Source organism: Ovis canadensis, chromosome 1 (genome assembly GCF_042477335.2).
Source record: "Ovis canadensis isolate MfBH-ARS-UI-01 breed Bighorn chromosome 1, ARS-UI_OviCan_v2, whole genome shotgun sequence".
Taxonomy (NCBI): Eukaryota; Metazoa; Chordata; class Mammalia; order Artiodactyla; family Bovidae; genus Ovis; species Ovis canadensis.
The window spans coordinates 59,345,617-59,633,974 of NC_091245.1; the positions used below are offsets into that span (position 1 = coordinate 59,345,617).

A 288,358-nucleotide genomic window follows, 5' to 3' on the forward strand; every position below is an offset into this window, starting at 1 on the left:
AAAGACACTATTCTTAAAAAATCAAGAGTTGGAGAAATGATTTAAAAAAAAAAAAAAAAAAATTGCTTCGACTGGTACATACACTTCTAAGCAGTGTGATATTACTTACTGAATCCTACTACTTGGAGGTATTTGGGGGAAAATTTACATTTTCTAGATACAAGAACATGGGTAGGGAAGAAGGTGCTTCCAGAGAAGTTCAGTTTCACACATCTAATGAACATTTAAAAGACTACTGTCTCCCCCAGAGTTCATGGTGCTACTTTGGTATATCAGGGACTTTAAAAGTTGTATGAGGGTGCTGAGGGATTCTTTCCTCCTTACTAAGGTTTGAGTATTGTGAGTAATGCTTATACAATGGGTTTCCCTGATTGCTCAGTTGGTAAAGAATTCACCTGCAAGGCAGGAGACACTGGTTCAGTTCCTGGCCTAGAGAATTCCATGGGTACACGATGGTATGGTGATATATATGGATGGTTGGACAAGTGGGAGAATCCAGAGAAGACCAAGGCTTTAAATTTTACTACATGTCACGAGCACAGATTGAGATTTTCATTTGTGTAAAGTTAGTACTGTCCTGGTAAATTAAAGTTATATGAAATTTGTTGAAAAGATGGGTCACAAAATTAAAATAAAACCCAAATGAACCCACCAAAACCTAACAGAGAGAACAGTGCTGCAAAGAATAAACTGGATGAAATTTCCAATAAAAAGTTGACTTAGATAAAAACAACATATATATATGATAGAAAACTTGTTCTGTTGTGTGCAGGAGATAAGCAACTGAAACTTATTTTCTGGCATGTTTAAAAATAAAATTGAAGATAACTTGTGGTAAATTTATTCCATAACTTACCTAAAGTTGGGGGGAAATCCAATGGTTTCATTATTTTTTATAAGTAAAAATGCATATTCAAAGGAAGAAAAAAGAATAATAAGATCTATTTGAGAGAAAATGTTGTGAAGTACCAGTCTGAAGAAACAGTATATAGTTAAAGTTCCTGAATGCCATGCATATTAAACATATCATTTAAATCTTTATGTCCTAATTAGTTTTGTGTATTTGCTTATAAATTTTTATGTATATTCTTATTTATTTTCCATGTGTATTTGCCCTTTGTTTCCACAAATGATATATTTCTCTGGGGAGGGAGTATAGTAGCACCTAGAGCACCGAACGGAGGAAAGCAGATTTTCTTAGTATTGAATAATTGCTTTTATTATCCTTACAGTTTGAAAAATATGTCAGCCTAATATCTCAGTAAAAATGCAAAATTGAAAATGAATATAGAAAATAACATGCATGTTTCTCTGACATTAAATCACCCTTTTGTACCAAATGTAGCACAAATGGCCTTTAAGGGCGGGGCACGGGGGATGTCCTGTGCAAATAGTGGGTGATCAAAGGACACATGGGCAGCTACACTAAGTGACACTGGTGGTGTCAAGGACAATGTATTCTGAATTCTATTTTGTATTTCTTCTGTGATGTTGTGGCAGAACACAAATATATAGACACAGATATATACATATATGCGCTCATATATATATATATATATTTTACAGAATTTAAATAATTCACTCAAATAAATTATTTAAATGATTTAAAAATTCTTTTGTCAAACAGATTAATGGAACCTTCTTATTCAAAAGATAAATCATTTTATATGAAGTGGCAAAGACTTCGAGGGCTAATAAAGGTTTTATGAGAGATAAACTTTTAATGAATTAATATTCTTGCACATAGTTATTTTCTATAAACATAAATATACACACAAATGCTTACAATGATATATCAACCTTTTTGACTGATTTTTAAGGAACCAATATCCACAGTGTTAAAAATAATGTATTTTTATAGATTTGATTTTTAGAAGCTGCTGGATTATAATTCACAAAACAAAGTAGAAGGAGATTTAAATAACAGTGCTATACATGTTATTATTTGTGTAATGAGATAAAATAAACCTCTTTCTATTTGTAACCAAATGAATCCAGTAATCATCTGTCTTGAGCAATTTTATATATGCCATTTTCTAGGGCTTGAAATGTGTTTGGCACTCAAGTCATTTTGCTGTGTGGGTCTTAATCAGAAATATATTTTGCTCTAGAAAATTATGGTGAACTAGTATTTGTATAACAAGACCTTAAGACCCTGGGAAAATTTTTAAGGATTTTTATGAATCTCAGTACACATTCTTCAGCTAAATTTTGGCATAGTTTCAATTGAGCCTCCAATGAACTTCAATTGGTTTATTTTATAATTAAAAACAAGGAAATCATAGTAACAAAAATATATAATGTATAGCACTCGTGTTTATAATAGAAACATCCATAAAGAAAGAAACATGTTCTAAGTTTTCTCATTATTCCAAAGGGAATTGCATCTTTAATCACACAAAGCACAACTGCTTTCTAATTTTGTTTAAAGTGTTTCAGTACTTACAAAAACCAGATCAGGTTATTGTAAATCTAGAGCAAATTAGAATCACTGGCCTCTGCTCAGCTCTATGTAAGGGTTCTATGTAAATCATAAATTTAATGGCATACTAAGACACACATCTGTTTCAGTTTTGTAGAAGTTAATAATCTAACTAGAGAGTATTTAAACACTTCTTTCATTAACTGGAAAATTGAGTCAAAGATAGATTTCCCTCAGTGATAAGGTGTAACAAGTTACCGCCAAATTTTGATAAGCTATAAATTTACCTAAATAGTTAAAGAGTTCTCTAAAGATTGAATTTAGTATCTATTTTGACATCACATGATTTCCTCCTGTATAGAAATATTCAACATAAACAAATTGGTCAGCATTATCATCTCAAATCTACATCTGCATAAATTGTTTTGATTTATATAAATCATATTTAAAATCATTTTATAATAGGGCACTGGAGAGAAAGCAAATATTGAGCAATTATATGAAATGTCAAAATTCATTTTAAAAAATATTTTTCAGATTCCTTATTTGATTATCCATAAGTTTATTTTAACATGATAAATGACAGTCTTCTGGGGATCCATATTATTTAAAAATAGTTTACATTCTTTGATTTCTGGCATATTTACATTTTATAGCTGGAAGTCTTTTCTCTGATTTTATTTTAACAAATTCAATTATTTTCTCTGATTTTAACAAACTGTAAATATTTTTCATGTCATTTCCATGACATCTTCCTTGAGATATGTCACTTCATATACAGCAGTAACAGCATATTTGCATGAATTATTGCATTTCAATTATCATTATATAATAAACAGGAAATTAACTTTTCTTGCAGTGTATTCCACATTGTCTGAACAAGAAATATATGTGGTTTGAATTTGGGTCATTAAATTCAGGTAGTAAAGGCATAGTACTAATTAAATTGGTGTCATAAATTACATTCCCATAATAAGGGGGAACACTTTTAATGCAATAATACTCCTCTTAAGTTATATTGTAGATATGTGATTTTTGGTAATCAGTACATTTGGATAAGAGATGTGTTCAGTACAGCACATCCCTATCACTGAATCAAAATCATTCAGAGAATATATTATCCACGTGATGGTTTGACAACTTTTTAATGTAGAACAGCTGCAGAGATTATTTATTAGTTTTTATTGTTTCACCTAAACCAAAATTTCTTCATTAAATATCACGCAACAAAACCTTATCATTACCAAATCATTTCAGTCCTTCTTTGAAACGCAGACTACATTTTAATGTGATTCTAAATTTGGATACTGATTTAAAAAAAGATTCTTTTCTAATGCACTTTACTTATCACAAAAACATATGCCTATTACATCATTGTTTGGTCTAGGACCTAAGTGATGGATTTCATAGTGACTTTAAGAATGCATTGTAAAGAGTTACAATAAGTTGAAAACCTAATTATAAAGATTTAAATTATTCTTGAAAATAGAGATGGCAACATTGTATTATCTTATCAAGAAACTATGATGAGAACTAGGTTGAGAAGAAAAACCTTTGCAAATTGCTGTTCTAGTATCCATATGCTGAAACAAACTTATTTTCATTAAAATATATACAACAAATAAAGTTCTTTTTAAAATAAAAAGATGAGTTCAAAAAATAACCACCATATTAATTAGAGAACAAAATAATGAACAATGTTAGTAACAGCTAATATATATGATCAGAAAAATCAGAAAGTCCAGGTCAAACATTTCCTGTTACATAATTGTAGATGATCAAATATTTTCAAAACTGAAATAATTTTGTGTTTAAAAAATACCAAAATGACATATTTCAATTATTTTATGCTGTATCATTAAGATAAATTTAATGTGTTCTAATATGAAATATTATGTTTTATATAATTATACTTTTGACTCACTCTCTGAAATGCAAAGAGGGCATTCGTGAGTTTGTTTCCTGACTCTTAAAAGCATTTTGCAAGTTTTGCCATACTACAATACAATGAACTATGACATGAATAATCAAAGTCATATTCTCAGAGGCACTAAAAATTCAATTTAGACTTCTGTGAATTGCTATTTGGTTATCTTTGAGGGTTTAGATTCAATCAAGCTGGAGTTGCCTCTACTATTAACCACCGCCTTGCTATTGTTCTCATCTGATGCATACTGCTTTACTAAGAACTGCCCACTTTATATAGGCTTTATATTTAAAACAAAGAGTTGTGATTTTAGGTTACTTTTAGTTTTAGAATTTTTTCAAAAAATTTAAAGAAGTTTCATCTGTATTGTTGACAGAGGTTTGCATATATAGAAAAGGGATGAGAATTTATGATAAAAAATATTATAAAAAATTATTATAAGCTTTCTATAAAGGGAGTGTTCTTATACTTACACTTTCTCGTTCGATAGACACATTTATAGATCTATAGGATGATTATAAAAAATCCTCAAGGTGTGGAGATTACCCAATAGTTATGAGAATAAATCTATGGAAAGAAAGATTAACTTTGAGTTTTGTAAGACTCAGTGGAGCAATGATTATGAGGGGTATCTTTTTTAACTTGCTTACTTTTGAGTATCATAATGGTAAAAAAAAAGGTATAATCTTTTATACACAGTTAGACATACATAAATACTTTAGGCACACAGAAAGAGTCAAGCTACCAGTTATTTTGGTAGATATTTAAAGATGGGGTTTCCCTGGTGGCTCAGTGGTAAAGACTCTACCTGCCAATGCAGGAGACATGGGTTCGATACTTGGGTCAGGAAGATCCCCTGGAAAAGGAAATGGTAACCCACTCCAGGATTCTTGCCTGGGAAATCTCATGAACAGAACTTGGAGGGCTACAGTTCAGGGGGTAGCAGAGTCAGACACCACTCAGCAACTAAGCAACAACAACTACAAAATGATATGTATTTAATACTGGGTGTGATTATATACTTCTAAATAATATCATTAAACACAGACACCAGAATCACATTTATAATACAGTTGAAACTATCATTAGTTTTGGATACTGCATCTCTACATTTTAGATAGGGTTTGTCCTTCTTGGACCAAGATTCACTCAGCCTGGAGAGAACTGGGAGAAGAGTTAAAAGCCCACTGGCTTTGGCAAGTGCTTTCATATGTTTCTGCTTTCATGGAAAATGAGTTTTGATTTCTTTTCAGCCTACATGCATGGCAAAGTTAAGATGAAAAACAAAGCTAGGAACTTTCAACCAGCTCTAATTTAGTTTGGGTATTTATATATTGCTTTGATTTGCTCTAGAGCTTTAAAAGATTTATTTTCTAGAGTAGGGAAAACTAGTTTCAGCACTAAGCATCATTGAGCAGGGACAATGAAGAAAAGGGAACACAGAGTTTAGGATGAAATCTAGCTAATTTTATTTCTATTTCTGTGTTAGAAACTAGACCAGTTTCACCTGTTTTTTGCTTAATTTTAGAACTCTCACAGAGCTCTCTCATCACAGGCAAAAATAATGAATACAATCTAGTCTCATTGGTCTCTACAGAGTGTAGCTCAAACTTCATATAATTTTTGGCCCACTATCAAGATCTGGATCTTCTCCCTGTACCACCCTAGTCTTCCTCTGTGTCCCCTTTTAGAATTGGCTTACCTATTTCCAATTTTGCTGGAGTTGGGCATTGAACAGGTTACTCCCAGTGTTCTGCTGGCTTAGACTAACCACAATATATTGCAACCCTGCCCATTTTCATACTTTTTCAGTCTTTAAATTGGTACCTATACTATTGGTATTCACACTTGTATTTTGACATGTACCTCACCGCTTTGCTCTAAAGAAAGATGCCTGGATGGTAAATAGCTTTAAAAGTTAGCGTAATTTCTGTATCAGAAATATGTGAACCCATTGAATAAAATAATCTTTAGTTTCCAAAAGATGTTTAAATTAAAAACACGAGTTTCTACAGTTGGAAAAAACATGTATGGTTAAAATGTTTGAAGCCCATCAATCTCTCAAACCACATAAACTAATGAGTTCCTTCTGTTTTCTTTGAATGAAATCACCATGAGTGGTTAGATGTTGATTTAACATAAAACAAATGGAAATGGGTGTTTCCTTTGTCCTTTGTAGGATTTATTTTTAAAAACAATTAGCAAGTATTATGAATAAGGCAATGATTTTGCCATTACTTAAAGAATAATATAGATTGAGTAGTTAAATTGATTGGATTGCAGAGAATGCATAACATACTCCAACTCTCCTTAGCTTGCTAACATCTGCAGACATTATTAGGCTTCTCATTTCATTTTTTTTTCCTACCATAACACCTGTATTGTTATAAATTATGTTTTGAATTGTCATGAAGTGTCAGGCAAATTATGTTGTCTGGATATGTGTGTGTGTTATTTAAGTTTTCCTTTGTAATGCAGGTTTGTGGCTAACAGCTTAATCTTGAATATATCAATGCAATTAAAAAGCTCTGGTTCAGTCCTTTGTGAATACAGAGAAGGATGAAGCATTATCATGTGTAAAATGCAAGGAAAGAATTAAAAATTCCTTAATATTTAAAACATTACCTCCTAGAGAATGAATACATTTAGATATAATTTTTAAAACATCAAGCTTATTATATTCTTAGAAAAAAACGCACTGAACCCTTTGAACTCTATAAAATACATATCCTATTGCATTAAAATTAAAAATCTGTATGAGGCATTTCCCACTCCCTATAGTTTTAACCCACTTCTTGACAATGTCTTCCCCCTCCCATGCATCCTCCTTTTCTTATAGTCTTTTCAGGAACATAGTGGAGAGTGACTCACTTACGTCCTGAACATCAAAGTACCTCAGACCTAAGAAATGTAGACAGTGAGTTCTTCCTGAGATTCTTTCTGAGAGAGTTAAATAAATAAGTAAATGGGCAAACATATGGGCAGCTTAAATCAGGCAACATTTTCTACTGATTACTAACTAAATTTACTAAATAAAAACTTCAGCCCAAGTTTTGCCTCCCCAGAGAAAATAGGATTAGACTGATCTATGCATTCACTGGGAATCATGCCTGGATAAATGAAAAATCTTCAAAGATGAACAAAAGAAAGGGCTACAATTTTTCAGTAAATGCAAATTTTTATCTGTTTAAAATATTTTGGTTTATAATCATGAATAAAATAATTTTAAAAGGAGACCATGATATAAATGACCTCTGAGGTCTGAGAGTTCTGTAAGTTTACCTTCTTTTTGATTAAATTCTGACAGATGTAAAAATGAAATAAGGTTTCACACTAGTTCTGCATAACTGTGTTTTGTTCCTAGCCTTAGTTTATATCCTGCATCAATAATATTTGAATTATGTTATGCAAATAGAAGTGTTTATGTAGTTTAAAGCACCAATGCTCTAAGTGGCTCCTCTTATCTTTAATATTGGTGAGAATATTAAAACATGAGTAGAAAAAAAATTGATCATCAAGGATTCTTGTTTGAATCTGAGAAAATGAAAATGAATCAACCAAAAGAGCATGTTTCAGCTATTTACACATATGTACTTTTAACTTGATTTTTTACAAGTTGAGAGAAAACTTGACCAATAGTTGTATTTACTTTAGTACTACAAATATCTGGCTTTGTGACAAAATATAGGTATTTAGCCTTCATGTCTTTTGAAAAATCTGCTGTTGACATTTTAATAACACTGTTATTTGAAATGATTTCTGAAGTATGACTGCAGCATACCCACAGCAACACACAGTATATATTGTTTCTGAAAGCAAAGAATCTCAAGTTTCATTCTATTCTAGAGGTTTTAAATCTTGGAATATCAGTTTTTCCTGAAAACCAATGAAAACATGCTTCTTTAATTGATGTCTGCATTCATTAGCATAAACAGTGATTTCGAAATACATCAGAAAATGTAGTCACTTTCAGTTCAGAAATTTCGTAATTAAAAAAAAAATCCAGGTTTGTTTTTATTCGTATGCAAAGGACACAAGTGGGTTTCAAATATTTTTCAAGCACAATTTTCTCCGTCGTGGTCTGTTCTCTTCAGTTTGGGTCCATCGTAGGCGCTGCCTGGCTGTTTGCTGACACTACCAGCAGAGAGGTGCAAGGAAGTGTGGTCAGAGGACAAGAGCAAACGCAGTTTCAATGTAAGGAAATGAGGGAAACAGACCTAAATAGCGCGATGAATGCACTTGCGAGAAAAGAGCCTTGTAGTCTCCTTTGCTTCCTTTGCTTATCCTGGTGGGTTTAATCAAAAACAAACAAAACGCTCTTGTGAAATACAGTCAATAAAGTCAAAGTTTGGCTAGCTCTCTGTAACTACAAAGAAAAAGTCATCGCAATTAAAAAAAAATGTAACTTTCATTAACAAGCCAGCCGGAAATCTCAGGTATCAAAGACGCATTAACCCTGGAGCGTCCCCCGCGCGCCGCAGCCGGACGGAGGCAGCCGATGAGAACAGACGTTCTTTCTCCTCCGAACAGTCACACAAAAGGAGGGCCGCGGAAACTAAAAGTTTCGGGGCCTCCGGCTCGCTGCGCGGAGAAAAGAGAAAACCTGGAGACGGGGTGGGTAAAAGACGCATCCTGGGCGCCTCTCAGAAGTGCAGGCAAGGAGAGAGCTCCCAAGCCTGGAGGGAAGAGGGGAGGGGACCACCCCCCCGAGCTGCAGGCCAGCCCCCAGCGCCCCGCCTCGGAGGCCGGAGTTTCGCGGTCTCCCGAATACCTTTCACCCCGTTCCAGAAATAAAATAAATGTTTTTAAAGTGCGTGTGTGTAGACAGGATGGACAGCGCGCGCTGCAGGAGCGCGCGGAGGATCGAGCGCGCAGTGAGTGGAGTTTGGGTAGGTGGGGGATCGGCCTGGAATGGGTGTGTTGATGCGGAGGGGCGGTGGGGGGTGGACTGAATGCGGAGCCCGGGGACCGAGGGGAGGGCGAGTCGACGGGGAGGGGAAAGGAGGGGCGCTAGCCACCACTGGCCGCCTCCGGGGCGCGTTCCGCGTCCGTGCGCGCGCGTCCCTCGCCGCCGCCGCCGCCGCCGCCGCCGCCGCCGCCGCCCGGACAGCCCTGCGGCCGCCGGGCCGGCGGAGCAGGGGCCGGGCAGTTCTCGGGCGGCTGCTGGGCCACCGCCGCCGCCACCCGAACCTCTCGAGCCCGTAAGTGTCCCCTTTCGCTCCCCTCCCCCTTGCTCGGGTGCACCACCGCCGCAGCTGCTCAAATGGAGTGGAAAATGGCTATTGGGCGGCAATGAGTTATAGATTATCTGCTCCACGTTTTGTACTTAGCAGCCTGTAATCTTTTGAGTTTGCCTGAGCCCTTTGCTTGAAAAATCAGGAGGGAGAGATTTATCCTTTGTCGCTGTACACGCTAATATGTTTATATGATTAGCCGAACTCGCGGGGCTGAGGAGGTGGGGATTTGGGGTGAAGGAGGAGGAGGCCGAGGAGGAGGAGGAGGAGGAGGCTGGAGGTGACTCCAGTTCAGACCTCGCGGAGAGTCTGTGTCAGGACTTCGCGCTCCCCCGTCTCGCTCCCTCTCTCTCCCTCTCTCTCTTCTCTCACACACACACGCAGAGGTACCGGAGCGAAATCGGGAGCTTACCGGAGAATTCCTCGGGATCGTCGGAATCGGGAGGCGGGGGGGGGGAACCTCCCCTCCGTTGCTGGCGTGACTCGTCCCTACACCTCCCCGCTTCCCCAAGCCCCAGTCCTCGCCTTCAGCCAGTCTTGGCGGGGGGTGCAGCGGTCACCGTTCCACCTCGGCCCAGGGACCCGAAATGTGAGGAGGGGCCGCTGCCGTCTCCCTCCCCAGGCCGCAGGGTCGGCTCGAGGATGCCGGCTCGGCCGGCGCGGACGGCGGGCTGAGTGGTTTCGCCTGACGAACTGAGTTGGCCTCGCGCCGCCGGCGTCTGCTCGCCCCTCCCGCGTCTGCCGCTCGGAGGGGGACACTCAAGTCTGCGCACCTCTGTCGTGTTCTTTCCTCCGTCACCCCTTTCGCTCCGCTTCCCGAATTTCTGATCTTTCTAAAGGAGCGTGCGGTCTGGGGGCGCGCGCGCGCGTGTGCCAAATACCCCTCTCGCGGAGCGGTGTGTGGGAAACTGCAGGAAAATGTTGACCTAACCCCAGGAGCCGCCCGGCGCTGGCTGCTTGGCTGGAGGAGGAGGAGGCGGCGGCGGCGGCGGCGGCGGCGGCCAAGCAGGAGGACGAGCCGAGCCGCGGCGCTGCGTCCGGCCGGCGAGTCGCGGCGCTGCCTCCCGCGCGGACTCGGCGGCCGGCCTCGGCCCTCGCCGGCCCGGGGGCCGCAGCCCTCTGCGCCTCTCCCCGTGCGGCCCCTGCGCCAGACGGCCCGCCCCCGGGGCGCGCTCGCAGACCGAGGTAAGAGCCGCGGGAGCGAACAATGTGCCTCTGTGCTTCGGAGACCTGTTTGCTTTGCGCCTCCCGCACAGGGGTGGATGCTGGAGGTGTAGGGAGTCGAGGGTGAGTTGGGGCTCCGCTATTAAAGTTCGGCGGGGCCAAGAGGGAGAACAGCGCGGGCTCGGGCCACTCGCCCCCACCTCCACCTCCCCCTCCTCGGAAATCGATCCGCAGAACTCCCCTTCCTGTCCAGCCTGCTGCTGCTTCGCCCTGCCAGTGTCGTGAAGTCCTCTTGGTTACAGCCTAGTTGCAGGGGACTCGGGGGGGATAGTGGAGTGTTTTTTGATTTACTGAGAGCCTTGGTGAGAAGGTGCCGTTCGCTCTTTCACAGCCTGTTTGGGGAGGCAGAAAGTGGGGCGCGCCCCCGCCGGAGGCCCGGCGGGGAGCTCGTCCCTGTCCCCCCTCCCCCGCCCCTCCTACTTGCAGATCCGTCCGGGGCTGTGAGTGGACCCGGGAGGCCCCGGCGGGGAGCTCGCCCCTGTGCCCCCCGCCCCTCCTACTTGCAGATCCGTCCGGGGCTGTGAGTGAAGCCGGGAGGCCGAACGCTGGGAGCGAGTTCGGGGCAAGTGGGCGGGGGGTGAGGGGCCGATGGGATGAGTTGTTGTGGGTGGTTGTTTCTTTTTGTCGGTGGTTAGGTGGTGTGGAGAGGCGAGGATGACAGCAAAGCGCAGCCAGATGTGGCCAGGCCGGCACGGGGGCTGGCAACGATTAAGGGCGGCGGGGCCGGGCGGGCGGCGGGGCCGAGAACCCAACGGGCCCCAGGAAGGCCAAGTGCCTCCCGCACCCGCAGTGAGAGGGCAGCAGCGGGCTGCGCTGGGCCTGAGGGCGAAGTTACGGGGTGTGGGCTTCTGGGCTTTACGCTGGGGCTGTGAACTTCTGGAAGCCTGGCTTGTGGGACCAGGGTGCCGGGTGGGGAGCTGAGGGGGGAAAGGCGTGGGAGGGGCGCGAGGCAAGGGAGACCCCCCCCCCACGTCCCCCACTCCCCGCTCCCTTAAACGAGCGTGGGCTCCTTGCTTGGCTGGGGCCACCCGGCTCTCCTGTGGAGAGGCGAGGGAGAGGGGAGCGACAGAAGTGCCTCAGCAGTGGGGAGGCACTCCTGCAAGACTCCTTCGCTAGGAATCTAGAAAGTTTGTTCCTTTCGCCAAACTACGGGGCTTGGGTTAGGAGAAATCGTTGGAAGCTTTATTCTGTGCCAAAGCGGCAATGAGCGGCTGCTAAGGCACGGTTTTCTTTATCCCTAAATATATTTTTTTAATCCCCTACTCAATCTATCCTCTGAAAGCATAGTTGGAGGGACAAGTCCTGCGGTGTCCATCTCCTTTCCCCACCTTCTATGGACTCCTCCCCCGCCTCCCCCCCCCCCATCCTTTCCCCCTTCGCTGGCCCCCTCATTCCGTTCTTCCCGATGCAAACTGTTTTGTCTCAGATTCAGACCGAGGAAATGTTTTCCTCCTGTTTCTTGAAAGGTGTCAGGCTGCTTAGCAGCTTCTCCGAGCAGCCTGGGAGCGTCTGAGCCGCAGCCACCAACCATATGGTTCCCGTTACAAAGGCCAGGTTCTTAGGCACTCTCCTCCGCGCCCCGCCCCCAATTCTTAAATTTTCTTCTGCATTCTTTACACGTTGTGTACTTCTCTCTTTCAGAGGCGTACATTTAACGGACATGGTTGGTCCATTCATTTTCCTGTCAATGTTTGTGTCTGGAACGGGCCCCACCGAGTTTGGTCTTTGCTCAACTCAAGAGTTACACAATGAGGAAAAGTCACATCCGTTTGGTAAATAATTGCCTGTTGGGATGTCGTTTATTAAATCAAGTTTGATCTTGGGCAGACCTTAAAAGATGGGCACCAAGGAGGCAATCTGCCTCCATAGCAGAAAAATCGAATGGTTTGGGTTGGTGTCTTTGGCAACATCCCCAGTTGTGATGGGACTCTTGACCTAGGTAAAGGGTAACTTTGTAACTTAAATTTAGTATCTTTGTAATACTTGAGAAACCCTTTATAAGAAAATATACTTCTGTTCAGGTGTGTTGTGGAACTTTTTGTGGTCCCTCGGCTCCGTCCTCCAGCACGTTTATGCATGATAGAATGCTGCAGAACAAATGTTCTGTTGTTCAGTTTCTTCAGACATTCCGATTCTCTCCTTTTGTTGCTTGCTTCTAAAAGAGGTGCCATTTCACATCATTCTGCACAAATTGTTTGAATTAATGCAAGTGTGAATTCTTACCGTTTGAAGGGGACTATTAGCATATCAAAGGTTTCTTAGCTTCAGCTCAATTGAGAAAACTTCAGCCTGTCTTCCATTTGCTTCCAAGTGGAGGCCCAAAGGGCAATGAGAATTGTAAAGGGTAAAAATAGGGAGGTGGATTCAGGCTGTGTTTCTGAACTTTTACTGTTTTGTAATTATGTGAGCTAAAAACATTGTCTGTTGCTGTGGAGCCCTTGCAAATGGAAAGACAATTATTTTCTATTGATAAATGGTTTGTTCCTAGAAAAAGAGTGACCTTTTATTTTATGAGAGTCACTGTTGCCTGTCTTTTGGGGTCCCTTCAGTGGAAGAGAGAGTGAGAAAGCTTTTCCTGTTAACTTAATACTTTTCTAAGGTCTGCACTTTGTTATATTAGCAAAATGGCTGAGAAAGTCTTTTAATTAATGTATATAGCAATAGAACCTTGTGATGAAAGGACACTCATTTGTATACTCAGGAAACTTTAATACACTTGCTAAATTTATAGGTTAAAAAAGTCCGTAGAGAGTTTTGAGTATTAAAAGCAACATAAACTTGGTTAGTGCAACTTCTGTTCCAAGTATAAGTTTGAAAAAGATTTTGAAGTGATACTCAGATTTTTCATGAATTGTATATGGAGATAATTGCTTAAATATTGATTTGTTTCAATTTTTTGTATTTTATTGAATAGTAAACTCTGGAAGTCAGCTTAGAGATTTTCCTTCATATGTATATAGCATATACTAATGGCTTTTTTTGCACTTACAGAGAAATATGTTCTCTGAATTTTTGAAACAACTCAATATCCGTGAATAAAGAAATAAATAACAGGTACTTAGGTCATTTGGGTTATTTTATGGCAAGCAGATGGGCCAAGGGAGAACTATTATCTTCAACTTCTGGGGAAATATTGGTTTTATTTATTTAGCTTTAGATTTTCTAAAACCTAGTTTTAAGATGAAAATAAATCTCAGGGATGGTTTGGAGGTTTGTAAGCACATATCTGTTATAGTTCTACCTTTGATGGTTGGTTGATTTTGAACATGAACTGATACCCCTTCATCAGATGGGGCTTTTTTTTTTTTTTTTTTCAAAAAGGACACATTCAGAAGTCCTTATTTTCCTTTTAAAAGTGAAAATTAATAAAAAGTTTTGGAGAGAAAAATAACTATTAATCACCTAATAATACTGTAAGTCTTCAGTGAAATAGGATTTTTTTTCAGATTACGATGAAATTTTTTTTAGTGGCATTCAAATTGTATATTATTAACCTGAAATCATTTTATGATAGTTTATTTATCTGATCTCTTCAATTGTCTGCGAAGTACTTTTGAGGTAAAAAAGCCCACATTGATGTAATTGCTATTATTGCACTTAAGTTGCTGTTAACTAGTCTGCTTTGAATGCAGAGTGCTATAAAGAAAACACATTATCCTTTAAAGCTATTAGTGATAATCTAAAAATTGTCTTGAAAACATTGCTCTTCATTTTATATGATGGTGAGCCTGAATTCAACAAATCTCTAAAGGTGTAAAATGCAGTGAAAAGAGTTTTCAACATTTAGATGACAAAATTGGACTACTTAGAGAAAAATTAATGTGTTGTAGAAGCACTTCAGCTGCCATTTTCAATCACTGAGTTCCTATGTGTTGGCAACAGAAAACAAATTTAGAAATGCAGATAGCTCTGGGAGCAGGTAGTTGGGGAAATCAGAATATTGACTCATGTGGGGTAGAACAAACCAATTACTTGAGGTTTGGACTTGAAGATTTCCAATAAATATAATTTTTCCAGGCTTTTGATTCTATGCTTTATTAGTGGACTAATATCAAAAACAGACAACAAAACTTACAGATGTTGTAAAAACTAGTATAAATATACAGATCTCACATGGAGTACTTTTAAGTCTTAATTTAAGAAAAACAGTTGGGGTTTTTATTGCTACACTTTTCACAATGAGCAGAAATGTTAACACCAAGCTTCTGGGCGTTTCCTTTCTTAAAATTAGCAAGAGGATCACTTTAAAAGCCAGGTTTACTTAGGGTTAGAACTTTGATCATTATTTGAGCTTTGTGATCATTATTAAAGCTTTATTTGAGCTTTAATAATTTTTAAAATATTTTAATGTCTTAAGTAATATAGGAATATGTGAGTTAAGACAAATGTTGGAAAGGTCAGAAGATCACTAGAAGCACACCATAGTGATAAAATGTTATTGCTCTATTTTCTATCAAAATATTTACTTGACCTAACTTTTGTGAATAAATACTCAATAACGCTAAATTTACTGACAAGTGTAGTATGAAATGAAGAGAGTTTTACAGTCTATTTTTTAAGGAATGAACCGAACCCTACCTGGTAGAAATCTGTTCTCATGTTAATAGAATCCATACCACTTGTACAGATTAACTGCATATAGATTTAGTTTTGGAAATTTGAAGAATTTAGTGTCCTATAGGATTGCTATTTAAAAACAATAACTTTAGCTACTAGACCTGGAAAGGACTTAAAATCCTGTTTTGGTCATATCAATTACTAAGATAATTTGTTTAAGTATTAGTTCACATTACCTTAACAGATACAGATTTTGTTTACAAGAAAGACGAAAGCATTTCTATTTTGAAGATAGACTAAAATCGTAGCTTCATTAAATTCTTATATAACACTAGTCTATAGACCCACACAAATATTCATCTCTTCAAATACTTATTGATTGAATTATTTGAATCAAGAAAGGTTGAAAGGTTGAAAAGTATTTAATCATCTGGATTACTATAATTAGACTTAATGTTATCAGAAAGATTGAAACTTATTAAAATCTTTTTGCTACCTAAGATGGGTGAAGTAGTGGTTATTATTATTTTTTAATGCTTTCGGAAAAAAGATAAGGACATTTATTAATTTAGAGATAGTTACTCTTATTAGAATTATGGAATTAAATATTAAAATAATATCATTTTTCTTGACCTGATGTGATAACTTTTAAAGGAGTAACTACAACTAGGATCTGATTCCTAAATTTTATTCAAGACTTCAATGTGGTATTAAGTTTAATATGTAGGTTTTGCTAATTATATGTTATGAATTTTGAGGGCTTCCCTGATGGTTCAGATGGTAAAGAATCCACCTGCAGTGCAGGAAACCTGAGTTCCATCCCTGGGTTGGGAAGATCCCCTGGAGAAGGGCATAGTTTACCCACTCCAGTATTCTTGGCTGGAGAATTCCGCGGACAGAGAAGCCTGCTGAGTTACAGTTGATGGGGCGCCCATGGGGTCACAGGGTCAGACACAAAAGAGCAACTGAGTAGGCACGCACGCATAAATTATGAAAATCCCTTAAATGCTGTTTTGATGTAAGTAGGTATTTTTTAAGTGGATCCTGGTGTAATGTAAGAAAAAGTCCTAAATGATAAAAATTATTAAAAAGACAATTTTAGGTCATTTATCTGATGTACTAAATGTAGGCAGTAATTGACATTTTCCAATAGATTCTTACCCACAGTTTTTTAAAAGCTATTTTTACCAGAAAAATTCTTGGGTTTTGTAAATAAAAATTATCTTTCAAAAAAGGTAGAGCAAATGAAGAAACCTCTTAACACCTGCAAGTAAAGTGTAGCTTCTAGCAAAATGCTATTGCTTGCTTTGGAAACACAGAGCAAGTTTAAATACAATTTGTTTAATTACAACAAAAATGCAGTTTTATAAAGTAATATAGTTTGTCTTTGTAAAGGATTTTATGCATTGTGTGGTGGTAAGTAAAATCCCATCACAGTTGTATAAATTTGTTCAATTACCAGACGGCTAAAAGAAAAAAAAATCAATTTACTTTGAAAAGCAATAGAAATTAGATTACCTTGGTTAGTAGGAACTTACTAGCAGTGTCTAAATTGCTTAATAATATCAAAAGTTACCATGTTTCACAGTGTAAGAATATTGGCGCCTGTTTGTATACACATACATCTTGTTTACTTGGGGACTTTCGTTATGGGAACATTTTTTCTGTTTGCTTTCCCTTTTTTTTTTTAATGGAAGCTATTCCATGACATTGTTGCTTTTCTGGATTTCTAGAATTTGTAATCCGTTGATATTTCAAATCATTGTAGTGGACAATCAGATGTAATTTTATGAATCAAAAGACACTAGTCCATCAGTAGTAATAGCTAGGTTGTTATCAGCCAAAGAAACACATATTCAAAATATTTAGTGGCTCCAGAATTCCACTGAACTCTAAGTCTTAAATTCTTGTAGCAGTAAAGTGGCATGGGATTCATCTGAGCAGTAGCTGGGCACCTGTTTTATTACCACCTGGATTCATTCTGGCACCCAGATTTACTGAAGTGCAAGGACAGGCACAACTGCTCTTCACAGCCACCTGGTGGTTTTAGGTCATGAAGTCAACTTCCTGGAATTTCTGGGGAAATCAGTTGAAAAGGGAGGACAAATGTCACTTTAAATAGAGATGTTTAAATCAGATTTCTGCCTGAGGGTAAAATTTAGGACTGTTTCAGCCCGGATGTAATGTCTCCCTCTACAGAGCACAGCATTAATCACGACCTGACAAGAAAACGTATGCTGAGCAAAACGGGCCCCTTGTTGGTCTTGCCATTGATTTTTTCCAATCTGTGAGGAGTCCATTATAAACATTAAAATTCACACCCAGGGATTACACCTTAATCTTTGAATTTCAATATTTCAAAATGAGTTCCTTAAAGGAAGCCTACTTAAAGCTGAAAATTCTTTGGGAGACTTTTTAAAGGATAGATTCAGTACTTTATAAACATAGAAATGCCAGATTAAAAAGAGGCAGGTTGAACAGAAGCTAACTTCCTGAAATAATCAGATCTTAATTCTGTTTTAAGATGCATAAAGTAACTTTGAAATTTTTTTCATCAGGTAGCTGTGGAAAGAACACAGATAAAAACAGTTTTGAATGTGAGGGAGAGAAGTTGTTGAAAAAATGGTTGACTTTAGACTCAGATCAACTCAGTCACATATTACTTTGTTAGAACAAAACCAGATACAACCCTGTATCTTTTTCTGGATGAAAAACAAAAACTTTAGTCATTGTAGTAGCAAAGAAGAGTGCATTGTGAGATATATAATAAAAGAGGAAGGATTTAATTTTGTTCTTTCAGTTACTAGATAATACTCTAAATCCTTTCTTGGTCAAATATATACCAACATGCAGGTACATAAGCATACATTTTCCCTTGTGTTTCTTTGTATACATCAGTGTTGATCGATGGTTATTGGCTAAAAATCAGCACAGAGGCAAGTTTAAAATGTAAAATGATTGAGATATCTGTTTTTAAACTGACTTTGAAAATGATATGACTTACTTGATCTATGTTTTGTTCTCAAAGGTATTTCCTGCCTTTGGACCATTAAATTCTTGTGCTATGCACACTTTGCCTCATTTTGCAGGTGTTTTTACGTCAGTCCACACCCCAAACAGATTATTGCACTGGATTTAGGTGAGGGAATAATCTAACCCCAGTTACTGTCAAAGATGGTTCTTGGCTGTTGGGGGGGGGAGGCGTCTACGTGACCTTGACTCATGCTTTCCCTAGTAGAGGATAGTAAGTAGGGTCTATCTGTAGAGAGAGGAAAAAGAGAATTCTTTCTGGTTTGTTTATAAAATAAGCTTTAATTTTAATCATTTATTCTTAAAATTAAATACTGTGACATCATTTCTTCACGTAATGGGTAAGTTTATAAGATTTTCGATAAGGTCTTTAGTTGATATATTATTTCTGTTTTATGTAGATCTATATTTACTTAACTGTCAACTACAAGTTACTACATAAAAAAAATCATGTTGAAAACTATTTTCCCTGTCTTTACTTAGTAGCAAGGATTTCTTCTTGGAATTTTTATTTTTTTATTCTACTGGTACCTTCCTTGCAGAAATTTTATTCCTGTGCTTTAAAACCTACCATTTTTTATTGTTTACTATTGTTGTTATTGATTAGGTTTTACAGAACGCCTTTTTTATATAGCATTTTCTTCACTCATTTTTTTAATCTCAGGATGCTTATGGTGTATTTTAAACCTTAAAATTCTTGACTTTTATATGGTTTAAAATGTTCAAGACAGCTTGAGAATCATTAATTTTGATGAGGTAAGCTTATGTACCTATATCCCAATGATTGCACATATTTTCATAGAATTTGATAAAGGTGTAATGTATTGAATGAAGAATTGATCCATTTTACATATCTTGTTGTTCCATCTTGAAAAAAATGGGCGTAATCCTAAAACACTTGATTTTTGCTTCATATGCATCAGCAAATAAAAATTATACTAAAATTATAATATCCTTGATATTTTCACCTTTACTAAGGACACAGTTGTGTTGTCCTTCTCCAAGTTCTGCCTGCTGTATGAAAGATTTTTACTATTTAGGTACTTTCTCTTGATAGTGCTCTCGATGAGGTATAATATGGGGAAGGCCCCTCCCTTTGTTTTTTTCTGCTGCAAATGCTTTGTCACCCATAGCCTTTGGAACCCACTTTTTATATTGCCTTTGATTTTAAACTAGGTCTGCAGTCTGAATATTTAAAAATATAAGTGAAGCAAAATTTTATTTCTTTCTGTTAAGCAAAAATCTCACTAAAAACTCTGCTTATTATAAGTTGCTCTTCCTATTATCCTTATTTTCTTTTTTAATTGGAAAAAAGAAATGTAATTGATATCTGTATATATCTGTATGTTTTAGCATGAAAGCTAGCATATCTTTCATAATATTTTGTTTAATAATCTTAGTTTTAAAAAAATCACTTTTGATAAGCTTGTCAGTTCATTTATAGGTAAGTCAAACAATTTGCATCAAATTTACAATAACTGCTTATACCTTATAAAGGTGGGATATGCCAAAAACCTTAAAGGAGAGAGGAATCAAAATGAAACGTTTTTTTGGCAACACCTTGCCCCATGAATTTGAAATGGTTTTTAACCTGGCTTTTTTTTTCTTCATTGACAAGGATCCATCTTATCTCCGTATACCTGGGCAAAGGAACATGGCAAAAAAGGAGAATGTGTAAACAGAAATCTAAAACAGATTCTAAAAAAGATATTATGGAGAGATAAAAACATTTTGGAAAGCAATTTCTTTTTCTTTATTTGTATTGAATTAATGAAAATACATTTAGTTTCCAAAAGAAGATATTCTCTGGGTTAAATTTATGAGTTATTCTAAGTAAAAAGAAAATGTGGTTGTTACTGTAGTCGTTTAAATATGATTTTTTGTCTGTGATTGTGAATCAGTCCTAAGAAGCCACTTTTGATTGCTTTCTTTGCGTTCAGTAGATGCACCAGGTAAACGTCTTGGGCAGCTTTGGTTTGGGTGAATTACTAGTTTCACACTGGTGCTGTGTAAGCAAGGTAATGCTTTCTTTTCCTTGAAATATACTGTGAGAGTAACTCTGGGTGAAATATGAAAAGTTTGTGTATCCTGACTGCTCTAGCTGTGTTCTTAAACAAGATGATGGGCAAGAGTAATCATACTGAATCACAGATTTTCAGGAGCAGTTATTTATCAAGTAATTGGTAAGGAGGAGGAACAATGCTAAATAATAGTATTCTTATACAATTATGTTCTGCATCTTTACCACACAATTGCCTACATGTTTCAAATATTTTTGCCAACCTTTGTTATTACCTGTAGAGGGAGCTTGCATATGAGATAAAATAATCAAGGCAGTATAAATTGATCATTTCCCTTTTGAAAATGATATTAACATTATTTTTGTTTGAGAAAAATTATTCTAAGGAAAATAAAGCATTTTGAGATTAGGCAAATTCTAGTGAAATTTACAGTAATAAATGCCAGGTTTTTATAATTTTCTGTATTTACAGATTACAGATATACTTTTTACTTTTTCTTAATTAGTAAAATTTCCTAGAAAGACAATGAAGATAGTGAATCAGGTTCATCTTGAGATTCTGCTTTTTTTAAATGATTGGCCAAAGCTCTGGGAGGATGGCTGCAGACATCTTCTGCTTTAATACCTAATTGTTAAAAGAGAGAAAAATTTTATATAATTTTCCAGATTATGCAAAATATAAAACAATCAGTTAATGATAAGGAGTAAATTGCATTCCTCTACATTTAATTAGTAGATTAGATTAGATTTGTTGCCTGTGTTCTTTTCTAAAAACAAAAACGATCACGTGGATTAGTGATTTTTACTTGTAAAGATGGATTGATTTGTGCAGTGACACTTAAAGCTACTAATAAGGATCTTTTATTAAGTAGGTTAGAAAACTGCTCTCTAGTTTGGTAAAAAATGAATGTAGATATGAAAGACTGCTTGATTAGAAACAGAATTTTGTTTGTGAACTCCGAGTCAACTAAATTTCTAAAAAATTATTAACCAGATACTCGGAAATAATAGAATTTTGCAAGTAGGTGTTTTGATAATCTAAATGTAAAGCCTGTAGGAGCATTTGGATCATATTTTTAGTGAGCAGATTTTTCAAATTACCTGCGTATATTTAATTGTGCCAGGAAATTTAATTTTTTTTTTTTTTTACTAAAAATGAATCATTTTAACTTTACATTTTGGTATGGTAGCATTATAAGAATTTGCTTGTTAGAAGGAAGAAAGGTTATCTACTTAAGAATACTTGAAAAGAGATATAATATTTCATTTTTTCCTTAGGTTACCAAGGGATGAGATGACAAAAATATTTATTTATTTTGTATTTTAAAAGACTACTTCTTGATGAAATTTACTGTTGTGGGTTTATTATATTATTAGCTGATATTTGCTAATGGGAAAAGTTGAGTTATTCACTATTGTACTGAATGAGTCTCTAAGTATGAAAACTGTTGCCTAATAAGGAGATTTATGGTAGTGGCATGGATTTTTGTATAAGTATTACCTTCTCAGCATGGTCATGTTTTATCTTAACAAGTCTGTGCTACATTGATGCAGAACATATTCATATCAGGGTAAGAATATTAGCAACAGCAATTACGTTTCAATAGGATTACATGCTATGTTTTACAAAAATATCCACATGCTCCTTTCCATAAAATCATGGATAGATATCCTGCACTGCCAGCTTTGCTTCATTGCCTTAAATAATATGCAAAGAGATTTCTTATCATACCATGTCATAGTTGGTGCTAAATATGATAGGCATTGGAATATGGAATCTGATATTATAGCTCATTACTCTTTTCCCTTAAATGCCACACCTCTCTTCACAGTGAGCTAAGAATTACTAGAGAGAATTCATTCCAGGAAAATTATTACGTGAGGAGCAGTAACTGTCACAGAGTACATAACTTCTGTGAGGTTATGGAAAGGCACAGCTAGGGTAAGTTCTACCTGTTTTGTCTTTAATCTAAAGGTAGACTACTGAGTCACTTTTAAAATAATGAAATTTGAATTAATTGTGAAGAAACTGTGCTAGTGAAAAGTTAAATTATTGCTATAGAAAGATTATTGTTATTTTATTATATTGAGGATGTTTATGATGAGAAAGTTAATTGGCATCTGCTTTTCCATTTAAAATAACCCTGGCATTCTTGGTAAATAACCAAAAAAATTTATATTAAACATTCAGGAATGAACAATAAAAAAGAATATGAATTATGATAAGATATCATTCATTTGTATTAATGTTGAGTATATATTAATTGTTTCTGCATCTATATGAGCAGATTGCTTTTTTAAATAAGATATTATGAGTAGACTACATATGAAGAAAAATTCTCCAGATAAGGGTAATAGTATTTCAAATATATATTTGAAATAATAAAAATATAAATTCTTACTGTTGAACTCAAAAGAGCTAAATATTTTAACGTTTAACATCTTAAACATGTTAACAAAGCTTATCAAATAATAAAACTCAAAGTAAACTCTAAATAATATTTATTCAGAATTTTATATATACCTATTTGAAGAGTCTGGAAATGCAAAACTGTGAACTGCATGTTTTAATAACTATATCAGAAAATAATTTAAAAATATATTTTAAATTGCCTTATTACCAGAATTTAAAAACTATACCTTTCATTTTAGTTGTAAAAATGAACAGTGTCTTTTTGCCTTCACGTTTCAAAGGCATTCAAATTGAAATCTAACAGAAGTTTAAAAAGATTACATTTTATTATGTACACTCTTTATGGTATGATTTTGTGACATTCTAATATTGCTGATTCAAAGCTGTATTAAATGTTTAAGACCTTAGAATATCAAATTTCTATTCATTTTGAAAAACAATAAATTATAAGATATTAGGTATTTTTAATAAAAGTATGCTATTTTTATCAACGAAGATATTACAGATTACCAATAATTTAGACATAATTTTATTACCATATAAACATCCAACACCTAAGCAAATACCTGAAATTTAAAAATACTGATGATTTTTACTTAGGGACAATTTGTCTCTTAAATTTGGTTTTCATATTTCAATGTAAATGTGATCATTAATCATGAATGATTTATATTTTGAGATTTATATTTGTTTAATAGATTATTTTTTTTTAAAAGATATCGTGTCTTAAAAGGTATCTATTGTCATTTAATGAAAAAATTATAAGAAGGAAAAGAAAACCCATTGAATCATTGAATTTTTGTGTAGTTAAAAACTTTTTTATTTAATGCTCTTTTAACCAGTTTATGGATTCAAAAGGCATTTTTGTTTTGACCAAATATAAGTCAAATCAGAAAAGTAGTTATTATTACTCATTTGAGAGGCCCTAAGTAAAAAGTTGATTTAGCTGAAGGGAAAAGGTTTAGCCATGCATTTTACTACTTGTTAGAGCATCATAACAAATGCTTTGTTATCTTTTAGAGTAATTAATTAATCAGGTCCACAATACCAGATATAAAAATAAATACTGGATCTTTGAAATTAAATTACACTTCAAAAAACGTCTTTTTTTTTAACTCTTTGCTATGTGGGATTCGCTTAACAGCTGCAACACACTAATGTATTTAAGAACACAGTTCTCAAAACACTTTTCTATCTTTATAATCTGTATAGGAATTTATGGTTGAATAGTGCTTATAAAATATTTTGTAGAATTGTGGTGATGTAGAATTATAATAAACTTGATGGTCAATCATAACTTTTATACTTGGCTGTTTTAATAATGTAGTTGCTCTCCCTCTGCCGCATCTCCAAATTTTTTTTTCTTTTTTTTTGAGTTGTGTTACTAATATATTAAGTACTTAAGTTCTTTAGACATTTTAGCCTGGAAACCTATAATTGATGTCATTAAATTAGAATAGATATCTTTTAAGATAGTTATTATTCAGTTAATAATATATGATTAAAAAACATAAGAACAAATCTTTAGTATCTTCAAATTCACATTTTCTAGAGTTGAATTTTTCAAAAACATTTCGAATTGTTTTTTAATAGTGTGAAGAATATCCTATAAAGAAATTAGAGAATAAGAATTAGAGCTCTATAGAACAGTACTAAATTGAAAACGCTATACTACAACTATTGCTTAAGTATTTTAAGAATATTGAGAATCATACACTAATAGCTTCATTCTCTGTATTGCCTGTTAATTCTGTGAAAACCAAGAAGAGCCTATCAAGAGGGTTGCAGTTAGCTCACCAAGACGTTAAGTTTTAATTGGAAATAAGCTAAAATATAGTTTTAATTTGTTAGCTTACTTTATTAAAGCCTATTTTGCCTGCTTTTTAAAAAGTAAGTTATCACAGATCTTATTTATATTTATAAAATTGATGATAATGTCAGGTATTTCTTGCATTCTCCTTAAGAATGTCATTTTGGTATTTTGTGTATTGCTTTTGTATTTTTGGCATTCCCTCTGATAGAGTGTTTTCTTCAGGCATTTTTAAAATAATTCGAAGTCATTCATTTCTGAATTTATGGCTGACGGGGACTTATTTCTCCTTAAAAAAATTAAATCATGTTTTTCATTTGACTTCCCAAGGAAGCTGCAGTTTGACCTCCTAAAGAGAGATAAGATAAAAATTGAGTGATTAGTAATCAATGTTTTTTGTTTTATTTACTGTGAAATAGTTTTTGTTTTATTTCATATGAAATCTCATTATTTGTTGGTGGCCTTCGAAGTTTTTCCATATGACTTAATATATATTGAGTCCCCATAATTTGTTATACTTTCATACTTGTCATTCAACTCTTGTAAAACATTCTTTTAATGTTAGTTCTGACAATTCATTGTAAGATAAGAGATTTCTTTTTATACTTTGCATATTTTTATTCAACCTACAAAATAAAAGCTGTTTCATATATTTTTTTCTCACAGAAAATAAGTTTTTCATTGAAGCATCGTAAATGACTGTTTGAGGAGTGCATATGTACTGCCATCCTATAATTAAATTTGTGTTATGAATAAAATTATTTAAAAGAGAAAAAAAGTAGTTTGGGTATAAAAAGGATTGATATGGGCAGCTACATGGCACAGTTGGTGCCTTTGATTGGCCTGCCATTCTACTTTATTTAGATTTGTTTCAGCCAAAATATGGTAAGGAAAGGGCATGTATTATATAATATCATATCTTTGCCAGGATTTAACATTGTCTTAATCTTATTTTTTGGCTGAAAATTAGGCTCTATTATATAAACATAAATTATTGCATTATGCATAAGACAAGTTTCTGCTGATTTTCTCTTTTCCCTTAGAATTTATGACTTTGCTAAACTTTGTGGCTCTTTTATTGTTTTAACTTGTTGACATTAATTTGTATTTATTGGGTTAAAGAGATCTAAAAAGAGTAGAAAGTTTATGCAGCCCTGTATAAGGATAGGCTTTTAGATAGGGAGCTATAACAGGATCAATAATTAAAAAATCAAACTGAAACTATTAGAATTCCAGGAAACAGTATGTAGTTTTAACTACGTAGTTAAATTTTTCATTAACACTTCTAATGAAGATTAACTTTTGGACAGTATCACAACTAGACCATTCAGAATTTTTCAAGCTCCAATTATCTGTTTGAACATTCATTCCTTACTTACCAAATTGACTTTTTAATGCTGAACTCTTATTAAAGCTTTAATATTTTACATCATTTTAACATACAATAAAAAGTTGATGAAATTTAAGTGTTTGACATCTAGGTTAAAATCACCTATTATGATGGTATAGAAATCGTTGACTTTTTGCCTCCATTGCAACAATTATGAATAGATTGAAGATTATTTTTACAAACAATTCAGTGGAAATTAGAAGCTCCCTATCTTCAGTAGTGATCCTTTATATGTACTTTGAGTTTTATTGATTCTATGCAAGCACAACGGGTAAAGAAGCTGAATGATAATAAATCTAGAACAGCAGAGCTTTTGGTTTAATGTGTATGTAATATATTAGAAATTGTAAAAAAATTGACAATTGTTTTATTGTGTATACCTGTTTGCAACATAATAATCATAAACTTATCTTTGTCTTTCACCGTATGATACAAATACCTAATGATGTATTTGGTTGTTTAGCTGAAAGGCTGATGTTTCCATTTTTGGAATTAGCTTATATTCTGGACTGTTAATCTAATTAAAACTCCTTACACGAACTTTCAATGTAAAGGGACTTTTATAGGGTACAAATAAGATCATAAAGGTAAATTTGAAAGAAGTAAATCTTAATTTTTAGGTCAACCTTGTCACCATTCTGTGTTGTGCAATTTATAGGTTTCTCAAAGTCAGAAGTTGTCACTAATCCAGTGTGATCCATCTTTGGCCATTATCCTACAGCTGACTCCCGATTTTGATAAGTTAAATTGTATTACGATACACAGTAGTGGCCAGTTTTTACTATAATAAATAATTTTTGAGAGTGTAATTAAATAAAAGTCATACCTAAATTGTCTTTTGAAAAATAGGGTATTTCATATGCAGGTATGTTCTCAAAGTACAATTACTCTTCTGTAGTTCACAGTAACGTTTCCTGGCAATGTTGTATATGTATAAATGACAGTTAAGGACTTGGATTTATTTTAATAATTCGCAGTATTTATAATGCTTTGGATTTTACTTTCAGGGTGTTATTTTTGGTTTCCTACAATTGCCACAGAGGTTATTATGGCAGCACATGTGGTTTTAAAAATGTGACTGTACTTACAGTATCGAATTTGTCAAGATTTCCAGACCAAAAGTATACACTTACTTTCATTGGTCTTAAAGTCTATATTTTAAGATATTGTGTTTTACTATTTACAAGTGCAGTTTTATCAATTAGCACATTTCTTCTAGTTATCCATTAACTTCAGAGCTTTAATTCTTTTCATATTAAACCAATAGCCATTTATTGAGGCCCTGCCTGAAGAAATGTACTGTATAAGGACTGTGCTCTCTAGGTGTTTAAAATTTCACCAGAGAAACAGATATTTCCAAGAATAATTATAATATAATTATACTGTAATATTACAACGTGAAGTATAGAGGAAGGGCTGTGGAAATACGGGGTAGCAGGGGTGAATTTAAAATGAAAAACACAGAAAAAAGAGAATCCATTTAAACAGATCTGAAGACAGAGGAGGGTTTTAGCAGATGAAGGCTTTTTGAGGAGGAAAAGTCAGAGACAAAGATCAGGGGGAAAAAAAAGGCAGATGGTACCTTAAGGTTCCTTGAGGAGATATGGAAGATATGGATTGCCCCGGAAGTAGAGGGCGATGACACTGGGATCTTAGGGGCATGTTTAAAAAGAGTCTTATATGCTAAGGTTAGACATTATCATGAAGACCATAAAAAGCTGCTAATATTTTCAGTTAAGCAAGTGTTATATTTAATTGCTGTCATCGTGGTGTGCTAATGAACTAGAGTACAGAAATACTGGAGTAAACAGAAACCTAGTTAGAAGGTGTAGATGACAGTCCAGATGAGAGGCAATGGCGATAAACAAACTGGAAGAGATTTGTAAATGATGGGATAGAATTTGGCCACTGGTTGAATTCGGGGTAGAGGTAGAGCTAGGAATCAAAACCTGGGTTCTATATGAGTCACTCATTCCTGCCATTAGCGTATTGAGGGTAAGGGAGGAGGAACGAACCTGTTTTTCTGACACTATTTTGAGGTGTGTGTATTATGCCTAAAGAATATCAGCTGTGCAAAAATTGCTTCAAGTTGATATGCATATTTTTAATGTGACGTGAAATATTATTATTTTGCTTCCTTTAGATGTCTCTAAAAATATTCTTAAGTATATACCTGCATATCTTTAAGAGATATTCATGTTTTTTCAAGTGCTGATTAAAGTGAGAACTTGTGGATTTGAAACTGTTGGTTTAGGTTTTCGGTTAATTTGTGTTTTATTTAGTTTTGTAGTTTCCTTCAGATTTTTTAAAAATTATTTTTTGTTTTATATTGCAGTATAGTTGATTAACAATGTCATATTAGTTTAGGTGTATAAATGTGTTTTTATGAGGTGCCTTCAAGATAGTTAAGATTATAAACTTCAGCAATTATAATTTGGTTAGGGAGAAATCTTTATTTAATAGTGAAAGAGCTCTTTTGTCATGATTAGACTTGTTGAGATACTCTTGTTTCATTGCATTTTAGTAACATTCTTAGAAGCTTCTTAACCAACTAATTTGATACTCTTAAGTTTCCTTAGCTATCAGCCTGCCCCCCCCCCCCGCCTTTTTAATTCATTGCAATTTATCTTTATTTTAGCTTTCTCTTTTTCGAAATCATGAACTTAGATATTTATTCTGTTGGTACATAGGAAATTTCCCAGCCACGTCTTGTTCATTATAAGAAGAATGAAATCATTTCCTCAGTAGCTTTTCTGTTATTTAGACCCACAGTAATATTCAGGTTTTATAGCTGATCTTTTGTATCTTGTTAATTATGGGTGACAAGGCTGAACAACAACCAGAAGCACCTATCAGCCCCAATTATTAGCAATTAACTTGGAGTAGCCTTCAGTATATTTTTGAGTGAACATTTATCATGGATGATAATGAAGATCACAATAAATTGCACTAGAACTTAACCAGTTTGATTCCTTTTAAATATAGGAATTATAAGGATAGTAATAAGTGTAATAAGTATAGGCTTGGTCTTTTGACATCTATTTTCATTCTTTAAATTTTATTTTTTCTCTCACTTTTCTTTGGTATGTTCTCTCTCACTCTTTTCCTTAAATCTGCCCAGAGGTTTTGAATATTTTTTATGATTGGTATTCTATTATTCTTGCTGTCTTCCTGAATCTGGTATATCACTAACTGACCTGACTTTTATCAAAATTGATGTTCTCATACTGAAAACAGGAAGTATTGATGTATACCCATCCGTCCACCTGTGAATATAAATTGTCTTTCTCATTTTACTCTTACAGTAAAGATGCCTGATTGAGTTACCATATGAAAACCATCCCAAGTAAGGTTTTTTTTGGGTAGTTCTTCCTGACCTGTAATCATAGCTTCAAAATCCCTGCCCCCAAATCATCCTAAAGATTAGGTTCCTCCCATGTATTCACAGTTTTAAAAGGAAGTCAGTGGAGGGTATTTGTCAGAATTGTATCCTGGTATGAAGGCTGGCTTCTCACCCTTTTTCTACTGCTGGATCAGTTATGCCGCAAACAGATTCACATTAAGGTAATCAACCTGGAATAAAGGGAGGTTAACTAAATGTGGTTATTGATACTGTCTTGTGAATTTTAAGATAAAATAGAAATGTTTAAAAAGACATCTTTTAAAAATTTTTTTAAAAGACATTTTTAGTGGTCATAAGATATGTAAGAAATTTTAACAAAATATTCTAACAAATCCATGGTGTAGCCATCTACTCACTTAGCAACCTGTGAACAATAGCATTTAATATTTTATATAATCTTTTAGCAGAGGTGGCCCAAATTTTGGCATCAGATATTTTATAGTATTCAAAGAGTCATTCTTCCACAGTTTCTTTCTTCAATGGGTAATTAGATATCAGGTGGATTATCTTTACCTTTAATTTGGAGGTTTTTAGGGGGCGGTGGTGGTTGTCTGCTTTTCAAAATGTTTCCTAGTAACTAATACTAAAATCTGATTAAAATCTCATTGTATTCTGGTATTCACAGCAGAAAACTACTCTAAATTGCATTATATGAAACTAAATAATAACTATGGTTTGATTAAAAATATTAATAAGATTAAACTTGTAAATTGTAGCTGTAGGGTTTCAAGATTTTAAGTTCGTGAAATGCCAGAATGTGTTTTTATATTTAGTGTGATTAGTATTATGTGAGAAGCTCATCTTCCCAAATTAGGACAGGCATATATATTGTACCATTTACAGTCTAATTATTAAAACTTGTTAAATTTCATATTTGACATTCAGACATCTTTCTGCAAACGAGCTGTTTAGATTTATTGTCGATGTTGTTTGACTTGTATATTAGTCAATTTAATTGCAAATGCTGGTCTGAGGAAGGGTGGAAAGTTAGGATTTAGAAGTAGCCATGGTTTTTCAACAGCTGCAGTAAATCAAAAATACTAAAAAGAAAGATATCTGCAGTGCCGACCTGTGTGCATTATAGGCAATGTCAGATACCTTAATTGCAAACTAAGGCTGAAGTTTAATTCCCAGTGTGAAATTTACGGTTTTTTTCATATAGAGGTGAGATATAAGCCCAAGATTGGTGTTAAATTAGAATGCTAATATCAATCCAGTAATTTTGGAGCAGAAAAGAGGTGTGGGTTTTAATTTTTTCATTCTTTGTTCTGAATGGTGATTAAGTAAGTATATTATTGTACCTTTATATTGATTTTTATTTTAAAAAATGGACTTGTAAGAGTATTTCACTTTGGAAACGGTGTTTTCTCAAATTCAAAACATTGCTGGGAGAATATGTAGATGTGTAAGCCCATTTTGTCAAAAAATTTTTGCAAGAGAAAATTATCTTCCCTGTTTTCAGCGTACTTTGACAATAAATGTCAGATTTGTTTATTTACCCTGTACTGTTTTATTTAAAAGCAGATTTTTCAGATATACTTAATATAGTTTTATGTAATTGCATATTTTATAGAACTTTTTAAAGTTTTAAGTTATTTTCAGTATTTTAATTACTGAATTTTCAAATACAGATGGTCCTTGATTTACAGTGGTTTAACTTAAGATTTTTTGACTTTACCTTTATGATGGTTTGACTTAAGATTTTTCAACTTACCATGGTGTGAAAGTGGTATGTGTTCACCAGAAGCCCTACTTCAGATTTTTGAATTGTGACTCTTTTCTGGCTAGCGAGTCGGGCACGACTTGAGCGACTTCACTTTCACTTTTCGCTTTCCTGCATTGGAGAGGGAAATGGCACCCCACTCCGGTATTCTTGCCTGGAGAATCCTGGGGACAGGGGAGCCTGGTGGGCTGCCATCTATGGGGTCGCACAGAGTTGGCCACGACTGAAGCGACTTAGCAGCAGCAGCAGCAGCAGCAGCAGCATACTCCCTACAATATTCTCTTGATGCTGGGCCATGGCAGCGATTTGCAGCTCTTAACCACAATGACAAATATCTGTTCCTATGCAATCATTCTGTTTTTCACCTTCAGTACAGTATTTAATAAATTATATGAGATATTCGACATTTTATTATGAAATAGAATTTGTGTTACATGATTTTGCCCAACTGTGGGCTACTGTGAGTGTTCTGAGCACATTTTAGAAAAGCTAGGTTTTTGTGTGTTAGTCGCTCAGTCGTGTAGCCTGCCAGGCACCTCTGTCCATGGGATTTCCCAGGCAAGACTACTGGACTCTGTCCATAGTAGTTTGAATTCTTCAAACAAGAATATTCGAGTGGGTAGCCTTTCCCTTCTCCAGAGGATCTTCCTGATCTAAGTACTGAACCCCAGGTCTTCTGTGGTGCAGACCTTGCGAGCTACCAAGGAAGCTCTTTATCATGCGAGACTAGGCTAATATATGATGCTTGGTAGGTTAGATGCATTAAACGTATTTTTGACTTAGATATTTTCAACTCATATGTGTTTATAGAGATTTAATTAACCCCATCATAAGTTGAAGCAAATCTGAAGTTTTAAAGAAAAATTTCATCAGGGGATTATTCTACTTGAGTTTGGTTGGGCCTAAGTTGTAAGTTTAGTTTCCCAACTAATAGTGGACCGTTTCGTTTTCCCACTCTTACAGTGAGGAGGCTTGGTGGTTTTTAAAACTTCCTTGAGGGAGTTTATTTGATTTCTATAAATGATAACATAAACTTATTTTATGCCAAACAGTGATAAATTCAACTTCTGAAAAAAAGCTATTTTTATTTTTTTGTGTCTTAAATTGGCAGTTCTTCAATATTTAATTAAAGTATTTCAAAAAATGCTTAAAATTCCCAATTTTAGGAGATCTCTAAATTTGTTTCTCATTTAAAAATGTTGTTTCAATTTTATACTTCAGTTTCTGAGTTCATTTACTTTTCTTTATCTTTCTCAAATTGATTGCTGAACGTTCAGTTTATTCATTCCCCCCTTCCTTCCTCTCTCCTTTCTATTTACCTAATTTCTTCCCTTCTTTTTTGTTGAAAATATTTATTATATGCTATTTGCCAGGCGTTACTCAAGGGTACCCGAACTGAGGTTGTAGATGTGAAAGCCATGTGTTCTGTTTTCATTTAACGCACGATTTTGAAAATGCTTCAGAATCTTGTGATAGTGGTAGGCATATTGTATTTTGTACACAAATGGCCATATTCCTCTGGTGTGTGACATGGAGGCTGAGGAAAGGACAGAGTAAGATAGTTAAGTGATCGGCCTAAAATGAGTCTTGGAAGATGAAGAGCAGTTAGCAGAAGGGATTCTAGGCAGAGGGAATAGCAGAAATATGCTAAGAAAAGTTCAGAGGAGAGGATAAGCCTCCCATGCTCCAAAAATTGAATTACTTTAATTGTTAAAGAGGAAGAGTAGGAAATAAAGGGTGTTCATTCTTAGGTCTAGTTGTTAGCCTAAAAGAATCCATTAAAAATTATATTAATTAACATCCATTAAAAGTTATAATAATCTTCCACATCATTGTATTGTACAGTAACCAGATTCAGTGCCTTGAACAGAGTATGTATCCTGGACATTTTTCTTTCTTTTGGGTTTGGTTTGAAGAGACTTACATTGAAGAAAAATAAATATTGAAAATGTTTACAAAAGAGGTTTTTATGATAGTTTAAAAGTTTAATTGAAGAGAAGTTATAAGCTAACCAACCCAATCACTATTATACAAATGGTACACTATTTGACTATTATACAAATAGTCATTGAAGGAATTTTAGGAAAGAGGGTTTTTTTTTTTCAGTTGGAGAGGATCTTGTTGGCTTTATGGCATAGGTGGAAGTCTTTAAAGATTTCCTTAGGTGGAAAGGAGGGGAATGTTTTCTATATGGGTGAAAATAAATCTTGAATTTAAAGGGCATATTCAAAATCAAGTAAGTTCGACAGAAATAGAGGGTTGAATTATTTTTGAAGTTAGATCACTTTGGGCTCTATTCCTGTTTTTTTACATTTTGCCAATTTTTTAAAAAACATTTTCCTTTTACCACTGCCCCTCCAGTCCCTCTATTGTTAAAACTGAGATACTAGGTTTGTTGTGATAATTAAATTACAGTGAGATAATAATATATGTACTTAAGAGAAAATTTGCAAGTCACCACTTCTGAGATCTGCCATTGTTAAGTCACAACCCCAAGCGTTTTTGTCTTATATATGAAGTGATTTCTAGGATTAGTTCCAGTTTTACACATTTTTATGGTTTAGGGTGAAATTAGGAAGATTAATCTAATGAAAGTAGGCAAGTTGGTTGGAGGGCCAGAAATTAGCCAAGAAATTTTTATAAACAAGTTGAGAAAGAAATAAGGGCAGAGGTCATGAAAGAAATGAAAGGGGATTAAGACATCTCAGGGAAAGAATCAATAAAACTGTGAGTGAATGAGTACTACCTGAAAATGAAGTAACTTTCATCTTCACAGCACTGTATTTTATCCTAACTTACAATGAATTCTTCAGAGGATGTTTTTGGTTTTAAAAACTTTTAGAGACTGCTAATTTTGTGTGTGTATGTATCTGTGCATGTACTGGTATACTTAATAAGCTTAGGTCAAAGGAAATCTGTTACTCCATAGTGGGTATGATTTTTTTTTTTAATTTTACCATTTCACATTAATGTGTTTCTTTGTTACTGTGAAGCATAAATGCATAATTCATGCTAAATCAGTATATTGGTCTAGAAGGATTTTTAGGAGACTAATAATGGTGTAGATTCTTCTTTAATACATGTGACTATACAAAACATTATTAATGTTAACAGATGTTGCACTTTAATCCCCTAGAATGATTGTTTGGTACCAGCAGGAGATTTATTAAGCTTGAATTGTGTGAAATTGTGTGTGCATAAGCTGCTACTTAGATTGTAAAAATGCTATTGAAAACTGTTAAAAAGTTTTAGCTATAATTGGCAGAGAAGTATTAGCTGTGCTAAAAGAAGTATGATATATAGTTGACCCATGAGCCTTAACCTTTTTATCATTTATCTTCTTGTATTAATGTCACTAAATTATTAATTCATGAGTCAGGGTGGGAAGTGTGAAGGCACCATTTAAATGTGTGGCAAATTTATCCTTATCGCTAGAGACATGAAAAAAAGTCATTTTGTGTTATCTGTAAAACTGAAAAGACATTTTGAAATTTCATTTACAGTAATCCACTTCGCTTCCAGTAAAACACCTAGATTATTACTACCATAATATAATGCTCTTATTAAAAATTTGTAACCTTCTCTGCTCTTTTGTCTTATATATAATATTGATAGAAAAGTTTAGCCTTCGTGTATTTTAAATGTGATACCTATTAATTGTAGCTTAGAAATATTATTCTTGTGGTATGTTACAGTGTGACTGTTCAATTTCAAGAAATATTAGATTGCAGAAAATAAAAGTATTTACTATAATAGTAGCAGTCAAATATTGACTGGGAAGAGACTAGATATAGAGAATTGGAAAATTCTAAAAATACTTTTGTTCTAAAAGAAATGTATGTATTTATTGTGACATCATAATTTTTTGGAGTAAGATTGGTGATATTGGTTTTGTAGAATTTTTAGCTTTATAGCAGAAATTGAAGAAACTAGAATTTAGTAGTTTCCTTTTGAATACAGTAGGGGACTGAGATATATCCAGTATTTTATATGAGTGAATAACAGTGTTGACAGAAATTTCACAAGTTTGAAGCCACTTTTACTGACAGCTATTTGAAACCATCGTACTGGTGGTAGAATACCTCAAGGGTCCTTGTCTAAACCTCATTATTTTTCAGCCTCCCATTACTTACTGTTTTGATTGGTTTTACCTTCTACCCTGCCAAAGTAGTAAGATATAGGTTGCTGTGGTAATGCCTTTTATTTTCTTTTCTGGAGTTTCTCCCCAATCACTGTATGCTGTCCATCTGGCTCTGTTACACACACACTGAAACACTAATTTGTTATGGTCAGTATAATGCTGCTTTATTTTTTTTCTTGTTCCAACATGGTTAATTTATCTTTACATTAACATTTAAATATTTCTTAAAATAATAGACTGAAATCGGTTTGAATATTTTGGTAGACATTGATATTGAACAGTTCATTATTTGACTGATCTGCATTCAGTTATCCCCATCTTGTATGGGAGCAAGAGTTGGTAAACTGGCTGGCAATTTTTATAGTGAAGTTTATTGGCACTCAGCCATGCCCATTCATTACACATTGTCTATGGCAGGCTTTGTGCTATAGAGGCAGAATTGTGTAGTTGTGATGGAGATGCTGTGGTCCTTAAAGCCTAAAATATTTACTTATCTATTCCTCTACAGGAAAACTTTTCCTGATCTCTACTTTATAATATCAGTCTATATAATTTCTTGCTTCTAATCTTTCTAAACATAATGGGATATTATTGATAATTTTTAGATTAAGAGATTTGAAAAATTACTGGTTATCTTTGGTAATTATTAAGCACAGTGTTTGCTTTTTATGTGAAGGAGCGACAGGGGGTATATTTTTCACAAATAGCAGTTTCTGGTTAGGAAGATTTATTTAAAAATTGCTGAAATGCTGCAGAAATACATGTTTTACAAGATAAGAGTCTTGACAGGTAATTCAAGCTTCTAGTCAGTTTTTCTCAGCCTTTTATAAGCAATATTTCTTTTTATTAAACAGATTTATTTCCACTTTAATGTTACCTGAAATTTTAGAGATATAATAGAGATTATAAAATTATATTTTAAAGTTGAAAATCCCTCTTCTAGAAACCACATACCTCCCTCACTCCATGAGGTTAGTAATTAAGCATTGAAACATAAAGTTGTATTTTAATTTTATAATGAACTACAGTTTTTGTTTTAATTTTTAAAAATACTTAATCATTCAAAATAATTTAGTCCATGCTGTTTCTTAATCGTGTCTATAAATATTTTTCTTGCCTTCCCCTACAAGTCTTTGAATGGTCTTTAGAGAATCAGACCTGTAGATCACATAGAATCTCAGTCTAACACTGGAAGTAAGAGTCTGTTCTGTTCATTCTCTTAAGCTACAGCTTTATTTTTAATGTTGTTAATAAAGTTAGTTTTCAAAAGTAGTGATGGATTCTTTTTTCTACCGCTCAATAAAATATTGTTATTTTGAGTTTTGCTTGTAGACACAGAACATAGAGTATGGAATGCAAGGTTTCATGAAGAATGACCTTGGTTAAGGCATAGGAACTTGACTCTTTTGAAAGAAGTCCCTTATGTCATCTTGATGTTTGAGCGTGTGTAGTTTTCCCGCAAAGGCGATGATATTGGTTGACCCAAGTATGCAAAGTACACAAGGTTTTCAAGGGAAACACAGGTTCATAAATTTTATTTCTCTTCTCTTTCATAATTTTAGTATAAAGTATCTTTATTACCATTAATTTTGGGGGAGTTTAGCAGTTATTAATGTTTATTGAGGTCTTAATCATTTTCTAATGTATCTAATTATCCTTAGAAGACTATTAATTCTTTGAAAGTGGCAATCATATCTTCATCTGTTTCATAATCCTTTTAGAACCTAACACAGGACCATACATAAATATAATAATGAATAGGTAACACTCATTTCAGTATCAAAAATATCTAGAATGTAATCACTAGATAATCATTGGCTTAAACTGACATACATGCAATTTTATTGTTAACATTATTTTATTTTAGAATTGCAAGTTGAGATGACACTATATATACTGACATAGCTTGCAGCTGAGTTTTATCGTTTATTGACTACAAAAGGCAATGTGCTATATACTTCACAAAATTTTCTTCAGCTTCTCATCATGTATTCTCTATAGTTAATTTTTCATTTTTAAGTTCATTTGACATACTTTACTCAGATTACCTCATTACATTTAAGAAACCCCTGATGGTGATATTGATGATCTAATATATGGTAGATCCTGGGTCATTATTATTTCATTTAGTGGTTATATATATAGACCAAGAGGGAATCTGAATATTGATTCAGAGAATGGCTAGTAACAATGATTTATGAACAAAGGATCCAGTGTAGTTAGCTGAGTATAAGATTGCATCTCATGAGCAACATTGAATTTTTTATTTTCTGTTTACATGAACAGTGATGAGACCATAATATCATAGATGTTAACATTAAACCATTCTTCCCGTGACTATTATGATTCATTGTTAATTCTATTTGATGAAATACTTAGGTTTGTAATTTGACTCGTAACCAACTTCTCAGGTATTTTGGTTCATTAGATTCATCTGTCCAGAATAATTTGTTAATTTATAACATATATTGTGAGTACTTTAATTAGCACTTAAAATGAATAAAATTACGATGGCTCACTGGAAATACTAAAAATTAACATTTAGCTATCATTACCTGAGGGATGTTAGTTTTACTTGTGTAAACATTTTGAAAATCAACTCATTATTCTTTTGGTATTTCTTCACTTTCATAATCCCAAAATGACTTCGTTCTGTTTCTATTTTTGATTCCAAAGGGAAAGATAATGAAACACACAAAGTGAGTAGGTTTATCTGAACTGCTTAATTAGTGACAATAGTGGTTGTAGACCATGGTCTTATATCCTGGTCCCGTTACTGTTTACTGTCCTTGAACAGGTTAAGTATTCTCATTTTAAGGGAAATTGGGGATGATACTTTGTATTTCCTCAGGATGTTGTGAAGATTTCATGAAATACTATAAGTAAACTATTTAGTTTATCTGTGTAGTCTAACTGTCATTTTGGAGGAACCTAGCTATGTGCCAGGCAATTGTAGCATTTCATTTAGAAAAGGTTATTTTTGAGCTAAAATATAATTGCCCTTAGGGTTAGGAATTTTTTCTCTTTTATTTCTTAGCACTTATCATGTGGTATATCCTGTTAATGTTTGCTGAATGAATAGTTTAGCACCTAAGGAAAAATGTCTTGTAATTAGCCTTTATTCAAATTCAGGCACTGCTCCCTGCTAGCTGAGTGACTTGCAGTAATGGAGTTTCTTTTCTGAGCCTCAGACTTCTGACTCTGACCTTTAAATATTGACCTTTATATAAGGGTTAATGATATGTGTCTGATACAGTATTTCTTTTGCATATGAGCATAGTAGGTGCACACAGAATATTTCTGTCCATAGTACCTGTAATTTATATTCAATTCAAAAAAGTTGCATGAAATTTCTAGATAATTAGAAAGTTAAGAAATAAAATATCAATTTTGGAGAGCACTGCTGTTTAAAAATAGGTTTCCCATTTCCCCAAATTGGGGAAAACACTAAATTCTGCATTGTAGGTATACTATAATTTAACAATAAATACAAAATATTTTAAACAAATGGATTTATGTTTTTTTTCTTTGGTGGGGGAAGCCATCAACTTTCATGTTATATAAGGTAATATTTTGAACTGGGTTTGTAGCTTCATTTTTTTCCCTCTTCTTTTGAAACTTCATTTGCAACTTTATGTTCAGTCATAAAATGTCCCCTGCATTGGTTTGAAAATGACAGCCATTTGTTTTTATTATTTCAACTGGAAGCATTTTAATGAGAATGGCAGACTGCCCTGGTCCATGCCTCCCAGGTTTCCTCAGGTACAAGCCTCTTTTGCCTGCTCAGCATGACTCCTAGATATTATAGCAGATAACAGGTGTAATGTACTGGAGCATTCCTGAACTCTTTTGTGCTGCTCCTCTGAGTCCTCTCATAGGAAACTCTGTGTCTTCACAATGTAGAAGACTCAATAAAGACCAAAAATGAATGTTAAGGGGACTTTAAATAGTTAACGCAAGTACTGTATATTTGATACTAATATGTGCAGAAATGAATCAGAGAAAGATAGTGGCAACTAGTGGTCGGCCACATGGTTTTAAAATTCCTGTTAGCATTTCCAGCCCAGCCCTATCCTTGTGAAGGGAAAGAAAATAAACTCAAATGGAAAAGAACGTCAAAGGTCTGGAGTTAAAAAAAGGCTTTCTGATTAGTGATAACGGGTTTACTTAGATAGCTTACCGAAAGAAGGCTCCCAAGGGTGTCCATGTTTTCTCCTTTATTCAAAAGAAGGGGAGTTTCTATAATTTATTTTTAATTTTCTAAATCTTTTCAGTGGGGGCAGAGTGGCGTTGGTATCATCCTGTTGTTTTGGTAACTATGGTTTTTAGAAGAGCAGCTTTTATTTGCTAGTAAATTCTGTCCCATAATGATTATAATTTTATAGCACAAATTAGATCAGAAAGACTGATTTTGTGCAGAAATCTTTAGCTCTCATTTAGAGTTGACATACATTTAGTGCTTAGAATTTTATGCTTACTCAAAGCATTAATGTTTCATTTTACACAGCATTAGTACATGGTATCAAGGATGGGTAACTTTGTTAGGTCTCCCACTTAGATGGCTCTTTCCTGTTATCATGCTTTTGGTTGTTTGGGCTTAATATCCAGTGTTCACAGTAGTTCAGTGTCCATGAGAAGAAATCAAAGATAAAGCTTTAAATATGAATCTTTATAGTGGCTGTGCACTTAATAGGATATCAACCTCAGTTAACCATTTTTAGAAAAATTTAAATTATCTTTTTTTTTTCCTATTGATTTGAAGCGTGCTATATCCTGCTTCTGTCATTGAGCTTTTCAACAAATGGGTTTTATTTGTTCTATTTTTGCTAAATAGATGTCACCATATATAAAATTAAGTATGATTTTTTTAGTAATGTAACATAAATACAGAGATACTAAAACTGATTAGTAGTATTTCTTAAATTTGCTGACAGTTTAAGGCATGAGATTTTTAATGCAGCTAATAAATATAAGCAGGTTACTGTCTGAATGGCTATGGCTAACTATACATTGTAAGTAGTGTATAAAACATTGAGGACTGTTGGGATATAAACAGTACTGAGGCATGCTCCTGGAAGTTGTTGTTGAGCTTTGGAAGGTTTAGTAGTAATGATGTATTAATTGACTGTTTACATGACAGAGTAATAGGGTACTTACTTATAAAAAAAATCTTGACAGAGGTTTGGTCGACAGTGTCATGTAGTTACAGAAACAGGGTTAGGATGAAATTGTTTGAATTTGAAAGGATAAGGATAAGAAAAGAGTCATTCGTAATTTAAGTAGAAATGTTCTGTTTCAGTTTTTATTAAGAAATGTACTGCTGCTTAGTATTATGAGGGGTTTCATCTGTGCGCTATGCCTTCATGCTCCCATTTTTTCCCTGAAGTTCTTGAGAAGGGTAAGAAAAAATTGTTTGTTTTTTTTTTAATATGAAGAATCCCTTAATCTTTTCTGTTTGTTCAAAGAAAGTGTAATAGCCTTTTCCTGGTTTTGTTCCTTGTTTTTGTTTTGTGTTGTGAGACACTTACTGAGCTGCCTTTTGCAGGTAATTATAGAGTTTGAAGGACAAGTCTGTTGGCTCCATCTATGCCAGTGAGAATCTTGTGGCTCCAGTTTGATTTAGGAGCAGTGTTTTCTTGGGACTAATTTCACTATGTTTGATTATTTGACAAACATTGTATGACTAATGTTTGATTATTTATTCATTCTGTCCTTAGCCAATTATGGTCTGTTAAGTATTTCAATTTTCATTAACATTTTAAAATGGAAGGTTGTTTTTCATTTGAATCACAGCAGTAAAATCTTTTGATTGTTTTCAAAATTGCATTTAAAGCTTGAACTTTTGAAAATAATTTTATTTGATGTGAAAGTGATTGGCTGTACGTAATAGAATGAGAATAATCAATTTGATATTCTTTTACTCATTGAACAGACAGATGGATGGACTTAAGCTTTATTTGTGTGGAAAAAAAAAGCCATGAATTTGTTACATTTTGGAATCTCTTTCTGTTAGAAACAGTCATTTGTACTAAGTCTTATAATTGACTGGAGTGTATTTTTAAAATTGTGTTTCACATTTAAACCTCAAGAATACGCTGAAATTTTAGTATAGTTAAATCAGTTCATAAAATGTTCTATCCTGGCCAGAGACCACAAAAGAGGTCTGGCTTGTGTGGTTTCCTCCTCCTTTTCCCTTAACTAACAGAGGTTTTCCTATCTTGGCAGCTGTTTCCTACAAGGCAGTCATCAGTCCCTGATTTCTTCCTTCTATTTCTTCCCACAAACAAGGACTCTTTCAAATAGCCAGTGACCAAAGACAGACTGATCTTGAGTTGCTTGAAGAAAGTGGAAATGTGTTCAAGAGTTGTGCATGTAGGCAAGCAGCCCATATGCATTAGTTCATTGAGATAAAAGTACCTATTATAACCAAAATCTGGATAGTCAGGATTCTTTGCTTGAACTGGGAGCATTCCAAAGGCTGACTTAATTATTGCAAGTAACATTAATGCGCCTCTTCCACATATTAAAATTATTCTAATTGCTTGATATAATCATTGACCATTCTGTGGGATTTAAGAAACTATTTATGATTGGCCTTTTAAATGTGACAGGCCATGAAATTATCTAACGACTTCTGTTTGTGCTTTATATAAAATAGCTTGCAGTTTTAAGGCAGGTACTTTGTACAGCAGTTGTAAACGAAACAAACATTTACTTTCGGTTTTGTCTTTTGAATATTCTTTGGGAGCTCACGGTGAAAAATGAATAGAGAGCCAGCCAGTTTTGCGGGGTTGTATGCCATGTGTTCTCTATCAGATTAATTTTTGATATATCTTTTTTCTTTGTGTATTTTTGGCATATTGAGGAGGAAGCTTGCTTTTCCTTTTGTTATTGTTTTATTTCTAAGAACATCTGAGGTGTTCTTAGAACTAGGTAAGCCAGTTCTGATTCCTCTTATTATGATGCCTAATTTTGTCTTCACTGGTTTTAGAGAGAGCTGAAGAAACTAGGTTGGTTATGGATCATGGAGTGTATATAGGGAAACAGCTTTATCTCAAACTATAGGCATGATAAAATAAACTCATTATAGACTGTCTTGCTAATTCCTTTTGTAGGTCTATGAATCTTCATATATAAACACTAAACACTAGATAATAGCTTCAGATTAATTTTTTATGTTCTTTCTGGTATGTTTGTTGGCAAAGCAAGATAGTGACTTTATAGCTTGATCAGTGTTCCAAACCATTTAGAATCTGACTCTTTCCATTGAAGTTACATTGTAGGAAACTGATAATATAGTGACCTGCTATAATAGAATCACATATGGTGCATTAGAGGGTTTCCCAGGTAGCTCTGCTGGTAAAGAATCTCCCTGCAATTCAGGAGACGCTGGTTTGATTCCTGGGTGGGGAAGTTCCTTTGGAGAAGGGATAGGCAACCCACTCCAGTATTCTTGGGCTTCCCTGGTGGCTCAGATGGTAAAGAATCCACCTGTAATGCGGGAGAACTGGGTTAGATCCCTGGGTTGGAAAGATACCCTGGAGGAGGACATGGCAACCCACTGAGTATTCTCACCTGGAGAATCCCCATGGCCAGAGGAGCCTGGAGGACTGCAGTCCTTGGGGTTGCAAAGAGTCGGACACAACTGAGCGACTAAGCACAGCAGCATGATGCATTAAGCATGTAGCAAATTCAGAATACCTTAACTACTGTGAAATAAAAAGTTCAACATCATCTAGGGGAAATTTGATATTTTAAATTTTCTTTATGCTTTAGAGATAGCATCTAAATTATGTAAGAGTTCATTTTGAGTTATGGACACAACCTCATAATGTGGGTAGGTATACCCATCACTGCTTCAGTTTAGAAAACTATTTGCAAAAGGTTAAGGAGAGCTTGGGAAAACTTTATAGGAAGAATTTGTAATTTCTTTCCACTTAGACTCTAGATGAGGAGGCTGGCTGTGTTTGGGAACTGCCTTCATAGTGTGTATATTGTAAGGCTGGTATTTATGGTATTTACTCTGACTCGTCATGCTATGCTAGAAAGGAGTAAAACACTGCAATAGAACCTAGCAAATAGTCTGGTTTCCTGTGACCCTGGGAACGTAGACATGCTGATTAAATCACACCTGAGTTGTTTTTTTCCTCTTCAGTTGAAGAACTGGGCACTTAAAGGCTAGTCAGAATTAGACTTGGCTCTTCATTTTAGTGATGGTGATGCAAATTTGGAGATATATAACCATTATGGTCTAGGTTTTTATTTGGGTCCAATGGATGGGTTAAACTACTCAAGGACATGGGTTTGACCTTACTATGTTTTGCTGTAAGAAAAACTGATATATGGAAATCTAAACTTTAAATATTTAAGAGACAATCACATTATTAAATGATTTCTATGAATAACTAGCAGTCAGATAAATAACAGTTTGCAGTGTAGTGTTTGGAATGCCATAATTATACAAGCTACAACCATATATTAAAAATTGTACACCCTTGAGTAGGAAAATAAACTTTCATTATATCTGTAATCTACTTTACTAGATAATAGGGTAAAATAGTAGATAATACTACTGTTACCATCACTTGAAGCAAGGTATATGTATTTATGAAATTTTGTTGTAGGTATTGTATTAATATATTAAAACTGGTAAAATGACTACTATGTGTCATTGAAAGACAGTTATTTATTCTGGAATAACTTTAATCTTTACAAGAAAAGTTCATCTTTGGGAAATTATATAACTACTATATGCATTCATATGTTCTGATTACCTTTAATTTGGGGGGCTTTGTTTTCAGAATGCAAGCCTCAGATATCTAGTGTATAGGAGCAGTTTCCTGTTGAATATAGAAACAAAATATATGCCTTTTTTTATGCTTCGGAGAAGGAGGGGAAGAAAGGTTGGAAAGAGGGGAGTTGTTGCTATTGTTTTTTCATTTTTTGTGACATTGCAGGAGCATAGAGTGAATGATGGATTTGTTTGTTTTTCAGATATGAGGATCAATGATGCAGACTGCTGGGTTCGATGAAGCTGGGCATTTATAACTAGATTCATTAAGGAATACAAAGAAAATATTTAAAGGGATCAATAATGGTGTCTTCTGGTTGCAGAATGCGAAGTCTGTGGTTTATCATTATAATCAGCTTCTTACCGAATACAGAAGGTAAGATACAGTTTAAATTTTTACTTTTTAAGTTCAGGAGAACTTAAAATATTCAGTCTTTTTTTAATATATTATAGGAGTGACTAGAATGAATATTTTTTGTTATTTAGAATTAAGCATTAAATAGATTTCCCGAATATCATAATTCTTTTTCTGATGATTGAATTATTTTTTTTACATAGTTGTGTATTATAGAAAGTGCTAGAAGTCTAAATTTATATTTTATATATGTTTATAAATATAATCATTATAAATAACCTGAGAGAACTAACCAAAAGCTTTGCTTTGGTATATATTTTATATTTATTGACTAATTTTTTCCAGTAAAATTGAAAATATTTCATGATAACTCTTTCATTTTGTCTTTAGTTTTGTCTGCTTCTTAAGTGTGTGGTCATTGTTCTAAAACTTATAATTTTTTTTTTAAATTTTCTGGAAAAAGTTGTTTTTCATTAGTGCTTCCTTTCTCATATTATCTTTTTGAAGACAGACCTGATTTTTGAAGAAAAGAATGCACTTAGATGGTTAATGAACTAATTGAACCCATAATTACTATATGGATTTTCTGGTATCCATTATTTTTTTAATCTCACATATTATTTCCATGTGAAAATGACATTCTTTCAGGCGCTTTTTTACAGAGTAGGTCAGAAGTTAATGTAGCGCTAAAATATGTTAATTTTATGGCTAGTTGGTAGTGGTAGTCATTGTATTCAATATGTAAAATCTGTGAAAGAAATGTACAATCTCTGAGAAATGCATGTAAAATGTAATGGATTTTTTGTCACAATTAAGTATTCTTGAAGAAAATGTCTTAGAATTTTAAAATTGGCTTTTTATGTACTTTTAAATGGTCCTATCCCATTTATACCTATTAACAAAATAGTAGGTGGGGAAAAAAGAGGCATACTATCAACTAATAGATAGTAGATTATTATTCCAGTGTCTTTGTTATAAGCTTCAAAATGTTACCATTTTTCTGTTCTAGCCCCTACTTTCAGTATATTGATATAACTTAATAATATAATTTAGGTAAGTAACAAGTTGAGAAAAATTTTGAAATAAGAACTTTTGTGTTCAGGAAGTAAATAATGCTCTCCTGGGTTTATGTCACACATGAAAGTTGCAAATGGGTTAGTATTTTATTTTCAGAAGATATTGCTCTTTACATCAGAATTGAAAGATACATCAAATCTAACATTAAAATGTAGTGTCTGAATGAATAGTACTGTAATTATAAACAATGAGCAGAAACTGAGTTAATAATATCAATTTCTGCCTTGAAATTATGCAAATCTTGTGTTTCGTGGATAGTTTTGCATCTGTTTTTTTGGGTGGGGAGGAAACTAACTGAATTCTTGCTGTTATGTTTGAATGTTTTTATACATTTAAAAAGATTCTAGGTGTGGATCAATGGCTCATTAGTCCACATAATAAAAAAATTTCCAATCAAGATAGAGACCACTTTACTGACACAGTTGCTTAACTTAGCAGGGGGCTAGCAAACTAGCGACTTTTTCATGAGATACTTCGGTTTTATTTCTAGTGTCACCTATTAGGTCAGGATTCATATCTGCTGTTAAGAGAATTTCATTTTTTGGTACATGAGGCCAGGGGGTGTTACTTTTGAAGCAGTTCCCTCCTGCAGGTAAAAAGAACCTGGGAGGAACCCACTGCTAGCTGTGAGAGTACACACAGTTACTGCACACCGCACTGTTAACAACATTGTTCAGGTGTCACATGGTTTTGTCTTAGAAAAAGTTTTATGTGACATGATAGACCTTTATTGCCAGCCAGCAGATAATGCTCTATGAACACCTATAGAGAAAACCTATCAAAGTTAGGTATGAGAGCACAGGAAAGAAGATATAAAATTAACCTTTTAGCCATTGAGTTTCTTTGGGTCCCTTACGTGATTGTTACCTTTTTAGATCTTACAGAAATGAGCACTTTTTTGTGTCAGCTCCTGAATCTTTGCTGATAAACTCAGATAAAGCTTTTAGGTGGTTTCTTTACTTTTTCCTCATGTGTGACTAAATTGAGCCAGTTGTTTAGGCTTCAGACATGTGCAAGGCACGGTCCCTTCTCTTGAGGAGTTCATGGTCTTGTGCGGAGGTCTAAACCTGAAATAACTACTGGAGGTCTACATCAGGCAGGAAAGTGCTTGCCGGGGGACCCATGATTGCCTTTCCAGTATTTAGCCTGCTTTTGCCAATTTTTGGATTTTTCAGTAGAAACCAGACATTAGATTTTTAAGTAGTAGCAACTAATTTAGACTAAAAAAACAAACAAAAATGCCTGTGTATTGTGTTCAGCCAGGGACCATGCCTTCCTTTTCAAGGCTTTCTTTTCTTCTGTTTACAGAAGTGTTTTACCTTAGTATTTGATTTTAAAGACTTAACATACTTTTAGATTTGTTTTCATGTCTGTATATGAAAGGTTAATTCATATAATATCTGTATATGAAATATGCAAGGAGGAATTACATATTTGTTCTCAGTGAGGCATATATTATAGTTATGTCATGTTAAAGAGCAAATCACTAAGTTTATTTTTGTGTGTTTTACCATGGTAAAAGCTAATTGTATAAAGGTTTAATTGTTAGAATTAGCTTATCTTATATTGCTGTCTCCATTTTTTTTATCAGCTACTGTTTAATAAAGTTTCATCCATTAAAATTTACTGATTTTTGCAAAGTAGGAACAATATTTTATTGTTTATCCTTGCAAGTCTTTCCTGTGTATTTTTGAAAGTTATGTTTAAAATTTTCAAGAAAAATGATTATAAAAAACCAGAAAATACTCTTAAGTTTTTTTAAGAATTTATTTTACTCCCAGAGAACTAACCTCAAACCTTTCAAAAATACGTTTTGTTGTGCTTTGGTTCTTTTGCCAGTTTTTATAAGACTAGTAACCCACTGTGGAATCATGTATCAGAAAGTAGGAAAGTAAATTGAATTTTTGTGTCCCAGAGAATTAAATTATGCTATATAATGGAGCCCTAGCAAGTATAAGTCAAGATATATGAAGGCTTGCCAGAGTGACAAGTTACAAATAATAGCAGTTCTTCAGCAAAGGAGGCAATATGGATATCAGGTTGAATTCTTTATGCAGTGAGTATGTAATTAGATTTTATTAGTTGAAATTTTAGTTAATTAACTCAGATTATATTGTTGCTTATCCTTATTTCAAAGAAACTATTATGCCAGGTATAAATGCCAGATATGCCAGATAGAGCTTCAAATATTTATATACATACATACATATATACACACACACATTAAGAAAATTTAAGAACATAGCTGTAGAAATAGTACCTTAGCAGCTTTTATATTTTAATTTTTCTAATAACATTTTACAGTGACTTTTGTGTTAATGATCTCTCAGTAAAAAACGTTTGGCTGTAGGATCTAGTTAGGTGGCAGGAAAAAAGTTGATCTAGGGGTCACATACGAATTTTAAAAACCTGTTTTGGCCCATAAATATTTTTTCAGACCTCTATTTATTTATTCCTTTTAATCTTTCGTTCTTTTATTGGTACATACATATAATGTGCTGTTCAGAATTTATATTTACACACACACAGAAAGTCACCTTCACAAGGGCAAGGATCTTTTTTGTTATTCATCAACATGCAAGTGACTAGAACAATGCCTGACTTATGGAAAGCGCTCTATATCCATCACACGAATAGCATAAATCTTTAAAGAGGTTCATAGTCTCATTAGTTGAAAGCTTTGAACACTTGTAATAATAGAGTGATAAGTGCCATGATGGTGATATTTCAGAAGCATTGGGATAAAGGGTAGTTGAGTGGGTATGTATGTGTCTGGAAATGCTTCTAGCCTGAGCTGATGTTGATTCACTCAATATGAACTGAACCTCAATATGGGCTGAACAAGCTTGGTAAAGACAATCATGAGCATGGTAGTAGAGAAAAAAACATCACAGAAAATAGCATGGATGTGGAATAAAGTACTGCAGTGGTTCTTAAACTTGAGGAGCAGATGAATCACCTAGAAGTTCTTGGGGGGAGGGCCCACATATTTGCATTTCTGACAAATTTCTGGGATGAGGCTGATGTAGCTCAGCATCACAATTAAAAACCACGGTGATAGTATATGTGTATGGGTGGTTGAGGTAAGGTATATGGCAACATGGGTGTGGATATAAACTAACTTTAAAAGGTTTTTTTCAGAAAGAGTTATGATTTAATTCACTGTGATTCAGAAGTGGTAACCAGTTATCTGTACATTTTCATATGATTCTTTATCCCTCTGATCAGGCTCCTTGGGCATAATTTTAGGCTTCAAAAGGGGATTCTTTTTTTTTTCCTCTTTTTAAACTTTGTACTGAGAAAGAAAACAAGTGGAAAATTGACTTGAGATTGAAAAAAATAGAACATATTTTCTGTTGAGGGTCAATGTTATATTTTCAACACTTCTAACACCTTGCTTCGGTTTGTCTCTTCTCATTGTTATAACTTTTTTCTTTTTTGTTGTTGTTGGGATTCACTACATAGCCATTGCCATGATAATACTAAATTGACTTACTGTAGGGACTTGAGATTCCCAGTCTAGCAAAATTGACTACTTTTGTTCATTTCAGAATATGTGATTAGTTTAAAGCTAGGAGATAAATTTTCAACAAGGTACATGGGGATTTGGCTGTATCACTCCTATTAAACTAACTCCCATTAAATTAATAGGAATTGTACAGCATATCTGTGTTCACAGCACGGCGAATATCATCTTATTTTTTAAATTTGCAAATTATGTAAATTAACACTGATTTGAAACAAAGCATTTTTTAAAGATTTGATTTATATTTTTAGTGCAGATGAGTGTGACTTTATTCCTTAAGAAAGTATCTAGCTATATTGCTCTTCAGTTCAGTTCAGTTCAGTCAGTCGTGTCTGACTCTTTAGAACACTTTAAATATTCTTTATTGTGTTATATGTGTGCAGGGTTAATTTATTTGCAGCAGATTTCTTCTACATAAGTAGTGATATAATTCTGTATCAAAAATATAAATATTAATGCCACTCACACATTATATTAAATTGCTTCTGATCTTTTAAAAACCAAATGCTGCAGAGTACTCCTACTAGGATTTTACCAATTCTGATTATGACTCAAAAATTAAAAAAAAAAAAGATTACTATTTGTTGGAAACATTAGCATCTTTAAGAAAGTTAATTTGCAATATACTTTGGTGACTTTTAGATACCAATATTCAGTGTCCAAATATGCATATTTAATATACATGGAGATTAAGTTCTAGTGCTTGGTTGTTGATATTTTTTCTTCTTACTTTTTCTTTTCTTTTTCCACTCTAAAATTAATCCTCTCTTGCTTCTTTTTCCACTATTTGGAAAAGGTTAATTTGTCCATGATCTCTGTTGATTCACTAATAAGTCTATTGCTGGTGGAAACGTGTTATAAATCAGTGTGTTACACACAACAGCCACGCAACATACCTCTATAACACTTTATTACTTGGCTGTTTAATTTTTGCAAACTTTTGTGTTCTGACTGGAAAGACTGCATCAAAGATTTGTTTAATTTATTTAATCTTTAAATTTACTTAATAAATCTTTAATTAATTTATTTAATAAATGTATTATGAAGTAATTTGCTAAAGTAAAGTGGTCATAAATTTGTCCATACAAAAGTGAATTTTTGAAATATTGATTTTATATTCACATTAGACATTTATCACAGTTATTGTTATAGTTTGAAATAATCAATAGTATATTAAAGGTGGCTTAATTAAAAGCATAGGAGGCATATAGAGCACCTTAATTTTGCTGAATGGTAATTGTGTTCATTACTCTGAAGTAATTTCAGTTTTGATGAATCTCTTGCCTCATTTTTGGAATTAATATACCTTTTCACTTTTTTATGTACTGTGGTATTAGAGAATAAGATACTATAAATGATTGAGCACATATGAGTATTAATGTAGAGCTGCTGTTTCTCTAAGAACTATTTATCTGACACGTTACTAAGGGAGTGTCTTACTGAAACATATGCTTGGTACCCTATGGTACTCTTTATTTTCTTTTCCCCTCCTACAATGACAGAGAATGACATATGACAGCCGTGCAGCCTACGTTTATTAGACATCAATGTGGATTAGTGAATATCTCATGACATCTTTCAACCCTTTTCTTGAACTCCTTTGTCAACTTGAGAGGAGTGATTCCAGGAGAATACCTAGCCTTGGCCCTGGGATCTTTTGGCTAAAATGTAAGGCTGAGAAGGGAATTCCATATCAGAGCTTTAGAGCTTTAGGAACCCAAACAACATTTACAGTCCTTCCTTAGCAGCATGGGACTCTATGAATTTGACTTTTATGTTCACCATTGTTCTTGCTTTGAAGGTTTATTTTTCTTAAAAGTTTTCCCTTTCACCTGAATACATTCTCATTGAGAAAGGATAGAAAATTAAGAAAGTTAAGAATTTAAAACTGTTCATAATTCTAGGACCTAAATATAACTAACCACCATACAGTTCCCTTTGTTTCCCCCAAAACACATGATAAAACAAAATTGCAATATTTAAAACAAAATGAGGTTCTTCCTTTCCATATACTGATTTTCTACTTTATTGTCATAATTTGTATTACCTTGTCATTATATATATATAGATAAAAGATTTTAACAGCTGTGTTGTAATTTATCATGTATATGTCAAAACTGATTTAATAGTCCCTCTCTATCTGTTGGCCATTTGAATGAAATTTCTTTTAAGTAAATTAAATATCTATATAAATTTTTTCATCATATTTGCTCATTTTCTGGGAGTGAATTTCTAGAACTCTGATTATTATATCAGGCATGTGTATATATTCCAAACTAGTTTTTGGAAAGGTTATACCCATGTTCACTTTGATTACTAATCTGTGAAATATCAGTTTATGTGCTTTACTGGCATTGATTTCACATTTTTAAAAGAATTAATAGTCATGTAAAAAAAAAGAAATATCTTATTGTAAATTAAATTTGCAATTTGAGAGATAATTGTGAGGACAAAAACATTTTATATTTTTTTTCCGTTTTATTTGGACTTACTTATTGACCGATTGTAATTTTGATGTGAATTTTTTGTTCATTACCTTTCCCAATTTTTCTGTTGTTATAGCTATTATTTTTAAAATTCTTTGATGATATCATTTTGTCATTTTTATTATAAAAATTGTATTTGCCTTTTAATTCATATTGCTTAATTTTAAAAGAAAATTTCAAATAGAAGAATTTTATAAAATAACACTAGCCACAGATGTAACAGTTATCAATATTTTACTTGATTTGCTTCATTTATTCCCTTTTCCCCTTTTCTAACTTTTTGATATTTTGCTCTTTTCTTCTCTGAAGTCTTCCATTATTTTTCCACTTAAAAATCTTGAGATTAAATGTTTATTCACTTGCATTTCCCTGTGTTTCTTAAATGCTTTTATTTAAAATTTTAATCATTAGGAAATAACTTTGTTATAAGGTGAGAGCTAAGGTTTCAGTTAATTTTAAAGGGGATAGACTAATATTAAATCATTTGAAATGAATCAGATTTTAACTAAGAAAGTAGATGAATTTGGGACATACCCAAATTAAAAAATGGTAATGGAAAATAGTTTTTTAAAAAAGGAGGGGAAAACATAATTTATTTTACACAAATTGAACTATGGATGAAAATGTTACTGTTCTGATTCCAATTATAATGCTACTGAAATGATTTGTTTTTGCATAGTCTGTTTAATAAAGTTTGTTTTTAAGGAATTTTTGCTGTGAAAGAGAGAGAGAGAGACTGGCAAGCAAAAAATAGGACTTTAGTGATTAAAATACTTTTTGAAATATCCTGTAGTGGTAATCTTTATTTTGAGAATTTTAGAATATCAAGAAACACAACAATTTTGTGGAAACAATAGAGGGATTCAGATAAAGTAGAGTTTTGTTTTGCATATAAGGATTTAATCAAAAATGATTAAGTAAAATTCTCTTTTATTTTGCTGGCTATTTATAGAGTATTTCTTATATTGCTTTATACCTATCTAATGTGTATGTGTGTCTGTTTGTATTAATCATTAGTCATCTCTCCACTTGCTGATTTTTCTTTTTCTCTTTGTAGTACTAAAACCTAAACCAGGCAGTACATATGCCTGATACTAAATTTAGGTTTTGATTAGAATCAATATAATATGTTAGTAAGAGTGTCTGGGACTTAATAACTTAGTCAAATACAGTAAAAAGGGTTGATGGGGCGTTGCTGTTGGTAGTGGGAGAGAGCTCTTTGTTGGATTTTAAGCGACCCACTTTTATATGTCAGAATGCTGTGAAGTGGTTGATGGTGGCAGATTGATTCAAAAGTTGTAAGTAAAGTGAAAGAGAAGTGGTACAGGTTAAGTGCATTCTATTGTTTAAAGAAAGTACTTTTTATAGTTTTCTTTTTTGATTCTTTGTAGTGAAAGTGAAATTCACTCAATTGTGTCTGACTCTTTGCAACCCGGAGGACTATACAGTCCATGGAATTCTCTAGGCTAGAATCCTGGAGTGGGTAGCCTTTCTCTTCTTAAGGGGATCTTCAACCCAGGGATCGAACCCAGGTCTCCCTAGCAGAAAGAAGGGAAATGGGATCCAGTGCTAGGACAGGAAGACTCATCTAGGAAAGCAGAATGTGTATTTTGATACAGGGAGAGGAAGGTTCAGGAAGGGATGTGTACAAGAGAAGAAATGTCAGGGAGGTCTTGCCGGATGTTTTTAATCTTCTTTATCTATACCAGTGCTCCTCAAAATTTAAATCTACATACAAATTCACTTTGTTGTTTAGTTGATCAGTTGCGTCTGATTCTTTATGTGTGATGTCTTAGTTGCTCAGTTGTGTCCAACTCTTTACCACCCCATGAACCATAGCCTGCTAGGCTCCTCTGTCCCTGGGGATTCTCCAGGCAAGAGTAATAGAGTGGGTTGCCATGCCCTCCTCTAGGGGATCTTCCCAACCCAGGGGTTTAACCCAAGTCCTCCCACATTGCAGGCTGATTCTTTACCATTGAGCCAGCAGGAAATTCCTTAATTTACTTGGAGAAGCTGTTAATATGTAGATTCTGATTCTGGAATCTGAAATGGTCCTTGAGAATCTGCATTTCTAATAACCTCCGAGGTGATCCTGAGGCTGCTGATCTGTGAGAGGACATCTGGATCAAGGAGTTTTAGGTATTAAAATATTTAGTCTAAAGAATCAGGTTATGCATGACAGTGATTTCTACTTTTGCAAATTGAAGTTTGTGTCTTACACCTTACTTAACAGCACAATTGAAATATAAAAATATTATCACTTTCAATTTTATAATTCCTTTTATTTAAAAAAGGAGCTAAGCTACCTTGGAACTTTCTACTGAACTTTTCTGCGTTTTGTTACACTTTTAGACCTATTTTGTATGCTTTCTACTGACCTTCTATCTGATGATTGGTATTGAAAAATCCCTGAGTAACAATGCAGTTTGACCCTTTGTCCCTCATATTTTCCTCTACTCCCCATTGATCTGGCCTACTTTCATTCTGTTACTTGGAAACATCATTTAAATAGCATTTTACTATAACTGTTATTACTTAAAGTACCATTATAAAGTCATGTATTACAAAGTGTATATTATTAATTAATTTAGGAAAAGTTTATACTTTACTAACTTTTCAAAGTCAATGTGTTTCAAAAACTAAGAACTGTCATTTTCACTTCAGTATTACCTTGACATATCATAAAAGTAAGGATGTAAACCTGTTGGAAAGAGTATTGAATGTAAACCTGTTATCAAAAACAGCTCTACTTAAGATCATCTAATGATTTTCTTCTTTTCCTGTCAGAGATAAAGTTACTCATCTAATTTATTTTGGCTTTATGATAATACAGATTACAAATTACATTTATTTATTCATGAAGTTCATTAGGTTCATTAGCTTTCTAAAGCCAGATAAAAGGTAAGTGCACAGCAAATTTTAAACAGAGAGAATTCTATATAGGATTTTAGAGATCAAAATAGTTTTACAAAAGATTTTTGGTGGAATTGAGGAATTTTAGACTTAAAATCACAACTTGGAGATTAGTTAGTAGTGTAAAAGTTTTCATTTTGCTAATGAAGAAACAGTCCTGCCAAGATTATTCTTTTGCCAAACTCTAGTTATTGCCAATCCATTTTTCTTTTTGTGGAACTTAATATTTAGCCTCAGATCATTGATGTATGTTTTTAACTCATGAGGTTGTCATTTAGAATATTTCAGAAATACTTGAAAGTACCTTGCCTAACATTGTTTTACTTGATGAAGATTAAAAAAAATCGCTTATTTCAGAGCTCTTCAAATTGATACTATTGAACATTAAAAACTGTACTGATTGACTTTAGTTTGAAGTATAAATAATGTCTTACAGAAGGACCAATCTTGCTAACTCTCTGCAACTTTCAGATAATCTTCAGAAGTTATACAGCCACGGGCATACCTATCTTATAAAAATGTCATTATTTCTCTTTAAAAGTACAAATGATTTTGAGAATGATTAACTACCCAGAACTCTGAAAGACTGAAAAAGCACGGTAATAATTTAAACTTTCACTGTATTTATCACTTGACACTGATTAGCAAGTCATTAGGAAAGCTGAGGCGTGCCTTTGCAGCCCCTTCTTCAGGTATGGGTTTTAGACCTTATCTTTTCCCTTTTGTTTCCTTAGGACAGGAAGCTCATTTAATCCTTAGCTTTGTTTTAGAGTTTAGGCAAATAGAGACTACCCCGTTAGCTTTCAAAAGCTCTTACTTTTGTTGCAATAATGGCACTCAGTGTAGATTCTGTGATCCTGCTTTATTTACCAGAAAGCTTACCTTTGAGAGCTGCCACATCATTCTTTCAATTGTGTTGTTAATTGACTGATAGCAAAGATTGAGTGGAAAACCTTTAGTGACAAAAGATTGGATATAGGTGTGACTCTAGTCTAACGGCTGGTGAATCTTTGCTTCTTGATGCCATTTCTATTTGTACTAAAATACTAAATACAGACTAAAAGAACAAAGTACATTTAAAAGCAGTCAGAAATGTTAAGCAACAATAAAACTCCATAAGCATTTAAATGGCAGCAGCTGACTATTTGAATTAACTTTGTGTTTTTCTTAATTTGGGGCCATAATTATTCCTAACTTACACGTGAGTAGATTTCAATTATAATATCCTATAGGGATTTGTAGCTAAGGCAACTAAAAGAATCATTTTACATAAAGTACTTTTGTTCGACTGATTAGGCAAGTTAAAATGTAATGATGTAAAAGTGAAACCCTTCTGACAAGGTCCAAACAAATGTTTCTGGAAATTTTGTTTAAAAAAAATAACTAATTTTAATTTTAAATAATATTTTGGTCTTTTGGGAAGATAGACTTCATTGTAAAACATATAGATAGACACTGATGTGTCTTAAGATTACGTGTTTTATGAAGTAGTGAAGAATTGAACACATGGACAGATATGTCAATGGAAATATTCCTAAGTAATGTTTATTTGCTTTATAATTCTTGACATGTAGTTCAACAGCTTGAAATAAATAGATTTGGAAGAAAAATACAAATAAATAACTTAAATGACCAGTACCTCTTCTGTATCTTGGAATGCATTTCAAGATGCATTTCAGATCAGAGATTCATTTATAAATTAGAAATGCTATATACAAGAAGTGCAAGGATTCGGTGATAGTTGACATTGTGCTGCAGTCACAGATACAACCCATATTTAACTTTTCTTTTTAAATACATTCCCTACTGCAGAGCTCACAGTAATTTTGAACACTTTTTCCAGACTGAAACCACTTTATGACTGTTAATGCTAGATGCTACTTTGGATCCTTACTAATCTGTGTTATAGAGCAAAGTATTAAGAAAGTGTTTGTTGGCATCAATAAGATAATTTTGAAGCTTAACAATTAACACTGTTTAATGTTAGTCCAGCATACTGAAGAGAGTTTAGAACCAGCAACTCTGTTCTCATTCTATCTTCTCAGTTTCTCTATGTCATCTATCCTCCAAGCCCTCAACTCCTCTTTATCCTGTCTCTCCTCCTCTTCTTTACCCTTTCTTTCAATTTATGGCACCCGCTGCCGTAAAAAAAAAAAAAAAAAAAAAAATCATTGTCAGTGTGTCTTAATGTATATAGTGTGATACTTTTCAGCTGCCAAAACTGTAAAAGCACACATTTCTACTATATAGAGAGTTTACTCACATGTTTTTCTAAATTGACAAGAGAAAGCAAAGGAAAGAGAGGGAGGGAGACACACAGAGACAGCAGAGTAAACTGGCAAATGCTAAATAAAAAAGAAAGAAATTTACCTTGAATCTAGGCAGGTTTATTTTCCATATACTTTTATATGACCATATTTTGAAGAACTATTGATACTATATATAGGCAGTTAAGTTAAATGGTATATTCTTATTACCTTCATATTTACATAAGAAATCTATGAACTGTGCTTATGAAGTACTATTGTCCTGAAGAATTCCATGGACAGAGCAGCCTGGCCTGCTACAGTTCATAGGGTTGCAGATTTGGACACAACTGAGCAATTAACACTTTCAGTTTTTGAACATCTATGTTAGTCATTGTCTTTACATGCTATATGTGTATTATTCAGTTGTCAATTCTATGACCAGTTTTTCACGGAGTTAAGATCTAAAAAGTGTAGCATATAATTTAGACTTTTACTTCAGAGTGCAGTTTTTCCTCCTGTAGCTTCAGCCAATCTATATTACTAATAATTCCTTAAAAACAATGTCAAGATATTCCAGCCTCCTGCCTATTCATTTTCATTTGTTCTTTAGGGAACTTTTGGAAGCTAGTACGTTTAAAAGGAGACTTCTTCTAATTTAAACAGGAATTCTCTAAACTTATGTAGCAGCACAGTTCAGTAGACTAAGTCACTAGTTAACAAGTCGTTATTGAGCCTCTGAATGATTAATATGAATAATGTGTCTGGAAAAATACATTTTTATTTTATTTAAATGTTTGTTAATTTAAAATAGCCCCAAGTGGCTAGTGGCTACTATACTGCACATAACAGTTTATAATTCTTTTCTTTGTTCACATATGGGTTTTTTTTTGGTGGGGGGAAGGGTCATTTCTTACATCTTTTTATGTTTTGGAGAATTCCTTGAAGTTAGGGACAATGTTTTACCTATATATTATTTATTTTCTATAGTGGAAAAATATTTCAACTAGTTTGGAAGTAGTCAGGGAGTGTTAGTACCAAAGCAGTATTTAAAAAACATACTTCATGCATGGTATAGCAGTTTTACTATTTATCACTGAAACCAATGTGGTAAGTTTGTGAATATGGGAAAGAATTATGTAGCTGTACCCATAGTATGTGGCTTGTAGGAATGGAGTTTTTGGGATTAACAGCTGACTATAAACCCTAGTTGCTGACAGAACCCTCAGTTCTTAGATGATTTTGATACTTATTAAATTATCTGGATAGTAATAACTTTCATCTAAGTCAGCTCATGGTGGCCTCTCTTCTCTAAATGGAGCATCCCTCTCAAAATCCAGGGGTTCCTTGATAGCTCAGTTGGTGAAGAGTTTGCCTGCAATGTTGGAGACCCAGGTTTGATCCCTGGGTCAGGAAGATCCCCTGGAGAAGGAAGTGGCAACCCACTCCAGTATTCTTGCCTAGAAGATCCTGTGGATGGTAGAGCCTGGTAGGCTACATACCATGGGGTCACAGAGTTGGGCATTACTGAGCGACTTCACCTTGACTTTTCACTTTCACTTCTCAAAATCCAGTGATGAACCCAGCTAATATTGCCATTTGCTTTCTATGGTTTGAGAGCTTTCAGTTCAGTTCAGTTGCTCAGTCATGTACAACTCTTTGCGACCCGATGGACTGTAGCACACCAGCCTCTGTGTGCGTCACCAACTCCTAGAGTTTACTCTACTCATGTACGTTGAGTCAGAGATGCAATCCAACCATCTCATCCTCTGCCGTCCCCTTATCTTCCCATCTTCAGTCTTTCCCAGAATCAGGGTCTTTTGCAGTGAGTCAGTTCTTTGCATCAGGTGGCCAAAGTATTGGAGTTTCATCTTCAACATCAGTCCTTCCAATGAACACCCAGGACTGATCTCCTTTAGTATGGACTGGTTGGATCTCTTTGCAGTCCAAGGGACTGTCAAGAGTCTTCTCCAACATCACAGTTCAAAAACCTCAATTCTTCAGCACTCAGCTTTTCTTATAGTCCCAGCTCTCACATCCATACATGACTATTGGAAAAACCACAGCCTTGACTAGACAGACCTTTGTTGGCGAAATAATGTCTCTGCTTCCTAATATGCTGTCTAGGTTGGTCATAACTTTCCTTCCAAGGAGTAAGCGTCTTTTAATTTCATTGCTGCAATCACCATCTGCAGTGATTTTTGGAGCCCCCCAAAATAAAGTCTGACACTGTTTCCCTATTTGCCATAAAGTGATGGAACCAGATGCCAGCTTTTCACTCTCCTCGTTCACGTTCATCGAGAGGCTCTTTAGTTCTTCTTTGCTTTGTGCCATAAGGGTGGTGTCATCTGCACATCTGAGGTTATTATTATTTCTTCCAGCAATCTTGATTCCAGCTTGTGTTTCATCCAGCACAGCATTTCTCATGATCTACTCTGCATATAAGTTAAATAAGCAGGGTGAAAATTTAGAGCCTTGACGTACTTCTTTTTCTGTTTGGATCCAGTCGGTTTTCACGTCCAGTTCTAACCGTTGCTTCCTGACCTGCATACAGATTTCTCAAGAGGCAGGTCAGGTGGTTTGGTATTCCCATCTCTTAAGAATTTTCCACAGTTTATTGTGATACACACAGTCAAAGGCTTTGGCATAGTTAATAAAGCAGAAGTAGATGTCTTTCTGGAACTCTCTTGCTTTTTCGATGATCCAGCGGATGTTGGCAATTTGATCCTCTGCCTTTTCTAAAAACCAGCTTGAACATCTGGAAGTTCACAGTTCATGTATTGCTGAAGCCTGGCTTGGAGAATTTTGAGTATTACGTTACTAGTGTGTTAGATGAGTGCAGCCGTGTGGTAGTTTGAGCATTCTTTGGCATTGCCTTTCTTTGGGATTGGAATGAAAACTGACCTTTTCCAGTCCTGTGGCCACTGCTGAGTTTACCAAATTTACTGGCATATTGAGTGCAGCACTTTGTCACTGCATCATCTTTTAGGAAGTTCCCAAGGCTTGGGAACTTCCATGGACAGAGGAGCCTTGGCGTACTGCAGTCCATAGGGTGACAAAAGAGTTGGGCATGACTTAGCAGCTCAACAACAACAACAATTGTGAAGGCATCAGTTAAAAAGTGATGAGTAATGAATATCTCTCATCATTTAGAACATTCTGGTGAGTTTGGCTTGTGCATTTCTTCTTCTAGTAACCAAATAGATATCTGTTTTAACCTGGTGTCTATGTCTGTCTCTAACATAGGGGGAAAATAAAAGACAAAATCTTTGTTTAGTAGAAGTTGCGGTAAACAGAGTACTGAAAGTGTTTTCTGTACTCATTAATTTTGGAAAAGAAACCATTTGGCTTAGACTTGGGAGTTATAAAACACTGAAGTTATGCTAAATGGTGTAGCTGTAAATACTTTGTAATTAAAAGATTTGCTCAGAAAATTAGGGAATTTTCATTGATATTTTCAGCATTCATTTCTGGTTTCAGAAATGTTAGTTTCTGAGGCTTACATCTAGTAGTTGATTATCACCTCTTGTTTTATAATGATAAAGATGTCTCTTGAATTGAAACATTATTTTATCAACTTTATTCCTGATTGATTTATATTTGTATTAGTAAGTCACTCCATTCTTAAGATGTAACTTCAGAATTAAAAAAAAAAAAAACAAAAAGAATTTTGTTGCTATTTCAATGGTAGATGTAATAGGAGAGTTCCAGAAATGGTTGAGTTGTACCATGGCTTCATTACTGGGACAGGTGGTTAATCATCCTAGTGATGACCTGGAAGGAAAAAGGTATAGATTGTTAAGGGGAGAGATACTTATGTATATAACCTAGTATATATGTAGGAGGAAAAAAAACACCACAAAACAATAGTACTTCATAAGCACAGTTCATATATTTCTTATTTAAATATGAAGGTAATTAAAATATAACATAATTGCCTATGTATATTATCAATAGTTCGTCAAAATATGGTCGTATGAAAGCATCTGGAAAATAAACCTGCCTAGATTTAAGTTAAATTTCTCTTTCTTTTTCATTTAGCATTTGCAGGCTTACTCTGCTGTCTCTGTGTCTCTCTCCCTGTCTTTTGGTTTCTCTCTGTCAATTTAGAGAAAAAGTTAGTAAATTCTATATATTGTAGAAAGGTATACTTTTATGATTTTCCAGCTGAAAAATATCATACTATATACATTAGTATACACTGACACAGTGTATTTTTGTTTCTTTTAACCACTTCATTAAATTACTTTTCTTAGTGGTACATAAGAAAACTTTATTGGTGTTTGTTCTGCAGGAAGATCTACTACTTACTTCAGTTTTTCTGTTGGTGGAGTTTAAAAAAGTGCCCAACTGTCAGTCCATTGCAAATCTGAGGAAATCAGATGTAGCTGGTCCAGAGGAAAGAGGGTCTAGTTGGTGCATAAAAAATTCATGTCAGCATTTCGACACTGCATTCTTTTGGGGTATCTGTTATCACTGAATAGGAAACTGTTTCAAACTGACAGGCAGACAGAATGTTGTGCTGAATGTGTAAATTGGAATTATCACATATAGCAGTTCCCTTCACCAGGTGCCGACTTGGAGCTCAGTTCTACACTCATGTCGAGGGAGTGCCAGGAATAGTTTTATTTGCTAATTATTCCTCATCTCTTCCAATGTCTCATGTTTTTGGTAAACAGCTTGCCCAGGTGTTTTAGGAATGCCTAGCAGGACAGTGCAAGGCTGCAGGTGCTTATGTGGCAAGGAGATGCCTTACAGAACACTGAAAACATCTATATCCACGTCTGTGAAGAAGATTATTGCTGTCCAGGGTTTTAGTCCCTAAAGCAATGAAAACAATAGTTGTCAGTATTTTGTTGGCCCGGAGATACTGGTGAGGGCAAAAAACTGGGAGTGGTTTTAGGTTAGAACATTTAATGAGACTTTGTGTTTAACTAAACAGTGAAGTTTTCCAGGATTGTAAAAAAATGAAATAAAATCAAGTGTTAAAGAAATATTAAAAATATTTTTGTTTATTCAGATGCTTTGATCTTACTGGAAGATTTACTATTACATGATATAATACTTGTTTTATTTTATTTAGAAAAAGTCTTGTATAGTACTCTAATGTTGAAAGCAAAATAGAGAATTTTTCATGTTTTATAAATTTATATCACAAGCTATTGCTAAGTACTGCTCAAATTAATTTGTGCTTGAAGCATTTACAATAGTGTTACCTTTCCTGAAATTTAATAACGGATCACAAAATTATTCTTAAATTAGTTCTGTTAATTGTGTTTTTGATTGTCATAAATAACTTTCTAAAAAGAGTTTATGATCTATCTGTCCTTTGGGCATTGAATTTTCTTAATACATTTTCCATTGTAGATTGCTTTTTCATTTTCTTTTTTCTAATTATTTTCCCATTATGGTAAGATAATGAAGTACTAAGTACTCAAAATGTGAAGATTTTTATGAAATTTCTTCTAGTTTGCCTAGAACTGTGAAAGTTATCATGGCTTTTTGACAGCCAGTCACATTTCAGTGATACTGCTGAACAGTTCACAGGATTTATCCTGTCAGCTTTGATTTAGGGTTAGATATTATTGTCTTTTGTATTGATTTGGTCTCTGTTTTTTCTTTCACTAACATATCCCATAGTGAAATTACATTTATACCAGAGTTTCCCATAGAAGTGGAAAAGGGTGTATATTCAAAGGCAGAAAATTGGTCATTTGTTCAAATTCTGACTTTTATTAGCGATGTGAATTTGTGTGAATTATTTCACTTGAGTTTACATTTTCATTAATTACAAAATTAGAGAAATACGTGCTTTTTATAACTGTTGACACTTACAAAAGCGATGTTTAAAAATCATGTATTCATTAGTGACTATTGAACACCTGCCACATGCCAGGACTGTGCTATGTGAGGCATGGCTCTTGCCTTTAATAAACCTTACAAAAAACTGTGGTACTTTATGATACCTACAAGGGAATGAGAGAGAACTAAAGGTTTTCTGGCAGAGACACTTGAACACAGAAGAACTGACCTGCTGAAGAATGAAGCATTCTGGGAGAGGGACTAGCATATGTAAAAACATTGCCACTGAAAAATGTAAATTGCAGGTGGTTCAATGTGTTTCCAAGGTGAGAGGTGACAGGAGACAGCATTGGATGAAGAATATGGGATATGGGTCAGATCATGTGAAAAAGTTAGGATTTTATCAGATAGGTAACAGATAACTTCAAAGGTGATTTTGTCATATAGCTAAGAGACAATTTGAAAGGTAATAGATTTTTGTTTTAGAGGTATTTAAGTTGAATGGGTTGACTGCTGAAAAGCAGAGGGATCTTTGAGTAAGTTCCTGTAAAGTCATGCAATTAACTTGAAAAATGAAGTAGGTAGAGTATAAACAAATGAAATAAAACTGGAAAATGCATATTTGTCTAAAGTAGACAGAGGCTACTCAGCTTCAGGTGATAATTTTGTTATTTTTTGGTATTTTGTCAAAGTGAATATGTCAGTTGATCTTTTTTTTCCCTGAAGAAAACTCAGGTTGGTTTTAAATGTTACATCTATGTATTGATGTATTATTGGCAATACAACTTTGAATTGTTGACAATTAATTCAAACACTGAGGGGGTAAATGAAATGTACCTGTGAACTAGATTCATCCTATGGTCTGCCCATTTGTATGCTTTTTCTTATGATCATTTAGATGACTGTGATCCAGGTGAGAACTGGATGAGACAGTGGCAGAATTTCCAGTGGAATTAGATAAAAAGGAATGAATTGATGAGATTTCAGAAGGGGAATTGATGAGACTTGGTAAATAACTGATGAGGAAAAGAGTTATCTCTTCAAGTTTGCTGGTAGTAAAGAGTGGACAATAATGGGTGTGTGGGAATAAAATAAACTGGACTGAATTCAGGGAGACTGCCTGGCTGGCTTGCCCTGTGGGATTTAGAAGATGGAAGAAAACTGGTCATCATGTCCAGCACAGATCCAAGATGTGGTGTAGTAGGAGTCTGTGGGACTCTGCTCATTTGCAATAGGTTTCCTTTGTATCTGCCTGCTCCTCTCATAACTACCACAGGATTTCTTTCCCTCTGCTCTTTCTTTTCCTTATCTTTTTTTCTCTTTGCCTTACACATAGTTTCTGTTCCCTCACATTTTTTCTGAGGATGGTATCTTGTGTAATCCATTCAGCCTTGATCCATCATGCATCTTCAGCTTTTTCATTAATCCTGAAATTGCCTGTTATTTCCCAATTCGAAATTGGGAAATTCTTGAAAAAGAGGGAAACTCATTGGCCTCACTCCTATCTATTCATGGAGCCATATCATACACTGTTCTTGGGATCATGTCTGGCTGCCCTTGAATTGAAGACCCATATCTTGATCAGTTGTGTCAGGTTGTTGATAAGATCTCATGGTTGGGTTGGTTTGCCTTCTCACCAGTGCCTGTGCACCAGACTATTTTCAGTTAGAGCAAACTCAGTGCTCATAGAAATAGCTGTTTATATTAAGTAATGATGAGATAAATGTGGGGAGTCTAGTTGCATCCAGAATTCATCAAGATAGGACATATATAAAGAGAAATAGATTTGATGGACAATTTGTATAGTCAGTTTAATGACGTTACCACCATTAAAAATGTAAGCAATAATAGTGGGCTCAGACCTTGACAAACATATCAGTGGGGCATAAATACAGAATTTAAAAAATATTAGAAAAGAATTAGAAATTTACAATTAACCTTTCATATGGTCTTATGAGTCAGCTCTTCACATCAATATTTTGGCCACCTGATGCAAAGAGCTGACTCATTAGAAAAGAACTTGATGCTGGGAAAGATTGGAGGCAGGAAGAGAAGGGGATGACAGAGGATGAGATGTTTAGATGGCATCATGGACTCAATGGACATAAATTTGAGCAAGCTCCGGGAGATGGTGACGGAGAGGGAAGCCTGGCCTGCTACAGTCTATGGGGTCACAAAGAGTTGGACATAACTGAGCGACTGATCAACAGTGGTCTTGATAATGGGCTTCCCTGGTAGCCCAGTGGTAAAGAATCCACCTACAATGCAGGAAAGGTAGGTTTGGTTTCTGGATTGGGAAGATCCCCTAGAGAAGGAAATAGCAGCCCACTCCAGTATTCTTGCCTTGGAAATCTCATGCGCTGAGGGTCCTGGTGGGCTAAGGTCCATGGGGTCACAAAGAATTGGACACAACTTAGCTACTAAACACACATGTGGTCTTAATATTCCATAAGCCTACTATATGAAGCTTGCTTTAATTATAAAATAATAAACATGGATAATCTAAGCCCTGACCAGTAATGCTGAAGAAGCTGAAGTTAATGGTTCTATGAAAACCTACAAGACCTTCTAGAACTAACACCCAAATAAGATGTCCTCTTCATTATAGGGGACTGGAATGCAAAAGTAGGAAGTCAGGAAACACCTGGATAACAGGCAGATTTGGCCTTGGGCAAAGGCTAATAGAGTTCTGCCAAGAGAACACACTGGTCATAGCAAACACCCTCTTCCAACAACACTAGAGAAGACTCTACTCATGGACATCCCCAGATGGTCAACACTGAACTCTGATTATATTCTTTGCAGCCAAAGATGGAGAAGCTCTATACAGTCAGTAAAAACAAGACCAGGAGCTGACTGTGGCTCAGATCATGAACTCTTTATTGCCAAATTCAGACTGAAATTGAAGAAAGTAGGGAAAACCACTAGACCATTCAGGTATGACCTAACTCAACTCCCTTATGACTATACAGTGGAAGTGAGAAATCGATTTAAGGAGCTAGATCTGATAGACAGAGTGCCTGGTGAACTATGGACAGAGGTCATGACACTGTACAGGAGACAGGAATCAAGACTGTCCCCAAGAAAAAGAAATGCAAAAAAGCAACATGGCTGTCTGAGGAGGCCTTAAATAGCTGTGAAAAGAAGAGAAGCGAAAAGCAAAGGACAAAAGGAAAGATACACCCATATGAATGCAGAGTTACAAAGAATAGCAAGGAGAGATAAGAAAGCCCACCTTAGCAATCAGTGCAATGAAATAGAGGAAAACGAATGGGAATGACTAGAGATCTCTTCAAGAAACTTAGAGATACCAAGGGAACATTTCATGCAAAGATGAGCTTAATAAAGGACAGAAATGATATGAAACTAACAGAAGCAGAAGGTATTAAGAAGAGGTGGCAAGAATACACAGAAGAACTATACAAAAAAGATCTTCACGACCCAGATAATCATGATCACTGGGTGATCGCTCACCTAGAGCCAGACATCCTGGAATGTGAAGTCAAGTGGGCCTTACGAAGCATCACTACGAACAAGGCTAATGGAGGTGATGGGATTCCAGTTGAACTATTTCAAATCCTGAAAGAGGATGGTGTGAAAGTGCAGCACTCAATATTTCAGCAAATTTGGAAAACCCAGCAGTGGCCACAGGACTGGTAAAGGTCAGTTTTCATTCCAATCCCAAAGAAAGGCAATGCCAAAGAATGCTCAGACTACCACACAGTTGCACTCATCTCACATGCTAGTAAAGTAATGCTCAAAATTCTCCAAGCCAGGCTTCAGCAATACATAAACCATGAACTTCCAGATGTTCAAGCTGGTTTTAGGAAAGGCAGAGGAACCAGACCTCAGATTGCCAACATCCTTGGATCATCGAAAAAGCAAGAGAGTTCCAGCAACACATCTATTTCTGCTTTATTTACTGTGCCAAAGCCTTTGACTGTGCGGATCACAATAAACTGTGGAAAATTCTGAAAGAGATGGTAATACCAGACCACCTGACCTGCCTCTTGAGAAACCTGTATGCAGGTCAGGAAGGAATAGTTAGAACTGGACATGGAACAACAGACTGGTTCCAAATAGGAAAAGGAGTACGTCAAGGATGTATATTGTCACCCTGCTTATTTAACTTATATGGAGAATATATCATGAGAAACGCTGGGCTGGAGGAAGCACAAGCTGGAATCAAGATTGCCAGGAGAAATATCAATCACCTCAGATATGTAGATGACACCATCCTTATGGCAGAAAGTGAAGACTAACTAAAGAGCCTCTTGATGAAAATGAAAGAGAAGAGTGAAGAAGTTGGCTTAAAGCTCAACATTCAGAAAATGAAGATCATGGCATCTGGTCCCATCACTTCATGGCAAATAGATGGGGAAACAGTGGAAACAGTGGGTGACTTTACTTTTTTGGGCTCCAAAATTTACTGCAGATGGTGATTGCAGCCATGAAATTAAAAGACGCTTATTCCTTGGAAGAAAAGTTATGACCAACGTAGACACCATATTAAAAAGCAGAGACATTACTTTGTCAACAAAGGTCTGTCTAGTCAAGGCTATGGTTTTTCCAGTGGTCATGTATGGATGTGAGAGTTGAACTATAAAGAAAGCTGAGCACCGAAGAATTGATGCTTTTGAACTGTGGTGTTAGAGAAGACTGTTGAGAGTCCCTTGGACTACAAGGATATTCACCCAGTCCATCCTAAAGGAGATTAAGCCTGGGTGTTCATTTGGCAGGACTGATGCTGAAGCTGAAACTCCAATACTTTGGCCACCTGATGCGAAGAGCTGCACTCATTTGAAAAGACCCTGATGCTGAGAAAGATTGATGGCAGGAGGAGAAGAGGACGACAGAGGATGAGATGGTTGGATGGCATCACCGACACAATGGACATGGGTTTGGGTGGACTCTGGGAGTTGGTGATGGATAGGGAGGCCTGGCATGCTGCAGTTCATGGGGTCGCAAAAAGTTGGACGTGACTGAGTGACTGAACTGAACTGAAGACATGGATAAAGTTTGGAAAGCTATTGTTATATATATACACAGACAAATAGTATTGAATTTCTCTCCTTAACTTGTAACTTAAAACTCAAAGAAATGGCTGCCCTTTGTTGGACCTGTACTAGATATGAAAGACTATGCTAGGTATTTTCTCATCATTGTCCTGGGTAATACTTCCAGCAGCTGTGTGGAGTTAGTATTATTTTCTCAATTTTGTACCTGAGGAAACTTACGTGTATTAAGTCAATAGCATTAAATCAGTGATAAAGGTAGAGATGAGATTCATTCATCCCAATGACTGATAGAACATTCTTGATGCTCTTTAATTTGTGTAATAATGAAAATTCACTTCTTGTTAAGTCGCAGTGTCATGTCTGACTCTTGCAACCCCATGGACTTTAGTTATGGAATTTCCCAGGCAAGAATACTGGAGTGGGTTGCCATTTTCTCCTCCAGAGGATAAAGTACAGTTTTGGAATATTTCTAGATGTATGTAGCATGGTGCCCACAATTTAGCCATCCATAATTTAAGCAGTGCAATATGTATAAAAAGGAAATGGCTTTTAAAAAGGTTTATAAATGAACACGCACTGTTCACACTCAGGCTGTGTGTGTTTTGATGCCTGACAGTCTATTGAGAATGTGGATGATGTTGGCATTCACCATATGCTTTTTGTCTCTTGTGCCAGACATATTTTGAGCTCTATTTTTTCACTGCGTTGACTGCATGTTTAGGCATTATGTCAATATAAAAGCCTCTATCAGCCCACAGATGGTTCCTTCTGGTGGCAACTTTCTTAACTCAAATTCACTATCCATTGATAGCTTCTGCACTATGCTTTTGTTCCTAATCAATAAATGGAAACTGAAAGGTTATATTTGAGTGGAATATACTGCCATTTTTAAATTTTAATATTTGCCCTTTGGATATATGAGCATATTTAAATAGTTATTGAATAAAGAGATAAAAATTGAAAAACCCATTTTGTGACATATTTAGAGAGAATATCAGTGGCCAAATATGCCATTGGTATAACCATCTGTGGACCCCTTAGGAGGACTTTTCTTATGTTTATACAGCAATCAATCTTTTCCCGTCTCACTGATGTTTTCTAAATCTTTACTGTTGCATTTGCATTTTGAGACTGATCATTGATAATGCATTGGAATGGTAAAATTAACGGTTAGTTTGGAAGAGGGAAATAAGGAAATGTGATGATCAAGATGACTATGTTTAGACTTAAGGAGATGAAACTGGAAATCAGGAAGGATGGAAGTTGAATATTCTAATACTCTAACTCTCTGAGGTATAAGCAGTTATTCTAGCCGCTGAAACTTACTACTATTCTACTCAGATAATAGCAATGTTGGTTTAAATGAGGCTGCATATAAGAATTTTTAAATTCTATATATGACATGTCAGAATGGAGAAAACCAAACCGGATTATACTTCAGTTCAGTTCAGCTCACTCACTCAATTGTGTCTGATTCTTTGCAACCCCATGTACTACAGCATGCCAGGTCTCCCTGTCCATCACCAGCTCCTGGAGTTTCCTCAAACTCATGGCCATTGAGTCAGTGATGCCATCCAACCATCTCATCCTTTGTCGTCCCCTTCTCTTCCCACCTTCAATCTTTCTCAGCATCAGGACCTTTTCCAATGAGTCAGTTCTTTGCATCAGGTGGCCAAAGTATTGGAGTTTCAGCTTCAGCATCAGTCCTTCCAATGAATATTCAGGACTGATTTCCTTTAGGATGGACTGATTGGATCTCCTTGCAGTCCATAGGAACTCTCAAGAGTCTTCTCCAATGCCACAGTTCGGAAGTATCAGTTCTTCAGCGCTGTTTTCCGTATAGTCCAATTCTCACATCCATATGTGACTACTGTAAAAACCATAGCTTTGACTAGACTGACCTTTCTTAGAACATATAACAAATACCATTGAGCTAATAATAGTACTACTACTCCTTGACTTGATTTATTCATAAAATCATTTGTTATTTCAGCAAATTCTATATTTATTAAGTTCTTACTATGTGCAACGTACTTTTTTAGTTGATGTGAGGAACTGAAGCTAAGAATAAACATCATTTTTCCTGTTTTTATAAATGTCCTCTTAGGGCAAGAACAAATATATTATAAAAATACTTAGAGATAAGACTTAAGGCTATATAGTCCTTAATCTTATCTTTGCTGCCTTTCAAAGCATGGTGCATCCTCATGCCTTTTGAGATTCAGCTTCGATAGATTGATTCAAGGCCAATATTTGACTTAGTGTTCTATTTCTGAAAATTGTCAGAATTGGGGATGATTACTTACATCAGGGCCAGTGAGATTTTAGTACCTTTAAAAATGATAGCAAGTGTACAAAGATCTGAAAAAAAAAATCATTTACAAAATTTAATAACAAAAAGAAGAAATAAACTGTAGACATATTTAACATTTTTCCCTGAATAAGAGTGCTTTCTCTTTAATTGGATATGACTTATTTTCAGTCTGCTATGAAGCTTTTATTTTAATATGACATGCAGTTTATAGTCACATGTTCATGCCATTATTTATTTTCTACATGTTGGAATATAGTTTTGATACACACCTCTATGAAATTAATTGTCTAGGGTTTATTAATTATGTTTGAACATTCACATTTTGGAAGTTAGTAAGAACAGAGATGAGGTTACCAATAGAACTGTAAATAATGGACACAGTTTAAGAAAATAAAGTAAAATATAATGACTTGGTTTTAGGATATTTTAGTAATTCAAGCATCAAATTATTAACATTTGCCACTTCAATTCTGGCAATATTGTATATAACAGTTCTTTTATTTTTATGAAAAGATACTGTGTTTTAATCATTTGTGTCCATTGAACAGTATTTTTTTTTGTTTCTGTTGTACAGAATTTTTGAAGTATTTCATCTTTCTACTCTTATGTGATTAGAAATTCTCTTATTAGTAAAAGTGATAGCATAAACAACACTTAATAGTATTTAATTAATGCTAATTTTTTTGGTAGTTGATTTTTGGTCTGTAATACTGTGAGAAGCTTTTAAAAATATAAAAGTAGTTTAATGGCTTTATTGGATTCTAAGAAATTCAAACATAGAATACAATAAAGAAAAAATAAAAAGGATTTGAAATCTTGACACCCATAAGCTAACATTTTCTTGGAATATCTCTTACTTTTCTTTTTTTTATAAAATAAAAAAAATACTTGGTTTTCTGTATTTTAAAGAGCAAATGATATGCCATTACTCTGAATTCCTTCTCTAAATATAAAGTGTTAAATGTGCAATATATCTGGCACGTTTTACAATCATATATTGTATGGCTTTAATCACTAGGATCTTTATATGAAAAAATGTTCTATGGTAACATGACAGAAGAGGTACTTTGTGTCTATCATCAACAATGATTTCTAGGAATCCAAGATTTTTGATCTTGAATCAGTGTCTATTAATTTCCCTGGTTCAATTTCCTTATCTTAATAAATTAGGAAATTGTTAGATGAAAGGAGCTGAATATCCATGTTGAATCTAAACTATAAAATAAAGGTGCTGCTTGGAACAAAGTATATGTTTGTAACTTAAAAAGTCTGCTTGCCTTTAGTGTACTTCTTATTCTTTTTTTAAATTTTGTCTTAACAGTACTGCTTTCAACATGTGATTGTTAAATGCATGATTGCTTTCCAGTTGAAAGCAACTTCCAGTTGCCTTCATTAATTTTAGAACATATGCACATTTCACTGACATTTTAATCGAATGATAAAGTATCAAAGTATTTTACCGTAGCTAGTTTTGCATAGAATTTAATGTTTTTAGTAATATTCAATCAGTTAAAAAACTCATCTGCTACTTGATAAGAGATGTCAGAATGTCATGACACGTTCCACATGTTTGACTAAAGGTGTTGCTGTGCAGTGTTATACCCAGAAAAATTTGCATTTTATTCTGTAAATATTTTAAACTGTGTTTTAGCATTTTATATTTTTTAATCAAATAAATGAATATTTTGTTTACATCTTAAGGATTTTCTATCATGAGTTATTTTGTTATAAAAGAATTTGGACTTAGTGTTTTTGCCCTACATCAGTCTTATGTCATAGAATATAGCAGAAAGTAATTTATAGAAGAAATTTTATATTTAAGCTGTACTTTTATTTCACATGGCTAAAGTTAAAACCTTTGTCATAGAGTATCAGAGGAAGTAATTTATAGAAAAATTTATTTTTAAGCTGGAATTTTATTTCACATGCTAAAGTTAAAAACTAGCGAAGTTTGTACATTAAGAGAAAAGAAAATTAATTATGTGTATTGATCATATTATTTAAATACCAAGAAATTTAAATTTAATAAGGAAACAGAAATGGATGAGAGAAAAAGCTTTTTAAAGTTTGGAAAGTAAGTATTTAAAAAAGAAATAGATTAGTCATGATATTTTCACATTATCCCTATTGGTAAATTTGCCAAAAAAAAATCAACTGACTAATAATGAGCTAATTAATACTCCTTTTAGTAACTTTTGTTTCCTTTTTAGTCTGCTGTCATTAAGTTTTGAGCTATCTTTTAGACTCTTTGTCTTCCTGTAGACTTCACTGTTCTCATCTGACAGTTACTAGATAACTACTCTTTTCATGTACAAAATAGATCTTGATTCAATGCTAGTTTTTTGAGTGTTTATTGTAGCTTCCCAAGGGGAGGGACCATACCTTCTGGTAGTTCGTATTCCTAGAATTAAGTAAAACGCAAGACACAGGACATATTTTTAAATGAATAAATATTTGATGAATTGATAGATTAATTAATAAATGAATTTTCTATATTAATAGAACATGAGTAAGCCGTTTATGCAGAGCTGGATTTGTTTTTTATAAATCTGTAGAAAGTAGAGAAATATTAAATTTGTCATAGCAGTTTTTATTTTTGACCAACCAGGTTCACCTGTTTCTTCTTCCTACTATTGATGTCTTCAATGCAAGCAGAACTATGTATACATAGTTGTTGTTCAGTTGCTGAGTTGTGTCTCTTTGCGACCCCATGGACTGCAGCACACCAGGCTTCCCTGTCCATCACCAACCCCCAGAGCCTACACAAACTCATGTCCATCGTGTCGGTGATGCCATCCAACCATCTCATCCTCTGTCGTCCCCTTCTCCTCCTGCCTTCAATCTTTCCCAACATCAGGTCTTTTCTAATGAGTCAGGTCTTTACATCAGATGGCCCAAGTATTAGAGCCATGAGTCTTTTCAATGAATATTCAGGGTTGATTTCCTTTAGGATTAGCTGTTTTGATCTCCTTGCAGTCCAAGGGACTCTCAAGAGTCTTCTCCAACACCGCAGTTCAAAAGCATCAATTCTTTGGTGCTCAGCTTTCTTTATGGTCTAACTCTCACATCCATACATGACTACTGGAAAAACCAAAGCTCTGACTAGATGGACCTTTGTAGACAAAGTAATGTCTCTGCTTTTTAATACACTGTTTAGCTTTGTCATAGCTTTTCTTCCAAGGAGTAAAGAAAGAAAGAAATGAAGAAACTGAAGTTGCTTGGTCATGTCTTAACTCTTTGCCAAACCATGGACTGTAGCCCAACCAAGCTCCTCTGTCCATGGGGATATTCCAGGCAAGAATACTGGAGGGGGTTGCCATTTCCTCCTCCAGGGGAATCTTCCCGACCCAGAGATTGAACCCAGGCCTCTCTCTCTGCAGGCAGACGCTTTACCATTTGAGCCACCAGGGAAGTTTCCAAGGAGCAAGTGTCTTTTAATTTCATGGCTGCAGTCACTGTCCCTGTGATTTTGGAGCTCAAGAAAATGAAGTCTGCCACTGTTTCCATTGTTTCCCCATCTATTTGCCATGAAGTGTTGGGACCAGATGCCATGATCTTAGTTTTCTAAATACTGGGTTTTAGGCAAGCTTTTCCACTCCCCTCTTTCACCTTCATCAAGAGGCTCTTTAGTTCTTCTTCACTTTCTGCCGTAAGTGTGCTCTCATGTGCGTATCTGAGATTATTGATATTTCCCTGGGCAGTCTTGATTCCAGTTTCTGATTCATCTAGCCCGGCATTTTGCATGATTTTGCTGCCTGGCATTTTACATGATTCATCCAGCCCAGCACCCTGCTTAAGTTAAATAAGCAGGGTGACAGTATACAGCCTTGACATACTCCTTTCCCAATATTGAACCAATCAGTTGTTTCATGTTTGGTTCTACTTGTTGTTGATCTGCATACAGGTTTCTCTGGAGGCACGTAAGGTGTTCTGTTATTCCCATCTCTTTAAGAACTTTCCACAGTTTGTTGTGATCCACACAGTCAAAGGCTTTAGCATAGTCAGTGAAGCAGAAGTAGATATTTTTCTGGAATTCTCTTGCTTTTCCTATGATCCAGTGGATGTTGGCCAGAGGAAATGCTAAATAGATATTTGTTGGAGAAGTGAATATACAAATGATCCTTTTTATATTGATAATTATTGAAAAGAAATTACTAGACCTTGATTAGAAAACAAAACAAAAGTTCCCATGAAACCAAATAGTATAAAAACCATGCTTGTTTCTAAATACTTAAATCCCAAAGTAAAATGTGCAAACACTAGAAGGATGGCTATATGATTTTTAATGTCATGTACTTTCTCATATAGAGAATAGGTTTTAGAGAGTCTGGGCTTTCTTCATTTTATGGAGGGTCTAGCAGTGAATTTAGATGATTTATTTATGATCCACAGGTAGGGTTAGCTCTGTCAGAATATGAATTTGGGATTAACATACACACACTACTACATATAAAATAGATAATCAACAACTCCCTACTGTATAACACCCGGAAGTATACCTAGTATTTTGCAATAACCTGTGCAACTAAGCTCGCATTCATAAGGATAAAGAATCTGACAGTATGTGTGCCCTCCCTTCCCGAATCCTACAATGTGAGGACTGTGACGTTTTGCTGTAAACACCAGTGACTCTCTCCTGTGATGATTTTCAGGTTGCTGTGAATGGGTTGTAAGTGAGTAGATGAAGAGATGGCAAGATGAGAAGGAATGCCTCAGTCCTTTGCTGTTATTTAAGTTTGATTTAGTGAAAAGTGAGAGTTAATTGTTTATATTAGGACTAATTAATGGGGGAAACCCCAGGAAACTAGATATAATATGTGGAGAGCCTATAAGAGGATAAAGGAGCATGTTTTCCCATACCAAAAGATTGGTAGTTGAGTTATATACATTAGTTGCAAAAAAAAAGAATAATGAAGTTGTCTGAAAAGATTAGAAGTCAATACATATAACCCAAACTTATTGAATTACATGTCACAAGTGTTAAATCACTTCTAGACTCTTGTAGTTCCTTAGTACAGGGAATTAAATTTATCTGAATAGCAGCAGATACTTTGTTTTTCAATGATTTTAAGTATTTATAAGAACAACCTAAAAATAATTACAATTTTCTGATAGAAGTAGCAGTCTGTTGTGGAGGAAGAGCTAAGAATGCTAGAATTCAATTTTTCTGTATCATGTTACTAAAACTATGAAAACAGTGTTACATTTTCAGCATTTCAGATCTTTTAATATTATATTTTACTATGCACTTATTTATCATACATAGGTGTCAGTGGTAATTTGACAACAATCATAAGCTTCCTAAATAGTAAGTTATTGAATATATTTCATGGTTTAATTTCATATATCCTTCTAACAACAAGGTGTGAGCCCAAGAACTGTCAAGCCTGAAGGCTTTGTTGTATGCAGAATTAATTGCTGAGTAATGTGTTTGAAGGCAGCATATCATTTGGCAAATGTGTACGTATTTAGTGAGGACCTGATTCAGAGGAAATTGGATATGATTCCTATTATACTGATAAAGGGCATAAAATAATTCTTTTTCTTTTTTCTCCAAATAGTGGTCATTGACATATGTAGGATATTGCACCAGAGAATGCATAGACAAATGAATTGACCTGTAGCTTCTCTATTAAGGGTAAACTTTAAAAAAATAAAGTTGTATGATTATTACACTGTTCCTGTTTAATTTTACATTTAGCTTTATTTACGTCTTTGTTTAAATGAAATTTTAAAATACTATAAATGTATAGAGAAGTAGAAAAATGAGAATTTTGCATCTCCTTGGATTTGATTGTCTATTTTACTTTATTTCTAAAACATGTGAGAGCTCCCACATTCTTGTTTACAGGTGGCTGATTCTCCGTATGTTAGCATCTCTGCCACCTTTCTCTGTTCACTATTCATTCTAAACAAATGTATTTATGAGAGACATTACATTCACTTATGTGCTCTTTCAATTTCCTATCTATATTTCTGAAACTATAACCTCGAATTAATGGTTTTCTAAAATTTACTGTAATTTTAAATAAAAAAAACAGTTGTGACACTTGCCAAAATTTTTTCCTTCCGTGCCATCATTCAGTTCTGATGCTTTGCTAGCTAAAATATGTTGAAATATTGAGAATTGATGAGAGTCGTGTATGATTCATTGTTGTTACAGTCGCTAAGTTGTGCTCACCTCTTTGTGACCTCATGGAATGTAGCTCTCCAGCCTTCTCTGTCCTCCACTGTCTCCCAGAGTTTGCTCAGATTCATGTCCATTGAGTCTGTGATGCTATCTAACCATTTCAACCTCTGCCACCCCTTCTCCTTGTGCCTTCAATCTTTCCCAGCATCAGAGTCTTTTCCAATAAATCAGCTCTCTGTATCAGATAAAGTATTGGAGATTCAGGTTCAACATCAGTCCTTCCAATGAATATTCACAATTGATTTCCTTTAGGATTGACTGGTTTGATCTCCTTGCAGTTGAGGGAACTCTCAAGAGTCTTTCCTTCATACTTTTCCTTCCTATATGAAGAGATCACTTTCCTCTGAGCACGATTATTTAGAAGCTACTTGTTCTAGGAATTAATCTCTGATTCTTCCTAATTTCTTACATTTTTTTCAAATGTGAGATTAGTAGTTTTTGCTACTAATCTTGAGCTAATGATTTATTTCTCCTGCAAGATACCCACAAATGTGAGGAAGCCTTTGTATTATTTAAGTAACCTTTGTTATATGCCCCACAGACAGTACTGAGGAAAGAATTCCCAGAGTGACAATTCATCACCCTAAGGGAAGGGGAGAGAGGGCTTACATCATCACTAACCATGAAATCTTGATTATGTTAAGGAACAGTGAAAATTCTGTTTTAAGGGACATTTGAAATAATTTTATTTAAAATGTTCTACATAGATTGTAGAATTTCACGTGAAAATGGTATTTATTTAAAGTTCAAAAAAGATGAAAGGGACATCAATTTTGGAAGAAACAAGGAAAATTTATTGAGTGTTATTTGTTTATTGAAGATACTTTTGTCAAGAGTCAAAGTATGGATCTTATTTTCTACAACATGTGGATTAGGGAAAAGGGGATTAAAAATGATTCAGTAACTTACTGTCCAAGAGCATACAGTTATTAAATTAGTACAGCCATGATTCAGATCTAAACATTTTTTTGCAGAATCCATGTTCTTACTAAGTCATGCTAATCTTAGAGGAATAGGAAATAAATGTTAACATTGCATGTATTTGCCTTCTTTCTAGAGAACATGGAACATACTCAACTTTCTCTTTTAAAAGTCATTCCTCAGCTTGTCACATTATTGAGTATTTTCTCATTCTTCAGGCCTTGGCTCTAATTAATGTCAACCCTGGGAGAGGCTTTTCATAGTCATTTTATAGGAAGCAACTTCCAAGTTACATCATCCTATTTATTTTCTTTCCTAATAGTTCTAGTATCTGTAAATACTTTATTTGTGTGTTTTGTTTCCCCAAATTCTGTTTTACAGATTAGTACTGGACACACGTTGGCATAATTAATAGCTATTTGTTTAGTGAATAAATACAACTCTTTATGTATTTGGCTTCCTTGTAAATATCTAGACATAAAACTTAACAAGTACTATTTCCTCAAAAATTTTCGTAAAGAAATAATTAAAACTGCACTTAGGTTTTAATTTCCAGTTGTTACAGTGGCAGTCAAAAGTTATTTTAAAGAAATAATAAGTTATATATAAATTTCCATGAAAATCATTGGGAATTCTTAATTGAAACTGGTTTACTGATACTAGTCATTTCTGTAATTCTTACATTCATTTCCCACACAAGAACCACTTTTGCAAGCATATCTTAATAATTGAATTATTAAGTAGATTGTACCTTACGCAAAAACATGGTAATCTCACACTAATTTGGAGGATTTATATGATTTTAGTTTTTGCATGAACTATGTTCTGAGGACTGTGTATAGAATGCATTGGAATAGTACATGTCTTAGCATTAACCAAGGGTGAAGTTAAAGTACGGAATTGTTTGTGGCAACAAAATGCTTTCATTGCTAGAATTCAAAATGCTATCTGTGGCTATAAATAAATTATACAAAGTTATTTAAGAACTGAATTATGCTTCCAGATAGAAGAATTTGAGATCTATTTTATATAAAATAGTGATTACATTTTAAACTTTGACAAGCAGGAAAATATTCCACTAATTTAAGTAGTTTTTCTTAAGTAAGTTTAAGTGGGAACTTTCTCCCTTTTAGACTCCCTATCTATTGTTAGAAAGGATAGATGAGATAAAATAAACCTAGTAAAATATTTCTAGTGATCTAATAGTAGCCAATTGATTCTGCTTTTTGGCAATAAATATTATTATTAGTGTTTGATGATTACTAAAAGCACAGTGTTTTAAAATGTCTACTTTCTAAAAATAACAAAAAATAGCCTGGTTGTAATAGTGTTTTGTTTTAATAGTGGACAGGGTAGCATTGTTCCTGAGCCCTTGGGAAGAGGGGAACTCTGTTTTGGGTGTCTCTAAATACAAACCAAACTTCTTGCCTGGGGGTTCTGACTTCCCTTTCTCTGTGTATGTGGGCCAGTGCCATGTATCCCTTTTTAGATCTGTATTAAAAAAGTCAGAGGCAGAGGCAGTTCTATTCACGTATAAGAGAGAAAAAAAATCTACATTCATTTGAAAGTAACTAGTTTGTAAAAACTTTCTGACAGATAAATTTTTATCCACAGACACTTTTTGAAAGGTATGATTGTACTCTGCTTTTCCTTATTTGGAATTGCTAATATCCAACAAAGGTCCATCTAGTCAAGGCTTTGGTTTTTTCCAGTGGTCATGCATGGATGTGAGAGTTGTACTATAAAGAAAGCTGAGCACCAAAGAATTGATGCTTTTGAACTGTGGTGTTGGAGAAGACTCTTGAGAGTCCCTTGGACTGCAAGGAGATCCAACCAGTCCATTCTAAAGGAGATCAGTCCTGGGTGTTCATTGGAGGGACTGATGCTGAAGCTGAAACTCCAGGACTTTGGCCACCTGATGTGGAGAGCTGACTCATTTGAAAAGACCCTGATGCTGGGAAAGATTGAGGGCAGGAGGAGAAGGGGACGACAGAGGATGAGATGGCTGGATGGCATCACAGACACAATGGACATAGGTTTGGATGGACTCCAGGAGTTGGTGGTGGACAGGGAGGCCTGTAGTGCTGCAGTTCTTGGGGTTGCAAAGAGTCAGGCACGACTGAGCGACTGAACTGAAACTGGAACTAGAATACTAAGTATTCAAATGAAATACAGTTATAAAGTTCAAATATTTAATTGAAAAGTAAAGAATAAGCAATGTTTTTTTAAATTTTTAATCCATATGAGATTTGCACTTCATTTGAGTGAATGTCAGGGATTAATTTGTTATCTATAAAGAACCAAAATTCTATTTCATTTACTGTTTATTTTAGATTGTTATCTCTCTATGTTTTGTGACATCCTACTTTCTAGATTTATTGTGAGATGGAGGCTTTAGTGGTTCTTAAAATTTTGGAGCTTGGAGACTTCGTAGAGAACCTGGTAAAAGCTGGGCAACAAGTCCCAGATAAATGTGAACGTTTACATAGACACAAAGTGTACTTGTGAAATCTACTTAATAAAGTTTGGCTTTGGATAGGAGTGTGAGTATGTGTGTGTTATAAAAATTGCCGACTTTTTTGTTTTACTGTTTCAGGGTTTCCTTGGTAATATTCATCTCTTCCACTGCTATATCTGAGAAACTGGTGATTTTCTTTTTCATAATTTAATTTTTTTATTTTAGTAAACTTTTATGTGGAAATAATTTCAGGTGTACAGAAAAGTTGCAGAATAGTACAAATATTTCCCTTATAGCCTTAACCAAGACTTACCAATTGTCAGCATTTTACCACATTTGTTTTTCTCATTCTGTTAGAATTGTACTGTTCTTATGTTGGAGAACATCCTTGTTTTTAGAAAATGCGCAAAATTATTTATTCACGTCTGCAACTTACTCTCAACTGTTGCATAAAAAAATAAGAATAGCACAATTAAGTTTTTGATAAAGAGTCAGAAATCAGAAAATGCTAAAATGAAATCCCAGATCTCAGTATTTATAGTATTATAACCTAGGACAAGTCACTCTCACTGAGGTTCAATTTCTGCATCTGCAAAATCAGAGTAATAGTATCTACCATGGGGGGTTAATGAAACATTAAATAAATATAAGCTATTCTTAAAGCACCTACCCTAGCATAAAGAAATTGTTTAGTGTGAACTCCCTTTATTACCCTAGAAACCATAAGCAAAATATGAACTTATTCTTAAAAAAATATTTTAAACTGGTGACATTGTTGAAGAAAAACCAGATAAGTTTTAATTTGCACTTAGTTAAAATGTAGGGGAGACCTGCATTAACTAAAAAAATGATAAATGGGGTTAGTTTTACAGTTATGGTTCTTGGTGCTGTGATCACGCACTTTTATCCTTGTCCCCCACTTTCTTCATTTATTCTCCACAGTTTGGCAAAAGTGAACTCAGTAAAAAGTAAATTGGGTCTTTTTCTTTCTCTATTAAGAAAGCTTTGGTGGCCTCAATTAGTATAAACCCCTAAGTGATCTAACTTAGGAGTCTGTCTCCAATTGGCATGGAGCCAGTATTCAGTATGCTTCCTGACTTCAGGCATGCTAGACTTCATGTAGTTTCTGTGAACACCTGAGAACTTTTACACTGTAGTTTATTTACTCTGAATCATTTGCCTCTTCCTTGCTCACATCCTTTTTATCTTTCCTTCTATTTTAAAATTAAAATGTTCTTATTTCAGAGAAATTACCTGTCCAATTAAAACCCTTGATATCTTTGAGTTATATTACTTTAAAATACAATGTAAAGATACACAGATCAGTTTTTTTTTAAAAATGGAGACTAATCTCGCTAATTCTTTCTTAACAAAATCCAATTATGGTTGGCTACCCCTACTATTAATATTAGATATCTGTATATAATGACTCTACCATGTCCAAACTGGACAAGTAGGAAATGTATATTTTTCTTTATGAAATGATAGCAAAAAAATTTGTGGCATTCATTATGAGATTTGTAAGAAATTAATGACTTGGCTGTGCCAGACAATTATTCAGAGTTAATTTCATACATATTGGTGTGTGTATCTCCACATAAAATTTTTTATTCACATTCATGAGAGTTTTTATAAGAGGAGAATAAAATGAGGTTAATTTATTAAAAATACATTTTGGTAACCTAACAGTTGTTCAAACTGAAGGCTGTACAAAAACTTATATTTACTCCTAAATATCTAAATTTGGAGTACTTGGATTCCTTAGATCTTTTTTAGCATACCTACTTAATCCTAAAACAAGGAATAACTAGTGTTCCTTTTCCATTTGTACTTGAAATGTTCTAAGAGAGAAACTGAACACTCCTATTTATCCTTTCTTGAAACATTTTGATATATGAACAAATGACTTTATAAAATAATATTTCTAATTGTAAGAATCAGTTTTCAAGTAATAGAAAGGTGCAAATGGGTTTTTCTTAGTCATTTCAAATAATAGTTGTGTATTTTAGAAAGTACCGTAATGATCTAATTTTAGCATATTTGAAAATTATGGACTATGAGGTTATTTTCAAGATACAAGAATATAAACTGCATTTTAAGTTGCCAGACCTAGTTCCAATGAAGACATTTTTGCTTGTATATGCAGACAAAGAATGTTATTTAATGATCAAGGTTTGGGTTTTTACTGCTTTTTTTTTGTGGTGGTGGTGGTGGTGGTGGTGGTTTAGTTGCTAAATCATGTTGGACTCTTTTGAGACCCATGGATTGTAGCCCACCAGATTCCTCTGTCCATGGAATTTCTCAAGCAAAAATACTGGAGTGGGTTGCCCTTTCCTTGTTAGCAGAGGTAAAACAACCAAAAACATACTTAAATTGGGGGGGGCGGGTGTTGTTTTTCCTTTTTCTACTCATGAAAATTTTTATGTTTATATTGGTTGGCATTTATGTAAAACTACCTTTCAAAAAACTTTAACTCCTTAACTAGTTAGAGCATTAGTAAATGATAATCTTCGTAACCTTTTTAGAAGGCATTATTTTTATTGTCTGATCAGATGAATGATAAATAACAAATGAGTATGTTGTTGATAGAGATTGAAAAATAAATAAAACTGTACTTTTCAAGTTACATTTCAATAGACCTTACTTTATTTCCCCTTAACTTTAAATATTTATTTGTCCCTGGACATTGATACCCAGAGAAGTTAGAATTGTTTAGATATGTAACATCTAATTTTAAGATTAGAATGTAGATTGGTTTGTTTCCTTCCTGTCTGTTTTGTAACTTCAGAGGAAATGCAGGTGGCCACAGTGGTAATGAAAAACTTAATTAGATCACACCCTTCTGAATTTTAGGTTTTCATGGATATGGAGACAGTGTTTATTAAAAGGCTGATTTAGTCTGAAAATAAGTGGTAGAATCACCGCCTCTCCCTGAAAAGATTTTTATCAAGTTATAAAACATATTAGTTTAGTGTTTAGTATTTTTATTTTGAAAATGCTTGTGATGCTGATGATTTGAATATTTTCTATAATCTTTTCTCTTGACAAAGACTCTCACAAAAACTTAATTTATTCACATTGTATTAAGTATTCGTTCTGACTGAGTTTTGTGTTTCAGTCTGGTTCTTGCAAAACTCATGTCAGGTTAGGTTGAAGGAGGTATATATCTCTGGAAATTATATTAAATATTAAGTATTTTTATTTCTGGAAAATTGCCAACAGAAGATGCGAAGATATTTTTATATGTATATCTACATAGATATATTTTGTACAATGTAGGGCTAGTATACAGCTAATATAATAATGACTTTCCCATTGTGATGGTTTAAAAAATATTTTAGCATTAGTGTAAAGCAATGCTGACAAGTCTATGGTGTGCAAAAATAAATAAAATAAGACTATAAGGAACATTTATAGTTTCTTGCTAGATCATTTGTCAGCTTTATTAGCTTGAATGCTCAAGTTTTCAGAGAACATGCAGGTTTAAAATAAGCAAATTTGTAGTGTTAAAACAGTATGTGGAGTATGGATTAAAATAAGAACAAACTAAGTACTATATTTATTCTGTATTACTGCATCTTGTAGAGAAAATGATGAAGTTAGAGCTCAAGTTTATTTTTAATTCAGGGTCTTGACTGAAAAGTAGAGGCATTTTCAGCCACCTACCTATTTCAAAGGTGGGATGGATAGACACCTGCTGTTAACATGCTTTAAGGAAAATGAAGGGATATAAATGAGTTTTGGTGATTTGCCTGCCTCTGAATATAAATGAAGCTGAAAAATCTGTCCTGTGCTCTTAATAGTGAACTACTAGAGTGTTCAACCCTTTGTGCAAAAAGTAAGGGCTGTTTTAAGGGATTACTATTAGTGTATTTTAATTATTTATTATGTGAATACTTCTTAATACTACATGATTAAATATAATTCCATTAAAATAAATGCTTATATAATCATTAATATTTCTCTATAATTAATAGTGGTGAAAATGCTTTGACACATACTGATTGAAATGGAGAAAAACCTATTTTATTTGAAAATTATAAATAATAGATCAAGGTTATGACTAAATATTAGAAAGAAAATGGAGTAGCCTTTAAGTAGAAAGTCAACTTAGTTAAAGTAGTAAAAGCGTTTTTAGAATTCAGATGCCTTCCACATGACTTAATACTGGTAAAACTTGCCAAGTGTAATTAGATAGCAGGAAGCTGGAAATGTTTAAAAACATGGATTATATATTCTGTGGATGGTGTTGTAATCTCTGAGTAGAGAATGAGGGAACTAGAGATAGTCACATGATTCTTAGTGCCCCCCTCAAAATGGCAATATCTAATTCTCAACAGTGTTCACATCCAAAGTGCTGGTGTTGCTAAAAAGAACTTCAGTTTTGTTTTAGTTATCCTTTAATAAAGTTTACTATGGATTCACCTTCCTTGTAATGGTTGTATGTCAAGATAAGACTAACATTAAAACTCTAATTTTAAATATGACTAGAAAGATAGGATAGTGAGAATTATATTTGAATACTTATTTAATTCCAAAGTACTGTTATTAGATGTTTGAGTTGTTTAGTCTTAAGAATGTATAAAGAGTTTCCTAGATCTTTTCCTACTCATAAACTTTCAAAACCACAAAGTCATGATTCATCTTGTATGAGGACTGTTGCAACATGACTTCTTTGTTTTCATCTGTGGCATTGAAAACTGGCCATTCCACCCTTTCTGCATGCCTCTGTTTGGAAACAACTTAATTGTATGATATTGTCATAATGTGGGCTAAGCCCTTCTGAAGATCATAGGTCAAGCTGAAAATTAAAGGTGCGCCTTGCTTTACAGTGTCAATTAGATCTGAAGTTTCTCACTGTGAAACAACAGAGAAGCAACATCTTAGAATTAATTAATGTGCTTAGTCGCTCAGTCATGTTCTACTCTTTGAGACTCCATGGACTGTAGCCCTCCAGGTTCCTCTGTCCATGGTGATTCTCCAGCCAGGAATACTGGAGTGGGTTGCCATGCCCTCCTCCAGGGGATCTCCCCAACCCAGGGATTGAACTCAGGTCTCCCATATTGCAGAAGGATTCTTTGTCATCTGAGCCACCTGGGAAGCCCTAGTATTTATTAATGTGTCCTTGTAAATACCATTTTGTGATTAAATCTATATTTTATACTATGTCATGTAGATGTAAAGGAAAGAAGATTCAATGGAAAAGTCAGTTGCAGTTAGTTTTAAAGGAAAAATGTTTAAAGTACTGAGAGAAAACTTTCAGTCTTGATTTGCTCAAGCTACCAAAAGAAAAATACTTGCTTGCCTGTGTTCTAAAGTCTGAATTCTATGGGCTCCACACACTTTCTTCTACAAATCTCTGCAGCAAGTGACCTTGTCAGATAAGAAGTAGGAACTAATGGGAGGCAGTGTAGGAAAGGTGGCTTATTTACAAGCAGCTGTTTGGTACGGTCAGAACAAAAGCAAATCAGAGGTAATGGAATATGGTGGGCAGAGTGAACAACTGTCCAGCTGCCAGCCGACTTCCCTTAATAATACTTCTCTTCTGCTGTTGAAAAATGGCCTGACTAGAGTAGGTATTTCTCAGGATATGGGCAAAATTGTATAAAAAATAAAGATACATTTTTATCATTAAAATTACAGAATTATTAAGTAAAATTAAGTGAAAATGAAAGTCACTCAGTCATGTCTGACTTTTGACCCCATGGACGATACAGTCCATGGAATTCCCCAGGCCAGAATGTCCCTTCTCCAGGGCATCTTCCCAACCCAGGGATTGAACCCAGGTTTCCCCTATTGCAGGCGGTTTCTTTACCCACTGAGCCACAGGGGATGCCCAAGTAAAATGAAAGCTTCTAGCTTTTGAGTAACCAAAACATTGTGAATAACATTACTTTCTGTAGACTTTTAATTATACTATTCGCTCTTAGGTAGTATTTGTACTACATTTTGATTAGATTATTGATGTACTTTGGGAAATTTGGAATAACTGTTAAATCTTCTTTAAAATAGTAATTGAGTGCAATACTCTCTTTACGTGTTCACATGGAAAAAGATTTGCATTTTATTTTTAGCTTGATATGTAATCTGCCCTTTAGTTATTGTTTTTGGAGGGGGACTTAGGGTTTACTGTGTGACTTATGTGCTGATGTGAAATGAAGAACATTGCCCTTATCTGGCATCTGCATATTTTAAATATTTCTTTTAAAATGTTCGAGAGGTACATTTTCTCCCAACCAGCCTCTTTATTGCACAGTTAATAATATGTCCTTCACTTGAACTTTTTCCCCCATAAATCAATTATTCATTTGCTGTAGTAGTTCAACTTTTTAAAGTGCATAAAGGAGAAAATTATATATCAAGTGCTTGTGGAATAGACCCTTATTCATTTGAGTAAGAATCTAGACCTTGAGAATTTTCACATTTTTATATCTTCGAGGAATGGTTAAGGTACTTCACAAAATGGACATTTCTAAAAATATTAGTATATTTGAGCTAATTTTTAGAATATTGAGAAAAGCCTAACTATCAAAATGCTTTCCACATGTGACTTTATATAACTGCATTCACAAATGTGAAAAGGTTTTAGTGCTTGCTTAAAGTGGACTTCAAGTTGATTTTATCATATGCTTTGAATATATTCCTGAAATATTTTTTGATGCAGATACTTGTATATTGGTCTCTTATCTCAATTTACTTCTATCAGAACATTGTATGTAGTCTACTGTGAAATATTTAAAAATCTCAACCTATTTTTAAGGCTGTACTTATTTTCTTATAAAGCTCTTAATAATACTAAAGTGGGCAATATGTGATCTTTTACACTCATTCAAAGTGCTATAAAATTACTTTTTCCATTGCTTAGGCCATTTTACATCATGAGAGAAATCCCTGATTTATTCTTAACAGAGCTTTTTATGTAATAATAACAAGTAGTGTTACTTGACTGTCAATAAATTCTTGTTTACCTTGAGTGACTAAGTTAAAGTCTATAGAAGTTTAAAAGGGACTTTGGAGATAATTTAATCCAGCCCCTTCATTTTTGATTTGAAGAATGGTTCATTACTTGATGTTTATTCAGGTTAACATAGTAAGTTAGTGGCAGAATCAAGATAAGTCAAACAGAGAAAAGTTGTTAAAAATTCTGGACTTTCAGTGTTACTTCCTGCCCTTGGTTTATATAGCTAATCTACTTTTCACTGATTGATAAATTCTCAGCTATAGTTTCCAAGCTATGGACAAGTGGGATATGTATTACCACAATCAGTCTCTTATGTAGCAGAGTCAAAAGTGGAATTGATTTTTTTCCTGAGACAGCATTTTCTGGGTCCTCATCTTAGCCACTCCTGTTCGACACCTCATCCTAAATGTTGAGTCTTAATTTCTATTTCTGTCTCCCTAGTCATCACCCTTTATAATAATTTTTTGAGTGCCAGTGAAGTAACAATGTTTTGTTAAGATAGGTATTCTCATGTTAAAATGACATAAAATGGGATGGTTCTCAGCATTCACTTACAAACTAAAAATTTTTTGCTTTTATCTCTGCATCAAAATGGCTTGCTGCAGTTGGCATGACTAAGATGACATGCCATAGTGCTTGAGAGCATAGGGGCCAGAGTGGTTGAGTATGAATTCTCAACCTGTTCAGCCTTTAATAGGAGTGCTCAACTGTTGGTGACTTTGGCCAGTTAACCTCTTTTGCATTGTTTTACTTATCTTTAAAATGAGGATATAATAGTATTTCTAGGAGGATCCCAAACCAGCGACCTTGCCCTTAAAGATTGTTGTGTATGGCTGGCTTATCTGCATAGTATTAATCAAAACTCTTTAAATTTTTTGCCAGGTATTAGTCATGAGTCAGGCTTGACAAAGGTAGTTTAACTGTGTTTGAAAGAAAAAAAAAAATCCTGGAAATCATGTTTACAGATTTAAAAACAGACTAGAGTCAGACACGACTGAGCTACTTCACTTTCACTTTTCACTTTCATGCATTGGAGAAGGAAATGGCAACCCACTCCAGTGTTCTTGCCTGGAGAATCCCAAGGACGGGGGACCCTGGTGGGCTGTCGTCTATGAGGTCACACAGAGTCAGACATGACTGAAGTGACTTAATAGCAGCAACAGCAGGAATATTTATAAGAAATATAGTTTTCCATTTGTTTATTGTATTAAAATACTGTGTAATTTCAATGAATAGGCATTTGTAGTTCCTCGTTCTAAAATTGTACTATAATTTGGAGGGGAGTTTTATTCTCCTTTGGTAAGCGTCAAGGGATTCAGGGAAGCCATAGTTTTCCATGTGAGTAAATCTCGTCTGTTCAGAGCCCATCCTTTACTTGCAGGAAGACTAGAAGACTAACATAGTGGCCTTCTTTACATTCTTCCGTAACATAACCTAGGATGATGGTTTCTCACTAGGTGTACACAGTTTAAGCACTTGCTGTAGGTTCCATATTACACATACATAGAAATTACTTTAATAATTACTAATAGTATAGTTTAGAAATCTATTATTTGATTTGACATTCTTATAATAATTTTTTAAAAATAAACATTTATCTCTTTTCCCAACTCAGTGAATACTGACAACTTATATTTTTGGAAAATGTTTCAAAATAGATGAAAATTTAACAATCTATGAAATTTAAGTTACTGTGTATATGTTTTTTAAATTATACATTTATAAGATTAATGTTTGGGACATAGCCTATCTATATGTATGAATAAATTTGAAGACATCACGAGAAGAATTGATAGGAAGTTTGAATTCTAGTTGTTTGCTTTGTTTGCTAACATAGTTCTTGACTTAGTGTAAAAGCTAGATTTTAGAAAATTTATTTATACTTTAAAAAAAGCATGTGTTTAAAGATTATTCTTTTGTTTGAAAGTTGTAAATAATAAATGAAGAATGCTTTTTTCGTGGCGCTGAATCAATCTGATTCATTTTTCTTTTTCTGAATTTCTGTCATTTAATGGTCTCCTTCTTGGAGTGAAGGAGGACATTTATTCATTACTTTGTCCAAATAATGCAACCGCATTACAGATGGTTATTTTCCAACTTGAATGTTTTCACAAAGGGAATTAAAATAGCATCATACCAGAGAGAAATGTTATAATGTGTCCCTTTTAAATTGAGGGTCATTCTTTTCAACTTGTCTTATTGTCTTATTCTTGAACACACTAGAAATTATGATTTTCTTAAAAGGATACACATCATATACTCTGTGTATTTTGGTTCTACTGGATTCTAGTACAATTAGTTCGTATCAAAAGTTTGCAGTTTTAAAGCTTAATGCATTCTGAAAGAAGGAACCTCTCCCTAAAACCATTTAATTAAATCAAATCAATCAAATCCCATATAATAAATAACTTACCTGCCTCTTCCTGTTACACATACCTCAACCTACTCAAGATGTGATCTATACCTCTGATTGGCTTTGAGACTTGAATTATCCCCAGTGTAGTACCAGACAGAAGATAGCATTGTAGGGTTAGAAATTCAACATATAGATGAATAGATTTGGAGTCAGTATGATTAGGAAATGCCTGGAGAAAATGAACTATTCTTAAAACACAGAGTCATTATTGAAAAAACTTGGGAGAATTAAGGATACTTAGGAGTAAATGTTTGAACAACTAGAATCATTACAGTTGCAGGTAAATCTTTTGCTTTGACTTTTCTCTGCCACTAAATGGCCACTAAATGTGTATCTGAGGGCAAGAGACTTAGAACTGGCCTATCATTTCTTCATCTGGAACATTAGCCAATTGGATTAGACAAATCTTAAGGCCATTTTTTAAGCTTTGTAACTAATTGATGGGAGATGAATTGCTCAATTAAGAATGAAATTTTTGAAATGCATTTGACAAGTGAGCCAGGTATATCTGTAATGAAATGTAAATTTCTTACAATGACTGTTCTTCATACCTCTAGTAAAAGAAAATCAACTATTACAGAAAGTAAAACATCGAACAAATAAATTTGATTGGGGCTCTAATTACTAACACAGATCAAAACAAGTCCTTTAAATATGTTTAGATTTGGTCTCTCATATGAACAGTGGTAATTATAATACTTTGAGTTCTTCACTGTGTCTGAAGAGATATCCTGATGTTTTGCCCTTTTCCAAAAGGCAAAGACTATATGTATATCCTTATAAGTGCCCTTGTTGGAATGCTTTCTAGCATTTTACTTGAGCCTTAGATAATGTAGGAGGATTTATTTCTCAAGTAGTTGGATGTTCTTTGTCTCCTGAAAAGTAAAAGAGATGAAACAACCTAATCTGATTTTTACAGAGATGCACGATTAAGTCAGCATAAGTTCTTAATAGTGGTTTCTCTGGAAAGTTTAAAATCTCTTAGCCCTGCCTCTTCAATTTCTGCCTTTAATTACAAGAGCATCTCTCAGTCTTTAACCTTGTGGTGGTGTTACTTACCCCTGGGAACCAACTTCATTTCTTTCTATATTTGTGTGAAATATACTCAAACTGCATATTATGGATATATAGGTTTATATGCTACTGTGAAACTATATATCATTATGAAATGGTTTGGAGATTAATGGGTCCAGGCCACAACATGATGTGGTACAACTTTGGGTGGGGGATGTAAGGCCTTAATTCCTGTGTGCTTTGCTGAAATAATAACCCCATGTTAACGTTTATAGTTCTTTCTCAAATTACTTCTGTTATTTCGAAGTGTTACAAATAGCACTTAGTAATAAGCAAGCGAGCCAGCCATCTTTGCAATTTTTTTTCCTCCTAGTTGTCCATCTTCCTTTGTTAACTATCTTGTTAATCCTTCAGGGTTAAGCTGACATCTCCTACATAACATCATCTTTCCTAGTTCCAGTTCTTATGAATCTGCCTTTATCCTAGTTTTTACACCACACAGTTTGTGCCCCCTAATTATTTACTTATATATATTTCCTTGGATGGAGTTGTTTATGCAGACACAGGAGATTGTTTTCATCTTGCCCTAAAGCTGCCTTGTGAAGTGAGTGAAGTCGCTCAGTCGTGTCCAACTCTTTGCAACGCCATGGACTGTAGCCTACCAGGCTCTTCTGTCCATGGGATTTTCCCGGCAATAGTACTGGAGTGGATTGCCATTTCCTTCTCCAGCAGATCTTCCCGACCCAGGTGTCGAACCCAGGTCTCCTGCATTGTAGACAGACGCTTTACCGTCTGAGCCAAAGCTGCATTGGACTATGCTAAAGCACCAAGTGGTGGTTGGTGAATATTGATTGATTCATCAGTTTGTTCTTTCTTCTCTCTATCCATTTTCTTTCATTGAGGGTGAAAATTTCCTGGTGATCTACACTACCATTTTGCTGGGTCCACCATTTCATCTGATCTCCCTGATTTTCTGCTATGCCAACATAGATGTACTTTGGAAACCTTTAGATTTATATACAATTTGCACAATTTATTTTCTGATTTTAGGTATCTAGGGAGAATTGGGAAGATAAGAGAAATGATGATTCATGACATTTGATCTAGACATTTGAGGTAGACATGGGAAAGTTGGTTAAACATCCAAACATCAGGTTGGTGCTCAATAGTCAGAGATGGTTTTTTCACATAATCCTTGTGGCTTGCAAGGTTTACTGATTTCTGTTGTCAGACATTGCTTTCTAGCAAACTTATTCAAGGACTTTATCATCCAAATGTACTGCTCATAATTACTCATAGATTCTGAGCTCTTTTGGTATTCATCAGGATAAAAGTCATTTTTATCTCAAAAATTACAGTTAAAAAAAAAACAAAAACCCTTTTTTATTTTGCAGTTAAAAAAAAAAAAAGTCATGCTTTCTACAAAGTATGTCCAAACAACCAGAGCTGTTTATGTGTATAATGACATAGCAAATGTGAAAGCACTTTGAAAACTTAGAAACATTGTAAATATACAAGTTAACTTTCTGGTTAGAAGATAACCCTGAGGGAGACATTAAATGCCATTTGTGTTCATGACATCTTTTAAACTGAAGCCAGTTCTCATAAGATGCTTTACTTTCAGCTAGTTCCAAGGGATAATTTAGACCTTACATATCCATGGAACATAATGAATCAGTTTCTCTCCAATGTAGCTAGAAGAGCAGAGTTAGAAAAATAGACCCTGGATCATTTTATGAGCTTTATTCTTTTGTGGAATTCTTGAGAAAAGCTAAAATAAATAAACAAACAAATAAATAACCATCTGATTTAACTTTCATTTATATAAAACTTTATTTCCCCACAAATATATTTTTGTGAGCTTTCTCCCCTTCTACATTATTATTTGACCCAAATGGTTAGTGGTTAAGATGTATTGACTATACAATATAGTGCAAATCTGGTTGGCCCTAGTTGTTTTCAAAGTTTAGAATGTTGTAGCCATGTTTTATTGACAGCATTTTTTCTACTTAATTATGTCTTTTGTTGGCAGCTCAAACTGTCTCTATTTACTTTTATTTAGAATGCAGCTGGCAACAGCAGTTGGTTTGTGAAACCAAAGCACATAATTAACTTCCCCAGTTAAGGTATGGTGTGTTTCATTGGAGAGTAAGGCTTTTATGGGACATGCTGCTTTAGTCTGAGAAGTTATGCAGTTTATTTTCAGCATAATGAATTTTACTAGAAGAGAACTTAAGCAGAGAATTTTAAAAAATGTATAACATTCTAGTATAACCTGAGTACTAAAGTATACTACAAAAGTACTTTAATTTTGTTTTTAAGTTAACAGCTCAATCAAGAAAATCAGATACCAGTATTCAAATATCAGATTAACTGTAGTTGAGCCAGTAGGAACATTTGGGGACATGTTCTTTTCACGTCTATTTGCATTAATAATTAAGGTTTGACTATATGGCTTTGATGGAAGTTTTCAAAGAAACAAATACCCCCCCCCCCCTCTATTTTCAAGGATAGTTTGTAGTAACTAATTGTAAAAGAAAATAAATAAACCCCTTTAATTGAAACAAGATAAGAAATGGAGAGAAAATATTTAACTAATAAATTTCATAGTATAAGATTAATATGTCCTGGCAACTTACTGGTTTTCTACTAATATTTGTACAAAACTTCTAATAAATTTCCTAGTATAAGATTAATATGTCCTGACAATTTACTGGTTTTCTACTGATATTTGTACCAAACTTTGATCCTAGATCTTTCTTTTCCAGGTGTCAGACAGTTTAGTTTCATTATTTTTCCATTTCTAATACTTTACTATAATTTCCATAATTATTACACTTTTTTTCATTAATTTAAACTAGTTACTTTCTTTGCTTAGCTGCTTATTCAAGACGGTTTTCTTTGTTTTTTAAAAACTTAGGTACATGGTATTTTTGAGATAAAATATCACCACAGTAGTAGTGACACAGTACAAAGATTAAAAGAGAAAGTCTTTAGTTGCTCTATTTTTGTACTCATTAGTGTTTTGATTGTTACACTTTTTGTCTGGTTTCAAATGAAAACGATTTTCTCCATCGCTTATCCGAATTAAGCAACCCTGTATTTGTGAATGATTTGTTAAAGAATCCTGACACCTTTTTCTTTCTGGCACTATATGTTGAGAAAATATAGTTTCGTAAAGGCTACTACAGAATTTTCTTTAATGTTTTAGCAAACATTCTGACCTGTTCTTCCAAATTGTACAATTTACCTGCCTGGTATTTTAATTTTAAATGGAAAATGGAAAAATTGTTAATATTGTTGAAAGCTAAAATTTAGCTAAATGCTTTCTGAGTAAACGGTTATTGACCAGAGCTAAACATTATGTATGCATTCTTTCATATAATACTGTATAGTCAGTGTTATTATCTTTATTGCTAGTTAAGTGTGCCAAGCTCTAGAGAAACATGGTTTGTGTGTGAGCCAAAATTGAGTTTAAATAAATAAAAGAGAAAAGAATGAATGTGTACATTGAATTTTGGAGGTTTTCCTGCTGATAAGGAAGATAATTTTCATTTCAGTGTAGACTGATAGCATTAAAAAGTACACAGGTAATCTTACTTTTATACCATTTAATGGTTGAAATGAGTAGAGAAAGCTTCAAAATTGAATGATCTAATTGAGCGTTCATAGCAATTTGAATTCAAGAAATACATTTGAAAGCACATGAGAATTATATTAGAAAACAAATGGTTTTAATAAAATACAGTTAAGGAAATAAAAATAATTAATAGAAAGCAATAGAAGCAGCATATAGAATTAGAGACATAAAACTGCCCATTTACTTCAGGATTTTATTTTATAATGGTTACTAAAAAGGACCGATATATGAAAATAGACGTAAGGAGGAGAAAGTTAAGTAACCCATTTGAGCTGATAATACATATTTGGTACTGCTTTTACTGTTTTGTTTATAGTATTTGGTTTATAAATATTAATGTTTAGATGTAAATATTTGTGTTATTAAATGTAATATTCGATCTTTATTTTCAATTGTTTACCTCTAAGACATTAATGATTGCTGGTTCACAAACAGATCTTGTGACAATAAGTCAGTTAGTACTAACTTTCTACACACATAGCTACTAAAACATGCCATGGAGACATGTTATTGTTATCTGTAGCTTGATAGAAATATACTGCTGCTTACTAGATAATTACTGTCTCTATATAGAAAAAGAAAGGCCTTGAATTCAGCGTTTGTATGGTCGCATGGCCCTGTTCAGTCAAGCTCAATGCATGTTACATGATTGCCTGAGAGGAATAGAAAAGCTACTTTCTCAGTCTCTGACCAGAATGTATGATAAGGATTGGTGTCAAAGGGGGCAAGATGGGGATCGCAGCAATTATGGCAAAGGCAAAGTAGTTTCCTTGACAACCAGATTGAGGATTCATTGTGATTTATTATTTACTATTTCAAAACCTCATTCTGTGATTTAGTTAAGCATTGGAATTTCCATAAATTCTGCCCCCTGCCCCTCTAATTTGAATACCCTATTACTATTGTAAAAGTGTACACTGAAACAGTCCGGAACTGATGTTACTTGAAGACAGGGCAAATTAAGCATGCCCTGTTACTTTGTGAATTTCTAGGCAGGTCACTTAGATAGCAGTTACCTAAAACTAAAAGGATCTTATGTTGCAATGTTTGTTAATCAATACTAATTAAAAACTTAATATTTAACAATGCCTCTGGGATCTTCAAAGAAGCATGTTTGCAACAAGTAAATTTACCTTTTTTTTTGTTGAAAGCAGTCAGTTTAAAATAGTTTATACATGATTTGTATTTCGTGTATCATTTTAAGATGTAAAATATGCATGTTATTTCTTTGCAGTTACTTGCATAATTGCATACCTTTCATATTGCCCAAACTATAGACTTTTAAATCTGGTAGTAATCAGATAATTCTTTGCTAGAAAGTGAAGGTTCAGATTCTTAGAGCAAGTTAAACATCAGCTTTTGTGTTTCCTCTGTCTTCTCTTCCTATGTATTCCTCAGATATTCACTGCCTTTGCCAACGAAGCTCTAAGTTGACTAGTTATTCTGCATTATTAATAATCAATGTGATAAGCTTTTAAATGTGTTCTTATTTAAACAACAAAACCTGCCAAATAAGGATTGTTTTAAACCTTTATTGAATTCCTATTCAAAATGAATTATTTGTATGTATTCTTTTTAATTAAAATGGCATCTGCTTAGCTCGTTTACATTCTTTCTGTCAGAATTTCTGCCTGAGGAGTCTATATATAATTAATGTAAGAAAAACAAGACAGTAATCCCTTGATAGAAAACTGGTAATGGATTAAAAGACCATAGCTCTGAAATTCCAGGAATGTGACATACTTTCTCAGAAAGATGCACTTAGTCCTGAAGTCTAGAGATGTTGAAAAGTGCCCCCTAGTGTAATTAACCAAAGATAGACATTCAGATCATATGTTTTGTATGTTTAATAGGGATTATTAAGTGTATATTCAAATAGATACTAAATGTGATGTGAAGAGGATCATTACTTTATCTAGAATAAAACTTTGAATGTCCACTGGAAGCTTTAGGTTTCTTACCGAACCAATTGATAGAACACAAAGTACATATTGAAAATGTGCAGAACAGTTGCCTAGGCAGTGTAACCAGTGTCTTAGAGTATTGTGTCTAACATTAGTTCAGGAGTTTCTGTAAATTCACATAATGATCCTGGGATCTTATTTCTTTATTTAAGGATTTGGACTAGATAGGTGCTTTTTGAATTGTAAAATACCATTGCCACCCATTAACAGTTGTGAAGATAGTATTTAGAGGGTTATGATTAGCACTTAAAATACCAAATGGACGACATTATAATGAGTCCATTTTTGAAATTTGTATTAATTATATGTGAACCCAATAAGAATACTGTTTTGTTATATAGTATCATACGTGTAGGTATAGTTTATGTGTGAGTGTGTGTAAAGAAATAACTGGATGGATAATGCTAAAAGGCCCTCCCAGTTCCAACATCCCCAAATGAAATTTTAGATGTTTAAATTTTTCTTAGATTGAAATTTTTTAAAAAATGGAACTTATCACTTGCAGATACTTTTAGGAGTAAAAAGACAAATAAGGAAGATGCAACAATTGATATTCTAAGATAGTACCTATAAGAAATTATTCCTAATTACTAAATGTGATAATTTAGGTCTTTCTAAAGTCTCTGACAGCATACAGAGCAAGTGATTATTTCAAATAGTCAAGTTCAGAAAATACCCTGTGATGTTAGAGTATGTCATTGAAAGGTGAATGCCATCTTTCTTACTTGGGGTAAAGAATTGAAAGGGATCTAGATACTTTGAATGTGACTAGAAAAGTCAAGAGGTCTTGCATGCCATACTTGGGTTTTTGGAGTTTATCAGGAAGACCCAGGAGCCCTGTCAAATCTATTAAACCTGCTGGAATTAGATTGGCTTTTAGAAGGATAAAGGAGTGATTGTTGAACTGAAGTAGAGAATGACTCAAAGCACAGAGATGATGCGTTATGAGAGAATTTCAGAAGAGCCATTTGTGAAAGGATGGGCTGTAAACATTGAGTCAGAAAGACCTCTTGATAAATAGTGAAATAAAAATCAGTTTTACAGTCTTTATACACACACACTAATTGAATTTCATTGAGTTTCTTAGTACACTGAGTTTTATTTTAATATTTTAGAAATACCAAGAAGTATTTGCTAACTTTTCAAAATAACCAAGCAAACATATATGAAATGTTGAATCACTGAAATGAGGCTATCTTTCTTGATTAAAGAAAATCTATAGTGAGAAGAAATGTTTTGATGGGACACTTTCAACTATGCATTCCATATATTGTAGTGTTTTTTTTTTTTAATGAATGTTCTTACAATTAAAAATAGTAATAGGTTAATAAGCGACCTTGATGTGGTCTTTATGTCATTTCACTTATGAGCAGAGCCTCACCTGTTTCTTGATACTGGCAATTTTAAAACATTACCTTTCCTAAGGAACCTTCCTGGACACTCTCCTGTTGACATAGTTTTTTATCATCCACCTTTCTCTCACTGTATGAGGTGCTCTGTGTCATACTTTTAAGATTGAACTGCTTAAAGGTAGAAACTGAAAAATTTATTTTTAGTATATTCCCTCTTGCTTATTTAACACATGGTGTTCACTCATAAATGTTTCAATGATGCCCAAATGACCAAAAAACCAAAATATACAGTAAGAACAGGGCTATTCATAGAAAGTGGAATTTAAAAGGTTAAAAATGAAATTATCACAAGAAATTAAAATTTGATCTAATAGCATTTAGACATATGATAGGTTATATTGGCATGTTAATATATATTTATTAAGTACTCACCTTGTTGGGTGCTGTCATTATGTTGTGAACAGAATAGAATCTATACCATCATTTCCATCTTTAGTCTTGAAAGTATATGAATTCAAATTATAGTATGATGGATGCTGGAAAGATATCATGAAGAAATTCCTAATTATACCTGAAAAGGTAGTGATTGTTGTTCAGTCGCTCAGTCGTTATCTGCCTCTTTGCGACCCCCATGAACTGCAGCATGCCAGGCTTCCCTGTCCTTCACCATCTCCAGGCATTTGCTCAAACTCATGTCCATTGAGTCAGTGATGCTATCCAACCATCTCATCCTCTGTTGTCCCCTCCTCCTGTCTTCAATCTTTCCCAGCATTAGAGTCTTTTCTGGTGAGTCCGCTCTTTGCATCAGGTAGCCAAAACACTGGAGCTGCAGCTTTGGCATCAGTCTTTCCAATGAATATTCAGGGTTGACTTGCTTTAGTATTGACAGGTTTGATCTCCTTGCTGTCTACGTGACTCTCAAGAGCCTTCTCCAGCAACACAGTTCAAACCCATCAGTTCTTTGGTGCTCAGCACTTTTTATTGTCCTGCACTCACATCCATACACGACTACAGGAAAAGCCATGGCTTTGACTAGAGGGACCTTTGTTGGCAAAGTAATGTCTCTGTTTTTTAATATGCTGTCTAGGTTTGTCATCGTTTTTCTTCCAAGGAGCCAGCGTCTTTTTATTTCATGGTTGCAGTCACCATCCACAGTGATTCTGGAGCCCAACAAAATAAAATCTGTCACTGTTGCTATTGTTTCCCCATCTATTTGGCAGGTAGTGATGGGACTGGATGCCATGATCTTTGTTTTTTGAATGTTGAGTTTTAAGCCAATGTTTTCACTCTCCTCTTTGACGTTCAAGAGCCTCTTTAATTCCTCTTTGCTTTCTGCCATAAGGGTGGTGTCATCTGCATATCTGGGGTTATTGATGTTTCTCCCTGCAGTCTTGATTCTAGCTTTTGATTCATCCAACCTGGCATTTTGCATGATGTACTTTGCATATAAGTTAAATAAACAGGATGACAATATAAAGCCTTGATGTACTCCTTTCCCAATTGTGAACCAGTCTGTTTTGTGTCTGGTTCTAACTGTTGCTTGTTGATCCGCATACAGGTTTCACAGTAGGCTGGTAAGTTGGTCTGGTATTCCCATCTCTTTAAGAAATTTCCACAGTTCGTTGTGATCTATACAGTCAAAGGCTTTAGCATAGTTAATGAAGCTAAAGTGGATGTTTTTCTGGAGTTCTCTTGCTTTTTGTATGATCCAGCAGATGTTGGCAGTTTGATCTCTAGTTCTTCTGCCTTTTCTTAATCCAGCTTCAACATTGGTTCTTGGTTCGCATACTGGTGAAGCCTGTGTTGAAGGATTTTTAGCATTACTTTGCTAGCATATGAAAATAAGTACAATTGTGTGGTAGTTTGAACATTCTTTGGCATTTCCCTTCTTTGGAGGGTTGGAATGAAAACTGACCCTTTCCAGGTCTGTGGCCACTGCTGAGTTTTCCAGATTTGCTCGCATATTGAGTGTAGCACTTTCACAGCATCATCTTTTAGGATTTAAAATAGCTCAGCTGGAGTTCCATCACCTCCACTAGCGATGCTTCCTAAGGCCCACTTAACTTCACACTCCAGGATGTCTGGCTCTAGGTAAAAAGGTAGTGGAGTTGCTGTTAGTTATGCAATTTCTGTTACTGAAGTTACTAGCATTAGATTTTTGACATCATGGTATCTCGCATTCTTGCAGATCATATAACGTTTAACACATATCAAATGAGAAAAAGTGAATGATAAGAATATTTGGCCACAGTGGGTAATATGTGATTATTTTGGTTTTGATGAAATTGTTAGTGAAATATAGGAGTTTAAGATATAGGGGTCTAGGAAAGATGACAACCCTACCTAAAAATATAAGCAATAGTTTTCCAGCTCCAGGAATCACAGTCTGTGTGAGCTGTATCACATAGGGAAACAATCTTTAGTTCCCCATGTAGAATGATCTCTTAACAGTTTCCTGAGGGCATATCCATACAAATTTCCAATAGACGTTTAACAAAAGGATGTGTGGGCCAGTGTGTTTCTCAGACATAATGAAATTAAATTTTATTAAGAGGTTAATTTATTCAACAAGCTGACTTTGCGCTGGACACGGAAAACAAAGGTGAACAAGGCAATAGAGCAGAATATAGAACCTTTTTAGTCTATTTCTTTTGAATCCTGCAGAGGTTTTTTTTTTTTTTTTTTTAAATAGTGTTTGATCATTTAGTTTGGATAATAAAAGATGTTGGCTTCTGAATGCGCAGAAAAAAATTATAATAATGTTACATGTAATGAAGTTTTCATCATTAAAATCTTTGTTGCTAACCTTTGAATGACTTTGAAATTTTGCTTATCAGATTTCCAAATAAAATTTTGGCTTGTGTTATCACACAAAAATGTTACTAGGTAAGAAAATTATATACTCAAACATATAGTTTACAAAACAAGCTTAATGTAACCTCTGGAAAGTCTATGAAAAATTTATTATGTTTCATTTTAATGTGCATCTGATGGGTATATTTTAAATGCCTAGGAAAAGTTTTGAGGGACTTCTTAGAATTGCAATGATGTCCATGGTAAAATTGGCTGTCCAGGTGCTGATGTGAAGTGGCCTCAAAGCTCAAAAATAACCGCTACTTTACAATGTACCATGGTCTAATTAGAGGAGCAATACAGCCAGTCTTCACATTGCTTCTGTAGTAAATTGACTTTGAATGAATAGCCCAAAACCTCCATTTTCTGAGCTGTATTAAATTAATGTGACGTGTAAGTAAGTAAGTAAAGTCGCTCAGTCGTGTCTGACTCTTTGTAACCCCGTGGACTGCAGCCCACCAGGCTCCTCAGTCTGTGGGATTCTCCAGGCAAGAATACTGGAGTGGGTTGCCATTTCCTTCTCTAGGGGATCTTCCTGACCCAGGGATCGAACCTGGGTCTCCCACATTGGAGGCAGACGCTTTAACTTCTGAGCCACCAGGGAAGGTCACATGTGTACTAAGTGCTTACTATTATTAATAATATAACCAGATACTCTGATAGATGCTTGGGATAAAAACAGGAATAAGTATACATTTCTGTCTTCAAGGAATTTTTAGTTTTAAAAGGAGAGGCATAAATAGAAAAGTGTAAAGTCTTGTGATAGTGCAGAGAGTGTCCATTGATGTATTGTCAACATTATGACATAGTTTAGGGAGTGAGGTGGGATAGCTTAGGTCTATGGTTAGAGAAAACTCATCCTGTTTCTATTCTTAAAAAAGGATGAGTAAGAATTCGCTAAAAGCCAGAATTCTGTGGATTCAGCCAAGTCATACTGATAATTCGGTGAGATAATGTGCATTGTCTAGAATATTGTAGATCTTTGTGTCTCATAACCCCTTTTCCTTACGTATCTGCTAGTGTACTGTGCTTGCATATGCACGTGCACACACACACACACACACACACACACAGTTGGCAAATGAACTTTCTGCCGTTAAAGAAAGTATATGAGAGACAGATGGAAACAACAGGGACTACCTTATTTCTCATTACCTGTAATTATGATTTCATAATCTGCAAATTATCTACATATAATGAGTTATTCAGTTTTATCTGGTGTATAATTTAACCAATTAGGCTGTTTCCTTAGTTTACTGGAGATGAAACTGAGAGCTTATACCAGGTATCAAGTGCACCACTTTTTAAGGAAAGTATGTTGACTGAATTGAGTACTTTATATTTGTCATACACTCTTTTGAATACTTTACATATAGTTACTTATTTAATCCTCACAAAACCCTATGAGATGTAGAACTGTTTCTTGTTATTCAGTCACTCAGTCATGTCCGGCTCTTGGTGACCCCCATGGACTGCAGCACGCCAGGCTTCCCTGTACTTCACTGTCTCATGGAATTTGCTCAAACTCATGTCCATTGAGTCAGTGATGTCATCCAATCATCTCATCCTCTCTCGCCCGCTTCTTCTCCTTCTCTCCGTTTTTCCTAGAATCGGGGTCTTTTCTAGTAAGTTGGCTCTTCGCATTAGGTGGCCAAAGTATTAGAGCTTCAGCTTCAGCATCAGTCCTTCCAGTGAATAATCAGTTTGATTTCCTTTAGGAATTATTATCCCAATTTTATAGAGAAGGAAATCTGAAGTACAGATTTTTACTTCTGAGCAATATCACACATCTAGTAAACAGGAGCTAGGTTCAAATCTAGATGTTCTGTGCTAAACTGTGTACATACACATAATCGAATATAGTTAAAAAGTTCCTAGAAATAAATCTCTTTCTGGAATATTAAGACAAGATATACGTGGAGCCAAAAACTAGGCTTTAAAGCGTACAGGAAGGAAGCAATTAGTCAGCTTATGCGATGTAAGTGGATCCTTTTCTACAAGTGATTGTGATTGACAAGCTTATAGAATACTGTTGCAGAGCAGAGCAGACACTGGATGTCAGAAGTCCACATCACCAGGGAGATGGAAAGAGCCTCTCACTAAAGGGCAGGAGTGGTTCTTTGTCTCTGCATTCTTGCAGCATCCTGAGGAATCTGGATGTGCTGGCTCTTACTGTTTGTCTTTTCAGGAGTACTCAGAGTAGAAGAATGGTACATGCAGGGCACTACGATAGCCAGGGAACCTTCCTTTACTGCTCTCTTTTCCTTTGTGAATACCTTACCTCTCTTTGAAAAACCGATAAACATTTGTTAAGATGACTTGGAGAGTCTTGTGCACATAATTTTTGTAAGTTCAAAACTATCATTCTGTCCCTGATTTTTTGTTAGTTTCATGATAATTGTATGCTGTGTCTTCTTCTGAGGAGAGCTTTAAGCGAAGGGAGATTTTGAGCCCTTAAATAAGAGAGAAGCCTGGAAGATTAACATACATGCAGTAGAAAATTCTGTATGCAGAAACTTACAAAAGCAGTCATACACAAACTGTGTTTTTAGATTATGAATAAATTATTGAGTCAGTTCTATATGCAAGTAGGTTAACTGTACATTTTAATAAATTGTATGAAAAAATAAATTACTGGACTTTTATGTCTTGGTGCCACAGGTATCATTTTCTTCTTTCTTTTATACACATAAATTACATTAAAAATTATATACATTAATTACATAAAAATAGATCACTCACTCACCTTTCCGCATGTAAGGGTTAACATGAACAATAACAAAGTGGCATCCAGGGTATGTACTGGGAAGAAGCCTAGATTGGGTTGGGGAAATTTGAAATAAACAAGAGGGTCATTATGAATTGGAAGGGGTGGGGAGTAGGAAAAACTCATGTAATCTATAGGAGGCGGGCCTTGCTTTAGCAAATTACTTCTTTCCTTATTGAATCAATATGTTTGGGCACAGACCACTGAAGAAAAATGTATATCTGGTGCAGTGAGGTAATTATGATGTAAGGAGCAGGGACATATCCAGTCTTTGGAAAAAACCGCCTTGTCTGTATAGGGATCTGGTGTACAAAGTCTGGTAGCTAAGAACAAGAAAGGTCTTGGAAACACTTTAATTCTCAGGGTGAGAGATGGTATATTTTCAGAAGGGGACCAGGATTTTCATTATCCTACTTGGCACAGTGCCATTTTGTTCACCCATTCACTTTAACCCAAGTTCTGCTTCTTGGCACTTCTGGTTTGTTGCTCAGTTTTCATCACCTCCTTGACAGCTGAGCCCAGTTGGTCTTGAATAGTTGGTCATCCTTATCCCAAAAAAGGATGTCTGCTTCCTAGGTTTCTTTTTGTTCCTAAATATTTATGTGTATATTATTTTGCATAATTCTCTGAGAACACATTCCCAAATCAGTAAATATTGTTTATTAAATTATTATTTGTAGTATTTATTATCACTTGTTAATTATAAAATTGTTTATTAGGATTGCATCATTCTATTTTATCAATGTACTTTTGAGCCATTTTACTATTTTGATTCCTTAGTTTGCCTAACTTTTCATTGTTATGAGCATCATTTTATCCAAATCAGTGTCAAATTTTGCGTTCCTTTCAGAATGTATTTTTCGCAAAAGAAATTCCATGAGACTGTTTTCGGAAAGATTGTATCAGTTTGTAATCTCAGAAATACATGAGGCTATGTGTTTTACAATACTCAAACAAATAGATCTTTGGTAATTTGATAGAAGATTTCATCAGATTTTAATTTTTTGCCTCCTTGTTCTTACCAATTAAATTGAGCATTGTATATGTTTATTTGTTACTTATGTTTATTTCATTTTCCTTTGTTTTCTTTCACCTGCTTTTAAATTGATTCTCATGATTTGTAAGCACTTCTTATATAAAGTATTTAAACCTTGTGTTATTTGTTTAGACAGTTTATCTTGGGAGTTGTAATTTTCTAAAGCATGCCTATTGTCATTATAAATCAGATTCACCCAAACTTGCTCTCATTTTCTGATAAGAAGTGCTTGTTTCTAGGACCTTTATCAAGCCTTTCTTCTTTTTATTTTTTTTAATAGTAAGGGAGCTTTTTTTTATCTGGTAATATTCAGCTTCATAAGGGTGAAATTTAAAAGTATTTGAAGTTTTGAAGGTAACATTTAAACTACCAGAGAAAGGACATTAGAATAATATACTGTGTCACAGCAATATGGACTGAAACAGGATTCCTAAGAGCCTTTTCCACCTACAATTCCTTTTAATTCATTAAAATGTCTGAATACAGAAGTTGGAACTGCTGTATTGCCTCTGTGCAATTGGTTCATACAGGTCACAAGTGAGAAAGATTACACCAGGCTGTGTATGTATGGGCAGGGTCTATACGCAGTTGGATCTGCTACCGTGCTTTTTCTTGTTCTCTTTATGTTCAGCTTGGCAGTTAAATACAAGAAAAGATACAATTTTAACTGCAGAAAAGTAGTAGTATTTGTTTTTTAAGGCAGCATTTTCACTGTACGATGTCAGTTTAAATTTATTCTTCCCATCCCCTCCTCCCTCCCTGACTGCTCTGGTGACACAGATTTGAGAATAGTTTGAGTGTGTTCGTTAAAACCTCATCTTTCCGTTAAAAATTGAACAGACCTTAACATCACAGTGTAAATAGTAACACCGAAACCAACATGAAATCAAAGTCATTATATTGTCAATTAAGGAATTATATGATAAGCTTCATACCTTCATTTTGGGAAGTGGTTTCTGTTTTCACTAAGAGTAGCAGAGTAGAATACTTGTGGAAGTTGTCTCTTTGTCAGAGATAAATTGTATCGCTGCGTGGGCTTTGTGTGGTTTGTGGAAGTGGTGGAGTTGACTCCAACTTGAGAATTTCATTTCTTCTTTGCTTTTTTTTTTTTTTTTGCTTTGAGAATTGTTAGTTTCTGTGGCTCGTATCAGAAGAATAGTCTGGTGGAGAAATTAGACCATGCTGACAACACAAATACACGTGAATGAATGACTGAGCAATAAATGTGTTTAGGTGGAGGTGCCAAAGATGTTAGTAAACGATAACTTCAGAAATGCTGATTCCCATTTGGAAGTGGTTTTGGTTATTTGAGTTTGCATTTTCAGATGAAGTTCACAAAATGGGCTGAGGACTAGATTTGGTTTCAGCTTTTAACTGGTCCAGGAGTACTGAAAAATAAAATGGCACACTACTACAATGTTCACTGGATTAACGTTTTAAAAAATTTTTGTTCTATATATCTTCTGTAAACTTGGTTAGTTATTCCAGTTGCTCTGTATATGTTTTATAAATTTAACTTTACAACTTGTTCATGAGATAAAATATAGCTTTTGTTTATAACTGTTAGTAGTAACTGTCTAGTTTGGGGTTTAAGAAGTTCCATATATGTACTGTAACTTATTTATGTATTTATTTTTAAAGACATGGAAGATTTTTTTTTTTTTTTTTTTTGTCTGCCCTGGGTCTTCATTGCTGTGTGCAGGCTTTCTCTAATTGCAGCGAGCAAGGGCTACTCTTCATTGTGTTTCAAGGGCTTCTCATTGTGGTTGCTTCCCTGGAGCATGGGCTTCATTGCCTCTTGGCATTTTGTCATTTGAGATATTTTCAGGCTCACTCAGCAGTAGAGACTACCTGCAGTGCAGGAGATGAAGGCAACATGAGTTCGATCCTGGGTCAAGAAGATCCCCTGCAGGAAGACATGGCAACCCACTCCAATATTCTTGTTTGGAGAATTCCATGGACAGAGAAGCCTGGCAGGCTACAGTCCATAGAGTCATAAAGTGAGCTGGACATGGCTGAAGTGACTTTATTTTTTTGGGCTCTAAAATCACTGCAGATAGTGACTGCAGCCATGAAATTAAAAGACGCTTACTCCTGGGAAGAAAAGTTATGACCAACCTAGATAGCATATTCAAAAGCAGAGACATTACTTTGCTGAGAAAGGTCCGTCTAGTCAAGGCTATGGTTTTTCCTGTGGTCATGTATGGATGTGAGAGTTGGACTGTGAAGAAAGCTGAACGCCAAAGAATTGATGTTTTTGAACTGTGGTGTTGGAGAAGACTCTTGAGAGTCCCTTGGACTGCAAGGAGATCCAACCAATCCATTCTGAAGGAGATCAGCCCTGGGATTTCTTTGGAAGGAATGATGCTAAAGCTGAAGCTCCAGTACTTCGGCCACCGCATGGGAAGAGTTGACTCACTGGAAAAGACTCTGATGCTGGGAGGGATTGGGGGCAGGAGGGGAAGGGAACGACAGGGGATGAGATGGCTGGATGGCATCGCTGACTCCATGGACGTGAGTCTGAGTGAACTCCAGGAGTTGGTGATGGACAGGGAGGCCTGGCGTGCTGTGATTCATGGGGTTGCAAAGAGTCGGACACGACTGAGGACTGGACTGAACTGAACGGAAGTGACTGAGCACACATCTCAGGCAGACCTGAGATGCAACCTGGGTCCCCTGCGTTGGCAGGTGGATTCTGTACCAACCAGGGAAGCCCTGCAATATAATTCATAATAAAATTTTAAGCATTGTTTTGGGGAAAGGGGAGGAAATTAAATAACTCAACTTTGATCTCATGAGGTTTCTTTTTATTAAATAAATTAGGTTTTAGGGAAAGAGTTTTATGGCATGTTAGAAGAAAGACACAAAATTTCTCCCTTCTTCAGTGAGGAAAAGGTTGAATGCTTGACACTTTTTTTTTGTAGTGATCAAAGTGTTAGTGTGGCTAACAATTTGTGAAAAAGTCAAGATAAGAGTTCAGACTAGTTTCAGGCTGTGTTATCTTTCCTACATGAAGTGAGAAATAAATACCTCATAGGAATGTTTGTAGAGATACAATGCTTTTCCCTTCTAGAATACGTTTGAGTCAGCAGTAGTGAATGTGATTACCTTTGAATCCCTGAGAGAGATGAGTGGGTGGTTTCAGTACAGTTTCAGTGTAGTTAACTCAGAATTGGTATTAATTGCCCCCGTTATAGATGCCTTTAGTGAGGAAGCCAGTTGTAACACTGGGAACTTCTTCATAGCTTTAGAGTTTATTGTTACCAAATAAAAGTTGGTTGACAAGAAAGTCTTATACACATTGTTGTCCTTCTTGTGATTCAACTAAAGTGTACCTTTTCAAAAATGAAATTACGGTTAATAGTTTTTTGTTGGAGGGAGCTTTTAAGTATTGTTTATGTTTAAATAGAAGATATTAACAAAAAGATTTAAAATCTGATTTTTGATTCTCTGATATGGGAGAACTTCCTGGGGAATACTTTAAATAAGGTCTTCACCCCTTGGTAGTTATATTCATCAGACTAATACAGTGACAGGAAAGGAATAGAGTCCTTTAGCTGGTTGGCTTGGGGTGAGTCACTGGAAGAAGGAACAAGACTCATATGTTTGCTTTGTTTAAGTGCTTTTAAGAATGTATATTCTGAAGTTGGCTGGGGTGAGGCAAGCTAAAGGAATTTCTGATAATAGGAAGGGTAACAAAAAATAATAGAACTGTTAGAAAACTTTTAGTAAATAATCAATGTGAAAGTAGAAATAAGTTAGATCAAAAGAGATGATAAAAATTGTTATTTTCTTACTTTCTGTGATTATTCTCTAGTTTTTTTGCTGTTGTCAGTGAATAATTTATACAGAATTACTTACGAATTTTGATTTGATAGTTCTAGTCATTCTATTTGAGAAATTGCATTTCTTATAGTAACTTTTTAATGTTAAACTGAATTTAACTAGTAGTTATAAAGATAATAAATGTGAACATTGTTTACTAAGGGAAGAAAAGGGGGAGTAGTAAAGTTGTTCTTCTGGTTTCTTTGATGATTTTACATGACTAGTGACCACAACTCTTGGGTGATTTTGAACTCTAGCAGGTGGTCAGTCATGTAAGGGTGCATTTCATAGTTGAGTCCCATAATTTGGAGACTCTGGTGAGGATGTCATCTTAGTTACATGTATATATATATATTTATTTCTTGACATCTGGATTTTTAAATAAAACATTTTCTGATAATGTACTTAGCTTAAACTTCCAAACTAGGAACTTAAACATATATAAAAAGACACAATTGTGGTTTTTGTGTTTTCTCCCCCTCTGTAAAAACATCTTCATTTTATATTCTTTGGTACACTTGACATATTAAACTGTACAAGAAATTAAAGTATGTTTAATTTTTTTAAAATTATGAATAAAATAATGCATAAAATAAAATTAAGCAAAAGTTGAGTATTATGTGCCATGCACTGTTTTGGAAACTAAGGATACAAAAATAAATAGGCTTCACTTTTTTCTATTCATCAGCTCAGAGTTTAATAGGAGAGGAATGAAAGTAAAGAACATGTTGACTGCTCTGACAGCGGAGCTCATAATTTTTCACTCCCTCATTTCATTCCTACACCTATTTAATTGTTTAACATGTCTTTATTTTATATCCACTATAAAGAGACCACTGTAAGCTGACTCTTTTAGGCTTGGCATTGTAATGGCGAACCAAATATATAACTCCTAAAGGAGAACTCACTCTGTATGGAAGCTGCCCAGACACAGGGATCATTGTCATTTTCTTTACTTTTGTATCCCAAGTGTTTGTAAGAGTGCTTAGGCACAGACTAGGTGTTCATAAATATTTATTGGAAGAAAGAAAACAGATGACCTAAACCTGAGCTCAGGTTCCCTATTGTTTAGGAATCCTTGAACTGGATTTTGGAGAATAATTGTTTCCTAAGAGAAAAATGACTAGAACATCCTGTGCAGAGTGCTTAGGCCCTAGGTGGTAAAGATAATATTGAGGCTTAATACATATTTACTAGTATTTCAAAGTAGATCAGAATGAAAGTATTGTATGTTTATGAACTTTCCAGAAGTTGTAGCTATCAATGTATGCTGAGACTATTAAAAGCATCTATCTATAGCATATATTATTCTTATTAGACCTACTTATAAGGGATTTTTCTTTTAAAGTTCAGTATTAAACTGATAGTATTTTATAACTTTTAAATTGCTATGTATTAATAGCACTTGTGAATTATTAATCAGTGCTGGATAATTTACAAGTTTTTAAGTGGGAGAGATCGATTTCTTTCTAATAAGGAATTTAATGTTCAAATGTTTTGAAAGACTTATAATGCATACTTTCTCCTTAAAATATTGGAAGCCTTTTCTGGAGTAGTCATATTTGAACCTAGAAACTGATAGCATCTGACAGTATATTTTTTCCTTTTGAGTATCCACAGTGTCCAGAATATTGTTATTTTAGCAAATCACACAAAGTTTTTTTCTTGCTACTTATGTAATTGGAGTTAATTGTACGTTACTTTTTATCATATATTTATTAGGAATGTTTGTGTATTCCTATGTAAATCTTACTATTTTGTGTATAAATTCGTCTTACTTGAAACTGTAAACATTCATCTTAAAAAATCCTTGTTCAAAGTACCTCATAATTTAAAATATATCCAAAACAATTGGAAGCCAGAACAACACAAGAAGTCATATCGCTTATATATAGTGAGTTGACTATTTTGTGGTTGAATGAGTGAAAGTTGCTCAGTCATGTCTGACTCTGCGACCTGTTGAACTGTAGCTCACCAGGCTCATCTACCCATGGGATTTCCCATCAAAGAATACTGGAGTGGAGGGAATCTTCCCCACCCAGGAATTGAACCCAGGTCTCCTGAATTGCAGGGAGATTCTTTACTGTCTCAGCCACCCGGGAAGCCCAGTTTTGTGGTTTCATGATCTTAAATATTATGAACACTTTGTTTTATAAGAAATTTAAATATTTATAAGGGTTAGTGTTTCATGCTAAGTTTATTAACACACAAACTGCAACATTTACAAGGCCAGGATGCCGAAAAAGACATTGCATTACTTTATCTTCTCTATTCTTGGCATGAAGACAAGTTCAGAGGTGAAAGTAGTTTTTGTTATTGTTTTAAATTCTACAAAAATTATGGTTTAGACTCTTCACATAATAGTAACAGGTTAAAGAACTATATCTTAATGAACACAGTTCAGTTCAGTTCAGTCACCCAGTCGTGTCCGACTCTTTGCGACCCCATGAATTGCAGCACATCAGGCCTCCCTGTCCATCACCATCTCCCAGAGTTCACTCAGACTCACGTCCATCAAGTCAGTGATGCCATCCAGCCATCTCATCCTCGGTCGTCCCCTTCTCCTCCTGTCCCCAATCCCTCCCAGCATCAGAGTCTTTTCCAATGAGTCAACTCTTCATATGAGGTGGCCAAAGTACTGGAGTTTCAGCTTTAGCATCATTCCTTCCAAAGAAATCCCAGGGCTGATCTCCTTCAGAATGGACTGGTTGGATCTCCTTGCAGTCCAAGGGACTCTCAAGAGTCTTCTCCAACACCACAGTTCAAAAGCATCAATTCTTCGGCACTCAGCTCTTCACAATTCGGCACTCAATTCTTCACAGTCCAACTCTCACATCCATACATGACCACGGGAAAAACGATAGGAGCCCCTAAAAATAAAGTCTGAAACTGTTTCCACTGTTTCCCCATCTATTTCCTATGAAGTGATGGGACCGGATGCCATGATTTTTTCTGAATGTTGAGCTTTAAGCCAACTTTTTCAGTCTGCTCTTTCACTTTCATCAAGAGGCTTTTTAGCTGCTCTTCACTTTCTGCCATAAGGGTGGTGTCATCTGCATATCTGAGGTTATTGATATTTCTCCCGGCAATCTTGATTCCAGCTTGGGCTTCTTCCAGTCCAGCATTTCTCATGATGTACTCTGCATATAAGTTAAATAGGCAGGGTGACAATATACAGCCTTGATGTACTCCTTTTCCTATTTGGAACCAGTCTGTTGTTCCATGTCCAGTTCTATCTGTTGCTTCCTGACCTGCATACAGATTTCTCAAGAGGCAGGTTAGGTGGTCTGGTATGCCCATCTCTTTCAGAATTTTCCACAGTTTATTGTGATCCACAGAGTCAAAGGCTTTGGCATAGTCAACAAAGCAGAAATAGATGTTTTTCTGGAACTCTCTTGCTTTTTCCATGATCCAGCAGATGCTGGCAATTTGATCTCTCATTCCTCTGCCTTTTCTAAAACCAGCTTGAACATCAGGGAGCTCACGGTTCATGTACTGCCGAAGCCTGGCTTGGAGAATTTTGAGCATTACTTTACTAGCATGTGAGATGAGTGCAATTGTGTGGTAGTTAGAGCATTCTTTTGCATTTCCTTTCTTTGGGATTGGAATGAAAACTGACCTTTTCCAGTCCTGTGGCCACTGCTGAGTTTTCCAAATTTGCTGGCATATTGAGTGCAGCACTTTCACAGCATCAGTTATTTTAGGGTTTGATTGATAAAAGTGATTTGTTAAATTGAACTAACAGAGTAAAACAATAGAGTGACATTATGCGAACTTACATGGAATGAGTTTTTAACATACTGCCTTTAGTATACAAAGATTCAGTTCAGTTCAGTTTAGTCACTTAGTCGTGTCCGACTCTTTGTGACCCCTAGGACTGCAGCATGCCAGACTTCCCTGTCCATCACCAACTCCCGAAGCCTGCTCAAACTCATGGCCATTGAGTCGGTGATGCCATCCAACCGTCTCATTCTCTGTCATTCCATTGTCCTCCTGCCTTCAACTTTCCCAGCATCAGGGTCTTTTCTAGTGAGTCAGTACTCCACATCAGGGGGCCAAATTATTGCAGCTTCAGCTTCAGCATCAGTCCTTCCAGGGAATATCCAGGACTGATTCCTTTAAGCTTGACTGATTGGATCTCCTTGCTATCCAAGGGAATCTCGAGAGTCTTCTCCAGCACCACAGTTCAAAAGCATCAATTCTTCGGTGCTCAGCTTTCTTTATAGTCCAGATCTCAGATGCATACATGACTACTGGAAAAACCATAGCTTTGACTAGACTGACCTTTGTCGGTAAAGGAATGTCTCTGCTTTTTAATAAGCTGTCTAGATTGGTCAAAGCTTTTTTTCCCAAGAGCAAGTGTCTTTTAATTTCATGGCTGCTGTCACCCTCTGCAGTGATTTTGGAGCCCAAAAAGATAGTCTGTCACTCTTTCCACTGTTTCCCCATCTATTTGCCATGAAGTGATGGAACCGGATGCCATGATCTTAGTTTTCTGAATGTAGAGCTTTAAGCCAACTTTTTCAGTCTCCTCTTTCACTTTCATCAAAAGGCTCTTTAGTTCTTCTTTGATTCCTGCCTTAAGTGTGGTGTCACCTGCATATCTGAAGTTATTGATATTTTTCCCGGCAATCGTGATTCCAGCTTGTGCTTCATCCAGCCTGGCATTTGGCATGATGTACTCTGCATGTAAGTAAATACACAGGGTGACAATATACCACCTTGACATACTCCTTTCCCGATTGGGAACAAGTCTGTTGTTCCATGCCCAGTTCTAACTGTTGCTTCTGACCTGCACACAGATTTCTCAAGAAGCAGGTCAGGTGGTCTGGTATTCCCATGTCTTTAAGAATTTTCTGCAGTTTTTTGTGATCCACACAAAGGCTCTGGCATCGTCAATAAAGCAGAAGTAGATTTTTTTTTCCAGAACTATCTTGCTTTCTCGATGATCTAGCGGATGTTGGCAATTTGAAAGATTTTCATATAAAGGCAGGTTTTATTACAAATCCTTTATTTTTAAAGTATACTTATAATAATCTCATTAATATGCAGTGATAAATGAAAAAGTTGAGCAAAGTGAAATAATTTACCTTGTAGGTTTACGTTCAACATTCTCTTTTCACCAAATTAAAGTGAAATGGAAATAAGTTTTCTGGAAGCTTCTAAACTAGAGTTTGGCCTGGTAGAAATCATTTACCCTCTTCATCAAGTATGTTTCTTATTTCTGTTTTAGGAATGAAACTCATTAACATATGTAAACAGAATAATCAAGGATTTCGTATGGCAATACTGGTAATAGACTGTGGTCCACGTTAATTTCTGTAGGGCTTGAAGTCATAGCCTCAGTCCCATAGAGGACCCTGATAATCAAATAAGTGGTGCTTACAGGGAATGATTGAAGGTGGGTGGAGAAGGGGACAACAGAGAATAAGATAGTTGGATGGCATCACCTACTCAATGGACATGAGTTTGGGTAAACTCTGGGAGTTGGTGGTGGACAGGGAGTCCTGGCGTGCTACAGTCCATGGGATCACAAAGTCGGAACTGAACGAGGGACCCTAGCTGCCATGGGAAGGAGCATCCATGACAGGGTTTAGTTCAAAGTAAAACCAGCAAAGTTGAAGTTTCGGTTTTATAGCTTAATAAGAAATCTTTTGACGAAATGTATGATTTTACAGAAATGTCCAAAGACCAGACTGATGGAGACAATGTTAGAAAAGCAAAATGTTCCTAATCAAGAGCTTGAAGTCCAAGCTTATCACAACATACTATTTATTGCCAGAGTAACATTTTTCGTATAAAAATGCTCATAAATGATGTGAAATCCAGTGTTAGAATTCCAATTCTGGTCTTACAAATTCCCATCTCATAGCAGTACATCTGTTTATTAGGAGTTACCCCGGAATGTAACTCCTAAGTCACTGCACCTGTTGCTAGGAGGTATTTATTCCAATCACTGGCCTAAAGCGCAGAGAGTTATTGCTTGACATTTTATAGCTTGGGGGAGGGGAAACTGTCTTTTCAAAATCATTTGTTTATAGTAGAGAAAATAGAGCAAAACAGTTTATTTTACTCCAAGTACAACTACTTGCCATTGTTCACATTTGCACAGCACAGAGCAGCAATATTGATTTTTTGTTCACAGGGCCTCCCATAAGTTTTTTCTTCAATTGTCAGAATTGTAAGATGGATTGGATTGTATTTTGTTTGCTGGGATGCTTACTTTTTTCTTTGTTGAAATAGAAATAGATTGAGATACAGCTTAGAATAAATGTCATAGTGTGATTAAAGAGCTTTAATTTGGACGTTTCTTTATGCTGTTGATGTTGATTAAGCAAATTTGCTGACTACTTGACCATCAGAGAACTGTTTCCTTTGTTGCCCTTCTTGCGCTAGGACTAGAGGCACACAGCACATCCTAACTATGTTCTTTCCAATGGTGGGCCCCAGGCTTGCTGCTGATTGCCATTATCATTTGGACGCTCATTAAAATTACATTGAAGAACATAAATTTTGGGAGCTGAAGTACTGGGGTTTCAAACCTTGATTTCATTGAAGTATGATTTTGGAAAACATGATTTTTCGGTGCCACAATTTGCTCCTTTGTAAAATAGTAATAATAATACCTATCTCGTTTGGTTGTTTTGAGGATTTGTAGTCAGTAAATATTTGTAAAGTCCTTAAAGGGACTTCTAGTGATGATGGGATGAAGAGAGTAGCAGTTCCTCTTCCTGCAGACAAGTATAAAACTGAACAAAATTGTCAACAACTGCATTTTAGGGCTTTAGAAATTAACCAGAGCCAAATAAGAAATCAGGAAGGACTTCTTTATGAAAAGCTGATGGAACTTGCAGTACCCACAGTTGAAGTTTAAAGCCTTCTAGCCTTGGGCTGTCCTTACACCCCTTCCCCCTCCCACCCCCTGCCATGTTCTTTGGCTACCTCATTGTGATTAGTTTCATCGGAGCAAGGTGGGTCTTGAAAATCTATGACCGAACTGCCTGGAAGAGTTGGCTAGATTAGAGTAGAGGGTGGAAACCCATGCCTAGGAGTAAAAGTAGTAAACACTGTGGAAAACAGGGAAACCCCCTAGCTCTGCTAACCTGAGGTTGGGGTCCCCATTGGGGAAACAGAGGGTCAGTCTGAAGCATAACCAGGAAACCATGGAAATGAAAGAGCCAAACATTTTCTGTGCATTCTTGACTGACTGGAAAGCTATACACATAGCAGAGGAGATGTGAGGGGATGTTGCAGAAAGGAAAGAACCAAGGCTGACTTGAAAACCGCTTGAACTTTGAACACTCTCCCTAACACACAGAACAATCATCAGAGGGTGGCGACCTTATTATGGGTTCATCGATTATGTGTGGAAGTCTTTGCTCAATCATTGTCTGATCACTAAGCTATGCAGGGATAGGTGTAATCCATAGGAACTCAGGCTAGAAAATAAGAATAAGTTAAAATAACAATGATAACAATAACAACAATGAGCATAGACATAGCACGTTCTAGCTACAGGAGAAGTGTGTATGCGTGTGTGCTCAGTCACTTCAGTCATGTCCAACTCTTTGCTACTTTATGGACTATAGCCCACCATGGGATTCTCCAGGCAAGAAAACTGTAGTGGGTTGCCATGCCCTCCTCCAGAATATCTTCCAACTTGGAGATTGAAGGGGATCAAATCCCTGTTTCCTGCATTGGCAGGTGGGTCTTTACTGCTGAGTCACTGGGAAGACAGGAGAAGACAGCAGATTAAATTCAATCAGAACGCTAAAAGAAAAATAGCATTAACAACATCAGTTCTCAGGGGAAAGAAATTTAGAATTGCTAACAGAAGCAGAAGATATTAAGAAGAGGTGGCAAGAATACACAGAAGAACTGTACAAAAAAGATCTTCACGACCTAGATAATCACGACGGTATGATCACTTATCTAGAGCCAGACATCCTGGGATGTGAAGTCAAGTGGGCCTTAGAAAGCATCACTACGAACAAAGCTAGTGGAGGTGATGGAATTCCACTTGAGGTATTTCAAATCCCGAAAGATGATGCTGTGAAAGTGCTGCACTCAGTATGCCAGCAAATTCAGAAGACTCAGCAGTGGCCACAGGACTGGAAAAGGTTCAGTTCTCATTCCAATCCCAAAGAAAGGAAATGCAAAAGAATGCTCTAACTACCACACAATTGCACTCATCTCACATGCTAGTAAAGTAATGCTCAAAATTCTCCAAGCCAGGCTTCAGCAATACGTGAACCGTGAACTCCCTGATGGTCAGGCTGGTTTAGAAAAGGCAGAGGAATGAGAGATCAAATTGCCAGCATCTGCTGAATCATGGAAAAAGCAAGAGGGTTCCAGAAAAACATCTATTTCTGCTTCATTGACTATGCCAAAGCCTTTGACTATGTGGATCACAATAATCTGTGGAAAATTCTGAGAGAGATGGGAATACCAGACCACCTAACCTGCCTCTTGAGAACTCTGTATGCAGGTCAGGAAGCAACAGTTAGAACCGGACATGGAACAACAGACTGGTACCAAATAGGAAAAGGAGTACATTAAGGCTGTATATTGTCACCCTGCTTATTTAACTTATATGCAGAGTACATCATGAGAAATGCTGGACTGGAAGAAGCCCAAGCTGGAATCAAGATTGCCGGGAGAAATATCAATAACCTCAGATATGCCGATGACTCCACCCTTATGGCAGAAAGTGAAGAGGAACTAAAAAGCCTCTTGATGAAAGTGAAAGAGGAGAGTGAAAAAGTTGGCTTAAAGCTCAACATTCAGAAAACAAAGATCATGGCATCCGGTCCCATCACTTCATAGGAAATAGATGGGGAAACAGTGGAAACAGTGTCAGACTTTATTTTTGGGAACTCCAGAATCACTGCAGATGGTGACTGCAGCCATGAAATTAAAAGACACTTACTCCTTGGAAGAAAAGTTATGACCAACCTAGACAGCATATTCAAAAGCAGAGACATTACTTTGCGGACTAAGGTCTGTCTAGTCAAGGCTATGTTTTTCCAGTAGTCATTTATGGATGTGAGAGTTGGACTGTGAAGAAGACTGAGAGCCGAAGAATCACTGCTTTTGAAGTGTGGTGTTGGAGAAGACTCTTGAGAGTCCCTTGGACTGTAAGGAGATCCACCCAGTCCATTCTGAAGGAGATCAGCCCTGGGATTTCTTTGGAGGGAACAATGCTAAAGTTGAAACTCCAGTACTTTGTCCACCTCATGCGAAGAGTTGACTCACTGGAAAAGGCTTTGATGCTGGGAGGGATTGGGGGCAGGAGGAGAAGAGGACGACAAAGGATGAGATGGCTGGATGGCATCACTGACTCGATGGACGTGAGTCTGAGTGAACTCAGGGACTTGGTGATGGACAGGGAGGCCTGGCGTGCTGTGATTCATGGGGTCACAAAGAGTCGGACATGACTGAGTGACTGAATTGAACTGAAATGAACAGTATATTATTTAAAATGTTTAGTTTTCAAAAAACCCAACGAAATTTACAAGACAGGAGAAACAGGGAAGTTGACCCATACTGCGGAGAGAAAACATTCAATAGAAACTACTACCTCTGATGTGGCCCTATACGTTAGATTTAGGAGATAAACATTTCATAGTGGCTATTATGAATATTTTCACAGATCAAAGGAAAACTGTATTAGAGAATTAAGAGGAAATATGATGATGACCTAACAAATATGTAATAAGGAAAACCTAGTTTTAAAGAGCCTTGGAGAAATTCTTACCACATCTTAGTTATTATATCAGTGTGTTGCAAATAAATACGTTTTCACCAAATACACATATCCTATCTTCATCTGAACCTAAAGATTCTGATTCAGTAGGACTGGATTAGGCCTTGAAGATCTGTCTTTAAAAAAAAAAAAAAACTTTCCAGATGACTCTGATGCAAATTCATATTTGGGAGTCAGTCGTATACTCCTAGCCCGTTACTTTAAAAATTGTTCTGAAAAATGCTCAATATAAAAAAGTAAAAGAAAGTATTAGTGGCTCAGTCATGTCCAGCTCTTTGCAACCCCATGTACTGTAGCCTGCCAGGCTCCTCTGTCTATGGAATTCTGCAAGAATACTGGAGTAGGTAGCCATTCCCATGTCCAAGGGGACCTTACCAACTTGGGGATCAAACCCAGGTCTTCTGCATTGCAAGCAGATAGATTCTTTACCATCTGAGGCACCAAGGAGGCTCCAAAACAACTCTGAACTCAGAAGGAAGAAGGTGCAATTAAGATAAGGTGGTTACAACTCCAGTGACTTCTTCTTTTGACTCACTAAGTCTTTAGAGAGTGAAAGTCACTCAGTCATGTGTGATTCTTTGCAACCCCATGGAGTCCGTGGAATTCTCCAAGCCAGAATACTGGCATGGGTAGCCTTTCCCTTCTCCGGGGGATTTTCCCAACTCCGGGATTGAACCCAGGTCTCCCACATTGCAGGGAGATTCTTTACCAGCTGAGCCACAAGGGAAGCCCAAGAATACTGGAGTGGGTAGCCTATTCCTTCACCAGGTGATCTTCCTGGCCTAGGAATCGAACCAGGTCTCCTGCATTGCAGGCAGATTCTTTACCAACTAAGCTATAAGGGAAGTGCCCCACTAAGTCATTAATGTGATTATAAATAGCAATATAGACACATGTTTTTAGCTGTAAGTTTTGTTCTGCCTTTTCACAAGCTTTACTTAGTGAAAATACTGAATTTTAAAAATTAATGTTAATTGCAGTAGTTTTATTTAAGACTTTCCAGACTGCTTTGAAGTTCTTTGCTGGTTGAAAGAGTTTTAAGTTTTAAGCCATACTTCTTGAAGTGTATGGGAAAATAGGGAGAAAAGGCCAAAGAAAGAGTAACAATTTACATTTTTCTTAAAACATATATGCTTTCTGCCATCCTCTGCCACCATGGTGCCTGTGAAAAAGCCTGTGGTGAAGCAGAAAGCAGGTCTTGAAGTTTATTCTTGACTGTACCCATCTTATAGAAGATGGAAGCATGGATGCTGCCAATTTTGAGCAGTTTCTTCAGGAGAGAATCAAAGTGAATGGAAAAGCTGGGAATCTTGGTGGAGGTATTATAACAATAGAAAAAAGGAAAGCAAGTTCACTGTAACTTCCAAGGTGCCTTTTGGTTCTGCATAGTTGTTAATAACAAAGTTATGAATTGCATTACTTTTTGATTAATTATGATGAAGAAGAGGAGGAATATGAGAATTAAAACTCAGTTATCTGGAATATTTTTATGAGTTCCTGAATAAAATTTAGGACCCCCTCCAAAAATTTGTGTATGTTTTTCTTTTGATTTCATAATTGGCCATGTTTATTTTCTCTCTTCCAATAAATTTTTGATTAAAATAGTTTATCCAGAAAGATCTCTGCTTGTGGTTTGTGTGTGTGTGTGTATGTGTTAGTTGCACATTCGTGTCTGATTCTTTGTGACTCCATGGACTGGGGCCAGCCAGGCTCCTATCTCCAAGGAATTCTCCAGGCAAGAATACTGAAGTGGGTTGCCATTTCCTTCTCCAGGGGATCTTCCCAACCCAGGAATTGAACCTGTGTCTTCCCACATTGCAGGCAGATTCTTTAGCATATAAGCTACCTTGGCTAATTCATCTTAGGAGCTTTTGAGAATTTTCGTGGCAGTATATACAATCTACATTATTTGCCATCATCCATCCTTGCTAACATTCTCATATATGTTTATGAGCAACAAATTTATTCATTAGCATGTATATGTGATTAAAAGGTGTTTGCTTGTTTTGAATCATAGATTGGTTAAATTTGATAGGACTTTGAAATGACTTTCATTCTTCAGAAAAAGAAATTAAAACCCAGAAAAATAAAATGACTCAGCCCGGTTCACAAGGCTGACCCAGACACCGGTTCCAGTAGTCATGTATGAATATGACAGTTGGATTATAAAGAAAGCTGAGCGCCAAAGAATTGATTCTTTTGCACTGTAATATTGGAGAAGACTCTTGACAGTCCCTTGGACTGCAAAGAGATTGAACCAGTTCATCCTAAAGGAAATCAGTCCTGAATATTCATTGGAAGGACTGATGTTAAAGCTGAAACTTTAATACTTTGGCCACTGGATGTGAAGAACTGACGCATTTGAAAACTCTGATGCTGGGAAAGATTGAAGGTAGAGGAGAAGGGACGATGGAAGATGAGAAGGTTGGACGCCATCAGTGACTCAACGAACATGAGTTTGAGCAGGCTTCGGGTGCTGGTGATGGACAGGGAAGCCTGGCGTGCTGCAGTCGATGATGTTGCCGAGTCAGACGCACCTGAATGACTGAACTGAACTGAACTCTATATATGTCTATACGTGAGCAATGTAGATTTTGCTCTCTTGATAAATTTATGGCACACATCACTGCATTTCAATAAATATAGTTTTCATCATTATCTATATGTTGTGTGAACCTTTAAAATAATTGTTTCCTGTCAATTCACTAACATTTTTGATGAATTTCAGATGGTATCAAAAATTAAAAAATAAATCTTGTTTATATTATGGACATGGAGGCTTGAAAAGTCACAGAATTCCTTTCTGTTCATGGCTGTTACTAAGAGCATGGGCTCTGGAATCTGAGAACCTCACCTATGTTAAAATCTAACTCACAGTAAATCCTTGAAACCTTGAATGACCTTCTGTTTGATGCCTTAGTTTCATACTCTGTAAATTGGTATTATTACAGTAACTACTCCATTTCTTTTATTGTTGTAATTGTTATGGTGTTGGTGAGCATAAAAACGGGTGATCCATAAAAAGCATTTAGGGCAGTATCTAAAAATTGTAATTGCTATATAAATGTTAGCCATTAAATATATTTCTTCCGATTTGTTCTTGATGAATATAAATGTTTATCCATAGGATTTAAATCAAGTTAAATAAGATAATGTTCATAGACATCTCTCTTTTCAGAAATACTAATGAACCCCAGTAGTACCTAGAAAATAATAAATTGACAGAATTTAAATATTTTTCTTGTTTTGAGGATACACATAATTTTATTGATTATAGTTTATCTTTTCTCAATGCACATTCTGTTTTCACTGCCAAAGAAAATAGATTACATAGTGTAATTTAAAAAATGGAAAGCACATTGTAATTTATATTGTTTTAGACAAATACTAGTTGTTAAGTTTAGCAATTTGTTTTGACAGAATTTATTGGAATTATGTATCATGTACCAATCTAGGCACTGGAATTATAACTACCATCACAGTCTAGCAAGGAAGACATACATTAAAAATGAACGTAATAACAGCACCATGTAAAAAGTGTTTAATACTATAATGTTAATAACATGTTATGTTAATACTATTTTAATAACAAGTAACTAAATAACAAGTATTTAATATTATGATGTCTTAAATCATTGTTCACTTGTTTTTGAGCAAGATTTTAGGAAATAGAACACTTAACGATTTAAGACAATGAACATTGTAGTATTAAATAAATCAACATTCACCATGAAGAATTCATTCCGTTCTATGCAGTGAAAGTATAAGCACCGTTATCTTTTTTTCAGAAGACACTGTATTGGAAATCTATATTAATAAATTGTTTACATCTTTCTATTTTTTCCTTTTCTTTTTCATACTTTACCTTTTTGGATGACTAATATTAAGGCTTAAAAATCTTTTATCTGAACTAACAGCCAGACTTCTGCCATTTTTCAAATATCTTTCAAAAGCAGAAGAAAATTCACTTAGAATCATGACTATAATCCTGCAAACTATCATCAACAAAAATTAAAGCTGAACGCCAGTGCTTCAGAGCGAGTTCTATATTTTTGACAAATACTACAACTTATGAATTTTGACTCCAAGCCAGAATAACGTGTTCTTACAATAACATATTCTCATTTGTAATATTCTCTAATAATATGATCTACAAGGAATTACAATTGCAAATCATCTCTGCTTTTAAAATATGCTCTTCTCCCAAATTTTGTATGATGGTACTTGTTTGAATTTTCACACAACATTTTTCGTCACACAAATAAGTGTCAGCTTCTGTCAGCTTCTTCATAGTGTTTAATGCTATTATGTTCATTGTCTTAAATCATAAGTGTTCGCTTTCCTAATTTCTTGATCTCCCACCTGATTTTGAGCAAGGCTTTAGGAAAGAGAACACTTACGGTTTAAAGCGACGAACATTATAATATTAAATAAATCAATTAAAACAAATATAATAGTTTAAGGTGCATTGTTTATATAAGCACTACAGTATCAGCAAATGAAAGAAAGTAATAACATATGTAAACATTTGTTTATGAACTTAGGAAAAGGTGGAAAGGTTGGCCCCTTTACTGTTTGTTTTGATATTGCCCTTCTTCCTTTCTGTATTCCTTGTTCACTGGTAGTGTACTTCTCTTTTAGAAATCTCATAAGACCATAAATATTCTTAGTAAAAACCTACCAAGGTTGGTGTTTGCAATCCTCTGAAGACTTTTGTGCTCTAAACTGTGTCCTTTTCATGTCTCTCCATTTCAATTACATTTTGTTTTCTTATTAGAACTGAGAACTCAGCCATGTTTCAGAATTGCTCGTTTCCTAAATGATACCAATGTGTGACCCAGTAATCCTTTTGCAGGGTTATTTGCATTTTACAAAGAAGATGCAAGTTTATCCAGGACACTTTCAGTTTTGTTCATTTAGTGAGAGGCATTGTACAATAGTTAAAGTGAACATATTTTTGCATTGGATTGACCTGGGCAGAACCTAGTTTTTCAACTTGGAAGTTTATGTCTTGGAACAGTTTACTTCTTAATATCATTAAAAAAATTTTTTCCAATAAAAAGGGATGTGAGGGAAGGCTTATGTGCTGTAAAATAATTTATAGAGATAATAAAAATACTAAAATTAATGCTTATCTTTTATAACAGGAATGCTATAGATGGCAACAAGTTAGCGAACTGAAATAAGAAATTGGGTCAATGTAGAAGTTTTTGATTTGGTCGGTATCCCATAGGTAGCAACCAGCACACGTAGACGTGCTGTGTCTACACATAGCGCTTCTTGGCTGTTCTTGGCTTTCTCAGCTTTTACCTTTGTTTTCTGTTCTATTATTACTTTAGAGGACCCCTGGTTGAAAATTTTAAAACCTAAAATTCTAATTTTTTATTCTATTCAAATTTGTTTTTTTATCACATTCATAAACAGTGATTACCTGCATTCAGCCTGATACACCATACATAAGTTCATGTAGCACTTTCAATTAAGTGCTTTTCTGCACATATCTCATTTTTGAGTCACACAGGTAGGAAAAGTAACATCATAGATGGTTCACCTCCATTTTTTAAATGACAAAACTGAATCTCAGAAGTTTTGCCCCTTTGGAAATTTTCAACTTTTTGGACTATATTGGAGCAGTGCTAGGTCCTATGAATACCCATCTGCTCAATCCTTTTACTTATGTCTCAATCCCTTCACTTATGTCAGTTTTCACTAAAGGCTCTACAAATTGAAACATGTTAGTATGCCATAAGGGGCTTCCCAGGTGGTGCTAGTGATAAAAATTCTGCCTGTTAATGCCAGCGTCACAAGAGGTGCAGGTTCGATCCCTGAGTCAGGAAGATACTCTGGAGTAGGAAATGGCAACCCTCTTCGGTATTCTTGCCTGAAAAGTTCCATGATCTGAGGAGCCTGGCGGGCTACAGTCCATGGTGTTGCAAAGAGTCAGACATGACTGAGCAACTGAGCACAGCACACACACATTGTTCCATAAGGGTGATATTATCACAGTGTCTTAGTTATTTTAGGAGATACTAAGACAAATGTACAATGGTGTGATAACTCACCTAGAGCTAGACATCCTGGAATGTGAAATCAAGTGGGCCTTAGGAAGCATCACTATGAACAAAGATAGTGGAGGTGATGGAATTCCACTTGAGCTATTTCAAATCCTGAAAGATGATGCTGTGAAAGTGCTGCACTCAATATGTGAGCAAATTTGGAAAACTCAGCAGTGGCCACAGGACTGAAATAGGTCAGTTTTCATTCCAATCCCAAATAAAGGCAGTGCCAAAAAATGCTCAAACTACCACACAATTGTAACGCTCAAAATTCTCCAAGCCAGGCTTCAGCAATACGTGAACCATGAACTTCCAGATGTTCAAGCTGGTTTTAGAAAAGGCAGAGGAACCAGAGATCAAATTGCCAACATCTGCTGGATCATCAAAAAAGCAAGAGAGTTCCAGCAAAACAGCTACTTCTGCTTCATTGACTATGCTAAAGCCTTTGTGTGGATCACAATAAACTGTGGAAAATTCTGAAAGCGATGGGAATACCAGACCACCTGATCTGCCTCTTGAGAAACCTATATGCAGGTCAGGAAGCAACACAACTGGACATGGAACAACAGACTGGTTCCAAATAGGAAAAGGAGTATGTCAAGGCTGTATATTGTCACCCTGCTTATTTAACTTATATGCGGAATACATCATGAGAAACGCTGGGCTGGAAGAAGCACAAGCTGGAATCAAGATTGCCAGGAGAAATATCGATCACCTCAGATATGCAGATGAAACCACCCTTATGGCAGAAAGTGAGGAACTAAACAGCCTCTTGATGAAAGTGAAAGAGGAGAGTGAAAAAGTTGGTTTAAAGCTCAACATTCAGAAAACGAAGATCATGGCATCCAGTCCCATGACTTCATGGCAAATACATGGGGAAACAGTGGCTGACTTTATTTTTCTGGGCTCCAAAATCACTGCAGATGGTGATTGCAGCCATGAAATTAAAAGATGCTTATTTCTTGGAAGGAAAGTTATGACCATCCTAGACAGCATATTAAAAAGCAGAGACATTGCTTTGTCAACAAAGGTCTGTCTAGTCAAGGCTATGGTTTTTCCAGTAGTCATGTACGAATGTGAGAGTTGGACTACAAAGAAAGCTGAGCACCGAAGAATTGATGCTTTTGAACTGTGGTGTTGGAGAAGACTCTTGAGAGTCCTGTGGACTGCAAGGAGATCCAACTAGTCTATCCTAAAGGAAACCAGTCCTGGGTGTTCATTAGAAGGACTGATGTTGAAGCTGAAACTCTAATATTTTGGCCACCTCATGCGAAAAGCTGGCTCATTGGAAAAGACCCTGATGTTGGGAAAGATTGAAGGCAGGAGGAGAAGGGAATGACAGAGTATGAGATGGTTAGATGGCATCACCAACTCAATGGACAGAAATTTGGGTTAACGCCAGGAGTTGGTGATGGACAGGGAGGCCTGGCGTGCTGCAGTTCATGGGGTCGCAAAGAGTTGGACATGACTGAATGACTGAACTGAACTGAAGACAAATGTATTTTAATAATCAATATAACAGCAATTAATATGTCTACATTAAGTGACATAATAAACACCATTATCCTGTGTAACACAGCTTTGATTTCATTTATAAATCTAAGTGTTCCCTTATTAAATGTTGCCTTCTGTATTTGTTAATCTTGTCATTCTTTTTAAATTGATTGATCTCTTTGTTGCTTCTCTTTGGATTTCCTCAAAAAGAGCCACTTAGTTTCCGAATGTGACTCGTCTACACAGAAAATACTTTGTTAAAGTAATTTAAAATTCTTTTAAAGATGAAACTCCAGGTAAAAATATATTTTAAAAATCTGGTAATAAATTGCTGATTCATAGTCAAGATCCCGGCAATTAATTAATAAATGTATGAATGGATGGTTTGAAAAATATACTTTGTTTGATACCTCTCAGATATACATGTGACTAATATTTCTTGAAAATAATTTATTAAAATAATATACTTCATACATTAGTTCATTTTATCTTTTTTTTCTTTTTTAAGGTTTCAGCAGAGCAGCTTTACCATTTGGGTTAGTTCGTCGAGAATTATCCTGTGAAGGTTATTCTATAGATCTGCGATGTCCGGGCAGTGATGTTATTATGATTGAGAGCGCTAATTATGGTCGGACAGATGACAAGATTTGTGATGCTGACCCATTTCAGATGGAGAATACAGACTGCTACCTCCCAGATGCCTTCAAAATTATGACTCAAAGGTAAACATCATGTGTTAATATCCAATTTTAGCTACAACATCCAAATTAGTGAAAGTGTTATCATAATTCCATACTGGATGGATACTGTCTGTATCTCAGCCTATTCATTAAATTGAGTTAGGGTTTCCTTACTGATGTTGATTTCCATTTTATATAGATTGACATATTTGTACATTGACATAGATAATGACATGGACTGAATTATTATACGTTTTTTATATATCATACAATAAAGAGTAATCAATATATAGTCTTGTTTTTTAAGACTTCAAAATTTTGAAATATTTTATAATATCCAGAATGTTTCAGTGTCTCAGTCTTTGGCAGTAATTGCTTCTTAATTTTTTTAATGAGTAAACTTCGTTTTTCAGCAAAAATTAGCAGAATGTACACAGAATTATCACATTCCATTTGCACACATGTTCAACTTCCTTAACCACTGACATCCCGACATCCCTTACCACAGTGTTACATTTGTTATAATATATGAGCTCACATTGACACGTCATTATCACCCCAGATCCTCCCTTTGCATTAGGTTCACTCTTGCTGTTGTACATTCTGTCGGTTTTGAAAAATTTATAATGACCCTTATTTACCACTACAATATCATACAGAACGTTTTGATCTAAAAATCCTGTGTCCCACCTACTCATTCCTCCCTCCATCAGACCCCTAGTAACCACTGATCTTACTACTTTCTTACAGTTTTGCCTCTTCTAGAATGTCATATTGGAGAAGGCAATGACACCCCACTGCAGTACTCTTGCCTGGAAAATAACCATGGACAGAGGAGCCTGGTAGGCTACAGTCCATGGGGTTGCTAAGAGTTGGACACGACTGAGTAATTTCACTTTGACTTTTCACTTTCATGCATTGGAGAAGGAAATGGCAACCCACTCCAGTGTTCTTGCCTGGAGAATCCCAGGGATGGGGGAGCCTGATGGGCTGCTGTCTATGGGGTCGCAGAGAGTCGGACACGACTGAAGCGACTTAGCAGCAGCAGCAGCAGCAGCAGCAGCAGAATGTCATATAGTTGGAATCATGCAGTATGTAACCTTTTCAGATTGGTTTCTTTCACATAGTAATATGCACTTAAGTTTCCTCCATATCTTTTTATGGCTTAAAAACTCATTTTTTTAAAGTGTTAAATAATATTCCATAGTCTGGATGTACTGCAGTTTATCCATTCACCAACTGAAGGACTTGTTGATTGCTTCCAAATTTTGGCAATTATGAGTAAAGCTTCTGTGAACATCTGTTTAGGTTTTTGTGTGGACATAAGTTTCAGTTCATTTGGGCAAGTACGAAGAAGCATCATTTGTTGTATCTTATGGTAGGAGTGTATTTAGTTTTGTAAGCAACTGCCAAAATGTCTTTCAAAGTCACTGTACCATTTTTCATTCCCAGTGACAATGAATGAAGGGTGCACCATACCTTCACCAACACTTATTGTTGTTAATGTTTTACATGCAGTGAGTGCTTCCCAGGTGGGTCAGCAGTAAAGAATACACCTGCCAATTTAGGAGACACAGGAGACATAGGTTCTATGCCTGGACAGGAAGATAATCTGGAGAAGAAATGGCAAGTCACTTTTAGTATTCTTGCCTGATACTCCATGGACAGATGAGCCTAGCAGGCTGTAGCTCATGGGGTCACAGAGTCAGACATAACTGAAGCCACTTAGCACACATGCATGCAATGACATACCATGTTGAACATCCCTGAATATACTTACTTGCCATTTATTTATGCTTATTAGTGAAGTGTCTGTTCTGGTTCTTTCCCCTTGTTTAATTCGATTGTTTTCTTACTGTTTAGCTTTAAGAGATTTTTTATTTTACTTTTAATTTTTTTGGGTGTGCCGCAAGGCCTGCAGGACCACAGTTCCCCAACCAGGAATCGAATCCATGCATTCTGCTATGGAAGCATGGAGTGCCAAACCCTGGACCAGCAGAGAATTCCTTTTAAGAGTTTTTTTTTGTTTGTTTATAAGTATATTTTGGATAAGAATCTTTTATTACATATGTCTTTTGAAAATATTTCCTCTCAGTCAATGACTTGTATTAGTGCTCAGTTTTAAAAAAAGCAAACAAGATAAAAACAACACATTATGAAACCCAAGAAAACTCAGTAGTGCTCATTGTCTCTCTTTCTTGATGGATGGATAGATAGATAGATAGATAGATAGATAGATAGATAGATAGAAAATGGTGATAGTTTAGTCATCAAGTCTTATCTGGCTCTTTGTGCCTGCTAAGCCCCTCTGTCCCAGGCAAGAATACAGGAGTGAGTAGCCATTTCCTTGTCCAGGGGATCTTCCTGACCCATGGACTGATCCTGGGTCTTGTATGTTGCAGCTGAATTCTGTACTGACTGGGCCACCAGGAAAGCCAAGAGAGAAAATAGATAGAGAGAGAGAGAAAATGGAAAGAGGGAAGGAAGGAAGATAGATGGAAAGAAGACAGAAAGATATTTGGGTAATATACAATTGGTTAATTTTGTATTTTAAGATTGATGTACTGGAAGGTATTATAAACTATAAAACATGAATGGTATCTCTTAACTGGAGAGTTGGCCTTCCTACAAGTAAATAGAATATGAAAAACTGCTGCCAATGTTTATGGACTTTCTCTGCTATAACACAGGTTACCTAATTCTTGGCATCTTTTTTTTTGTTTTGTTAAGTTTAGTACTCGTGGCATCTTAATTTGAGTTTTCTTATATGTAAAATATTAAAAGAAGATTTAGTTATGATTGAACTAAGACAGTTGCTGCTGCTGCTAAGTCGCTTCAGTCGTGTCTGACTGTGGGCAACCCCATAGACAGCAGCCCACCAGGCTCCCACCATCCCTGGGATTCTCCAGGCAAGAACACTGGAGTGGGTTGCCATTTCCTTCTCCAACGCATGAAAGTGAAAAGTGAAAATGAAGTCGCTCAGTCGTGTCCGACTCTTAGTGATCCTATGGACTGTAGCCCACCAGGCTCCTCTGTCCATGGGATTTTTCAGGCAAGAGTACTGGAGTGGGGTGCCACTGCCTTCTCCAACTAAGACAGTAATATCCAGCATTTCCTGTTATTTAGAACATAAAAGGAGAAGGCAATGGCAACCCACTCCAGTGCCCTTCCCTGGTGAATTCCATGTACAGAGGAGCCTGATGGGCTGCAGTCCATGGGGTCACTAGGAGTCAGACATGACTGAGCGACTTTACTTTCACTTTTCCCTTTCATGCATTGGAGAAGGAAATGGCAACCCACTCCAGTATTCTTGCCTGGAGGATCCCAGGTATGGGGGAGCCTGGTGGGCTGCCGTCTATGGGGTTGCACACAGTTGGACACGACTGAAGCGACTTAGCAGCAGCAGTAGAACATAAAAACTCTGATGGAAAACAAGTTTGGCAGAGTTTGTTATACATTATTGATTTTGGATTTTTTAAGAAAAAATACTAGGAAAACGCTTTATCTTTCTGTTCAAAGCCTTCACTCTCTCCTGATTCTTTTCCTCTGCCGAAAGCAATCTTTTGTCCAGTTTTGTAGCTTATATGCTGTTGCTGCTAAGTCGCTCAGTTGTGTCCGACTCTTCATGACCCTATGGCCTGCAGCCTACCAGGCTCCTTCACTCATGGGATTTTCCAGGCAAGAGTACTGGAGTAGGTTGCCATAGTCTACGTTCAAGTAGAACAGTACATCTTTGGGATCTGATCAGTGTAGGCACAATGAAAACATCCAAATGTGATAAGAGCAATGAAGGAAATAATGGAAAAACTATTTTGAAAAAAATCCAGTCCCTAAGAATATGGGTACAAATTGCTGTAAAATCTCTAATTTCATACAGAATACATATTAACATATTTTTATTGATAGCACATTATAGTTAAGTAGGTTTTTTTGTTAATGTTGATACTGATCAAGATATTTTTAATAAATAAGAGAATATATAATACTTTAAAAAGATTTCCATCAAAATGTTTTTATTTTTAGTTTGAAAAGGGTAGTTATTAAAAAAAGGTAAAATCTTATTTCCACAAATGGCACTGGGTAAATGTTGCTTCTTTTTTTATTTGCACAAAAGTCCTTTATAGACTGTGTTAGATTTGAAATGTAGCTTGTGAAACAAACTGCAAAACATAATTTACCTTCTTTGGAGGAATGAATTCTGTGCTCCAATAAGATAGTAATAGAACAATTTGCACATAGTATTTCAAAATTGGGAACTGCCTATATTAGGTGGACATTTATATGTTGATCCTACTGTTCAGTGGTAGTGATATGAGATGAATATCTAAAATTATGCCAGAGAGAAATAGGAAATAAAAAATGATTATGTATAATTACCCGTTTTTATTAGACTGACAGGCAAAAAGCAGTGGGAGTTAGTATAAAGAGAATCTGAAAGACCTGGCTCTGAGGAATTGTACATTGTAGGTAACTTTTGTTTATGAATTTATACATTTAAATACGTGGTTGAGTATCTAGCACAACACATAAGCCTTATCCTACTTCTAAATATAAATATAATGACATAGTAAATGTACAAAATAAGATAGCAAGTAATTTTCATTGTTTTATTATATTATGAAAGTAGGGCTACTTTTTTACAGTACTTTTTTTTTTTTTTAATTTTCACTGGGCTAGGTCTTCGTTGCTGGTTGAGCTTTTTTCTCTGGTTGTGGCAAGCAGGAGCCACTCTTTAGTTGCAGTGCATGGGCCTCTCATTTCAGTGGCTTCTCTTGTTGCAGAGAACAGGCTCTAGAGCATGGGCTCAGTAGTTGTGGCACATGGATTTAGTTGCCCCGTGGCCTGTGGAATCTCCCTGGAACAGAGATCGAACCCATGTCTCCTGCATTCACAGGCAAATTGTTTACCACTAAGCCACCAGGGAAACCCTTGATGACACATTTTAAAGAAACTAAAATTTGTGCATATTTAAATCCTGTAAAAGCAAACTGCTGTTTCCTTGTTATGAAAATTTCTAATCAATTTATGGTGTGTTTGTGAAAATAAAGAGTTCTAACACTGCCTATAGAAACTCTATTTTTAAATTGTTTTATTATATTAGTGGCTTTATAATTATGTAATCAACACAGTGACGATTAAAATGTTAACATTTTATTGACAAGGAATACAGTGTTAAGATGACTTAAATAATGAGTTTCACAGTAGTAATTTATCAGTACTCCATTCTGTGCATGTTAGATTAAAAACCCTAAAGGAAGTCTACCATATCTGACTGTTACATAGTTTCAAATAACTGTAAGAAAAATAGGTAGACAATATTTTTGCCACTGAAATATTACAGAATAATTTATTGACTGTGTAGAATACTTGTCCCTTTTTAAAGATATTCCTTCAGTATTTACAAATAAAGTAAGAGCTTTTTCACCAAATCCTAATAATTTGGCAAAAATTTCCATTTATAACCATCAAAAGATATGCTAATAATTTTTAAAATCAGACTTTTTTTCTTTAATGTAGGAAATTCCTTTTTGGAAAGTTTTTTTTTTTTTTTCTATTGTAGTTGAAACTCCCCACTTTTTGCATATAATAATAGATAACACAGAAATTTCAGTGCCATTAAAATATGTTTATATTTTACTTCAAGGCTTTTTTACCTGCCTTTCTCACTGTCATCACTTCACCAGTTAAGAGTCAACTAAATGAATACACTTGTTACTCTTTGTGGTAAAAGTATTAATAATCATTATTTATTATCCATTTTATATTTCCTGCTTATTTAAAACTATGCAACCAAGGCTTTTTTAGTAACTGATTCTATTATCTTTTAAGTATATTGAATAGCTCATCCTGAAAAGTAAGAAATAAAACTCTTTCCTAAATGATAAGTGTTTTAATACTCTGTAAAATAATCACCATTAGAGATAATTTTTAGCACTCTTTGAAGATAATTGTTGTGAGTTCACTTAAATATGAAATAGTTTCAACACTTTGAATTCATTAAGGCAAATGAAAAAAAAAACCCTGTTACTACTCATCAAATACTCTGAAGTATTTGGTGAATAAGTAAATTAGAATTTTGCTAAAAAATAGTGTTTGTTTGTAGCATTGGGTACAATCTAGTTACAGTGATGTGCTAAATTTGTTTCTAAGTTACTCTTCTGTTACTGTTTATAACTGTCTCTTCATTTCTTCACTCTAAGAATTTGCCAGTTCTCATCCAGGTGGTCTGTTGCCTTAGATTATGGTTTGCAGTTGCCCTTAACATTTGTTATAGCACTCTGGTCAAGAGATCTGAAAGTGAGAAAGCATGTAAATGTTTACTGCATTAAAAAAAAAAATAAATATTGGGTTAATGGGCAAAGGTAGGTTCAGTTTTTCAGAGTCTGAACTCATACAATTAGATGTACATCAGTGTAACTCTCTCATTGCAGAGAAGTTCTAAAAGTAATCTGTACTGCCCTCAAGAAGATGGTAAAAATATTCCTCAGTTTTTCCCTATGGTGGGAAAGGTGTATTTTGGGTAACTGATTCCAAGATAAGTCCTTTCGATTGTATGGAAATTGCCCGAGGAAAATAAAATAGTGCCTTAGGCTTAGGGAACTAGCCTGATTCTTTTTAAGATTTTAGCCAATTTTTTTAAGCCCACTTATGGATACCAACTGGATAGAACCTCTTAGAACAACTACAGTAGGTTTCTTATTAGATAAAATTGATTATATTTTTGGTGGTTAAACTACCAATTTAAATTCTTCCAAGTTGGGAAACCTGGTGGAATATAAATAAGTAGTTAAGCGATCCATTGTTAATACAGATCTGGCACTCAAAAGAGTGTTGAAAGAAAAACGTACAGATGAAACATAAATGTAAGGTTGGTAGTTTTAGGCGAATAGATGACATTACAGGGGTTATGCAGTTGGTATGTGCAAAAGCTCTAGAGAACTCCTACACTTAAGGCGAAAAGGTAAAGGTACCATCTAGGAAACCAGAATGAGAACAGGAGGGTAATGTCTCATAGTGAAGTGAAGTGAAGTGAAGTCGCTCAGTTGTGTCCGACTCTTTGTGACTCCTGAGGAGGCGACAGTCCATGGAGTTTTTCAGGCAAGAGTACAGGAGTGGGTTGCCATTTCCTTCTCTAGGGAATCTCCCTGACCCAGGGATCAAATCTAGGTCTCCTGCATTGCAGGCAGACGCTTTACCATCTGAGCCACAAGGCAGCACTGAAGTGTGAAAGTGAAAGTGAAGTCGCTCAGTCGTGTCTGACTCTTTTCGACCCCGTGGACTGTAGTCTACAAGGCTCCTCTGTCCATGGGATTCTCCAGACAAGAAGACTGGAGCGGGTTGCCATTTCCTTCTCCAGGGGATCTTCCCAACCCAGGGATCGAACCCGAGTCTCCTACATTGCAGGCAGATGCTTTATCCTCTGAGGCACCAAGGAAGCCAGTTTTTTCTTTTTTTTTACACTAAAGTGTAAGAGAGATTCATTTCTTCCCTTACTGATGCTGAAGAATTTTATTCTACTTAGTTTAAATAAAAGAACATATTAGGATTTTCAGGATAGGAGAGTTTCAGGATGGAAATCAACAAAGCAGCATTCAGCCTTGCATAGACCAGAAGAATTAGGTACTACTCTACAGTCACAGACATCCAGGAAAGGAATAAACACTAGATTAATGAAGTAGGAGTACAGTTCAGAGATTTTTAACTTAAGGGAAAAAAGTCTAGCTTTTTGAACATGGGAATAGTTTAATAAATTAAGTAAGAGACAAAACTGATTTCAGAGCATAGATCTTGTCTAAAAAGTTTGGGATGATGAAAGTAAGCTTGATGAGTAGGGACCAAATTAATGTATTCCCATCCTGTACCCCATTCAATAACTTCTGTATCCTTGAATTTTCTTCTTCTAAACTTTTCAATGCCCCAACCTATTATCTTTGAATATGATAATTACATTTTAACATTGTTAATACAATAACAATTCAAGTGGTAAAGATTTCTTGTGTGCCTGAGCATTTGATAAAAGGTGTCATTTTATATATATGTGCATTCCTTTTTTGTTTTCTGTTCCATGATTCTTTGTTACAGTAGGTCATAGAATGAGACTGAAAAGATGTACGCATTGACTCTTTCACCTCTCTTCTTGCTACGAAGCAGGACACACAACTAGGGACCCTTTTTATGAAGGAAAAAACATAGGCCATTGCTTCCTTTTTAAGAGAGTTATGGAATAACATTGTTGGAACTGCTGAGAAATTTGGGACTCATCGTACTGTAGTTCTCTCATTTCACACTGAAAAGTCAACTGTCATTGCAGTCAAAGCACTCATTCACATTTGTAGCACATATATTCTCCTCACTTATTTTAAAAATATCTTTGGGAAGAAATGGGCAATATGATACCCTCTTTTTACTTTGTAAACCTTGAAAAAGGTTGAATTATTCATCTCAGAGGCTGAAACCTCAAAGTATCTATACCTGGAACCTCATCAATATCTTAGTTGCATGAAAATTGATTTTAAATAATATTTAATAATCATTTTAAAATAATTCTGTTATCTAGGTTTTGTATATATACTTCTATTATTTTCAAGTATACTAACAGATACTAAGTGTGTATAAAATATTTAAAGAAAGGTGATACTTAAATGCATGCGCAGAGCCACACAAAACCCTCATATGACAACTGATGGATGTTAGAAGATCCTCAGAAGTTAAGCAAGAAAATTCATTAAATTCCAGTTGCAATTCTACAAGTGTTCTCTGGCTGACTTCAGTGTAGGCATGCCCTCCTTGACATAAAACCCTTTCCAATTTTATACTGATGGTTCAGTCTTTATAAAGAAACTTTATGTCCAAGGCAGAGCTATATGAAAAAGGTTTTATTCAATTCTTTGTTCCCTGATCTCTTTATAGGTATCAATAAACTTAAAACCTATCTAAGATATTTATATCCCTTTCATATTAATTTTTAGTGGGGAAAATTAGCTAAATCTGCCTTATCTAATTAGATGTTTTATAATATTTTAGGGGTTCGCATATTTTATTTTTGTATTATTATCCATACTTGCTAGTCAGGGTACCCTTCTCTTGCTTAGTATATTTATTCAGTGCACCTGTTCATTCTCATAGGGTTTAAGCCTGCGTTTCTGAGAAACTGCAGTCTTACCTTTATGCGTTTATCCCAAGTGTTTTTATCTATCTGTGGTGTCAGGTTTATCAACCATTTGCCCATTAAGATAAAATGCATCTGGGGAAAAATAAATAAATACTACTAATTCATCATCTATGTGATGTATTTAGGTTATTTTCTGTTGAGTGATGGATTTGTGCTAATTTCTCTCTTGGCTTAATTTGTTTTTAGACAACTAACTGGAATTACAAACACCTCTCTTTATGCAAGGTTTGGGACGTTACAGTACAAACTCTTGAACCTTAGTACAGTAAATAACCATTAAAGCTGTTACTGATATATCTAATTGGACACATACTTTGCATGTCACCTACTGATGGGCATTTAAACCAAAGAACTCATTATAGAAAGGAAAGACTTTTGGCAATAATAAACTTGAACCATATTAAACATTCACATTTAGTGTGCAAAAAAGACAAATAAAATGGCTTAGAAGACAAATCATCTAAATATCCCTTATGACCTTGCTTATAAAATGTAGGAGAAAGGAACAATGTCACATCTAAGATTCTGCCCTACAGAGTCCTCTGTTTCTTCTTTTAAGATGAAAATTGTAAAATAATTCTTACGGACTGCAGCCCACCAGACTCCTCCATCCATGGGATTTTCCAGGCAAGAGTACTGGAGTGGGGTGCCATCTCCTTCTCTTGGATAATGAAGACTGAGAGTAAAAGTCTGAACTTTTTGTTTTACTGGTAGTACTTCCCTGTAGCTCAAATGGTAAAGAATTTACCTGCGATGCAGGAGACCAGGGTTTGATCCCTGGGTTGGGAAGTTCCTCTGGGGAAGGGAATGGCAATCCACTTCAGTATTCTTGTCTGGAGAAGCTTATGGACATAGAAGCCTGGCAGGCTACAGTCCATGGGTTCTTAGAGAGTCAGACGCGACTGAGTGACTAACACACACACACACACACACACACACACACATGCACACACACAACAAACACACACACACTAGTAATATATGGATTTTACCCTTATGTATTATTGGTCAAGGAAGCCAGAATCATTTTCCGTACAGACACTACATTACTGATATTCAGAATTTCCTAAGGATTATTCAGTGAAATTAAGAGCCTTAAATAATACCATAAGAATTTGAGTTTGATTTGATTTTTGGACAGATACTAGTCAGATGAAAGATAGGGATGATAGTTTTTAAAAGTAACGACATTTCTCATTTAAACTTTGGCGTTTTTATTTTTGAAACTAAAGTGGAGAGGTGAATAAATAAAAGTAAATGTGAACATCCATTTGATATAGATTCTATTTATAATAATCTTTTCATAATCTTAGTTATTATTTATTCTAGCTTTCTCATTTGAAAGATTAGTTTATGGATGAAATGATAGTGGCATTTCAGTACTACATGTATTGTCATATATCTTGTAGATTTTTACTCTTTTAGAGCATTCTCTCATACACTAAACATTGGTTTCTATTTAAAAAGTAAATTTAAACAAACTAATTTATTAATTGACCAAAACCAAGTGTAATTCAGCATTATGTTGCTAAAATGTTCTGGCCAATGAAATGTTAAGTAACTAGATGAATGCATACTAAATCTGCCTACATAAGACTCATTTTCAAACACCGATTTGAGTAGTTTTGTAAAAGCATGACTTCTTTTTATTGTGTACCTGGTTTCTGAAGTCATACTTCTAGTATCAGTGTATATATAAATCAGTTCAGTTCAGTCGCTCAGTCGTCTCCGACTCTTTGCGACCCCATGAATCGCAGCACGCCAGGCCTCCCTGTCCAACACCAACTCCCCGAGTTCACTCAGATTCACGTCCATCGAGTCAGTGATGCCATTCAGCCATCTCATCCTCTGTCGTCCTCTTCTCCTCCTGTCCCCAGTCCCTCCTAGCGTCAAAGCCTTTTCCAATGAGTCAACTCTTCGCATGAGGCGGCCAAAGTACTGGAGTTTCAGCTTTAGCGTCATTCCCTCCAAAGAAATCCTAGGGCTGATCTCCTTCAGAATGGACTGGGTGGATCTCCTTACAGTCCAAGGGACTCTCAAGAGTCTTCTCCAATACCACAGTTCAAAAGCATCAATTCTTCAGTGCTCAGCCTTCTTCACAGTCCAACTCTCATATCCATACATGACCACAGGAAAAACCATAACCTTGACTAGACGGACCTTAGTCCGCAAAGTAATGTCTCTGCTTTTGAATATGCTGTCTAGGTTGGTCATAACTTTTCTTCCAAGGAGTAAGCGTCTTTTAATTTCATGGCTGCAGTCACCATCTGCAGTGATTTTGGAGTTCCCAAAAATAAAGTCTGACACTGTGTCCACTGTTTCCCCATCTATTTCCCATGAAGTGATGGGACCGGATGCCATGATCTTCGTTTTCAGAATGTTGAGCTTTAAGCCAACTTTTTCACCCTCCACTTTCTCTTTCATCAAGAGGCTTTTTAGTTCCTCTTCACTTTTTGCCATAAGGGTGGTATCATCTGCATATCTGAGGTTATTGACATTTCTCCTGGCAATCTTGATTCCAGCTTGTGTTTTTTCCAGTCCAGTGTTTCTCATGATGTGCTCTGCATATAAGTTAAATAAGCAGGGTGACAATATACAGCCTTGACGTACTCCTTTTCCTATTTGGAACCAGTCTGTTGTTCCATGTCCAGTTCTATCTGTTGCTTCCTGACCTGCATACAGAGTTCTCAAGAGGCAGGTTAGGTGGTCTGGTATTCCCATCTCTCTCAGAATTTTCCACAGCTTATTGTGATCCACACAGTCAAAGGCTTTGGCATAGTCAATAAAGCAGAAATAGATGTTTTTCTGGAACTCTTGCTTTTTCCGTGATCCAGCGGATGTTGGCAATATGATCTCTGGTTCCCCTGCCTTTTCTAAAACCAGCTTGAACATCAGGACTTCACAGTTCACGTATTGCTGAAGCCTGGCTTGGAGAATTATGAGCATTACTTTACTAGCATATGAGATGAGTGCAATTGTGTGATAGTTTGAGCATTCCTTGGGAATGGCTTTCTTAGGGATTGGAATGAAAACTGACCTTTTCCAGTCCTGTGGCCACTGCTGAGTTGATCCATAAAAAAGTATAATATAAAAAAAGTTTAGTTTGAGCAAATAAAAATTGATACTTAATCACAGTTATAAAAAATATACCACTCCAGTATTCTTCCCTGGAAAATCCCATCGACGGAGGAGGCTGGTGAGCTGCAGTCCATGGGGTTGCTACGAGCCAAGCACGACTGAGCGACTTTACTTTCACTTTTCACTTTCATGCATTGGAGAAGGAAATGGCGACCCACTCTAGTGTTCTTGTCTGGAGAATCCCAGGGACAGTGGAGCCTGGTGGGCTTCCATCTATGGGGTCGCACAGAGTCGGACACGAGTGAAGCGTCTTAGCAGCAGCAGCATAAAGAAAATAAAATTTTACTTTAAAATTTCAAATAAAAAATAGCCACTGATTTTTTATTTTATTTTATTTTTTTAATTTATTTTTTATTTATTTATTTTTTTAAATTTTAAAATCTTTAATTCTTACATGCGTTCCCAAACATGAACCCCCCTCCCACCTCCCTCCCCATAACATCTCTCTGGGTCATCCCCATGCACCAGCCCCAAGCATGCTGCATCCTGCGTCAGACATAGACTAGCGATTCAGTTCTTACATGATAGTATACATGTTAGAATGCCATTCTCCCAAATCATCCCACCCTCTCCCTCTCCCTCTGAGTCCAAAAGTCCGTTATACACATCTGTGTCTTTTTTCCTGTCTTGCATACAGGGTCATCATTGCCATCTTCCTAAATTCCATGTATATGTGTTAGTATACTGTATTGGTGTTTTTCTTTCTGGCTTACTTCACTCTGTATAATCGGCTTTTTTTTCTATTTCTTGTCCTATGAAAAACTCATAGATAAATGCTACTGAACTGTGATATATTGCATATTTTCTACCAGTTTAAAAAATGAAAAATTATGATTGCAAGTTCACTTAAGAATTTGGAATTATTTATTTTATACAGTTCATATTTTTCTTATTAATAAATTTATATATTCATTGAAGCTTTGAAGTAGTTCCACTGTATAAAAATAACGCTGTTTATTATTTTATACATTTTATTATGTCATAGTAAGAAAATAATTTTGAGTAAAGTTGAGACTTTTCCATTTTTATAATTTCTTTTTATTTTACTGAAGTTTCTAATTAAGTTAAAAAAGTTGCCTATATGTTATTTGGTAGAGAAATATTTTTAATTGCTTGTTTACTATAAATCCTTGTTTTATTTTCTTACTAGCAGTTTAACTGCTTGACTTTGCCACATCAAAAACATAGCCGTTGAGAGTCATTATCATTCAGTTGTTCAATTGTTTAAAAACAGCTAAACTTTCCTTTATTATGGCCCCATTAATTTTTCCATATGTTATATAATGAGATGCACAACCTATACTATATTAATAGTAACAGAAACACCAGAATGGATATTTACTTTGTAAATTTCCTAAGGAAATTTACTGTGGGTAATTAGATTTCTAAAAGCATTTTACTAATATTTATGTCTTACGTATTTTAGAGTCTTAAATCTTTTTTATTATTTTCTTCAGATATTTTTTAGCAGTTTAGTTAGGATTTTTAATGCTGTTATTTCACAATTAAGATGAAAACTACGATCTCTCAGATGTTTCTAGATAAAATCTAGTTTTTAAGAAATACAAAGAAGTGAGCAATTCTATAATCTTAATATTTATTTCCTCTAAACCAGTCAAGTGTATGGTGTAGCTAATATGTGTTGTAGTTCTCTCAATATTTTTTGGCATAAAGACATGGTTTTCAGAATAAAGACATGCTTTTCTTCAACGAATAAAGACATGGTTTCAGAATGCCCCTTGGCCTTGAAGAGAATGTCTGAAATGAGAGTCCCTCATATAAGTTGTCGATTTCAAGACACCTTTCTGTTTTTCAGAGTTCTTAATGAAGTCACCTGTAATTTGTGAAAATAGTACTGTTTCTAAAGGTAGATTTTCCATCAATCTCTTAATGAATCTTAAATGTCAGAGTGCTTTACTTTCACAGGCCTCTTCCACGACATTCTCAGAGTCCCAAGCAACATACTCACAGGGTCATGTTTTTGAAAATTTTACTGAAGTATGGTATTTAAACACAATCTTTTAAAGTTTTGATTTCATTCTCTGACTCCTCTGTTGTAATTCCTCTCGTTTATGGTTGCTTAGGGGGATCCTGTTAAGTGTAGGTTCCATTGGTGATAAATTCAGTTTGAGTTAATGGGGTTATTTTTATGTTGTTTTCTGGACACTCGTGCTCATGCTCAGTTGCTCAGTCATGTCTGACTCTTTATGACCCCATGGACTGTAGTGTGCCAGGCTCCTCTGTCCATGGGGTTTTATAGGCAAGAATACTGGAGTTGGTTGCAATTTCCATCTCTAGGTATCTTCCCAACCCTTGTGTACAGTTTAGTTTTTGCTAGCTATTCTGGTGAAGAACTGGCCTCTACAAATACTCCTGTCACTCATTATACTGTCCACTGATTGTGACATAAATGTGAAAGGTTGGATCAGTTCAGTTCAGTCACTCAGTCGTGTCTGACTCTTTGTGACCCCATGGACTGCAGCACGCCAGGTTTCCCTGTCCATCACCAACACCCAGAGCCTACTCAAACTCATGTCCATCGCGTTGGTGATGCCACCCAACCATCTCATCCTCTGTCATCCCCTTCTCCTTCTGCGTTCAATCTTTCCCAGCATCAGAGTCTTTCCCCGTGAGTCAGTTCTTTGCATCAGGTGGCCAAAGTATTGAAGTTTCACCTTCATCATCAGTCCTTCCAAAGAATATTCAGGACTGATTTTCTTTAGGATTGACTGGCTGGATCTCATTGCAGTCCAAAGGACTCTCAAGTATCTTCTCCAACACCACAGTTCAAAAGTTCTTTGGCTCTCATCTGTCCGTATAGTCCAGCTCTCACATCCATACATGACTGCTGGAAAAACCATCACTTTGACTAGATGGACCTTTTGTCGGTAAAGTAATGTCTTTTCTTCCAGGGAGCAAGCATCTTAATTTCATGACTGCAGCCACCATCTGCAGTGATTTTGGAGCCCAAAAAGATAAAGTCTGTCACTGTTTCCATTGTTTGCCCATCTGTTTGTCATGAAGTGATTGAACCGGATGCCATGATCTTAGTTTTCTGAATGTTGAGTTTTAAGTCAAGTTTTTCACTCTCCTCTTTCACTTTCATCAAGAGGCTCTTTGGTTCTTCTTTGCCAAAGGTGGAAGGTCAGATATCATATTACAATTTGAATGTGTCCTATGGGACCTGTAATATATGTCAGGTGTGTTTTTGCCTGGAGAATCCCAGGGACAGGGCAGCCTGGCGGGCTCCCATCCATGGGGTCGCACAGAGTCGGACACGACTGAAGCGACTTAGCAGCAGCAGAGGAATAATGTTTAAAATGTATGGAATCAAAAGCTAGACTGTAAAATTCTTTTAGTCATTAAATGTGTAAAACGGCAAGCAGGAGACTTGGTTCTTATTGATAACTAATCAAAACTGAAGTTCTTTCCTGTGTATTTCTTGGTGGATTATATACAGAACATAGAGAACAGATCAAAGGCAGTATGTACAATTATAAATGGACCATACTGTTCTCCTTTTTTAATGAGTATCATATAAAACAAAATCTATCAGAATACCTGTGTTTGTGGAGCACAGACTATAGCATTTCAATGAATATGAGCACATTTAGGTGTTTATTTAATGTATCCAAACCATTAATAATGAAAAATAAATTTTGATCAGCAGTTTAGGTAGAAAAGCAAAATTATAGAAAGTAATACTATCAAATTGTGAAGAGACATTCTTGAGATACTTGGTGAAAAAAGTATTAAGGAAAGTATTGTAAATGAATGGAAAGCAATTAAACTATTAAAATGTTATTTTAGTTTTCTGTGATTTGTTACTGTGATACTTGTAGGGTTTTAAAAATCAGTGATGTTTGTTGTGCTTTCTGTTTTTTTCCTAAATAATTATTCACTTTGGTACTGTATTTTCTATTTGTAATTTTTTTCTTAAAGTGGTAACCCTATTTTATAAGTTGTAGACCTGATATATAAATAAGAATCCACTCCTACTATTTTATTTATAATATGTTACTAGAAATTGGCACACTTTTCCACTCTACAGTCTTAAGTTAATGTGTGCATTTCAGGATATTTGTTTCTTTTTAATTATATTTTATTTAGTCTCTTTTATATTCCAAAGATTTAGGATTTGAAAGAAGAAATTGGAAAGTTAAAATTTTAACAAATCAGTTTATTAATTTAATTAACTAGATAACAAAATATTCATTCAATAAAAGGGCTGAGATAGGAAAACATTAACATTTTTACATTTTTTTGTTAAATACTTGGTTTGAAGCATTTCTATTATAATATAAACTAAGGGAGTTTTAAGCTATATGAGGTTTAAACAAGTACTCAAGAAAGTATACTAATGGGCTTTGTTTTTATATTTTCTTTCCACTGTCCCAGTCTCCCAGGTTTGGAAATTTCCTTCACCCCCACTTCTGACTCCTATTAAAACCTTTATGTAACAGAAAACATTATCTTTAAATTATCATGATTTCCTATTTTAGTGGATTTCTATAACATCATCAAAAATCTTTTTATAAATCAAAGGTTTGTTTTTAGTTTTACTCTCAGAATTTTTCAAAACAATACAGCGAGAGGATGGAAGAGAATGAATTCTAAATTTTCTATCACATTTAAAAATTTTCTCATTTTATTCCACACATTAAATTATCTTACGAAACAGTCCTAAGATATTATCATTGTTAATGGAATTCTGTATATATAATCTGAAAGACTGTTTATAAGTAACTTTTAAAGTCTAGCTGCAAGTTATTGTGTTGGTGAGTCTATACCTTTTAAAACTGTATATAATCAGGTATGTTGGGTCGAGATATAGATTATGGTCATTGCAAATATATTATCTAATGCATTGGTTTAGACCCTTTATATGTGCATTTCTGTTTCTTTCAACCCTTGACAAGTAGACCTTTATTAAGCTGTGATGATTACTGAATATGAAATGTAACCAAGATTATTTTTATTCAAATATAATTTAAATATTCATCAAAGAGAAGTTATGCTTGAGACTGACAGAGACTATTAACATCAAAAAATATAATTAACTGCATTGGGTATCATGAAGCAGAGTTAGCCAAATAGCCGAGAGGTCTAATTGCTCTAGACTTTGAGAAGCAATGGTTTTATTTTATGCTGTAGCTGTGGAATTAATAGTAATGTGGTTTCCTATGTGGGCCAATTAAAAACTGCCTGTTAAGGTTCATTGCTCCATAGGAAACCCATTGAATATCGCTTAGTAAACAGGATTGACATATCAGTGTGTACAAGAAGATAAAATACAATAAAAACCATGAAAATGAGAAGTGGTAGTAAAAGAACCGTTTTGCAAACAGTTCATTAAACTCTTTACAATTATAGGATCGCAGTGGATATAATGGTATGCCCTGCAGATTCCCGCTTCAGACCAGGCCATTTTCCCCCTCAGCTGCCAAGGGAGTTGCCTGCGGAGGGGCTCAAAGTGAGTCCCTGCCCGGGAACTGCCATGGGCTAAAAGGATCATAAATCCTTCTCCCTGGAGGAAGTCCACTGAATGCCAGAGTGCCAAAGGTTGGCCTCCTGATTTTTGCTGCTTTTTAACACGTTTCTGAAGAGCTCTCCCAACCTCAGAGCTCCCACCCCAAGGAATTTGCTAGGCCTTTATTTGCAGCCAAATTATACTTCTCAGACTACCTAATCCTACTTCACTTAAGGCCTAACTGATAGTTCTAAGGGCATTATAAGCATCTCAGAGACTGTGGCTCAAATTCTGCTTCCCGTGTTACCCAACCTAAGAAAGGTAGTAATATTAATTATAAAAACAAGTCCTATCAGTGGTACTGGTTACAGATATTAAAGAAATCTGACAATTAAAAACTAAAACAGTTTAAAGCACATTTTAAAAACGCCCAATTCAGATCTAAAACATGGCATTTTACATTCTAAAGTTTATCTTTTGTCATCTTGTCCTTTTTCTTTAACAAAGGTAATATATTCTGACCTGTGTGATGCTGTTCTATCTTTTAGTTGAATACAAAAGGAAAGCATTACTGATTGAACCCAGAAGATTTTTTTTCTTGTCCAGGATGTAGAGATGTAAAAGTGGGCAGACATTCTAATGGCATCTTGACATTAATGAAGGTGCTAAAATGGAAGAGCTAAAGGGTCAGAGATAAGAGCAGTAGTAAGATCTTCCAGTGTTTCTTTTTCATAATAATGACATCAAGTATATTTAATAAACTATTATTTCTAACAAAATATGTAATGTTATGTGTGAGCATACTATTTTAAATATTAGACTACTTTTTGTAAATAAAAATAATTCTAAAACTGGCTATAAAATGTGCAAGTTCAGATACAGATTAACAGATAATCTTGTATTTAGCTGTATTTTTTGTAAGACATTAAAATCTTAAAATAGCAGTAGATTTTAATGTGTACAATAATTAGGTAGACATTATATCTTTAATCTGCAGTGATAAAGGTGTTTTCCTGGTCATTCATTATTGAATATGCTTACCCTATTTATATCTGTGGCCTGAGAAGGCATGTTAGCTTTCAGAAGAGCAGTATTGCTGTTTCACAGCACACAGCCCTGTACTCCCAAAGCCTCTACATGGTGTTAGTGGTATTAAAAACTCTTGAGTCTAACATTTAATAGGTCATGATGAACTGAGCTTTCACGATGAACTGAGCTTAGTTACTGATATGAAGCTAATTTAGGCTAGGAATGTTACATGGAATGGAAGCCTTCTGCCTTCAACTGTTAGAAACTTACGCAAACCACGTAAATCAGAGTTTTATATGGTTATAAAACTATGCTTCGCTTCTGAAAATTATCTTTCATTCATTGATTTATGCTTCCAAATAATTACTGAGTAGTGTGGTGGGCAAACTAATGTGTCAAACACTCTAAGATATTTGGGAACAATTGGTAAGAATATATATGTTTAAGTGTACACACTGGCGTTTATGAAGTCAATACATTTTAGAATAAAGCACAGTACTACCCATGTGGTTCAAAGATGCTTAAAGCAGATGCTCCCCCTTCCAAGATATTATCATCTGTAAAGAAGATGAGAAACATACAGAAATAACTCTGATACCAGATCTCTCAGATAGCACGGTAGATTTCTAAAAACTGATAAAGAAAGGAAAGTGACGTGCAATGTAGTGAGGCAGGAAAATGTTGAGGGAGGACTGAGTAGGTCTATTAAAGGAGTTATGCAACTTCTGTCCTCACTTTTTTAAACTTTCTAGACCACACTGCATCTTATTAATGTTCTCCTTCCTTTGAGGTATTCTGAATTCTCTTCTTGACTACAGAGGAAAGGATTTTTCAAAGATTGGGTTCTTTATATATTTCTCAAAATTAAGAAATAGTTATGTAAAATATTATATTTAAAATTTTAAACTGTAATATAGAAAATAGCACTAGGGTTTTAAGCCCTTCATACTGACTCTGAGAACAACGAAGTTTCACTTACAGAGAATGGTAAAACATAATTTCATATCCATATGTTTATTTTCTGCTGCTTAGATATTGTTTGGATGTGGTATAATATAACTGTGCTTTCAAAATTGTAGGTAATTCTGTAACTAGGGTATAGCAGCAGATAATGTCTTGTATCACTGTTTCTAGTACTGGAACCACCAATGGATATAAAATTTCTTTTTCTCCCTTCCATCCTTTCTTCCTTTCTATCAGTTTAGGTATCTATCATTTATATATCTGATTTTAGATAATTTTTTGCCTTTGTGACTGAGATGTAGCAGAGGGCACTTGCCTTGATCTATGCTTTTTTTTAAAAAATGAGCACTTTTGGTAATACACTATAGACTGAATGCTCATGGGTAGGTGTTCAGTTATCGAGAATGCCATCAGCAATGCCTTGTTGCTTTCTTATCAGCTACTTCCTGCTGTCAGCTTGGCACTTATTTCAATAGAAAAGGATTTGCATCAAATGTAATGCCTTATTATATACAGCTAACATGGGGTTTTTAATTGTGCAAACACAGGAGACTCCTGCAGTGATAGTCAATTTGATAAAAGGATTAGATTATGAATATTTTGTCATGATTAAAGATTAGTTCTGATTTATCAGAAGTAAGCCAGTGAAAATTGCCATATATTTATCGGTTAGGTGAGACTCCATTAATTTTGAGAGTGTATAAACCACACAGTATCCACCTCTTTATAATTCTCTGATGAATTGATTATTTATATTCAGATTATGGGTATTAAGGATTGTTTTTGGCCTTCTGCATCTGCTCTACTGCTGAGTATCCCATGAGTCTGTGGTTCCAGGCTTTTATTTTTATTGTTTTTCATCTCTTGTCTTACAGAATACTTAGGTAATAAACATCTCTACAAAATTTCTGCAGTTTTTATTAAGGTAAATGACATTAGTATGTACCAACAGGAGATTTTCAGTTGTTCCTTCAATTAAAAAACCCTCAGTAAAACGTAGAGGAATGAGAATTCCAATTTAGGAAGTAGTTATTGAGTGAGCACTTTTTACCCTAAATAGGACTAGGCATTCCAAGGAATTTAAAAGAGCCTAACAACATCTAACTGAGGAGATAAGACTAGGGTCCTAGAAACAGCTGAAGGCATTCATGGTATGAGAACTGATACAATGAAGTGCCTGACACTCTTTGGGGGTGTTTGAAAAAGAATATAAACAAAAACATAAGGAGTTTACAGCTTAGTTTTAAACATGGAAAATACTGGTGAGTTAAATAACAATTTTATGCAAAATACAGAATAGAGCCACAAAACAGAATATGATTAATTGCCAAATTAATTATATAGACAGTTACTGCCATAGGGAAAGGAGAGAAAGATCGCTTCAGGTTCGTGTAAATGGGGAAGAATTGAATACTGTTTGGCCAGAATAGTTTGTGCGCTAGCCTTCTCTTCCTCTTCCTTAGCAGATGCTTCTTGCAAATGTGCGTTTCTTCTATGGCTTGCATTAAGGGCATCACTGTGAGTTGGAATATAGGAGTTGCTCAGAATGTTAGTCTGGTGTCCTCAGTTCAAAAAATGCTCTACCCTCAGAGAAAAGATTCTTCAAATGGTTCTTCCATAAGGGAAAAATAGCTCAAAAAGTGTATAGACAGTGTTTTCTGTGAGAATTCAGTTCAGATGCATCTTTTTAAATTAGAATAACATAAGGATAACAAGATTATGGTTTTTATGAGGCACGAAGTTAGACCACATAATTAATAAAAAAGATTCATGACTTGCAGAATAATCGCATAGCATTTTGTTTTCCGAGAGTTATCCCTTTGTTGACCATTAACACTATGTATTTCCCTGTCCTCCAGCGTTAATGTATCAGTTCAGTTCATATTATTAAGATACTGCTCACTTTTGCTTTTTCATCCCCCTTTTACACAAAACATTTCTATATACTTGTTTATAAACTTTATAAGTTACATGAGGAAAATAAATTACTGTAAAATAAAAGTAATAAAAAGTGCATTTAACTGAAAAATAAGTTTGATGAGGAAAGAATGTACTAAAAGTTGTGAAAGATTTCTTACTGAAAGAATTCATTTTGGGTAAAGAACAGCAGTGCTTTCTTGCCTCTTGATATATATATATATATATAAAGAGAACATACAGAATGTAGTCATTTTAATAAAAAATGAAAAGAAAAATTCCTGAGTCAATTTTAAATACTTTAACAAAAAGATGTATTTTTTTTACTTAACTTTTGCATAGATTGTACATTTTTAAAAGCCACACCACCAAAAGTCTTATGAATTTGTTTCTGTGCTTTCATTTGATTACATAGGAATTCTGTGAACATTAGCTGCTGTGCTGTAATAAAAGTGAGGTCTGTAAAAGAAGAAATTTATTAGCTGTCAATTAGACTAGGGATGAATTTCTTTTATATGCAGAGTTATAATATTAAATAAATGACATCTCATGATACATCTTAGGAGACAGAAAAAATATTTATGGCATAATTTTCCTGTTTGTCAAAATCACATCTAAACCAAGGGTGTTATCTTTAAGGTGAATTTAAAATAGCAACAACAACAACAAAAATCTGGTTTACTCATATTTGCCCTCTAAAACTCCTTTTAGTTGCATGTTCTTTTGCATTATTTCAAACTCTAATCCTCTGAGTGGGCAATTAACAGACCAGAAAAGCCATTTGTGGAAAAGAAGAGCCATAAGGGTGAAAATATTTCTTCACGGAATGATCTTTAAGAAGTAAATAATTACAAAAGGCAAAGATTTTGGATGACCAATCTAAATCTGAGGATAATTAGAAGGAATAGAGTATGAAAATCAAAATGCTTGAAATGTACAACAATTCTCATATCATAACAAGACTAATTAAATATTTAGAAACCAAAAATCCCCTCACAATTTGAGGAAAAATAACCCATGACAAAAGGGTCTGTAACTTTGCAGATAATTAGCAAGGGTTATAGAAAGGAAAAACATCATAGATTGGCTCCAAGGCTCTACAAGGTCATGTCTTATTATGCTGTGTCTTTTCTATGGTCTGGTAACAAGTTTCTTGCTAATTTAATCTAACTAGGTCATCCCATAGTGATTTCCCATTTCCCTTGTTAAAAAAATGTGATAGTTTCTGCAAGTACAAGCTATAGTAGGTTAACATTTTTATAAATAATTGCTCTTAATTGATATAGGTTTTAATAATTTTTTTAATAAAATTTAAATAATTTTTTAAATTATTAAAAGCAAAGGTCTTGAAAATTTGGACTCAGAAGCAGTATGTCTAAAGTACTTCAAATATTTATAGTTTTTATGCTCACTTAAATTATCTTGTTCTTTTCATTAAATAGTTAGACCTGGTGACCCTGTGAATGAACCAGTCTCAGTGGCATGCTTTGTAAATAAATATTTCTTATTTTGCTATTAAAAGCAAGTACATTTTTGTTGAATGTGCATTTCTACAAACAAGAGATTTTGTACTGGATTAATAAGGCTCTGAGTCCAGCTAATTTGCATTAAACTGACCCCAAGGTCCAGTAAAAACTGCAAGGAATTTCAAAGGTTCCTAAAACATAGAGAGTTGTTTTTAGAAAATCAGCATTGCCATTTCAAAAACCTTATTTTAGTAATTAATGTGGAATTTTTGAGGGGTTGTTTTTGAGTTTCTGAGATGCAAGTTTAACTATAAATATTAAAGAATGCATACCTTGTGGTTTTAATTCCTAATACAGAATGATTATGGAAGGTATCAGTTTCATGTTATCCCTGTTTTCAACACAGTAAAAACTAGAACGACAACCTTCAGGATATAATTCTACACAGGATTTTATATCAAGCTTTTGTTGATTTTCTGTAGGTTACCTGATACTGTTTTCATTTTCTATTATTACATATTTGTTACATATGATAAACTTTTTCAAATAGGTTTATATTTAAAATTGATAGGCCAGAAAAATAATTTGTAGTTTTGCATATAGTTATTTAAATAATAAATTGACTTTTTCTATACTTTTTTCCAAATACAGTTGCAAAGATTGAATCATAGTCACAATTTTTAAAAAATTAGGACTATATTTCAAGTTTTTGGAAATACCAGTATATAGAAAAAGGAATAGAATAAAATTATATTATTTTTCCAAATTATGTATCCATGCAGGTATCAGTATTCAAATATATTTTCATAGAGATTAGGGTAGCAACTTCATTTCAATAATTCAGTTTCATTTCAAAGATTTTAGAACACTTTAGAAAGCACAATATATAATTCTTTGAGTGTACCATCCTAACATGCCTAAAGAATTAAATACTATATGATGGATAGAAATCGTCTACAATACACAAATTATTAAATAAATTATGAGAACATAGTTATGTGACAAATGGGAACATTACTTTAGAAGACTTCTTTTTTATCATATTAATTACACATCATTTAACTTCCTAGTGTTATGTTTATATAGCAATTAGTTAGGCTCACAAATCATCATTAATAAATATTTAAAGAAAGCAGGACCCACTTTCCTTAGCTGCTCAGAATGGAAGTTTAGGTGATAAAAGAGCATTTCATTATACAGTTTAAAAAAAGGCTTGATTTAACATTCAACTCAGTTTCCCTCTTTTATCTGTGAGCATCATTGTAATCTTATATTTTAGATCATAACCTTTTTATCCCCTCACTTTATTTGATTGCTTTGTTTGAGAAAACTTATTTGGGAACTTAACTATTCATGTTTTAAGGTTATCTGCTATGTGTGTAAAAAATATACTGTAAATATGGACTCAGAAAGACAGGGTCCCAGTGCCTAGAGTACTGCATTCCTTGATCATTTGGAATTGTTAATGCATGCAAAAGTTATTTGGAAGATAAAAGGTACTTTTTCCTCCACCCTTTAAATTAGATCTGTCTCCTTAGTGTTGTATTATTGGCTTTTGTGATACAAAACTCTATCCAAATTGACAGAATTCTCTGAGAAGCAAGTACAGCTGATTTTAGCAGAATTAGATGTTTGATATTTATTTTCTAATAACTTTATTTACAAGCAGCAATAATCAGATTAACCATTCATCATTATTCATTCAAAAGCAACTACTGAATTGTTATTATGTGCCAGGCATATAATCACCTCCAGTAAAAATGTATAGCTTGACAGTGACCTTTTTTCTTTATTTTCATTTTACTTTTCTGTCCTCTCTAGTAACGTTTGTAAATTTTAAAAATTTGTGTGCTTGAAGATAATAAAATTTACTTATTGACATATGATAATATTTTTGGTAATTGAGACTCAAGAATGAATATCATTTTTAGTCTGTTAATTAGGGAATGGGTTTATAGTATCAACTGTAGGCATTCTGTCTAGTTAGAAAAGTGCAGATTCCCCATTTGGATGTGATTTGAACTCTTCCAAAGTACCCCTGTGAATGTGGTGTTTACATTTGGCTCTTTGAAAAGAAATATCATCACATGTTACCCTTGTACCTTGAAAGCATTTATTTCATTCCCAGAAGGTATCTCAAGAAAGAAACAGACTTGTTATTACTCGTATTTTATAATTGAATTAAAAAATAACAGATGCCACTAAGAGACTGAAATTATTGGAGCAATCTACACTACACATACATTCTCAATAAAGAATTGGTCTAATTCTAGAGGGTGACTCCAGATTTCAGCAAACACTAATTTTTAGTTTCTGTCATGATACACTGAGCTTTTCTATTGAATGCTGGAGTATTTGTTCAAGTTGGTAGATTTTGCATTTTTAATCTTCCTTAGAACTGTGGTGAATAATAGCCCCTGGCAGGAGATAATGAAATTTTCTTAATTTATATTTTCAAGCAGAAGCTTCAATGGAAAATGGCATCGTATGGCTTGGAGACATAGCTCTAGAGCAAGTTTCAGGGGAGATGCAGTAATAATGCAGTGCCATCGAAACAGGAGTGATGGAACAGTGAAGAAGTAATTTAAGGAAGAAAAGAGAATGTACCAAAGCTTTATTGTAGCATATCTAATGATCTGGGGAAGATTCCCAGTGGTTTTTGGAGCATGACTGGAGAGACTAATGTTATCTTGCCAAAACAGAAGCCCCTGCTTAATCAGCAGAACAAGACTATTGATTAAAACACCTCTCACAATAGGTTATACATGGAATCTCATCTCCATACTTTGCACTTGGCAAAGTGTAATAATGATCAGAAGATAATCAAAAGAAGAGTAAAAGCAATTTGTTGGGCATTGTACAATTCAAAATTAGAGTTGGAAAGGAAACAAATTTGCTGACTACTTCAGCCTGTTTTTAAAGCCATACATAGGAAGTCATATGGGAAATACTCTGGAAGGACAAAAGATGTTCTGTACCTTTAAGGTTTGCAAATCTATGTCCAGTTTATATAAAGGAGTTCTTAGTCTTATTATTGATATTTTTGTTGTTATTGGTAGTTCATATTTGTTGAGGGATTCCGCACAGGGTTTGCTTACATTATCCTATTTAACCTTAATGACAAACTTCTAAAGGAGGTATTATGGTTTACAGATAAGAAAGATAAGGTTGAAAGGTTTAGTACATTGCTTATGGACTCAGGTTAAGTAAGCAGCAGGGCTGAAACTAAAACCTCAAATCTATTTTATTCTAAAGCTTCTGCTTTTAAGCACTAATCTCCCCAATTAGCAAATAATTTTGCTTCTGAAAAGAGTCAAATGATATGGTATGCTGATGATTTTTATATACTTTATTTTCAGATTATAATATGTAATGTGTGCACTGTTCCTTCTTTCATTTACAGTTTTAAAAGATTAAGGAAAGCAGCATATTAATAGTTTGTTTGCATTATTGATGTTTCATTAGAGATGAAGCACTACTGTCCGCAAAATAAAAAGATAATGTTTCTTCAAAATACAACTGCTAATCTGTGCTGATAATTTCTAAGTAATTTCCATATACTAGTATGTAAATTAATGATAATACATATTTATAAAAGACATTTTTATCAATTACACATTTTTCGTGGCAACATTTATCTTAATTTCAAAAAATACTATAGATATCTTAGAATTTAATTTTGAAACCTAAGAACATTGACTACCTCTAAAAATAAAATAGACTTTTAATACTTTGAACTTCTTACCATCTGCTAATTGTGATGGTTAAAAGATACTCTAGATATTCTTGAAAGTATTTTTCTCTTACATACTGTGCACAAACCTAGACAATATCAGTGACTTTAAATATCATACGCTTAAGTTTTGCTAATAAGCAGGTATAGTGGTACTCCATTGTACATGGAAAGTAAATTCTAATAGACCATTAAGCTCTAAAACTTTTTGTTTTATTTTCTTCAGCTTTTGAGATATACATTTAGCTTTATTTTTGAATATAATTTTTCCCACTAGAGTAGAAAGACAGGAATAATTTTCTAAATAATTTTTAAAATTCAGATGTTTTTGCTCCATTTAAAGCAGCTCTATGGCCTTTAAAGCAGGATTTTGGATTTTCTGTGTGGTGGGTTTTATGATTAAAATGTAAATTTAATGAATATTAGTATCAGAAATAATTATATTCTGGTATCTCAACTTGATCATGTTACCAAGTATTTATTATTAGATTTATTTTACTTACATATGGAATTCTAAGATGAGTGTTACATTATTTATATATTTTAGGTTTGAAAATTAGAGGAAGAAATATTTAATATGATAGAAAGTTGTAACCTAAAATAATGTATAGAAATAATACATAGGTGATTTTTTTAATGGCGCTTTTAAACCAGTGATGTGTGTAGCCTTTTACCTATACATGCCAACTCTGGGAAATTTTTGGAATGCCATTAGAACATTAAACATGATTATATGCTTAGAATTTGAGATTGAGTATATATGTAATTTTACATTTACTTATTTGATGATGTTAAATCATATATTATATCCAAGAAATTGCTTAAAGGTAAATTTTTGTAAGGACTGCCTTTATGTCCCTTGAGTTCTTTCTAAAAACAATTAATAATATGTTTACCCGTAGTTGAGCTACTTTATTAAAATGTGTTTGAATAGATAAGTCAGAGGTTAAATATAGAAAAATTTGCAGTGGTTTCATTGGGTTTTGATTTGATTTGTTACTTTTAATGACATCTTATGTCTACGAAACATAACATATTTTTACAGATTACCAAAAATTTTATTTCCAGGTGTGTTTAGTGTTACATATTGTCATTAGCTAGGAAAAGATGACATTTTCCCTCTGTTGTTGAAAATGGACTCAACATGTGATATATACATGTACTTAGAATTTGTACTTACTGAGACCTCTCAGGTTAGGAATCAAGGGATCCTTGATTCTTATGATCAAAATTAGCAACAGAAGATACGTTAACATTGTAAACTGTACCGTGTATTTGCTACATAAATCATATTCATCACTAAAGGCTTTTCTGTGTCACTTGTATTTTATTAAGATTTATAGAGCAAAAGCATGTGTTCCCATATATAATCTAGTCTTTACTAAGGTACCTAAACCTGCCTCTAACCCAGTGGTCCCCATAAATCAGAATCATCAGTGGAGCTAGTTAAAGCAGATTGCTGGGTACTAGCCTCCAGAGTTTCTGAGCCTGTTAGTCTTTAGTGGGACCTGAGAATGAATTTCTAACAAGATCCCAGTTGATGCTCCTTGTCTAACAACCACATTTTGAGAACCAGTACTTTAACTGTCCTAACTCATTGTGTATCCTTACAAACATCTAATAAAATAAGTTCGATTATTTATAAGCTGAAGTGTTTCTTTATGAGAACAGTATTTCCATTTCCTTCAAGTCATAATTAAAGTCCACCTATTTAAAAAACCCAGTTTATCTTCTTCTGCCTTGTTCTTATTTATACGGAGTTTTTATGTTTCACATTTAAGAAAAGTATAAATTTTTAACAGAATGAGTCCCCATGGTATTACTAAATATAAAGATACTTTCATTGTTCATATAGCTATACCTTTATGATAAATCTTTTTCTCTGGAGGAAGAGAGAGAAGAAACTCAAGCCTGGAAATGTTCTTAGGGCTGAGAATGCAAACAGCTGAATGCCTTTCCTTTCTGGGCTTAGTTGTGACTTTTTATTTTCATTAGAATGAAAACTTGAAGCTGAGCAGTTGGTGGGAATTTACTTTGCCTCTGTGGCTAACTAATTGCTTTCTTTCCCCCTGTCTTAAATAATAGCAGTTTGTAGTTTTACAGCCTTACTAATAGTATAACGGTGAAGGAATTTTTGGATTTTTCTTAGTACTAACAGCTCACATAGGGTATTTCTTTTTCCCTTGTTCCCTTACAATTTTTGTATTTGGAAGCTTAAGACTACTTGCTTCATTCATAAAAGAATGTACATAGTCTGTATTTTTATTTCCATCATTTGGTCCTCTAAGATTTTAGGTTTTCTTTCTCATCAATCAAGATACTGATATGCAAATATGATATTCTTGCACCTTTGAGTTCCTCTTCTTTCTGACCCTTTACTATTTTAGTACCCATATTCCTTTTTTTTTTTCCCTCAAGATTATTTTCGTACACTTCTGATATGTAAAACAAACCTTTTGACATCTTAGGAGGCTGTGAATTCTAGAAATCTATATAACTGTATTTGTAGGAACTCCACTAAGTTTCTTAACCTTTTCAATTTTACTTAAACACTTAGCCCTAAAATTAGTACTTTTTGCTCTCTTGTGCAATGTGATTATTAAGCACAATAAAAATTATGTGATTGACATAAATTATTATAATTGCTTGTGACATTAATTTGAACTTGTAATTGTGGTCAAATGACTAATGCAGTGTTATTCAGAAAAAGTAAATATGAGCAATTATTTTTCATTTTATGGTATTTATCATCTTTTAAACAAATTAATAGAAGCAAGACTACTTATCTCTTATATACTTCCTGCAAACATATTGTGACATTGTTATTTTATCAGATTTCTATCATGAATATATTTTGAATAAATATTAAGACCGTTTTTATAAATATTAAAACATGGCAGAGCTTTGTTAAGTGGTTATAACATGTATATAGATGGGGTATATAAAAGGGGTATCTAACCCACAGGAGTTTAGATTTCTTTGTTTTTGAAAAGTTTGAGGGTGAGATAAAGGGAGAATCTTTGTTGGTATGAATAAGTACAAGCAAGGAAATTAAAGATTTTAGTTTTTGATGGGGACTAGGTTAGTGGTTGAGAATTCCTGAGATCAAGAAACTTTAAAAGAAGTGATGAACACTTATGAAATTAAGAAGAAAATGAACCAGTTGAGATAATAGACATTGATCTATTGAGAAATCTTAAATCCATTTGTGATTTAAAATTTTAGGATATCAAAATTTTCCATGCGTCACGTTAAAATAATTCATTTACACTAAATGGAGAAGCACTGGCAAATTTCTTTAAATGACTGAGCCATTTAAGAGAAGTACTGAATAAAGGGATTTGTGCATTAGTTTAATATTTGTATAAGCGATTTTAGTTATAATTTACTTAATAGTTAAAGCATCCACTTGAAGTTCATTTTATTATACCTTGACCTATAAAATTTGCGTAATTGATCCTATAGAAGTTTTCAGGTCTTGCTGCTCTGCAGGGAAAATCAACCTGGCTTGAGCTGAAGTGGCTCTAAGGTTCATGACTTAGCTACCTACTCCTCTCTGACACAGTTCTCCTTCCCCTTACTTGAATTAGTTGTGCTTAAAACCAGGCTTTCATTCTTCATTTGCCATTCTGTAGTCTGCTGCTGCTAAGTCACTTCAGTCGTGTCTGACTCTGTGTGACCCCATAGACGGCAGCCCACCAGGCTCCCCCGTCCCTGGGATTCTCCAGGCAAGAACACTGGAGTGGGTTGCCATTTCCTTCTCCAATGCATGAAAGTGAAAAGTCACAGTGAAGTTGCTCAGTCGTGTCTGACTCTTAGCGACCCCATGGACTGCAGCCCACCAGGCTCCTCCGTCCATGGGATTTTCCAGGCAAGAGGACTGGAGTGGGGTGCCATTGCCTTCTTCAATTCTATAGTCTAGTAATGCACTATGGAATGTCTCACACTCAACGTATTAAGTAAATTTTGTTAAAATGCTATTGTTCTGCTTGCTTTGTCTTCCTAATTTATATACTGACAGAAAATATGGTAAGAACCCTGCAAACATCCCATTGGGTTGTAATCAAGTCAAATTTAAAAGAAATTAAATTTAAAAGAAATAGTTCTTGCCTTTATATAGCTTATAACAAGATCATTGGGACAAATTCATAGAACTTAAATAAATAACCATCTTGCCTAGAATTCTAACTTAATTCTAATAGTCTCAATGACAATGAATCATTGACAACACAAAATAAGAAAATACTGCCAATAGGAATAAATAGGGCATTCCAGGCCTCATGTTAGTGACATTTTTTTTAATGTTGTATTTCAGTGAGTACTAATATAGAAAGAGTGACTGTATAGTCATATGTTGAAAATATAAGTATACTGATCTGTGAAAATAGTGAGTATAATGCAATGCTTAGACACTCAGTATGTACCAGGCACTATGCTAAATGCTTTCAATGCATTCTATCGTATAGGTAGGCCAAAAGCATGGAAGGTGTAATCTATTGGCTTGGTATCTGATATTCAAGAGTATATTAGTATCTGTAATAGAACACAACACAGAAACCTGATTTAGAGAATAAACTTAAAAACCTGGCTCTTCCTTTGTTTTAATATGTTTTCAAAATTTATTTCCACATTGTTCAATTTATGACTCCATGTTTTGTTCAGTTCCATTCTTCTAGTTCAATATCATTTTTAGTGCAATTTTAATTCTTAAATATAGTAGGAAACCAAGTAAGTTTTATTTTTAGTACATGTTGAACATGTCAAAAACTTCAATTAAAATGTATACTAAAATAACAGAAAACTATCAGTGATTTTCTTTTTATTTCTAGTTAAAATTTATTATGACTCATGATACAGAGGTATGACAGCATAAATAAAATAGGACTTTTTGTAACTCTTTACAGTAAGCTATTATCAGTTGAATTTTTAAAAGTTATGGTACTAGTTGCCTAAAGACAATATGGATCAGCTCTCTATTATATTTTTTATTAAGAGTAAAGAAATACATTATTGTTACACAAGTTTGATTTGTTTTGTTTTCCAGGTGCAACAATCGAACACAGTGTATAGTAGTTACTGGGTCAGATGTATTTCCTGATCCATGTCCCGGAACATACAAATATCTTGAGGTCCAATATGAATGTGTCCCTTACAGTAAGTATGAAGTTTGTATTTTTCACTTTCTACAGCATTTCTCATTGATGCTGAAAGAGGACCCATGTGAAAGAAGCATATGTTTATGGCCTACAAAACTATTATGCATGCAGAGCACTAACAGACTTGGGCCTCCAATTAGCTTCATGAAGTGTGGAAGGAAGCCATAGTGTGAAGCTGGCCAAGTGTCTGTCTGTGTTCTTAAGTGTTTGGCTTTTAAGGCTAGTGTTTTTCCAGAAAACAAACTTGAATTAGCTATTCAATAGGGCTGATAGAAATCTGTACTTTTGCCCAATACCAGTTGCTGACAAATTGGTTTGGCTCACAGTTTTCTAAAGAAGGAACTGACTTCAGTTTTAATAGTAAGCTACTTGAATGGCTATCTGCTGTTGTGGTAACTTTAATGCCTGGTAAAAGCTACCACTGCAGTTAACTGAAGCAAGTGCTTTCCTTTTTGTCCCTTGTTCTTAAGGGAGCAGTCCTTTACCAGATTCGGTGATAAAATCTTAACCAAGAAGGAAAAAAAAAATAGATGTAACAAGTATGTAACACATATTTTTAATTTCTCAACCTCCATTTTTAGTAATATCCTTTAGCAGGATATTTAAAATTTAATTGGAAACTTCATAAGTAGGCTTCAGCTAATAGTGTAATTTTGTGTAGTTTTCCTCCTAACCTCAGAATTCATACTTAGAAATTGTATTCTGTATTTTCAGTAGGAAAAAGCACTTTAGATGATTAATAAGATTACATATATTTTGTTTGGTATTGTTCTTATCACCTTTACTTTTTAAATTAAAAAATATATATATATGTGTCATGTCACCTTAATTCATAGGCATTTGAGTTAAGAATTCTTTAGCAGAAATTTGATTGATTTACTTTAGGAGGACTTCCCTTCTTAAAAAAACGATGGACTCTAATAGTTAAATTGCTTTTTCCAGAACCTGAAAAACTAGATTTCTATGCTTAAACTATCAATATTTCTGAAAACAAAGGGCCAATTTTAGATAACTATAGTATGTCCAATATGGTAGTGATACATTCTTACACATCCCGTGAAGGCACTGTCTCTCTTCTCTGCCCGAAGTTTTGATAAATTGCCTTTGTGTGGAGAATCAGTTAAAGGCCAGACACAGATTATCTTTTCTTTTCATTCCTGCTCTGTGTTCCTGTGTTACCGTGAAATGGATGCTTTTTATGTTTTCAGTATTTTCTATACCATTTGTAGGATTGGAAGCCTACTGAGTGCACTGATCTTTATATCATTTCTCTTGTGTGTAGTGTTGGTGGCTCACATAATCATTCTCCTGTGCCACTAGAGGAACATTGTATTCTTTGGAGCTAACCAAAATTTTGTTCCATAAAGTCACTTTCGTGTGAATTTAGCATGGTCTTTGTCCTCAAGTTAGAAAAGGAATACAGCATCCATTCCCACACAGTGGAATCAGTCAGAACTGCCAAGAATTGTCTCTCTGGAGCCAGTTCCTGTAACCTAGTCTATAGATCAAGAACAGTGTTAAGAAAATATTATTTTCAGACTTTTAAGTTATTTCCTGTGCTTTTTAAGAAAGGAAAGTGTGGATATCTTCTGGAACATCTAACTTTCAACATTTTACTTTTTCAGTTCTCCAGAAGTGTTGTACATTGTGCACCAAACTTGCAAATAGCTATTCTCAAGAGAAGTATTTGTTCTTTTTAGTGTTTGTCCTTAAAAAAAAAAAAAAGACAGTAATCAATTTGCTGTTACCTTTCTAGATATTTGCATGAAGCAGAAATAAGTCTATGGCTTTGTAGAAACTACTCCTTGCTAAAGAATTGAAGTAATTCTACTTCCTATATACCGTACAGTGGTGACACACTATAAATTCTAGGACTTTCACTGCCAATGATCTTTTTAGATAGTTTTGATCTTATTTTGGGTCTGTGTTATCTCCTCAATCTCTTTTCCCCATTTTCCTCTCCTTGTTTTCCTCATGCTTCTGTCTGTTATAATCATCTCTCATACTTGCTTTTATTTTAATCTCCTAGCTTTCACTTTTCCCTTGTTTTCATAGTGTTTTAGTATGTTGTAATGTTTGCATACTCCTTTTACCCTTTGCTTAGTTGATAAAACTGTCACCAACAAATAGCATTTATTATGTGTCTGTTATCATCTGGCTTTATGCCACTGTCTATCCTGAGCAAATGCCTCAGGAACATATCCATCCCAAACTATTTTCTCTTAGTTTAAAACAAAAATTCAGAAAATTTCCATGATCTCTGAAAATTTTATAATAAATTTATGCAACAGAGTCCATTATACATGCTGTAGTTTGTTTTACTTTGTATGTATATAGACAGACACATGCATTTTATTTGATTAGTAATTGAATGAATATGTGTTTAAAACAAGTCATAAGGATCCTATGGATACAGGAGAATAATCAAATCAGAATTTCCATGTCCCATAGGCATGATTTGGTTTTGATTTTTGAACCCTCTTATTTCAAATTATCATTGTTTTAAAAATTATACCATAAATTTAGCTATGTTTTATTTGATGAGTAAAAAACCTTTTACTATTGATGTATCATTATTAATGAATAAACATAAGATTATTCAGAATAAAATAGTGTGTCACTTCGGATACAGAGTATGTAGGTTTTGTTTGGGTCGACTTCTTGTCTTCAAAACTATGTCCTCCACTGATGTTAGTGAGTCATGTGTTTATGTTTGTTCTATAGCATAGTAAATGTATTGTTATGAATTAATTCCTACAGCCTCTTAAGACAAGTTACAGTATATATTTGTGATAAAAATACTAATTTCATTAATTTTATTGTATTTTTATGGATTGATGAAATTTTGACTAATTTGACAGAGCTATATATCCTTTAGGTTATAAAAATCATAATGTGAGGCCTTTTGTTTTAAATATCCATATTTTTTGCACTTTATCAATCATGAAAAGTTTTAACTTATTTTTACTTTTACATTTGGATGTTACTTCTCAGTTTTCATTAAAATTGTAGATTTTATATATAATATATATCCATTTTATTTTTTATATAAATGATACCAGTTAAATCATAAATGAAGTCTTACCTATTTAATATTTTGCATAGTAACTGCACTGTCAATTTAGTGTATCAAATAATAAAACTAACTCAGCCATTTTCAATTAATGGAAAACAAAATATACTTTCTACATCCTTCATTGAACTTGTTTTCATTTCTGTTTTAAATGCATAACATATTTTTAAATTTATTATTTCCATTCTTTGCATTTAATTGATTTATTTGAGTAAAATCATCCTTTCCTAAAAGGAAAGAATATAGCTGTATATAGAGTTAGTCTGAGCAGATTCACCACTAATGATTTCTTTTATCCTTATTTTCCCACCACGCCCCTTCCATTATTGATTCTAAGCAGGTATAATATTGCTCTTCACTGAGCAGTAATTTTAGGACTAGTGGTTAATAAAGAAAAGAATTGTTCCACGGCAGTAACACTGAATTTCATTTTTACTAGATGTAGTCAGATTTACTCATCAATAAAGCAAGTATGTTTCCTGAAAGTGGTTAAATAAGACCAAGTTGGATTGGGGCAAGGTCTCTTAATGTGGAAGGTTTTCTGTGACAAAACTCATTTTTCCCTAAGTATTTCAGGAGGTCAGTATTTAATCTTGATGAATTATTACAATTTAAGAAAAATTAATCAAGCTAAGGCATCTTAATGAAATGTGCAACTACAGTATCTTTGAGTACCCGTTTGGAGTTATAGTATTGGCACACCCTAATGCATTTTAATAAGGGAAGTGGGGAATCACATACATTAACCTGATCACTTTATGAAATTCAGGCAACATACTTCAAAGCCTACATACAATCTAAACTAATATTTTATAGTTCATAATTATTTCAATATTGTTTACCAGCAAGGATATTCTATTGCATACTTCCTAACTGCATAATCTATTTCTTTAAATATCTTGAAGGGAGGATTTTTTTTCTCCTGTAACTCTACTAATCAGGTTTGTTTTATGAAAGCATTTACCTTTCATAGGGTCTGTGGAAATCAAGGTATTTGCTTTGAATGCTCAGTATGATTGTTGCATGCTGGCTTGCTTTTGTGTAAATTGATGATGGTAGACAATGTCATAATAAGCTAACCATAATTCTTTCTTCCTTTTTCTCCTTGCCTACTGTGCTTGCTTTTTCCTTGTATGTATTTTGCTTACTTTTTTTAAAAATAGATTTTGTATTACAAATTTGGGAAATGTGATGTAGAGAATTTAATGAGAATTTTATAATATAAAGTAAATATATGTGTAAATAAGTAAAGTTACTAATTATAGTGGGGAGGAAAAGTATATTATCTTACCCCACCCTTCAGTATAACTATTGGGATAAAGGGGGAGGCTTATATATTCCTGAAAAGGAGGCTAATTTTTTATAGTTAAGATGGTTTTTTTCTAGAAGCAGAAAATTTAATAGAAAAAATTGAAACATACTGAGCTGCATAATTATATATTTTTTCTTACGTATGTAACTTTGAAAAATGTAAAAATATCAGTATTCATTACATTTGACCTGAGCTTCAGAATTGAATTGCCATTTTATAAACATATATCCTTGTTGTTATGTTTACCTAATTTTAGTCAGCTTAATAATGAGTTCACGTGATAAGATAAATGGAAATAACACATCTATGCATGCAGTTGTGTCTGTAGCATACCTATTTAAAATAAAACTTAGTAAGAATGCTGAGTGACTTTGGAAAGGCAAGAGTCTGTATACCACACATTAGTGAAGAGTTTCATTATTTATTCAGGTACACTAAGTGAAACAACATGCCAACATATTTGTATTGCCTCCTTAATCTACTAAAATGATTGATCCATGTTCTTTTATGTAACTTTAGTATCTTTCTCCTGCTAGGTTTTCCTGTTGTGTGTTTCTCTTTATCCAAAGTAGTGCAGCTCTTATTCTTCCTATATTTAGCATCTATTACAAATTCAGTCTTAGACTAATAGTCAATTTATTTTAATCTTTTTTCTTTTTTCCTTGCACTTTTTTTTTCTTCCGATGCTTAAAATAGAAGTGGAGCAAAAAGGTAAATAACGTATACAGTTTGAACCCCAGCTCCTTGTTATGTGCCTTATGGATGTTACCTCCTCCCTTCCCTTCCCTTCCCCCACAACATTCCTGACATTAAAATACAATCAGCAGGATCTCATAAATGCACCTCATAAAGAAGTCGACTGTTTACATTGAAATTATATGACTACTAAATCTGGTGATGGGGTAAAATTTCTGAAGTCGGCGATGGGGAGCTGTCCTTTCTCTGTTTCTTTTTACCCTTTACCTCTTTTTCTGACCCCCTTGGATATTTTATTATTAAAGTGTCATCTTGCCTGGCTTCCAGAACCCTCTCCATAGCATGCCATGGTTACAGGGTCTCCTGGTCGTTTCATCACTGCTTTCCTTGTATTTACTTTTCTCTGCTTCTAATTGCATTTTCTGAATATTTATGTCCCTTCAACTGAAGTACTTTTGTTTTCAGTCTAACTTCCGTAGAAGTTCTAAATAAGCCTTCACACTGGAGTTTTTGTTTTATTTGCTTTATTTTGGTGTTTTGCTTTTGGGGGTTATAAGTGGGCTAAGGGAGGGAGGGTACAAAGTTTGGTCTAAAAGTACTTTGTTCACTTTTATGCACAAAGCACAAAGTTTTAAAGCATAAAAGAACTGTAAGATAAAACACATAGCAAAAGCATAAATTGTTAGCTCGATTATGAATGATCTTAAACTTTGGTTTGTATTTGTGAAAATAAACTTGTGCATTGATTATGGCAACTTGAAAGAAAGGTAGTATTTGTCTTAAGTATACATTTTGGTAAAATTAAATGTTAATAAGGCGAATTTTTCTTTTTTGATCTATAATCATTGAAAGTTATGCTTGCTTGTATAATCTTTTAACTTTGCTTAATTCTTGTTTTTTCTCTGTGAATGTTAGTTTTTGTGTGCCCTGGGACCTTGAAAGCAATTGTGGACTCACCATGTATATATGAAGCTGAACAAAAGGCAGGTGCTTGGTGCAAGGACCCTCTTCAGGCTGCAGATAAAATTTATTTCATGCCCTGGACTCCCTATCGTACTGATACTTTAATAGAATATGCATCTTTAGAAGACTTCCAAAACAGTCGCCAAACAACAACCTATAAACTTCCAAATCGAGTAGATGGTACTGGATTTGTGGTATATGATGGTGCTGTCTTCTTTAACAAAGAAAGAACAAGGAATATTGTGAAATTTGACTTGAGGACTAGAATTAAGAGTGGAGAGGCCATAATTAACTATGCTAACTATCATGATACTTCACCATATAGATGGGGAGGAAAAACTGATATTGACCTAGCAGTTGATGAAAATGGCTTATGGGTCATTTATGCCACTGAGCAGAACAATGGAATGATAGTTATTAGCCAACTGAATCCATACACTCTTCGATTTGAAGCAACGTGGGAGACTGTGTATGACAAACGAGCTGCCTCAAATGCTTTTATGATCTGTGGAGTCCTTTATGTGGTCAGGTCAGTTTATCAAGACAATGAGAGTGAAACAGGCAAGAATGCAATTGATTATATTTACAATACCCGATTAAACCGAGGAGAATATGTAGATGTTCCCTTCCCCAACCAGTACCAGTATATTGCTGCAGTGGATTACAATCCAAGAGATAACCAACTCTATGTGTGGAACAATAACTTCATTTTACGATATTCTCTGGAGTTTGGTCCACCTGATCCTGCCCAAGGTAAGAATTTTACTTCCTAATGCTTATATCTTTTTTAAGCAGTTTATTTTTTACTTAATTTACCCCTCTTTATTTTCTTCCCCTTTTCATAAAGGGCAAGTGATAATATTGTGGCATTTCAAATTGTCATATAGTGTGTACATTTTAGCCTTATTTTGGTCCATTTTCTTTTTCTGAATTTCATTTAAATGTTGGTTTCAAAAAATTGTCGCATCCTTTGTTAGTTTAGATTTCCATTGCTAAAAAGGTATTGCCAACTACAAACCTGTTAGCTTTGTGTGTTTTTTCCTACCTGACTTCTGAATTGATTATAATCTGTGTGCAGACCTCTTAACTTCTTGGCGCCAGTGGTTAAAGGAAATGTATGTTAGAAAGTCCCCAGGAGAATTGCTAGGTTTGATGTACAGTGCCAGGCATAAGCGTTCTAAAGTTTTGGTGTCTGCTGTCTCTAGATCATCATGTAAAATTACACGTTTTTATTTCCCAATAAATTTGTGATGGTATTAGGTCAGCATTTCTGGACTTTAACTGTTACACATGGACGAAGCACTAGATGATCCCAAGTATTGCTTTATGAAGACAGTTCTGCTAGCATTTTTAAAATTTGTGTTCTCTTTAAGTATCTTTACAAAGGATCATTACTTTATAAATCTTTGGAAATATATTTGTCAAGTTACTTCAGTTCTGTGGTAAACAAGTTTTGAGGGTAAATTAAGTTTTGAATTTTCATTAAAATAAGATTACCTCATACTCATGATAAAAGAATGATCTCTTAATATATTATTATGGAGTTTGCCTAATTATAAGTCTTTTCTAGTAGAAAAATAATATTTGTGTTTAAAAGACCTGAATTATTTTTTCAATTTTCTGAGTTAATTGAAATTTTCACATTATTGAGTTACTTCAGAATTGTAGGAGCCAGAATGTTCTTTGGATAACTAAATCAATCCCTTCAACAAGGTGGAACAGGAATTAATATCTTTTTCCTCTGTTAAAGCAGTATACAACCACATGCTTAAACACAGCTACATATACATATTTTAAGGAATAATGTAACTTATTAAGTCAGTTAATAAGTAAGTGACTTAGTAAGTCACTAAGTCCAAAATATTGTCATGGGTTAGGACCGCAAAAGCATGAACCTTAGTAGCTGAATTCTAATTTGAGGTATAGAATATGAAATGTGTGATTTTTCTTCATACCACAAGGGCAATAATGACATGCCTTAGTGCTATGCTATGCTGTGCTTAGTCACTCACTCATGTTCGACTCTTTGTGACCCCATAGACTGTATAGCCCACCAGGCTCCTCTGTCTATGGCGACTCTCCAGGCAAGAATACTGGAGTGGGTTGACATGCCCTCTTCCAAGGAATCTTCTCAACCCAGGGATCACACCCAGGTCTCCCGCACGGCAAGCAGATTCTTTATCATCTGAGCCATCGGTGCAAGCCCTCTTTTTCTTTAATTCATATATATCTAGAATTTGTTGGCTTAAAATTGTAGTAGTGTACCATTGATAAACTTTCAACAATGAAATCTTCCATTAGGTCATGAAAATCTTTATTGATATTATCTTAGTATTCTTTATTTTTAAATTCAGACATATCTTTTTCTCTTGAGGCCAGCAATTTGGGATAGTTCTTATATCTCAGTTGTTTTCCTAAAAGTTAGTACCATGGTTCTCTCTTATCCTATAGTTTTGTAAAAGGCAAAGTTCAGTAATTGACCGGACTTGACATTATAAAAGGGTCTTCCCTGGTGGCCAAGTTGGTAAAGAGTTTCCCGGCAATGTAGGAGTCCTGGATTCAGTCCCTGGGTCTGGAAGATCCCCTGGAGAAGGAAATGACAACCCACTCCAAGATCCTTGCCTGGAGAATATGAATTAATCTTTTTTTGTGACCTGTATTGCTCTCACAGTTATTAAATGTTTCTTGGGTAGCAGTACATCTCTTCCCCTCCATTAGGAAAAAAAAGTAAAAATAAAATTTTTTTAATGCTGATTATAATTAAATAACTCCTAAAGTTGAGTGCAGGTTGATTGAGCTCAACAAGGAATCATTGCCCACCTCCTTGTCACAGAGCAATTCTTGGAATACAAGATGAGTAATAATGTCACTTTCTACATGTGGCATATGTTCTAGTAAATAATTTGACCCATTTCAGATGAAAGAATCTTTGATAATTTGGGTGCTTTTTGGAAAAAGCAGTTACTAGCTTTGAAAATGAGAAACTTTGCCATATGTGGTAGCTTTATTCCTACAGCAGTGATGTGTTATCCAAAATAGCCATTCCCATGTATTCTCAGAAGGTGAAAGTCTGGACTGACTTCTTATTAAACCCTTAGTGGTAAAAAGCTTTATCTGACCTAAATTTTTCTTGCTGTTGTTTAAAGCATATTCTCTTATTTGCTTGCTCTTTATAACTCATCTTCAAATGCTTTGAGAGAGACTCCTGCCTCACTCGTCCAAGGTGTGTGCTGATATCTAACTGCATGTAACTGGGGCCTTGCAGAACCATTCTGGCCGATACATTTAGGTCAAACCAATAAGCACTGCTAGCAAGTCTATGTACTGGCTTTGCTATCGTGTATGTAGCCAAGATATATATTGTGTTGTAAAACGGATAATTTTAATTATGGACTGTTTCACCTGTACTAGCTGCAGTATTTTTCCCTATATAAATTCATGCCTTGCATTCCTAACAGCACAAGTATGTTATTACTTTGCCTTCATAATGCTTTCAAATACGTCTTCCTATTTTCTTTAAATTTTTAGCTTTCTGTGTTCTCTGCTTAGTTAATTTGCTCCATTATCCTAAACTAGATCTGTTTTTCCTCTTTTGCTTTCTTCCTCTATAATGTTGGCTTAGGGAAAAAATAGCCATTTCGGTCATATATTAACTCTTTTCTATGTCTTAATCTGAATTGATTTATACTTAATCTGTCTGCAGATTTGATATCCCAAACATTATTGAAAAATATTATCTTGAGTTCTGATGGTTTCTAAATATCTGACTTAGAGTAATAATGAAGCATGGCAAACAACATGAGGGACATTTTTTTAAGAGAGCCAGTTAGATTTATTATTTAAGAAGTGTTTAATATAGAATATTTCTTAAAACATCTTCCCGCTGATAATGAATGGTAATTAAAAGATGATTGGTGTTTTTAGATATTGAATAAGGGTAAATTTAATAAATCTGCTGCAGTTTTTGCCTTACTAGACTATATTCTCACTCTAGCTTGTGTTCATTCAGTGAATAATGGATGAATTTGGGGACTTGGAAGAGGGAAATAACTACCCTCTCATTTATCATAAATACATATTATCCTTAAAATGTTTTCACATAGGAAAAAGCTGATAATAATTAGCAAGTTTGTAATAAATACTGGCATGGTAAATTGAACCAGTTTGACTGTGTTTGTTGAGGTTTTCATGGGTACTTATTAATATATATGTTTATTAGCATTAATGTCAGTGTTTCTAGGTCTCTGTACCTAAATTATATATGATAGGTAGAATGCTAAGTCATTTAATCTGTGTGTTGATATGGCATCTGATAACCGGGAAGGCTGTGAACAGTAGGGTTTAGATTTACAATATAATTCTATTGTGACTTGTCATGTTTCCTATTACCATTTATAGGAAGTTCTTGAGTTTTGAGCCTTTTGCCACAAACATTTCATTGTGAAACTTTTTATTATTACTGTTTTAGTACCTTATATTCCCACATTTTTTCTTCTTTTAGAGATTTACACAGAGCACAGTGTCAGTTAAATGCTCCAAAATAAGGACATATTGCTTGTGGGGTGTCGTACTTTCTCAGAGTCTATGAAAATCTTTTGTCTAGAAAAGTAAGATCATAACATTTAAGAGCATTATGGACAAGTGACCTTGAACAAACTGCTTAACCTCCTCCAATGCTTAGTTTTCTGTTCTGTAAAAGAAAGATAATCATAGTGCCTACTTCATGGGGTTGTGGTAAGGATTAAATAAGATCATCTGATGATCCATAAGTGATGATTAGCACAGCATCTGGTACATAAATGCTGAGTAAATGTAAGCTTTTATCATCATGGGGTGCCCTGTTGTGACCTGTCTTCATCTAAGGAAAGAAACATTAATTTTTATAAATATATCCTCATCTCTAGCTTCAGTATTAGAAAATTGCTTTTTCTTGAAGTTCCTAAATCTTGTCCTTGCACAATTTTGTAGTTATCCTCCTAAAGGGTTAAATTTTGCCACTTAATGTTGATGTTCATGTTTATTTTCATGATACCCCGATATTTCATTGATTCACAAGTGAACAGTGTGTTGCTTAAAGAAGTTTAACTTCTTTTAATGAACAAAAGATAAAATATATGAAAATGTATCATCAGTGACACATGGAAATGGGCTACAGAATATTTCAGGAAGTTTTGTGCATTTAATAGAGGTCATTTTATTGCCTACCTTCACTCATTTATTTGAATCTTTACTGACGCTTAGCTAACAGATCACTAATTGTGTATTGTTAATACATATTTCAGTCATTAAATATGTACTAATTAGTACAGTGTCAAGGGATACATCAGATGGGGTAGCGTTAAACCATTCTGCTCTGCCCTTTTCTCTTTGCTCTGATTTCCCACCCCCTTTACGATTTGATTCAACAACATTCATTTAACACTTCTTCAAAAGATTGTGATGCTTTTGACAAATGTTAATTGAGAAGCACTGAGAGCTTGGCTGCATTGTAATCAAGAGAAAATTATGAGGTTTAACAAGATGTCAGGCAAGTGCTTTACCAAAAAAAAAGATAAACAGGTTTGAATAGGTTTCTACAACAGCTGGCTAGGCATGATGCTTGACTAATGTACACAGGATTCTCTCATATGATTAGTAACCAGTGCCCTGGAAATAAACCAGTTGGTTAAGAAGTTTCTCTAGTGATAGGATGAAAACAGACTGTCAAAAGTGTATCTTGCAGTTACTGGTAACAAGAAGTTTGTCACTACTAAAGAACTAGAAATAGGTGTACACTGCTTTTTCTGATAAACTTAGCATACTCTGTCATAGAGTCAGAATTATGCAAACCATCTAGGGACCAGAGCTTAAAATACTAATTATGTCAGTGATAATATGAACTTGTTTTCCAAGAAGTTTTAATGTTCTATTCTGGTTCTTTTGTGTAGCAAAACCATAAAATAACTTAATGTTTTATAAGATTATCATTAAAAATAGTTATTTTTAATTCTGCTTTATTTAAATTTAAAGCCTCAAAATTATAAAGTCTTAAGATTCAGTAATCTAAATGTTGATAAAACTTTATAGTGTGATCACCTAATAGATTTTAAATGATGCCATTAAAGTTTTACTGACAGAATTTTTTTGTTTTTTAAACTAAGTGGTCATTAATGAATGAAAACATTAAACTCCATTATTATTTTAACCTAATGGATTAACAGTTGTAAAATAATGTTGGAAGTCCAGAATAACCCTAAATTTTTTTTCTTTTTAAATTTCTGTTTTTAAGTGAGTTAACTGTAGGTCCTTTTAAAATTTCTATTAATATGTAGAGTTGGTTTTGAATTAGGCATAATTTGGTCCAGCTTGTTATCTTGATGAGATTATATATAACCTCTGATCAGAACTAGTTTCTTTTCATACCTATCTTTTCAAAAAGAAAGATGTCAAAGCCTCAGATGTTTCCTTACTAAAACAGAACAAACATGCCAAGCTTATCTTCTGTTTGGATCTAATCAGCCATGCTCAAAAATCTTTCAAGCAAGAATGGCTGCTGGGTGGAAAGATGTCACAGTATTTGTTTCCCTGTAAGATGTAGAGTGGGTGACTTGAAATTTTATATTGTCCTAATTATTATGTAATAGTCAGACTTTTGCTGATACTTTGAGTTTTATTGTTTCAGAGTATGAACTTATATAAGAAATGGCTTTTTCTAAATTATCTGATATGACACCATACTTGATATGTACATTGAAACTTTATATTAAACTATCCTTCATTTCCTGTTGGATAATATATATTGAAATTGTACATAAACTGTATTATCAAATATTTCATTGAAAAGTAAGCCTAAAACACAGTCAGCAAAATCTAGGATAAAACACAAACTGCCAGTCACTTAGCCAACAATATGAATAATTTGGAATAAATGAAGAGATTCATTCTTCCTAACCTGTGGATATTCTCAGTGATCTCCATTTTGTTGGTTTGGGATGATTGTGTTTTGTGTGTGTGTGTGTGTGTGTGTGTGTGTGTGCGCCTGTGCAGACATTCACATATGAATGTGATGTGTGTTTGAGATTAACATACTCATCTCTTTTCCATAGTGCCTACCACAGCTGTGACAATAACTTCTTCAGCTGAGATGTTCAAAACCACAGTATCAACCACAAGCACTACTTCACAGAAAGGCCCCATGAGCACAACTGTAGCTGGATCGCAGGAAGGAAGCAAAGGGACAAAAGCACCTCCAGCAGTTTCTACAACCAAAATTCCTCCTGTAACAAATATTTTTCCCCTGCCAGAGAGATTCTGCGAAGCATTAGACGCGAGGGGGATAAGGTGGCCTCAGACACAAAGGGGAATGATGGTTGAACGACCGTGTCCCAAGGGAACAAGAGGTATTTCCTGTCAAATATTGATACTGCATATACTATTGACACTTTAAGTAGGTTCTGAATTACACTGAAGTGATTTTATTTGAGGAAAGAGATATTTACAATAGCTAACTTAACTGTTATTTTGTTACTTTGGTAATATAGCACCTGTAGACAAAGGTTTTGAAACTATAAAAGTCTTTTAAGATCAGGCTTTGAATTCCCACTCCTTCTTCCAAGTCCTAGGTCAAGCCTGAGATTTAGGCCCATGGATTCTGTAGTGAGACTGCCTAACAGCTGTGTTTCTCATTACAAAGTATCATTTTGGATGAGTCCCAAGAAAAAGGGCTTTTTGTTTGTTTGCTGTAAATGTCTGATATTTCTGTGCCGACTTTATATTTACTGTTTATATTCTGCTTTTTGTCAGTTATTGTCAACTACTTCCATTAGCGTTTATTCAAAATTTAACACACGGAGTGGGATCATCATAGTAGATTTCCCGAATGCATGCAGGAAAAATGGTTTCAATTTCACTGTTGTTTTCTGCATCTGTTGTAGGAACTGCCTCGTATCTCTGCGTGCTTTCCACTGGAACATGGAACCCTAAGGGCCCTGATCTTAGCAACTGTACCTCACACTGGGTAAATCAGCTGGCTCAGAAGGTTGGTTGGAACCTTTTAATATGATACACATTGGTGATTAAGGGCTTTAACTTCTAACATAAATAATTTAGCTTTGTATGTTAAGACCAGCTTCGTTGTTCTTTGTTCAGTATGAAAGTAAAAAATTATGCATAGTTTTGTCTGTAAACTATTTATTCAAAGTTACATATGTTTCAGGGCATGCTGTTTTCTATGTGAAGCTTTTTAATGAATACATACTTGCTTAATTTCATTCATATTTAGTTTGTTCTGTTTCTTTTGATGTTCATAAGACAAATAGTGCACTGGCCTAATAAATCAAATGTCATTAAGTTTGCAACTGAATCCACAGAATGCAAGCAGATGTTCATATCACAGATGATTATGACAGAATAAGTAAAAATGACTTTAAAGGCATTAGTAACTTTAATGCAGTGTAAAGTAGTGACATTTTAGTTTTACCACCTTTCTGAAAGGCAGGCAATAAATAATAACCCTCAGTGTTATACTGATTACATTCTGACTTAAATTTCTGGATCATTGGAATAAATTAATAAGATTTCTAAGCAGCAGTTTAAAATGGTTGCAGTGAAATGAGAGAGTTGTCTCCAAAAATTTTTAAAGGACTTTTTTTCTCTTTTGTTTCCTTTAAATGCCTGCCTAAGAATTTCTTTTTGAGGATCTAAGAACCTTTAATCATCTGAAATAAAGAGAAAGTTATTGGTCTCAGTTAGTTGCAGATTTTGACATGTTTGTGTATATTTTTCTCACCACAACAAAGATCCCTGGGAAAAAAAAGAAGCCACAAACAACAAGAAATCTTTACTGAGATAATATAAACTCTCATTTCAGATTAGAAGCGGAGAAAATGCTGCTAGCCTTGCCAATGAACTGGCTAAACATACCAAAGGGCCAGTGTTTGCTGGTGATGTGAGTTCTTCAGTGAGATTGATGGAGCAGTTGGTGGACATTCTTGATGCACAGCTGCAGGAACTGAAACCTAGTGAAAAGGATTCAGCTGGACGGAGTTATAACAAGGTAGGGAGAAACTTTTTGTTATTTTCAGTTAGATGTTTTGTATGTCTGCTCTGGATTCTTCAGCAGTTGACTGCCTAACTTTTGGTCCCCATGACATACGAATAGAAACAAAACTTCTAATTTGGTTCATATCTCAAGAAATAATTGTAGTTGCGAAAGGAGCAACGTGCACTCCCCTCGTTGCTCCCCCCCCCAAGATGATGCTAATTACCTGAGGGAAAATTAGTCGGTGGTAAACTTCATCTACCTGGTTGTTGTCAGTACTCTCACTTTGGAAGGCATTATCTGCAATTGGAGAGATTGTGTTAAACAACTCATATACTAATACAGGCAACTCATGTGATTATAACAAAATTGTTACAGGACTGTTAGATACTAAAAAATTTGTTTTTAATATTAGGTTTGGGGAGAAGGACAAGTTTTTTTTGGTAGAAGTATAGTGTGTTAGTGCTACTAATTTTTCTCACCTTGACAAAAATTTGATAGTTATTTTAACCATACTATAAAGTGTTTATATGAAATTCATATGAATCTGAAATCTGTGGCTAAAATGACTTTATAGGTTTTTTCTTGCTTTTTATCACATATTTTGTCTCTAGTTTTATCAAGATACTTTGCATTATTATATTTAGCAAAATAAAGCTAAAAGCTGTGAATACACAATCTTGGCAGTCAGTATACACTCACAGAAGTCCAGAGGACTACAGTACATAATAATCACTGAGCTCAGGACCGCCAATTTAATTTTTGTAGGATTTCTTCTTCTTTCCCCATATGCAACAGATAAAAATCTAACCTCTGATTTTCTTTTCTTTTACTAAAAAGCTCCAAAAACGAGAGAAGACATGCAGGGCTTACCTTAAGGTATCTCTCCTGTGCTGTCACCCTGCTTTCTCCCTTCTTCAGCTTCCTGCTACGCTTTATCATCTTGCTGCATGAACCAATGTGTTTCAGTCTTTGATAATTATATAATGTGCCCCATATCAGCTGTACAAATGTTTCTTTTCCCAGGTATATTACTCTCAGAATAAGCAAATAGCTTATTTTTATATTTTTGGCTGTTTTTGCATTCATCCAAACATACAGGAATTTAAATGAAATATCCTCTGAATTGGAAAGTAATCATAAAGTCTTGTTATCCCCTGTTGTCATCTTTGTGGATTAAAAACAACTTCAGTAAAACAGCTATGATATATTCTTCGCAGTTTATCATATCAAAGACTGTATAGTCATAATGTATGTGCATGAAAAAGTCACTGCTTTCTTATCTCTGTGGTGTACTCTTAAATAAAATAGGCTTTGTTTTGAAAATTTTAGGTGTCGTTACTAGAATCAGGTTGATATTGGGAGGGGTTACTAGGAATGAAATATAAATAATGTGACTGTACTGTAGATATATAGGTTTTTGTGAAGGATAATAGGAACAGAAAGTCACTGTTTGCCTCAGAATCTTTTTCTACTGAAGCCAATTTTCCTCGCTGGTATACGCAAGTAAAATAGGAAATATGGTGAAACTAACCATAGAATTATGCCAAGCTAACTGTATGATAGATCAAAATAATAAGACTACATTACATTTTATTTTATTCTGTGAAGTTTAGAAGTTCATTTTGCTGGGTATGGTTACTTTCTAACTTTACTCATCTGGGGACCATATTCCTAGTCAATCAAACGTAGAAGTCATTTATATGCGTATGAAAACAAAACAAAAGAACTTTGTAAATTTTGTAAAACAGAGATTAGTCAGAAGGTATGACTTCACCAATTTTGGTTGGCAAGATCTGGAGAAATAATAGCATTTCACTAGCTAGTAATAGGACATTGTTGGATCTGAGAACTTTAAAAGAAAAAGCAGTGGGAAAGTCTTTTTTTAGGTATTAATATTTTGAAAGTCCCTTATTAGACTGTTTAATGGGGTCAAAGAATTACATGCTGAAATTTATAGAATGTGTCATACTGAAATTTTCAACTCACCTTTAAGGTATTAGTTAATGTGTGAAATGTAATAATTGGTATGTTGCCCAGGATGTATATCTCAGTGGGAGTAGTACAGCTTTTTTTCTTTGGCAGGGAGACTACTTCAGGAATATGATTAGTGTAATGATCGTTTTGATTCCACTAGAAAAATACAAATGATAATAAATAAGGAGCGATTCAAATTAATGAAAGCATGCCATCAGCGAGTTATGTGTATAGGTAGTAAATTTCAGCATGACCTTAATTTCTGACCAGTGTCATTTTCAGTATGTCTCAAATGAGCTGCTCTGTTCAGATAAGACTAAGAAAACACCTTAAATTACAAATTAGAAGCTGACTTACACTATGCAAATGAAACAAATACCTGCTTTGTGACAAAGGATTCATTTGTGGCTTATATTAGAGGCTCCAGTCTGTATTTCTTGGTAACTGTTGAATCTGGCCTCAGCAGACCACTTTCTGTTCCACTCCAGTTAATGGATGCAGCAATATCAATGTGCGCATTTTGACTATTGTATCTCCCAGTAGAGAGAAAAGCCTTTGCCTCCACTTGCAAGTATCTTCTACCTGCCAGGAAGGTCTTGGTGACTCACATGGCAGACAAAACAAGGATATTAAGATGGATTAAGCTAATTAATCTCACTCTGACAGTAGCCTCAAACAACTTTTCCATCAGCTCATTTCAATACAGTACCTCAAACAGGCCATTTTTGTTGTGTTTGTACAATGTGTGTTCTTTTTTCTCAATGATTGACAGTAGATCAGAGCAATTTATATTTGGGCTTAATGATGCACTGTGACTAGGTACATGGGAGAAAGAGGAAATAAACTTAGTGATTTCAGTTATTAAGCCATAGTCAGTGTACAACTACAGTAAGTATCAGTGCAAAAGCCAACTTTCAATTGCATAACTGACTGGGTTATATTTTTATTTTATATTGTTTTGCATGGTAATACACTAAACCTATATATATGAATATTTATAACATGTATATTTATAAGGACTTTATTTTGCCTTTCTGTTTTTATTAAATTATTAGTCAGGCTTTAAATATTTTGACTGTTTTCCTGATCCCCTTAAAATCAGATCATTGTTTACACATGATGGTATACTCTCTAGTATTTTTAGCTAGCCGGGGAATTGGAAGAGTGGAAATGTTCACAAATAATTTATAAACTGTGAAGTCATCTTGGTTTTTTTCCCAATGATAATAGTAGACAATGTTATAAGGCACAATTTTGGATACTATTTTAGTTCAGGTTCCCAAAACCAACATGATTTAATTTTTAAGCAAATATATTAAGCTACTCTAGAGATACCAATGTTTTCTATTTAGAACATTTAAGTCTTGAGATTGTATGGAGGAGTGACCATGCATTTATGTGTAATACCTCAGATTAAGAGCTGACACTGGTTTTCTTTTCAATGATGGAGATATGATTAGATAAACAGAAATGAGCTTTCTCTTTATACTTAGTCTTTATAATTAAATAGTAGTCTACTAATCTTCAGTTAGTTCTATTTTGAAAGGGTCAGACATCAAGTTGGCCAGATAATGTGTTGTCCAGGTATTCTTCCATAAGAGTAAATCGTCATATGTTTATCTTGATATAATAAAGTATGTGTAATATAATAAATTTAACAAGATAGATAAATATTACAATTTTAGTAGTCAGTGATTGAAAATCACCTTTGTACTAGAAGCAGTCAGTACTAATGATGGTCTTCTAATGGATGCAGGCAATTGTTGATACAGTGGACAATCTTCTGAGACCTGAAGCTTTGGAATCATGGAAGCACATGAATTCTTCTGAACAAGCACATACTGCAACGATGTTGCTGGATACATTGGAAGAAGGAGCGTTTGTCCTGGCTGACAATCTCGTAGAACCAACCAGGGTGTCAATGCCCACAGAAAATATTGGTGAGTGAATCTATTGTCAAGTTTAATTTTTATTTAGAAGATAGATGTTTAAGAGAATTATGATTCCATTGTGAATCCTTTGAGTTATTTCCAAGTGCTAAGCTTTTCTTTTGTCAAATTATGTTTGTCCCTTAATAAGAAATATAACTGATCACATTCATAAAATTAATGCAAAAGCCAAAATCTATGTCTTATGAAAGTTGGTTTGATGTACTTTTTCCCAACTGAAAAATCATTAAAGGAAAGAAGGGTTTAGAGTACTTAAATGCCAGAATATGGATTGCTTAAGTAGTGATAATGCTTGCTATGGAACTAGGGCAAATGCTTTTCCATATATATGATATGTTCCAAATGAATTTAAATTACTTTCTGGAATGTGTTCTCCCAGTCAAATATTTTAGGTGCACAGATATGTGAGCCAAATGTTGATATTAAACACAACTGCTTTCAGGTGAAAATGTGGTCAGTGATATACATCCCCCATACAGCAGAATACTCATGCTTTATAGATTGCAAAATAGCTGCAGATAGTTTTGGAGGATCATTTAGAATTTAAATGCTGGAAGTGAGAGGCAAGAATTCACTTTTGATGATATTTGAAAAAAGTACCATAAGTTTAGTGAAATTATACTAATGAATTAGTATAATTCTATACTGATTATACTATAATCTATAACGTATTTATACTAAATATATAAGGATTATACTATAATCAGTATAGAATTGACTTGTCAGTCAGTATAGGCTTGACTGATTTAGAACTGTTATTCAGTGGGGTTGGGCTCAGATGAAGTTTATAGTATCCTTTAGCAAAGGAAAGAAATTTCCAAAGCATAAATGTGGAAACAAAAGGGAACAAAGACTACTCTGTCATTGAAAGAATGTATCGGAGCAGCAGATATTGAATGAAGTTCTGCTGTCTAGGATGCCCTATCTTATTGCCTTATTGTGCTTACTGAAACGTGGGACTTTATATTTAAAAATGCAGAAAAGCAAATTGTATGGGAAAAATAGAGATAAATCTGATTATGATACCTGGATTTAGATACAAAATTTTAAGTAACTGAGTTTTTAGAAAGAGGGTATTATTAAAATGATATTTTTATTACTTTCTGAGGTTTGAAGTGATAAATAACTTCATTTTAGGTCAAAATAATATGGCTTGCTTTGGGAGAGCAGTCACAGGAAAGTGATAATCTACCATTGCTAGTAGAAATAGAAAATAAAGGTTCTCTTTTCTGTCTAGAGCTGTTATTTCTGAGTTTAATTTATTTAGTAGTCTAATGAATTTCCTAAGATACACATTAAACAATTCTTCCCAGATGTTTTCAGGGATGTGCCTGTAAGGTTAAAGGAGTGTAGACTTGATAATCTCAGAAGATAAATCATAAAAAGTATTTAAAGTGTTGTGTTGAGACCTCCATTTGTTTTTTAAATCTTTTGAAGAATATTTTAAAAGCAATGCCCCCCACTCAAAAAAAAAAAAAAAAAACCTAAAATTTACCACTTAAGCTCCTTCCAAGAGTGCAAGAAATTTTGATAGGCCAGGTTGACATTGTCTGTCTGCTCCCATCAGCTTCACATATGTAGAACATACATATTGTTATATGTCAGAGACATTTTTATCTTAGTTTGAGAATGGTCAGGAATATTTTTTTTTCCTAATTGTTGTATTTTTCGGAATTCTACATGATTATCCTTTACACTGGTTTTTAATTATTTTTTAATTAAAGAAAGAACATTATGCATAGATTTCTCATAGTATATATAGTACATGTTTTACTGACTTCTGAAAAATAATGCCCCAGGAGGGAATTTGGAGGGAAAATCAATTCAATTCAGTTGCAGTCGTGTCTGACTCTTTGTGACCCTATGAACTGCAGCACGCCAGGCCTCCCTGTCCATCACCAACTCCCAGAGTTCACTCAGACTCATATCCATCGAATCAGTGATGCCATCCAGCCATCTCATCCTCTGTCGTCCCCTTCTCCTCCTGCCCCCAACCCCTCCCAGCATCGGAGTCTTTTCCAGTGAGTCAACTCTTCCCATGAGGTGGCCAAAGTACTGGAGTTTTAGGTTCAGCATCATTCCCTCCAAAGAAATCCCAGGGCTGATCTCCTTCAGAATGGACTGGTTGGATCTCCCTGCAGTCCAAAGGACTCTCAAGAGCCTTCTCCAACACCACATTTCAAAAGCATCAATTCTTCAGTACTCAGCTTTCTTCACAGTCCAACTCTCACATCCATACATGACCACTGGAAAAACCATAGCCTTGACTAGATGGACCTTTCTCAGCAAAGTAATGTCTCTGCTTTTTAATATGCTATCTAGGTTGGTCATAACTTTGCTTCCAAGGAGTAAGCGTCTTTTAATTTCATGGCTGCAATTACCATCAGCAGTGATTTTTGGAGCCCCCAAAACTGTTTCCTCATCTATTTCCCATGATGTGGTGGGACCAGATGCCATGATCTTTGTTTTCTGAATGTTGAGCTTTAAGCCAACTTTTTCACTCTCCTCTTTCACTTTCATCAAGAGGCTTTTTAGTTCCTCTTTACTTTCTGCCATGAGGGTGGTGTCATCAGCATATCTGAGGTGATTGAAATTTCTCCTGGCAATCTTGATTCCAGTTTGTGCTTCTACCAGCCCAGCGTTTCTCATGATATACTCTGATAGAAGTTAAATAAGCAGGGTGACAATATACAGCCTTGACGTACTCCTTTTCCTGTTTGGAATCAGTCTGTTGTTCCATGTCCAGTTCTAACTGTTGCTTCCTGACCTGCATACAGGTTCTCAAGAGGCAAGTCAGGTGGTCTGGTATGCCCATCTCTTTCAGAATTTTCGACAGTTTATTATGATCCACACAGTCAAAGGCTTTGGCGTAGTCAATAAAGCAGAAATAGATGTTTTGCTGGAACTCTCTTGATTTTTCAATGATGCAGCAGATGTTGGCAATTTGCTCTCTGGTTCCTCTGCCTTTTCTAAAACCAGCTTGAACATCAGGAAGTTCATGGTTCACGTATTGCTGAAGCCTGGCTTTCAGAATTTTGAGCATTACTTTACTAGTGTGTGAGATGAGTGCAATTGTGCAGTAGTTTGAGCATTCTTTGGCATTGCTTCTCTTTGGGATTGGAAAGAAACCTGACCTTTTCCAGTCCTGTGGTCACTACTGAGTTTTCCAAATTTGCTGGCATATTGAGTGCAGCACTTTTAGCTCATCATCTTTTAGGATTTGAAATAGCTCAACTGGAATTCCATCACCTCCACTAGCTTTGTTGGTAGTGATGCTTCCTAAGGCCCACTTGATTTCACATTCCAGGATGTCTGGCTTTAGGTGAGTGTGTGTGATCACACCATTGTGATTATTTGGGTTGTAAAGATCTTTTTTGTACAGTTTTTCTTTGTATTCTTGCCACCTCTTCTGCTTCTGTTAGGTCCCTACCATTTCTGTCCTTTATTGAGCCCATCTTTGCATGAAATGTTCCCTTGGTATCTGATTTTCTTGACAAGATCTCTAATCCTTCCCATTCTATTGTTTTCCTCTATTTCTTTGCATTGATTGCTGACGAAGGCTTTCTTATCTCTCCTTGCTATTCTTTGGAACTCTCCATTCAAATGGGTATATCTTTCCTTTTTCCTTTGCTTTTCAGTTGTCTTCTTTTCACAGCTATTTGTAAGGTGTCTTCAGACAGCCATTTTGCTTTTTTTGCATTTCTTTTTCTTGGGAATGGTCTTGATTCCTGTCTCCTGTACAGTGTCATGAACCTCCGTCCATAGTTCATCAGGCACTGTCTATCAGATCTAGTTCCTTAAATCTATTTCTCACTTCCGCTGTATAGTTATAAGGGTTTTGATTTAGGTGAAATAGATGCATGTATGTGTATGGCTGAGTCCCTTCTCTGCTCACCCAAAACCATCATAACATTGGTAATCAGCTATACCTCAATACAAAAAAATAAGGTCCTGATCTTAATGTATTCATGTATTGATTACCCAAGAATTAATGCTATGAAGATCATTTTATATATTCCAATCTTTTATTTCACAATTTTGTGAAAAATATCATCCATAATTTAATGACACTCAAGATTCAACTTTTTCCTAGGAGGAGTTCTCTTTTCAGATATGAGGACTAAAATATCCCATTATCCTTTTATGTCTTCATTCTATGTTCTTATCTAAAGTTAGAGTATGGCTACAGTATCTTTGTTTATTAAGACAATTTGATTTTCCTCCTTAGTGGTTTCTCCTTGAATCCCTATTTTCACTTGATTACATGTTTTACCCTTATACAGGACCTTATATAATGGTAAAATTTTATGTTATAATTATATCTGAGTATAGCTTTTTAAAATCAGCTTTGAGGTATATTTTATATACAATAAAAGCAACTGTTTTAAAGTGTACTTTTTCATGAGTGTTGACAATGTACACCCGTTTAACCAACTGCTTGGTCAATATTTCACCTACCTCAAAAGGGTCTTTTATAATCTTTGATAGTTTTTTTTTCATATTCCCAGCCCCAAGCAACCACTGATCTGTTTTATGTCACTATAATTTTGCTTTTTCTAGACCTTCAGTTAATGGAATCATAAACTATATGCTCTTTTTGATCTTGCTTCTTTTATACAGTATAATGTTATTGAGATTCATCTGTTTTGGTGCCAGCATCAGTAATTAAATCATTCTTATTGCTGAATTTCCATTTTAAGGAGACAACCATATTTTTGTATCTACTCACTTGGTTGGTCATACATTTAGTTTGTTCTCAATTTTTGACTATTACTAGTCAAGTTCATATTTTCCCAAATGGTTGTACCCTTTTATATTCCTAACAAAAATTAGAGTTTTAGTTGCTTCACATTCTCACCAGCATTTACAATTGTGTTTTCAAATGTCTTTTTCATTTTAGCCATTTTAATGGTTTTTAATGGAATCTCATTTTAGTTTTACTTTTCATTTGTATGGTTGCTAAGTTATATTTTACTGAAAACTGTTCCAACTTTTCATGTGCTTTTTGGCTATTCATATATCTTTTTGTAAAGTATCTGCTTATATATTTTGCCCATTTTAGTTATTTGTCTTATTATTGGATTATAGAAAGTGAAAATGAAAGAAAGTGAAGTTGTTCAGTCGTGTGTGAGTCTTTGTGACCCCATGGACTATAGCCTACCAGGATCCTCCATCCATGAGATTTTCCAGGCGAGAGTACTGGAGTGGGTTGCCATTTCCTTCCCCAGGGGATTTCCCAACCCAGTGATCGAACCCAGTTCTCCAGCATTGTAGGCAGATGCTTTACTGTTAGGATTGTTTATATATTTCTGACGTGAATCTTTTGTCAAATCTATGTATATTCTGAGTGATTTCCCTTAGTATGTGACGCTCTGTTCTATTTTCTTAATGATATCCTGAGAGAAGGAAAAGTTTTTAATTTTGATAAAAAGTCCTCATTACCCAGCTTCAACAACATCTAGCTAATCTGGTTTCACTTATTCCTCTCATCATTGTATTATTAAAGCAAACCCTAACATTACATTATTACCATAAATTATTTAATATGTATCTTAGACTTTAAGGGCTTCCCTGGTGGCTCAGAGGTTAAAGCAACTGCCTCCAGTGCGGGAGACCTGGGTTCAGTCCCTGGGAAGGGAAGATCCCCTGGAGAAGGAAATGGCAGTCCACTCTAGTGTTCTTGCCTGGACAATCCCATGGACGGAGAAGCTTAGTAGGTTACAGTCCACGGGGTTGCAAAGAGTCGGACACGACTGAGCGACTTCACCTTCACCTTAGACTTTAAGAAAAAAGAACACAAGCCATTGCCATACTTTAAATAATTTTTTTAAAAAAATCAGTTCACATGATAAAAAGGAGACTTCAATTATTTAATTTTTGGAAATTTGTTAGTACCTAGTTTGTTTACTGAGAAGGCAATGGCACCCCATTCCAGTACTCTCACCTGGAAAATCCCATGGGAGGCAGAGCCTGGTAGGCTGCAGTCCATGTAGTCTCTAAGAGTCGGAAACAACTAAGTGACTTCCCTTTCACTTTTCACTTTCATGCATTGGAGAAGGAAATGGCCACCCACTCCAGTGTTCTTGCCTGGAGAATCCCAGGGACAGGGGAGCCTGGTGGGCTGTCGTCTATGGGAGCGCACAGAATCAGACATGACTGAAGTGACTTAGCAGCAGCAGCAGCAGTTTGTTTAACCAGTACACAAATTCATTTACATCTGACTGATGCATTGCTCGTACAGGAGAGAAAAAATTTTCCTTCTACCTTCTAGGTTCTTTGGCTCGTCTAATAACCTCCAATTTAAATTCCACTCTACCTCCCCCCCCCCAATAATTTTCTTTTGCATCTTATGAATAGAAACACATATTTGAGTGTCTTTCTTTATGATCTTAAGATTGATTAGGTGGTTTAGTTATTATCAGCCTATTCCAGCATTATAGAATTCCCTATAGTTTATTTTCCCAATGTGCTTAGCAGCCGACTTGGTTGTATATATCAGTTTAAGCTTAGTTATATTGTGGTAACAAAAACCCCAGAGTCACAGCAGCTCTAAACAATAAAGTTTATGACTCCTTAACTCCATGTCACCTGAGTCTCGACTTTGCTCTGCTCTGTACCATCTACTCTGGTTGTTTTTACCCTGGGACTCAAGCTAGTAGAACATGGTACAATGCTGGTCGGCTGCCAGAGGTCCTAGTTTTTCCTATACACTCTCTTATTTTTCTTCCCCTTTCCACTCACTGCAGCCACTATGCAGAAATGAATTTGACAAACATAAGGAGAGATAACTATATTAAAATCCCATCAACAGCACTGGCTATGAGTGAGGCTCCAGGTGGTTCTCCTGTGGATCAAGTATATTCACTTTTGGGAAATATGTTGAACAAAGCATATATTGTTCGAAGTATACAAGAGTATAGAGAAAATCATAAACATCTGTGTACCAGTCATCCACTGAGCCACATCATAGCATTTCACCATATTTACTTCAAGTTTGGAGGAAAGAAATAGGTATATATAATCTAGAAATCCTCTGGGCCCCTCCTTCCGGATCAGATTAAGAAGGGGGTAGCCATCATTCTTACTTTACTTGTAAGCATTAGTAAGTTTTTATTTATTTACTTTTGCTCTACAGGTATGTGTTAAAGATAGTTTAGCAACTACCTTTCATATTTTAGGGCTTCCCTGATAGCTCCGTTGGTAAAGAATCCACCTGTAATGCAGGAGACCTTGGTTTAATTCCTGAATTGGAAGATCACCTGGAGAAGGGAAAGGCTACCCACTCCAGTATTCTGGCCTGGAGAATGCCAAGGGGTTGCAGAGTCAGACACAACTGAGTGACTTTCACTTCACTTTCATGTTTTAACATGAATGATTTCACACTATAAATATAACTGTACATTTTTCATATTTATGCCCATTGATATGTTCATCTCTTGTTCATTCATTTGTCCTAAGAATGCACAGCTATTTAACTATGCCTGTGATAGATATTTTAGTAGCTTATGCTTTATTGATGATATTAGAAAAACTGAGAGGAAGGTTTTTTTATGTCTCTTACTCATCCTTTATACCTTTGTAGACACATATGCACACACACACACAGGCACACACACAAACCTGGAAATAGTTTTGGAGTGATAGATCATGCCCATGTTTAACTTTACTAAACACTGCCAAATTGCTTTCTACTGCTTTACCAATTTTACACTCTCACCAGTAATATCACCACTGTTCCCTATCACTCTCTTTGCCAAAGTTCTATTATTGATATAAATTTTGTCATTCTAATAGACCTGAATTGATCACATATTTTAATTTGCAGTTCCCTGATTATTTAATGCATTTATTGAGTATTTTAATTTTCTCTCTTGTGAATATGTTATCCACATTTTTTCCTGTTCATCTCTTTCTCTGTAGCTAATACATTCTGGAACATTCTGGAAACTAATTCTTTGAAGATTACATAGTTTGCAAATATTTATTCTGTGTCTTCTCTTTTTACTTTGTATATTAATATTTTGTTTTACAGAATAATAAAATCAAATTATGAGTCTCTTCTTTTAAGATTGATACTTTTGAAATCTTACTTAAAAATACAGTGTGTTTTTTCTTTCGGTCCCTTGACCAAGAAAGTTCTCTCTGCTTTGTAGTGATAAAGATTTTATACTTTATTTAGAAATGAAAAAGCTTTGCCTTTTTGCATTTATATTTTTAATCCAACCTGAAATTTATTTTATTTATGATATTAGTGAGGGAACTAATTTTAGTTTTTTTCCATATGGATAATCAGTTGTTTCAGCACTTCCAAAACATAATTCATTCCTTTACCCAGTGGTTTGTCAAGATATCTCGGTCATATATCAAGTTTCTGTACATGTTGGGAGTGTCTGTTTTACATTGTTGCTTTTTTTTTTAGTAATATTAATATCTGGTGAGTTCTTTCAACCCTGCTCCTTGAGGAATCGAATTCCTCTTAGCTGCTTTTTGGCATGTTTCTTCCATGTGTATTTTAAAATCAGCCTGTCAAGTTCCACATACTATAAAAATTTCTGTTGGAGTTTTTATTAGAATTATACTGAGTGTGTAGATAGACTTTGAAAGAAGTGTCACAGATTTATCTGTTGAGTTCTCCCAGATTGGAGAATGATAGAATTCTCCATCTGTTGCTAGGTTTCCTAGGAAAGTTACATATTTCTCCCAGAAATGTCTTGGGACATCTAGGCTTATTTCTAGGAAATGTACACTATTTCTATTGTAAATAGTATTTTAAAAAGTTATATATTCTGATTGTTTATTAGTATACAGTTGATTTTGCTGATTGCAGCTTGCTAAATTATGTTCCTTGTGATGGTATAGTCTTCCTCACATTACTATGTAGTTGACTATATTTTCTATAAATGATTAACAAATTGCTTTTTCCTCCTAGTCTTTGTACGTTTTTGTTATTCTTGAATTACTGTCTTAGCTAGGTCTTTTATACAGTGTTAAATAAAACTTAGTGATAGGGATCAACCTGACTTTTAAAAATATGCTTCTAGTTTTTCATCATTTTTTTCTATAGGTTTGGATACTAACCCTTAACTGATCATTAAGCCTTTATCTGGGCAAGGAATTTTTGTTTTATCCTTCTTGTTTATAAAGATTTTTTATACTACATGAATGTTGAAATTTGTTGAATTCTTTCTCTTAATATTTTTCTTGTTTCTTAATTTGGCTAGAGACATTAATGTGTTTTCTAATGCGACTGAAGTGACTTAGCAGTAATGCATTAATTTATGTATGCCTTTTTCAGTTAAACTTCATTTGTTTAGGATATACTTAACATGTATATATCGGAGAAGGCAATGGCACCCCACTCCAGTACTCTTGCCGGGAAAATCCCATGGACAGAGGAGCCTGGTAGGCTGTAGTCCATGGGGTCACTAAGAGTTGGGCACAACCGAGCGACTTCACTTTGACTTTTCATTTTCATGCATTGGAGAAGGAAATGGCAACCCACTCCAGTGTTCTTGCCTGAAGAATCCCAGGGACAGAGGAGCCAGGTGGGCTGCCGTCTATGGGGTCGCACAGAGTTGGACATGACTGAAGCGACTTAGCAGCAGCAGCACCAACATGTATATATAATTAAATATTTTACATACTTTAAATAAGTGAGAATATTCTATAATTTTTTACTGTTTTATGCATCAAGATTATATATATCTTATGAAATGAGTTGAAAAACATTTTTTTTAACACTTACTGGATCAATTTGTTAAAGATTCAGTATATATTTAACCATGAGTTCATTTTCTTAAGTGATCATAAACTGTTGAATTTTTGTTTTAGTCAGTTTTGTTTCTAGGAAATTTTCCCTTTGTCTATCTTTATTTGTAGTATAAAGTTGATTATTTCATCTCTACTAAGATTTATCGTAATGATCCTGTTTTTGATAATTCAAACAAATTATTTTTACTATCAACATTATTTTAAGCATTATTATATGTTAAATGAAATTAACTCTTTGTTCATATATATTTGGGATACTTCATGAAAGCTTAAAAGATTTCCTTCTACTCTGTCTTGTCTTGTTTTAAGAATAATTAATAATTGAGAACCCCTTTCAGTGTGAAGAAGAGGGAGGTATATTTTCGATGTATTTTTTTATCATTCATCTTGTCTCCTTCAAATCATTACCCACGCACATGGAAGTGATCACCTACATACCCACCTGCTTAATCTTTCTAAGCAAAGTATCTCAACTAGCTTCTACAGCAGGTAGAATTCTAAGAGTTATAGGTCTGTCATTATAAACTTATATTTCAGGTGCTTGACATGTGGCCTCATAGCTTATAAAAATCTCTGTAATGTTATGATTTCATATTTATAGTTGCATCTGTAAGTATTTTACAAAAGAAAGTTGAGAAAGATTTAAAAAAAATAGCATCCAAGAGTTACTCTATAATGGTATGAGTTTGTTTTCCTAAAAGGCAAAGAGTGAATTCATTACTCACATTCATACACACATTGACTCTGTGTGTATGTGCATGTGTATGCACATACAAGCATATATATACATGTTATCTAAATACAGGAGTAGCTATTCAAGGATATATGCCATCAGAGAGGGTAAAATTTAGAGAAAAGTATGTGGACTGTATTTATTGAATTATGTGTTACTTTTGAAAATGCAAATATCTGAAATGAAAATTTTTCCATCCAGTTTCTCTCATTTCATCAGTAAATGGCACATTCTAATTATTAATATGAAATAGCTTAGTAGAAACTATTTTTTCATTCTTTTTTAATAAATGTATGCTGATATAAAATATTATAATCTTTATTGGAATTATAGTAGACAACATTTTTGTTGAGAATATTACTATATTATTTTTTAAACAGAATTGAGTAGTATTTTTTAAACAGAGTCTTGCTGATCATATAAATGTTCTTAATGTTTTTTTTATTGACTTGACTTCATTTCCTGTTTCCTAATGTTCCTACCTCATTAGAATTTTTGAACTTTGGATTATACTGCAATGGTTTGCAAAATTTTCTATAAAAATCCAAGGAGTACACATTTTAAGCTTTGCAGGCCATGTGGCCTAAGCTGCAAATACTTAACTGCCTTAGACAATATGTTAATAGATAATCGAGGCTGTGTCCCAGTAAAATATTTTTTACCCAAACAAGTGGCAGACCAGATTGCCCAACTTGAGTATGTAAAAATTGATCAGTACTAGTGAGAATCAATGGGAAGTTTGAACATAATGCCAGACATAGACGTTTTCTCATAAATAATGCTATGCTGGGCAACTACTTTTAGAAATTATCGAAAACTTATTACTGCAAAATTGACCTATGTAATCTTTATGTATTGAAATACATTATGTAGCAATACATAGAAATAGATACATGCAGTAGAAGTATTCAAATTTTATACTTCATAGTGTGTTTTACCATTAACAAGTAATGGCCATTGAAAATTACTTTAACATAGAATCAAAAAATAATTTTGAAATATTTTTGTTTAACATGACTTCAGTGAAACTTTGGTCAGTTCAGTTTAGTTCAGTTAGTTGCACAGTTGTGTCTGACTCTTTGCGACCTCATGAACTGCAGCACACCAGGCCTCCCTGTCCATCACCACCTCCCAGAGTTCACTCAGACTCATGTCCATCAAGTTGATGATGCCATCCAACCATCTCATCCTTTGTCTTCCCCTTCTCCTCCTGGCCTCAGTCCTTCACAGCATCAGAGTCTTTTCCAAAGAGTCTGCTCTTCGCATCAGGTGCCCAAAGTATTGGAGTTTCAGCCTCAACATCAGTCCTTCCAGTGAATACTCAGGACTGATCTCCTTTAGGATGGACTGGGTGGATCTCCTTGCAAACGAAGGGACTCTCAAGAGTCTTCTCCAACACCACAGTTCAAAAGCATCAATTCTTTGGTGCTCAGCTTTCTTTATAGTCCAACTCTCACATCCATACATGACCACTGGAAAAACCATAGCCTTGACTAGACGGACCTTTGTTGACAAAGTAATGTCTCTGCTTTTTAATATGCTGTCTAGCTAACTTTCCTTCCAAGGAGTAAGCGTCTTTTAATTTCACTGCTGTAATCGAAATTTTGATAGTTGTGTGCTATAAATTAGACACTTCACATTCATAGGCCAAAAGACTAGAATTAGTTAACACAGGATATGTAACACTCTAATGAAAATTTTAAAACGATTGCACCAAAATTTTTAAAGTAGTAAAGTTTAAGACCTCTTAGAATAATTTAGTTATTAGTTCATAATTTTGTTGTAATTGAACACTAAAGTTTTTAGAATAGTAAACAAGGAGAATAATGGTTTCTGTGCAGTTTGCCTTTTTGTCGGTGAATATAAAGAATGCCCTTTTGTTCCCCTCCTTTATCTTTTACCTCATCCAGTTCTGGAAGTTGCAGTACTCAGTACAGAAGGACAGGTCCAAGACTTTAAATTTCCTCTTGGCATCAAAGGAGCAGGCAGCTCAATCCAACTCTCTGCAAATACTGTTAAACAGAACAGCAGGAATGGTAAGATGAAGCAAAGGTTTTTAAAAATTGATAGGTTTTTTTGTTCAGTTAAACCTGTTAATTCTAAAGTGCTGAGTATTTGACTCTTAACATAACAAATACGGCTTAACATTTAAAAGCAGATTTAAAATAACATCTACTCTTTCCCAGTAAACTTAATCTGAATAAAGATTTCATAAGGATTTCATTTTGTTATTACTGTGTCTTATCTTATTCATAAGCATATTTTCTTTAAAGACATATGACTGTTTTTACCTTCCTAGGTCTTGCAAAGTTGGTGTTCATCATTTACCGGAGTCTGGGACAGTTCCTTAGTACCGAAAACGCAACCATAAAACTGGGTGCTGACTTTATTGGTCGAAATAGCACCATTGCAGTGAATTCTCACGTCATTTCAGTTTCAATCAATAAAGAATCCAGCCGAGTATACTTGACAGATCCTGTGCTTTTTACCCTACCACACATTGATGTAAGTTATGTATGCTAATGAAGTAGTGGAAGGTTATAAAACCAGTGAGGAAGGAAAGCAAAACTGACATGCTGTGGATTGAAACAAGGGGAATGGAGAAGTGGCAGAGAGGAAAGAAAAGACTATCTATTTGAATTTCAAATGTTGGACAGGTCAGAGACACAAGTTTATTTAAGTCTGCGAACATAAAATTAAATGAGCCTGGTTCAGTGATTATTAGAATTTAAGTGTATTCTTAATGAAAGCTAATTCAGTAATCAACAGGAAAATGTAAATGCCTGTAATTTGTTTTAGAATGAAAATTAACTCTTACCTTACCAGCATGATAACAGAGTTCTAGGACTCTGCCTTTTTCTTGTGGCAGATCTTTTTGGTTTGTTTTACTGATCATATTAACAGAATCATTATCAAGCATTGTGTTTTTAACAATATAGAATTGAAGAGATGTGATTCCTCTGCTATCCCTTAGAATGCAAGTTAGTAGTTAAATAATTGCACTGTGTTGGAAGATTGTCTGCAGAATTTGGCTGTAGTTATAGTAGAGTGAATAAGTGGGCATAGATAGCCATGTAAATCTCCAGAATTGGCAAAGAACAATACATTTGTGTGGCTATTTTCTTCTCATATTTTCTGTAGTTTGCTTAACTCTCTTTAGTGCCTTGACATACTAACTATAGGATTTGAGTCATCTCTGTTGTGTCCCTTAGAACAAAAAGGGGCCGAAAACAGGATGGATTTTTTAACACTTGGCCCTTATAGAATTTATCAGAGCAATTTTTGTCAGAAAAGAAAAAATGATTCTGTTTACCATCAGTATATAAAATCAGAAGATGGAAATTGTGATTGTGTAAAATGGGTCTTTGGTAATTTAGAGTATACTTTAGAGTGTTTCGGACTATAAAGCCCCTTTTAGGTTAGGTATCTGCCTTGTATAACATAGTCTACAATTTTGCTGATGAAAAACTTTATAGTCCGAAACATGCAAAGTTTAATCTAAATTACCTTTTACACATATTAAACAATTGCTATTGCCATCTTAGAGTATAAAATCCTAATTTTATCTTGTCATTTTATTTCCCAGCCTGACAATTATTTCAATGCAAACTGCTCCTTCTGGAACTACTCGGAGAGAACTATGATGGGATATTGGTCTACCCAGGGCTGCAAGCTGGTTGACACTAATAAAACTCGTACGACATGTGCATGCAGCCACCTAACCAATTTTGCAATTCTCATGGCCCACAGGGAAATTGCAGTAAGTATTTGCACTTCTAATTAGTAGCAGAGGAAAACCTCAGAGATTCAAAACAGCTTGTGTAATTGTCCCTTCTTTGGGTGCTTATCGTAACTAAAAAGCAAACAAAGTAATGTGGATTTCTAATTGTTTCTACACCGTCCATATATTTTAGGCAGTTTCGACACTGTATTGTTACTTCTCAAAATCATGTACTGAATAGACTTGTTCTAAGTTTTTCTCCTGTGGTCAGGTGTTAAGCAGAGGCATCAGGGATTTAAAAAGCTAACAGCAACAATAGATTATATAAAAGAGACAGAGGGTTCTAAATAGTAACATGCCCTCCCCATCTTAAATGTTTGAATCTCATTTCAAAACTTTTCTGTAAGTTGCCAAGCACTTTGCACACTCTGTAAGACTGCAGATTTCAAAAGATCAGAAAGATTTCTGGGGTATTTTAGAATTCATTTCTTCTTCTGATTAAGAGAACAATAGCCAGAAGATAAAAATATTTTAAGAACTACAGCATGAAAACTCTCAGATCTACTGTGTACTTAACTCTTGGTATATAAAATCTCAAGGAGAAAATTAAAATTTAAAATTTGAGTTGTTAGTCTGGAAATTCAGTAAAATGCCAATTATTTTTAAATAAGTAGTCTTTATTATAAAATGTTTTCTGTGTTTATGTAAGTAATAATTTTGGTCATTTTCTAAGTAGAATCTTCTACTTTCATAGATCATTCTTTGAATATAAAAATCAATAAGATAATATTGAACTATTACATGATGGAAAAAAATTTGTTTTAGCATTGAGCCCCATTTGAACACATATGAATATTCAGAGTTTAGATTTAAAAGATGAACTCTCACATGTGTAACTTTTATATTTATTTAATGTAACATAGGAATACTGAAGTCCCTCATATTTATTTTTTTTATTTTCAGTACAAAGATGGAGTTCACGAATTACTCCTTACAGTCATCACCTGGGTGGGAATTGTCATTTCCCTTGTTTGTCTGGCTATCTGCATCTTCACTTTCTGCTTTTTCCGTGGTCTACAGAGTGACCGTAATACCATTCACAAGAACCTTTGTATCAACCTTTTTATTGCTGAATTTATTTTCCTAATAGGCATTGATAAGACAAAATACATGGTAAGTACCCCTTCCATTTGTTGACCTTGGATCTCTGAAAATTATTATTATAAGAAGTTATCCACATATGCTGCTATTAATATTTGACCTTATAACTTAATATAGTTGACATGGTAATACTAAAGGATAATTTGTAATAAAAGACAACCCAATCATTAAGAAATATTGTGGGTTAATTCATTTCTTATATTAAGGTACAGTTGCATTTTTCTGGGTTCTAATAAAACATGTAATTTGAGTAGAAGAATGCTGGGGACACTAAAATGAAAAGATAATATTAAATTTTCATTTTGTTTAGTCATTCTGACCAGTGATTATTTCCTCATAATCTGAGCAATTTATTCTTTATCATGAGGTCTCAGTGTAAGAAAGATAACTTAGTTAATGCTTTACACTATAGAATGAATTTGAGAATGCTCCACATATGACAGGAAAATGATGTTAACTAATTAGAGCTAGTATATTTACCATTAAAGCAAAATTTTTAAAATTCTGTAATAGAAAAAAATAGAACATGTTTTTGGAAACAATTTTTCTAAAGATTTTTAAAACATATTATCTACAAATAGAATATTCAGATTTTAAAATATGTAATTCTAGAAGAGAAATTAATGTTTTCTTATTTGCGTTTAGTTTTACTAAAAATATAAATGTCTTATAGTGATGATATTTTTAGCACACCTAGCATTACACTTCATAAGCATTGAGTCATATTTAGCAGTATTTTCACTTATTAAAAGTTCTTTAAAAAGCAGTCATTTAATAATGTATCTTAAAGACACTATCAGTGAAAACTGTATAGTTTTGGAGTGGGCTATTTATATTCACATGTTCCCTTTTGGCTTTTTGCTTCTTTACAGATTGCATGCCCAATATTTGCAGGACTATTACACTTTTTCTTTTTGGCTGCTTTTGCTTGGATGTGTCTAGAAGGTGTACAGCTCTATCTAATGTTAGTTGAAGTCTTTGAAAGTGAATATTCAAGAAAGAAATACTACTATGTTGCTGGTTACTTGTTTCCTGCCACAGTGGTTGGAGTTTCAGCTGCAATTGACTATAAGAGCTATGGAACAGAAAAAGCGTAAGTAATTGCAAGTGACCTGAGTGTTTTTCAAGTGAATAATTTTTTTAAAGCCTGTTAGCTGTCAGTGAGGGTCCCTGACAGACTAAAATAGCATCTGAAAGCTTTATTGGTAAGAGAATGGGCATGCCGTGCACAAATTACAATCAAGTCTTTTGTAATTTTCTAGGTTCAGAGGATTTGTACTCTGGTGAGGCAGATTCTAAATTATGGACTTTCTTTTTAACACAAAAGATTGACCTGAAACAAATTGAAAAAGTAAATAACTTTTTAGCCTTAGAAAGATATTAAGCAAAAAATTCTTGTGAACTTAAAGCATCTGACAGGTTTAACTACTCAGTTTTTAAGCTAATGCTTCATTAGCTCTCTTTGTGCAGCCGACCCTCTAGCTAACTCTCGTTTTGAATTGTGACAGTACCACATTCCATCCCATATGTTTTACTTTGATAATATTTTATCAGGCAGTTTGAAAGGATTAAAATAAGTGACTGTCATTCATTTATAAAAAAAATATAGATATTTATGGAAAGTGACAGAAGGTAGACACAGCCATGTTTCTAAGGATTTGTTTGCTAGAGGCATGAATTTGCCTTCCAATTCTGTTTATATTTTCCTTTGATAAAATTAGTTATATAAGGATTCTTTGGACTAAAAAAAGCTTTTTGACTACACAGATGATGAAAGACAAAAGAAATTCGTTGGGGATTCAATGTTATATGAAGAATGAACTACTAAGTAAAATCTGTCTTAATAAGTTTATGCATCATTTACTCTAATGATGTATGAATTCTGTGCTTGGATTTTTTTTCCCCTAGTATTCATCCATTCCCAATTGAGGTGTTATATTTGTGATATACTGTTTTATAACACACATTACATCTGAACACTTATTATTATTTTTTTATCCTTTGTGTGCCATAGGGTGAAACATTTTAGCTCAGATGTAGATCCGAAAGGCAAATTTTGAAGATAAGAACTTTAGAACAATGAGACAATTTGGAATGCTGAGTTCCAAGTTTTTCTTAGTAAAATTAGAGGTTTTAACATTTCAGGATTGGGGTGGGAGTTATTGTTTTCCCAACACAATTATGTATGTCTTTATCAAATTTAAAACCTGAAATGAAGAACAGTAGTTTGAGGTAAATAATTACTACTCTTTAAGTCAGAGCCAACTCAATTATTAAAATTGTTCTTGTCCATGATAAATTAATTTTCAAAGGCAACTCTAAAGATAGTTTTGCTTATTAGATATTTAAAATTCTGTCTTACTTGTGATTTGAGGATCCACTTAATGTTCTTTTCTTCTCATAATAGTTGCTGGCTTCATGTTGATAACTATTTTATATGGAGTTTCATTGGACCTGTTACCTTCATTATTCTGGTAAGCAGACTCTGCTTTGCTTTCCTTTTTATTCTTGCCTTTTTAGCTGTACAATGGAAGTAGGGATAATTTGTTTTACTGTTTATTTGTCTATACATGCAAAGATTTTATCAACATGTCTAGCTTACAGAATAAAATAATGTAGTATGTTTTACCTATGATATAGTTATTGAGAGTTTATATATGTGCTAATTAGTACTATTTCTGAAAACCCTTTTTCTTTTAAGAAGTACTTTTATCCTCATTTGTAATTTAGTTTGCAGAAATGTGATGTCATAATCTAATATATGTATATATGTAAGTGTATATATAAAAGCCATGTTAAGATTGTGTGATTTGAAAGTAGTTTGAGAATTAGAAAGGGATAATATGTGTAGCATATTCTGTTTTTGACTAGTGGAGTTTTTACTAAGAGGTTTAGTTTAGGTAGTTATGTCTTTAGAATCTATAGTATTAGCTCTGCACCAAGCCTGTATAGCATTTATGAATTAAATAAGTGTTTTATAGAAGTAAAAGAAAATTAGGTTAATGTTTACTATCATAATTTCTACATAGTAATTTAGTACTTTTAAATAAATTCCACACCCAGATTATTTTTAAGGGATGAAACATTTTTTTTTAAGCTTAAAGTAATAAAATAATATTAAATAAATTTTAAATTCATTAGAAATAAAATTATTTTTCTGAGACTTAAAATACCAAATGCACATATTGGTTTCTAAGAAATTTTGTTTTAAAATAAACTTAATACAACTTAAATAAAAGACATTAAGGTTTCTTTACTTAAATTATCACTAATCAAATATTTGAAATATAGTTTAAATTTTTATAAAAGCTAAAATATTTGGATTTCAACATTTAAAAGCTGTTCACTCAGTTTTAACATCATGCTGTTACAAATAATGATTTCTGACTATTGTAAGATTGAAAATGAAGCATAATCAACTTTATATATCACCTATGTCTTTTTATTTCTATTAAGATTGTTTTTTCTATAGAAAAAGTGACACAGTAAGCTTATTAAGATATTTCCTATGGTTAGTAGTATTATAATTATAGTTACTAGTATTTTAATAAAATTAAGAAAAAATTTTAGTAGTTCAAGGACACTTAAAACTCTCTCAAGTGTATATACTTTTGTCATTAAAATGAATTATTTTATATAGTTACTTATAAAAGTAAAATGAAAATTTGAGATGAATGCCTATAGGAAGCACACCAGTAAAACACTCCCAAGTGTTCCTTAGAAAGTTGATTTCTCATCAGAGTTATTCAATCGAGATGATTGCCCCAGTGTTTGTTCTTGGTTTACTTAACACAGCCTTGAGCCTATCTTGATTTAAATGACAAACAGCTGAGTTGAAAAGGTATGTTTCTCAAAGACACAAGCTTCTTTTTTCCCTGAACTACTGGCCAAGCATTGATACCTTGAAAATTGTAAAGACCATTATAGGGATATTTGATCTATATGTCTGTCTTACTGCAGTTTTTTCTTTTTCTTTTTTTTAATATCAGAAGATAAATACTGACTTTAGAATGTTAAAAAACCTTTCACTTAGCAAAAGGAGTTAATGTTCATTTATCCTCAGCTTCCAGCAAGAAAAGAAGTAAAGGATGTTTTATTATGTTGCCCATGTATAGTGAGAGCCTACTATTATTTTATAGCCTTGTCCTTATTATCTTCTACCAAATCATTTATATTGAGATGTGAAGGGCTTTGGGGAACAGTGTTCTCAACTTAAAAAACAAAACAAAACAGCAGGTTGCAATCACAGTACAGATCCTTGGAGTAATTCTCCTTCAATTGCTTTGCCCTCTAATCGTCCCAACATAGAAAGACAAAGAATTGTATTGAAGTGTAAAACATTATCTCAAATGTAACCTAAAGTGAGATATATGATTTTTCAGCACATGTTTGTTTAGTATTAATGTATTTATATATATATATCCTTATGGTGATATAGGTCATTAGAAAATCAGTTCAGACACAGTTTAGCAAATTACACAAAATAAATTATATTGTATACTACCCTTTTAAGGAGTAACAAAAATTACCTATTGATATTCCTAGAAAGCATAGTTTTGTATTTCCAGCTTTCTGAATTGAAATCATGTAACTTTAGTAGTATTAAATAAGTGTACATTTTTAATCATTTTCAATGAAGGGAAAAAAAACATGTTATAGGAGATAAAATTCCCTACTTCTGTATTTCTATAGGATGTCTTGCCTACAGGCACTAGAGTTATTATATCTATGAGAAAAGTGCTTGTAAGTAATGAGCAGTGGGAAACCATTAGTATGCCTGAAATAGTTTAATGAAAGCTTGGATCATGACACGTCAGGAGCTGTTCTTATCATTTGGACAGCTCCATCTGCATCATTAATAATTAATTCAGTTCAGTAAGAGTTCAGCTCACACACTCATTTAGAAGTCTTCCTCTGAGAACACCTCTCTGGCTGCTAGTCCCAGGGAGAAATAGGTTTCTGCTTGGCTAACAGCAAAGATCTGGAGATACAAGTGCAGTTTTAGAGTTGCATTTGCTAGGTAGCAAAAGCTCTAGGGAGGACAAAAAGGGTCAGAACATGTGCAGTTCAGTTAGGTTACTTCAGAGTGGTGGTTCTGTTCTTCTGTCTTATCATATCCATGTCAGCACTGCAAGCTGTGGAATGAATTTTAAGCTGCTAAGCTCAGACGGATATGATTCAGTTGAGCAGGTGGATGGCTATAAAACAAACCGTGCACTTCTGTAATCTATGGTACCTTTTTCTTTTTTTAAACTTCTTTGTATTTTCATGATCATCAATGTGAGTGAGAATTAGCTAGGCCGTATCAAGTAGTGATGCATTTTATCAGCAAATTACACTGGCAGAGTGTTTCAGCAGTAATTTATGAAATATTTTGGGAGGATAGGGAGCAGAGTATTATTTATTATTAGAAGAGAAAATGCCCTGTTGAGTGATTTAACACTTTTTAGCTGAAATTCTTTTCAATTTGCTTTCACTCTTTCACATAGAATTCTATTAAGAGATACCTATCTATTTACCTGTGTACACGCACATAGAGGGAACAGAATTAAAATCTGATTAATTCCTGGATGAGTTGCTTCATCTCCAAACTTAATCTTCATTATGGACATTTAAGCTAGTGAAGTAACATAAAACATGTAACACAACTCTTTTACTTTGTACTTACTAGAGGCTTCTACATGAATGATTAGCGACATATATACCAGCTGTAGACAAATCTTTATGTACATAGCTGTAACTCCATCTTTTTCGTTTCTCACTGATGCATAACACCTTTCAACTTATCCCAAAATACTATGTTTAAACTTAGTAGCATTTATGTTGGAAAGGAAAAGAACATGAGGTCAAAAAATGGTTTCATTGGACTTGAAGGGTTAAGAATAGTGGTTGGATGGTGAAGACGATTCTTCTCATTCTTTTTGCCTGCCTTGCAGTGGAGAAATCCTCACTGATGGTTGTGATTTCATTTGTTAAATGCATACGAAAGGCAGGAAAATAAATCAGAAAGAAAAAAGCGAGGAGAAAGAAATCACTTACTCTAAACAGAAAAATAAAAGGCACAAAGGTATATGGCTGGAAAGAGCATTTATGTCATAGGGAAAATGCTAAGACAAAAACACTCAGTATGTCATTTGAAACTAAAGTTATCGGTCTTCAAGTGACTATTTTAAAAAATAGATTTTGTCAAAGATGTTTCTTTTTGCCACTCTGTTTCTTATTTTGATTCACGTAGTTATATTTTAAAAGAACAAGAGTAGAAAAGAAAAAAAATCTATTGGAATGTCTTATTATACAAAATTATGACTTATTTGAATGCACTGCCTCTTGAGAAAGATCATAGGAACAATTTTTATCAATGACACTAAAAATTAGCATTTGCAGTTTTAGACACTGGAGAAAATACGAGAACTTTAAACCAAAATTTAAAAAATTTGTTTATACTTCAGTAAATATTTTTTTTTAATTTCAGAAAATATTTCAATCATGTATTTTGGTGATAATGTATTAAAATGTTCAATTCTTAGACAGGAGACATATTTTTTCAGAAATAATATATATTAGTGATTTTTAATGTGTTGAAAAATATTTCACACTTAGCATTTTTACTTTTATGGTTTACAATAAGTCTTGCATGTCTTTTTTCATAATTTGTCTTAAAATAATGATATTATATCCTATTGAAGATACCATTGTCTCATTAATTGTGTATCATCATAATTCAAAGACTAAATTAGTGTCAGATTTAACTAAATTTCTTAGCAATCTGACTGCTAGTGCCTTGGCTAAATTTTTATTTTCAGTTTCTGTAAATTGGTGAATTCATAGGCACTTGTGAAAGAATCTGATACAAGAATTCTACTGTGGTTTTATGATTATTTTTCTAGGATTTTAGATTTTCTTTTTTAAATAGACTCACTTTAAAAACACCTTTTGGAAGCAATTTTAAATAAGTTAGAAACAACAGCTTTTTTCCCCACTAGGATTTTATTGGTTTGTGTAATATTTATGTGTGTGTGCATATAACTAGCACAATCAGGTTTAAGAAAACAAAACTAACTATTCAATGTACAGTTTGGTTAGTAGGAATAGTGTGTGGGCATTTTAGCCATTTGCTGATTATGGATTGTTGTGTTTTGCAAAGGGAATGGAGAATTGGTTATTAAGGCAAGTCCATCAAGTGGGAATCATTTGAAGAGCACACCTTATGTCATTCATACAGGATTTTATGTACTTCATTTATCATCTCTTATTGATTTATAAATTAGATTACTCTATAGAGAAGTGGAACCTTTTTAAAAAATTTACAAAACTCTTTGTATAGTTTATCTTTGTTTTGCTAGAGATTCCTAATTTTCTCAACCAGAATAAACTGGTTTATTTTATTGACAAGATTGGGCCATGGAGCTAGAAGATAGTATATTGAATCTCAGCATTGGCACTATATTAATAGCAGCTAAGTAGTCTTTGGTGATATATTCAACATCACAAATTTGTAAAGTAATTAATTCAATGGGTCTCCCACGTGGCACTAGTGGTAAAGAACCAGTGCAGGAGACCTAAGAGATGTAGGTTCAATCTTTGGGTCAGGAAGATCCCCTGGAGGAGGGCATGGCAATCCACTCCAATATTCTTGTTTGGAGAATCCCATAGACCGAGGAGCCTGGTGGGCTACAGTCCATAGGGTCTCACAGAGGTGGACAGAACTGAAACAACTTAGCACGCACACACTTCTGGAATAGGATTATAGGTTTTTGGTGCTGTTTCTTTTTCCCTGTAATTTTCTGTATTGTCTGAACTTTATGTCTTGTGCATGTTTGCAGCTAGGAAGAAACACTGAACATATATACATTAAGAAACCCTCAGCAGGGTAAGGGGAAAAGAAGGAGAGATGTTTTTTAAGGATTAAATGAAATATGTTTTCTGTGGCATTTCCAAATTGTTTAGTTCTATCTTAACAAGAAAAAAATGTCTTTGTATTATACTTAAGCTCTATTTTTACATAGGTACACTTCATTTTTATTTCAATTTTATTAGTAAATGAGCTAGTTCTTAAATAAATGATTTTTTTGCCTTTTTTTTTTCATTGAAAAATATGTTTGGATGGATTCACCCCCACAATATCACATTTTCTACTCATTTTCTTTTTATGGCATAATACTTGATACATCCATATTTTTTCACATTCACATTCTTTTCTTTCCTTGTATTAGTAGTTTTGACATGACAGTGGATAATATCTTTTCTTTCCTTAAATGTACTACTATTTTATTTCTGAGGGGATAACTAATATGCTTAGAAAATAATTAGCTCCAAACTATTGCCCTTTGTGCTTTGGAAAATTATTTAAGAAAAAGTGTTAGAGTTGAGGGGCAACCCTGAGTCTGGACGTTTGTAATAAATAAATGGTTTCATCAGGACCTTCAAAAAGAAGGGTCAAAACGTTTAAATGATTTTAACTTTGAAGCTGTTAAGGCAGCCATTCTTACCTCAGAGTTGTAATCTGTTTGTTTCTTAAATGGGTTTTGGTTTGTTTGTTTTCAGGATATGTAGAGTACTTGTTTTTAATCATTCCTAAATTGTCCTGGTTAAGGCTTACTGTTACATAAAAAATAAAAACATTGCTGATTTTGCCTTTACAAAAATTATAGAGGTAAATTGTACCATGATTCTTTAAAAACCAAATTAAATATTTATTGTACTATCAGAATGATCTCCCTAATTTCTCAAAGGCAAAAAATTGTGTCTTACCCACAATACAATAAGCACATTCTTGTGTAGAGCAGTAAGGTCAATAAATATTAGTTGAATGAAATGCATGATACTGTAATATCCCTGAAAATGTAAGCTTTTATTTATATATGACTAACTGGACTTTATAACCTCCAGAATACAAAGCTGGAATTTTTTTTTTACAAAATTATTTACTTTTTCTCTAGACCAATATTTTAAGAAATTAATTTTTAAGTGCTTTTTTAAGCAAAGAGCTTCTTTTTTCCTCAAGTAATTAACATCAAACAATGGAATGCAATCTGCCAGCACTTGCAAATTATTCCCATTAACCTCATTTTAGTCCTTAAGAGGAAATTCTACATCTAAGAGAAATAACAAGGCACAGTAGACAAAATGACTGATATGCAGCTTAGATTAAAGCTTTTGCTCTGTTCCTAAATTCATTAGGAAGGACTTGGAAATTTTCTTTATTGCCTTACATAATTTTTCCTAATTATAAAGTCAGAAGTAGTGATGTATGAGCAAAATCGTCTTATCATTTTATCAGATGGTTTTGTGACTCAGTAAAAATTGTTACTGTAACAAAGTTATGTGGATTATTTACCACTAAGGAATTGCTTTTGTCTTTACATATTTCTAAATATACCATTTGTGCTTGCACTTAGTCGCAGTGCTCACAAAATAACTTCATTTTGTCTTTTTTAAAGTAGTATTCTGAAGTAAATAAAAGGTCAAAAAAAATCCAATAGCAATTTAACATAGTTTTATTTTTGGAGCATAAAAATGGAACTGCCTTCACTCCATGTAGATTCTGCCAGGCTTCCATAAAAGCAAATGCAAATTATACATCCCTAATTCTTCTCAGTCAAAACACACCCCTTTTTCTTCCGAAGTTCGTTCAAGTTGATTCCCCAGACTGTTCTTCCATGTCAGGTTCCATCTTCCCTAGTTAGTATTTGTTGCAGAACTGAGTGTTTAGAAGGACTTGAAATAGCCTTTCTTTAGAATTTACCTACTTCCATTCAGTGTAGAGACATCAAGAAAAAAGAAATTATGTCCTTTAACACTAAAATAGCAAATACATTTATATTTTTTAAAAGTCTATCTTAGTTTATATAACCAGGGACCATATTCCATATGTTATCTCATTTGATCCTTAACCATTACCTTACAAAAGGATTGTTAAATGTTATTTTCCTCATTAATCAGTCAAAATCAAGAACTAGACTCTCAACTAAGATTTAGGATCCCAAATTCAGAGATATTTCCATTATAAACTGCATAATATAAATGTGCCTTCTAAAGAACTCACTTCATATTTTCATTAGATGGTTTGTAGACCCTGGAGTACCTCTAGCTAAAGACACTAGGCTTTCTAATTTATTTACTCATCACCACATGATACTTATTTAATGAGGCTGCAATTTCATGTCAAATGATCTATTAAAAAATCAGTCATACATGGCCAGAAAATTTTTCATGTAGACTCAACTTGATCATTGCATAAGTAATGATAAGTAAACTAAAATTGAGTCAGTTTCTACCATGTACTCATGTTATTGATATTTAACTGCATTAACCCATTAAGTATATTGTAATGATGTATTTAACTTTTTCTCATAGTTATCTAATTCTTTCTTTCCTTGTTGTAACAGCTAAATATTATTTTTCTGGTGATCACATTATGCAAAATGGTGAAGCACTCGAACACATTAAAACCAGATTCTAGCAGGTTGGAAAACATTAAGTAAGTATTTTGTATTTTAATTTTAGTGCTTGACAAACTGAGTGAAAGATATTCCCCACAGCAAATTCATGAGTACCATCTTTCAACTGTAGAAATTATTCAGAATGAAATTTTACTGATCAAGGTTGAACCTCACTGTTACCATGTCACAGACATTGGTCAGAAATTAGATAATAATTTCTATCATGATCTAGAGCCAAAAAAACTGTTTTAGTACCTTAATGGAAATTCCATAAACTAGCAATCCCATTTAAATTTAAAATGCAGTTCAAAACGATGTTCCTGTTTGCATGACTGATATGATTATATTAAGTTTGTTTTGTTAAATGACTTTTTGATTTAAGGATTCTGAGCAGTTTCTACTTCTAATCCTGTTTTCCTAAGAGAATTTTCTCCATTACTATTGTTAACTTGGAGATTATCTGTTGCTTTCATGATAATTAAATAAATGTTTACTCTAATTCAGGGTTGAAAAAACGGAAATATCAATGGGAAAAGTGCTATCTAATGAGAAAAAATCAATAGCTGTTGAAAAAAGTTGATAGCATTTTCAGTTATATTTTAAAATATGAGTTAATTTAAAATCTGAGGCGATATTGTTCAAGTTGGTTACAATGGGGTGTAGAAAATATTTTAAATGTTAAAAATGGCAGATCTTATAGTAAAGGTAATTTTTTTTATTAGATGTTTTAGATAGGTTAGTGCCAGCTTCATTGCATGTTGCATGGTCAGAGAGAGAGCTAATCTTTAGCATCTCTCTTTTCTTCCTTTTCCTCTTTCTGTCTTCTCATCTACACCAGTAATTACCGTGTTTGTGATGGCTACTATAATACGGACTTACCTGGGTAAGGTAGAATCCTACATTAACAAATTTATGGCATGACTTATATTTTTACAAATCCGTCAATATCATGAATTGCCCTTAATTTTTATAATTATTTTGGAATATCTTATTTGCTAGAGTATTTTAAACTATAATATGCCTTTATTTTTTAATTGCTTGCCTCTGCATTTTGACTTTCTTAATTTTGACTAATTTTATAAAATATATAAATGCTTTCTTATTACTTTCTATTTTAATTCTGTCTAATAATTTTGTTTCTCTTTTCTGCTTATAATGCTTTCTAGCTATGAAGATAATAAGCCATTTATCAAGTAAGATCATTAGTTAGACATGGAATGCACTGACTTTAAATCCTCTCATTCCGTCCTAGTTTTCTACAGTTCTTTTCTCCTTAAGCTATTCATGATGAAATCTCTCCAAAATTATTTTATTTTGAAGTTGTTCTCATGTTTTTGTCCCATTTCAGCTAGGCTGCTTCATGCTTTAGTCATAAAATCTTAGGTTCACTTAAGATTAGTTTCCTAGAATCTGAAGTTCAGGTGTTAAGTGATTATCTGCCATTTAACCTTTCTGTGTGTATCACATTATTCAGTGTCATGAGTGCACCACAGGAATAAAAATATAGGAGTAAACTAATTAAGGACTCCTTAATTTCTTTTATCACAATGCACATAAAAGACAATAAAGTCATGGGGGTTAATTTATACCTTGTATTTTAATATAGTTTTCATACTTACTTATTCTGAATAAGAAAAGGTCATACCTGCTGTTGCTGTTTTCACTGGAGACTGCAGTACTAAATGCTATTGTTCTTTCTTTAATCAATGAAAGGTTAAAGCCAAAATGCTGTTGAATTTGAATATGAACATAGAGAAAGTCAACTGCTACTAATGATATGCTAATATTTAAGTGTGATATGTGTTGTTCACTCATTGAATCTGTTAATAAAATTCACTTTATTTTTTCAGGTCTTGGGTGCTTGGCGCATTTGCTCTTCTATGTCTTCTTGGCCTAACCTGGTCATTTGGGTTGCTTTTTATTAATGAGGAGACTATTGTGATGGCATATCTCTTCACCATCTTTAATGCTTTCCAGGGAGTGTTCATTTTCATCTTTCACTGTGCTCTCCAAAAGAAAGTAAGTGAAAACACTTGGAGGCTCTGCTTACTTGTTCTTTGATTTGAAAATAATTTTCAAATTATTTTAAGTTTCAAAGATTTTAAGTTACCACTGGCATATTATTAATAGCATTATATTTTACTCATAAATTAATTGTAATGTAAGTCAGGAGGTTCAGGCTTCACATATAAAATATGTCAACACCAGTCATCTCTTGAATCTCAATTGGGCAATATTATAAACTAGATACTTGTAAGATTTTTTCTTTGAAGTATACAAAAATGCTTTGTGCAGAAAGTATACAAGATAAAGAAAAATTTAAATAATCTTGTTCTTTCTCAATATAAGGAATGCAGTAGTTCAAAGTAAAAATTGAGTATAAGGTTAAATAGTGTAAATTTTAAAAGCATAAGATATATAAATATGAATATTAATGTTGCCTTTTTAAAAGAATTTAAAACCCAATAATTTCATATTTCACATCTTACTATTTTGTCCTGATTTAATCTTAAGTGGAATCCTCAAAAGTGATTCAGAAATTAAAGTTGCAGGTGAAAAATTTTAATCTATTGTAAGATGTAAACCTAATAGAATAAACTAGCTGCCATTTAAGTTTAAAATTTCCATGGCTTTCACTAGGTATAATCCTTTCCCCATCTGCATATCTAATGTAGTCTTTTTATTCTGTTATTATTAGTTGGTCACTAAATTGAACAGAGAAATAGAATTGTGAAAGTGAAAACTATTAAGTTTTCAGTCCTGACAAGATGATTGTGTTGTTACTTCCATCAATTCTGAATAAGCTATAATTTTGAGATAATGACAGTGGAATGTGCAATACTGACAGATAATATACATTCATAGCAATATAGGCATTAGGCACAACCAGCACCAGAGGGTATTATTTGGATAAAATACCATTGTGATTGCCATTGTCTTGGTTATATAGCATTTCAGAGCAGTTAATAGCTATTAAAAGTGCAAAATTTTTTGATGTATCATGTCTTATTTAATAACACTGAACTTTAACTTGCTAAACATTATACAGGTATGACCTTGTAATTACTTTGGCTTTTATATATTTTCTACATACATGAGCAGGTTATATACATGCAGATGATCACATATTCATAACTTCTGTCAGATGTTTTTGATAAAGTGTAAACTTAGAAAAAGAATGATATTGTCATTATTTCCTCATAGGGTTTATGTATTAATTTTGCAGAAATTTTGCTGTGCTTGTTAATTAACAATTATCTCTTTAAGTTATTGTGTTACACTTCATTTGAACAAGTTCTACTTAGTCTTGGATACGTTGTATTGGATATTGCCATGATGAGTTGTTAGAACATAATATAAGATGATTTAGTTAAAATCATGGTTCTAACTGCTTGAGTGTATATTTAGACAAAGGAAATACTTTGAAAGTTCAACCACATTGTTATTTGTTCTAATAGCTATAATTAAATAAAGCTAAGATAATGAAAATGCAAGTGCACTTAGATTTAAAAGGTCATTAGTGACTTTAATTCTCTAACTTCCCAAGTAATAAGTGTCAAGAGTTTTGGTTTTTGCAGTGATAGTGTTCATAGAACTATGATCTGCAGGGAAGGGGTGTGGAAAGTTGTCAGGGGGCTTTGAGTGTTTTTTGAAACCTACTAGAAAAAAATAATTTCATGTGCAGCCTTTCATCCTTCCTTCTTATAATTTCAAAGTCTGGCTCTTAGCTACATGAAGCATATTTGTATGCCAAAATACAGCTGCATAGAATCCAGAAATATCCCCCACTCCTCCCAATTCTTGATGACCTAATTGGGGCCCTATTATTTACCATTGCTTGGACTCCACTTTTTAAAGTGTAATCTTTCATTTAGGCCTAAGAACTTTTGTATCTATTCATATATCCAAGCTTCAAGGGGAAAGGGAAATTACGTGGGTAACTCATTAATGTGAATGGAAATTGCATAAATAGTTCCCTTATGTACTAATGAAGTGAATGAGCATCTTAGACTCTCTACACTAAGTGTTAGAGCTAGACACATCAGAAAATGAAGAAAACATTCCATCCTAATTAATGGCATATGTATCAAAGGACATTATTTCCTCTTTATTCTTGTGCCAATGTAGCCTTTCATTATAAAGAAGTTACCCACAACACTGTGCAATCCAGTTAAAGAAGTTTATGTATTGACCTACCTAAGAGGACATAAAGCATATGAAACTTAAATGACTGAATTACAAGTGGTTAAATGTAATTAAGCAAGGAAAATACTAAATTTTTATCCTATTTTCTTGGCATGAGATAGAAAATTGGGTTGACTAAGGCTATTGCTAGAATAAGGCTTTTAAAATATTGCCATTGTATTAATTAATAACATTTGCACTATAATAGGGTAGAAAGCATATTTCTACATATTATATCACACTTTAAAATCCTACTGGACTGTCTAGTGGACAGAGCTGTTTTTCCGATTACCAAGTCAATTGAATTTGATTTTGTAATCTCCACGGAAAAGGGTTAGTGGAACTTTTCATCTCCTCTGCTCATTTAATTAGAGAGCAAGAGGAGCAGGTATGTTTATATTAATCCCTTGGTCTCGCGGTTATTCCATGCAGGTACGAAAGGAATATGGCAAGTGCTTCAGACATTCATATTGCTGCGGCGGCCTCCCGACTGAGAGTCCCCACAGCTCAGTGAAGGCATCCACCACCAGAACCAGTGCTCGCTATTCCTCTGGCACACAGGTAACAAAGACTTTGACAGCATCTTTAATTAACCTTCTTTATAGAATGCCTTCTGAGACATGTTCTGTTCAGATGCACTAATTGTCTTCTCAGTATAATATCTAGGTAGCAGATACTTGCCTTCTTAGTTTTTTGGTTTTAATATCTTCTTAAGTATTTCTGCAAGATGTTTCTTTAGGTATAAACATCCTTTTTCGAGAGGTATACTTCTTTAAGAAGTATGTCACAATAGTTTGATATCCTAAGCTCGTGTAATACAGGACTCAGGGAGCATTCAATAAACATTTGTTAGTCGACCATCATCTCCACTTTAAACAAAGACGATAATTGAAAATTTCTTTAAAATTAAAAGATTAAATACTCCTTCATAAAGAAGAAACACAGCAGTATAGACTTCCTTAGTTTAAGAACAGAATCGATACACGTTTTTTTTTTTTTAAGTCAAAAGATAATCCTGCACAGATTGTTTAAGGTAAATCTTTGTGTTTCTTTAATGTAAGGTAAGCTTTGGAAAGCTAACATAACGTGTCTTGCTATTTTATGTTAATAGAGTCGTATAAGAAGGATGTGGAATGACACTGTGAGAAAACAATCTGAATCTTCTTTTATCTCAGGTGACATCAATAGCACTTCAACACTTAATCAAGGTCAGTTACTAGGAAAATTTGAGTTTACTATATAAATTCTGTGCCTTTTGCCAGTTTACAATAATTCTAGAGGAAACACTGACTTTTTCTCTCAAATGAGTTTATATCATAAGCTCTTTCTTAAACCTGTTGAGTCATCTTTTATCCTTTATTAAATTACATATAAATTCTTTCTATTCAATAATGTAATGCAAAAAGTAGAATTTCAAACTCCACATTAATAGAGTAAGGCTGGAAAACGTAATTTTTGAGAACATACTTTGCCACAGATTAAAATATGTTCCTAGGGATACAAATTATTCCTTTCTAAATGTACATTTATGAAAATTTTCTTCTTAAAAAATAGAATAACTACTGCTCACATTAAACAGTGCCAGTTTTGTAGTAAAAAATCTTATTTGTAAAATTCTTCTGTTTTTATGTTTCTTTCAAAAAGTAAATTTTAAAAACATAGTAACTCTTCATAAATCATTAAAATACATGAGAACTTACGAAGTAATTTTTACATTTGAATTGTTATTTTTAATGTGTCTACAATTATACCCTTATCACATAATTAGTATAATTCTAACTTAAATTAATATGGCAAATAAAATAACTTAGCAAGATAAGGACACAAGTGCATCTACAGACACATATTCCTGAGTACAAGCTTAGTAAATTTCAGTATATTATGAAAAAAATCATATTTTATATTTTCTTAGAGAGGTAATTTATCAAGTAATTTCAGTTTTGATGTACTGTTATAATGTAATATATTTTTTCACAATGAAATATTAAAGACGTTTTTCATTGTTGGCATTGTTCTGATGAGATTGTTTTAAAATGAAAAAAGCATATGTATGGCATCAAAACCAACTTGAATTTTAAAATATTTTTAGCTAAATTACATTAGCTATGCAAAACATATGTTTGATAAGTATTGAAAGGTTTGTAATTTGTCAATTAGAATGAGTGAAATGTGTGTTTATTCCATTGCTCTGATGTTTTACCTAATTCTGTTAAGATGACTATCAAAAAGGAAATGAATTATTCAATGATTCATTTTTGAAACCTGGCAAATAAGATCATAGAAGGAAAAGTCTTGTTACATAGAATCAGTGAATGGTCTAATAATTCATTGTACGCAGTCTCTTTTTCTCCCCTCAGCATGTGTGCTCTTGCCTTTACTAAGAGAAGCTTGGTGCAATGCGTCATACTTTTTACGTGTTTGTGAAAGTTGTTTTTCCTCCTGCTTGTGTCAAAGTTGGTATTAACACAGATGTTTTCATGAGGGATAATCCCACACCTGTAAATCCTGAAAGTCTGAGATTCCCTCTTCTGGGCTTCAGTGGTTAGGTTTTTAATATTAAGCAGTAACATCTCGAAACATAATGTTGATCTCTGTGCATTTAATTGCCATTTTTGTTTAACAGTGATTTTGTATAAATTAGTAAATGTCATCCTCAGCAGGTGTTTACTTGAGGGACTTACAAAGCACCTGTGAATTACTGAAATTTAACTTTCCTCTCCCCTTTCTCCTTCAAATTAGTAGTTCAAATACAGTCAGAGAATTTCAGCAGATTTTCCTTTGCCAACTTATCCACTACCCTTGATGAATACAAAAAGTACTTTACTGCAACTGTAACACTAAAACAAGAGAACTGATGTATTTTTTTCTGTTTCTTTGCTTTAGGAATGACTGGCAATTACCTACTAACAAACCCTCTTCTTCGACCCCACGGCACTAACAACCCCTATAACACATTGCTCGCTGAAACAGTTGTATGTAATGCCCCTTCAGCTCCTGTGTTTAACTCACCAGGTGTGCTTATACTTACGAATACAACTACCTTTCTTTGCTGCTAAACAGAGCTCTGATCTTTACCCTTTTTCTAGAATACTCAAGTTGCCATATATTTATTATTATATCCTTAATTTCTCAGTTAAAAAGAATTATGGTATTGCCCATGCCAGGCTTCTAAAACTGCACTATATTATAGTATAGTAAAAATTCAGTCGTGATAGTATTTACAAATAATTATCCATGTTTTTGACACAGGTGGCATAAATCTTAATATATTATTACAGGACTGACATCACATGGTCCGAGAGCCCATCTTCAAGATTTATATCATTTAGAGGTATCCTATCTATGTAATATATACTATTCAGTTGACTCTAAAGCTTGCTGAGAGAGTTTGTTTCTGGCATGACTTAGCTAATAAAGATAATTTGGATGCCTAGGTATAGAAAACTGCATCCAGCATTATCAATCTAACCAAACTATAGTATAGTGCAGCTTTATGGTAGTTTTTCTTTTTTTCTTAAAAAACTTTGAGAATAAAGTTAATATTAGTTAGTTTCTATCTGTAGTTATATTGGGGGGAGGAGGAGAGATTGTCACTAACCCATCCTATATTTTATTATGTTTTCTAATAGCTTATTAATTTTAAAAATATATTTAATATTAACAGAATTTGCAAGATTTTGGTGAAAGTTATTACATAATTACTATTAGCATAAAATCTTTATTTGTAATTGATATTTGTCACTAAATTAAACACAGAACTTCGTTTCCATTTTTTTCTTGAAATTCTTTTTTAACGTAACTGCAGCTTCTCTTTTCATTCTCTTGTTTTTCTTACTTTCCTTATGCTTTCCTCTAGCAACCTACAGAGAGACAAGTATGGGAGTAAAACTTAACTTTGCCTATCAAATGTAAATTTTTTCAGCATGATTTTTAACCGGCACAATTAAAACATAAGTAGCAGTCATGAAGTAGACTCAGCGGGCAAGTGGTTCACAATTTGCAACTCACATGTTTCCAAATTCAAACAGTACATTTACATGTACTGCCTTTTGTCAGTAATAGAGGTCTGTAGCAAATGCTGTTCATACTTAAGTACATGCAATGCTGAAATAATTTGCTTCTTAAAGCCTGAGGTACTGTCAACCCGAATGCTGAATAATTGACTTATCATTTCTGCATTCCCACAGTAATCTTGCTACAGGCTGTGGAAAGTCTTCCAGTGAGTTACCTGAACTTGGGCAGAAAAAGTTGCCTCTTCAAAACCAGCCAAAGATGTGCTTAGATCTGCAGTATATCATAGAAAACACTTTTTGGATTATCCAGTATATATTCTTATATTTATTAAACAACAATACAAAGAAAGAAAAATGACAAGATCATACCTCTATGGAGGAAACAAATGCTAGTAACCGATCCCTGTGTCACTGTAATTTAAAACATCAGATGTTTCCTAGTAATAGATCTTCTAAAATTTGTGGCACATATATGAATTTATAAAGCTAATGAATCATGTCAACCAGGCTGAAGGAAGCCTTGCAAAGAACTGTCATTACTTCATTTTGTTATATGTGCCACGGAGCATAATACAAACCAAATTGTCAATTTTTCAAATGTAGAAGTTGGATCAGAATTTTTAAAATAGCATGAGTCAACAATATGATCCCTCCTATTTTCTTATTTTCTGCTAATGATAATTGAGTAATTATGAGTTATTTATTGGTCATGACAATGAGTTTTCTAGGATAATCTGCAGCTTTATAAGTGGAGTGAGCACTAAGAAGGGAAATTTCCTATTTTTTCCAAGAATTATTTTTTTTTCCTAAACTCCTCCAAGCCTTGCATACAATGCAGCAGCCTCACAGTGGTCAGTTTCATTTCAATAACATCATTTCATTCTTTTTTTTTTCAGACCTATCTGTAGACAAGTGATTTTTTTCTCTAGGATTTTGAGAATGAATAACCTAACTTTCCATGGTACAGACCATTTAATTTTCTCTTAAACTTTTTTTTTCATCTGCCTGAGAAGCACTGTGATGTCTTAGTTTACATGTTTATGTGTCTAGAAAAATACAAAGAGAGCATGTTATCATATTTTTTTTCTTCCTAAACCTCTTTTCATATCTTCAACAGATGTATCCAATCTTTCATTCCTTTAGAGATAAAAATATATTAGCCAAGGCTGACACCCTTTTCCCATTCCACAGTTAATACTTATTCTTGGTTTAATTTCTGTGACCCATATTTAAGAAATCTCCTAACATTTCTGCGTTTAACCTCCATGCCCATGGTGTCTGTGGGCCAGTCTCGTATAGTAGATTCTGCTGGTTCATTAGAAGCTGTCACTGTGACTGATGCAGACTGCAGGGCTGCAGGCAAACTTTGACCATTAGAAGCCTGGGGCCATTGCTATTAGAGTATTAGTACCAAAACAAAAGTTCAAAATCATAAGAGATATTCAATGAAAAAGCAAAAGGCTGCTATTGCTGGTAATCTAATTTGTTGAACCCTTGCTCTGACTAAGTTGCTGAGAAGCTTAGAAATTCTTCATCATGTTACAATAAATCATTTTACTTTTTTTTGTATATCAGCTACTCTTAGGCCAGATAGCCTGAGCAGACAGACATGATGTGAGTTGTCCAAAGTGAGTCATTCCACCTGCTGTCTATCGTGTTGTTGGATGGTGCTTGTGGGCCCCTGGTCCAGTCAGTGTGAGAGATGGCTATCTTTGTTTAACATGGAATCTTTGTGTCTGTCCATTTTTTCATTATTTTTTTTTTTTACTTCATCTCCAGAAAAAGGAAATGTTAGAATGTTGTTTAAAGAGTTGCTTGCCAGTTTTGTGGGTTTATGTTGTACATTTGCCTTCAGTTTTTGTATGTGACTTATTCCCTTTTAATTTAGTGTTGTTTAGGACAAATTCTGTTAATTTTATTTTTATAAACCATAGTCTCGTACTTTAAAATGTAAATGTCACTAATGAATTGCTTTGCATTAACTATGCAAGGGCATGGAGTGAAGTCTTCTTTGTAAGAGTGTCAGAGATTTGACCAAAAATCAATTGATAAATACTGTCTCCTCAAAATTGTTAAATCAACATTCTGTATGCCCTCTTCCCTCCCCAGAAAACAGTATTATTTTTTCACACTTGTTCCTGTTATCTAAGGGGTTGCAACTGTTTACAGTTGGGAACGCGGGAAAGCCTGACACTTCCCAAGTGTTAGCTTTCGAATACAACTTTGTCCTGAACGACATTAAAAAGTTTTATTCTAAAGAAGTAACTATCCTCTAATCAGGAACAGAGACAGTAATGGGACCCCTCCCTTTTCTGTTTCAGGACATTCACTGAACAATGCCAGGGATACAAGTGCCATGGATACTCTACCGCTAAATGGTAATTTTAACAACAGCTACTCACTGCGCAAGGGGGACTATAATGACAGCGTGCAGGTTGTGGACTGTGGACTAAGTCTGAATGATACCGCTTTTGAGAAGATGATCATTTCAGAATTAGTGCACAACAACCTACGGGGCAGCAGCAAGGCTCACAACCTCGAGCTCACACTACCAGTCAAGCCTGTGATTGGAGGGAGCAGCAGCGAAGATGATGCTATTGTGGCAGATGCTTCATCTCTAATGCATGGTGACAATCCTGGACTGGAGCTCCATCACAAAGAACTTGAGGCCCCACTCATCCCTCAGAGGACTCACTCCCTTCTGTACCAACCCCAGAAGAAAGCGAAGCCCGAGGGGACTGACAGCTATGTATCCCAGCTGACAGCCGAGGCCGAGGACCATCTCCAGTCCCCCAACAGAGACTCTCTGTACACAAGCATGCCCAACCTTAGGGACTCTCCCTATCAGGAGAGCAGCCCCGACATGGAAGAAGACCTGTCTCCATCCCGGAGGAGTGAGAACGAGGACATCTACTATAAGAGCATGCCAAACCTTGGAGCTGGCCACCAGCTTCAGATGTGCTACCAGATCAGCAGGGGCAATAGCGATGGTTACATAATCCCCATTAACAAAGAAGGGTGTATTCCAGAAGGAGACGTCAGAGAAGGACAAATGCAGCTGGTGACAAGTCTCTAATAGTGCCACTAAGGAATTCCAGAGGCCACATGCAAGTAGTGAATACAGACAGACTCCATTGGCCCTATGCAGCTCCCTCAAACTCCGCTTGAAGCGATGGCCCTGTTGACCTGTGGTTCTCCAGTGTAAAAAAAAAAAAAAGATGACTGAACCTTGCAGTTCTGTGAATTTTTATAAAACATAAAAAAAACTTTGTATATACACAGAGTATACTAAAATGAATTATTTGTTACAAAGAAAAGAGATGCCAACCAGGTATTTTAAGATTCTGCTGCTGTTTAGAGAAATTGTGACACAAGAAAAACAGAACTTTCCAGCCATTTTCCTGCAGCAGTTTGTGAACTAAATTTGTAAATATGGCTGCACCATTTTTGTAGGCCTGCATTGTATTATATACAAGGCGTAGGCTTTAAAATCCTGTGGGACAAATTTACTGTACCTTACTGTTCCTGACAAGACTTGGAAAAGCAGGAGAGATATTCTGCAGCAGTTTGCAGTTGACTGCAAACCTTTTACATTAAGGCAAAGATTGAAAACATGTTTAACCACTAGCAATCAAGCCACAGGCCTTATTTCATATGTTTCCTCAACTGTACAATGAACTCTTCAAAAATGGCTAAAGAAATTATATTTTGTTCTATTGCTAGGGTAAAATAAATACATTTGTGTCCAACTGAAATAGAATTGTCATTAAAAATAATTTTAAAGAGTTTGAAGAAAATATTGTGAAAAGCTCTTGGTTGCACATATGTTATGAAATGTTTTTTCTTACACTTTGTCATGGTAAGTTCTACCCATTTTCACTTATTTTCCACTGTATACAGTGTTCTGCTTTGACATGTTAGTCCTTATTCTTACATTTAAATTTCTTATTGCCAAAAGAGCGTGTTTTATGGGGGGGAAAACTCTGAAGCCAGTTATGCCATGCCTTGCACAAATGTGGTGAAATCTAGAAAAGGTTGTGTGTCTCCCCTCTGTTTGTTCTTGAACAGGGGTCAGCGAGGGCACTGGGCACTTCTCACAAACTTTCTAGTGAACAAAAGGTGCCTATTCTTTTTTAAAAAATGAAATAAAACATAAATATTACTCTTCCATATTCCTTCTGCCTATATTTAGTAATTAATTTATTTTATGATAAAGTTCTAATGAAATGTAAATTGTTTCAGCAAAATTCTGCCTTTCTTTTCATCCCTTTGTGTAAACCTGTTAATAATGAGCCCATCACTAATATCCAGTGTAAAGTTTAACACGGTTTGACAGTAAATAAATGTGAATTTTTTCAAGTAGCTAATGTGCCCTTTTATGTATGACATATAATTGGCTTTAATATACGAATACTTTGCCACCCAGCTCACCTTGGGTATACTAGGTCCTTTCACAGTATAACCCACGAATATGCAAAAGAATACACTTCAGCTGCCTGATGGCTCTATATGCTGAAAAGAATATATTTGTATTCTAATTGCTAATTACCAGTGCACAAAATCTGGCAGATAGGTTTCAATAGGGAAGTACTGAAAGTACTTAATGTTTGTTGCATTGCAACAGAGCTGAAACAAGTAAAAATGAAAAAAGATGCATTGGAAATTCTCCAAATCTTTAAAAACAAAAAAACAAAAAACTTTTCAGCAGTATTGAGAAGAAAATTCTAAAACGTACTTTTAAAGTTTGAAGATTATAAGCATTGCTATAGGCAGCTATGGATGATAATGTTTTTTTATCATGGAAGGGTTCAAAAATCATATAATTGAATCTCATCAAATAGATTTTTCCTGTCTACATCATCAGCATTTATACCAAATTCTTCTAAAGCTTATTGGTTCTCTCAGGTGCTTCCACCAAGTTAGAAATCACTTTATTTCATGTGGACACGCTTAGTCATGCCTATTTAAAAAGAGTAATAAGAAAAACATTTTAAAGTATACTTATTTAAATGTGAATGTAGTAAGGTAGATACTATATAATAAAATATTATCAATATTTAGTAGGGTCACAGTGGAGCAGTGTATTCACATATGGTTAATTCCTAACATGTTGGAAATTGACCATAAAAATTATATTAATATTTAAACAGATTTAACAGTCCTCTGAGAAGGGTATTCATAGTTCATTGGGTAAAATTCTGCAGGAATTTATAAACCTTATCTGCTAGAAGAGGACATTATATAATCAAGCATTTTAATTTTCTGCTTTGTTATATATTATCCTGTGCAAGCCTGAAATTTTACAGTTAATATGATCTATACTTCCTAGTATACAGGCCAGCTATGGTTAGGTTGGTTCAGTGACGAGTTGCCAAAAAAAGGCAGCACTGATCATTCAATTCATAGTATTTCTCTTGAGGCTGTTCTAAAACTTGTATGACGTGAACTAGTGCAGAAGTACTTGGTACCTAAATGGTAATGTTCTCTTCAGCATAGATAATTTACAAGTCTTCATATTAGAGAATACAGTTTGGAAGCTATCATTCATCTTTGCTGCTGAAAGAATCTCTTTAAAATGAATTTTCTTTTAAAAATATATAAATGTTGCCTTAGATTCTATCCAGGATTCCCCCTAGTACAGATTAATTTCTTAGGTTTAAAATTATTAATCTATTTACTGATGTATTATCAACCCAGTATTTTCTTGGGGTCTGTCCAGACTTCACCTGGATATACAATTTACACATTCTTAATTGTTTCTCTTTGTGGTAGTAAAAACCGTGAATTTTTATAAAGTCACATTATTATACCTTAACTCAGGGACAGTTACTCAACTGGCCTATTAATAATAAGGAATGGTTTTTATTTATTTTAGATTTGGCTTGATAAATGTTAGTCCAGATTGATCACTTATTTTAAACTATAGGCTTGTGTTTGTTCTCTTCACCAATAGAAAAAAATCATTGCTTATACATCTGTATATATTCATCTTGTAGGCTTTCAAAATTATTTATGTGGAAGACAATTCCTTAAAGTCCATAAATTAGTTAAATATGTCAGCAGCTCAACTCATCCACATTCATTTGAGCATAATTATATATATTAACCAGAAAAACAACAGCAACAATTATTTGACAGAAAGTCACTGTCACTATGCTTTCCCCTTGGAAGAAGCATCAGACACAAGTTCACTGCCCAATATTAAGAGAAAAATTCGTGTGCACTTGTTATATGGATGTATTCAGGATGCCTGATTTATGTATGTATTTAAATGAGAAAATGTAATTTTCCATAAATTCAATTTTGAACCTCACCCTTAAGGCTGACCTTTAAGATGTTCTCATGGGCTAGAGTGTTTTGTAAAAAACTTCAACTTAGTAAAATTTTTATTGCAGTTATACCCTTCTAAGTAGAAAAACTTAAAAGAATGCATACAAGTTGAATTTCTGAAATGAAACAGCTCTTATTGATACTGAAATTTTCTTTAAAGGCAATAATCCCTGCAGTGTTTTAAAAATAAAACTTAGTACCAAGATTTCACATGGTTCTGCGTTCCACATATTTCTCTTTCCATGAATTTGTTGTGTTAAATTTCAAACAGTATGGAAAGTTGAATATAGATGAACATTGCTTCACTGGGTAATACAATTAGTATGCTTTTTGGTGAAAATCATATGCTTCCTGCTAATGAGTATCACGTTGATTGTGAATAGTCCTTCAATAGCATGTGTTGGCAGCCTGGAGCATTAGTGCTCAAGGATGAGTGAATACTAGTGGGTTTGGAGGTTAACTTATGACAATCCTAATTATCATTTGAAAGGTATAAGATGCAAATTTTCTGTCATGTCACTCTGAGTCTTTCTCCAAACAATTGTAGACACATTATGTTAGCTAAATGCACCAAACAGAAAAACTTGAATGTTTAAAGATACCACATTTTTAACCACCATGTATTTTGTGCACTTTACTAGTACTTTGTTCCAAAATGTATGGGGACTAATGGAAATTCCTGGACATTATCCAAGTTCATTTCAAGGCACTATGGGCACTGAGCTTTCAAGACCACATATCTCTATCAGAGGGCATTAATAAGAAGCTGTAAGTGCACCATGTAATTAGACTAATTAAATATACTGTGTTTTTCAAATATTGGCAATAGACCACCCCTCATCTCTTAATAAGGCTTTTTTTTTTTGAGTCTCCATCTCTCTCCCGGTGGCGTTACTGTTCACTGAGTGTGAAGTTTCTCAGAAAGAAGCCTACAGTCGTCATTTGACTTTTAAAGCCTATTGTTTTAACTTGTATATTTTTTTCTGAATTCATGCATTGTGAAATGCTGTTAGGTATGTTGGTACTAACATTATAAATCACTCTATGAAATAAGAAACAACAAAACAGGAAACTCAATATAACAGAGCTAACCAAACCCTTTACTATGGAAAAAAAAATTGCCCCATGAGTCTTTCACACGTTTTGCTACTACATGTTTATTAAAGCTCTTAGAAATGTTTAAAAAGCATAATCTTAAGTAAGCCAATGTTGGGTGAGAATAAGAGACTAGTGATGAATGATCAATTTTCGAGTGGTTTACTGAATATATTTTTCATAAGCATTTTTAAATTGTATGTCAGAACTAAGCTTTTAAAAAGCATTTTGGCAGTCACAGCAACATGGCTTTTTTGTTTGATAGTATTAGGCAAAAAATGACTAATCTTTTGTTCTTTTCTTAGAAAACTGACAGCTAATATATAGAACACCTAGGAACAATGATAGGTATCAGAGATATTGATTAGATGAAAGATTCATTTATGTTTCTCTCCTGAAATATCAATCTTAATAAACAGATGGCTTTTAACCAAAACATAGCAGTAGTACATAGTAAAGCCTTTTAACACTATAAGAAGCTACAAAACAAAATTGCTGCCTAATTTTTAAAGATATCTCAGACTAAATGATTTTGTCCCATTTAATACTGCATACTCCCATAATACTCCCATAATATTGCAACAAGATTAAAAGTACTAGCACCTACCATTTAATAAATGCTTCATACATGCCATACTCTGAACTACTTACTTTAAAAACTAAATACTTTATTGCACTTAATCCTCTTAACAATCCTCTGAGAAGGGCACTCATTATCCACTTTTGCAAAAGAAGAAAAGTAATTTGCTCAAGGCCTCTCAGCTGGCGATGGCCGACCTGCACAAGCATCTGTTTGGCCCCAGAGTTTGAGCATCTAACCAACATGTACCACCTCTGGTTTCACTCAGGGTCCCAAGCATATTTCTTGTTCCTCGTGGACTGTTTCTCTGCTGGTAGAGAAGTTTGTTTTGAATCCATAGAGTTATAAAAGAAATGCAGTAAAAGAAAAAAAAAGTCAATTTAAATAGGTCAAAGAGTTTCAGAGGAAGACACACCCGCTAAAAGATAATTATTTACCTCAGATTTTAGAAGTGGGGCTGTTAGCTGGGTGGTAGTCAGATGTAGTTTATTAGTTACTGATTTGGTCCCTGTGTAACTAACTTAAAAGACAGTCATGAAGCAGTTGTAGTAGGAAAAAAAAAATCACAAGATTTTGAGTCAGGATGTTACATTTTTAATCCTTACCTGACCAATAAAATAACACTGGTTTACCCAGTCAATCTGATCAATAACCACAAAAAATAAGAAACAATTTATTCATGTACATGCTTTTTTATTTCACAACTGAGCCATAACTATAATGGAAAAGGCATGTGAAAAATCACAATATTTGATTTCAATTCTTTTAAAAATTAATAGTTGTGTTAGATAGTGTGTGTGTTTGAGAGAGAGAGGGTGCGTATGTGTGCATTTCAAACAGGACATTTCAAGTTCATAGTCTAACTTTGTCTGTAACATTTGGCCAGAGACCTTTCCTGTGAACAGTGAAGTGTTTGGACTAAAATAGTGTGTGATATATATACACTTTTTTTTTTTCCCCCCCAAAAAAAGTGTTCTGCAGAGCCTTGGAATTGAGTGTGTTGAGCTCAGTACAAGCAGATTAGGGATTCTCTGTGAGTTAAATTGTTGCCTGTCCTTTAACGACAGGCATTATACTGAGCTTTATGATTGATTACATTTGTTCTCACAGCTATGGAGGGTAAGTGTTTTTACAAGTGAGGAAGCTGAGCCCCTACGTACGTCACCTTAACCGACTGCACAGCCGTGGGTGAGAACTGGACCTTCGCTGGGTGCCCAAACCAGGCTCCTCTGGATTCTGCCTCTGGGGAGCCCCTGGCCCACCCAGGTTCCCTGGGGCTCTCCAACAGTCGGGCTCTCCACACAAAGATGTGTGTTCCCACTTTCTCAGGAACTGCTCATTACCTAGCTGGCTCTGGGGGATGGTGATAAGGGAGGCAGCACGGGGCACAGGAGACCTTGTGCTGTGGGTTCCTACCCCTTGCCCTAGCCGCTGCAGCTGAGGACTGTCTGTCTGCACAGCCTGGCTGGGCCTTGCTTCTGTCCCTGGCTCCTTCCTGTCCCCCTTTATTTCCTTCTCTCCTCTTCAAGTTTTTTGTTTTTAGCCTTTTTTCCTACTAGAATGTATTCTAGTCTGGATTTCCTCTTTCATCACATTGGCTTCTGGTTCTTTTAAAAATCTGGCTTTTTAAAAATATCCCATATGTTTTATATTATTTTTTAGTCTTAACCATTACTCTTTATTGGAATATAAGGTTGTTTACATTCAAGTTTCTCCTCAATTTTACTCTTCAGTTTCCTTCTAGTTTTCCTCTTACACTTCACATTCTTTAAAAATTTTGAAAATCCCTATTTCTTTTTGATTTTTCTTTCTTTCCTTTTTTCTTTTTTAATAGCAAGAGTTATAACCGCAAAGATAGTAGCATTGAAAAAGTCTCCAGTATTTCAGTCTTACTTGTTATTCTTATATATTTATCCTAATTTTAGTGTTCATTTTATATGGTAAGATATTCATGTAAATAATTTAATGAAGTAGAGGTATTAACGGTTATGGAAACTTTGGATTCACATAGACATAGGTTTAAGCCTTTGCTGTCTCTTGGGCAAGTTACTTAACCTCTCTCAAATTGTTTCCTCCTCCGTAAAATTGGCATCAGCCTACCTTGCCAAGGGTTGCTGTGCGGATTAGAAGTAATGTATGTAAAGTGCCTTAGCACAGCTCCTGGCATGTGATAGGCACCCAATAGATAGTAGCTTTTTTTTTTTTTTCTTTCAGAAGATACTGTGAGTAGCATAAACATCTCATGACTTGAGTTTTGTAAAAGTAATCAGTCATCAGGACTTCAACTGGATTGTCATTATCTGCCTCAAGCCATGTGGACAGGCTATATCAGTAACACTTTCATGAACAATGCAGGTACAGCCACCAGGCTTCCTGCTCCAGGGGATGAATGACTGTAAGGAGCACTCGGGCTGCAGGGATCCAGGTTGATGAGAGCCAAGGAAATGGGTCTCTTGGAATATTATTATATTTTAGTTAATTAAGAAATATTTATCTTATGCAAAGAAGTTTATCATTTGGTTTTTCTACTTTTCCACTTTCTCTTTTGCCTTGTCATTCTTTCTTACAAAGTAATAGACAAGTCTCTTGCTTTTCCTTAATAAATACTGATTAAGTATTTACTACATGCTCATGCATAAAAGTGGTAGAACACAGAAGTGAAGGATGTCCCTGCCCTTAAATTAATGATGTTGATAACTAGTATATATTGATCTGTACCTACTGTTTGCAAAGTTCTGAATTTAAACCCTTCATGAATATTATTTCATTTTAATTATAATTTTTATAATAATTCCATGGCATAAAAACCATTATTGTCTACATTTTATAAGTGAGTAAAGTGAGGCTTAGTATAATGAAGTAACATGCTTGAAAATTAAAGGGATATTTAAAAGGATAATTACAATAAAATAAAAATATAACTATTGTGTACTTTGAAAAAATCTTTTTGAAGAGCTAGTACTGGAGGTGTGTTTAGAAGGATAAATAGAGTTTGCTAAGAGAATAGTACAAAGTGTTCTAGATGGATGGAAAATTGTGTGAAAGGCAAACAGGTTTGAAAAGGCAGGAGATGATTTGAGTGAGAAGTTCAGTGAGGCTGGAAAAGTATAATGTTGTGTACCAAAAGTCTGGGATGACAGATTAAGGCCAGATTGAGAGGGGCCTGGAATACCCTGTGGGTGCTGAATCTGATGTCTGCTATTTTATGCCATGTTGAAAGAAAGAAAGGGAATTAGTACTAGTGTACAGTGAGTTCTCTTATGTGCTTTATTTATATTATTCATGCCTTATTTATTATACAGTATTTCACTTAATTTTCACAGTCATGCAAGGAAGTAGTCCATTGTTACCATCATCATCTTTACCTAAAATATACAAATTACAATGGTAGCTCTTTCCAAATGTTGACAAAATGAGCACATCAATATAATTAATACTCAGAACAGAAAACAGTATGGAAGAGCAGAAGCTGCCTTGTTTTCTCTTCCAAGCATTAAACCCCCAAGAGTAATGTTACCTGACTTCTCACACCATCAATTAACCTTGACAGTTTTTAAGTGTTATAAAGTGGAATATTGCAATATATAATATTTTACGTGGTTTCCTTTGTTCAACACAATGCTTGTGAAGTACATTCATGCAGCTGTAGTCCATTCCTTTTCATTGCTGCGTAATGTTCCCTTGATGACTATATCATAAATTATTCATCCAGCTTAAGAGTAGTTATTTTTATCTGTCTTTCACAAATGATTAAACTTGGAAAGTTAAGTAATGAGTTTTAAATCACAGAGCTAGAGAGAGCCGGAACTAAGAACTGGATCCAGTATCATCTTATTCTGAAGCCCAAAGGGCAATAAAATATGGAATTTGAAACATCCAGTCTCTAGGTGACAATAATTGATTGAATGCATTACACAATAATTTATCATTTTCAGGTGCTTTTCTAGTTGCTGAGGGCATAGTAAGGAATAGAGCAGACTCCATCCTAATAAACTGAGAGCAGAAGATAACATCAGCCACCAAAAAGTACTATGAAGAAGATAAACAAATATAGAATGCTGAGTGTCTGTATAGCAGTCCCTGTTCTAGGCATTTTGTCTGTATTACTTCATGCAATTTCAAAACACATTCAAGAGATAGGTACCATAGGTGTTCTCATGACCCTAATTTTACAGATGAGGATACTGAAGCATGGGCTTCCCAGTGGCTCTGCAGTAAAGAATCCTCCTGTCAACACAGGAGACATGAGTTCCATCCCTGGGTCGGGAAAATCCCCTGCAGAAGGGCATGGCAACCCATTCCAGTATTCTTGTCTGGGAAATCCCATGGACAAAGAAGCCTGGTAGGCTATAGTCCATGGGGTCACAAAAAGGTCAGACATGACTTAGCAACTAAACAACACAACGCTGAAGCATGGAGAGCCCAAGTACCCTGTCTGTACCAAGTTAGTAAACAGAGGAATCAGGGTTCAAATCCAGACAGTTTGGCTCCAGGGCTTGTGCACATAACACAGTGATCTGAAGGGTGAATGACAGAGAACTCTACAGCAAGAAGGCGGGGAGAGGGAGGGTGCTGGGAAAGCCTGCCTGTGAAGGCCCTTCCAATATGAAGACCTGGCTGGTGAGAAGAAGGTATTTGGTTGAAGATCTTGATGTTATGTGTGAGAGGTGATCTCACACATAAGGAGCAGAAGTCAAAAGGTTCTGAATGAGGGATGAGCTTGGAGTGTTTAAGTTCAAAAAGGAGGAAAATGAAGGGAATTGAGATCCTGGCCAATTCCAAGCTGGGAACTATAGAGACATGGGTTGAAATACCACGTTCACATTTTTCTAGGTGGTGTTTTTCTATGTTGCTGTTTCCCAATCAACTGCACTGGTTTCTTGAAGAATAAATGTGGTGAGTTCAGTTCAGTCACTCAGTCATGTCCAACTCTTTGCGACCCCAAGAATTGCAGCACCCCCAGCCTCCCTGTCCATCACCAACTCCCGGAGTTCACCCAGACTCACATCCATCGAGTCACTGATGCCATCCAGCCATCTCATCCTCTGTCGTCGCTTCTCCTCCTAACTCCAATCCCTCCCAGCCTCAGAGTCTTTTCCAATGAGTCAACTCTTCACATGAGGTGGTCACAGTATTGGAGTTTCAGCTTTAGCATCAGTCCTGCCAATGAACACCCAGGACTGATCTCCTTTAGAATGGACTGCTTGGATCTCCTTGCAGTCCAAGGGACTCTCAAGAGTCTTCTCCAACACCAGCTCAAAAGCATCAATTCTTTGGCACTCAGATTTCTTCACAGTCCAACTCTTAACATCCATACATGACCACTGGAAAAACCATAGACTTGACTAGATGGACCTTTGTTGGCAAAGTAAAAATCTCTGCTTTTTAATATGCTATCTAGGTTGGTCATAACTTTTCTTCCAAGGAGGAAGCATCCTTTAATTTCATGGCTGCCGTCACCATCTGCAGTGATCTTTGAGCCCCCAAAAATGAAGTCTGACACTGTTTCCACTGTTTTCCCATCTATTTCCCATGAAGTGATGAGACCGGATGCCATGATCTTCGTTTTCTGAATGTTGAGCTTTAAGCCAATTTTTTCACTCTCCTCTTTCACTTTCATCAAGAGGCTTTTTGGTTCCTCTTCACTTTCTGCCATGAGGGTGGTGTCATCTGCATATCTGAGGTGATTGATATTTCTCTCGGCAATCTTGATTCCAGCTTGTGCTTCTCCCAGCCCAGCATTTCTCATGATGTAGTCTGCACATAAGTTAAATAAGCAAGGTGACAATATATAGCCTTGACATACTCCTTTCCTGTTTGAAACCAGTCTGTTGTTCCATGTCCGGTTCTAACTGTTGCTTCCTGACCTGCATATGGGTTTCTCAAGAGACAAGTCAGGTGGTCTGATATGCCCATCTCTTTCAGAATCTTCCACAGTTTATTGTGAGCCACACAGTTAAAGGCTTTAGCATAGTCAATAAAGCACAAATAGATGTTTTTCTGGAATTCTATTGCTTTTTCCATGATCCAGCGGATGTTGGCAATTTGATCTCTGGTTCCTCTGCCTTTTCGAAAACCAGCTTGAACATCTGGAAGTTCATGGTTCACGTATTGCTGAAGCCTGGCTTGGAGAATTTTCAGCATTACTTTACTAGCATGTGAGATGAGTGCAATTGTGTGGTAGTTTGAGCATTCTTTGGCATTGCCTTTTTGGGATTGGAATGAAAACTGACCTTTTCCAGTCCTGTGGCCACTGCTGAGTTTTCCAAATTTGCTGGCATATTGAGTGTAGCACTTTCACAGCATCATCTTTCAGGATTTGAAATAGCTCAACTGGAATTCCATCACCTCCACTAGCTTTGTTTGTAGTGATGCTTTCTAAGGCCCACTTGACTTCACATTCCAGGATGTCTGGCTCTAGGTGAGTGATCACACCATCGTGATTATCTTGGTTGTGAAGATCCTTTTTGTATGGCTCTTCTGTGTATTCTTGCCACCTCTTCTTAATATCTTCTGCTTCTGTTAGGTCCATACCATTACTGTCCTTTATCGAGCCTATCTTTGCATGAAATGTTCCCTTGGTATCTCTCATTTTCTTGAAGAGATCTCTAGTCTTTCCCATTCTGTTGTTTTCCTCTATTTCTTTGCATTGATCACTGAGGAAAGCTTTCTTATCTCTCCTTTCTCATCTTTGGAACTCTGCACTCAGATACTTGTATCTTTCCTTTTCTTCTTTGCTTTTGGCTTCTCTTCTTTTCACAGCTATTTGTAAGGCCTCCCCAGACAGCCATTTTGCTTTTTTGTATTTTGTTTCCAAGGGGATGGTCTTGATCCCTGTCTCCTGTACAGTGTCACCAACCTCCATCCATAGTTCATCAGGCACTCTGTCTGTCAGATCTAGTCCCTTAAATCTACTTCTCATTTCCACTGTATAATCATAACAGATTTGATTTAGGTCATACTGGGATGGTCTGTTGGTTTTCCCCATTTTCTTCAATTTCAGTCTGAATTTGGCAATAAGGAGCTCATGATCTGAGCCACAGTCAGTTCCTGGTCTTGTTTTTGCTGACTGTATAGAGCTTCTCCATCTTTGGCTGCAAAGAATATAATCAATCTGATTTTGGTGTTGACCATCTGGTGATGTCCATGTGTAGAGTCTTCTCTTGTGTTGTTGGAAGGTGGTGTTTGATATGACCAGTGTGTTCTCTTGGCAAAACTCTATTAGCCTTTGCCCTGCTTCATTCCGTACTCCAAGGCCAAATTTGCCTGTTACTCCAGGTGTTTCTCGACTTCCTACTTTTGCATTCCAGTCCCCTATAATGAAAAAGACATCTTTTTTGGGTGTTAGTTCTAAAAGGTCTTATAGGTCTTCTTAGAACCATTCAACTTCAGCTTCTTCAGCATTACTGGTTGTGGCATAGGCTTGGATTACTGTAATATTGAATGTTTTGCCTTGGAAATGAAGAGATCATTCTGTCGTTTTTGAGATTTCATCCAAGTACTGCATATCAGACTCTTTTGTTGACCGTGATGGCTACTCCATTTCTTCTAAGGGATTTCTGCCCGCAGTAGTAGATATAATGTTCATCTGAGTTAAATTCACCCATTCCAATCCATTTTAGTTCACTGATTTCTAGAATGTCGATGTTCACTCTTGCCATCTCCTGTTTGACCACTTCCAATTTGCCTTGATTCATGGACCTGACATTCCAGGTTCCTATGCAATATTGGTCTTTACAGCAACAGACCTTGCTTCTATCACCAGTCACATTCACAACTGGGTATTGTTTTTGCTTTGGCTCCATCCCTTCATTCTTTCTGGAGTTATTTCTTCACTGATCTCCAGTAGCATACTGGGCACCTATTGACCTGGGGATTTCCTCTTTCAGTATCCTATCATTTTGCCTTTTCATACTGTTCATGGGGTTCTCAAGGCAAGAATACTGAGGTGGTTTGCCATTCCCTTCTCCAGTGGACCACATTCTGTCAGACCTCTCCACCATGACCTGCCCATCTTGGGTGGCCCCACACGGTATGGCTTAGTTTCATTGAGTTAGACAAGGCTGTGGTCCATGTGATTAGATTGGCTAGTTTTCTGTGATTATGGTTTGTGTGTCTGCCATCTGCTGCCTCTCGCAACACCTACATTCTTATTTGGGTTTCTCTTACCTTGGACGTTTGGTATCTGTTCATGGCTGCTCCAGCAAAGCGCAGCCGCTGCTCCTTATGTTGGACAAGGGGTATCTCCTTACGGCCGCCCCTCCTGACCTTGGATGTGGAGTAGCTCCTCTGGCCCAGCTGCACCCATGCAGCCACCACTCCTTGGACATGGGGTGCTCCTCTCAGCCGCCGCCCCTGACCTCGGTCGTGGGGTAGCTCCTCCCAGCCTCCGCCCCTGACCTCAGTCTGGGGTAGCTCCTCCCAGCCTCCGCCCCTGACCTTGGTCGTGGGGTAGCTCCTCCCAGCCTCCACCCCTGACCTTGGTCGTGGGGTAGCTCCTTTTGGCTGCCGCCCCTCACTTTGGGCAAGGGGTAGCTCCTCTCGGCCACGCTTCTGAGTGGTCCATTGCAGCCGGCAGGCTTCTGCCACAAGGTAGTAAGACACAAATAGAAAAGGCAAGTTCTTATATATAATCTCAATCAGTCATTTGCTTAAAGCAATTCAATGACCCATCAATTATTAAAACCTTTGATAAAACAAGTCATAGTCATGGATTCTCTGCTATTTGCTATAGAATTACCTGGAATTATCAAGAAAAAATATCTTTGATGAGGTAAATGTTGAACCGTCATATAAAATCTTAGAAGTCTGACAAGACAAGTAGTAAGTGTTCAAAACTTTGTTTTTTCTTGTCCTTGCTCTCCCAGGACAACAAGAACAGCCATTTCTACGCCTACAGTGATGTGCAACCAAGAACTGTTGGACGTGTCAATAGCTTGTGAAAGAATGTGACTGACTCATAGTTTCTAGGAATTTTCTGCCTGCTCTTTGTCATTACTGATTGCAAAGCACCACCTGGGATTTGCATCATCACAAAGGGCATCTCAGTTCAGAATCCTTTCCACGTTCAGGTAGCAGATGTGACAGGGTCAGAAAGAAAAGAGAGGAGGACAGAAAGAGCAGGAGGCCCAGTGAATCATTACCAGGACAGGGCTGAAGCCCCAAATTGCTAGGAGTCTGTCTGGGTGTGTTTCAAAGGAGAATACTGCCTCTATTTGGGAGTTCTTACTTTTGAGACAGGGTGCACTGTTTCAAGGTGAGACAATGTTATGTGCTGCTGGTTGGGTGAACCTGTTCTAATTATATGCCTCCTTGATTGTTGTTCGGCAGGTTGATTAGAATCATATTCAAGACATTTGTAGATCATAGTTCCTGGACACTTCTGTAAGTTAGCAAATCAAGTGTGATTTATCCCTGGAATTATTGGTTAGGGATGGCTTCTTTTTCTCAATGCATGTTCTCTCTAGCTTATAATTTTAATTAGTGCTTGCTCCCAGTTCACACCGAGAATAGGGATGATTGTCAATCCAGTACTGAAGTACAGCCTGAGCTTGTAATGCAGCTTTGACTTCAGCATTCAGATTCCTTAATCAATGCGGGATGTAGGATATGGGAAATTGCTGAAATAAAGTCCCAGTGCAATAGGAAACTGACTAGCCCTTCTATTTAGGAGGTGAACTAGATTTCTGATAGGCAAAGCTGAATTTTGCAATCCAGGTATCCTTGTCGACCAGGCCCAATTCTGGGTAGATCGTCCTCTCCTTGCAGTCTAACCCAACTGCACGTGACTAGAGCCCCAGAGGGCCCCATGCCACTGGGGAACTCTGCTGTCAGCCTTTGCTGTTGCTTGCAGCTTCTGAAGAAAGTAAATCGTGGCCATCACTGGGGCAGCTTTTGCTGCATAGATTGCTTCCTTATCTTTCCACCTGCCACACAGAGACATCACATGTTTTCCTTTTTTTCTTTTACACTTGGGGAAGCAAGCAGAGCCTTCCTTGGCATTTCTCTTCTCTTTTGTGGCAAATGTCTGGGTAAGAGGGAAGTACAATTCCTTCATGAAAATGTAAAATAACTACAGAAAACCTCCTTTGAATTTCTGATTATCCTCTTTCTACCCAAGATAATACCGTATTGTTTCTTGAAAGACCTAGTATCTTGAACAAGATAATTATATTCTTCCCAATATTCAAGTAGAATTTTCCCTCTGTGAAATACAAGAGAACTACCTATTTCAGAAAGATTTAAGTTCAAATTTAATCACTCCGTCTCTTAACTTCAAGTGAAATTTAATTATCATAGCCTCAACATACATTGACTAATACACAAACGGTGCCAATGAGAGCAGAAAAGTGAGAATGTATGCTGAAGAAAAATAAAACAGCTGAGGGGAGTTTGATGGAAGTTTGAAAGTTTCAAGAATGCAATCTGTTTCACTGAGTTCAAGCTCTTTTCTTCCTGAAAATGCAATTGGTATTAAAATATAATATTGCTTGGCAGTACAAGTATGATATTTAACGGTAACAAGTTGATGCACTGTAAATGTTCCTCGACCCAGCTTTAACAGAATTGTGTAAGGAAGACTTTCATGAAATGAAAGGAGATGTTTGAAACATAGAATATCCTTGAGGATTTTTAACACCCGCTAAATCTTAGAGATGACTATTTTATCATAGAGTTGAGCTTTTGATTATCAGAAAACCAGTGTATACTTTTCCCTAAACAAACTGTCCAGGTAAGGAAAGATTTTTTTTCTAACTAAAATGAATGCTTCGATATTTGTTGTATTAGGCAAGCCTCTCTAGAGAAATAGAACCAATAGGATGTGTATATAATATACATAGGAAGAGATTTATTTTACGGATTAGCTCATGTGGTTGTGGAGGCTGGAAAATCCAAAATCAACAGGGTGGGCAGGCAACCAGGAGACCCAGGGGAAAGCTGATGCTGCACTTTAAGTCAGAAGGTCATTAGGCTGAAAAATTCCCTCTTGCTCCAGAGACGTCCATTTATTGCTCTGTTTGCACCTTCAGCTGATGTGGATAAAGCCCACTTCCTTTACTTCTCAGTGACAGCAAAATAAAATTTGAGGGTTAACATTCAAAGGTCTCATGATCTGACCCCACTCGCCCCAGCCAAACTGTTGACGTGAGCTCCGCGCCTGCCTCCCACTAGTTTCTAATTAAGTTACTCAGTGTCTCATCCCTAGCCCAGAATGCTTCCCTACCCTAAATCCTGCCCACCATCCTACTTCAGAAGGTTCTCTGACTTCCAGACACCATGATCTACAGTTTAATGAACCCTCCAACCTACTATTATCTGTGCCAGGGATTTTGTTTCAGTATAAGTGAAAATTAAACACTTTAATATCTGTATTTCTTATTTGTGATTTTTAACTCCAATAGAATATAATTTCCACTAGAGCAAGTAGCTTGCCTACCCTTCCTTCCTGGTATCTGAGTTTCTAGCAGAGTTCTTGATGCAAACCAAACACACATTAAATATTTGCATATAAGGAACATGTGTACTTATTCACTCAGTCATGTCCAACTCTTTGCAACCCTTTGGACTGTAGCCTCCCAGGACCCTCTGTCCATGGAATTTTTTTTTTTCAGGCAAGAATACTGGAGTGGGTTGCCATTTCTTCCTCTAAGGGATCTTCCCAATCCAGGGATTGAACTGTTTTTCCTGTGTCTCCTGAATTGCAGGCAGATTCTATACCAGTTGAGAAATTGAGGAAGCCCATATATGGAACATATATATGAATAAAATTTGGTTTCTGGCAGTGGAGGTCTAGATATCCTAAGAGGTTCTCTCACTGAACATAGTTCAAAACATTAAACAAAATATTTAAAATACATGAATGAGCTAGCCAGAAAGTAAAGCAAAAAACTAAGAGAAAGGATCTATAGAGATAAACTAATCTAAGCTGAATGCTTAAAACAAGGGCTAGTACTGAACCTGGGCCATTCAGTTGTCATGGTACACTGAGGACAGGCATCAGAGGCAATGACCAGGGACCTCTCCTTAGAATGTGTGCCAGAATGTATGCCTGCAAGTTTGCTCTTAATGTAGGTTTGCACCTCAAGCTTTTATTGGGAAATCTAAAGCCTGAAATTATTTTAGAATGGGCGTGAGTATATAAAACAATAATGAAAAGTTGATACTCCTTAACTATGCATCCGTGTTCTTTGGAAGGAATGATGCTAAAGCTGAAACTCCAGTACTTTGGCCACCTCATGAGAAGAGTTGACTCATTGGAAAAGACTCTGATACTGGGAGGGGTTGGGGGGAGGAGGAAAAGGGGACGACGGAGGATGAGATGGCTGGATGGTATCACCAACTCGATGGACGTGAGTTTGAGTGAACTCCGGGAGTTGGTGATGGACAGGGAGTCCTGGCATGCTGCGATCCCTAGGGTCTCAAAGAGTCAGACATGACTGAGTGAATGAACTGAACTGAACTGAAACCACTCAGAACCACTCAGAACAGCTTATCATATACTGTTTGGGCGTTGCTTTTGGATGTGGCTTGAGAACTAAATGCACAATTGTTTCTCTTTCCAAATCCATCAAAGAAAGCAAATAGCAAAGAGAATATTAAAATGACCAGTACATTGCATTCTGGGAGGTACAATGCATATGTACATAAATCATGCACTTTTTATAGCCAGAGTCAGGAAGAACCATATCAGTACATCCTGGAAGCAGTTATTTTTCATGAATCACACTGGCCTCCTACGCGGTGGGAGGTGTAAGAGACATGGGTTCCATCCGTGGATCAGGAAGATCTCCTGGAGGAGGGCATGGAAACCCATTCCAATATTCTTGCCTGGAGAATCCCATGGACAGAGAAGCCTGGTGGGCTGCAGTCCATGGGGTCACAGAGTTGAACACAACTGAAGTGACTTAGCAGGCATGCATGCACCAAGCTGAAGCAACAAAAGTCCTGGTATTGTTTAATCTTGCCTCAGTCAGGAGAGTTGTTTCTCAAGAATACATGTAATCACTGGGATCTGGGCTAGGAATTATTTGTATCAACCTGCCCACCAATTGAGGAGCTCAAGAAATGGCTTCTAGAAAGGCAAATGATAGTGGTTGGCAGTCATACATGCCAGTGAGCATATGAGAAGAATAATGTCGCACTATGATAAAATATTAAAGGAAAAGCAAAAAAAAAAAAAGGCTTATCTCTTATTTTCAGGTTTAAAAAATTTTTTTTTTTATTTTGGCTGTGCTGGATCTTTGTTGCTGCTCAGGCTTTTCTCTAGTTGTGGCAAGAGGGGGCTACTCTCCAGTTGTGGTACAGGGGCTTCTCATTGCAACCCCCACATTTGTTGCAGAGAATGGGCTCTAGGGTGCACAGGCTTAAGTAGTTGTGGCACATGGGCTCAATAATTGTGGCTCCCTGGCTCTAGAGCACAGGCTAACAGTTATAGCCCATGAGCTTAGTTGCTCCACTTCATGTGAGATCTTCTTGACCCAGGGATAGAACCCATGTCTGGTGCATTGACAGATGGATTCTTTACCACTGAGCTACCAGGGAAGCCCCTTATTTTCAGTTTTGAAAGATGAGAAAAGTTCTGGAGATGGATGGTGGTGATGATTGTTCAACAATGTGAATCTACTTAATGCCACCGAACTGTATAATTCAAAATGGTGAAAATGATAAAATATATGTCATGTTATTTTACCATAATTTTCAAAAGTTCTCTGGACTATTGTTCCATGTTTAATTCCCCATTTATTATAAAAAATCAATTATTTAATTAAACTTTTACCTAACCTATCTACAAATGATATAAAATAGACTCAGAGACCAATTGAAAGAGTTTTTCCTAAAGCAGACTCTTGGTTTATATAGTACTTTAATGTGTGTAAAAAAAAAAATCAAAAAATTGTAGGAAATATTTTTACCTTTAGGGGAAAAATGGATAGCATCTCATCTGGGGTGACATGCACAAAACAAACAAAACAAAAGCCTGAACATAAAAGAGTTAAGTATAAAAATTAGGATTTTTTAAGTTTAAAAATGTAGATAAAAAGGTTCAGATATAGAAAGATCTTACAAGAGTATGGGAAATAGCACATAGCCAAGATGGCATCAGTCAGACCCTCTTGCCCCACGTTTTCATACCCTCTTACCTCAAACCTGTAAACAATGATTTTGCATGGTTATATAGCAGCTGAGATCACTTATAGCTGAGAAAAGAAAAGATGCAAAAGGCAAAGGAGAAAAGAAAAGATATACCCATTTGAATTCAGAGGTCCAAAGAATAACAAGGAAAGATAGGAAATCCTTCCTCAGTGATCAATGAAGACACGACTGAGCGACTTCACGTTTACTTTTCACTTTCATGCATTGGAGAAGGAAATGGCAACCACTCCAGTGTTCTTGCCTGGAGAATCCCAGGGATGGGGGAGCCTGGTGGGCTGCTGTCTATGGGGTCACACAGAGTTGAACACAACTGAAGCGGTTTAGCAGCAGCAGCGGCAGCTTGATAAAACCACTCTCATGCTCTATGCTGAAATGGTCCTGTCATGTTACAGAGTCCACTTACACCTGGGACTTGATTTGTTACAAGATCAAGCAATGGAGCAAGTTATTCTCTCCATGAAAAGAACTCTCTGGGGTATGAATATTAAGTTTTCTCTCAAGGCTCTTATGTATGATCATATAAATTCAGTTCAGTTCAGTCGCTCAGTCGTGTCCGTCTCTTTGCAACCCCATGAATCACAGCACGCCAGGCCTCCCTGTCCATCACCAACTCCCGGAATTCACTCAGACTCGCGTCCATTGAGTCAGTGATGTCATCCAGCCATCTCATCCTCTGTCGTCCCCTTCTCCTCCTGCCCTCAATCCCTCCCAGCATCAGAGTCTTTTCCAATGAGTCAACTCTTCGCATGTGGTGGCCAAAGTACTGGAGTTTCAGCTTTAGCATCATTCCTTCCAAAGAAATCCCAGGGCTGATCTCCTTCAGAATGGACTGGTTGGATCTCCTTGCAGTCCAAGGGACTCTCAAGAGTCTTCTCCAACACCACAGTTCAAAAGCATCAATTCTTCAGCACTGAGCCTTCTTCACAGTCCAACTCTCACATCCATACATGACTACTGGAAAAACCATAGCCTTGACTAGAGGGACCTTAGTTGGCAAAGTAATGTCTCTGCTTTTGAATATGCTGTCTAGGTTGGTCATAACTTTTCTTCCAAAGATTAAATGAAATAACAATGTGACAGTGCCTAACCCAGGGCCTGATCATGGGGGACATCTCAGCAAATAAAACTCATTATATTAGCAGAACATATAATTGAGAATTGGGAAATATATACTCTTGCATTCAAATATTCAAAGTTGAGCTTACATCGCCCTGTTTGTGTATCCTCAGTCGTTCAGTCATGTCCACTCTTTGTGACACTAAGGACTGTAACCCTCCAGGCTCCTCTGTCCATAGCATTTCCCAGCAAGAATACTGAATGGGTTGCCATTTCCTCTGCCAAGGGATCTTCCCAGCCCAGGGATCGAACCCCCATCTCCTGTGTCTCCTGCACTGGCACGCAGATTCTTTACCACTGTGCCACCTGGGAAGCCCCCACATTAGTATTACAAATAAAAATATTTAGAGCTTTATTGCAGATAAGGCTAATTATGTGCTGGACACTTATTTACTCCTTCAGTATTGCTGTAAGGGAGGCACCATTATTATCCAGTACAAAGATGTAGAAACTAAGGCACAGGAAGATTGTAAGCAATGTGGAATGTGAATAGAAGAGGCGATGATGCTGTTGGAAAATATTCTGAAGACAGATTGTGGGGGATTTAGGATGCTGTAAGAAAAGTTTGTGTTTTATTTTAGGAAGGACTTTGTATGTTTCTGAGGTGAGGAATGACTAACCACAGGTGTTCATAGAGCCTTGTGTGTAGTTCTTATTCCAGTGGTAAAAGGTGGCAGAGGAGAGAACTTCAGTCTTGAAAGGTTAAAGTGGTTTAGATATTAGGCGGAAGACAGATGAGTGGGAATGAGATTCACAGGATTGGATCGCTAATTGTATGTCCTGGAGAAGCAAAGGGAAGTTGAGGCTAAGTTTCTCTTCATTAATATATATATATTTTAAGTAGAAATTTTCATGAATAGTATCCACACATCCTTGACCATAATTTCTGAATTGGATTGGTTATACACATCATTAACTTTTGTAATTTTAATGTTTGTTCAGATCTTAAGATCTTGTCAAAAACCCAGGTCTCTTCGAACATAAAAAACAAAGCCAAGCATACTCTTGAATTTGACTAAATGACAAAGATTCAAATAGACTCGGGCAGTTAATCAAATACAGTAGCTCAATAAATGATCCTCAAATGAACAGGTTAAGCAGGTAAGCTGTCTCTCCCAGACTATTGTGAATTCCTCTGAAGTTGAGGACTTCTTGGCAAATTTTTGAGCTGAATCAAAAGTTCAAACAACAAAAACACTAGTCATAGTGTGTGTACTGTGCTCATAACTGTCACGAAGTTTGAAGAAGATAAGAAATTGGAGAATCAGTACTTCCAGTTATGCACTCAAGGAAACAGCACCATATGAATAGGTGGTGTGAGCAAAGCAATAAAACTCTCAACTTCTTTCATTCATTCTAGTTATTCTTGGCACCCTCATCCGTTCTTCTCTCTCCTCCCATACTAACCTTCTTACCACTCAGTTCCGTTTTTCACCCTCCCTTCAGTTCCTGCCCTCCTTCATTCTGGAGACGCCTCAATTTTCTTCTAATTGGACTCCTTTTTCGCCTTTACCTCCTGTGTCTAGAGTGTTTCCCCTGCTTGATCTGCCAAACACCTTCCCTTACAGCCTTCAAAGGTCTCTTTCATTTTCCTTCGTCCTTGTAGCCCATCACAACAACTAACTTGTGTGTGATATCGAATCTCTCTTTTATTCTACTGTGCCACTCACTCCACAAAAACCACAACTGCTGAACTCAAAACATAATGTAATACTTATTTAGAACAGGTTTGCTTTTGCTCTAATATTACCCAGGTTGGATAATTCTATTTTGACCACATTAATGTCGTGTGGTCTGAAATGCAGGCATGTAGACAAGAGGAATCGATTCTCTTTAATTTGCTTAGAAAAGCATATGCACAGACCAATGGGACTAAATGCACTATTAATAAAAGCTGCAGTGGATGGACTTGGAGGCTATGGTGCTTAGTGAAACGCCAGACAGAGAAGGGCAAATACAGCATGCTATCGCTCATCCATGGAACATGAAAAATGAACCAAAGCAGTGAATGCAACGAAAGAGAAGCAGACTCGCAGATATAGAGAACGAACTAGGGGCTTCCATTGCAGGGAGAGGGGGTGAGGCAAGATAGGGGTGAGGAGTTAAAGAAGCAAACTACTGCATATGCATGTGTATGCTGGTTACTCAGTCATACAGGACTCTTTTCAACCCCACGGGCGATAGCCTGCTGGGCTCCTCTGTCCATGGAATTCTCTAGGCAAGGATACTGGAGTGGGTTGCCATTTCCTTCTCCAGACATTATATATATTTAAGTACTGCAGTGAATACCATTTGTAACACTAATACTAAGAATAAGATGAAGACTATATGCTGAACAACCATGTTCTGACTATGTATATTTGTGTTTCATGGTGTTAGGTTTGGACCAATGGTGTAATGATTCTCTTGAATTCAAGGATTGGGGGACAAGAAAAAATTGAAAAAAAAAAAAAGATGAAAACCTCGTGTATTTTATGAAACTCCTTACAGTAAGTCAGTCTGGTTTCTATCCTAATGGAAACGTGCTAGTTCCCCTACACCCTGGCTTCAGTTCAGTTCAGTCAACTCAATCGTGTCTGACTCTTTGCCTCCCCATGGACTGCAGCATGCCAGGCTTCCCTGTCCAACACCAACTCCCAGAGGTTGCTCAAACTCATGTCCATTGAATTGGATGCCATCCAACCATCTCATCCTCTGTCACCCCTTCTCCTCCGGCCTTCGATCTTCCCCAGCATTAGGATCTTTTCCGATGAGTTAGTTCTTCACATCAGGTGGCCAAAATACACCCTGGCTTGGACTGCTGCTATTATTTCTTCTCATTCACTCCCCACTCTGCTTCATTAGCTAATCATAGAGCAGGAGTTTCCACCCGCATGCACTGTTTCTTCTCACTCTGCAAGTAAAACTAACACTCACTGCTTAATCACTTTTCTCTCAACAGGTAAGAATAATAAAACAGTGGGAAAAATGACAGAATTTAGTGTGCCATATTCAGTGTTAGGAGTCATGTACTAACTTTTTCTCTGACATTCAATCACTTGTGGTAGCACAGCGAGAAACTCACGCAGGTGGGACCTCAGCATCCTCAATCTTGAAATAGGAATCAGCAGGCTCTTACAGTTCAAACTGCACTTGCAGTCCCTGCAGAACTGACTGCGAGATGGCAGTAGAGGTCCAACCAAAACTCCTTGGACCATCTCCTCTGTAGGGCTTCCGTAGTCCACAGTGCAATCAAGGCAAATACTGTGAAAAGGAGATCTGGAAGGGACACTTATCAATGGCCACTTCTTCAGGGTCTTGTTTATAGTTTAAGGAACCAAGGCCCTTGAGTAGATGTGGCTTGCCCAAGTGACTTTGGAAATTGAGTAAAAATGGGAATTGAGTAACTGACTTCTCTGCTAGATTGCTGGGTTAAGTAGCATCAGTGAACTCCAATAAACATTTCAGGTTTGATTTTATTTTATCCCTATAAACACTTTTTTTTGCCACATAAAATGTTAACAATCAGTAGCTACTTCATATGTGCAAATTAGAATAGATTAGACATTACCAGTGTTTTTGAATATGAATTTCTCTTCTCTTCCAAAGACCACTGAATACTACCCTTTCCAGCCATCTTGCAGTTGAGTGAAACAAAAAGTCCTGTGTGTCTCTTCTGATGTCAGGCAGTGAACATATGCATGGTTTTTCTATCACACACACTCTCTCTCCCCTCATTGTCTAAGGGGGAGGCAGTGAGTTGAGGTGGCTGAGCCACAGGACTGAAGTAACTGGGATTCTTTAGTCACCACGTGGATTATTAGCTACTCTGGAGAATTGTCTGAAGATGAAAAAAGCTGTTTTAAGGAACTGAGATTTTAGGATGGTCTGTTCCTGCAACCCACCCACAGTATTCTTGCTTGGGAAATCCCATGGACAGAGGAGCCTGGCAGGATACAGTCCACGGGGTCGCAAAGAGGCAGATACTACTGAGAGACTCACACACACACACACACACACACACACACACACACACACATTTTGTATATAATGTCCCTAGCATAGGGCCTGGCACAAACTAACTGATAGTTGGAGGTTAAAATAAATGTGGTAATAACATAGCTTGCTAAAAATGTATAAGACTTATGTATACTTATTATCCATCATCCTTTTATTAGATTGCTGAGCAGTAGAAAGGGTAGCTCTCATAACTATTGTACTTTTGGGGAAATAGAGACAACAGGCAGGATTGGATGGTAGAGTTAGGAGACCCAAGAGCAGAAGCCAAATTTCCCAAGACCAATATGTCTGGTTCTCTTTATTTTACACTACCTTCATTCTTAAGTCATGATGATTTTTTTCCAATATTAACATTTTAGTTGAGAACTGAAAGAGTGAGGCAAGCAACAGAAGACCAGCATGAATATTACGCTAGCGTTTCATCTTTTACCTGACTTTTGGTAGCCATTATGAGCTGAACTTCCCTAGAAAGAAAGAATTCCTTTATTCCTTTAATAGCTGAAGAACAGATGAACCATAGATTTATATCTGATATGTAAGGCTGAAGCATTTGGAGAGATTAAAACAATAAATAGTGTAAAAGAGTAAAATTCAGATTTATTTTTGATTCACTTTTTTATGAAAAAAAAAACTAAAGAAATCAAGAACTATTGTTTTGAACAAGTAAACAGACAGAAATCTTGGTTATCTGGCAAAATAGGTGATGAGATGTTTGGCACTGTGGACATTTCTAAATAAAAATTTTCAGAAAATATAACTGTTTTGGTTATAAGATATTCAAAATATAAGCCAAAAAAAAAAAAAAAGAAATTGACAGTCTCAATAGAGAGAATTAATTTTATCTATCTCAAAATCAATTTTCCTTTTCACTCTCCCTCCCTTCCTCCTTCTCTTTTCCTCTCTTCTTCTTCCCCTCAAGCTCTCCCTCCATCCTTTCTTCTTTCCCTTTTTTTCTCTTTCCCATACAAACTATTTTGTTTCTGAAAGTGAAAGTCGCTCAGCTGTGTCCGACACTTTCTGACCCCATGGACTGTATCCTGTCAGGCTCCTCCATCCATGGGATTTTACAGGTAAGAGTACTGAAGTGGGTTACTGTTTCCTTCTCCAGGGATCTTCCCAGCCCAGGGATTGAACCTGGGTATTCTGCACTGCAGGCAGACTCTTTACTCTCTGAGCCACCAGGGAAGCCCCTGTAACTGGCATTTTATATTAAATGTTATAGTCTCAAATAAAATTTGGAATTCAAAAGAAAATTTAATTTCTCCAAATTTCTATTGCTTGGCAATTTTACCTAGTCTTTCTCAGAACATTTCCAATTGGAGAATTCTACCTGACAATTGTACAACCTACTCACAGGGCTTATTTTCCCAAAGGCAATGTAGTCTGATATCCTAAGGACTCAGCTGAGATTCAGTGAGAATCCTAAGTTCACTTGGCTCCCCCTTCCCCACGTGCACTGTGCAGTGACACACAGAGGTACTGGCCCTTGTCACACATCATTAGGCATTGCCCTGGGAATTTACATTCTTCATGATGAAATGTTGAGTTGCCCAATCACAGTGTTGCAAGTTGCAGATGTATCCTTTTTGAAATTTCAGAGATTTCAGGAATGCTCCTAGGAATGAAGCTGTACCATTTGGAATGAAGGAGGTGAAGCAGAGATGTGGATGGACTTAGAGACTGTCATATAGAGTGAAGTAAGTCAGAAAGAGAAAAATGCATTAATGCATATATGTGAAATCTAGAAAAATGGTACAGATGTGTCAGGAAGTATTTAACAGGAGGCTTCCTGTGTGCTGTTTTGGATCTGTCAGGAATCCTCTGTTCCTTATTGATTACTGAATATTCAGGAATTAAGAGGAGAGGCAAGCCTCTTCTGGGGCTGAGGAATCCAGGCATTTCCTTCATTACTTTTTCTATACGGTGATAAGTACCCTCTTCCTTCTTGTGAACCATATGGTAAAAGTGATTATTTACAACTATCTCTCTCTTTAATATGGATCGCCTACGTTTTGTAAGTCTGGAATTTTAACCTTTATCTTTGCTGAAAATAACTACAGTATATATACCCACACCATGTTGATTGAAACACCTTTGCTCCATCAGAGCTCTGGTCCCTGTGTCTTTCTTTCTCTTTCTCTCACAGGCTATTTATTTCTTTGGAGCACAGAGGCCCTCTGAGTTCACTTTCCTGCCTGGGCTTCCAAGACCCTCTTGAGAAGGCACTCTGCACCTTTACCCCATCGAGAGGGCGCCTGAGGCCTCCGTGAACAGATCAAGCCCAGTGCCAGGGGCTTTATTGGCTTTCTGTGTAAACCAAGGAATATCAGCCTCTTTCTCTCCTTTACTTTCTTATCATTGACTCCGGACCACTAGGTTCTGGTCCATTAAAGGACCTCAACACAGATGAACCTATTTGCAAAGCAGAAACAGAGACAGAGAAGTAGAGAACAAACGTATGGACACCAAGTGGGGAAGGGGGGATCGGATGAATTTGGAGATTGGGACTGACACATTTACAGTGTGTATGGAGGGTGGCTGGCGGGTGGGGTTAGTCAGTTAGTCTTTCCAACTCTTAGGGACCCCACGGACTACAGCCCAACAGGCTCCTCTGTCTATGGGATTTCCCAGGCAAGAATACTGGAGTGGACAGCCATTCCCTTCTCCAGGGGATCTTTGTGACCTAGGGATTGAACCTGGTCTCCTGCATTGCTGGAGAAGGAAATGGCAAGCCACTCCAGCATTCTTGCCTGGACAATTCCATGGACAGAGGAGCCTGTTATGCTACAGTCCATGGTGCCACAAAGAGTTGGACACGACTGAGTAACTAACACACACTCCTGCATTGCAGGCAGATTCTTTACCATCTCAGCCACCAGGGAAGCCCCATATATACAGTACTATGTATAAAATGGATAGCTAATGAGAACCTACTGTATAGCACAGGGAACTCTACTCAATGTTTTATAATGACTTACATGGGAGGGAAATCCAAAAAGGGATATATGTATACATATAGCTGATTCACTTTGTTGTACAGCAGAAACTAAAAAAACATTGTAAAGCAACTCTGTCTGTGTGTGTGTGTTAGTTACTTAGTCATGTTCAACTCTTTGCAACTCTATGTAGCTTGCCAGGCTCTTCTGTCCATGGAATTCTCTAGGCAAGAGTACTGGAGTAGATAGCCATTCCCTTCTCCAGAGGATCTTCCTGACCCAAGGATCAAACCCAGGTCTCCTGCATTGCAGGTAGACTCTTTACTGTCTGAGCCACCAGGGAAGTCCCCCCTAGAAAGCAACTATCATCCATTAAATTTTTTTTTTTTTTAAAAAGAATCCTAGTAAAATTGACAGGTTTGCTAATAAAAAAATCATGCCCTCTGAAGATGATTAGTAACAGCCATCAGCCCTGCCTAATGGAAATCATTCAGGAAAAATCTTTTTAAAAAAGGCTTCTAGAATAAATTTGGAATAACACATTGTCTACATTATTTTCATAGCCCATACCATTCAGTTCATGGTCTATGCAGACAAGCAGCGTCAGGAGAAAACAGCTCTTCCATTGAAAAGGTACAGAGGTGCAATTTATGACACCTTTGCAAAAACATTGGGGACTGGGACATCATTTCACTTTCAGCCATTCGTATGCAGGAAAAGCAAAGGAAAAGTATTAATGTGATACATCATTGCCTTTGGAAATTGGGAGAATAATTAAGTTCTTCCCTGGCTCCCATTAACACAGTTTGCCATTTGCTATAACCATCCAGTCCCTGCCCACACCTTGGCATGATTACTTTATGAAAGAAACAATGAGAAACTCTAAAACTTGAGACAAAAATTCTATAAAATGTGACCTTGGAGTGTCATTAGTAGCCCAGCAACATTTTTGGTGGCCCCCGCTGGATATCACTTTATAGTTTCAAACTACAAATGTGAATTGCGATTGGATTTTGTATAGTCAATTCAGTATATCAATCAGTCACATTGTTCAAAAAAAGCAATTTCATTAAGCAATTTTGTCATTCAGTCAAAAGGATCAAACTAGTTGTGATATAACCACGATCATGATTGTATTTCATGAGAAGGAACTTTGAAGCAGAAGAGACAGTGTGGACTGGGCAAAGACTGAGATATGAGTACTATTTGGGCTTAAATACTGATCATAATTTGGACTTAAATCACTGACCATAGTCCTTAAATTATGATCATATTTCAGGGAGGAGAAGTAACAGTGGATTGTGGAGGGCAGATAAAAAGGTCAAATGAAAAAACAAGAGGGAACAGGGCATTTGTTAGTTTACTCAATTCAGCAGGTATTTGTGCAACGAGGTGTACCTACGTGCCCCACATTCTGCTGAAGAGTCAGGACAGACATGGTTTCCTTTATAGTGGAGCTTTCAGGTAACCTTGACAAAGTCATGCTGACTGCGTAGTAGAATGAGATGATGGTAGAAGAATGCAGTGAAGGTCAGGTCCTCTCATGTTTCATCCCCCCAGCCACAGTCACACAAGGCATGCCTAAATGGTTTATAAAAAGCCTGTTAGTGTTAACTTGGGGTCAGACCTACCTTGCCCAGGTTCAGTGATGTGTGTATGAAGATGGAAAGGCTTAGGATGGAATATACAATGTCATGATAGTATGTGAATTGGTTATCTTAAGAGCAGATAGGCCCTACTTCGGTATGCAATGGTAAGTGAAGGTGAAGGAAAGAATGGGGCTTTTTTGGACCTAGGTGCAAGGCCCTGTGCCAAATCTCATTCTGAAAGCAATCTAAATATTAATGTGGTTACAACAAAACTATTATTTCCATTATGTAGATGAAGAAACTGAACCTTACAGAAATTCAGTGATTTCTCCAAGAACATACAACTAATAAAAAGGGGAGTCAAATTTACAACTCACATGCAATTAATTCCTCTGCTCATTGTCTCACCCGCTATTGCTTTTCTGTTATATTGCTATTGAGAAAATTAGGGTGTTAGGATCAGAAGCCATTTTAAGAATAAATATAATGAATGTAGCAGTAGATTTAGAATCCTATTCTCTGTTCTCAGATATAAACTTTTGTTGTGAGAGATCTGGTTTAATAATAATAGGTATTAGGAGGAGATAAAAAGAAAAATTAAGGAAAGACAACCCTAAGGATAGTAATAATTAAATTTTAACAAGAAAGGTCTATGTAGACAGAAACCAATTACATTTAGCAAAATATACTTGGGTCTTTTGAAATGATTTCAAAGTATTGCTTTGGCTCTGAACACAAACATACTGGAGAATACTGCCTGTGTGTCACCTTTCCCTGGCAAAAACCATTTATAGCAGATAGAGTAATGGCTCAAAATATGCCTATGTCCTAATCCCCCAAACCTAAGTTAATTTGTTAACTTCCATGGCAAAGGAGACTTTGCAGACATGACTAAGGTAAGGCTCTTGAGAAGGGAGATTATCCTGTATTATTCGAATAGGCTCAATGCCACTGCAACAGTTTTTATGAGGTTTCAGAAGGGTCAAAATCAGAGAAGGTGATGTGGCAATAAGAGCAGAGTGTTGTATAATGTCTTTGAGATGATGTGACCACCAGGTGACCCACAAGCTGGACCTGGGCATTAGGTGACTCCTGAACCCCTCTGTCTTCCCACTCGCCTACCCCATGCTGGAAGTTGCTCCAGGAACACAGCCTTGAAATAGTATAGTAATATGTTGCTGAGAGCCTGTACCTGGTTAAGGCCTCTATGTAAACTTTTATGATTTGTCAGGCACGGACAGAGATCCACTCATCTTGTGGCTGACCAAAATAAGCCTTGTAAGTTCCCTTGACTGTTAACTCTGCCACCTACCAATCTGGAGTGGTCTACCTCTGCCGGGAGCCAGCGTGAGGAACTCCACCCATGGCAAAGGTCATGAGGAAGGAGGCTCAGCATACGCAAAGGCAGGATCAAGCCTCAGGAGACCCCCTGTTTCTGAGCATCTACCCCCAAAACCAGAGTCTGCCTACTTTACTGCTTTATGCTCTCACCTACACCTCTGACTTTACAGGGGGTTGTCCCCCACCACCTCTCTCGGAGAAGGAGTTAACTTACAGCTCCAGTTAATAAAAATTCCTGGACATGACAAGAGTGTTTCAGCTTACAAACTCCTCTGAAGTTTCTCTAGCCTGCCTGAACAGGTTCGTCCGGCCACATGTGCTTGTTCACACCCTCCCAACTGTGAGAGGCACGAGATGCTTTAAACTTTCTAAATACAGATTCTTTTGAGAAGTTAGAAAATTATTAGTATAGTATAGTGGGTTGATTAAGAATTATATTGGTGAAGGGTTTTTCATTTGTTGGGCCAATATTTGCTGCTAAGTCTCCATATCCCCTGCCCTTATACACATTAATGAATACAACTAGCATATAGGAGAAATAAGTATTAACCTTTAAGATTAATCATGTTAAACCTTAGGCTAAGTAAATTCCTTTCTCGATTATAACCCACTGCACCTTCACTCTATAGGAATGCAACTTTATCTGGTGCCTTCGGAGGGTGGCGCCTGGTTTAAGAAAATTCACCTCTGGAGAAAATAAGTTTTCTGGTTGACTGACCATTATCAGAAAGAAAGGGCCATAAAATGTTAGCAGGCCCCCTGGCCAGAAGATGATGTAAAGCCACCTAAGACCTTTTGTATACATTTATATGAAGCACCTGATTTTGATAAACGTCAGGTCTGCTGACCCTGCGTGACTTTGTAATCTATCTCTATGTATAACAAAAAGTATATAAGCAAACCAGGAAAATAAAGAAAACAGATCAGTTCCTGGAAAGGCTGGTCTCCTCATGTCGTTCTTCCTCTCATTTTCTGGCTGAATTCCCATCTGGAACGTGGATGCCCGCCAAGCCTGCTAATTATGCCTGGGCTTCTAAGATCTGACTGGGGAAGCCTTAGTGTCTCCTCTCATTCGGGAGAATGGAAAGACATCTACGTAGGTGGTGCAAACCTCTTGTCTCGAGGTTTTATTGGTATTCCACGTAAACCAAGTTATTCAGCATCTTTTTCTCTGCTAATATTTCCTACTATACTATCCTTTTCTAATCTCTCTTTATATCTGTAATTAAATAAGTTCTTTCCTAGGACACTGACTCCATCCCCACTTTGACTTCCCTGGATCCACCGGGGCTGGACCCTGGCATACCTCTTTCTTTGATCTCTCTTTGCTCTCTGTGTATGTGGGCCAGTTTTTCAACCAACAAAGAAGGAATGAAGGAGATATGATATGAAGTACACTGAGCTGAGGAGTGCAAGCCACCTCTAATAGCTGCATCAGACAATGAAATGGCTTCTCACCTAAAGCCTCTAGAAGAAAGGCAGCACTTGCCAATTCACTTTAGACTTATAAAGTTTCAGAACTATAAGATAATAAATTTGTGTTGCTTTTAGCCATTTAGTTTCTGGTGATTGGTGACAGCGACAATGGAAAACCATTATATGAAATGCCTTGTACAAGTAGTGACTTTAGGGCTCAGTGATTTCTGACACTGACTACCAGGAGTTGGGCCAAACTTCACAGTTAAGGTCACGGTCTTCTAGAGGGTTGCCCTCACTTCAGCTGAAAGCTTGGGGGTCCACAGACTATGATTGCATCTGATCAGTTCAGTTCAGTTGCTCAGTCATGTCTGAATATTTGCGACCCCGTGAATCACAGCACATCAGGCCTCCCTATTCATCACCAACTCCTGGAGTTCACTCAGACTCATGTCCATTTGGTGAGTGATGCGATCCAGCCATTTCACCTCTGTTATCCCCTTCTCCTCCTGCTCCAAATCCCTCCCAGTATCAGGATCTTTTCTAATGAGTCAACTCTTCGCATCAGGTATCCAAAATATTGGAGTTTAGCTTCAGCATCAGTCCTTCCAATGAACACCCAGGACTGATCTCCTTGAGGATGGACTGGGTGGACCTCCTTGCAGTCCAAGGGACTATCAAGAGTCTTCTACAACACCACAGTTCATGGGCATCAATTCTTCAGCACTCAGCTTTCTTCACAGTCCAACTCTCACATCCATACATGACCACGGGAAAAACCATAGCCTTGACTAGACAGACCTTTGTTGACAAAGTAATGTCCCTGCTTTTCAATATGCTATCTAGGTTGTTCATAATTTGCTTTCAAGGAGCAAGTGTCTTTTAATTTCATGGCTGAAATCACCATCTGCAGTGATTTTGGAGCCCCCAAAAATGAAGTCTGACACTCTTTCAACTATTTCCCCATCTACTTCCCATGAAGTGATGGGACCAAATGCCATGATCTTCGTTTTCTGAATGTTGAGCTTTAAGCCAATTTTTTCACTCTCCTCTTTCACTTTCATCAAGAGGCTCTTTAGTTCCTCTTCACTTTCTGCCATAAGGGTGGTGTCATCTGCATATCTGAGGTTATTGATATTTTTCCCAGAAATCTTGATTCCAGCTTGTGCTTCATCCAGCCTAGCATTTCTCATGATGTACTCTGTATATAAGTTAAATAAGCAGGGTGACAATATGCAGTCTTGACATATTCCTTTTCCTATTTGGAACCAGTCTGTTGTTCCATGTCCAGTTCTAACTGTTGCTTCCTGACTTGCATACAGGTTTCTCAAGAGGCAGGTCAGGTGGTCTGGGATTCTCATTTCTTTCAGAATCTCCCACAGTTTATTGTGATCCACATAGTCAAAGGATTTGGCATAGTCAATAAAGCAGAAAGAGATGTTTTTCTGGAACTCTCTTCCTTTTTCAATGATCCAGAGGATGTTGGCAATTTGATCTCTGGTTCCTCTGCCTTTTCAAAAACCAGCTTGAACATCTGGAAGTTCACGGTTCACATATTGCTGAAGCCTGGCTTGGAGAATTTTGAGCATCACTTTACTAGCATGTGAGATGAGTGCAATTGTGTGGCAGTTTGAGCATTCTTTGGCATTGCCTTTCTTTGGGATTGGAATGAAAACTGACCTTTTCCAGTCCTGTGGCCACCGCTGAGTTTTCCAAATGTGCTGGCATATTGAGTGCAGCACTTTCATAGCATCATCTTTCAGGATTTGAAATAGCTCAACTGGAATTCCATCACCTCCACCAGCTTTGTTCATAGTGATGCTTTCTAAGGCCCACTTGACTTCACATTCCAGGATGTCTGGCTCTAGGTGAGTGATCACGCCATCCTGATTATCTGGGTCAAGAAACTCTTTTTTGTATAGTTCTCCTGTGTATTCTTGCCACCTCTTCTTAATATCTTCTGCTTCTGTTAGGTCCACACCATTTCTGTTCTTTATTGAGCCCATCTTTGCATGAAATGTTCCCTTGGTGTCTCTCATTTTCTTGAAGAGATCTCTAGTCTTTCCCATTCTGTTCTTTTCCTCTATTTCTTTGCATTCATCGCTGAGGAAAGCTTTCTTATCTTTCCTTGCTCATCTTTGGAACTCTGCGTTCAGATGCTAATATCTTTCATTTTCCCCTTTGCTTTTCACCTCTCTTCTTTTCACAGCTATTTGTAAGGCTTTCCCAGACAGCCATTTTGCTTTTTTGCATTTCTTTTCCTGGGGATAGTCTTGATCGCTGTCTCCTGTACAATGTCACCAACCTCCGTCCATAGTTCATCAGGCACTCTATCAGATGTAATCCCTTAAATCTATTTCTCACTTCCACTGTATAATCATAAGGGATTTGATTTAGGTCATACCAGAATGGTCTAGTGGTTTTCTCTACTTTCTTTAATTTCAGTCTGAATTTGGCAATAAGGAGCTCATGATCTGAGCCACAGTCAGCTCCCGGTCTTGTTTTGCTGACTGTATAGAGCTTCTCCATCTTTGGCTACAAAGAATATAATCAATCTGATTTCGGTGTTGACCATCTGGTGATATCCATGTGTAGAGTCTTCCCTTATATTGTTGGAAGAGGGTGTTTGCTATGACCAGTGCGTTCTCTTGCCAAAACTCTATTAGTCTTTGCCCTGCTTCATTTTGTACTCCAAGGCCAAATTTGTCTATTACTCCAGGTGTTTCTTGACTTCCTACTTTTGCATTCCAGTCCCCTATAATGAAAAGGACATCTTTTGGGGGTGTTAGTTCTAAAAGGTCTTGTAGGTCTTCTTAGAACCATTCAACTTCAGCTTCTTCAGAGTTACTGATGGGGGCATAGGCTTGGATTACAGTGATACTGAATGGTTTGCCTTGGAGATGAACAGAGATCACTCAGTCGTTTTTGAGATTGCATCCAAGTACTGCATATCGGACTCTTTTGTTGACCATAATGGCTATTCCATTTCTTCTGAGGCATTTCTACCCACAGTAGTAGATATAATGGTCATCTGAGTTAAATTCACCCATTCCAGTCCATTTTAGTTCGCTGATTCCTAGAATGTCGATGTTTACTATTGCCATCTCCTGTTTGACCACTTCCAATTTGCCCTGATTCATGGACCTGACGTTCCAGGTTCCTATGCAATATTGCTCTTTATAGCATCGGACCTTGCTTCTATCACCAGTCCCATCCACAGCTGGGTGTTGTTTTTGCTTTGATTCCATCCCTTCTTTCTTTCTGGAGTTATTTCTCCACTGATCTCTAGTAGCATACTGGGCACCTACCGACCTGGGGAGTTCCTCTTTCAGTATCCTATCATTTTTGTCTTTTCCTACTGTTCATGGGGTTCTCAAGGCAAGAATGCTGAAGTGGTTTGCCATTCCCTTCTCCAGTGGACCACATTCTGTCAGATCTCTCCACCATCACCCGCCTGTCTTGGGTGGCCCCACACAGCATACTCAGTTTCATTGAGTTGGACAAGGCTTGGTCCATGTGATCAGATTGGCTAGTTTTTTGTAATTATGGTTTCAGTGTGTCTGCCCTCTGATGCCCTCTCGCAACACCTATGGTCTCATTTTGGTTTCTCTTACCTTGGACAAGGGATATCTCCTCACTGCAACCCCTCCTGACCAGAACTTGGAGTAGCTCCTCTAGGCCCTCCTGCGCCCATGCAGCCATCACTCCTTGGATGTGGGGTTGCTCCTCTCAGCTGCCACCCATGACCTTGGACATGGAGTAGCTTCTCTAGGCCACTCCTGTGCCATCACAGCCTGGCACTCTCGGTCATCACCCCTGATCTAGCAGGAGATCAATATTATCTGATCAACTGACTACAAATTAAGGAGTTCTCATTAATTTCTGTTTTGATCATTTGCTGAAAAATCTCATGGAACTCAGAAAAGTATTATATATATATATGATTGGTCTTCCCTGGTGGCTCAACTGGTAAAGAATTTGCCTGCGATGCAGGAAAATTGGGTTCTATCCATGGACCAGGAAGATCCCCTGGAGAAGGGAATGAAACTCACTTCAGTATTCTTGCCTAGAGAATTCCATGGACAGAGGAGCCTGCAGGGTACAGTCCATGGGGGGTCACAAAGAGTTGGACACAACTGAGCATTTACAATTTTATTAGAGATACAAAAGGATACAAATTAGAACTGCTAAAGGGAAAGACCTGCCTCTTGAGAAATTTGTATGCAGGTCAGGAAGCAACAGTTAGAACTGGACATGGAAAAACAGACTGGTTCCAAATAGGAAAAGGAGTATGTCAAGGCTGTATCTTGTCACCCTGCCTATTTAACTTATAAGCAAAGTACTTCATGAGAAACGCTGTGCTGGATGAAGCACAAGCTGGAATCGAGATTGCTGGGAGAAATATCAATAACCTCAGATATGCAGATGACACCACCCTTATGGCAGAAAGTGAAAAACTAAAGAGGAGAGTGAAAAAGTTGGCTTAAAGCTCAACATTCAGAAAACTAAGATCATGGCATTCAGTCCCATCACTTCATGAAAAATAGATGGGGAAACAGGGGAAACTGTGGCAGACTTTATTTTTGAGGGCTCTAAAATCACTGCAGATGGTGCTCGCAGCCATGAAATTAAAAGATACTTACTCCTTATAAAGAAAGTTATGAACAACCTAGACAGCATATTAAAAAGCAGAGACATTACTTTGCCAACAAAGGTCCGTCTAGTCAAGGCTATGATTTTTCCAGTAGTCATGTATGGATGTGAGAGTTGGACTATAAAGAAAGCTGAGCTCTGAATAACTGATACTTTTGAACTGTGGTGTTGGAGAAGACTCTTGAGAGTCCCTTGGACTGCAAGGAGGTCCACCCAGTCCATCCTCAAGGAGATTAGTTCTGGGTGTTCATTGGAAGGACTTATGTTGAAGCTGAAACTCCAGTACTTTGGCCACCTGATTTGAAGAGCTGACTCGTTGGAAAAGACCTTGATGCTAGGAAAGATTGAAGGCAGGAGGAGAGGGGAATGACAGAGAATGAGATGATTGGATGGCATCACCGACTCAATGGACGTGAGTTTTGGTGAACTACTGGAGTTGGTGATGGACAGGGAGGCCTGGTGTGCTGCTGTCCATGGGGTCACAAAGAGTTGGACAGGACTGAGCAACTGAACTGACTGAACTGAAAGGGAAAGATGCACAAGGTGAAATCTGAGAGGGCCCCAAATGTGAGAAGGCTACTGTCTTCTCCCCCTGGAGCCAGGGTGCATCACCTCAAGCACATCAATGTGGGACAATAGCAAAGCATCACCAACCGGGGAAACTCACCCACACTTCAGTGTCCAGGGTGTCCATTGGATCCTCCTTCAGTTCAGTTCAGTTCAGTTCAGCCCGTCCTTCCACTCTTTGCGACCCCATGAATCGCAACACGCCAGGCCTTCCTGTCCATCACCAAGTCCCGGAGTTCACTCAGACTCACGTCCATCAAGTCAATGATGCCATCCAGCTATCTCATTCTCTGTTGTCCCTTCTCCTCCTGCCCCCAATCCCTCTCAGCATCAGGGTCAGGCACAATTGATTGCATCGCTGGCTGTGTAGTTAAACTCAACCCTCAGCTGACTTCAGAGGTTGGACTAATATCATATGGTTCAAAGCCTCAATGCTCTAATCACATGGTTGGTCTTTCTGGTGTGGCCAACCCCCATCCTGAGTCATCTTGTTAGCAGGAGCTATCTAGGGGCTCACCAGCCCACCATGAGCCATCTCATTAGCATAAACTCAGGTGTGGTCAAGCTTACCAGGAGTAACTCAGAAAATTCTAAGAATTCTGTTTCTGTCAGGAACCAGGGACATAAGCCAGCCACATTCTTTATTACGAAGGAACTTTGCCTAAAATTACTCCTGAGATACCAAGCCTATGTCAACATGGACATGAGATAAATGCTGTGCCCCTTGGGTCTAGCACAATATTTCAGATGAGTGATGTTGTGTCTATCTCAGGAATACTGAAGCTTGATTTAAGCACTTCCCTGGTGGTCCAGTGACTAAGACTCTGCCCTCCTGGTCAGGAGGCCTGAGTTCAACCTTTGGTCAGGGAACTAGATCCCACATATTGCAACTAAGTGTTCACATGCCACAATTAAAAGATCCTGTGTGCTGCAACTAACCCAGAACAGCCAAATAAAATTTTTTAAAAAGCAAGCAAACAATTAACTTGATTTATGGCAGCAAGGTTAATTTTGGAGTTGGAGAGCTCACTGATCTTCCAGTCTTGGCTCAGATTGGCTAAAAGCTCAGAAGGAAAGAGATGAACAATGAAATCTTGGGGAGCTATGACATGAGCAGATAGACCCACCCTTACCTGCTTTCTGTCTTATATATCAGTCCTTAGAGATGAATCCCTTCATTGAAAGTGTCCTGACATATAAAATGCAATAAAATCTTATAGTAGTAAACTACATACTAGTATGTAGTAGCAAAACTGTAGTGAAAAATGTTGAATCCTCTCATATTTTTCTTAGAAAAACCTTATCTGTTTTAAGCTCAGGAAATATCCTTAAATTTGAACAAATGCTATAGATTTTTTCCACTGTGAGTTCTTTATTTGAAGAAGAGGTAACAGTACTTTTAAAGGACTTATGAACATGGAAAAAAGTCCCAGAATAGTAAGGGCTTCCTGATATCTGACTGAAGCCCAGACTTTTGGGGGTGGGATATGGTAGTGGAATTAACAACCTCAAACTGAAAAAAAAAAAAAAACACCTCTCAAACTAACCTAATAGGAAAGAGATATTTTCAAGGAAGGAACAAGTAAGAGGGGACATGATTTTAATAGTTGGTCTGAAGGATCCCATAATAAGAGGCTCAAAGAGTTGATAAAATTCCTTGATAAAACTTGTGCCAAAAGAAACCAGAGGTGATTAATGCCCCAGGACATCAGCAGTCTGACATTGGTGCTCCTCAATAAGACTGTGACAAATGTGAATTTCAGGTTACTCTTCACGAAACTCTTTCTTCCCCTGACATGGCTACTGTGATTGGACTTTGTAATGGGATCAGTGACTCAGTGTGGTTTTGCTTCTATCTATCCCTCCAGAAATTGTACAGAATAACCATTGGATGAAAATAAATTTCCCAGAAATCTTGGGAAGGTGACTGTAGCAGGTTGAATGGTGGCCTCTCAAAAGTTATATCTGTAGTCTAACTCTTGGAATCTGTGAATGGGATCTTATTTTGAAAAGGGGTCTTTGCAGATGTAGTTAATATAAAGGATCTTGAGACTGTCCTAGTATATCTTTGTTAGCTGCTCAGTTGTGTCTGATTCTGCAACCCCATGGATGACAGCCCACCAGGCTCCTCTGTCTATGGAATTCGCCAGGCAAGAATACTGGAGTGAGTTGCCGTTCCCTTCTCCAGGGGGTCTGCTTGACCTGGGGATTGAACCCTGGTCCCCTGCATTGCAGGCAGATTCTTTGTCAACTGAGCCACTAGCAAGCCCCTAGATTATCTGGGTGGGCCTTATATCCAATGACAAGTGTCCTTGTAAGAGACACACAGAAGAGAGATGAACAGGGAGATGGAGGCCATGTGAAGACTGGGGCAAAGCCTGGAGTGCTGCAGCTGTAAGTGAAGGAATGCCTGGACCCATCTAGGCTGGAGGGCTTTCCAGGTGGCTCAGACGGTAAAGATTATGTCTGCAATGAAGGAGACATGAGTTCGATCCCTGAGTGGGGAAGATTCCCTGGAGAAGGGAATGGCTACCAACTCTGGAATTCATGCCTGGAGAATCCCATGGACAGAGGAGCCTGGTGGGCTACAGTCCATGGGATTGCAAAGAGCTGGACACAACTGAAGCGACTAATACTTGTCACTGAAGTTGAAAGAGGCAAGGAAGTCTTTTTCTCTGGAGGCTTTGAAGGGAGCAGAGCTCTGCTGGCACCTTGATTTGAAGCTTCTGCCCTCTAGAAATGTGGGAAAATAAATTTCTGTTATTTTAAGTCACTAAGACTGTGCTACTTTGTTATGGCAGCCCTAGAAACTAATGCAGGGACCATATCAATGAAGATAAGTGAACTTTTACATATCCCCTTATACTATCAAATGTATTAATAAATTTGCTTTCACAGATTTCTGGCACAGTTGTCCCTTCAGCCCTAGATACTAACTCTTCAGCTTATTGTTTTAATGCCAGCACAAAGAATACAATGTGCTATCAAAAATAAAAAGCCAGAACAATAAGACAAGAAGAGTAAGTCTATTGTTTACTTAGTAGTACACAAAATGTTACCTTTGTAATATCCTAGAGCTTTAAAAACATCGTCAGTGTCTTTGAATTTGCTTCTCAAATAAGTGTTTTTTAAGTGTGAAATAAGGATCAGGGGTTATTTAAATATTGGTAATGTATTTACTTTTCAACCTTGGAGCCAAAAGTAATATTTAAAACTTGTTAAAGATCAAAGTTTAAAATTCACAATTAATATCAACCATAAATATGAACCAAAAATAAATACAATTTTGGCAATTACTTAATAAACACAAAATAAAAGAGAAATCTGAATAATTAATGCTGCCAAGAATATATGGGTTATTTTGGTAATTCAAATTATTAAAATTTATTATCTACTTGAGCTATACTTCTTTCCTGACCTTTTCTAATTTTATATGTCAATTGTTTTTCCATTTTAACATAAGCAGTAATTTCCTTCCATCTTCCAAATCTCTGTTAAATATTATAGATAAGAGTTTACCAGCTTCTTTCTAGGGCAGCCTCACAATGTTTTCATGCTCTGAGTTATATTAAAAATTTCAGATCATTCCATGCTATGCAACTGACAAGAAAACATCAAATTTGTGTGCAGAAGAAAAGTCGATTAAGTTAGGGGATAATCTTCAATTTCATGTAATATGGAATTATATGTGAAACAGTTCCAAATTTAAAATTGTGCATTTGGAAAAGCTCAGCACAGCTTTTTGTATGATGGGTGTACCTCAGAATAGAGGTTCAAATGTCAGATTTAGGAGTCCAGACCTTTTGGCAATTTTGCCATTGATAATCAAGGTTGCTTTAGGCAAAACATCAAACCTTTCTGCATTGTTAAATGGCAGTGATAGTACCATCTTCCTAGTTTCCAAGAATTTTTTTAAGATACTAAGAGTGCACTGATGTGACAGCCCTACTGAATATTAGGGATTGACAGCTAATCTGCCTGTGTAACAAGATTGCAGTTGTACTTGCCCTTCAGAACACTCTCCACTCAGACTTATTTCCTTCTCAATGTGATGATCTTTATTTAATGTCAATTGTAGTTCACTTAGAAACTAACAACAAGTACCTAGTTGAGTTTTCATTTAAGCGCTTTTGACATCAGTGAGTGACTAAAATTTCAGTAGAACAAATTAGGCCTCGGATGAAAAGATTTTTTTTGCCAAAATCTATGGTATTCCCCAGTACCTTTAATATTCACCCTCAAATGAGAGTTTGTGGATTTTTCAGAGAAAGTTTTGGCCCCCAGAAAAGTCTGGGCTTCCTCAATATTCTAGCCATCCTCAGAAACATGAGCCAGAGGAGATGAACTCTATCGTCACTGCAGGTGCCTTTCACAAGCACAGTTTTAGGAAGGGAGAATGCACTCAGGGCTATGGGTTATGTGACTTGTATATCCTCTTAGGGGTGTCATCTACCTCCTCTTCCGCCTTCTCAATTGTCAGTCTATCAAGCTCAGCCGTGATTCCTTGTTCCTTGAGCAGGCTTTTGCTTGTGGAATTAGCTTCCCATGGCTCTTCTTCCCACATCCTGGGCCCCTGTCACCATTCATCTGCCTTGTGGAATGCGGAACCCATGTGTATGGTGGATCACTCATCAGCTTGATTATAGTCATTCCTTTTCGTCTTGCCTCTCTCCTTACTCTTGAGCCCAGGGGTTGTGTCCTTTGCTTTTGTTTCCAGATAGTGACTCTCGAGGGATGAACTCAAAACTGAATGTGGGGATGCAAGAATGGATTGCTTCTACTTTTATAGTAACAATGTATTAGGGTAAATCTTTGATTTCACTTTTATTTAAATACATTCAGTGAATAGCTAAATGAAAATATTTTACTGGCTTCTAATATTTTAATTAAACTGTAACTATGGCGGTAATTCTTCTAAAAATCAATGTAGTACAATGCCCCAAAACAATGACTTTGCTTTTCTGATATCTTAAAGTAGAGCTTCAGAAATAGTGCAAATTCATAACTTCTTCAGTCAAGAAGGAAGATAATTTTCAGTCCTGATAAAAACACAAACAAACAGCAACAGCCTATGTTCCCAAAGGAGATAAGCTTTTATCCCAGACAGGGAGAAAATTGGATGGATGCTGAGCATCTCAGCTGTCCTCAGGCGGATATAGAGGATAATCCTTTTAAACCTGTTGGCAGTTTTCTCTCTGACTTGAGGGCCAAAAGGGGCTCCTGTCTGCCTCCCTTCCCCTGTATCCCTGACATGGTTGCTCTCACTTTTCTGAGACCTGGAAGGTCTCTTTTCTTCCCTTCTCTGTCACTCACATCCTGGGTCCCTGTCACCATTCATCTGCCTTCCCCCCTTCATTCACTGTTCTCTGTTCTTTCTGACCCCTGCGTTCACATGCTGGTGTATAAACTTGACATTTTCACACTTAGGACTGTACCTACCAAGAGGGACACACAGTTTCTCCTCCTCCTAAGCAGTTTCTCTGGATTAATCTACGGGTGCAATCAGATGAAGCCAAGGTTCTAAGTGAGCCTGTTATTGTTATTGTTTAGTTGCTAAGTCATGTCCAGCTCTTTTGTGACCCCATGGACCATAGCCCACCAGGCTCCTCTGTCCATGGGATTTTTCTAGGTGAGAATACTGGAGTGGGTGGCCAATGTTCTTCTCTAGGGGATCTTCCTGACCCAGGGATCAAAACTGGGTCTCCTGCATTGCAGGCAGATTCTATACTATCTGAGCCACCAGGGAAGCCCTCTAAATGAGCTGCCTATTTTTCAAATAACAAAGCCCAATCCATGGGAGGCAAGAATGTCCTAAACAATTATAAAGTTCTTAGACAGCAGGCATAATTTCCTACATTTCTATTGTGCTTACTGAAATGTGTATAAGTCTGACTTAAGCCATTTAGAACATACCATTCCCATCTCCTAATAGCTTTTAAAGTCAATTTTTCACATTAGAATGTATGATGTTCTATAGGAAAAAAAAGGCAGTCTTGCCAATATAATTTCAAGGTGACTACATCTTTTATGTAACATATGTCTAATGTCCTGGGTATAATAACTACCACTGTGTAACATCCCCTAAATTTCCATGGGCAATTAATTGATAACTGCTCTATGGATGTTATATAAACCCTTTATTAAAACACATAATTCAATACAGAGAGATTTAAGTTCAAATCAAGTGAAGGACAGCATTTGGCCTCTTTTCTTCCACATGCAGCCAAACTGGGGCCACCAGGTGGGGACCATTACCCTCTCCAAGGATGGGGTGACCACTCCTGGGGAAAAGAGAGAAGCAAGCAGTCATCTGTTCTTTTATGTAACAACTTCAAATTAAACTGTGAAAAGCATTACTGTCCGTGAGACCTATTCTCTGGCTAGAGTCAGCCTCTGTGGTTGGCACTGGAACTTCCTATAATGAAAGACAAATTAGCACACTGCATATACAAGCAGGGGAATCAAAGAAACTGAAAAGAAACTGCCACAGGAAAATAAAAATTAAATGGGAGATAAAGAATGATGTCCTCGAAAGCTGGAAATACTCCTTATGCAACAAAAGCCTCCTTTGTATTGTTTTGCTAAAGCAGACCGTAATTTTGATGTTTCATAAAAATTTAAGTGGAGATTTTCTTGCTGGGGTAGACATAAATCTCCTGGAGGAAAGATTATATATGTAATTCCAATTTTGTGGTGCTAAGAAAACAAAGAACAGGTGAAGATTTTACTGCAGGTAATTTTGTAAATTATTAAAGAAAAAACCTCCCACAGCCATGCCATAAACACAATCTCTATCAAAAGCTAAAATAGCAAATCAACAATACCTATTTTACGTATTGTAAGATACAATACTCAAACTCTAAACTAGAAATAAAGATGCCTATAAATATTTACTGTCAGATGACTCTGTGATAATAAATAGCGCTTTCAACCAATGCAGAGAATATCAAAATACTGAAATGTACCTGTGACTGAATGTGCAAAATAAGTGCAATCAAATATATGCAGCAAGCACCAATGTGAATGTTAAAGCTTTGCTGAAAACTGCATCAATGGGATTTTAAATTATTTAAGGGGCATAAAATAACTTATTACAAAACTGTTTTTAAGAAGGTACAGAATTAGGTGTATAATGGGTTCATTCATAAAGTTTAAGAGGCAAGTTTAAAAGTTTTTTAAATTTTTTTTTAATATGGCATGTGTGCAGCTCAAGAAAGTTCTTTCCCATGTGTGGGAAACAACGTTTGCACTTGGCAGCTTGCTAACTTCCACCTTTCCAAAAAAAGCAAAAGAAAATCTGGCACAAAGAAATATTGCTTGAAAGAAATGGGAAGGTTCTATGACGTTGTTTGATCAACATCTTTATCTTTTGACACAAAAATTCATTGTCATAGATTGTTTATTTCCCTTAATTTTTAAAGAGCCGTAAGAGGAATTTATGTTTGAAGCTCATTTTGTTGCTAGAAATAGTTGAATTCTGAGAGTGTGTATCCTACTTGGGTCAAGAATCTACTGGCAACTTACTATCAAATGAATCTGCTGCTCTAATGTTATAAACTTAGATACATCTTAAGGGATTATAGCAGAATTCTGGAGAAACTGAACATACAGAGAGAGAAGGAAAGAGAAGCAGGCCAAGGAAGAGTGATGGAGAGAAAGCAAAAGCAGAGAGAGTGATAAAAGGAGTAGACAGAGAGAGGCAGGGAGACAGCAAGATGGAGACCAAGAGAGAGAGGGAATGGGAAAAAATCTTCCTTGTAAGCTTCTGAGAGACTGATTTTTGCTCTGAAGGTAAATTGAACAACCCTTGCCAAGTTAGAATGAATTGAATGTGATTGGTGGCCTGATTCCCATATCTGGTTATTATATGATTAAGAATATATATTGTACAATTTGTTATGTCAGTCTGTTCACCACCCTTCATCTTTGGATTCATCTGCACAGAAGGTTTGAAGAGAAAATGAAAAGTGAGAAAGAACCTCAATGGTTTACCTAAAAACCCAAAGGCGGCAGCTCCTGATGTGAAATCTAGCTAATGCCTGACTCACTCAGGCTGGCCTGGGGAATCTCATCAGAGGTTGGGAATCATGGTATTTGAAGAGAATATTGCAACAGCTTCTGGAAAGGACCCCATGAAGCCAAATTTGAAGTAATCTGTCAGTGGTTTCTCCAATCTGGGGTTCCATTCAGAGCATCCTAATTAGGATACATCACCTCATTCTTTCTTCCTATCACCACTGCGTAGATCAAGCTAAAAGACCAAGAGGGAGCCCCATAGGCTACTCCATGTGTATGTGCTGAGTCACTCAGTGGTATCTAGCTCTTTGTGACACCATGGACTGTAGCCCGCCAGGTTGCTCTGTCCATGGGGATTGTCCAGGCAAGATTACTGGAGCGGGTTGCTATGCCCTTATCCAGGGGATCTTCCCAACCCAGGGATCCAACCTGGGTCTCCTGAATTGCAGTGGATTCTTTACTGTCAGAGCCACCAGGGAAGCCTCACAGGCTTTATGGACGGTCCCTTATGGATCTGTAAGGCACACTGAAGTGTAGCTAGTGTCATGCTAGGATGGAGTTACTCTTTGCCAACTTTAGAGGGGAGGATTGAGAGCCTGGAAATAGGAATGCAACACTATACAACCTTCATGGGCCTTCCCTATTTCCAGTGATGTGTTCATATCCAATCCAGCCCTTGCTAAAATCTCAGGATACACTGGTACTAAAAGTATGTGCTCAAACTGTGCTCAGGGTCAGTAGATCCAATTTCACTATGAGAAGGTTGATCTGCTCCAACTTCCCATGTTCAGTTCAGTACAGCTCAGTCACTCAATCGTGTCCAACTCTTTGCGACCCCATGAACTGCAGCATGCCAGGCCTCCCTGTCCATCACCAATTCCTGGAGTCCACTCAAACCCATGTCCATTGTGTCGCTGATGCCATCCAACCATCTCATCCTCCATCATGCCCTTCTCCTCCTGCTGTCAATCTTTCCCAGTATCAGGGTCTTTTCAAATGAGTCAGCTCTTTGCATCAGGTGGCCAAAATATTGGAGTTTCAGCTTCAACATCAGTCCTTCCAATGAACACCCAGGACTGATCTTGAGGATGGACTGGTTGGATCTCCTTGCAGTCCAAGGGACTCTCAAGAGTCTTCTCCAACACCACAGTTCAAAAGCATCAATTCTTCATCACTCAGCTTTCTTTATAGTCCAACTCTCACATCCATACATGACCACTGGAAAAACCATAACCTTGACTAGACAGACCTTTGTTGACAAAGTAATGTCTCTGCTTCTTAATATGCTATCTAGGTTGATCATAACTTTCCTTCCAAGCAGTCAGCATCTTTTAATTTCATGGCTGCAATTACCATCTGCAGTGATTTTGGAGCCCAAAAAGATAAAGTCAGACACTGTTTCCACTGTTTCCCCATCTATTTTCTGTGAAGTGATGGGACCAGATGCCATGATCCTAGTTTTCTGAATGTTGAGCTTTAAGCCAACTTTTTCACTCTCCTCTTTCACTTTCATCAAGAGGCTTTTTAGTTCTTCTTCACTTTCTGCCATAAGGGTGGTGTCATCTGCATATCTGAGGTTACTGGTATTTCTCCAAGCAGTCTTGATTCCAGCTTGTGCTTCATTCAGCCTAACGTTTCTCATGATGTAGTCTGCATAGAAGTTAAATAAGCAGGGTGACAATATACAGCCTTGAAGTACACCTTTTCCTATTTGAAACCAGGCTGTTGTTCCATGTCCAGTGCTAACTGTTGCTTCCTGACCTGCATATAGGTTTCTCAAGAGGCAGGTCAGGTGGTCTGGGATTCCCATCTCTTTCAGAATTTTCCAGTTTTTGTCATCCACACAATCAAAGGCTTTGGCATAGTCAATAAAGCAGAAATAGATGTTTTCTGGAACTCTCTTCCTTTTTCCATGATGCAGCAGATGTTGGCAATTTAATCTCTGGTTCCTCTGCCTTTTCGAAAACCAGCTTGAACATCTGAAAGTTCACAGTTCATGTATTGCTGAAGCCTGGCTTGGAGAATTTTGAGCATTACTTTACCAGTGTGTGACATGAGTGCAATTGTGCAGTAGCTTAAGCATTCTTTGGCATTGCTTTTCTTTGTGATTGGAGTGAAAAATGATGTTTTCTAGTCCTGTGGCCACTGCTGAGTTTTCCAAATTTGCTGCCATATTGAGTGTAGCACTTTCACAGCATCATATTTTAGGATTTGAAATAGCTCAACTGGAATTCCTTCACCTCTACTAGCTTTTTTCGTAGTGATGCTTCATAACGCCCACTTGACTTCACATTCCTGATGTCAGGATGTCCAGCTCTAGGTGAGTGTGAGTGATCACACCTTCGTGATTAGCTGGGTTGTGAAGTTTGTATAGTTCTGTATATTCTTGCCACCTCTTCTTAATGACTTCCGTTGTGGGCAATGCTTTTTAACTTCATCGTCTGACCAATTTTGCAGGATGATTGATTTTATTTGCTTTTTCTTATACAGATTTCTCTGCTTTATGAATCTACTTTTTTTTTGTGTGGGAAGCTACAAACAAAAAGACAGAAAAAAACTTTTGACTAGTAACCTAATCCAACCTGTGAGCTTTCTCCCAACTCCACATCCACTTCTTTGAATATTATAGTATAGAAATTTATTAAAATTTAAATTAAAAATGTTCAGGCTAGTCTGCCTTTGCAAATGCTGCTTTGTCTACAAAGCCTTCTCTTGACCTGTCTGGTCACATCTACTCATATTTGAAGACTTGGTTTCAGTTGCACCTTCTCTAACATCTGTTTTGACCAGCCCTCCCTCTTTACTTCACGCCTCCTAGAGTAAACACTTCTATTTCCTATAGTGCTTCCCAGAATCCAGCTCTTGACTCCCTAAGGCACTGACTATTACTTTTGAAATATAGATATTTGCATTCTCAGTATATAATCAGGATCATAGTAGGTATTCAACAAAATAAATGAGTTAATAAAATAGCGGGAGGAGCTGAGACTTGATCTCAATCAGATCTCTATGTGAAAATCTAACTTTATCACTTGTTATCCACGTGACTGGGCTTCTTAGGTGGCTCACTGGTAATTCACCTACAATGCAGGAGACGTAGGAGACACTGGTTCAATCCCTGGGTTGGGAAGATCCCCTGTAGAAGAGCGTAGCAACCCACTCTAGTATTCTTGCCTGGAGAATTCCATAAACAAAGGAGCTGGAGGGCTGAAGTCCATAGGGTGGCAAAGAGTAGGACACAACTGAAGCGACTGAGCTCACACACACAGCCTTTGGGCAAATGACTAAATGTTTCTTAGTTTCATAACAGGCACTTGTAAAGTGGGGCTAATAATAATAGCTGCTTCCTCAGGTTCTTATAAAGATTACATAAGAGAAACATATCAAAATTCTAGCACATAAAAGCACTAAATATAGTTCTCTTTCTCCTTTGAATGCATGAATATGTGAATTAAAGTTGAAATAACCGAAGTCAGTAGGAAGAAGCATCTATAAATCTGGCTTTCAGTCTTTTCAAGAAATCTTTCCTGCTCCCTGTCTTTTAACTCACCATAGGAGTCCTCTCTCATGATTATGTACAATGTTTGCATAACTGAATAAACTTTTGGATTTAGTAACATCATTAATACTTCAAATACTTCTGATTGGCTTTTCCATTTCCTAAAATGGTTAGCTAAAAATTAATATATTTAGCCATCTTCAGTCTTTTATTTCAAAGAAGATATTTAACCTGTATTTTTTTTTTTTTTTACTTTTTTAGTGTTTTGTATTGGAGTATAGCTGATTAACAATATCATGATAGTTTCAGGTGGGCAGCAGAGGCAGGGACTCAGCCATACATATACATGTACCTTCTTAATTTTACAACTGTTATAATTAATCTTCTTTACACAGCCACATTTGATTCTATCATGTGTGGCTTCTGGAAATGGTCATTATTTGACTAACAATATTTAGAAAGTAATGATAGTGCGGGCGGCTGCAACCGTGCACATAACACGGCCAAGAGGAGCTAACCCACCTCCGAGATCAGGGGCAGAAGCCAGGAGGAACCCATGCCCAAGGCACGGCAGCCAAGAGGAGCTACCCAAACGTCCGAGGTCAGAGGCAGTGGCTCGGAGGAGCTACCCCGCCCCGGCCGGAGGCCAGAGGCAACGCCCAGGAGTAGCAACCCCACATCCAAGGAGCGGTGGCTGCTCGGGTGTAGGAGGGCCTAGAGGAGCTATTTCACGTTCAAGGTCAGGAGGGGTAGTGGTGAGGAAATACCCCTCGTCCAAGGTAAGGAGCAGTGGCTGCGCTTTGCTGGAGCAGCCATGAAGAGATACCCCACGTACAAGGTAAGAGAAACGCAAGTAAGATGGTAGGTGTTGTGAGAGGGCATCAGAGGGCAGACACACTGAAATCATAATCACAGAAAACTAGTTAATCTAATCACATGGACCACAGCCTTGTCTAACTCAATGAAACTAAGCCATGCCCTGTGGGGCCACCCAAGACGGGCGGGCATGGTGGAGAGGTCTGACAGAATGTGGTCCACTGGAGAAGGGAATGGCAAACCACTTCAGAATTCTTGCCTTGAGAACCCCATGAACAGTATGAAAAGGCAAAATGATAGGATACTAAAAGAAGAACAGCCCAGGTCAGAAGGTGCCCATTATGCTACTGGAGATCAGTGGAGAAATAACTCCAGAAAGAATGAAGGGATGGAGCCAAAGCAAAAACGATACCCAGTTGTGGATGTGACTGGTGATAGAAGCAAGGTCCGTTGCTGTAAAGAGCAATATTGCATAGGAACCTGGAATGTCAGGTCCAAATTGGAAGTGGTCAAACAGGAGATGGCAAGAGTGAACGTCAACATTCTAGGAATCAGTGAACTAAAATGAACTTGAAAGAGTGAATTTAACTCAGATGACCATTGTATCTACTATTGCGGGCAGGAATCCCTTAGAAGAAATGGAGTAGCCATCATGGTCAACAAAAGAGTCTGAAATGCAGTACTTGGATGAAATCTGAAAAACGACAGAATGAGCTCTTCCTTTCCAAGGCAAACCATTCAATATCACAGTAATCCAAGTCGATGCCCCAACCAATAATGGTGAAGAAGCTGAAGTTGAATTGTTCTATGAAGACCTATAAGACCTTTTAGAACTAACACCCAAAAGATGTCCTTTTCATTATAGGGGACTGGAATGCAAAAGTAGGAAGTCAAGAAACACCTGGAGTAACAGGCAACTGTGGCCTTGGAATGCGGAATGAAGCAGGGCAAAGACTAATAGAGTTTTGCCAAGAAAATGCACTAGTCATAGCAAACACCCTCTTCCAACAACACAAGAGAAGACTCTACACATGGACATCACAGGATGGTCGACACCGAAATCAGATTGATTATATTCTTTGCAGCAAAAAATGGAGAAGCTCTATACAATCAACAAAAACAAGACCAGGAGCTGACTGTGGCTCAGATCATGCATTCCTTATTGCCAAATTCAGACTGAAATTGAAGAAAGTAGTGAAAACCACTAGAACATTCAGGTATGACTTCAGTCAAATCCCTTATGATTATACAGTGGAAATGAGAAACAGATTTAAGGGACTAGATCTGATAGAGTGCCTGATGAACTATGGACAGAGGTTCGTGACATGTTACAGGAGACAGGGATCAAGACCATCCCCATGGAAAAGAAATGCGAAAAAGGAAAATAGCTGTCTGGGGAGGGCTTACCAAGAGCTGTGAAAAGAAGAGAAGTAAAATCATAGGAGAAAAGGAAAGATACAAGCATCTGAATGCAGAGATCCAAAGAAGAGCAAGAAGAGATAAGAAAGCCTTCCTCAGTGATCATTGCAAAGAAATAGAGGAAGACAACAGAATGGGAAAGACTAGAGATCTCTTCAAGAAAATTAGAGATACCAAGGGAATATTTCATGCAAAGATGGGCTCGATAAAGGACAGTAATGGTATGGACCTAACAGAAGCAGAAGATATTAAGAAGAGGTGGCAAGAATACACAGAAGAACTGTACAAAAAAGATCTTCACGACCCAGATAATCACGATGGTGTGATCACTCACCTAGAGCCAGACATCCTGGAATGTGAAGTCAAGTGGGCCTTAGAAAGCATCACTACAAACAAAGCTAGTGGAGGTGATGGAATTCCAGTTGAGCTGTTTCAAATCCTGAAAGATGATGCTATGAAAGTGCTTCACTCAATATGCCAGCAAATTTGGACAACTCAGCAGTGGCCACAGGACTGGAAAAAGTCAGTTTTTATTCCAATCCCAAAGAAAGGCAATGCCAAAGAATTCTTAAACTCTCACACAATTGCACTCATCTCACATGCTAGTAAAGTAATGCTCAAAATTCTCCAAGCCAGGCTTCACCAATATGTGAACTGTGAACTTCCAGATGTTCAAGCTGGTTTTCGAAAAGGCAGAGGAACCAGAGATCAAATTGCCAACATCCTCTGGATCATGGAAAAAGGAAGAGAGTTCCAGAAAAACATCTATTTCTGCTTTATTGACTATGCCAAAGCCTTTGACTGTGTGGATCACAATAAACTGTGGAAAATTCTGAAAGAAATGGTAATACCAGATCACCTTACCTGCCTCTTGAGAAACCTATATGCAGGTCAGGAAGCAACAGTTAGAACTGGACATGGAACAACAGACTGGTTTCAAATAGGAAAAGGTGTACTTCAAGGCTGTATATTGTCACCCTGCTTATTAAATTTTATGCAGAGTACATCATGAGAAACGCTGGGCTGAGGAAGCACAAACTGGAATCAAGACTGCTTGGAGAAATATCAATAACCTCAGATATGCAGATAACACCACCCTTATTGCAGAAAATGAAGAGGAACTAAAAAGCATTTTGATGAGAGTGAAAGTGGAGAGTGAAAAAATTGGTAAAGCTCAACATTCAGAAAAGGAACATCATGGCATTTCATCCCATCACTTCATGGGAAATAGATGGGAAACAAGGAGACAGTGTCAGACTTTATTTTTGGGGGCTCCAAAATCACTGCAGATGGTGATTGCAGCAATGAAATTAAAAGACACTTACTCCTTGTAAGGAAAGTTATGACCAACCTAGATAGCATATTCAAAAGCAGAGACATTACTTTGCCAACAAAGGTCTGTCTAGTCAAGGCTATGGTTTTCCCAGTGGTTATGTATGGATGTGAGAGTTGGACTGTGAAGAAAGCTGAGTGCCAAAGAATTGACGGTTTTGAACTGTGGTGTTGGAGAAGACTCTTGAGAGTCCCTTGGACTGCAAGAAGATCCAGTCAGTCCATTCTGAAGGAGATCAGCCCTGGGATTTCTTTGGAAGGAATGATGCTAAAGCTGAAACTCCAGTACTTTGGCCACCGCATGGGAAGTTGACTCATTGGAAAAGACTCTGACGCTGGGAGCGATTGAGGGCAGGAGGAGAAGAGGACGACAGAGGATGAGATGGCTGGATGGCATCACTGACTCGATGGATGTGAGTCTGGGTGAACTCCAGGAGTTGGTCATGGACAGGGAGGCCTGGCGTGCTGCGATTCATGGGGTCGCAAAGAGTCAGACACGACTGAGCGACTGAACTGAACTGAACTGAATAATAATAATCAGTAATACTTGAGATGAAGCTAGAGAGGAAGTGTTTTAAAAGAAATAATAAAATGAATCAAGTTTTAAAATGTTTCATTCTACAATGAAAGCATCCAAACTATCTGAGGGATTTAATGGCTCACCTTATAGCTGCTGAGAAGGAAGAGATAATCTATTCATATGTGGCCCTGAATATAGAATAGTAAAGCCACAAGGCTTTGTAATAATTCAGTCATCTTTAATTTGCATTCTGGAAGGCAGAGATGGAACTTTATACTGTTCATCTATAATGGGAAATATTGGAAAACGAGAGTCTGAATAATAATAATTAATAATAAATCCTTGCAATTACAATGCATCTTTCATCCCAACTAGCATTTTTCCCAAAAGCACCGTTTAATGCTCCTCTCATGCAATTGACTTACAGCACACTGACATAGCGAATCAAAGGCAAAATAGCACTTAACTTTGAAAGATTGAGCCACAATAGCAAGACCAAACACACAGCTCATTCCAGTGAACTCTGCTATTTTTTTCTTAAAAAAATTTTGTGTTTTAAAAAGCTAATAAAGCCAGCCAAAGCTTTTAGCCTCTTCCCACAGTCAGTGCTCTGCAACTTGGTCTAGCCCTCTTCATGGCCATGATAAGTCAAATTAATTCACTTTTACGCACAATCATAGACCTTCTCTTTGTTGGCCCACTGTGACATATATTAATCATTTTTTTAATAGCCTGTTAGGTGTAGTTGCGTCCTGTGGCAAACAGGTCTCTATTAATTTCAAAGTCTTTAGCTTTATGCAGCATATCCGATAATACTTTTCTCCATCTTCTTAAGTTAAGAACAAACTTGGAAATAATGGTCAAAACAGTGCTTTGCAAGTTTTCATTAGGTCCTATGCTTTTGGTTGGTGCAGGAGAATGGAGTCAAAACCCTAAATTATGTGTGTTAACAATGCAGCATATAATAGGATCATTATTACAAGTAAATGCCAGTACATTATTCAAATCAGAGTGGCTGGTCAACCATCTATGTAATAGATACAAAGTATGAATAAATATACATACATTACATTCCTGTTTGGACCTCAATAAACCTGTTTCTAATAAATAGCAAACTTGCTGCATCTTGATGGCTCCTTTTTCTGAAACCTGATTCCTGGACTGCATAATGTTCAATGTTTACACATGGGATATGGTATATATTAAATTTGGACATGGTAGTAACAATTTGGCTCTAAAGAGAATTGGCATTTATTGAACATCAATATGCCTGGCACATCATCTCAGATAATTGCCGCAATGAGACATGGAGATTATTTTCAGACTTTGAGATAAAAAACTTGAGACTCAGAGCAGCAAATGATCTAACTGACTGAATGATGAGTTCAACATTACTTATTTAATAAATTAAGATTAGCTGAAATTATTTTACACTGCAGTTAAGGAATTTCCTATTTATTTAAAATAAAATTTAAACTTTTTAAACTGATTGAAATTTAAAATACTTTGGAATTTTGCTATATAATAACTAGTCAGTAGTCTCCAAAATGTTAAGAATCGTGCTCCTCTCATTTATCATTGTATCCACATGCTTACACGGTGTCTGGCGCAAATTAGGTGAATAAATATAAGTAGAATAAATGAATGAATGAAAACCATCTTTCATGGTCATGCCTGTCACCTTATAAAATGACCACACATGTGGACATTTCCTAAGTTGAGCTGTGCCTTTATTTTATCCTCTAGGGAGAAATAAAGCTCATTTATTATGTTAGAAATATCAGAAGCCATCAATCTTCATCAATTATAAGAAACATTGTTGCTCTTTGTGAGAATGCTCAACATGTTTCTGATGGATTGTGCACTTGTACAATTTTGATTTCATGAATTCAGTAGATATTGCTTTGTTGCTGTGCTGAATGATAGATATACAAAGATGAATAAAATTGTGGCTCTGGCCTCAGTAAATGGCATGACATAATGGAAAACAATTGGTGCTGGGGTCAGAAAAAAAAGAACACTAGAAACCGGAAACCTGTGGCACATTATTTAGTTTATTTCAGACATGGTTTTCTTATTTATTTCTTAAATGTTTGCTTCTTGTCTATGTGTGTTTTAGGAATGCCTCATGTAAACTGCATATTTCTGGATTTTAATTCATGTATTTTAGTTTCATTTGGGAGTTTAGGCAATGTATATGATATTAGTATATTTAAATTTTTTTTCTTTTCCTTATTTGGTGCTATTTGTCCTTTTTAAAAAAAAATTAAGACTACTTTTTAAAAAGCAGTTTTAGATTCACAGCAAAATTCAGGGAAAGACAGAGATTTTTCCATACAACTCTAATTCCCACACAGGCATAGTCTTTTCCTTTATCAATATTCCCTAACAGAGTGATTTCTTTATTACCGTTGATGAAATTTCACTGACACATTATAATCACACAAAGTCCATGGTTTACATTATTGCTCACTCTTACTGTTGTAGATTCTATGAGTTTGGATAAATATATAATGCCACCTGCCCTTCTATTACACGTTTCCTACTCCTTTGTTGCCTTATTTTGTATTGGATGAGTTTCCAGCCTGCTCTGCTCACCCCTCCTGCAATCTTTCTTCTCTCTCCCTTCTTTGGAATTTTTAAGGTTTATGTCTTTTCCTTTAGTGATTTCATACCTACTGTAAAGTGCATACTTGACCAAATCTAAAGTTGTCCAATGTTTTGCCCATTGTTCAAAAAATAGAAGGACTTCAGAGGGCATTATTTGTTTTGAAATATTTTCAACCTAGTTTGTTCTTTGATGCCCCCACCTTAAGCATATTATTTATTATTGTTGTTCTACATAGCTTTGCATTAGCCTGGAAAGCAGAGCCTTAGACAGAGTTTAAAAGCCTGATGGGCTACAGTCCATGGGGTCGCTGAGAGTCCGACACGACTGAGCGACTTCACTTGCACTTTTAACTTTCATACATTGGAGAAGGAAATGGGAACCCAGTCCAGTGTTCTTTGCCTGGAGAATCTCAGGGACGGGGGCGTCTGGTGGGCTGCTGTCTCTGGGGTCACACAGAGTCGGACATGACTGAAGCGACTTAGCAGCAGCAGCAGCAGCAGTTTATCTGAGAGTATATTAACTGAAGGATGTCTATGTCTGTCTATTCACTCAGTCATGTCCGACTCTGTGTGACCCCATACAGTCCATGGAATTCTCTAGGCCAGAATACTGGAGTGGGTAGCCTTTCCCTTCCCCAGGGATCTTCCCAATCCAGGGATTGAACCCAAGTCTCCCACATTACAGGTGGATTCTTTACCAGCTGAGCCACAAAGTAAGCCCAAGAATAGTGGAGTGGGTAGCCTATCCCTTCTCCAGGGATCTTCCCAGTCCAGGGATTGAACCCAAGTCTCCCACATTACAGGTGGGTTCTTTACCAGCTGAGCCACAAAGTAAGCCCAGGAATAGTGGAGTGGGTAGCCTATCCCTTCTCCAGCAGATCTTCCCGATCCAGGAAGAGAATTGGGTCTCCTGCATTGCAGACATATTCTTCACCAACTGAGCTACCAGGGAAGCCCCAACTGAAGGATAGTGGAGTGAAATAGAGTAGGAGGGAGAGCCAATACAGAGATGAGTTATTGACTTAACCATGGTTAGAGGTGACTGAGTGTGCAGTCTTTTAGACCATGAGATGAACCTTACTAAATGAATCTCAGACTGTTCACTTTGGGGAAGAAATAGGGGGCAGCCCCACGTCCGAGGTCAGGGGTGGCAGCCGAAAGGAATTATCCCGCGTCTAAGGTCAGGGGCGGCGGCTGAGAGTGCCAGGCTGCAACAGCGCAAGAGCAGCCTAAAGGAGCTACACCTGCCCGAGGCCAGGGGCGGCGGCCAAGAGGAGTGACCACACGTCCAAGGAGTGGTGGATGTGCAGGCGCCGGAGGGCCTACAGGAGCTATCCCACGTTGAAGGTAAGGAGGGGCGGCCGTGAGGAGATACCCCTGGTCCAAGGTAAGAGAAACCCAAGTAAGACGGTAGGTGCTGCAAGAGGGCAGACACACTGAAACCATAATCACAGGAAAACTAGTCAATCTAATCACACTAGGATCACAGCCTTGTCTAACTCAGTGAAACCAAGCCATGCCCTGTGGGGCCACCCAAGACAGGCGGGCATGGTGGAGAGATCTGACAGAACGTGGTCCACTGGAGGAGGAATGGCAAACCACTTCAGTATTCTTGCCTTGAGAACCCCATGATCAGTATGAAAAGGCAAAATGACAAGATACTGAAAGAGGAACTCCCCAGGTCAGAATATGCTACTGGAGATTAGTGGAGAAATAACTCCAGAGAGAATAAAGGGATGGAGCCAAAGCAAAAACAATACCCAGGTGCGGATGTGACTGGTAATAGAAGCAAGGTCCAATGCTGTAAAGACAAATATTGCATAGGAACCTGGAATGTCAGGTCCATGAATCAAGGCAAATTGGAAGTGGTCAAACAGGAGATGGCAAGAGTGAATGTCGACATTCTCAGAATCAGTGAACTAAAATGGACTGGGATGGGTGAATTTAACTCAGATGACCATTATATCTACTACTGTGGGCAGGAATCCCTTAGAAGAAATGGAGTAGCCATCATGGTCAACAAAAGAGTCTGAAATGCAGTACTTGGATGCAGTCTCAAAAACGACAGAATGATTTCTGTTCATTTCTAAGGCAAACCATTCAATATCATGGTAATCCAAGTCTATGCCCCAACCAGTAATGGTGAAGAAGCTGAAGTTGAATGGTTCTATGAAGACCTACAAGACCTTTTAGAACTAACACCCAAAAAAGATGTCCTTTTCATTACAGGGGACTAGAATGCAAAAGTAGAAAGTCAAGAAACACCTGGAGTAACAGGCAAATGTGGCCTTGGAATATGGAATGAAGCAGGGCAAAGACTAATAGAGTTTTGCCAAGAAAATGCACTGGTCATAGCAAACACCCTTTTCCAACAACACAAAGAAGACTCTACACATGGACATCACCAGATGGTCAAAACCAAAATCAGATTGATTCTATTCTTTGCAGCCAAAGATGGAGAAGCTCTATACAGTCAACAAAAACAAGACCGGGGGCTGACTGTGGCTCAGATCATGAACTCCTTATTGCCAAATTCAGACTCAAATTGAAGAAAGTAGGGAAAATCGCTAGACCATTCAGGTATGACCTAAATCAAATCTTTTATGATTATACAGTGGAAGTGAGAAATAGATTTAAGGGACTAGATCTGATAGACAGAGTGCCTGATGAACTATGGAATGAGGTTTGTGACATTGTACAGGAGACAGGGATCAAGACGATCCCCATGCAAAAGAAATGCAAAAAAGCAAAATGGCTGTCTGGGGAGGCCTTACAAATAGCTGTAAAAAGAAGAGAAGCGAAAAGCAAAGGAGAAAAGGAAAGATACAAGCATCTGAATGCAGAGATCCAAAGAATAGCAAGAAGAGATAAGAAAGGTTTCCTCAGTGATCATTGCAAAGAAATAGAGGAAAACAACAGAATGGGAAAGACTAGATATCTCTTCAAGAAAATTAGAGATATCAAGGGAACATTTCATGCAAAGATGGGCTCGATAAAAGACAGAAATGGTCTGGACCTAACAGAAGCAGAAGATATTAAGAAGAGGTGGCAAGAATACACAGAAGAACTGTACAAAAAAGATCTTCACGACCCAGATAATCACGGTGGTGTGATCACTCACCTAGAGCCAGACATCCTGGAATGTGAAGTCAAGTGGCCTTAGAAAGCATCACTACAAACAAAGCCAGTGGAGGTGATGGAATTCCAGTTGAGCTGTTTCAAATCCTAAAAGATGATGCTATGAAAGTGCTTCACTCAATATGCCAGCAAATTTGGACAACTCAGCAGTGGCCACAGGACTGGAAAAGGTCAGTTTTCATTCCAATCCCAAAGAAAGGCAATGCCAAAGAATGCTTAAACTACCGCACAATTGCACTCTTCTCACATGCTAGTAAAGTAATGCTCAAAATTCTCCAAGCCAAGCTTCAGCAAAACGTGAACCGTGAACTCTAGATGTTCAAGCTGGTTTTCGAAAAGGCAGAGGAACCAGAGATCAAATTGCCAACATCTGCTGCATCATCAAAAAAGCAAAAGTGTTCCAGGAAAACATCTATTTCTGCTTTATTGACTATGCCAAAGCCTTTGACTCTGTGGATCACAATAAGCTGTGGAAAATTCTGAAAGAGATGGGCATATCAGACCACCTGACCTGCCTCTTGAGAAACCTATATGCAAGTCAGGAAGCAACAGTTAGAACTGGACATGGAACAACAGACTGGTTCCAAATAGGAAAAGGAGTACATCAAGGCTGTATATTGTCACCCTGCTTATTTAACTTCTATGCAGAGTTCATCATGAGAAACACTAGGCTGAATGAAGCACAAGCTGTGATCAAGATTGCCGGGAGAAATATCAATAACCTCAGATATGCAGATGACACCACCCTTATGGCAGAAAGTGAAGAGGAACTAAAAAGCCTCTTGATGAAAGTGAAAGAGGAGAGTGAAAAAGTTGGCTTAAAGCTCAACATTCAGAAAGTGAAGATCATGGCCCCATCACTTCATGGGAAATAGATGGGAAAACAGTGGAAACAGTGTCAGACTTTATTTTTGGGGGCTCCAAAATCACTGCAGCCATGAAATAAAAAGACTCTTACTCCTTGGAAGGAAAGTTATGACCAACCTAGATAGCATATTGAAAAGCAGAGACATTACTTTGCCGACTAAGGTCCGTTTAGTCAAGGCTATGGTTTTTCCTGTGGTGATGTATGGATGTGAGAGTTGGACCGTGAAGAAAGCTGAGCACCGAAGAACTGATGCTTTTGAACTGTGGTGTTGGAGAAGACTCTTGAGAGTCCCTTGGACTGCAAGGAGATCTAACCCGTCCATTCTGAAGGAGATCAGCCCTGGGATTTCTTTGGAAGGAATGATGCTAAAGCTGAAACTCCAGTACTTGGCCACCTCATGCGAAGAGTGGACTCATTGGAAAAGATTCTGATACTGGGAGGGATTAGGGGCAGGAGTAGAAGGGGACGACAGAGGATAAGATGGCTGATGGCATCACTGACTGGATGGATGTGAGTCTGAGTGAACTCGGGGAGTTGGTGATGGACAGGGAGGCCTGGTGTGCTGCAATTCATGGGGTTGCAAAGAGTCGGACACGACTGAGAGACTGAACTGAACTGAGTCTTAGGTTGTGGAGAAGGCAATGGCATCCCACTCCAGTACTCTTGCCTGGAAAATCCCATGGACGGAGGTGCCTGGTAGGCTGCAGTCCATAGGGTTGCGAAGAATCGGACAGGACTGAGTGACTTCACTTTCACTTTTCACACTCATGCATTGGAGAAGTAAATGGGAACCCACTCCAGTGTTCTTGCCTGGAGAATCACAGGGACAGCAGAGCCTGGTTGGCTGCTGTTTATGGGGTTGCACAGAGTTGGACAGGACTGAAGCAACTAGCAGCAGCAGCAACAGTCTTAGGTTGAGTAAGTGTGAGAATTTCTAGGGTAGGTAGAGAAAGGTACAGTGCTGCCAGGCTGTAGCTGTCTGAAGTTTATTGAAGTCTATATGTAGACTTGGCTGGTGCAGCTATGGCTGGATCAAAGGTATGGCCAAGGAGAATCTGAAGAGCAACTGCAGTCCACTGCAAAGACTCGGACACGACTGGGTGACTGAACAACAACAGAAGAAATGTGCAATTCAACATTTTTCTTCTTGCTTCTTGGATCCTTTCCTTCTGCTAGAAAAAAATATTCTTTGTAGTTTCCCTTAGTGAAGATGTTTTTTATGGTAAAAATATAATTTTTTTTATTAAGAATGTTTATTTCTTCCATCTTTCCCAGTTTTTGAGAAAATTTCTTCCAGGATTTATATAAATAAAAGTCTATGCTGAAAGTTATTTTCTTTCAAAATGATGAAGATATTGCTTCACTGTCTCTGCCTTCTGTGGTGGTATGGAGAAGCCAGCCAACATTTTAATTGCCTTGTTCTTTTGTAGAGGAGATGTTTTTCTCTGTTGTGTGTGTGTGTGTGTGTGTGTGTGTGTGTGTGTGCCCTACAATTTCTTTTTGTTTTACCTAGGTATGCTGTCCTTATAACTGCTTGCTGGGGATTTTTTGGGCTTCCAGTATATGATCATTAGAGTTATTTCGTTAATCCTGGAAATTTCTCAGCCATTATTCCTTTGAATATTGCCTCTTTCCTATTTTCTCTAACAATTCCAACTGGAACTTTGGTTAGATTGTCTTCTTTTTACTTCTGTCAACCTGTGTCCATTTTCGATTTGTTTTTCTAGAGTACATTCTGTATGTTTCTTATCTTCTATTTCACTAATTCTGTCTCCAGTGCTGTCTATTTTGTAAAGTATTCAATGGTTCCTTTAACTTAAATCATTATATTTTTTTCAGTTATATGAGTTCTGTTCTGATTCTTTTTCAAATATATTTGGGCATTCTTTTAAATTTCTCATTCACTGGTCAATTTTCATGCTTTGCTTTAAAATGTAAACAGATCAATGTTACTTATTTTATATTCTTTACATTACTGTCAATTTCTGAAGTCCTTAGAGGCTTATATCTTCTTTCTGTTGTTTCTCCTGATTCTTATTCATAGTTCCTTCTCTTCAGATTTGTTTGTAGTTGTTCTTGTTGTTTTTTCTCTTTCCCTTTTTTCCCCTGTGAGCATCTATTTTCTTTAAACCTGATATATTCAGTGCTCTTCTCTGAGAACCAGGTGAATTTTAATTCTTTTAAAGAAGATTTACATTTCCTTCTGGCAGTTATCTGTTTCTGTCGGCACTACCAACTCTGAATCACTTTATATTGTACGAATTACCCACTTCTTTATTTTATGATCATTTAAGTGACACAAATTTGGATCACTAATCTTTATGTGGCCCAGTTGCATTTACAATCTATTAGACATTTTTTTTAAAAATTTCTTCCACTATGAATGAAAATTAGGCAAGAAATTTTCCATGCTAATCACTAGAGTATGGAATGTTTTATTTCAAGTTTACTCTTATATTGAAAATAGATCCCTTTGAGATTTGATTCAATGCAGACATCTTCTAATAGATCCTACATATTGAATCTCTCAATTGATTTTCTTTTCTGTCTGCTGCTCACACTGTACCTGTCAAGGATGAAGCCCAAGATTTCCAAAGCTGGAAGAAACTCTTGGTGCAAAATCCAAATTTGGAAATCACTTCTCTGCAGGATCGTGTTACTTTGTTTATAGTCCTATGAATTTCTTAATATAATCAGACTAGCTTTTAATACATTTAAAAATTATTTTATATTTTATCTAGCATCTTAATAGTTTCAATCAGGAAAATGTAAGAAACAGAAATATAGTCTTTTTAATGTTGCAATGTTGCCTCCCATTTTCCCCTCTAAACTTATCTTGAAATCCTTTAAGTCATTTAAACTTAATTTAAGCATCCTCATTTTCTTATTTCTGGTACCCTTTGTTCTTCAGTTTGTTTTTCCTTTTTTCCTTCCTTCTATTTCCCTGCTTTTAACTGTCCTTTCTCTCCCTTGGTAAAATAAAATTTGAAAAGAGTCAAGTATCAATGATTTACACTTGATGAAAGATTGATTTATTACATTTTAATGTAGTTTTAGTCTTTCAGTCAGTTATTTTTTACATATCATTTTCTGGTTTTCTATTATAGAGAAAGAATATTTTCCTTCCCCGTTGTTTGCTAACATTTGTAATCCTTTTAATACAGGACCAATCACTTAGGGGCATAAATTCTACTGAATTTCATTTTCCTTCAAGTCTGTGGTGATGGTAAATGTAATTTAATATTTTAGCTGTATTAATAGCTCTCTTCTGTTGAAAACTTGGTATCTATTAGGCTCTATGCTAAGTGCTTTATCTACATAATCTCAAAAAAACACCCAGTAAGGTAAATACTATTGCCTTTAATTTATTGATGAGGAAAATTGCGGCTCCAGTGGGTGAGGTAATTTAGCCAAATTTATATAGTTATTGGGAGTCTACTATGTTTGTTTGGTCACAAAATCTGTTTTCTCCTTCCCATAGTCTTTCTCTTTAGTGGCTGGACTTAAAAACTGCTTCCTGACCTTTCTTCTTGGATGACTAATAATTTTATGGGAGAAAATGAGAAAGCTTAGTTATAACTGTGTTTCTGGGTAACTTATTTTCAGATTCTGGATGGAAACTGGATGTCTTAAGATGGAGATATTGGGCCCTATATATACTGACTTCTTAAATATATTTCTTCCAACATCTAGAAGCCTATCCAATAACTGTTCAGTTTTCAGACTCTCAAACCCAAATTTTGCCCTTCCTTTTTTTCCATAAGAGTCTCCAAATTATGATTTTATTCTTTGAAATAGCTATTATTTCAGTTAATGTTGATGATATAATCAGACCATAATTGTCTCCTTTACTGATGTACAGAATATTTCCCTAATGCCTCATATATATTGAACTCTGGTAGTAAAGTTTCTGACAGTAAAATATGCTAACAGATGTATTAACTCTACTTCCCTAACAAAATCCCTTTGGATGAAAGCCAAGATGGACCAGCCTTGTACTGAAATCTACTATATTCACTCCACAGGGCTTCCAGATCACTGCTTTTTAAACTCAGTCATTTACTCAGACTCTTTTTCCCCTCAGGCAAATGAGGACAATGCCTTGCCTCTCATGTCTGTTGATGATGAGAGTATTAAGTGAGTAGATGGAAAAGCCAATTAAGTGTGTTGACTTCCCAAGACAAACTATTCTAAGTTAAGCTACCATGATTATTGAGTTTATTGCATTTTGCAGAAAACATATTTAAATAAGGAGTAGAAATTATGTTTAACATGCAGTTTATATAAATGAGGTATGAAACTATGTGCATATGAACAACTGTATAATATAAAATACTATAAGGTTGCAGCTTCTGTGTTTTAAAATAACCTCTTCTAAGCTGCTTACCTAATTAGCTATAATTAGCTATTTTCTGTGTACTAGGGAATAGTTCTGCTTGAGAAAGACTGGGAATTGAGTGACAGAGCATTCTCTGGGTGGCCACACCTGTGCCCCTCTGTGTTATCAGCAATCACATGCAGGAGGATCAGTGCAACTGTCGGGTCAAGCAAATTTATCTTGGCAGTGTTGTGGTTGTCCAAGATGTGTACTATTTATTAATCTAGAAAGAATTAATGGTATATCTATTCTGTGTTGGGAGCTGGAGATTCAAAATGATTAAGATGCTGTTGTTGCCTTGGGAGAGATGACAAGAAGTTACAATAAAGTGCGGTGAGCTCTTCACTAAGCTATGGACAAAGACTCAAGGGAAAAGTCTATTCATGAGTATTAGGGAAAGTGAATACAGATAACTATAAGCAAAAATGACTGTAAAACTAAAATAAAATAAAGTTCACTGCTGGTAAGATGCTGTGCAGTTGGATGCTGCACCCAGCACTCAACTCATATTTGTTTCTTTGGCTTCAATTCAGAGATAACAAGGCAATAAAAACAACTACAACTAAAACCCGTGAAAATTCAAACCTATTGTGTGTGTAGATGGGCTTCCCAATGGCTCAAACAGTAAAGAATCCACCTACTATGCAGGAGACACAGGAGATGAGGGTTTGATCCCTAGGTCAGGAAGATCCCCTGGAGGAGATAATGGCAAGCCATTCCAGTATTCTTGCCTCAATAATCCCTTGGACAGAGGAGTCTGGAGGGCTACAGTCCATAGGGTTGTAAAGAGTCAGACAGGACTGAGAGTGTGTGTAAAGGAAGGGGACACATTCAGTTCTCTGTCCCCATTCCTTTCTCCTCCAGGCTTCACTGTCTCAAGTGGGAGTTTAATCTGAATAAAGTTGAAACGTGACACTTTCACTCTGAACAGACTGTCACCAAACTATAAAGCAAAACAGTGCAGACATTTGATTCTTTATTGGCATGTTGTGTTTTCACAAGGCAGCTCCTCTCATTAAGGTGACATCCACCCACATCAAAGGAAAAAAGAAAGCCCTTGAATGTTCACACACCTTCATGGAGGGCGTCTCCTCCTTTCCAATCCCTTTCTCAGTTTTGTTGAGCTATGGCACTTTGAAGCCTTGCCTCACTTACCAGACTTCCTCATTTGGTAGATCACAGCAGCTTTTCTCCATTCAAGTATCTAGCAGGAAATGCAGGAAGCTGGACTTTATGGGAAGTCTGCTAAAAATATCTTCTTTAGTGTGGGGATATTTCAAAGAAGAATCGAAGCTGCTAATTTTAGCCCATTTCCAAGAGAACATGTGTGCATGGTCCGGGTTGATGGCCTCATATGTCTCTTTACAAAACAGAAGGCAGTGGGGCTTGTCTGTGGGCTGATTGTCAGGCTCCTCCCCCAAACCCCATCCTGTGGCTGCCATGGGTTCTGCTCGCCCTTAGATGAAATTGACATAGTGTTTTGTATTTCTGGCTGGAGTAGACCTGGACCAGGAAAGGATATTCCAGGACGTAAATTTTGTTGTTGTTTAGTTGTCGTCGTGTCTGACTCTTTGAAACTCCATGGACTGTAGCCCGTCAGGCTCCTCTGTCCTTGGGATTTCCCAGTTAAGAATCCTGGCATAATAAAGATCCATTTATTGGATATATTTCAGAGGGATCCTTGAGATAGTTCATTGGTTGTCTCCAGAGTCCCAGTGCCTTCTTTCAAAAAAAGCTGGGTGTTTGGATGAACTTTAAAGCTTCCTGAGTTTTGATGTGGTGCTGAAACAAACTTTGAATCTTCAAGCTGCTGACTGCAGAGGAAACACAGAGTTTTACAGATTATCAGCAGATGTACAGAACATACAACATCCAGACACTTTCCCCCCCACAGTAGAAATACTGGGGATTCCACAGCTTCCATGATAGCACAGGACAGACTAAATATATTGCACAGAGCATTCAAGAGCTGATGTCTGACTCCTGCGATGCCCCAGCTTCCTTTGGTTTCTGGCCTCGCAGGTTTTCACTGTAAGTGAACTCAAACCATCAGCCACAGGGAAACATTTAGTCTCCAGGCATTTCTGCCTTCGATCTTCCTTGCCTTGAATTCTCCTTTTCTTTTTTTCTTTTACTGGTGTATTTGTTTCCATAGGCTGCTTTAACAAAATGCTGCAGCAGAAATAGATTGTCTCACAATCTTGAGGCTAGAAGTCTGGGATCAAGGTTTTGGCAGGGCTCTGCTCCTGCCGAAACCTGTGGGGGCAGTCTTCGCTTCTTCCTAGCTTATGGTGGTTTATTTTCAATCTTTGGTGCTCTTCGGATTATAGAGGCATCGCTTCATTTTATGTTTTCTCTGTGCGTCTTTATATCATCTCCCCGCTGTGCCTGACTGTCTCTGTGCCCCAAATTTCCCCTTTTGATAAGGACTCCAGTCACAATGCATAAGGGTCCACTCTAATGACCTCATTTTACCTTGAGTATCTCTGTGAAGAATGTACTACCAAATAAGGTCAAATTCTGAAATATTGTGAGCTGGGATTTCAACATGTCTTTTTTTAGGAGAACAGAATTCAACTCATAATGCCTGGCTAGTATCTTCTCTGAGAACTCAACTTGGAGTAGTCTTTGTGATCCCCAAGCTGAGCTGAAACATCCTTTTCATGTACTTGGAATTTCCCCCTATGATGGGCTTAATATACTGTGTCACCTGCTTCATTGTTTCTGGTAAGCCTACAATAAGTGGTAAGTTGCCAAGGACTGTGTTTTGTATCCCTATTAGTTAGCACAGTGTCTGGCACACTGAGAGCACTTAATGAACTCACATCAGCAAGATACGAAGTGGGAAAAAATTCCACACCTTTGGTTTTGCAAAATGTTTAGTTAGTATTTGCAGTGAAGTTTTATATTAATTAAGAATACAGCCTCTCAATTAACTAAATAGATTATTTGCCCTAAAAATGACCAAGTGAATACGAAATGGCTTTTTTGGTCATGAGACTTTGCAATGAATCAGAATCAAATGTGAGAAGTGAGAAGGGTTGGAGAGAACTGAGAATTGAGAGAATTGAACATGTTCACAGTCACTTTTACAGAAGGTGAATCTGGTAGGAGTCTGGGACAAGTGTCTCTAATAATGGGGTGTGTGGGAATGAATGCTCTTGAGGTGATTAGAGCATGGGGCAACTAATCCAAACAGTTGGCTTCTATTCCCGACTCAGCCCAGATTCACCGTGACCTCCGGCAAATCACTTACTTTCTGACGCTCTTTTAAGTGAGCTTTAAAGTTAAGGATGGCAATTATGAGCATGTTAACATGTGGAATGTGATGGGGATTAATTTTTAGGATAGAGTTTAAAGAGATTTTCTTGAAATCTCTTACTTACTTTAAATGTTGTGAAGGTTATGAATTGGCAAACTGGTCTTAACTAAGACTGAAAAAAAAGGTAAACTCATTTGAATAAGTAGATTCAACTTCAGTAAGTTTAGAAGCAAATGTCTTTTTTCCTCTGGCAAATAAAGCCAGATATATAGAAGACAAACTGCTTTATAGGAAAAAAATGATTCATCTTAACCTTGGTTTTTTTCCCTCCCTTGGTACATCTCGTTTCTTTCTATATAGAATTAACTGGAAAGTTGATCCTAGGAGAGAGGCTGGATGGGAACCAAAGTAGCATAAGTAAAGAGTTAAGGGAAGTAGAGTTGACTACACCAGTCCCTGGAGGATTTTGCTGGAGAAAATAGAACTAGAAGCTACATTCTATTATCTGCATGAATTTCAGAGGGAAGCAATGGAAGAAACTCCAGAACTTCTGTTTGTGCATTTTAGTGATGGTAGTATCATTGGACGGGGTACTGGTGGCAAGGATGCTTCAAGTTTTGCTCATGGAGAAATTTACATCAAAATTAAATTTAGATACTTTAAAGGATGGTGAGCAGTTTGATGCTTCAGTTTGACAGAGATTTTAGAAATGTTTCTACAGCCTCCAGTTTCCCTCTTAGGCACCCTACAAGCTGCCAGTGTGTACTGGGACCAATAAAAGGAATATAAGCAACAGTTCCACAGACACATCCCAACTGAGAATGATGTCCACTAGTTTTTTTTAAAACATTAATGCTAAAGGAAATAAAGAATACATCAAATTTCTCCAACAAGGTTTTTCAGTTGATCCATGTAACCAAACCGATCAGCTACTATCTTCTCTGCAGTGTAAGGGCTGCGTTTGTGTGCATGCTCAGTTACTCAGTCATGCGTAGAAATAGTCACGAGAATTCTGAAAGATACGGTACTTCAGCTGAACCTTGAGTAAGATTTCAGTTGGCCCAGGAGAGGGGGTTCGTCCAGGCATAGCAAGTCCCTGTGTCTGTGTGCTTACTGCCTTCTCCTTCATCTGTGGCAGACATTGTTCATCAACCGCTGAAGAGCAGACTTTGGTGTCCTTAGAGAACTAACCTATGTACTGCTTTTTAAATTAATTATAAATACTTGGTTTATTTTCCTATTATACTACAGTTGGTATAAAAGTTAAGCCGTGTTTATCTCTGAACCTCCTGAGTTAGGCACCTAGAAGGGGCTTGTCGGGTGATGACAGAGGTGCACTGCAGGATCTCCCTGCAGTAAAGATATTTGCTTTCAGTTGTGAGGAAGCAGTTAACTGGTAGACCCTAGTTGCAGTGATTTAAGGATCTGCCATCATTGCACCATTTTAGCCAAAGCCAAGCTCTTCTGGGCAATCCCAATCAACTGAGCATGTTGAAGGTAGATGGTATGGGAGACCAGGGCTTGACCATTTCTGCTGTTTGCAGGTTACCTCTTAAGGGCAATATTTGCTCTGGAGCTCATTAGGTTGGCTGAGTGTCAGATACACATTTGCTGTCTGAGACTCTCCTGTCCAATCCTACATCCTCCTCCTATGTCTTTCACAGACCATACCTCCCACTTAACCTCTTTCAATCCTAATGAAGTTTCAGTGTCTGCTTCCAGAAGGATTTGCATGGACTCAGCAAAACTTTATGGGATTGAATCAAGTGGGTGCCAAGTTTTCCATGGGATCAATCATTTCATATTATCAACTTCTAAGCTGAGCCTTCATTCTGTCATCTACAAACATTCTGAACACCAACGAATTTAAATATGAGCAACTTGTTCAAGACTGTTTTCCTAAGTGACCAGCTGAATTTTGAATCAAAAAAAAAAGTCTTCGTACAAAATATGAATCTGAAACCAGTACAGTTACATGTACTAGTGTTCACATTACTTTGTCCTAGTTCGTGTTCCCCTAGAGAACTCTTTGGAACATGAATCCCTCAGGTGTACTTCAGGGATTGAACATGTCAAATATATAAAAATAGTGGTTTTTTTTTTTGTAGTTTGGAAGATTCTTTTATATGTTAAGGTGTGTATTGCGCATTTGCAAGAACAGGACAAGTAGTTATGTTTTCTAAACTTCCTAGGCTTGGGAATTGTTTTACAGTACTCCTTTAGGAATGCTATCCTACCCAATTAAATCAATTGGTGGTATATTACTACAAGCAATAGCTAACATATGTCCAATGTTTTCTATCTTCTATTCACTGTAATGCAGTATTAATGATCTTATTTTTCAGATGAGAAATCTGAGGTGGCATTAAGTAACTTGCCCTAAGCTGCACAGATGGACAGCAAGACCATGCCCTGCCCTATGATTTGTACTCTCCTGCCTCCCATGTTTTTAATGTGTTGAAACCAGTGAGGCCGCCTCTTTCAGAGAGCAAGGGATATATGACTAAAATTCACCAAGAACACAGAAAAGTATATGTGAACACATTACAGCTGCCTTGCTCTTCCACAGGGACTGTGGGTATTGTGCAATTCAATAAGACATATATACAACGACCTGAAAAGGGTGCTGGCTTGGGTAAAGCTTAGTGGGAGGGAGGAGAGGCTGAGCGTTAATGCTTTTGTCTGGCGGTCTGGGGTCTCCCTCTGAGATTCACCAACATCAAGGGCTGATTCTCAGTTCACTCTGATGCCCCTTCTCCTCCTTGTTTTGCACTCTTTTCCATATTTTCATGTCCACTACTCTGTCCCTTGCACTCCAACACATACTATCAGCTATTAGCCAACAGATACAGTAAGAACCAGGGCTTTGCAATCAGACACCTGGACTGAGATCTTCCCTGTATCACTTGCCAATTGTTCAAGTTTTCATCTTTCTAAGCCTTGGTTAAAAGGCTTGCTATAAAAAATGTCTACATACTAAGATTATTGTAATGATTCCTGAATATATGTAAAGTACTTAGTAAGGAGTGGGCACATAATAAATGGTGTTGGCTGTTGAGTCTTTTCTCTCTAGTTGTTCCTGAAGTTAAGTATGACCCCTTAAATAGAATATTCTCCCAATGTAAAGGGGAAAATATCTCATTTCAGGCACCATGCAGGTAGTAGGAAAAGGAGGAAAGGGCTTGGTGGCTTTTAGACTATCTCCAAATAACCCCCTTAAGTGCATGATTACTGCATATAGTTCTCAACTGTAAGAGACCCCAACTTTGGTTTATTTTGTGTTGATATGTGGCACCACAGGCTCAGGTAATTTGCATATGCTCAGTGGGTTTGCTGGCCATTGGTCTGTGGGTTTTTTTTTTTTTTTTTAAGACTTTCTCCTGTCATCTCAATACCTTGCTGGTAATTTGAGTCTTTGAAGAGGTGGACAGTAAGGGTTTTAGTTGGCTCTGATGTCTATTCTGTGGCTTTATTTGTCTCTTTCCCAGAGATTGAGCATTTGTGTCTATGGGCATAAGATCGATTACTGCATTGTGCAGCGGAAATGAAAAGGAAACATTCTTTCTTCCCTCTCTGGCTCTGCCTGGCTTTGGCTGCAGCAAACGGCCTTGTCTGAGTGGTCACATGTCCCAAACACGTGGACATGGCAACTATAATTGCACACTTATCTCTGACACAAAAAAATAAATGAAATTGCTATCTAATTTATTCAGATGGCCCTCGAAATACAGCATTTCATGTATGGATTTGATTTCCAAGAACTAGAAGTAATGATGAATGCTTTGTTAGGGAAATTACTTCAACAAAAAATGAGTCCTCTTTTTTTTTTTTTTTTTCCAGCCACAGTAACTAATAGCTTAAGATATAAGATAAAAATAATGTATTTTGTAATTAATATTTTAATTTACTAAGAAGGGAGCTAAATGGTGAATAGACTTCTCTTCCCCTTGATAATAATGAACCCAGACAATTTCAAATGAAGGAGAGCAGCCAGGAGTTTAATACCTTTGATTAAGAACGTGTTTCCACAGTGGCTATTATGTTCCTATTTAAAAGAGCAAAACAAAACTCAGGCTTATTTTATTTTGCAACTGCAGGGGGTCTTATGGCATCAAAAGAAGATGAGAAAATGTTTAAGGATAATTAAAAGCAATTTGCCTCATCAGGCCTTTTTCCTCCTTCTTTTCTCTCTTCCCCTCCTTTTCCCCATAATACTTGCTAATTGCTGCTTCAGTGACCTGAGGATTTTTTTCTTTTTCCCTTCAAGTAACTTGCCTATTTGGCTGTTGCCCACATTTATAATTGGCTGCATAAATCAATGAATCTCCATTAGATTTATTGAAAAAACAGAACATGAGTTACTCCTTGTCTTATCATGCTGGCTAGCTAGATATCAGGAAAGCTGAAGGCAAGAAGTGAATTACATTTGTTAATTCATTTCATCTCTGAAAGAATGTCCTGATGTCCAGGCTATTGAATGGAAAACCAGAGTAGCTTGATTGGGGTCCTGCTGCTCAGGGTGAGATTGGAACTCTAAGCTTTGTCTCTACTTTATTACCTCTCTAAGTTAAGCTTTCCCTGTCTCTGTATTCATTTTAAAACTTTCCATTTAGGATGTTCATTCATTCCTTCGATGTGAATGCCCCTGGCAAGCATTTAAGCCTATAACACTTAAGTTGCAAAAAGTGAACTCCGTGGACTCTTAAAGCTTTTTGGAAAATCATTCACACCAGCTACCCCCAGGGACTGAGGAAAACTCAGTCACCTCTGGGAAAATTGTAACTAAAGCTTGAAAATAAATGTACCAGGGTAGGAACTGAGCTCCTAAATGCAGAGGGTTTTAATATGACTATGTTTTCAGTTCTGAAAATTGATAGTGGCATCACAGTCGCAGATAAAGCAACTTCTTGGGAAAAAAAAAACAAACAACTGATCCATAAACATTTGACCACAAAGTTTGCACGGGTTTTCTTTGAACTCAGGTGAATTGAACACTGTAGATTGAAGTATCATATAGTGAGTGAGTGCAGGAAAAAATGATGCTGAATTAAGTAAATAATTAAAGTGTGTGTTATGGGTGAGAAACCCACTATAGGAATGAGTCTAGAATAGGGTGGTTGTACTACTGGTTTGGGAATCTGCCTGCAGTGAGGGAGACCCTGGTTCAATTCCTGGGTTGGGAAGATCCACTGGAGAATGGATAGGCTACTTACTCCAGTATTCTTGTGCTTGTCTGGTGGCTCAGATGGCAAAGAATCCACCTGCAATGTGAGAGACCTGGATTTGATCCCTGGGTTGGGAAGATCCTCTGGAGAAGGGCATGGCAACCCATTCCAGAATTATTGCCTGGAGAATCACCACAGACAGAGGAGCCTGGAGGGCTAGAGTTCATGGGGTTGCAAAGAGTCAGACACAACTGAGTGGCTGAGCACAGGACAGACACACTGCTGGTTTGGGGGCTTCCTTGTTGTCTGACCATAAAGAATCCACCTGCAATGCAGGAGATGTGGAAGACCTGGGTTCCATCCCTGGGTTGGAAGATCCCCTGGAGCAATGCATGGCAACCCATCCCAGTATTCTTGCCTGGAAAATCCCATGGACAGAGGAGCCTGGTGGGCTACAGTCCATAGGGTTTCAAAGAGTTGGACACGACTGGAGTGACTGAGCACGCACACCACACACTGTACTGATGGTTTGGAGAAGGAGCAGCACAGAAGAGATGGGGGAAATAATAATGATTTCACATTTATTCTTTGGCTAGACAGAAGATTGGGGAAAAAGTGTAGGAGCGGAATCTCAATCTGATTAAATATGTGAGTCTCTGAGTAGTAAGAATGGTTTAATTCCTCTTCCAAATTTGCTTTCTGCCAATGACTTCTTGCCACCTCTGAACATACAATCATGTGCACACTCCTGACCAATGTGTGTACAGAGTTTAGGTTTTTAAGGTTTTCTATGTTTGTTCTTATAGCTTTGATTTTCACACACAGACATAGTCAAGTATTTGCATATTTTCTCCAAGTTCTAATTTCAAAAATTTAAAAACAAAACATTAGAGAGAAAGAAAGGCTTTGGAGAGTAGCAGAGAAAAGAGGATTGGAGAATGCCCTGGGGATTAGCCTACCTTCCTTAGATTCTAAGGATGATGAGGTAGGGCAAAACTTTTAGCTTGAACATCCTCAAAGAGAGAGAAAGCAGAGTGAAGCAGATTTTAGGTCTATTTCTCTGCCACCCTTTTTTCGATGCCCAGAGAAATGATTTCAATCCCTAGAATCATGTGAAACATTTTTATATCCTAGAAATTTCTCTTAGTTCCTAACTGGTTGAATCAAGTTAACCCAACCTTATTTTAAAGAAATATTCAAGAAACTGAAATTATTTAGAATAAGAGGTGAACTTGTAGATTGAGAAATTAAGATACTCTTTGAATGCTAAACTGTAAGTAAAATAGAAAATTATAAAGCTTGAGTTAATTTTGAAGTCAAGTCACATGCATTCTATGTTTGGCATGGCTTTGGATAAAAGTGTTTTAAACAGAGTAGTGACTCCTTTTGTGCAGACTATTTTCTTGTCCTTCTTTCTAGCACCATCACTATGATTCTCCTTACCAGGCTGTAGCCACACTGGCCATCTTTCTGTTCCTCCACCTTGCCAGGCTCTTTCACACCCAACCGTGGCAGATACCATGTATTCAGCTAAAGATATTTTTCCTAGACCCTTCCAATTCCTTTCTGCGGTAAGCTTCTGCTCATCTGTCAGATGATTAATTAAAACGTTTCTTGTGTTGTTCTCATACCACTTTATACTTTTGTTTATAGGACATATAAACATAATTGAAAATCATTTGTGTAATTTCTGCTTTAAAATCAGTCTCTCCTTATAGATTATAAGAGTCATGAGGATAGAGGCTATAATTACCTTGTTTACAGTTAAATAGTAATTTTAGGCGATAGCCACTCCTTAACAAATGAATGTATGAGTGGTATTTGACTTCAAAAAGAGGATTAATACTGAGCTGTTCAAAGCAACTGATATAGAAGTTACATCTCAGTTTTGCGAATGAACTAGCCTAGGAATTGAAAAGCCAAAAATAGAGGAGCAAGCATCAAACACATATTGAGTGATGAGGAGTTTTAGGAAGACAGAAACAAACAATGTTGATTTCTGATACTTAAGCAGAGTAAAAACCAAAGTTTCCCTGGGGTGATTACCTGATAGTTAATGGAAGGGGTCTGGTAGGCTAAACCAGTTTATTGCTATCTAACGGAAAGACCCTGGTACCAAACATGCTATTCAGGATAACCTAAGTCTATTCTGAAGTAATTTTTAACCTTCTGAAAAGATTGGGAGCTATGGATTGAGTGCTACTTGTCCACACACACAGAATGCGCTCTTTCTTACCCTTCTGGATTTCTCTGATACCTTCCACATTCCACAACATTATTCAGGAAACTTTCTTTGCATTGTGTACCCTTTCCTTGTAACCCTATAGTGCCCTCTAAATCTATTATTGCATATATTTACCTATTTATTTCCTGTCCTAGGCTAGGCTACAGGCTTTTTAATGGCAGTGACATCTTCATTCGTGTATGTTCCCCTGAATGGCTAAGTGCTTAGAATTAGACCCAAAAGTAATATTTTGCAAACTTGATGAAATTAAGTTCATTTTATTTAAATATTTCCCTTTACCAAGTTAATACGTAGGTTGGGAAACAATTAAATATATGTTCATGTAAGGGAGCCTAGCAGAGTAGGTCATGTAGCTAGACAATAAAGTTTGTGGTCTGACAATTTTAGTCATAGATACTTAGATGGATTGATATGAAAATCACCTCATTTCTGCAATGTGACTTTGCAGCATCTCTCATCAAGAAATGGAGAGTCTTTACCCAATAACCGAGTCTTGGCTAGTCTGAGAATTTGCTTTGGCCAATAGAATGTGACAGAAATGATGCTGTGAAATTTCTATGTCTTTATTTTCTCTCTGCTCTCTTGAAACTCTTGCATGCATTATGAACAAGTCTAGACAGCTATTCTAGCTGAGGTCATCCTAGGCCAACTGGTTCCCAGCTGACCACAGATGCATTGATTGAGCCCAGCTAAGACCAGAACTGCTCACCTTGATGAAGTGCAGAATTTTGAGCGAAATAAATGATTGCTGTTTTAAATCATTACATTTTGGGGTTGCTATGCAGCAGAAGTTAATTATTTTAACTATACTAATTTTAATAGGCTAAATTAAAAGAGCTGATACTATGTTTTTTTAAGAAGATGGATAATGAGATCCGACCCATGTATAGAAGGTAACTTGGAAAGGAGAACCCTAGAGAGGATGAATCAGTAGTGGAAAACTTGAGACATTATATACCTTGAGTAAGAGTTGAAAAATTACATAGGAGAATATCTTCTTTAGGGAATAAACTTCAAAGAATAAATAGCCAGACCCCATG

At 35.9% G+C, this 288,358-nt stretch overlaps 1 protein-coding gene and 1 pseudogene across 34 annotated transcripts; both read left to right on the forward strand.

Moving 5' to 3' along the window:
• The first annotated feature begins 8,826 nt into the window (after positions 1-8,826).
• On the forward strand, positions 8,827-214,636 carry ADGRL2 (adhesion G protein-coupled receptor L2). 34 transcript variants are annotated; one of them, XR_011258141.1, is made up of 23 exons: positions 8,827-9,238; positions 44,289-44,461; positions 125,044-125,257; positions 157,148-157,257; positions 163,256-164,056; positions 170,389-170,682; positions 171,217-171,320; positions 172,152-172,337; positions 173,163-173,201; positions 176,056-176,239; positions 188,663-188,788; positions 189,052-189,257; positions 190,339-190,512; positions 191,437-191,646; positions 192,507-192,727; positions 194,042-194,108; positions 202,023-202,114; positions 203,927-204,095; positions 206,694-206,822; positions 207,373-207,469; positions 209,511-209,592; positions 211,850-211,902; positions 212,596-214,636. XR_011258141.1 is itself a non-coding variant. In XM_069595809.1 (23 exons), exons 2-22 carry the CDS (start codon positions 44,389-44,391, stop codon positions 211,871-211,873), a joined length of 3,573 nt encoding a protein of 1,190 aa, XP_069451910.1. In that variant the 5' UTR covers positions 9,848-10,768; positions 44,289-44,388; the 3' UTR covers positions 211,874-211,902; positions 212,596-214,636. The 34 variants fall into 34 exon arrangements, 31 of the variants coding, with proteins under 31 accessions (XP_069451812.1, XP_069451926.1, XP_069451917.1 ...); XR_011258140.1 differs by lacking the exon at positions 8,827-9,238 and adding an exon at positions 9,848-10,768; XM_069595809.1 differs by lacking the exon at positions 8,827-9,238 and adding an exon at positions 9,848-10,768 and having other exon boundaries at positions 209,540-209,592.
• LOC138443455 (large ribosomal subunit protein eL22 pseudogene) lies at positions 118,056-118,512 on the forward strand (annotated as a pseudogene).
• Positions 214,637-288,358: the final 73,722 nt, after the last annotated feature.

Bases quoted from the DNA above. Each gene is read 5' to 3' on its own strand.
- ADGRL2 (XM_069595857.1), top strand. From the start codon at position 44,389: ATGGTGTCTTCTGGTTGCAGAATGCGAAGTCTGTGGTTTATCATTATA. The intron at 188,789-189,051 runs GTAAGATGAAGC...TTACCTTCCTAG, and splicing joins TAAACAGAACAGCAGGAATG to GTCTTGCAAAGTTGGTGTTC. The intron at 191,647-192,506 runs GTAAGTACCCCT...GCTTCTTTACAG, and splicing joins TTGATAAGACAAAATACATG to ATTGCATGCCCAATATTTGC.